Source organism: Apteryx rowi, unplaced genomic scaffold, assembly GCF_003343035.1.
Source record: "Apteryx rowi isolate R43461 unplaced genomic scaffold, aptRow1 scaffold_227, whole genome shotgun sequence".
Taxonomy (NCBI): Eukaryota; Metazoa; Chordata; class Aves; order Apterygiformes; family Apterygidae; genus Apteryx; species Apteryx rowi.
Window position 1 is genome coordinate 853,646 of NW_020448608.1, and position 288,358 is coordinate 1,142,003.

The 288,358-nt window shown below is 37.6% G+C and overlaps 1 protein-coding gene across 1 annotated transcript; it reads left to right on the forward strand.

Annotated features, from left to right (window-relative positions):
* The first annotated feature begins 17,452 nt into the window (after positions 1-17,452).
* On the forward strand, positions 17,453-158,544 carry TLL1 (tolloid like 1). Its single transcript, XM_026065406.1, has 21 exons — positions 17,453-17,699; positions 77,615-77,725; positions 81,771-81,851; positions 84,270-84,422; positions 86,786-86,903; positions 98,575-98,753; positions 100,577-100,682; positions 103,797-103,921; positions 110,554-110,669; positions 118,456-118,558; positions 120,463-120,579; positions 121,652-121,797; positions 128,117-128,312; positions 129,805-129,930; positions 132,930-133,090; positions 136,405-136,585; positions 143,596-143,721; positions 145,147-145,274; positions 150,032-150,245; positions 156,017-156,267; positions 158,410-158,544. The coding sequence occupies exons 1-21, from the start codon at positions 17,543-17,545 to the stop codon at positions 158,542-158,544; spliced, it is 3,030 nt and encodes a 1,009-aa protein (XP_025921191.1). The 5' UTR covers positions 17,453-17,542.
* Positions 158,545-288,358: the final 129,814 nt, after the last annotated feature.

Below are 288,358 nucleotides of genomic sequence, written 5' to 3' on the forward strand. Positions count from 1 at the left end.
TCATATTACCAGTTTCTGGTCCTCATGTTTTGAAGTAACGGAACTGAAAATTATTGTGCTGTTTTACAGAAGAGCAAATGTAATCAGATTCCTAAAATTCTACTCCTATTTTCTAAATGGCTGATCACTTAGATGAAGAGAATGTGGGAGTATTTGCTATGATGCCATGAGAAGTAATGGCAATACCTTAGTAGTCTAAAACTATTTCTTTGTATGTGTGAACTTATCCAATCTATGATTTAATTCTGTGTTTTAGCAGTTTGCTTTAAAGGTTTGAACATTAAAATCTTTTTTTTGTGAGTGCTTGGGTTTTGGATTTGGTGTTTCTTCTGGCAAACATTAAAGGGAGAGGCAAAGAAAAGGGCGGTCACTCTGGCAGTGGTCTACTGGTTCTGCACAGACTCTAGTATTTTTAGAGCCATAAAAGGCTATCTTGCTTTTTAAGAAGTTATTCATCATAGAAGCTAGGTAAAATCATAAGCTCATATCGGATGTTTTTACTTGAGGTTTTATTCACAGCAATCAATCCTAGTACAGGATAATAAAAGCTGAGTTTTATGAGACTGTGCCAGAGGGCATGAGTATGGCGACAGGCGTTACAACTGAGACATTTTGAACCCCTGTTCAAGAGTCAAAGTCCTTCTAGTGTATGCAGGCGTTTCTCCTTATCTGCAGCTCGTTAGTACTAAATAACCAAAGAGGTTGATGAGGGTCAGGATGTGGCTGTGATTGTCAGTGTGGAAGTGTGAAGACTCAGCAAAATGGAAAGAGGAATGTCAGTGCTGCTGCAATGCGAGTACCCTGAGAAACAGAGGAGTAAATCCAGCTGAGTCAGTGAGACTTCCAGCCAGGGCTACTCTCWCAAAAGCCTGGCTGCACTGTGTACTGTGGTGTACGATATAGCCTGAAAATCACGGTCTCAAGAGCAAGAATACTGGGTCTAGAGAGTAGAGAATCAGTTGGGGGACGCTGATTAACTGATTTTAAGTTGTTCTGTCTTGATTATGGCTTACAGTGCAAGCACATGCCACTTCTAAACCTCTCAAGCTAATAAATCTTATGTTAGAATCCGGTTCAGTCTTAAAAAAAAAAAAAAAAAAAAAAAGCTTAGAGCTTGTCTACCTAATCTCCAGCTTCTCTTATTTAGTAAGGAATAATAACTAAGGGTCATTTGAAACTGTCAGAGCTTTTTCTGTTTCCTTAAAATACTTTACTTTGGACACACCCTGTGAAAGTGCTACTTCAACTTTTCCTATTTTCTGTATCAATTATGTTATTCAGGTGGAGAAGAGTATTTCTTAATCTGTCATGAGAACAGAAGTGCATTCAAATAAATGAATGCAAAAATAACACTTAACCTTTTTGTACCCAGAGATGTACAAAAACAGACTGATAGGTCAGGTGACATCAGCTTTCCCTTAATGGTATTGTTAGTATCAACCCTAGAGATATAGAAAGTACTGTGCAATTCATTGCCTTCTTTTTGAATGATCAAATCTGTATGAGAAGGGCTATAAATACTCTTTTTGTTTATTCTAGAGCCCAAGGGCAAATCTGTTGTGGAGACAAGATTCTGCAGCTGCAGAGTTATAGAAAACTYGGTGTTCTACTGTGCCATTAATAGGAGCTCCTAAGTACTTTTGAGATGATCTAAAAATAAACTGGTGCAGCTCTTAATGTTTTATAGACAAATTTATTAGATGTGGGGAAAGAGGGAGAAGAGATAATTAATTCATACATAAATATTTAGAAAGAACACTTTCTAAAGAATGCATGTTATGCAAGTATTTGATTGCACAGGTAAAATTTACTTAAATGTACAATGACATCTGCATAAATTAAAATGCAGTAACTTGAAAACATTGGTTGTAAGCCAGCCACACTGAGAAGTCTCTGTGTAGTCAAGGTGCTCATCTGCAGTAAAGAAGGATAATTCCAGTATAAATACATTCTGAGGCTACTACTGCAAAACATCTTTCTCTGTTCTATTCCACTCACAAATAGACCTACTAAAACTGCAGTCAATGGATGTAAGTAGCATTTGACTTTATCAGTAAATAATGGGATAGCACCAAGGACAAACCTTGGTTCAAACTTGTGATGCAAACAAAAGATTTGTGCTATTGGGACCTCCCTGGAAAATAGACTCTGGCACACTTAAACCAAGTAGGCAGGTTATGAGGTCTTCTCTTTTGAACTCCATTTTGGAATGAGATGGAATCTCTACCTCTGTTATTCCTCCTGGATGCATGGGTCAAAATCTCTCTCCTAATTTTCATTTAATTCATGGACAGCTTGTGCCCTTTTTTCTCCTTGTGCCAATGCTATCTTTGTTAATTTGTTTCCCACCACTTTTATAGGAAGCTAACATATCCCCTTTTCTCATCATTTTTTAAAAATCCTCTCTTCATAAGAGAGCCTCTCTTTACAGGAGGTTCTTTATTTCCTTGAACAGAAGAATGATCAGGATTATATGTACCAGTTCAAATAATGATCCTGTGTACAAAATCTTGTATGCTGTCATTGGTATTGCTCCCTTTTTTATTAGAAATGTCTTGCCTGATACATGTTTGGATCAAATTTGTCTTTCATAGCTGTATCATATAGGAGGTTGATAATTATTTTAATTTATGTTTAATTAATAATTAAACAGTTTGACTGTTTAACCCACCATATCTCTCTTCATCAATCATTTCTTATCACTGAGATCTCAAAAGAAATTCTTGCTGTTACCCTTCATTTATGACCTTGCAGTCCATACAATTGATTTTCATCCTATTACTACAACTGTGGCTCCCAAGATCATTCATTTCCAGTATGATATTCTGATCCCCTTCTGTGATAGTTGTTGAGACAATTCCTTTCAACAATGTGCTATCAAAAAACCTCATCAGCATACTTTTTTGTATGGCAAGGCTATGAATGAAAGTATTAAATAAGATTTGCCTTAGGAGTGGATCTTTGAGGAACTCCACTAGAAACTTCCAATAGGAACTTCCTCTGGTCCAGTATTTCCTTTTCAGTGTGTGTAAAGAAGGTAGATTCAAAGTATAGTCAGCATCACTGAATTGCACTCTCCTCGTAACACTTGCAAATATTTCTGAAACATGAATGTTGTTTTTTATAGCAATAAGATTATACAGAAAATAAATGAAATAAAAGATTTTAAACCAGAAAACAGGTACACAGGGGAAACAATTTAGGCTTTTTCTGTACATTTCCTTTAGTTGCACCTACATTTTAAAATCTCCCAGTCTAAAATGGCTAGTATAAGATAACAGGACAACAAAAAAATTACTTTTCATTTGGAAAATATGACCAGTCTGAGTTTGTTCTTTCTTCCATTCTTTGAGAAGAAAAAAATAGTTCTCCACAACAATATAAAGCAATGCTGACACCTACAGAGAATGTATGTAAATATCAACTTAGAATTTGCATTTTTCTGTGAGAATTTCCAGAATTATTTGGTATAAGAACAAATAACTTAAGGCAAACTTTTACAACTGTTAAAGTAAATCTTTACCATCTGCTTAAGGGAGTCCTTAGTTAAGCAGGTAAAATTTTGAGTGTACAGCATATTCATTAAAAACTATATCATTCATTTTCAGGCATTGTCTCATTCATGTAGATATGCATAGAGAAATCTGAATGAGTCCCCTGGGAAGTAGTTGGAGAAAAATGGGATTTGTACAGGTGCTTTGTCTAAGGCTGTGGGTAGTGGGATGAAGTGCACCACTCGATTCAATAACAGAAACAGCAGCAGAGAGAAACGGTGTGCTACATGTAGCTGGTGGGACTGTAATAACATACACTTCCACTTGCAAAAGGAAGAGTTTTTGCAGATTGATTCATGTGGCTATGGACCTAACAGCCATGAACCAAGTCATCAGTGTGGTGTTCATTGGTGTGCAGWATCTGGTTTATTGCCATGCATGGTCTGTTTCCATCCTTTCCTCCATTGCTGTGACACAATAGGATCATATTAGTATTGCAGGGTCTTGCAGTTTCTACCAAACAGAACTATAATAAAAACCTCTATGTAATAAAGATTGCCCATATGTGGGGCAAGGTAAAAATGTATTAAGGAAAAATGACGTAGGAGAGACGGTTCTTTTATTGACATATTTGTCACCAATGCACTACTATGGGCTGTGCAAGCTGTGCTATTTGCTCCAGTGCTGTATAAGGGTGAGCTGCTTGCTTTCTTCAAAGTGTACAAAGATGTTAGAAAACTTCCAGCTGTACAGATATTTAAAACATAGAAAAAGTATAACCAACAATGAATTCCCTGCACTAGAGAATGAAGAGTTGTCATTTTCTCAGGGAAAAATTGTAGACTTGATGTCGGGAAATACGTCTCCAAAATGGGGATTTAGGAATGTGATTGAGGGACAGGAGGCACTGAGCAGACTAAAAAGCTTTGGAAAATGGGAGATTGTAGTTGTGTGCTTGTCCAATATGTTATCCATATCCCCATAATGCAAACATCTAGGAGAATTTCAACTCCCAAATAATTTAAGAGTAGGTTTCCAAACCCTAACTCTTGAAGGTCTTTGAATATTTAGTTTTGAGTCCAAGTATGGCTTGGACCCAACTCAGTTATAAGAGAATGGAAACTGGGAAGAGCGAGTGACTGGAAAGCTAGCTTCTGAGTTTAGTGTTTTTTACCATATAGACTACAAATCAGAAGGAAATGCTACCCATTAGAGGCAAGTCATAATTGTTTTGATGTAAAAGGCTGAATAAAAAGCCTTCATTTTAGACCATTACTACTACTTTGGAACCCAACATACCACAAGATATTCAGAGGTGTCTTTTGAATATCAGGTACATTTCGTATCCTAGAATCTATCACCTGGAAGATAACAATGCTTTACTAGTCAGTTCATAAAGATCTTTCCATCAAAACAGTGAACTATTTTGACTAGTTAACAAATATTTTCATTTCTATATGAGACAATACCAGTATTAAAATCCAGGCATGTTTACCTTATTTTAGCACTAGGTAGACTGTTGGGTGTTTCTTGTTGTTGCTAATAAATTGTAGAAATGAAGAGAGCAGTCTTGTCCCTTTCACAGTAAAACTGTGACCCTAAAAGTATATGTGTGTATACTATGCCCAAGTGCATAAAGTAATTTTACATACAAATAGGAATATCAAGTTAAAATGAATCAAGAGAATTGAAGCAAGATAAGAAATGCCCTTTCCTCTTCTATTTTTGCATGTTTACATTTTCAGGCAAAGCTTTTAATTCATGTACCTGTTTGGAACAAAAGTATTGTTCTAAACCCTATTGATTTGGTGGACCTGAGCATGATTACAATAGTAGAAGAGCTTAGCCTGCAATTTTCAATGCTGTGAGACAAATTTCTCGCCCATGTTTTCCTAACACCATCAAGCACACAAATATTTCCATAATAAAGATTATCATTTTTTGCAAAAGCATAGGCCTTGAATTCTGCATACACACAGCTAAGTAGAAAAGCTCACTGAAGCATAACCTGCAATTTCAGGTCTTCATTTTTTATAGTATGTAGAAGACAGATGTTCTCTTGCCTTTCCTTCTCTTGTGGCAAGGGTTTACACAAACAGTAGCTTTTCATGAAGTTGCAATATAACCGGTGCATTTTAATACTACTAGTTTTAATACTAATAGAGGCAGCATATTAATATGCTTCTACAGTAGCCTTTCAGATACTTAATGTGGGGAGAGGGAAATCCCTAAAGGTATGTTTTGCCTGTGACCTGGAAATGGTCAACGCCTTGCAAGAGCCTGTATGTGCTTGCCAGCTCCTGGACCGGGGCGCCCAGAGCCAGAGGGGCCGAGCCGGCTGCCGTTGACAGCCTTTGGCTCTCACTAGGGGTCGCAGGATGTCAAAAAATCAAAATCTGCTAGCAAGGACAAGGATGCCAAACCTCTCTGCAAATGAGCTTCAATGGCATCACTCGTGAGCTGAAGGTTAATCCTTGGGAAAAACATGCAAATTGCAAGACATTAAGGCCATATGCTGCCCTCTGTCTTGGTGGCCCTGGGTTCTCGTGGAAATGAGATTTGTTCAGAATACAGGGCTTAAGTCTGGGAAGAAGACAGCAACCAGTTATTATCAAATATATTGTGGCAGGTATGCCCCAAGAAAGGCCTAATGCTGGTACATTTTGTTGCTGAATTTAATCTGGGTATTAACTGATGATTTGGCCAGACACTATTTTCTATGTCATGCTCATTAAATTCTCACTGTTGGAAATGAATAAATTTTATTCACAAATGCCAGTTTCTTCTTCTACAGTGAAGTTACTCCTGGAGCTGCTACTGGTGTGTCAGCACTGCTCTAGCAAATTATCTGATTAACGTAATTATCCCTACACTATCTGAAGGATTACATTAACAATTTTTCTTGTGAAAGTTCTGCTATTAAAATATTATCACTGGTTAGGTTTCAAGAGAGCTTTCTCATTTAGCTTGCTGCTCCTCTTAAATGAAACTTCATGTAGGTTCCCATGCCTTTATTATCCCAAACAAACATATTCTGCTACAGTGGCGATGGTAAGGATAGAAATTACAGAAGGAAATGGAACAAGCTATAATGAAACAAGATCCAAATTCATTGATAGAGACCATTGGCAAATGATCTGTTCACTAAAGTAGAGGGAATTTAGAGCAGACAAGGGAAATCACTTCAAGTATCTCAAGCAGCCTTATTCTGAGCTAACTGAAATATGCAAGTATCAAAAACTGTATTCAGTAAGTATAGTTTGGCATTCAGCATCAATTGAAATAATCATTTCTTATAAAGATCAGAATAAAAGAGTGGACAGTGTCGATTACTAAGGAGAGGTAAGCAAAAATAATTTTCCAGCATATTGATATAAATATGTATTTATACATCTCTGTATTTATATACAGAGAGGAAAAAATAGGCTTGGGAAGGGGAAACAGTAGTAGAAGATATTTTCACAAATTGAAGACAACTTGAATCATTTAGAAGTCTTGAGCCATCATGTCAGTAGAGTTACCTCTTAAAATCAGGAAGATTTGACTGTTTTCACTGTTAGTATTTGGTGCAACCTCTGCAAAACGTTTGTTACAGATTTTCTTTTTTAGTACAAAGATTTTGATGAGATGTCTTGTTCCATTTACCTGCAATGTTTGTGCTGCAGGCTGCTACCGGCAATTCATATCACTTACTGTTGAAAAACAGTATCCACACAGATACAAGTTGGCTTATGGTAGACTAAGGGGATTTTTTTTAGTGGTTGGAAAGTACAGGAAATTTTAACACACAAAATATGCTCACAGTCATGTATTAAAAAAAAAAAAATCCTCTTAATTGTTGTGACAGTTCTACATAATACCAAACACAAGTATCAATGCGTGCTCTGATTCTTGTATTCCATACCCACGGATACTGAGACATTCAGATGTGCAATGCTGTTTTAATTCTGTATTCACAGGGCAAAGGCTTCAGCTCCTACTCCAAAAAAGACAGCCCTGCCAGAGAACAGGAAACCGAAAGCTAGATGCCTGGAGCATGTATACTAAATCTGAGTCTTCAGATTTGCTGCACATGCAGAGAGCAAATCTACACTGCCTTCACAGCGAGACCAGACCCTGTTTCATATACAGTACAGAAGTGCTCATGTATCAATGACGCCTGGGACCTCTCACCTTTACCTTTGCTCTATGAATATATGTTTTCAGTTTGGCTCCTTAGAAGGATGGAAGTTTTATGTAAAATAGTCATTCCATACTTTGGCTGAGTTTTGGAAGTGTTTTGATCTCGGGCTTTGGTTTGGGTCATTTATACTGTGTATGTGTATGTATGCATGTGTGTACACACACAGTTGGCAGTAATCATCTGTAGTCGGTCATCTTTGTCTCCAGTATTGCAATTTGTATAGCTTTGTAGGGGAGTTAAAAACGGGCTTAGTTCTGTAACTGTTCTGAAGGAAAACTCCATGAAGAATGAAAATGGCTGCAAGTTAAGCTCAGATTGTGTTGTCTACATATATATGCGTAATTATTACTGTAAAATATGTATTATTTGCATCAAATATTGATTGRTGGCTGCCCAAAACTATCCTTTGGTGAATGAAAGAGCATCCATCTTTGAGCTGCAATATAATGCCTGAATCCTCCAGAGGTTATTAATTATTGCTGTATGGTGTATTGGTATCTTTTAAAGGAAGCTTATGCTGCACAGCCTGGGAAAAAGGTCTATTGTAGCAAAGGAGGATTAATAAGAATAGTGCAAATAATTTAGTTGTGTTCAAATTATCTAGCTCTCTCCAAAATTATCCCTGCCATGTAGAGAATCTAAGTAAATATTACTGCAAATAACATGAGGCTAATCACTATAGCACAATATTGTGGTCATAAATAGTGCTTGTGTCATGGTTTCTTACTGCTTTCTGTAAGACAATTGCCATTCTTCTGGGGGTTGGTGATATGTCCTATTTATTTTTGGTGATCTGGAGTTAAAAGAATACATTGTATCTATTTAGAAAACCCAATTGCAGCACAGTTCCTCTATTTACTTTGATTCCTTACCTCCATTCTTAGAGCATTATATGTTGTCTGCTGTAACCTCCAAAGAGGTTATCGTAAGTGCTAAACTATGAGATAAACTAAAATAGAGATTTTGTCATCAGAGCAGCACACTGCTCAAAACAGTGAATCCTGTTCTGCAAGTGCTGAGCTGCTTCATCTACGAATGAATGGAAGATCAAAATGCTCAGCGTTCACTTAAGATCAGGCTAATTAAAGGCTTTCTTCTGTCAAAAATCAGCCACTGACTTCCAGCTATGTGACAGTATGCTGAATACCAGGGGATAGGATTAACCCTGTATATCTACTAGTCAGTTTAATAACAATCTTTGTTTATAGATGGTGAACAGACTTTTAATCATTTTCCATTGGTATTCTCAAAAGTATGTTTTTTCATCAAAGCAGTAAACCACTCTTTGCCTGCTAGAATGTCATCTCAACTCATTAAACAAAACCTCAAACCCTCAGTAACGTCAAAGGTATTACACCTCTTGGTTTTACTCCTTGTAAATAAAGATTGCAGAGGTGTCTTAGATTGAAAAAGATCTGGAATTAATATCAGTTGAAACAATCACAAGTCTCAGTGTGGCTAGCATTGCATTTGTTTGAAGAAAATATTTGGGGCTTTGTATTTTGTAGCTAATAGAGCCTGCATTAAGCATATGCTTTTAGTAATTTATAGACAGAAATGAGAACAAATGTGAGGCTGGCTTTTTTCTTGATGTTACTAAGATTTCAGGGACTACTTTGGATTATTTTTAATACTTGTTTGAAGGTGACATATCATGCATACATAATAAAATTAAATGCCAATTAAATGTTCAGTTCAAATTTAATAAAAAGACTGTTTGGCACTCAGTCCTAGTAATAGCATTTTTAGAATAAGGAAGTGATTATTAATTGAAGTAGAATTATAATTTAAAACATACTACAGAATTTAATATATCTAGCAATAAAAATAAATATTTTTAAAGAMTACAGTAAGGTTTATAAGGGGAGAAGATCAATATTATTATAGTTTGCTATGCTTACATGCATGATTCCCCCAAACTATGTTCACCAGCTATCAATGTCTAGAATGATCACTGATAAGTGATCCTGTTTTGATCCTGTGCAAGTTGAATGCAAGTTCTCTGTAGACTTTGACAAGGAGCAGTCTCTTACAAAGTTGAGAATTGAATCCTGAATGCTTTACCAACTTGTAAAAAATAAACTACACATCTCAAAACAAACAATTGTTTTGCTGTATTACATGTTAGATAATAAAGCAAACTAAACTAAATAAAAATGGCAAATGTTCAGATGTCAGGTTTTCATCTGGCAGTCTGTGCTTCTCTTCTGAAGTACAATCTAAGCTCAGAGCTCACAGACGTTTTTTAAGAGGAGGGCAGGATTGCTCCTCATACTTAGAATGCAGCTGGTTTCAGACAAGTGAATACTTAATATGACCTCATATACTGAACCTTCTAACTTTGAACATTTCTTTAACAATTAAGCTCTTCTGGCCCTCTGTTTAAATAGCTGTCCACGGCTATTGCAAATTGATTTATTGCCTGTTGAGGATTGGAGATGCTGAGCAAACAGAGCAGTTTCTAATTTAAGTATTGCTCCACTGCTTTTGTTGTTGTTTGCTCGTTTTAATGCAAGCATTTATCCTCAATGTAGTTTTATGCTGCTCTTTTGCAATTCTTAAAGTATTAAAAATAGAGGATAACTCATTTAACATTATAAATGGAGCCTGGTAGGGTATCTATTAAGATTCTCCGACATCGTCCATTGCTAGATACTGTTTTAAGTTACTTATATACCTTTGCCTAATTGTAAGCATTTGGTATGAATTTTTCCATGATGGGTATCTGCTGCAAGCTAATTTTTAGTTTTTCTTTCTTGTTCTTTAACCCTTATTTTAGAACATTAGCTTAAATTTTCCAGATACTTGAAAATGAAACTAGAAAGACATGGATTTGCTGTTAATTAAAATTATAGCAGTGGTTTTTTGGAAGGGCTTTGGTGTGCTCAGTCTGTAGGAAACTTGAGTGGAAAAGAGAGAGGGAGGATGTTGGCCCTTATATCCAGGAATGTGTCCTTTTTTTCCTTTTAAAGTTACTATGAACTTGAACATTGCCACAATCAACCTTGAAAAAGAGTCTTATATAAAAATCATGAAGTTTTAGCAGCAACCTTACTGGAGTGTTTCATCTGCAGCAACATTTTGTGATCCATTTTGAACTGTGCCTTGCTCAGATCTGGAACTTCACTGAGGAGAAGTGATACTTTTGTGCGCTCAGTGCACCTTATAGTCCCTACGGGACAGGGAGGGGGAGGCTGCCCACTTTGAATAGACAGGGAAGAACTGATCTTGCAGGATGGTAAAGTTGGCATAGAGCTTCTGAAACAGTAAGGTGGGTAGTGATTAGGAGAAATCAGCAGTAGGAATAGTGGCTGTGTTTTGGGAAAATGAAATGGTTGTATAAGGAAATTGGGCCTGAGAAGTAACTGGAAGGAAAGAGATGGAGGGTTGCAGACAAAGACTTGTAACTGCTGGGGCAGAGATGTAGGAGCAAACAGTTCAGATCACTCCGTAATTGGGAAATACGGTCAAGGAGCAAGACCAACCTTGGGTGTATATCTGGAGTAAAGAACAGTGGAGGAAGTCTAACAGAAAGTTAAATCAGATGAGAAGGCTTAATAAAAGGATTAGTTGGACAAAGGGAGTGAAAACAAAAAAAAATTACACAGCTGAAGGTGGATCTGGGAGTGCCTGAGTGAAGAGTCTCAGAATGAGATTAAGGAAGGGTGCAACTGGGATGGCTGGAATGGGGATGAGGCTCTGAGACTAGCTTTTAGCTAGACAAGAAAAAAAACTAGGTTGAAGAGCTGAGAGTGAAGAGAAGGACAGGTTAGAAAGAACAAACCAAGATAAGGCAAAATAAGGACATGGAAAACAAGCAGATGGGACTATGCTATTAAAAAATACCTTCTCCTAGAGGTTGGATAGGGACCCAAGATTCACTGTCCCTCTTCTGTCAGCAATATGTATCCAGTGATGAAGAGACTTGGACCTTTTCCACTGCTGGTCCAAACACAGGGCTACCTACCATTGCAAACAGTTATGCTGTTAGTTTAAGAGCAGATACTGCATGGAGGAGCAGAAGATTTATACCAGTATGTGAATTATGTGGGTGTCATTAATGATGGCGGCTGTCATTGGCAGGAGTCCAGTCACATTTATTCTAGAAATTGAAAGAAGTGTTGAAGAAAAGGAAATATAGGAAGAGAAATGGAGGTTTAATTTTTCAGAGAGCTGAATGACTTGAAGATTTGAGTCTTGCCCCTTGCCTGTGCAACAGAGTTCCTTTATAAAGCTATTTCAGGCTTTTATATTATGCTTCTTACTAATTATTTGCTTCTCATATTCAGATGTCTAAACTTCAGGGTTTGATTAGAAGTTGTACTGGATACTCAGTGAGCAAAATTACTGCAGCTGAAACCAGTGCAAACCAGGCCTTGAAGAATTAATGCTTTCTATAATGCCAAGTCACAGAATCACAGAAAGGTTGAGGTTGGAAGGGACCTCTGGAGATCATCTAGTCCAACCCCTCTGCTCAAGCAGGGTCACCTAGAGCATGTTGCATGGGATCGTGTCCAAGCAGGTTTTGAGCATCTCCAGAGAAAGACTCCACAACCTCTCTGAGCAACCTGTTCCAGTGCTCTGTCACCCTCACAGTGAAGAAGTTTTTCCTCATGTTCAGACAGAACTGCCTGTGTTTCAGTTTGCCTCATGTCCTGTTGCTGGGCACCACAGAGAAGAATCTAGCCCCATCCTCTTTATGCACAGTCCTCACAGGTCTACAGTGTATTAAACCAGGCAATCTAGAATGGTTTTCCATGTGCAATATTCATATCCTCTCACAATATCTCATCTTAGGGGTGTATTATGAAACTAAACTAATAGTTTTGAAGCACATGAATGCTGTAGCAATAAGTTTCATTAAAAAGCCCATGAGGAAATCAGCTCTATTCAGAGTAGGATCTGAATGAATGTGTAATGAATAAAGTATGGGCCATGCTTTTGAAAAATAGAAAACTTAATATTGAAGAGTTTCTTGTTAATTAAGCACAGAAATCTGTAGGAAAAACAAATTAGTATGTGAACATACAATGAACAACTGTTTCATAAAATATTGGGTAGATGTGGGGGAGAATGGAGAAACTTAAGGTTTCACAGGTAAGCTCATTGCTTTTAAGATCATGATTACTTGACTTTAGACCTCAAAAGTTTAATTTATATTGTTTGCTCAGTATATATCTAAGATTACATATATGCCTGTTTGTCTGTTACTGTAGACAGACTATTTGCCACAACGTAGTTTCAGCTTCAGTACTTCCCTAATGAATAACAATGTGGGGAATCAAGAACTCCTTAAATATACTTTTATTTGCTTCAGAAATGTTCTAGGTACCTTACAGACAAGGAATGAGGCTTTCAGGAGATTAAAGTAGGAAGGTAATCAGCTCCCACTGAACTCCACTGTGTTAACCTCTGGAAAAATCCCCCAAGTCCCTGTCCCGAGGAGCTTGCCATCATGGTCTTGAGCCTTCAAAGCCTTAGGCATGCACTTAACCTGATGTTTATGAATAAGCCCATTGTGTCCACCCACCTAAAACTCCACACAAGACTGAGACCTAAGCAGGAGACAGCCAAAGAACGAGGAGGAGGTGTGAGCAGTGATGTTTTCAAATGCATTTTTTTAGTTCTGTGATTGTGTATTTCTTGCATACTTTTAACTTCTTGTTGTGTGGGAAAAGCCGAAAAGCCTCCAGCTTTCTGTTTAAAAAAAAAAAAAAATACCACCACTTGCTTTTTCACATAACTGCATTTTCCTTTATCTGTGTCCCCATACTATACCTCAAAATGAGGAAATTTAAAGGAAAAGGGAAAATGCTTGGAGCTGGTTGTTGTTGTGTTCCTTTGGTTTCCTTCCAGCTTAAGCAGTCTGTCTTTCTGGCTATGTGTTGGTTTCTTTGGAAACGGCTGTAGGATGGATTTTTGATTGACTGTGTTGTCAGATGGATTATCAGAGTTGTGAGCTTTTTGGAATGGTAGACAGGAATGTGTGATAAGAAAAAAATATTTTCTATTTAAAATGTTTTAAAATTTTGCAGCATGAAAGAAGCTAGATTGAATATTTAAAAGGTTACTTGGGAAAAGTTTGTTGGGGGGGAACCCATTGCAACCGATTTATTTAGCTACCAGGAAGAAAAAAATCTGTTAATGAGGAAAGGTTTTTACTAATGTGACTGGGAATATTAGTACCTAAGCAATGCAGAACAGTTTCTGCAGATCTGCAATACTTATTCTAAGCAGCAATTTTAATGTGTAGTTGCTCTGGATTACAAGCAGCAAACAGTTTTTACCCTGACCTATGCACACATTTACTTGTTACAGCGCTTATGTGCACAGACTTATGCATCATTCCCATCTAGTGTTTTTGAGTTTGTTTCCTGTGTGAGTCAGGGCTCTGCAAGGCCAGCTGTCCTCAAGCCTGCTAGCAGTTGGTGCTGCTCTGATGCTGATGATGATGCTGGGGTTGGGGGCAGATTGTCAGCTGGAGGCTAAGGGTGATGTCAGCACGTACCTTGCCGGGAAAGTTAATCTCCTGCTGAAGAGAGAGAGAGAGAGAGAAACTGTCTAATAATCATCTCACTGGGGAGACTGGCATGTTTAGGGTCACACATTGTGCATTCTTCTGTGGCTGTAATGCAATCAGCAAAGTCTGTATTACTTATTGACAGACATGTACGTTTGTTAGGTTGAGGATAACATCTCTTCTTTCTGTTGAGGTGCATAGCTGCAGGAAAAAAAATTACACCTTTAGAAAGGTGTATGTGGAATATCTATATGAAACAAGACTGAAGTAACAGAATAACAAAATCTGTTCTGCTTGATGACCATCTTGGGATTCAACATGTGCAATGAGCAAGTAAGGATACTGTAAGATTAAATATCTAATTTGTAGACCTTGCAAATAACAGAAGCTATGTTTCTGACTGGATCAAACCAGCTTTTTCAGCAGAGTGTGTTGGTTAATGCACACAGCCCATCACGCTGTACACGTAAAGGCAGTCATTCAAGCCCAGCCCCTGCTCTGATGGTTTGACAGGAAGGGTTTCTGGTAACTTCCTTGGTGTTGGTTCCAAGCGGTTAGAGTTGTTGGTGATGGAAATCGCATTATGGAGAAGGGGAAAGGAAAAGGCTATAAGTTTCTCAGGCTTTTCTGTGATCTGTTATGTGGTGTGCTTTGCAGGCCTTGTGACACACAGCAAACTGAACTGCTGCAGTAGAGAACTGTTATTGCTGAAGGCTGCTGCCATGCTTTTAGTTGCAGCTGTTCATTCTTTGGCTTTCCACTCTTGGAGCAACATGATGGAGTGGGGGGTGATGCGGATGCAACCTGGACACTAAACGGAAGGAGGCACAACACTTGGGTGCTTCAAAAGCACTGGCCTCACTTGAAGCTAGACTGTTTAATATGCTCTGTTATTAACCAGCTATTAACTCATTTTAACCCACCTTTACAGTTTTAATGGTACGAACTGCTGGGAGTACTTGTGTATAGCAACACCAGCCATTCGTTTTAAGGAAGACACAGGCAGAAAGAACGACTTTAGGGCAGCTGAGCACTGGATGCGACGGCATACTCCTTGTCTCCCCTTAACCGCCCCCCCCCCCTTTTTTTTTAAAGCAGCTCAGACCCACGCTATAGCGGTAATAACAGGCCGTGCCTGCCAGCGGTTTGCATAAGCGCCGCTCACTGCGCCCCCGCCGGCGGGGCAGCCGGGGCGGTCCGCAGCCGCGCAGGGAAGGGAAGGGAAGGGGCCGCGCAGGGCGGGCGCTGCGCCGCGCTTCTGCCCGGCGGCGGGCGCGGAGCTGCGCCGGCTCTCGCCGCGCTCTTGGCACACCCGGGGGAAGGGACTATCTCCGGATTTCCACCCCTGCGACGGGGGGACGGCGACCGGGAAGTGCTGCGGAAGGAGTGCATCTGCGAGGGCTCGGATGTGAAAGAAAGGCGCAGCCAGTCCTTTCAAAAGTCCGTGTTAAATGTGACACCCCAGCGAAATGGGAGCAGCAGAAACTCCCAGCTACCCACCCCTTGTCTCCCCCCCCCCCCCCATGGCCATTTTCCATGGAAACTCGTAAAAGGAGGAGGAGTAGAGTTTGCTACGGGAAAGTATCACCTTGGTCTGAAACAGTTTCAGGCGTTTCTGCAGGATCGGAACTGCCCGTCTCGGGGGAGAGGAGGAGGCAGGCAGGCAGGGAAGGAGGGAGGGAGATCTTTCGCTACCTATATATTTTTGTTTTCGCTTGATCTTCTATTCCAGCACCGCGTGTCTCCACCCCTCCTCCCCCCCCCCCTTCCTTCCAGGTTGATCGCCTGAAATGAAGCTTTGCGCGTTGTTCCGTTCTCGGGCTTTAAAACAAAACCCGGCGCCGCGCAGCCCGCAGCAGCTCCGGGCGCCGCGGCGCTGAGGCGGAACGGTGCGAAGTAGGATACCCGGAGCGGGGCGGTGGCTCCCGCGGAAACTTCGCTTGGAAAATAAACCTCCACCACTTTCCTGGGGATCCACGTGAGAACAGCAAAGCCCGGCTGCAAGATCTCAGCGTTGCTGCTGCCTGCTGCAATTTTACTTTTCATTTGCCTTGATTTTATTGTTTTTGTTTGTTTGTTTGTTCTTACTTTCATTTTGGAACCGGTTCCCAGCTCCTTGGCTGAACTTCTGGAGAGCTATGGACCTTTTATATCGCCTTCCTCTGTTTTAAACAAACTATGGACGCTTAAACTTTTCTCTTTCCCCCTCCCCCTCGCTCCTTAACCCCCATCCGTCAGCTCATGGGGCTAACACTGCAAAGCAGCCGCAGCAGCGGGAGAAATACACAGCCACTGATTTATTTCCCCGTCTCCTAAATTGCAGTTAATTCTCCTCATCCTTCTCCTCATCACCCATTCTCTCGAGCTCTTTGGCTGCCGAGAGTTGATCTGTGTGTTGTTTATCTGATCTCGATTCTTTTGTTGTTTAAATGCCATGCACTGCTTATCTAGAGAGAAAGCTATATGGAGAGAGAGGCATATAGTGGATGCGCGTGTGTTTCCATAAGACTATCAAGGGAGCAGATCAGAAGCAGCCCGGATCCTGACCCTGACTGTATGAATAAGTAAGCAGGATGCTGACGACTGTGTGTTAGTTGCCTGTAAGGTTTTCGTAAGTTAAAGGGGGCTGGGGGGGAAAAGGCCAGAGCTTAGAGTAAGTGTTGGGGGGGGGGGGGAGCCCTTACACCTTCTCTCTGCTCCCTCCAGCATAGCTGCTGCCCCCCATCACCAGGGCTCCGCGGTTTGCTCTAGTGCGAATTGCCCCCCCCCCCCGCTCCGTTTTCTTTCTTTCCTTCCTTCCTTCTTTCTTTCTTTTTCCCCTCTCCCCGTGGTAGTTTGCTGATGTGCAGCCCGGATCCACCTTCCGGCAGCGGGAGCGGGACCGGGGGCGGCGGCGGGCGGGAGGCGGGCGCGGAGCGGGGCCGGGCGCGGAGGAGCGGGGCGCGGGCAGCAGCCGCCGCCGCCCCCGCGGGAAGTTTGGCTGGGCTTTGACAGAGGCGAAGGGACGCCCTGACAGACAGGATCTCCCGGCCTGAGTCCACCCCCGCGCCCACCCACACACCCGGCAACTTCTCCCCTGCGAGGTGGCGGGGGTGGGGGCGAGGAGGGGCCGCGGCGTTCAGTCTCCTTTCTCTATGTTGCACCCGTCTGGCTGGGGCTACCTAGAGAGCACAGTCTCTCAGAGGAGCCTCTAGGTGGAGAAGGAAAAAAACAAAACAAACAAACAAACAAAAAAACCCTGGGGTTCCTCCATCCCTTACCCTCCTTTTTCAAGTCGGCGTGGACAGCTGAACCGTCCTCCTAATTCATCTGCACCCCTTCCGCCACCTCTCTGCCCGAGGGAGGATGAAAATGCTTTGCTGGAGAATGGCACTGTGGCTGGCTGGGTGGACTTTCTGTGGGAAGCCTTCCTCCTGCTCTGGCCTCGATTACGACTACACTTACGATTTCACCGAGGAGGATAAAGCGGAGGCGATAGATTATAAGGATCCCTGTAAAGCCGGTAAGTGACTTCCACGCCTGATACAGCTTCCCCCACCCCCTCCCCCAGATGGTGACTTTGTCTCGGCTTTATTTTATTTTGGCGGCGGGTGCGTGAGGGCAGCCCGGGGCTCACCTGCTACCCGGCCACCTGGGGCAAGGACCTGCTTTCCGGGGACTTCCCGCTCTGCTGGCGCTTCCAGCGAGGCGAGGAAGGGATCCCTACCTCCCTGCCCCCACTGCCCCGCGGCTGGCTGCCTGCCTGGCGGGGCTCGGTGCGCGGCGGGGCTCGCTCCTGCCCGAGGGAGGGCAGAGCCGGACCGGGGATGCCCCAACTTGCCGCCGACTCGCAAGTTTCCGCGGGCACCTCGGAGGCTCCGCGGCCGCGTCCCCCCTCGCAGCGCCCCGCGGGCGGCGCCGCGGCCGTGCGGCTCCTCCCCGCGCCCCCCCGTCCCTGCCTCCCTGCGCCCCAACCTGCCGCCCCGGCGCACCGCGCTCCCGGGGGCCCTGCGCGTATTTGTCTGGGTAGCCACAGGGCCGGGGGCCGCGCGACTTCACGCCTGCGCGGGTGCTAGCGCGCCCGTGTTCGCTGCGGTTCGGTGTCCGTCCCGCCCGTGGGGGCGGCCGCGGTGGTGCCCCGCGTTGCGTCTGCGGCCCCTTCCTAAATTTTATAGGAGGAGTGAAGTTAGCGCCTTGTCACGTTGCAGAGCCGATGAGCGCTCTTTTCTAGAAGTCTTATGTTACTGACTGAGGACCTCAGCCTCCTTCGTGCCAGGTACAGTGGCTGTCCACTAAAGTTCACGGCGGTCAGTCCTCACTGGCTGCAGAGGAAMCAGATTCACTGATATTTCAGTAAACAAGTGCATCTTGCTCATAGGTATTTTTTTTTTTCAAAATATGTTATGAACAACAGTGGTGGTGGTCCATTCTCAACAGCTCTAGTGTTAAATAAGTACTTAAGTTTTCCAGCAGCCTCTTTTGCATTAATTAGTTATTTTATATTCTGAAAACTAGTTCAGCCAAAGGTTGTGTTCACTATGTCTGTGTGGTTTTGTTTAATTTATTGAGGAGAATGTGGTGAACATATATGCCAAATATGCAGACACTATGTTTTTCTAATCACAAAAATATTTTGCTCCTAAGTGTGAATTGCTAGGTCTTACTTGCTTACAACTGAGGAATGCCCAAGTTCAAAATGAGCAGAAGCAACTGCGAACAAAACATTATTTTTTTTCCAATTAGCACTCACAAATAAATGTACATAAGTAACTTGCCATAATTAATTTGAGCTCTTCTTTCTGGTCTGTAATTTAGSAAGATTCATATATATCATTTTATTTAATGAGAAATACATGTATTTACTTTGTCTGCTGTGGGATTTTTTAAGTATTTCTTTCTTCACAATGGAAGTAACAAAAAAATTATAATTCATGACAGTAAGTGTCTTAAACTTATGTATGAAAGAAAGATGACTGTAAGAAACTGTGGAATATGGTTAGCGTTGACAGTTCCCTGCCATCATTTGGCTTTGCTCAGAGAAAGGAGATATCCTTTTTGGTCCCTTTAAATATTTTACAAAACATTAGCCATAAAATTCTTGCTACTGATATGTGAGGTGCTTAGGATACTACTGTGATGAGAGACAGGTTGACGTGGATGGTTAGTTGTGTGTAGTTCCCGTTAGTAATCACTTCCAGAGTTTTCTGTTTGCTGAAGAGCACATTCATTAATTTTAGTGTGTGGTAGTTCTTCAGAAATGAGACTGCATGTTACGTACCACTGCAGACTGGGTGTGTACCATGCACTAATCATTTTTAATCAAAATTAGAAAGCTTTATACATCAATGAAGCTGATCCTCCGACAGTATTTCCCAATTATTTTTCCTTCCTTAAAGGCTACATTAGTCTTGATGTGGAAAGTATATTGACTAACTGCAATTCCCATCAAAGTTGATGGGAATTGTGGGTGCTCAGTCTCTTTTAGGTTCATAACCTAGCTGTGTGTTCTTGTTAGGTCAGGTCTTACCATCTGGGGCGGGGGGGATATAGGACTCCTGTGAGTAATTTTACTGATACCTGCTCTTAGGATGACTTCGACAGTGAAGCCCTAAAGAAGGACAGAGTCAGACTTCGTACATAGAAGTGTGAGTTGTTCACGCTTAAATCTGTATGGTAGCGTGTGTAAGTTAACAAGATAAGATAATACTTCTAAAATTGTGTTCACTGTATGCAAAATTTGTATGTTAGATATAATTAACACTCACTTTTGCTGCATCTCCAGGGCCTGCAGCTGAGGTTGTAGAAGTGTTTTTTGTAGCTACTCAGGCTGATAACAGTTAGGAGTCAGATACAAGTGAATTTCTGCAGCGTGGCAAAATGAGGCAACACCCAAAGTCAGCTATTGCTTTACGTAGTAACATACTTCAAAAACTCCAGAGTTGCATAGCAGACTTCATAGACCTGCTAGGATAATTTAACCTATTGTAATTTGTAAGCAAATTGAATGCTTTGAAAGCAACCACAACTAAGGTTCCCCAAATATGCTGATGCAAGATGGATTTACATATATTTAAAAAGTCATTTGCATTCTGCTTTTCTCTAGTCATTAGTGCTTGCTGCTTAATTTTTTATTCTATAGACCACATAAGAAAATGTTCTTGTGCCATAAAGGACAGTACACCAGGCCTCAGATCTAGATTACATATAGTTATAGTTCTATACAGATAACTCTTTATAGTCATAGCTCTGTTGATTCAATCTTCAGTGTCCACATCTTTTGGTAAGTCCCTTTCCCCTCTCTTCCCCTGCCTTTTAGGAGAGCTGGATAAATTTACCAGAAACAGAGAAATACCCTGTAAGACATTATAGGTATTCCATGCGTATTTTAACATTCTCATAAGAATTACAGCTCATAGGAAGACATTAAGGAAGGGATCCTTTTTGCTAGTGTGCTTAGAATCGTCACGTTCCTTCGGCTTACAAAATTTCTGAAAATGGTGTGGTGCAAAATGCCGCAGAGGCAAAAAAGTACCTTTTCTTATGTGATACAATACAATGTTTCCCTTCATGAAAATAGAAATCTAGAGATAACAGTCTGATAGATGCACAGTAAGGTTATGAGTTGTTTCTGGAACCGGAGTCTCTGGTTATACCTAAAACTGCAGCCGTTTTATGCAACAAAGCAAAGTTCAGTCCTAAAGGCAGGCACCTTTAGAGCAAGGGGACTCGGTGGAAGGAGGGCCTGGGGAAACGCTGTTGTGACCGTGCTCAGGAGAAGAGGGCTGGTAAGGAAGCTATCGACATTGCACGGATTAAGTTGATGAGCTGTGCGGTTTCCTGTGTGTTTGTCTGCAGACCTTTAACCTGCATATGAATTTTTGGTCATGCCACTTCTCCTTCTAACAAGTATCCTGGCATGCTGTAACAGCGGGATGTGATGTAATGCAGTTTCTGTGCTTCTGATGTCTCAGATATTTCCTTGTGTCTCTCTGCAGGATATTGCCCTCAGTGTTTACCATTGTGGAGTTCAAGTATAAGGCATTCTTAGTTCATCTTCCAAGATCTAATTTGCCGGAAGATGTGAAACTGGGGATATCATATTCGTTTCAATGTTAGGCTTTAAACAATCTAAGAGCACAGATGAACATTTGTATAAATCGAGTATTGCTCCAAAAAATAAAATGCCAAATTAGGTTTAAATGGGTACTGTCAAGCTTTTCAGATTATAGCACTCACATTTATCTCTGGATTCCCAAGATTGTTTTTTGTGCCTCTCCCCTCCCCCCCCCCTTTTTTTACAACAGGTTATAATAAACCAAAGATATCTGTTGAGATACTTAGTGAGATGGGTAGAAAAAGGATTTCCCATCCTGCAGTAATTGCTTGGAGTTTGCACTAAGCTGATATTAAAGGTTTTTTGAAAGCTTTTGTTTTCTTTGCTTAAAAGAAAAGATAGGATTTTTTCTTCCCCCCAGTTAGGATATTCTCCTGAACTGTGGGAGATTAGACAACAAGTCTCTGCTTTGTTGCATATTCACGTTACTGGGGACTGGTCCAGCTGCCAGACTGCTGGCTATGCTGACATTAGTCTCTTTTACTACTTTCTTTTAGGCATTTCACTTCCTAAAAATGATTAAATATTTGGAGAATAGGTTTGAATTTGAATTCCTTGATCTGTTGTTTTTCACTGTTGTGGGTCTTGGTCTTTGGACCAGAAATTCTGTCTTGCATTGGGGAAACTTTTCCTGAGGAGAACTTCACTGAAATGTTTACGTTCTCACAATAGTTAGAATTTGGATTTTTTTTTTTTTAATGCAAACATTTAGTTGGGATTTTTTTTGAATTATGCATGAACTGCTTGCCTTGGAATAGAAGCTCTTCATTTTGTTTTTTCAGTAAAGTTAGAAATAAATGTCAAAAGAGTAGTAATAAAGGTGAACAATTATCTTCACAGGTTGGTAACTTGGCAGTTGATTAGCTTGCTGTTCTTTGACTACGAACAAATTCTGTTTTATATATGTGTGCCTGTTTGAGAATAAGTGAAGAGTATGAACAGTAAGATCTTCCTCATTGCTTTCATTTCTCACTCTTGTGAGAATCTAAGCAACTCATTTGGTTTCACTCCTTTTAAAAACTTTTTTTGATTTTCTGTAACAGACGTATTAGTACTTACGTCACGCAGGTGAGGAACCTAGTTATGTATGGTATCTGTAAAGTATCTGAACAGGAAAAAGCTGAAGGTAAATGTTAAGTATAATTATTATATAGTGTCATCTGTAACTGCAATCTAACTTTTGTTCATTACTGTTGTAAAAAACACTTGTATACTTCTAGGATATTTTTAGTTTTGTATTCTGTATTCTGGCATACATGTGTTTTCGGCTGTAAGTATGTCAATACACAATCTGATAATATGAAAGTTCTTAAGACTTCTCATTATACATTTGAATCTGTTGCGTAACTTAAGCAGTTGAGATCTTTTGCCTTTATATTTCAGTTATGCAGTGCATTCTGAAAGACAATGTGCAGTTTACTATTATTATAGAGGATGTACTGTTAATATCACTTGCTAGATTGACCAAGCTGTGACTATTCATGTGGTAAATGGGTGCAGTATAGGCAGCTGAAACAGAAACAGGCTTTCTGAAATGGTCTGTCCCAAACAGCATCTATCCTGCTGTCGATAAACTTCTAGAGTGAATTAGACTACTGAAAAATGTAGTTTTTAAATCATATTTCCTTTTACAGTTCTCCACCATTATTTTAAGTGTTACATAATGCCCTTTAGTGTGGTATCTCAAAAACTTTTAAAACAGATTGGTGTGAACATAAAGTTCTTTTCCTCCTCAATTCTTTACTGAAAAGATTATTTCAGTAGTGAAACTGTGGAAAAACAATACTGAAAAAATATATTTGCCATTCTAACTTTGTGAATATCCTTCCGTTCAAAAGGCCCAGTTTCATGTCCAGACTTCTTTCCGTAGGGATCTGTTTCTGAATATATTTCCAGTGTGTCAAACAAGTGACCTGCAAGGAGCAGTATTACATCACGGCAAAACAAGCCTAATTGACAAATCTAATTGAGCTTGGAATCAGGTCCCCAGGCAAGCTAGGAAACATTGACCACACCTGGATGTCTGCCTTATGTCATTCTTACTGCCCCTCTGGAAAACAAGGCTGATAGGCTTATGACATAATTCCTTTCACTTCTTTTTTGGAGAGAAAGGGTCACGTCTGTGGTGCAGGGTATTGACAGAAGGGCTGTAAAATGGAAGAGCCAACTTCTGGCTTTCACAGGCACAGGGGATGTTGTGGAGGAAAATGGACTTTTTTTTTTCCTTCTGGATGCATTGCGGTACTCTAAATTTAATAACAATGAACAAGCTAAACAAGGGGAGAAATCTCTATGCTTTGTTTATAGAATGTATATTTATTCTTAAACTGAAATAGGTTTTTATAGTCTAGCTTTAGACTGATGAAAAATAGGTTTACAGAATGTTGAAAATGTTATGGTTATACAGCATTCTGTATTTTTAGCATATCTGAAGGGTAGATGATTCTCAGAATATTCCAGAGCAAACCTAAGCTCTGGGATTTCAAAGCTTTCAGTAGCATGGGCAGCATTTCATAATATTTTTCTGACTTTTCTTAGCCTCCTTATGGTCTGTCTAGTCTACTTGGTCCTAGTTGTTATTGAATGAAGTCCGGTCCTTCCACTCATGATCACAAACAACCTCTCTTCACCATCCTAGTACATCCCTGCAAAGCTGTAACAACTGCAAGTGTGACTAGGGAAGTCTTTGGGTACTTTTAGCTCCCTCTTCCTAGGATAATGTTTTTTTTTCTTTGCTAAAGAAAGCAAATGATAATAGTTAATCTTTTAATGTATGTTTATTCTTCATCACCTTACTCGTCTTCTGGTTTTTTCCTGGATCATCTCTAAACATACTTCACTGTTCCTATGAAAAGCTTCCTTGTTTCTTGGTTATTCTTCTCCACTGAATGGACTTTCAGCTTTTCCCTGTGCTGTCTGTCCAGTCACTTTGTCCTCCTCTTGTGCTTGACCTGTTCTTTTCTTGCTTGCAGGTTGGCAATTCTCTCCAAGTATAACTTCTAGCTCCTCATCAGGCTTTCTGTAGAATTATCCTCTGCTGCAAGAAGTTATGCTGGCTCATATACCTTGTTTCTCTTTGCTAGTTCTGAAGCAAAGAAATGGGCCACCTCTGCCCACAGCTGGAAATGGAGGAGGATTGGGCTGTACATGACCAGCATGTCTCAGGGGCATAGCATCTACTTGCTTAGTGGGCTGTTGGTGATCAATTAAACAGTTCATGGAAAACCCTGAAGTATCCAACTACAAATATTTGTATGGAACACATACATGAACCTTCTGTTGCTGTTGGATGCGTGTCCATAAATATCAAGATCTGAAGTGGAGACTGTCCTTGCTGAGCAATTGAAATAACAGTACTAGAAGTACTTTAATATAAAGCTAGTATGAATAATAATAGACTAGGACAGGTTGAGATGGGGAATGTAAATGTAGAGACAGGGCCAGGGACATGTGGGGAGTTTCTGTGTGCAACCCTGAGCAGGTGTGCAACCCGAGTGAGTGGCTGCACTTGCAGATTGCTGCAGAGGCAGTTCTTACTCATACAGATAATCTCTTTTTTTTTTTTGTTGGGACTTCTGCCCAAGTAATGGCCTGCAAGTGCAAATTTTGAGTGACAATAAATCTGTGAGTATCAGATGCTTGAGAATATTTGAGCATAATCAGAGAGCTCTTACAGAGCAATAATACTCCAAAATGTAGGTTTGTGGGTTTTTCCTTCAATATTTAAAAACAGTGACTGTCAAGACCTAAACAGCATAAAATCAATTTTATTCTAAAATAGCTCCTAATTTTCTTTTCTTGAGGTATGTGAAATACGATGCATCAGGGGATGCGTAGTGTGTATTTAACCAACTTCTTTGCTATATATACTTTATGGAGGTGAAGTCTATTGACAAGAAGACCAATAACTGACTACAAATTGATTTTGAAATTTTATAGGCATTGATGAATTGCAGAATTTTATTTCATGCAATTCCTGGTCTGAGGGGTTCTTTTAGTCATTTAAAACACATGAATGTTCTTATCAACGATTCCTGTTACTTGAAACACTAGGAATTTAAGCATAAATATATTTTTTTATGCAAGTTACATGGGAGTTTTAATTTTAAAGTAGCCATAAATCATGCTTAAAATGTTGGTGCAATCCAGCAGAATAAAGTTCAGCTCTGCTGTGACTGTCACTGTCAGTCTAAAGGTACATCTCATCAGGATTCAGACCAACAGAGGTCTCTGGATTAGTATTCTACTATGTCATTGACCAAGTATTGAATTTTTAATATTACAGTAAGGAATGATGAATATTGAAACTCTTATCTAATCAGCAAATAGTCATCAAAATCAGGACACAAAAATGCAAAAGAAATATGTTTAAACTTTCAGTGCAACTGAATCTGGATTTGAAAAATAGCTATTTTGCTACCTGGATGAATTTCAGCCTTTTTCCTACAAAATTGAAAAGGCAAAGAGATTCCTGTGCTTAAAAGGTGCTAGTACCTCTTCAGCCACATTGTATTCCTTGGATATTGGAAAATATATTATGTAGTTTAAATATCTTGGAAGAAATGGTGGGGCATGTACATCAGCGGAGAGTAAAGTATCTAAGGAGCTGTACATATGGATTACTTTATTCTGATGTTAGTAGCAATAGTTAAACATCTCCCTAGTAACACCTCTAACTGTTACCAAAGAAAAGAGCACATTTTATTGGTGTCTAACATTTTAATAGATGTTAGGTGCATTCTTGAAGTCATGGGAATCTTGTCCCACTGAAGATCTAAAATTTTACCACTTCCCGCAATAAAGTAGAAGGAATTCTCAACAGGGCACATCAATTCTAGAAATAGTGGCCAAGACACAGAGTTTCTGTATCTTTCCAGATGATGTGCTCAGATAAGAGAGGAAAATCATTTCAGATGGTCCTTACATAATATCCAGATTTATTTAAACAGTTTAACTTGCACAGCCAATTATATTTGCTTTCATGAAGAGTAGTTTTAGAACAACTCTGCGGGTGTGAGAACATGATGATGAACTGCCCAATTTCTCCATCTGGTAAAATGTCTTTATATTTATAACAAATTTGCCTGCATCTTCATTTTTTACTTATACCACCAAATATACTTTTACCCCTTACTCAACATTTCTCCTATCATTGTACTCTTACCTCTTTTTTTTCTTGTTTTTTTTTTTGGGGGGGGGGGGAAGCTTAAGCTTAGTTACTTGAAAACTGTTTCCATATTTATAATTAACTGTGTACATCCCTTGTAAAGGTGTATATACATATAGATATACATAACTGATAAGTTCGGTATTTTCTGTCCAGGCAATCTGCTTAGCCCTCTTCTGACTAAGAGCATTGTGTGTTCCAGTCCAGAACTGCCAGCGTCATTACAAAGACATATTACACATGTTTTTGTGGTCATCTTCATTTTAATACCAAGATCTTTAATCTGTCTATTTACCCTATCTTGTCATCATAAAAGCTGCTTCTTCTTTCTCTAAGCATGCAGCTAAAAAAGAATGGATTCAGAACTAAATTCTAGAATCCTTATTTAGTTGTTACTGATATGCCTTAATGACATTGTTTTGAATACCAATATAATCTTTCATGCTGTAAAAGGAATTTATATTAAAAAAAACACCCTCAGACAAAAAAGCCTAAAGCCATAAATAACTAATGAACCAGATTCATACTGATATGTGTTTTATTCCCTAAAGGTTCACTGAAATAATTAAGGTTACTGGAAAGCTATTTAATGGAAAAGGATTAAAAAAAGTCCACCTTCAAAAACAGAAAATTAAAGAGAAAGGACATGATAAACACATACAATATACAAAATTGTACAAGAAAAAATAAGATTTTTGCTTCTGCTCTTAGTGTTTTGTTAAATTGCAAAGTGGTGAATTCAGAACTGAGACACTGAGATGTGTTTTTTTTTTTTTCTTTTACACAACTTTTAGATTGAAAGTCTGCTATAGGACGTTATTGAGGCAGTGTTAAGATAGGGGATTTAACATTTAGATTGATAGCAGGAATATCCAGACCTCTTATAATTAACAGTGATAGCATTTTCAAGTGGATATTAAACTTCAAGCTTCAGAGTTTAAGCCAGTCTTTAGCAGCTAGAAACCAGGATGAGCCTTAACGTGTGGCAAGATTATCCTTGTCCACCTACTGCAGATTCTTGTTTCTTTCTCTGAAGCAGCTGGTAGTGACTGCTGTCAGAGACAGGACCTTGGATATGCTCCAGGGTTGCAGTTCCTTTGTTCCTCAGCCCTTCCCAAATGCTATTTCAGAAACTCAGGCCTTGTAGCATGCCCAAAAGATGAATGCAGTTTGGCTATTTTGGGAAGTGAATGAAATTCAAAGCCCACTGTGACCATACATGCATCAAACAACTGTATTTCATGAAAATGAATTTGTGCAAACACAAAAAAAAACCCATTTACCTAATGTATATAGATTTGTATGGATCCAATGGAGCACTTACATGCTTATCTTTAAACACATGTGTAAGGTCAGTAATATACATGCTTGTCTGAATACCTAAGGAAGCATTACTGAATCACAGAGGTATGTAGAAGTATCTGTATAGGATCTTTAAAGTTGCATATACTGATTATGTGCGCGTATTTTTTTGTTTACGCTGGGAAACACCATGTTTATCTGTATATTGAGCCTAATCTAAAGTCTATTGAACACAGTAGGAATGCTTGCAGTTACTTTAGAGATAATATTTATAKGTAAATAAGTAATAAGGTGTAGAGTTGACTAATTTACTCCTGTGTATTTCATCTGTGACTTACTTGCATTCATGTGTTCGCATGTTTTTCAAGCACATTAGTGAAGGCAGTTGGATTTTTGCCCCAGTATTTCTATAGTTGTCATCACTATTGCAGTAGTATCATGAAATCTTACATTCAGTGACCTTGTGATTGCAGGTTCTTTCTTGCTGGACCGGGGTGTGAAAAAAATCCAGCAGCTTGCAAGAGCATCTGATTTTTTTTTTCCCCTGCCCCCTCATAAGAAGCCTCAGGATAAAATTGGATTTAGATTACTGCAAATGTTTCTCAATCTTTAGAGATAGGTTTCTTCTTGTCATAGCTGACTACTTTATTAGTTGTTCGACGTGATGAATGGCTAAAGACTGATGAATATGGTGGTTGCAATTGCACGTGAAGTTCCTTGTCTGTGTAATTTCAAGAAATGAAAAGTCAAAAATAAGCCATTTGTGACAAAATATTGCAGGTATATGATACTAGTGTCAATATAGTTTTAATGATATCAGCCAAATCATGCACCATGACAAACATTGAATCTCTCTTTACTAATTTGTATTACCTCAAAATTAAAATATTTCCTGATTCAGTGTAACGCAGGGGCTGTTAGAAGCAAAGGTGATCTTGGAAAACCAGGGGAAGGAATTTGGAGRAACAGCTATACTAGTATTTCCATTGATTTAGTAACTGGAAAAATTAGTTAAATTAGTTAAAAATAAAGAGAGCAGAAAAAGTGTATCTTTTCCTAAAACTTCATGTAGTTTGTCTTGAGTGCAAAAAACTCTAGATTGCAGTATAGGCATAAGTATCTTTATGGGATAGTCTAACTCAATGCAAAACCTGCATTTAACCACATAGTGGGCTGCTTTTGTGTTTCTCAAACTTCTACTTTCTTTCTGCTGTTGTCTGAGTGTGTTTCTTAAACTTTAATCATGTCCTGAGTGAAAACTGCAGATGACAAATGAGGCTAGACTGAGGATTCTTGTTTGAAGAAAGTCCTTTACTTGGCTTTAGTCATGGAGTTTTCTGGAATTGTTTAGCAGGGAAATGAAGGAGAGAAATCTTTGCCCATCATGAAAAGGTTTTCCTTTTATAGCTCATAGATCCCTTGATCCCTGATACACTTAAGAAGTATGGGAGAGGTTGAGCTGAGAGAGGACAGGAGAGGTATTTCTTTTTTTTTCATCCTTTATCTGCATTCTTAGGGATGAAACCTTTTCACACGTGGAGTATGGATGAAAATACAGAGATTTGATTGGGGCTCTTTGGAAGTTTTCATTCATAGTATCTCTATCTTGGAAGCAGCCGAATTAAGTGTGAATTGTAGTACTGATGGTGTTAGGTTCACAGTCATTATATCTATTGCAGTGAAACTTGGGTCAGAGAAAACTTATAACATAGGTCCTTTTTTGTGTTATGGAAAAGCGCTAAAATATGGAGACATCTCCCTGATCAAAACCTGCATTTATGGAGATATGCAAGTCTTGAGGGAGTCAGAGCTGTGCTAGAAAGAAATGCATGCTATTTTACAGTGATTAGAGTCAATAGTGCATACAGCCAGCTAAAGTCATAATGATTTTTTTTAACTTGGACAAAATTATATTTTGTTTTTTTTGAGATGAAAAAAAATGCCCATTAGTTTTATTTGGAGTATGGTACAGAATTCTATCACATATACTATATTCATGATGATTCTTTGGTCTAGTTGTGCTAGTCCCAAGGATGTATAGGAAGTCAAAGGCTTCCTGAATTATTTGGGAAGACCTGATTGTAAATCTAAACCTTTCCTGTGTCTTCCCTAAGTATGAACAAGTTCAAGCTAAAGGCCTTAAGGAAAAAAAATAATAAAAAAAAATAATAATACAAATTTCTAACTACATAAGTTTTTAGACGGAGGAGAATCATGTACTCTGCTTTGGCTTCATTGACCTAAAATGTTTTAGGTCATATCAGTGAAGTTCTCTTCTGTTCTCCTTCTGATGAGCAGATACCACAGAAACCGGGAAGGATCTAGATAAGATTTTGAAGCCACTTGCATGTGCTAAAGAAACAAATTAACATCCTCATTCTTCTGTGCTAATCGATTCTGATTCCTTTTAGTTCTTTATGGCTGCTCTGATATCAAGATAAATGCTTTCAACAGCTGGCCATCCACTGCGAAGGAGCATGTGCATGTGCTGACAGGATCTCAGAAAGGTGCCCATGTGCTCCTGCGCTGACACAGCTACAGCGTGGGACCAGTCGCTCCCCCAGCGCACCGCCAGCCAGTGCAGCATTCCTGCCTCCTGTCTTCATAGTCTGTTTTGGATTTTGTTCTTCTTCCTGTTTGTCTGACAAGCCACAAAGGTGCCTGTGTTTCAGGCTGGTACTTGTAATTGCTAGGTACTCAAACTAGTCATCTGGAATAAACGGGCATCTGCATGGGTCATCTACCAGGGGAACCCAAGTAACCAGGTTGAAAATTGAGATGCAGAAGAGATGTAAATTATCCTGTGCTTAGCTCTGTGCAGCTGTAGATAGGCTGCTTCCAGTATGAACTTCTGAGTGCATTTTGACTGGAGATCAAAACGCTCTCTGTATTCAGACACTGCTAAGGTAGTAACTTTTAATTAAAACAATGATAGGCGTATCAAAACTCCTGGTGGTATTTTGTTACGACATGTCATTCAGATAAATATGGATGAATTGTCCTAACACAGATCTTTTATTTCTACTTTGGCATGCTGCTTTAGATTGTTCACTGGCTGTAAAATGCCTAGTAAAATGCTATGGTTTATTAAGACTGTATCTCAAAGTTAGATTTCCATTTTCTCTGTTAGGCTGGTCTAAGAAAAGATAGCCTTTCCTTGCAAACCTTGATTTTTCATCTCTTGGGACCACCATAGCTACAATAACACTATCTAGCATGTTCATTCATTTACGTTTATCTCCATTCCTGCCACACAAGGTAAGGCAGATGAGATGTAGAAGAACCTGCATCAGTGATGTTCTTGGCCCTAGATTGTGTTAGCTGGGCTGTGGTGTGGACTGTACAGTAGGGAGCTCTGCCCGGGGCAGTGATCCACAGCAACCAATGAAGGTATTTCTTTCTTTTATGATAAAGTAGTGTCCTCATTTTTTTTTAATTGATTTGTGTTTCTTGAGACGTTTACTCGGGAATAAAACAATTAGTTGCTGTTCATAAATGATGCAGAAGCAGATATAGTAGTCATTGCAGTTTTAACTGGGCGCTTTGAATTGGATGCAAATGAAAACTCATTTAAAATGCTTTTTTCTGTTACTCCCCATCTAGAGTGAGAAATTATATAGGAAGATGTAGCAAGGGCGAGCATAGAGGAACTGTTGCGAGTTGTGAGGCAAAGTACATCATTAGGAACACTCCTGTTATCTGGAAGTCTGACTTCCTGTCTCAGTTTCCTTGTGGGTCTCAGTGAATGGCAGAAGAAATGGAACACCTTCCTGCTTGGCCAAAAACTCTGCTAAATTACTCCTTTGGCCGCGTGCCATGCCGTGCTTGGGAACACATCCTGCAGCTCCCCCCTGAGTCTGGAGGGTACTCGTTACAGTTCCTAGAGGCCAGCGGAGCAAATGTCAGAAAGCCCTGTAGCAGGGAGAAAGGCCTAGCCTTTCGCACCGTGGGACCGAAGGTTGTAATGCAGGCATCTTTTTGTGCATTCAAGCACTTTTTGTGCTAGGGAGGAGGGGTAGGTGCATTGATGTTTGTGAATGTAAACTTCCACAGGAATTAAGGAGTGTTAAAGAACTGGAGTATGCTATGGTGCAGGATTTTCATGTAGGTGTAAATTCTTTTAATACAATGAAAAATAGTACAGTGTGCCTTACAGAGAGTACCAAAGTGTATTTAAAATGAGGTCTTTTAAACCAGCATTCAGTTCAATAACTATTTTCCTGTTTTTTCCCCAAGGCTGTATATCATGTGAATTGGTATACATGCTGAAGTTCTAAATATAGTTTTATTGTAGAGTATAAAAATAGTGTAATATAGAATTTTTGTATGCCTCTTAAAAATATATATATATATATGGTGGAACATAAGTCACAAACATCCTATTAAGTGGTAATTCCATATATGATGCATCTTTCTTGTTCTGTGTACAGATGAGGATTTTAAAATCATTTTCCTTTTATTATTTGTTGTCTCCCCTATATTTTCGCTAACATATCCATTAAAAACCAAAACATTCAGAATCTTAGCTCTAAATTAAATTAAAGCCACAGCACCAAACTTTCCATTCAGATGATAGCTTCTATATTTTTCACTTTACCTACATYTGACATGGAAGAAATTTACAGCTGTCTCAAAGGAAACTTAGTGAAATTTTCTATACAGCATTTCCTAATAGTCTTTCTCTATAATAGAAGAGATATTGGGACAGTGTTTAATAATTTTTGGCCTATTTCATCATATGTATCCAAGACAAAAACAGTTTCTGATTCACAGGAAATGGTTGGCACTGTTAGAATTTGGTAGCCGTCTTGCTTCAGTCCTCCTTGTAAAGGCAACTAAGCCTTTCCTGACCGGAGCTCCTCTGGGCTGCTGGCTAGTGCTCCCCATGCTGATCCCTGCCCAGTGTGGGGCTCAGCCCTGGGGAGGCTGACGAGGTGGAGGTTTCTGTGAGCCGCCTGCAGGAAGGTGGAAGGAAAGGGGCTGAGGCTGAGACTACGCTGCAGTATCATTTTGTGGGGGCAACTTTTTGATATTTAGGTCCTGGTTTTGGAAAGCTGGAAGTTGGCAAGTCTGTTATTCCCAGTGCTCTTTCCCCCCGGCGAATCCATTTTGCCCTTTGTATTGCTACTGAGTCAGTTCTGTGCTTGCTGTGCTTTCCCATGTTTCCTCTTCATTCAGAGGAACAGGGAGAAGAGGTTCCTATTCCTCTGGCTGCAGCTCTCAAGAGAGACACTGGTGAGAAGCCAATGACTTTCTCATCTTTTGGGAATGTTGCACGAAATGTAAGATTTTAACTAATATATTGGGGGAATGTTGATTGTTAATGCAGCAGTATTGTCAGTGTCCCCAGTTAAAAATGTGGCCATTTTAAAAATGTGGCAAATAGTGCCATGTAATAAATGAAGAAATGCATCTCCTTTATTAGACTTTTGAGCTCCAAGGAGAGGGACTTCAATGGTGCAGAGGGCAACATACATGAATATATGTGCATATAAAACATATACATATGGTTTTTAAAGTCTGTGTCAGAAAAAGATAGAAACTAAATTTTAAGGATACCTGCATCATTGGACAGTAAATTTGGTGAGTAATTAAGCATTGTAAGCTTGAATATTTATGGTCAGATCAGTTTCTGTACATCTTTTAATCATAACAACAAAATAGGTATTACTGTATAATGTAGTTAAAATTGCTCAGGGAGAATAATAAAATTATGCTTTTGGTTATAGATTTGAAAAAATATTTTTGCCAAATATAAAACAACTGATCAGATAGCATACTAAATGTTGTCTTGAAGTATATATGATGCAAGTTTATAAAGTCAAAGTAACTGCGTTGTTCACACTTTGCTTCTTGCAGAAGCAAGAACAGCCTTTTCGGGAAGGGTCAAATTCAGCTCTGTTATAATCCCATGCAATTTGTTGTCTTCAGTGGAGTTCTGTCCCTGATTTTACCCAACAACTGGGTTTGGTTAAGGAACACACTACATTGTCAGTATAGCATATTTTTTTTCTTAAATGGTAACTGATAGAGAATTTAGTAATACGTTTTCTTGTAGCAAGGACTATATTGCTTCTGTGTTCTTTGACTCCTCTCTTTTCTGCACATATATTGTTTTGTAAGAGAGGCTCTTCTCGCCTCTTGTTGCCATTCAAAAGAATTCCTGTAGTTAAACATAGATGTTCATTGTGGAAGAAAATACAAGCTAACAAATTCTGCCATTGGGTGCACAGAGCAAAATTTGTCTTAACTATATGTATTATTTTCATCCTGACTGTCGAAGCATGGATTTGGGTCCATTATTAAATGTTTACCTTTCAGCCAAATTTATAAAGATGTTAAATGATTGGCCTGTTATGTTTTAGCAATATTGCACATGGTCATATTATTTAGCTCTTTAATTTCTGTATTCAATATGACACATTTATCTGATGATACTGTATTATATCTGTGGTTAAACTTAGGCTTTTGCTTTCCTGTGTTCATGCCTTTTTCAGAACAGTTGCTAATACTCTGTGAAATAAAGCCTGCAAAGAGAATCTTTAGATCAGTTTTCTTACATAATATAGAAATTCATAGCTCTTCAGTAAACGCACGGCACTATAAATCTGAAATGAATTAGTACATCTGTATATATATTGGCCTGTGGATTGATTGTTTTTTATTTTTGGAATATAACTTAAAAAAACCCCCAAAACTTAGTGCACCAAAAAATAGCACATAGTACGTCTTGAGGAAAGCCCATCAATACCTTACAGGCTTGCGGAAGCGTAATTGAGGTAAAAGTATTCCTAAGGAGGGCTGCTTGAGGGAGGCTGTTGAAGTTTGGCCTGACTGGAGCCGTCAAGCTTGTATTCAGCAGATAAGTTTATAGAGTAGTAAGAAGTTGGATAATTCTAAACTGATTGTTTTGGTTGTTGCTTATATAAATTACATTGACTTTTCATTTTTATGTGTATGGATAACAATTTTTTTTTTTTGTTTCTATATCTTCAGCTTAGACTTAGGGTACTTAATGTACTAAAATATTTGCAAGTTTTGGTTGTATATCATTTATACTGTGAACATACTCGGTTACAAAGAAACTTCATTCTCTTTCAATGAGTCCCATTAGGGCCAATTAAAACTGGGGGTGCTGGGACACCTAGCTGTAGTATATGTTGACACAGAGACAGTTTGATAGACAAACTGTGACCTGAAGAAGTGCATGAACTTCAGTTTTCATTGTGAAGATTTTATGGAATTTGGTAATATAAATGAAAAATGGGAAATTGCTCTCATTATTTGTTCTAGATAAAATCTTGCAGAAGTGTTTGCCAGCCATTTCCCTGGTTTACAAAACAGCCTAACATTATTAAAATTAGAGTAGTAAAATCTGCCTGGGGGACACTTTCCTGTTGGAAGAAGACTTGCTTTAAAGGCTTACTGCTGTAAGTATTATGCATATTTTTCCTGGAAACAAAGTATGTCTTCATTTTGTTCCAGTTACTGTACTTGTGAAAATATGTTTGTGGTATAGAGGCTCATTTTATAATAAAACAAGCAATACAGAAGTGAATTGCAACTACATAGTAGAAATGTTGATAAAAATTAGGAGAACATTACAAAGATTGCTTGGTCTCATAAATATATTGCCTCCATACCTATTTCTTACAGAGAGAAAGCAGCTCTCTGTACTTGATGGCTGTACCATTTGACATTTATTTTGTTGCTTACGGGCTGAGTTTTGTCCTCAGTTGAGTCAGTGGGAGCTGACTTCACATCCACTGGCAAATCTGTCTTGGAACGCAATTATGTTAATAGTTTGGATGAGATCAAACTGACTGCAAGGGAAAAACGAGCTGCCAGCTATATCTCATCCACACGTGAAATATGTCCATCTAGTAATAAAAAAAAAAAGGTTACAATTGAGCTAATGCATTGATGGACTATTTTGTGGGAGAATGAAGGCAAATTCTCAGGCGAAGTGCAATATACATCTGCCTTCAAAATGACAGTTTTATTTATCAGTAGAAATGTGTCTGTGCCAAATTGCCTGCCCAAAACTGTAATCACCAGTCCAGATTTTGCAAGCACTTGATATGTATTCATTAGGAGAGCAAACTTTGGCCTCTTCAGGCACCTGCTTGGAGGAATCCCATGGGTTAGGGCCCTAGAAGGAAGGGGCGTTCAAGAGAGCTGGTTAATATTCAAACATCACTTCCTCCAGGCTCAAGAGCGGTGCATCCCTATGAGTAAGAAGTCAAGCAAAGGAGGTAGGAGACCTGCATGGATGAGCAAGGAGCTCCTGGCAAAACTCAACCAGAAGAAGGAAGTATACAGAAAGTGGAAAGGGGGACAGGCCACTTGGGAGGAMTATAGGAACGTTGTCAGAGTATGCAGGGAWGTGACGAGGAAGGCTAAGGCCCGTTTGGAATTAAATCTGGCAAGAGATGTCAAGGACAACAAGAAGGGCTTCTTCAAATACATCAGTAGCAAGAGGAAGACTAGGGAAAATGTGGGCCCTTTGCTGAATGGGGTGGGTGCCCTGGTGACGAAGGATGCAGAGAAGGCAGAGTTACTGAATGCCTTCTTTGCTTCAGTCTTTACTGCTCAGGCCAGCCCTCAGGAACCCCAGACCCTGGAGGCAAGAGAGAAAGTCTGGAGAAAGGAAGACTTTCCCTTGGTGGAGGAGGATCAGGTTAGAGACCATTTAAGCAAACTTGACACCCACAAATCCATGGGCCCTGATGGGATGCACCCACGAGTGCTGAGGGAGCTGGCGGACGTTATTGCTAAGCCACTCTCCATCATTTTTGAAAGGTCATGGAGAACAGGAGAGGTGCCTGAGGACTGGAAGAAAGCCAGTGTCACCCCAGTCTTCAAAAAGGGCAAGAAGGAGGACCCAGGGAACTACAGGCCAGTCAGCCTCACCTCCATCCCTGCAAAGGTGATGGAGCAGCTCATCCTGGAGGCCATCTCCAAGCATGTGGAGGACAAGAAAGTGATCAGGAGTAGTCAGCATGGCTTCACCAAGGGTAAATCATGCTTAACTAATCTGATAGCCTTCTMTGATGGAATGACTGGCTGGGTAGATGAGGGGAGAGCAGTGGATGTTGTCTACCTAGACTTCAGCAAGGCTTTTGACACTGTCTCCCATAACATCCTCATAGACAAGCTCAGGAAGTGTGGGCTAGATGAGTGGACAGTGAGGTGGATTGAGAACTGGCTGAATGGCAGAGCTCAGAGGGTTGTGATCAGCAGCTCAGAGTCTAGTTGGAGGCCTGTAGCTAGCGGTGTCCCCCAGGGGTCAGTACTGGGTCCAGTCTTGTTCAACTTCTTCATCAGTGACCTGGAGGAAGGGACAGAGTGCACCCTCAGCAAGTTTGCTGACGATACAAAACTGGGAGGAGTGGCCGATACACCAGAGGGCTGTGCTGCCATTCAGAGAGACCTGGACAGGCTGGAGAGGTGGGCGGAGAGGAACCTCATGAAGTTCAACAAAGGCAAGTGCAGGGTCCTGCACCTAGGGAGGAGTAACCCCATGCACCAGTACAGGTTGGGAGTTGACCTGCTGGAAAGCAGCCCTGCAGAGAAGGACCTGGGAGTGCTGGTGGACACCAAGTTAAGCATGAGGCAGCAATGTGCCCTTGTGGCCAAGAAGGCCAATGGTATCCTGGGGTGCATCAGGAAGAGTGTTGCCAGCAGGTCGAGGGAGGTGATTCTCCCCCTCTACTCAGCCCTGGGGAGGCCCCATCTGGAGTACTGCGTCCAGTTCTGGGCTCCCCAGTACAGGAGGGATGTGGCACTACTGGAGCAAGTCCAGCGAAGGGCTACAAAGATGATTAGGGGACTGGAGCATCTCTCTTATGAGGAAAGACTGAGAGAGCTGGGCCTGTTTAGCTTGGAGAAGAGAAGGCTGAGAGGAGATCTTATCAATGTGTACAAGTATCTGAAGGGAGGGTGTCGAGAGGATGGCACCAGACTCTTTTCAGTGGTGCCGAGCGACAGGACGCGAAGCAATGGGCACAAACTGAAACACAGGAAGTTCCATCTGAACATGAGGAAAAACTTCTTCACTGTGAGGGTGACAGAGCACTGGAACAGGTTGCCCAGAGAGGTTGTGGAGTCTTTCTCTGGAGATGCTCAAAACCTGCCTGGACGTGATCCCATGCAACATGCTCTAGGTGACCCTGCTTGAGCAGGGGGGTTGGACTAGATGATCTCCAGAGGTCCCTTCCAACATCAACCGTTCTGTGATTTTTGGTAGGGCACGCTTGTTCCTGAATAGTCCCTGAAAGTTTTTATTGCCTGACCTATCAACCCATCCCAGACATCTTTCCCAAGAGTGCATGTTATGGAGTTAGACTTTTGTGCATCAGTAGTCTGGAACAGGGCATCACCTTTCAGTTTGTCCAAAATGCAGGACTGTGGATGGAAACCCAAGCAATAAAAACGTGAACCCTGACTTCTGAATAATGAGCTAAAGTTTCTTTAGAGTAGGCCTGACCTTTGCTTTCCATCAGCACAACAAATGCTCCATAAGACAATGACAGACAACTAACTCTCATAACCTACGCTGTGAAATGAGATTACTGTGTAGCATCTCTCCTTTACAGGCAGTATGTTTTTCAAATAGACTTCCCTTCCAGAACTTTTAAATACATTTGTCCTTAGTTTTATTGGAGATATTGAGAAGGTTTGTATTATGGTTTTCTTTTATTTTCATTTTTATATTGGCAGAAGAAGAACTAAAGCAAAGTTTTCATCTCAGGTTGAAGCACTATTTGGTGTGATTGCTCAGCTTCTGATCTCACTACTGAGAATATCTTGTTTTAGGAGTTGATAAAAAATATTTGGCTGTGTTTCACCTCAGTCATTCTTGGCAGTTCTTCATCTGCTCTTCTGGGGTTTCCATCTGCTCTTTCATTCTTCAGTTTATGGCCCAGTTCAGTACCAACAATTCCAAGTAAGTGGAAAAACTGTCTCTGATTTTCAGGGTACTGAACTGGATGCAGATACTATTCTGCATTTCTGTCAGAATCTTCCAGTAGTTTATCTCATTACTAAAATGAGTTTTCCTGTAATTTTCACAATTCATACTGTAGTGGCTATTGGTGCTGAATAATCATTTGGTCTCAGATGACTTTTGCTGCTAACCAGCCCACTGYGTTGTATAGAAAAAAATAACGCATATGCTTGACCACAACTGCTTACTTGTGTATTTCACTTTCAAATGTGTTTTTAATTTCACATCTTTTTTCTTTTTTTTTGTCTTATTCTTAGACTTTTTTTTATAGAAAAGCACAATTGTATCAAAATTTTCTTTATCATTCGGATGGCAAAATTGTAATTATAATTGTGTGGTGCTTGTGTATTGAAAGGCATTATCTAATAGTGAAAAAAATGCATTTGTTACTTGTAGGAGATAGCTTATCTGACTAAATGCAAAGATTAACCTGAAGGTTTAGAAGGCAAATGTAACAGAACAAGAAAGAGCCCGATAGTGAACAGATGCATAATGAAATCATTTATTCACTGTTTTTCTAATAAATTTTCACCTTAATGCTAGTAAAAAGATGTAATGGTCCAGCATATGCCTGGCACTGACATTTATGAAAGTCTCTCACTGAGTTGGCAATTTTTTGCGGTAGAGAATGCTGACAATTAAACATGTAAACATTTTTTGTAACTTTAATAGAGAAAAAAAGTTAATGAACAAATAAAGTGATTTAAGATGCTGAAAATTAGTAATCTTTACCTACTGTTTTAGGTGTATAATGTTTAATGAGAACATACCAAACAACCATTTCTTATATTTCACTATTATTTTTTGTGCTCTCCTGTTTGTTGTGTAAACTGCAGAGAGTTAGAGCAGAATCATATATAGGAGATTTATTTATTTATTTTTAATTTGTCTCCTTTTCCCTTTCAAAAGTAACCATGAATACCTAAGTGTTTTCCTTCAGTCATTAAAACCATTGGAATGCAAGGTTCAGCTGCCTCTACTGCAGGGAAAGGATAGGGAGCCTAAAAATCCTTTCAAACATAAGTAAATAAACCCTAATACGTATTTTGCTAATACATATTACCAAATCAGCTGTTTTAAGAGCTCCAGGCATAGCAGTATGGTCATGGCAGGCAAAATCTGGGGAGAGGAAGCCTTGCACTGACTTACCCCCCAAGTCTGCCAAAGGCAGCTTTTGCCATTTCCCAGCTACTCTGAAATTTGAGTGCAGCTGATTATTGCTCTCCCAGGTGACTGTGCCCAGTGTGCCTGGGGCAGCTGTTGAAAGACAGTTCTCATCTCTTGCTCCCAGCAGCCTGAGGAGGAGTGCGGGTGGGGGCACTGCAACGTCAGCGTCAGCGTAACAGGGCGCCTGCAGGCCTGCTGGCTGCTGCTGCTGTGAGACGGTGCAATCTCCTGGTCATTCAATATTCAGAGTATCCCAGATAGGTGTTTCCCAGCTCTGCTGCCCGCAGGTCCTGCAGGACCGCTCCCTGCCAGCATCACCATCTGTAAGGGATGGAGGATGGTCTGCTCTTGGTGTCTGCTAGTGGTGTTGCTCTGAGGAAGTAGGGAAGCTGACAGGAAGGGAGCTTTCCCAAGCTGTTAGTGAGGAAGGAGTGAAATTAAAAGATTGTTTTGTTCCTTGTTCTTGAAGAAAGTGCAGAAGTGACACTTTTTGGAGTTTCTGGGGGAAAGAATTATTTCCAAGTAAGGAAGACATTTCTGAGAGGTACTCATGTAGAAACTGACTGGCTTGTGCTGTAGCTTGGTGCAGTAACACTAGACAAATAGACTGGCAGAGCCAGAGCTCTGGTCAGAGGTTCATTTAATACTTTTCTTTGCTCCTTAAAACCTTGGAGAAATTTTGCTATTGGCTTCTGTGCAGCTAGAATTTGTCCTTTGACTCTTTTGATTCACTTATAACTAATGAATCATTGTCCTAAATACTTTTGCTCTGACTCAGTTTAAAGATTTATGGTGGTCAGCATCAGCGTTTGTGATACTGGGTGTCACTGGATTGCAGTGTAATTGTACAGGCATTACAGGTATACATATATAATACTGCTTAAAAGGCATCGTTAGGCGGGTGGAGAAGTATACCTGTGGGGTTGGGTTTTTTGGTGATTTTTCTTTTGTTTTTAACTAACTTTGCAATTGGACAGCAGCTATTTATAACCTTGAGATTATCTGGCTTGAGTCCAAGAAATTCAGTGTAGCAAGTATAAGAATAACACTGAAATGAAGGTGCTTGCTTGGGTATGGCCTGAGGGCTCAGAGGAAGAAAACTAGCCTTCCTGTGGCCCAGTTCTTGCTGTGAAGTACTTTGTGTGTAGTCTTATCCAATTCATTATTGTACCTTCTTGCCCTGAAATGAGGATAAAAGTAGTATCTCTTTAAAATGATTATCTTTCTAAAGAGCTTGAGACCTTCAAATACAATGTATCTTGTGCTGCAGCTGAAATCATCTTTTGCAAGTTGTGTCTGTGGAAATTCTGTATTTGTATGCGTATGTGTTTGGCCTGGGAGATCATGTAGTCATCTGCGGCTAATACTCGGTGCATATGCTGATAGGTGGTTGATGTCAAAAATGGAAATTCTGACACACAAAAACTTACTTTTGGGGACTGTGTTAGTTTAGGAGCTGCTTTTGAAGATTTGGCCCTACAAGCACAAATAATTTTTACAGTTCTTGTGGCAGCATTTCAGCACTAGTTCTAGGTTGAAAACCAAACTTCTATGAAAGAAGTCCTGTTACTGTATATTTTATTCTGAAAATCTTCTTTTCTATTGCTGGCCAAAAATATGGCATATACCCTCATGCTCACTTCTCAGACACTCAGGTCATCAGTACAGGGCAGGGCAGAGAACCAACAGTTATGTTGGTGTTATGGATGGATGCGGTAGCCAAAAAAAAATAAAGGAAAAAGAGATGCCTTGGTCTGAAAACAATATGTTTCTGTAAAATTACTGTTAGTAATAGCTTTTCAGTTAGTTTCAAGAGATAAATATAGCTCACAGATAAGTGCTGTGTTTTTCTGCTCTTACATGTTTTTTGTCTCTTCAGAAAGATGTTTCATGCAAACTATAGAGCAGGGTTTGGATTTTTTTCTCCCTCCTCCCCTGGTTATTTTAGCCCTTCCATAAGTATTTACCCAATATTCTTGAAACTTCTTTGAGTTGCTCAAAGTTTGCTTGTCCTCTTCCTAGTTTGTCAGAACTCCCTTTGCACTAATCATCCTCAGCTCTGAACCCTGCTTGGGAATCAGCTTCACACAAACCTACCAGCAAAAAGCCTTCTGACTACATGCAGACACAAAATATTGTCATAAAAGAAAACAACATGCCACATGTGTGAAATCAAGTGTGAAAACAAGAAAATCTGTTACTGACTAGTCCTTTGGCCTGTTTAGGGCATGATGTGCTTATCTGTAAAGTGCCTTGCCCTTGTATGGCAACAGATCAGGTCAAATAAATAATAGTCCAAACTCCAAGTTCTTTACTCTGGCAGTAAATTAAAGTAAATGAGAGTATGCTTATGTAAAAAGCTAAATGAGTATGTCAGACCAGTAATTAGACGACGGAAAATACTTACCAAAATATACTAATACTGAGCAGCTATAGAAGGTCGAAGCCAAATCCTGGATCTAACTGAACACCCACGATTGTGGCTGATACCAGAGGCAGGTGTGGAGTTCAGAGAGAGCCAAAAATGAACTGTGATTTTTCCCTCTAGCAAAAGGACGTTATTTTGTGTATGTGCTTTGTAAATGAAATCACACAGGAGATAATGAAACTTCTACTGACTTAGTTGTTTTGCAGAAGTAGTTGATTGTCTTAACTGTAAAGGRCAATCTGGAGATAGCAAGGACAAGAATTCCTGGTCACAGCAGGAGAATATTAGTAGCATGATTTCTCTGAGCTTTCTCAGTGACAGCATCTGCATGGTCGAGTTGATGTGGGGTAAGGAAGCAAAATAGAAAAGCTTAGGAAAAGTTATGTCAAATCCTATGGGAATCTCTGTGTATGAGTGAATATGCCTAGAAGTGTTCCTGGACACTGAGGCCAGCTACTGTGGAATGGCTTGTGTCTGTGCAAGTAAATTTTCTTACTCTCAGACAGTTGTGGCTGCATCTGAACTGCCTACTGGATGTAGTCTATGGGTTGTTTTAACTGCCGTCCATTCCCAGGAATTGCTTAGGGACAGCACTCATTGAAGTGGACCAGTTTCACACCAGGAGGCATTCAGAGTTTGCTTGTACACATCCCATCCCTTGGGACTGTTCCAGGTCTTGTTTAATTCGTGTATCTGCATGTAATTTAAATATATTTATAGCTGCATTTAATTTACATACCTATAATTTAATTGTACATGTTGTCCAAGTGTCCAAGGTATCTTGGTTCATTTCTGTTATTTGGATGCATCTTCTGTTCTTCTGATGCAGGTCAGTTTTAGAGTGAAATCCTCATTTGTCTTTTTTCTATGTATTTTATTGATGAATACTTCAGAATAATTTTTTTGCCTAATTTTCTTTTTCAATTTTCAGCTTCCATTTACAGCAAAGCAAAGTACTAATGTATAGGGGGAATGGTGTGTTGCTTTAGAAAATCTCTGTTGTAAAGGGAAAGAGAAGAGGCATGCAAGGCAGAAATATACTTTGATAATTGGTGTCATGTGGTATAGTACAAAGAATTGGGATTTGCGCTCATATCTAAACTTCTGCAGATGCTTAAGCATATTTTGTATGCGTCCTTAGATGCACACCCAGTGTCCCATTTTCTGGATGAAGAAAGGAGGTTCCACTCTACTGTTAGGGAATCTAGATGGTGGTTATTGATTATAATGCAAGGAAGGTGAGGTGAAAAAAAAAAATCAAAGGCAGTAGAGAAAAACATAAGAGAGAATAGACACAGAGATGGAGGTATGGAACATGAAAAAAGAAGAATCCAGGCAGGAGGAAGCAGACATCTATGGATCTGAAGGTAAAAATAAAAGTGGGGGAATAGAATAGTAGGGGAGAGACTGATAGATGAAAGAAGCCATGTCTCATATTTTACGCTAGTATAAAAATCTGAGGAAACTATAAACAGATTTGGAAAGAAGGGGATAGAGCAGCCTAAAAGAAAATGCTCTGGGTTTCAAAAGGCAAAGAAATTGGAGACCTCCCAAGAGACAAATGCCATGGAAAGCAGTTGCATAGATTTCTTTAACTGACATATGAGTTGTCCAGTGGTTGGCAAGGATAGTGTTAACTGTCTCGGGAGGAGAGGGAAAACCACAGCTGCATGCCCTGGGCACAAGCATTGTCAGGCACCTGTCAGTAAAGGAAGCAAGGTGGGGCCCCGACCTCAGTGAATTATGTTTTTCTCTCAAGGCATTAGAAAGGGAGCGTGTGCACTGTCATGCAGATTGGCTTGTATTATATGGAAAAAGGAAAATGGTGCTGGAGAAAAGCTTGTTATGCAGATTGCTTGTACATGAAATTTGCTTTCACAAAGATACTCTTCTTAGCTGTATTCTGCTTAGACATAGACCTAGGGAAACGAAATCTCTATTTGAACACGGAGTGTAAACTTTTGGCTGAATAATGCCTTTATCTTTTCTGTGTGTGTCCGTGCATAGGTTTTGAAGAAATATTAGTTTATCCAGCTTGCTGAAGTTGTAATATGTTATTTCCTTGTGGTAGTAAAAGGAGTTTCTTTTCTTCTCATTCTACACATGGCATAGCTAAAAAATCTCTTCTTCCTTGTCATGCAAGTGCAACTGCCCTAACAGCTGTTAGTATAGGGCAAACTGGATAAGGAGGAGTAATCAAACAAAGCCTTGTGTACCTAAACAGCAGTTCATTTTGGGTGCATGGTCTGCAAAGCATTCTTCTCACAGTATCCTTGAAGCATACACCTCTTTAAGAGGCTGCAGTAACACAAAGACCTTGTGTACACAAGAAAAGCGTAGTGATTAAATTAAGTAGGTTTAGAGATCAGTTTATTTTAATCTAGGCGTTGCCTTCTGTAGACATTCTTAATTTAGCTTAAGAGCACCTTATGCTAATGTATTTAAAGTTAAATCAATATAAAGCATTCTTCAAGCAAAAAAGAAATTCAAGTAAACTTAATGTGTAAACAGTGTTAGTCAAATTGGTCTCTAAAACAACCCTCAGGTAGATACTATTAAAGGTTATTATATGAAATTTCCTTTCCTTAATGCTTTCTTGTAGGCCCAGTAGAAACTTAGATTGATACAGCGTTGTTTTATCTTGATAGTACAACTAAGAATAGATTTGGGATGGGAAGACAAAAATGTACATCCCTTCTCCCCCTCACCTGTCAGTTGTGCCAAATACTGAATCAATCTGTGTGCTGTTACCCTCTGAGGGCCAGAAAGCTCTGAGGGTAACGGGGAGACAAAACATCTTCAAAATTGTAGGTAAGTTAATAATAAACTGGTTACCACTGAATTGCTTCAACTGAGAGATGAAAAAAGAGGTCATCGCATTTTATTTTTGTCTTTTTGAATTGGCAATGTATCCCTTTGCACTCATGTGAATCACAAAGTTAATGCAGTGAAATCATGGAATTTTTTTCCTGGTCGGGAGGATTTGGTGAAATTTGGATGAAAAAGTTGTGGAGAAATATTATTCAATTTGTCTGCCCCTTTGTATTGGTGTTTAATTCAAAAGTAGCTCTTACTGAGAATTGCATTTCTCTCGCATATAATTTACTGCAAGTGTTTAGTTTTATAACATTTTTCAATTTTAGAACGCATGAACAATAAAGTCCATATTATACATCCACCATTATGTAATGGTGTGACTGTGAAATATAGTTCCTGTGTGTGCTTGAAAATATTCAAGAGTTTCAGAATCAACACTCCCTACCATTTAACACAAATGGATTTTTTTGCAAAATAAGCCAAGGGAAAGACTGACTGAATGCTACCATTGAGGTGTCCTGATTTGGTAGAGTAGGCAATGGGCTAACGCAGATTGTAGTGCTACTGAAATTTAAATTGGCTTCGTATTAGATAGAATTAAAGCCTGCTTTTATAAAGAGTGTTTCATAAAATGGGGATATTATGGAGGCATACTTACTTAAACACTGATCTTAGCTTCTGCCTAGGAATCTGATTTCTGTCAGCTGTGCCTCTGTATTTGGAATAAGAGGAAACCTGAATAAGGTAGAATATGAAATGTTAACAAGTGTGAAAAGGTTATATGCAGCTAGAGAAAGATTGCAAAAAGTAGCTGAAGTATTTTTGTAAGTATGAAAACATCACTCTCTATGTTATAAAAACTGTAAGAGCATGCTTTAAGTTAAATCTACTATTCTGTAGGCATTAGAAATATAATTCTTTAAATTACAGGGGCACTGTCAATAAGTCGCTTAATTTTTACTGTGAAGACTCTTGTTGTTAATGTTTGATCCAGTTTAATTGACAAAATAGAAGTTTTTTGCTGTGATTCTTATGAATAGGGGACTGTGAGATAAGATATTCTAAAAGTTCCTGTTCTTATGTATTACTGAGTTCAGCAGCTCTTTTAAATGAAGTTCATTCTGTTTGGTAAACAGAGAAATAACTTTTACAACTCAAACTTTTCTTCCTCTTGCTCTGCAGCTGTAGTCACATCATCTGAGTAGTGAAGGTAGGCCTGGGAAATGCTGTTAAATAGAGGTGGTAGGCATGCTCCAGTTCCTCTGGATTTCTAATCATGTTATCAATAGGTAGATTCTTGTCTTGTGGGCACTTAAGTCAATACAACCTCTACTGACTTCCTTTGCAAGTCCTGTTGGATGTTCTTGTAAATAAATATTTGCAGGATCAGAATTTATCTTAATACGTTAGTAGAATGTGCAGTGCTGGGTTCAAATAAAGATTACACATTGCTGTCTGCATTATGCTTCTGAGATCAGGCTTGAGGTTGCCTTTGTTTCAGACCCTGTGATTCCTAGTGTGTGTAATAAACCATTAGAGTTAGTTGAGCTGTGAAATAAATTTTAATGTGACCAAATTTTTAAATTGTGCTATATAGGTATATAGAGATCACTTTTTCTGCATATTTGGAGGATAAAAATACAGTGCATTTATGCAAATTTTGCTCTTGCAGTACTGTTCCTTTAGTTGAGACTAGGCAGTCATTTGCAATATCAGGTGTTATGAGCTGTAAATAACTCCCCAGGTTGGTGGGAGTTATTTATGCAGTATTTATACTGTATTTATGCAGTGACTGATTTATAAAATGTACGTTACAATACCTAGAACAAAGTAGACAAATTTACTATTCTCGAATGAACAGGAAGTTAACTATTAAGTTAAAATATGAAGCTACAAACGCTCCTAAAATTGTGTGTATTTATCTTTCAAATCCCACCGTGTATCAGTCTCAGAAGAATTTGTCCCTTTCTGTGTCTCTTCGTGTACTCTGCACTAATTATATATTTGCTGAGGGATAAACGTGAAAGGATTACTTGTGAACAGGCTAGTGGATGATTTTTTTTCTCATGGATCCACAGGATGGCACTGATAATCTGTACCCGTGATTTCTAGGAATATTTTTCATGTTTAAGGATTGCCTATCAGTTGTGGTATTGTTTTTTTGCAGGTCTAAGAGGACAAATTATTAATGTTTTATTGGCAAGAAAATAAATTTATTTTACCTTTTTGTGAATTTGGATGATCATATCTGTAAATTGTTTTGTTATTCTTTACATAAAATAGTCAGTCTCTTAAATAGACTCTTAAATACCAGCTGGCAGAGAAGTTGCCACTTGCCTTTTGCAGAACAGATGATTTTTCACAGCAGTTACTTGATTCATTCCATAGCTGTCATTTTTTCAAAGAAAAGATTACAGCAAACATTCCTTAAAGTAAGGATTTTCCTCTTGACCCTTATCAACACTGAGTTTGAAATGACAGAAACTTACAGAGCTTGTTGCCTGCTATGGAAGAGTTTCTGATTTCCAGTCCCTTTTGTTTATTGCTCGTGATACTGTTTGGGTTAGAGCCCATCTTTTTCCCTGTGCTCCCTTCTGTTCTCCTTTAAAATGCGTGTTGAAATCTCAAAGACAAGGCAAGCTTTCCTCATGTTCAAAATTGCCATTTCTCTCTGATACGTGTATTATTTTCTCAGAGCACTTTTCCCCCTTGCAGCTGCTGTCTCCATCCCAATGTCGGGCGTTAATTGCTGGGCAGCCCAAGTGCCACTGGCRGCCGTCTTGTGCAGAGCCCCCAGCCCTTGCTATGCATGCCTTCCTCCCGGTGACGTTAATGGGACTTAATCACTCCTATCAAAGGGGAAATCAACCACCGAGAGTTTATGCCATCCCTTGGGACGTGTACCTGACTGGCACAGGATTTTGTAGCTTGTCCCCCGCGTACGTGTCCGTTTGCACTGAAATATGACTTCAGGAATGTTTTGCTAATGTGAGGGCGGGGGGGGTTGATCCTTTTTTTTATTGAGCTTTATGACCACATTTTGTGCTTCCTCGGTGTTGACTAGCTAGAATATAGATGTGTCTCTTTTTGCAAATTCTTCTTGTTTTTTTTTTTTCTTTTTTTCCTCTAACGCCTGTAGCATTAAGGATGCTTTGTTGCTTTAAGGTGCTAGAGGTGATACATAGCTTGCTTTATTTTTGTATTACTGATTCTTCAAACATTAGCTCTTTTGTCAGATATATATTCATCTATTTGCCTTTCATCTTGACTGTTTCTTTTCAGGGATTTACAATATTGTTGAGTTAAGGATTCTCACAGATGGTAATGGAGGAAAACTGTTAAGTAAGTTTATTTAAGAGTGCTGATTAAGTAAGTGTCTCTAAGTCTGTTGCCCTAAGGCAGTGTTTTAAAGGGGGCTTTATTTTCCTCCTTGTAGTAGGAAAATGTAGTTTTAATGAACTTGTATTTTATTTGTCAAACTCTAGGTTTTTCCTACTTGATGTGCTTAAGGAAAAATGTGGTACCCTCATTGTTCTCAATAAAATGGATTAATAAAGATGTAAGAGGATTAAGCATTTTAGCTTCTGGCCTTTACACTTAATTTCAGAATATGCTTCTGGAGCCAAAAAAACCTTATATGCTAGTTTTTCATGGTCTGCTTTGAAGTAGTGCAATTCAGGAGATGGTTTCTATGTAAACTCAATTGTTCTCACCTACAAGAGAGTCATTTGAAAAATCTGTCTTTCATTAATGGAAGGGTGATTGATTCTTCCTTGTATTTAGGCAAATTAGTAATTTAGCAAGTAGGTTATTCTCTAAACTGAAGTCATTGAAGTTTTGCCAGCTGATAATTTGTGTGATATCATAATTTAATTTGTATTTACATGAGATTTTGCTTTTCATCCAAGGACCTTAAAACACTTTCTAAATGTTAATTAGACTGTGAAATGTCTCTCAAACATTTGGGTCTGTTTGCCCATTTTTCAGAAATGTAAGCTAATACTCAGCAATGTTAAATGATGCATTTAAGACCAGGAAGAAATAYTCTTGAATCTTAACCCCTGCTTAAGTTTTGAGACAGCAGTAACTCCAAACCCTTTTCCATAAACCTTGGCAACTGAAAAACATATACAAGCCATTGTAATTTCATCACCTTCCAGCTTCGTGGAGAGTCCCTGCATCGTGCCTTTTGTCTTAGGACGTATTTATGATTTTGTGTGTGTTCTTGTTGGTTTGCAGTATCTAAAGCGCCGYGAGGGCTGTGCTGTGGCCGGCGGGAGTGAGGTTTGCGCAGCCCGAGGTGCAGGGTGTGGGTGGCAGGCGCCACAGCGTGCGGGGAGAGGCCGGGTGAGCCTCCGGGGAGCTGTGCCGGTGGGACCTCAGCGCTGCGCACTTTTGTCGAGAGGTGGTCCCTGGAGTGAAGCGCCTTTAAATCTGCGCTTAGGTCCTGCCTTGGGAACGGCTAGTTGGAACAATCTGAAACAGAGTGAGGGAATGAACTAACATTGAAGAAGTATGGTTGATTGCATGTCTAGTGCTCAGATGTGCTTGCTGGTTGTCGTCTTCAGCAGTGTAAGACCAGAAGTGCATAGGGGACCGAGCTATTTTTTAAATATCTGTAAACCTATGAGGGTAACTGATAGACCTCTGGATAGGGCCTTAGGATAAACTAGTCTAATTTACAGAGCTTTATATGGCTTTATATAAGTATTTATTCAAATACTTTTATTATCTTTTCTGTAATTGCATTTAGACAAAGTTTAGTATAGTTTTCACTTTAGTTCCACACCTTGATTCTCAGTTTAAACTTTATATTCTGAAATTAACTGTGCTTTTTTTGGATTGAATAGTTTTTCAAGTTTGTAATTCTTTAGTCTTTTATTCCTTATATAATTAGTCTAAGAATCTAGAGGGAAGAATCTGTCCAGCATCCAATGTGTAACTTTATTGCCAAAATCACTAATTACCCACAAAAGTTGTTTCAGAAGGCGGTGCAGTTTTTGATGAAGTTTAAGACATAATTTTGGTAAGCACCTTTAGGTATTCAGGCCATAATAGTAATTAAGACACATATTCATCATGCAAACAAACAAAACAAAGGCACATGAAGTTGATTTACCTCCTCATTTTTAGATCCACCCTTATGTTAAAATTTCAAATACTAGAAACATGTCTAAATAGAGGAAACAGAGGTAAATGTTGTGTCTTAAAAAGTGCGGAATTCTTTAACTTAATAGTAACTTAATGCAATGTTATTTTTTTATCTCAGTAACTTGGCTTTTGGACATTTATTATTTTTTTTGCTTACCATCTGTTCATGTATATATACTCTTGTATTTTCTGAGCTGCACATATGCCACCCTTGACCTATGTACACAAGGTCAGTGACATTGTTACTACCTCCTGGGCCTTCACTTAGGACAGTAATTATGCTGAAACAAAGATGGCACAAAGTTGTGTATCCATTTTCTATATTGTGTCTGAAAAATCCTGGAAAATGTACTGAAAGCAATCCAGGAAATGTACTGAAGCATTAGCAACACTTAAGATAACAATCATCTCCATTAACTTTAGCCATCTAATTAGATTAAGCTCGTCATCTCTCCTCCTGCTCTAGTGACTTGAAAGAGAGAGGTGTCGTGATGAGTCGGTCACTAGATTTGCTGATTTTAGGCACCCACGTTAAAATGGAGTGCATGGCCTTGGCCTGAGGTGCCTTTCTCTCAGTTCATCCTCCCAGGAAGGGTAGGAATAGATGCTTAGCTTTTAGGGGCTTAAGATTAAGTATGTTGCACTTTAGGTACTCTTGAGTTCAAAGGAAATATTTAGACTTCCCATATAAGCAATCAGGTATTCTATTTCATTAAAATTGGTTGTACAAATGCCTGCGATCTCACATATGTGATAGTTGATTTTAATGCTCTACAGTTGGATACAATTTTCTGAGCCTTCCTTGTATAGGGCAGCCTGTTGGAGGCATATGTTCTGTGAATTGTGTGTTTCTTCACCTCTACCAGTTTTCTCTTTGTGAGCCTTTTTACTAGCTTTCGCTGTTCTTTCATTCTGTATGCTTGAGGTCTTTGAAGTCTTCCATATTTTAACATTGAAAAATGGGTTACAAGAAGAAAAAATGGTACTGAGACACCTTTTCCAATGATTTCCTGATACGTAAGAAGTCTATTGCATGGGTCGAGTCCTTCACCAATGGCTGAGGGATCTAATCCTTGAAGAGACTATTGCACAACTAGACAGGTACTTTGAAGTTTGTCCAGTTACTAGGAAGCAAGGATCACATACAAAAAAAAGGAGATCTTCAAATATAGCTGCTGAGGTATACCCGAAGGCATTTTCTTTTCCCTCTACTCCCCTCTAGTAATTTGCCAGAGCTCTAGCATTAAACCTATAGAATTAAAAAAAAATGCTCTTAGCTCAGTGGAGGGAAGGCATGGCTTGTGTGCTCTGCAGTTAGGTTCATGTATAAAGAATTAAGTATCTTCCTTTCTAGACACAGGTAATGCTGTTAGAAAATAAAGGATTACTATTTATTCCACAATAATTGTCCTTCACATTATGTATTTCTTCTGGGACCTGGCACTAGCTTTATTCTCTTAACAAAAGTAAAAATGCAATGGCAAGACCGAAACTCTGCAATTATTCCTCTTTCCAAAGAAAGGCTGGCTTAAAAGCAAGAACTCTTTTTCATAAGAAGTAGTCAACACTTCATGCCAAAGACGAGCAAAACCAAGACCTCCTAAAAGTGATGCTACCTCCTCATTCTCAAAAACAGTTGGGAAGTAAAGAGCTCTCTGAAACAGTCAATAATTCTCTAGTTTGTAAGGTGTTTGGTTATGTGGCTGGTGCGAGGGATTGTGATATACCCTTCTTCCTTTTAATTTTGTCAGCACAGTGGCAGTGAGGGATTGTATAAATCATTATGGTAATTCCAAAAACTGTTTTACTGAACCATGGAAAACAAGTAACAGATAAGACTGTATATAATGCTTTTTTGGTTGGTGAGCATTCAAGTTTTGTATGCATAAAGAATAACAAGAAATTTTCAAAGTACACTTCCTCAAATACATGTATGAAAACTTCAGATAATTTTTTTTCTATGAACTTTGCTTTTCTATAGTGTCAGTATGTACTTCTTGAAAGTTAATTTTTAACCCACACTTAATAATGTTTTGTGTAACAGCTAGTAACTCCTTTTTGCTAAATTTTTTTTTTAATTCAAGAAAGATGTTTATTTTGATAGCTAATCAAATACCTGAATATTTGTTTTTTGAGCCACTAAAGAAATTTAGTGTTCATTTCCAGAGGTCCAGAATAGGGAATGGATGGAAGTGCAGAACTGAAGCATATAACTAAAATCATATGAAAAACAAGAGTGAGGATACACTGGGAGTTGAGGGACAACAACAAGCCAGTTGCAGTCCTAATTTGGCTTTCAATGTTATTGCTTTCACTTTCTCTGGGCWTTTATAACTACATATCTATCCGTCTGTTCATCCATCCACCATTTATTTGGCATGCAAGAACCACTTTGGGTAACAAAGACAAACCTGTAAACCCTGCGTGAATCTACGAATGCTGTGTGAATCTCCAACATTTATAGTTAATATTTAGAGGAGAGCTAGCCAAAGGGGGGAATTATGTTTATGGTGTGATTTGTAGTTTAAGTAAATGGCAAATGCATGTGAATTTATACCTGCTTAGAGTTTTTCCTACTATCATGTACATATAATAGGATAAAAACTAATGAACTCCACCCCTTTTCCTCAGCAGTTTTGTACAAAATTTCTCACTGATAAAATATAAATTCCAGTATTTTTCCAGGTATACAAAATACATGGATACAAAACCAATTTTTTTTACTACAGTTTTGTTTTTGAACATAGGTGTTGGTAAATGATGCATAGTGTGAAGTACCTTCCTTGGCAATTCTAGGATGTTGCAGTCGCTTTGAAGGCTCTGATGAACCTGCCAATAAAACTGCCATTTATTTATTGTGTTACCTTGCGTTTGCTGGACAGTGGACTGAGCTTCACAGATGCGCTTCGCCTAGGTTTCCTCACAGTTAAATGTCTGCTATATGCAACAGGTTCTAGGCAGGATATCAGCTGCTGCTTTCGGAACAAATTTGGGCTTTGCTGCTGAAGATGAGTGGCCCTTGCACTGCCAAGTGCCCTAGTTTGTTACATCATTTGTCTATCTCCTGCTCCGTCCCTTATTGTGTATTTAAAGAATGAGTGTCAATCCTGTGTGCAAGTTGCTGTCTATAATTTTATAATTGGAGCTGATTACTACACCTGTATTTAGATCATTTATTGTGTTCAAGTATTTTACGATTATRTATGACTTCTGGGGGAGGGTGGGATAGCGGAGCTATTATGTTGCAAATCTTTGAAATTTGGAAGAGAAAAGGTCCTAGGGCTGGAAAAACACCTTTTTTTAATCCCATACAATTTTTTTTTTAAGATTTAGTTGAGTTTAAACAGTTCAGATTCCCCATTTCCCTTTGCTTGCTTATTTTTCTCAGGAAAACTGTTTCAGCCTGCCAAAAGAATAGCTGAACATGGACGTTGCAGGGAGCGAGTCCCCTGCTGCAACCAAAGCATCAGATCACATGCTGGGAGCTGACAGAGCAGATGGAGCAATGCTAGTTGAAGGGAAGTGAGTTAGCAAAGTCCTACCTCCTGTCCTTAACCGCATCCCCACAGCCTCCCAAAATACCACTTGGGAGAAAAAGTTCTCACAATTCCTGGGAAACTTGGAGAGGCAGACAGCCTGGCCAGGCTTACTCCATAAAACCATAGTCTCAGCAACCCTTCTCCCTCCTTTGGGGGCACAAATATGTGGCATGAATCCCACCTCCAGGGTGGGAGAAGGGAGAGAGAAATTGGGTCGGGGCTTGCTCCTCTGACCACCGTTGGAGTTAGCACTTAATTCCAGAGGCCGTTTCCCTCTCTGGGATAAAAGCTTTCTTTTGCTGCCAGTTAATGTCCTGCCTCTCATCTGACTGAAGTCTGTGCCACAGTTTCAGACTGCAAACCTTAATGATGATGTATGCTGCAAAGGGTCCTTATTGCTGTTTGTACTAGAAATTAACTTTCCTCTCCCGTTTTTTTAAGAGAAAGCTAGGAAACTACTTAGAAAAAACTTTTAAATAACTTTTATCTAGTTTGTAATGCTAAGTAATGGAAGTATATCATGCCACAGTGGTTAATGATGTAGCCATACGATTCTCTTCTCTTGAAAATTACTTTGCCTTTCAAAATAGGCCTACAATAGGAAAGAATTAAAGGGAATGTGTATGTTATTTCTGAGTTTAGCTTCTTTTTATGCTTTTGGATGTGTAAGTAATGTAGGAAAGTATATATATATATTCTATATAGTCATAGTGTGTCAAAATACAGTGCCCCAAATCAGGAGCACAGTGCAGTATTTTATTCTTTGGGAACACTTACCTTTCTTTTGAGGTATTAACCTGAGTAAAATATGGGAGAAATTCAAGAGGAGAGCCTACATCAAGGTGTAGACTTAAGCTCTGCCAAAGTGTTGGTTTAAAATTTACACTGAAAACAAAAAATAAAGTTTGTGTAAATGCTAAAAGGAAAACTAAACATTTTCATGAACGTTGCTGTAATTGCAAAACAACCTTGTTCTATCTGCTTCTTGAATTCGTTAGTTCAGTTTTATTGGCAGACCTTAGTCACAAAACTATATAAATTTTACTAGTGGGATAGTCTTACGCTTTACAGAGATATCTAACAATGGATAGATATTTCAGTTTTACAGAAAATTCTCTTAATGAATTGTGCTATCTTTTTTTCTTTCCAGAAGGAGTAGTTTTTAAATTCAATATCATCTAAATTAAAGTTCATCTTAGTATGCACATGTTCAGAGGAACTTTTTCTTCCAAACAAAATACCATGAAATTTTAGTAGTGCCAGGGATTCTTGTCTATTTTATTGTGAGGAAAGACATGATGCAACTATTTGGCTGTTTGCTTATTTGATATCATCTTTTCTATTAAAGAGCAAAATGCACATTGCCAACCTTTTGTTATCTAGCTTCCCGACTACAGTACAGTGTTGGGTTCTGCCAAACTTGCTTACATTTTGCAAGCGCTCACCATTGACTTGGTTATCTCTTCCTGGTAGTCTGCATCCTGACACTTGGCTGTAAATGTCACACACTCTTGTTCATTCATGCTTCCCACTAATAGTTATTTTTATTGAATAAATACAGAATTACAGAAATATAAGTGTGCACAGGAAAAATTGAATTAATTTATTATAGACATGGGTACTGTTGAATAAACTTTCATAAGGGAAAAAATACAAAAAAGTGCATGTTGATGGTTCAACATGGTCTGGAGAGTGGAAAAGTCGGAAAAGAGGCATAGGAAGTGTCAGGCTATAAAAGATTTTTAAAATGATTCTAATATTTAAAGCATATTTCAGTGTGGACTAGTCTCTTTCCAGTTGTATTTGCGTAATACATACTTAATTTTAGCTCTCATATTTTAGCTGTAGATACTGATTTTTCAGATATAATCTGCCCCTTTCTGCTTTAATAAACAAGAGAGGACAGAAATAGTAGAAATGGAATAGAAGTCAATATATGAAATGCCAAAATTCCTACCACTTAACTGATTGTAGAATATTTCTTTAAGTATCTGATAGCAAGGGTAATCTATTGACAGATTAAAACTATAGTTTGAAATGCATCATTAAACCACCTCCTTGATATTTCAGAATATTTTACTATACATCTCAGTGCAGCTTTTATCAAAACATTCTACTGCTAGTAAGATCTTATTACACATCCTTACAGAAGATAGCATGTAGATTAAAAAAAAAAAAAAAAAGTTTGGTTTTGAAAAAAGCATCACCTAAACTGATAGGCAGTTTTTAAACTGCTCGCATAGCAGAGAAGAAATTCCAAGCACTTTGGAGAAGAAAAAAAAAATATCAGTTTCTCAAAATTGCCTTTACATTATTCTAAAGAATGTCAAAGTCATTACATTCAGAAGCGTAGGAGTGATGTGCAGTTGACTGTTACAGAAACAAGCAGTGCTAGATGCAAGTGTTGGGAAAGATGGTCAGTGTGTGCTAGCTAATATTTACTGGTAATTAATTAATCATGTACCTTGGGTAGCTACTTATCACTAAATATTTGTTACATTTAAAGCCTGATCCGCATTTTTTCTTGTGTCTTTTTTGATGGCAGGATTTCTGTTTAGGATTTTTTTTCTTTTTCTTCCTCCCAAACCCATCCCATCTTATCTTCCTAACAAAGCAGACACAAGTCCCAGTCTTGTGCTTCCCCTTTTCCTGCTGAGTGCTGACATGGGATTTTTGCTGTGTTGCAGTATTTCTCTGCTGAAGAGAGGTTGCTTCTGGGAGTTGCATTTTTGGTAAATACTTTCTTCAGTGGTGCATTATTAATGCCATTTGTGCAATGCCATGTGTTAATTTTCACCTCATTGATTATCATAATATGGAATTACTTGAAAAGTTTAGTGCTGCCCCAGTGAAAAATACCAAAGATGCCATTTGTCAAAGGTTCTTTTACTTCGCTGATGGATGACTTTGGCAGAAAAATAGGTTGAGGGGAGGAACCCAAGTGAGCAGATCAAAACTGTTCATTTATCTGCTGATCAAGTATATCCAAGAGATTTTTGCTTTTCAGGTAACTTTACAAGTCATATCCTGCTATGTGTGCCTTTTTTTGGTGATTACCACAAACCAAAACATCACGTGATTACTGTGAATCTTTACCATTGTTTCCTATGCCATTCAGAAAAATAATACATATTTATGTCAAGACATCAGAATCACTTAAAACCAGGTGTTAAGAATTTGCCCCCTGCCTTTTGGAGTCAGGATTTATAGCTTTCAGTACTCTCTGGAGTGTAGCTGTTTATAATAGATGGTTTTGGGGGGATACTTCAGAGGTCTGAAGTAGGAAGCAGTGGGAACTGTGTTGATGTTAAAGTGTAAAACTCCTTCCAGCTGGTACCAAACGTGGTCTGAAGTGTCATCCTGTGATGACAGCTTTTATTGTCAGCTGTAGTGCGCTCGCTGACTCTGTAGCAGATTGCCACAAATACCTTGAGAAGCTTTCGGGTGAAGCTAGGTTCTTCTGCTAAACATCAGGCGTCGGGGACAGTCGACAGAAGCCGATTCTGTGAAGCGCAGACTGTCTGCTTGGTGCGTTTGTCCTGGCCTTGCACTTAACGGTGGGATTGAAAATGTTCTGTCAGCTTCTGTGAAGACTGAATCACCCTATGAAGCGGTCTGGCGTGATTGTTGTGATTGTTTTTCTACACCTGTTAGGCATCATGGGATATTTTACAACAAAACTTTTGCTTAAATCCCCTGGGCAGTAAAGAGAAAGTTTTCCTAAAAGCAGGGGAAAGTGTATATTTGAGCGTAATATAAAGCAGACCTCTTCATTTGGTCAAATCTGTCATCTGAAAGAAATGAGAGAGGTTCAGTATTGTCTTCAGTGATGAAAAAGGCTAGAGCAATCTGTTCTTCCAATTTGCCTTTGCCAGGTACATGTTTCGCCTCCAGCTTTCTTGAAATTGCAGTGAAACATTGTTCTTCCAGAACATGCTAGAGACAATGTTTTCTTTGAGAAACCCCTTAACTTTGGCAGGCTGCTCTTTCTGACAAACTCATATAAGAACCATTTTCTCTTTTCATTGTCTGTTTCCACGCAATAGGCTCCTTTCTACTTTAGTCAGTGTACTGTGTCCAAGGAGAGGCTTTGCTCTTCTGTGGCTTGTGGGGTCTGTAGAGCAACAACAGTTGCTTCTCTTCCCTTCATATCTAGAGACTGAGTTTGTTTCAAATGAAGTATTTTGGCCTGGAGTTAAATAGACCATAAAGGGGGAATTTTTAACCAGTAATTCCTTTTTGAGATTGTCATATCAGCCAATTATTCTTTCTTCTAACTGCGCTACCAAAATTCTGTCCGTTCCCTCCCATTGCATTGTCTTGTCTATTAAGATGGTGCAGAGACTATTTGCAAAGCTTTGTTCTTGCTGTGTAGTCTAATTTCTTGGTGAAATTTAGAAACCACACAGTAATATCTATATTAATAAAACAATAATAATCTGGATGTATCTTTTTTGAAGAAAGATAGTCACTTTGCAAAAACCTTCCCTTTTAAAAAAAGAGTCTGAAGACAGGATAATGAGAACAGCTTAGCTTATGGTCAGTGGTGTTTTGCAGATACTTTACTTGTTCCTTTATTTATTTGCTTTAGAATTTCAGTTTGAAGTCTTTAAAACTACAGTCTGAATTTTGTACATTTGTTCATGCATCAACGTCATCAAGTTGTGCTGAAATAGGATATACCTTCTGGAAGGACCAGCTTTCTTAAATTAAAAGAATCAATTTACAAGTGATTTTTGGCATCTGCTTTGAAATAATGCTGTGCTGTCTGTAGTTTGAATTTTCCTATTCTAACTTTTTTATCTGTTTGATTTCCCTAGTCTTTTATCTGCTGGACTCAGAAACCTCAGGTGGTCAATAACTTTCTCATGACAATATTTTATCAATGGTCAAATTATTTAACATTGTTTCTGTTATGTACATTGAGCTCCTTAAGTCTCTTATTGTAATCATGAAATCGTTGGTATGAATCTTTTCTGAACCTCTTCCAGTTTTTCAACATTCTGTTAAAAGAGAGCTTAAAAAAAAGCTGAACTAATTGTTTTGCCAGTGGTCTGTTAAGTTTGTATTCAAGGTAAAATAATTTATGCACTTATACACAATCCCTCCATTAAAATAGCTTAGTTTTTTGGGGTGCATTGCACTGAAAATCGTGTTTACCCGCTTATTCATCATTCTGCTAACTCAGTGTCTGGTCAATAAGTGGGTCATTACTGGTTTTGTTGCTTATATCCAGATGTGCTGATGTACCCTGTGCTTTTCCCCAGCTTCCTTCCACATTCTTTTCCATGCCTTCCCAGCTGGATAAGAAGGCCAACAGGCTTCATCTGATCCATGTGCCTAAAGACAAGGCGGCCAGAGATAAGCACGGTCTGATCAGCCAGCCAGGCACGGCCTCTCAGCTGCCAGCTGAGCCAAATGCCATGCACTGCTTCTTGGCTGCTGTTGGACCAAACCATTGGTTTTGAGGTTGTGTATCATGTCGCTTTAGGGGACTCTGCTTTCTAGGATACTGTCTGACTTACCATAATGTGACCTATGTTTGTCATTATGTGTGTGCGCTCATGCACACACACACTCTCCTTAACTTTCACCTGCGTTCAGTGTTAAATGTTTGGGTTTGCTGTGGATCCAGTTTAGCAAAAAGTCCAGATCACTCTGCACTTGTGACCTGTCATCCTCATAGCGTGCCTCTCCAGCAGTCCTAGCTAATTTGCTCATTTTTCACAAAGAGTTCTATATATTCTTCTGGTTGAAAAACTTGTATACCTTTAAGCTAAGATTTAATTTCTGCAAGAAACATGACAGCTGAATGATAATTCTTCATACTTAATTATGCCTTCATTTGTAAAGGCTGTTTTAATCCATATAATATCACTGATTTTGTCTAATGCTGGTAATATGGAGATAGTGCTTTAATTGTGCATGGAAGAAACCTTCAATTTCTGACATGGAAGTGTCATAGCTACCAAATAAAAGACAAAGTCAGTTTATCAAAATCTTTTATTAAACTAGAGATTTAGATGCCTTAAAGTAATCATTTTTATCCCTGAGTGTAAAGTTTTCTGATCAGTTAACTCCTGCTGTCACTATGTCTTTCTGAAAGAATACACTTATCTTCATTTCTTTGGTTGTAATTTTAAGCTATAGCTGTCTGTATCTTGCTGTGCAGTAGGATCTTACTCATTTTGATTTAATATTATTATTTGGTAGCATGAAGCATGTTATCAGTTAAATGCTCTTACAGAATTTTATTGCACGGTAGGAATTACAGTAAAACTGTCAGAAAATTCTGGTTTACAACTTGATATACTTTAAACTCTTCTAATAGGAATAGCCTCTACGTTTATGGTTGTGGTATTGGTATATGAAAATTGAATAGTAGTGCTAACTTTTTTTTAATAAATAAAAAAGTCTAAAGCAAAGTAAGCATAGTCTTCAAGAAGTTAAGGCTTGAAATTAAAAGCATGATAGAAAACACTTTCAGTAGGAATAGTAGAAGAGAGTGGTCTAACTGTTTTTAAAATGGATCCTGATAAATTATGAGAAGTAATATATGATAGTGTTGAATGTGCCAGCAGGGTAACTCAATCACTTATATGTTCCTATGTTAAACAAAACTACAGAGTGAAATCTTTTCATTGTATTTACTAAGTACTGTGTTATTAAAATAATGAACTTCTGGGTATTCTGTGAAAACTTTGATTGGATGTATGATTGACCTGAATTAAGCAAAGAAGCTGGAAACTAACATGGAAAAAATAACAGGTATATTAGTTTGTAGGTTATGTTATCATGTTTTATAATTTGTGCTTCACCCACTCAATGTTTGTTATGGAGTTGAATCAAAGGAAAACTCAATAAGATAAATTAAAAAAACCCAGTGATTTTAATTTTAGTTCTATTTTTGAAACAGAACAGGAAAATATCCATTTGCCTAATGGAAAACAATATAATCATTAGGAAAAGTTACTTTCATGCTCTCATGATGGAATTAATAATGTTGGATTGCACACCTGAAGAAAACATGAATGCAAATTTTGTATTTTCATGCTAGCACACGAAGCCTCCTGAGACTAGGGGTGCTCCTTGTAGCACAGCATCATGTGCGAATTCCCTCGTGGTAGCTCTGCAAGGGGTGGTTTGTGCGATGCTGCGCAATGCAGCGCAGCTCTGTGCGGAGATGCAACTTGAGTCCTGGAAGTCACCGAGTACAGGCTAGTTATCGCTAGTAGATACCACTACTCTTTGCTCGGTACAGTCTGTGGAATGAGGGGATTCCCAGCTGCATTTTGCTTTTCAGGATCTTTGGTAGCACTGAAAGCAGCTCTGCAGAGTTAGCTGGGTGCATTATTCCCCTAAAATGTTTATCTCATACTATCAAGACAACTCGTTTAAGAGCAAATCCAATAAAATAACCTTTGAAACATTAGAGGTTACCACAAATAGATAGTGTCAGTCCAGGCGCTAAAACATAGCACGGGGATTAGAAGTATTTCTTTTAGTGACTCTGGTACTTTTTTTGGTGTTTTCTTCCAAATGAAGTTGTTGCAGGTGGTATAATACTATTGTCTGCTATGCAGGTTTTTGTTTAAAGTTCTTATAAAATCCACAGATACTCTATTATACATCTTCTAGATTTGTAGGAATTTTGCAGTCCTTTCCATGCTGTTATGGATCCTAAGGTTTTAGCCCATTTTCTGTAAGAAAATTTTTTGTAAAAAAAACAAACCAAACCAAAACAAAAAAAACTGTTAAAAAAGGGGGGGGGGGAACAGACAAAACAAAACAAAATGCAAAACCCTCCTGCTAACTTCAGCCCTGATGCCTTAAAAAGTTCCAGAATCCTTTCCTGTCCTGCCAGATGTTCCTCCCATGTTTTATAAAAACAAATGAAGTCATTTTAGTACATGAAGATGTCTTCTGTTCTCAAACTTTGGGTTAGGTCGTTTACTGCTCTCTGAAGTCTCCCTTGTGCATTCATGAATTTGTAAGACATTCATCAAAATTAAAAGATTTTTTAGGATGCCACAAGGACAGTTTTTTGCTAGAGTCAGAAACTAGAGCCTAGGTTTCTTCCTTTTGTCTGCCATGCAGAAAAATTAAGATAATCTCTTAAGTCCTATAGTACAGGAATTTTCTGTTTTTCTTCCCCTGGGCTGTTTTTAATGGATCTTGTGGATTACATGATAGTACCGTATACTTCTACCTCTTCAGATATTTGTTAGGCCTAAGGACAATATATCAGTTCCACATTTGAAAATGAGCTTGGAATTTCTAAAAGATTCTATTGGATCCGTCTGATCAGTAGAAGTGGATCCGTTTGATCAGATTAAACTACTGGATATCTTTAAAATATGGGCTTTTTTCTCTTCAGGGGATAGAAAGAAATGTAGTTTTGGAGCAAGACAAGTGCATTAACTTATAAACCACGAATGCCAATGATATTCCCACTCGTAAAGGTGCCTGAATTCTTCACTTAGATGTATTTACATCTGTACTGTTAAAGTTATGATAGAATGCTTGTTGTCTTGGGAGTTGCCATCTTGGGGAATACCTTATAATTGAAAGCAGCTCACTTGCACAGTTGGGTATAATATTATAGCTCTCTAATACCTGAAGCAATATTTATGCAACCAATCCACAAGCTGAAATATTGTCATATAATCTTTCCTAGAATATCTTCAAATAAATACGGTTCTGTAAAATCACAGTCTGGCTGCCTTTGCGGTGAACAGAAAATTTAAAATTTAGATAAGTATTCCTTTCAAAACCTTGGGAGTATCCCAGAGTCATTCATTTGAAACCTTACCTGTGTCAGAATCCACTGTATTAGATGATCATTCTTATATCCCAGGACCAACGAGTGGGCGGGTTAAAATAGCAGTGTTCAATAGCACTGGATAGGCAAATTCATTTTGTTCTATACTGTGAATTCTATTTTCAATTACTCTTGTGATAACTCAGAGAAATGCTTAAAATAAGGAAGTATAGTGTCACAAATTTTTAAATGAGAAATGTTGACATTTATGATGAGGACTTGAAGACCAGGATTCGCATGACAAGAGATAGTAGGTAGAAGAGCCTATGTTTTGCAGGGCTTTTCCCCCCCACAACTTGTAGAGCAGAAGCCTATCAAATACTTACAGCAGTGTGCCTTTAGATTTTTAAAATATGATTTTTCATTGAACATTTGGGTGTTGTGCTAGAGACAATGTCTCGTAAACACAGTACATAAACACTTATAAACACTCTCCTCAAGGGGCACGTGATATAGCAACGTGTTTTCTGAGCGCTAAAATTGTTGTACTTGGGCAAATGCTTTTCCTGTGTTTTTCTCCTTGCTCCTTCCTATTTAAGAATAGTTTGTCTTGACAGAATAAAACCATAATCTAACAGCCTGTTAAAGTTTTCAGTTCCATAAGATCTTAATAGATAAGGAATTTTGAAATATTAGACCCTAAATGCCATAGACTGGACCCTAAAGTATCAGTCCTCTGAAAATATTTAATTTAGCATATTTGTTCTGAATGTTAGCTATATTAAATATTTGTATTTTTTCTGAGCTTAGAGGAAGCTTAGTATTTGCATATCTCATGTAACTCCTATTCCTAGAGAAATATTAAGAGGTCATTTGAGGCCACCACTGTGTTGCTGTCATAAAGCGTGCCCCTCATGGCCAGCAGACCATGCTAGCCCGGGGAGTGCTGGCTAGAAACACCGTGTTTGGCTCCCCTCCTTTGCTCCAGCTGCTGAACTGTAAAAATACTGAGACTAATTTAGGCAGTAAAGTCTTTATTAATTAAAACACAAAGACATTAAAAGCATTAAATAGTATCTATCTTCTCTGTATTCATGCAAACAACAGCTGTAATTAAGAATATTACAATTGCAGTAGGAGAAGTGATGTCTGTGATCATGAATGGGAAGGCAAATGGACCATGGTATGCTGTTCCTGTTAGCATATGGGCCACTATTATAACACWGTTTAAGCAATCTGGTGGCAGGCAGTAGATAAGGAGCTGCAGTGGCTTAATGAAGGCAGGAAATGAAGAATAATAGACTTGGAGAAAAAGATAGAATCTATTATTTGGATTGGCCCTTTATTTTTTCTGTTTGACATACAAATTAAAATGCCTTATGAAACTAGGATCAGCATGAGACTGACTTTCTAGGAATGCGAAGCTTAACCAAGGTATACCTATTTGCTTTCTTTCAAGATTTGTGAAATTCTTTAACTTTTGCGTAGGCATTATACATCACAAGATTGTCTGTAATAAAATCAGTAGGATCCATAGGTGATTTTGGTTATTGAATTACTTTTTCCTCGACTTTCTTTCAATGCATTAATCTAATAATCAGCTGAGAACAAGTCGCAGACTCTAGGTCCTTATGTAAAATCCCATTCTAAATATACACAATTTAACCTAATCATTTCTGCAACAGGTTGGGGTGGCAATAGACCTTGAAGTGTCACAAGTTTGGGATAAAGGTACTCTTGCAAAGAAACTGTACAGACAAGAAAAAATGTTAGTGAAAGCTTAAGTTATTTTTTTTTTTAAGTTCTTTGCATGTTACTTGAGTTACCAACAGTGCCAAAACCCAGGAAGTGAGTAAGTTTGGACTGTGTGCAATATATATATATAATTCTTTTTAGAACGGGTGGAGTTTCCACTGGTTTACAGCAGAGTTCTCACAAGAGGTTACTACTCTATACTGTTTAGAAACAAGGATTTAAAAAGCTTTCAGTAGCTGTGCAGCACTGGGTTTTTATATAGTGATTGTTAAGAGGGTGCAAATGCTAAACTGAAATGCAATTTGTTTGTGTCAAGAGAGGCAAAATGTTAGAGTGGTTATATAAATTCTATCTCAAGTACTATCATGGCTAAAAATATAATCTATGTAAGAGTAGGACGTATGGAACATTAAGTTTAACTATTGTGAATAACTTAATATTAAGCATTAGATAATGTCAGTGGTCTTTCACTGTTCATTTACTGTTGCCTCACTAATTCTGAGGGGGTTTTTTCAGTTTGTTTTACTTGCCATGTCCAAAAAATAATCAGCAGCTGTGCAGTCTCCATGGGGAAAAAAAAAACAAAAAACAAAAAAAACCCTTTAAATTACAAATGCTGAAAAAACATCAGTATTCAGGAACAAGCAAGCAAAACAGTTTTGAGGAATGGGATTCATCATTTCTGTTTTAAACCATAATGTGAATTGGATGATACAGAATAAAACAATCATGCTTCAATTTTTTTTAACTGTATGGACTATCTTGTGCTCCAGTAACAAAAAGCATGTAGAAGACATCTGTGGAATATGTGGACAGGAGTATAGAATTACATTTGTCCAACACCCAGAACTCGCTGTATTAAGCACAGGACCAGTGCCAAAAAAAGCAACATTAAGAGCTGTTTAGTCCCTTTCCTCATCCCTTCTGTAGAGCCAGGGTCATACAATGATGTGCTAAAAACTGAGATGGAGTGACTTAAGTGAGGTTCGTGACAAAAAATTACTGAAACAGGAAGCTGCAGCTGATAATGGAAATCACTTCTGAAGGCTAAAAATGGCTTTCTTTATATATAGTTTAATAATTTTGTACGTCTAAATTTAATACAGTGCAAATGGAGCAACCTTTATTTCATGTGGTATGATGAGAACCCTGATCCTGAATGCCAGGTAATCCCTCAGATATGCACTTTCCTATCAGTGCCATTTGGCTTTCTGTATAATTCTTTGGTTTCATTTAATGATTATTGAGGGATTTTCTGTTTTAGAGGTACTACTTTAGCCTACTTCTTGGAATTTCTGTCTGTGAGAAAATGAAATACATTTTTCATTTCCATGAGGCTAGGAAAAGGTTCAGAAGCAAAGGATTTCCACACAGATCAGTGCTGCTACACTATAATATTAGTGTGACGTGTTTATTGTATTCTAATGCCAAGTTTTAAAGAAAGTGTTACTGTATAAAATATGTGGCTTTTTATTGTCATAGCATAGCAAAATTACAAAGTGAGCTCGCTTAGTACGGTACTGAGTTTGTTATCCACTTGTGTTTCATAGTAAGAAGCTGGTTCAGTTTAGCAATAGTGGAAGGCCATGATGGTTGCGAACTTGGAGGCTGGTATTTCCAAAATAAGATGTCTTAGCTAAATAGTAATTCCCAATCTTTTTTGTAAATTAGCCTTCTCCTGGGTCATCTTCCAGATCTCCAAAGAACTACTGCTGCTTCCTCCTCAGTGCTGGTGCTCCGTATTCCTGCTCTGCTGGCTCCAACAGTCCTGGTGCTGAGGGCAGACTCCAGTTCACGCAGACCCGTGCTGTCCAGAACCATGCCAGGGCCACTGCTCATATCTGACTAGCCTGAGTGTCTCTGGAAGTCAGCAAAGCCCCAGGAAAACATACTTGCAAAGGCTTGAGTCCTGGGAACTACTCACTTAAAACATCCCCTTCTGGGATAATTAATTCTTAATTTCATCTGACTTTGTGTTGTGAAGAATGCCATAAACTTGTTCGAGTCTGGTCCTCAGACTAATACCAGTAGATTTTACAGCTTAAAGCTTTCTCTTAACAACTTTTACCTCTTCATTTACATATTTCTTCTTATTTACTTTGCTTGACCCCTAGTTTTCCAGGAGAGCTACCATAAAAGTATTTCATTTTTCATAAGATTCTTTTTTTTTTTTTTTTAAGTTCTCATTCTGAAATTGGCTTCTTATACTCTCCTGGGGCATGTAATCCCCAAAGAAAATGCAATATATAAATCTCTTCCTTCACCTTCCATTTATCAGGAACAATAATTTTGACTCAGTAACTTACCCTATCACCAAGAGGCTAGGGTGCTATACAGGACTTGTTAGCAAAGCAGTTTTGCCCACATCTTCTGTAGCCCATTTAGCTGAATTTTGTGTATTACAGTATTTTTGTTCTTCCTCCTCGGAATGGATTTTATTCTTCTCTGAAATCCTTACTGTTTGTTAACACCTCCATTCCAGTGACAGGGTTGGAACATAGCACTGGAACTTCTGCTTGTTTTGTTTTACTAGGGGTGCTGTGACATACATTTCCTGAGCTGTAATGTGTTTCTGTATTATATCATGCTTTCCTTCACTGGACAAACTTAGTAGTTTTCATGTGGAAATCAAGGAGAATTCCCTGGTGTGCTCGATCAGTTTATACCATTTTTCCATATGATTAATCCTGGCATTGGAGAAACAACTGGATATGCTTTATTTTATAGAAAAGTTTCTGCCCATCTTGCCCATTCATAAGATGATACTCCACAATAGAGCTTATTTGCCTTGCTGGTGGTGTCCTTTTGTTCATGTCTGCTTGCCATCTTTGAGTAATAATCTAGCATATATTTGGTTAATTCTTGATCTGCCTCCCTTGCTGTCTCCCCAAAGATAAAATGTTCATTGTTGATGGCTAAAATGAAATACTCTGTAGTTGTTTGCCTTTTGCATGGTGACTGTCTTCCTAGTAGCCACATTCTTTTAGCTCCTTTTCTTCACTTCATAACTATTCCATTGTTTCAGTTGTGATAGTTTGAATTGTGCTTCATTTAATCTGATTTCCTTGCTTCATTCTAGTTCTTTCATTTGAACCCACAGACCTTTTCCTAAAGACGGGGCAGCAAGCATGCACTGGATTCAGACATAGTCCTTGACAATCTTTGTTCAAGAACAGACATTTCACAACTTCTGCTTGATGCTGGTTTGTGTCCTTGGTACCTGTTGTGTATCGTAGTTACAATTGCTTGGTGGAAGTTTGCATGCTTGTGATTGATAGGGCACAGGGACTAAACTCCAAACTTTTCTTGGAAGTTTTCAGTTTGCAGCTGCCTGGCCTGTGAAGTGACCCTTCTAAGGTCTTCACTGAGTCACAGCGCCTTTTTGATTAATTCAACTAAGTAACAGTAAAGCCTCGCTGTTCTTCCCAGGTTCCACAAAGGTGTGTTGGACCGAAGACCCCAAGAGCTTAAGAGCACTGGGAGACAAAATAAAGTTTATTTCCAGTGTCTGTTAGTCTGATAACTCTTTTATAGCTCTTTCTTCTCTGCAGACCGTGCTGTTACCTTCCTCCTTTTCTTGTTTTATGTTTTGAAATCATTGTATTTCACAGAGGGCACCATTGTAGAAATTGAGGTGAGTTTGAATAGGGAGTACTACACACTTCCCTTGCCCCCAAATGCAGACATGTGGGTGAATCTATACAAGTAAATGTATAGTTTCTTTTTAACCTTCTGTTTAGAAGGAATGTAAACATTTAAAAACTGCCAGGCAAAAGAAGAAAGTCATTCCTTCTTTAATAACCACGTTGAGCTGACTGAGTTCAGTTTATGGGACAAAGTGTCATACTGTGCTGAAGTGATACACAGTTATTTCATGATGATTAAAGTATTAATTTAAAAAATAAGTAAGTCTCACTCGAGCAAAAAGGTGGTGTTAATCATTTGGAAAAAAAACAACATGAAAGGTATGGTACTTCAGTTTATAGCCTATAGTTTATTTTGTGAACTTTGAGAAGCTCTGAAGCTATTTGACCTGAATTTCAGGGCATATGAGGAGAAAAAAGCTGCAACACATCAGCTGTGATGTGCAAATTTCTGTACATAGTAGATACAGCTGATTAATATGAGTGCAATGACAAAGAACAATATAATTTATTTAATCCCTTAGCTTGCACCATGTGATATTAGTTGGCTTGGCAGTTCACTTGATTTGGTGGAGCTATTTCCGTTTTGAGTATGCCAGTACTCAAATGAAAAAGTCTGAGGCTTGCATCTTTCTGGGGGCCTTGTAGCAGCTGCTATGTCTGTCTCAGCCCTAACAGCTGTTTCATGTAGGTGGCATACTCAAACTGAAAACTTTCTTTCCGTGGTGGTGTTTTTCCTACCATTTCCCTTTCTTTAATTTACAGCTTAATTTTAAAGTTTTCAGCTTTTCCATCCTTTATTCCATTCTGTTCTTAATATCTATTTTTGATTTAAAAAAATTTAGTCTTGGGCTTTCTTTTTAGTTTTATTACATGTATACTTACATTATATATTTTATGAAGATTTCACTTTAAAAATAATTTTGTCTCATGGAGCCTGCTCTTTCTACAAAAAGAAAGTTTATGCATATAATTAACTCTGTAGATCTTGACCCTCAGGCTTTTCACAGGATAGTGGAGTTTCAAAGTAAAATGAAAATTAGTGTCATAGCATCACAGTGCTATATAGGGCTAGCTGGGGTAGTTATGAATATTGTGATGTTAGACTGTAATTCCCCCCATCCCCAAATGTTTTGTTTCTAGCCTCCTTAATAAAGCCAGCTGTAGCAGGCAATGTCAGCATTTTCAGGGGGCACCAGGGACAGCAAAAAAAATACATGGCCTGTCAGGCCTCTTTTCCTATGTCAGAATCCTGGAAAACTACAGTCTGCTACTGCTAAATGAAAGATCAGCAAATATTAGGACAGTGGCTTCTGCTAGGGGTGACGTGTACTGTTCCCAGGAAGATGAGGAAGTATATTCCTCATTGTTATCGTTATCCTGGTAGTGTAAGGAGCAGCAGACCCAGGAAATGATGGTTTTTTTGCATTTGTTTTCATATAAAGCAGGTTATCATTTGTTATGGTAAGAAAAATCAGCTGCATTTCCCCCCATATTTTCAGCAATCATTGATCTTTTTGAGAGCCATTGGTTAAGTCTGTTGGTGCTGGTCTTCTTCCTGTCATGTTTCTCACTCTCTTTTTTTTTTTTTTTTTTTTTTAACACTCTAATCTTTCTGTAGATTAAAAAGTATAAATAGTAGAAAATTTTTAAGAAGTTAATAAAAGATGGGTCAATTATCTCTTTGGGAGTGTTTATTTTGTCAATATCTGTAGTGAGGCAGCAATCGGGGATGCAAAAGGTTCTTTCAGTAGCTTCTTTGCTAATATAGTGTGCTGACACCTTTGCTGTTTGTTCAGTAATGTTCTCTGCGTTCAGTTTGGCAGTTAACATGTTACATGAGGAATAGATTTTACCAGTTGCAGAGTATGAGTGTTGATGTAGATCTTTCACCAAAAAGAAAATAGTTGCTGGAAGTCGGGACCTTCAGGAAGCTTATCTGGTTGAACAGTTTAATCAAGAGCAGAATCTGAGCGAGGAGCTGTTGTGCTGCTAAAGAGCCTGTCCTCAAAACACTCTTTAAGTTTAGGAATGAAGCTTGTCCTTTTACCTAACACTGAGGCTCCTGTCAAAATAGCCTTTGTTTTCTTGAAGATCTTGTTTTGTTTTGTACTAATTTTAAAGGAATATGAAAACTGTCCCTCAAAAAGGAAACAAAAGATGAAAAAAAAAGTCACTACTTTCAAATGAAGAACAAAAGACAAGCTGTAGTTAACTCAGTAGGAATCAACATCTGTAAATCAACATCTGTGTTGGGCCATGGAGGAGTATCTCTCACAAAACGTTATGTCCTTTCATAGAGATTGAGCTCTATAAATGCCTCTTCTCGTAAGTGAAATGTTTACCCTGACTGATAGAGGATGTCACAAATACTCCATTTTTCTTGAGAGTAATTCTTAGTATTGGAGACCTTTTTTGTTTTTCAAATCTTGGAATTTACCTCAGTGTTGTATACCACTTAAAATAATCCATTTATGCTATGATCTGATTCCTCTGAGCATAGAAAGGATTTCTGAAATATGCTGGGCTCTGTAGTACAGGAGGTTTTGTGTCTAACATTTGTGTTCTCCTGTCTCTGGCTCTGCAGCTCAGATAACTCAGATTGCTTTTTGAGAGGGGAAGACTCGTTCAGATTTTGAAGTGTTTTAAGCTGCTTTTAATAAATGTATATTAGTAGCTATATATTTGTAGGATGAAGAAAGTGGGAAGAAGATTGCAAGACACAAACAACTAATTTTTATAGAAGCTGCATAGTCTTGTTTCACAGATATTTTTAAGAACTGTTGAAATGGATTTTACCATGAAAGACAGTCTTGAGAGGAAAATTATAGATGTGATGTTGAATACTGTAATTTTGAGAACTAAAATAGCTTTGACTCAACTTCAGATTTTTGTATGACTTTCCTGATATTCTTCCCTTAATATTATTGCAGGAAAACTCATTTTACTGAAAGCTAAGCTATAAAACCTACATCAGTTGGTTTAAGATTTTCATGGTTATGTCACCGAAGTGACAAGTAAAAATATTTATAATTTGAATATACTTAGGAAAACTTGGTCCAATACTGACATTGTTATGATTTCTCAAAACGTTCAGTGGTTTTGTATGTTTCCTCCTCTTTCCTGAATTCCAGAGATATCAAATATTCCTGTGCTGATGGACTATTTTCTTGGCACCTTTTTCAATATGTTTAAAGTTAAATGCTTTGGAGCTTAGTGATATGGCTGTGAATGTATCCAAAAGAGACAATCCAAGTTCATGGAGAATCACTCCTAAACTTGCAAGTACTAACAGCAAAATGTTCCAAGAAGAAGGTGTTCTCTTCTAAGCCACTGCCAGATCACTGTCCAGGGCCTCAATTCTGTTCGTGATCTTGTTTTGTGTCAGACAAAAAGTTGACTCAAATTATTATATTAAAAAAGTTTCTGTGTTCTTATTCAGTGCATGGAGCTGTCAATATTTATTTATTTATTTTGCACTATTTAATAGTTTCCAAAGGCTTTTTCATCCTGCAGTGGTAAATTCCTGATATCTGTGATTTGGTGTTGATGTAAGTTCAAGATTTAGTCTCATTTCTTTTCAAAAAAAATAGGGGAGCTATGTTTTTTTTAAAAAAACTCTCTGCCTATAACTTTTAGTATTCTTTCATTCTTTGTCTCACTTCTGTTAATGTATATAAATGAACCACTAGCAATATTGCCCTGTAATTCTGAGTATTTTTAGTGATTTCCTGAGACTAATATTTTACTATTTTTCCAGTTGAAATAACTGTTTTGGGATACCATTTTGTTATACCACTTGTAAAATTTGTGGGCAGGCAAATAGGAATCTGGGGAGACAAATAGGTGATAAATAGAGGGACTGGAGAACTAATCCAGCTTCCTAGGGAAAAGTATTTTGTTTTATAATGTATATATTACATGGCAGTTTATTGGAACTTTTGGATGGTGAATTCACCTGCGTCATAGAACAAAATCGATATAAAGGTTGCTATTTTACGTCTTTTACAGTAAATGGGACAGTGGAAGCTGTCATTGAGGGGTATTGTATCCCTTTTCAGGTGTGTGGACATCAGCTTCTTCAAGTAAATTGGAGGTTTCCCTAAACAGTCGTGCACGGGTTTGAAAATGCTGCTTGCTGAAATTCATGAAATTACTAATTTTGAGTTAAGAGGGTTTTGATGCACCCGTGAAAATAGGCTGCAATGCTCTTCTGTTTAATGACCAAGTTACTTCCTTGCTGTCTTTTTTTTCCAATAAAAAGTCAAAATTTTGGTAATTATGAACCACTTGGGAAAATTAACTTTAATTTCAGTTTCTAAATTTCTTCTGAAAATTCTGAGCTCTGAATAGTAACACTGAAACTTATTTTTACAGTTGAAGGTAACACTGATGACAAACAGTAACGGAAGCAGTTCAGAGTACGGCATGCCATCTTAAGCTTGTACAGTACATCTCAGCTACAGAAGAGGCTGCTAATTGGAGCCTCTGCCCATAGAGGTCTAGATGAATATCTACCCTGAACCTGGGTCAACACACTTTTTGGCACCTCTTGCTGTATGAATTACTGGTCAGATTTTGAAAAGTGCTGGGTGCCCAACCTCCTGTTGAAGGGAATGAAAGGAGTTTAAAGCTATTCAGATTTAAATTTTGTCTTTCAGTTAACTCTAATATTTTTGTTGACAGCTTTTGACAGCTTCTGTTGAGGGGATGAAGGATAAATTTCCTATGCTTTCCAGTCCCAGTAGCCTTCCAGAATTTGAGGTTGTGCTTTTAAAATGTCGTCTAAAATTTCCTTAATCCTATCCTTGGCATCTTTTCCGTACCATTAGGAGTAATGTCCCTGTCACAATTCCACATACGTTCTCAGAACAAGGGACTGGCTGTGGGGCTAGTCACAGTTTACTTGCCAGTTTGCCTAATTTCTTTCTAGTTTTAGGAAGACAACAAAACATGCTATGAAATGTTTCTCGGATCATAATGGTGTGTTACAATGTCACTCTTAGAGCTGTCCTTGGTAGCTGGACAGCAAGTATGCTATGCCAAGGTTTGAGTGAGTTTTCTTGTGTTAAGCTGCTATGATTAAGGGGCAAACACTAGCAATATTTACTTAGTTACATTTTATACTATTACTAACATCAGTATTACTACTGTCAGCAATATATTTTTATTATAAAATGTCTCTTTATGATTTGTTTTAAAAATTCATTTAATGTAGAAAAAATTATGAAAAATTTATAGATAATTTTTATTATTGCAATTATAGTAAATATACTCATGCACATATTTTGCAACTTTCTATTCTAATTGATATTTTTAATCCCAGAAAGAGCCATCCTACTGCATATCACAGCCCCATGAATTTTAATACTTGATTTCTTTTTTGTACCTGTGACTTCTGACCATCTTATAGAAGGTTACAAAGTTTTTTTCTCCTAACTCTGTATGCCAATTGATGCTATGTGTGTGTATATACATATACTTAAAATAGTTTTCATCTTTCTCTTTTTTTTAATTCGTTCATATGCTTAATAAGATCTTCCTCCTGTAGGCTAGTGGATATCTGATGTAGTGGCTGGTCTTGTTGGAAGAAGTTAGGTTAGCAAAGAGAGCTTTGCAGATGTCTTAATGATTTATAATAGAATAGTCCCTGTTATGAGAAGTAAAACATAGCTGTAGTTCCTTTGCTTGATATGAATTTCATAAATCATGTTATTTTCCCTTAATAATCACATTATTCTTGTTATAATATTGAAGTGTGTTTCCCTGGATGGCAAATATTTTTTCTAACATATATATTTTTGTTTTTTTCCTGTTTGTGAGCCTGTTGTTTGTGTGTAGCAAGCCTAGCTGATTCACAGAGCAGAGTTTTGTGTTTTAATTACATAAGGCCTTTTTGAAGGTGATGTTTGGCTGAGGGCTTTGTGTGAGAGTAGAACTGCACATACTGCTGAATATTTTCTGTATTAGCAGCTCCACATAAATCCTTCTCTTCTGTTACAGAAAAATATAAATTTTACTGAGTAATTTGTTTGTGCCTGTCTATGTGAAATTGATGCGTGTGTGGTCACTGTCAGTTGAATTTCTGTGCATGCATAATGTGAGTAACAGCTATAAAAACATGTAAAAAAATCAAAAAGTTGCATGAAATCTAGTATAACAGGATACATCTCTTTATCATGTTTTGGACAAAAAGATCTATTTTCTTTTTGGCTAAGAATCTATTTGTAAGAAAAGATATTTGAAATACTTTGTCCTTTTTCCTAATGGTGTCCCAGATGTGGTAGTTTTCAACAAACCTTGCATTTTCAAATAAAGTGAAAAAGCTGCATGAAAACATCAAGTTTTTCTGATCAGTGAGCAGATAGGAAGAATGAGAGTGAAGCAATGTGAGAGAAATCGAGGCACATTAAAGTTTTGTTTGGATCATTTTGAAAGTTCTTCCACCCTTTTGTTTCCGTTTTTATTTTGTGGCATGCTAAGTGAAGTGGTTATCAAATCTGTGTTATTTTCTGGAACAAACTTATCAAAGAAATATCTGTGAAGAATAAGGGAGGCTCATATCTAAAGAGGTCAGTTCTGTCAGAAGTTGGGTAAAGGGAGCTAATACAATTCCTAATCCTAACCTGCTATTAGCATAGTTTATAATGTCATGCCTTCCATACCCAAACAACCCTCTGTTTGCTTTCTGTAAGGTTAAGGTTGGCATGCTACAAGATGAAGTGTACACAGTGACTTCTTCAGATACTTTCCAACCATAAAAATTTTAAGGCAGAAGACAGAAATACATTCTTCTCCAGAAGTACTTTTGACACTTAGACACCCATTCTAAAAAATAAAGGTTGGTTTTAATAATTAGGGGAGAGATCTCTTATTTTTTGGGTAGAGTTCAGGTGGGGTTCTGCTTCAGATTTTGCTGGAGAGTAGAATTTCTGTTCAATGCAGACGTTGGAAAACAGAGCTGTGTGGTTTTTTTGTTTTTTGGGGKTTTTTTTTTTTGGAAGCAGTTATCAGAAAGTTGATTCCTTTATCTCAGTTGTTGATTGTTAGATTAGATTGAAATTAAATAGAATCTAATTAACTCTTATTTTGTTTATATCTTCCTAGTTACTCTGAAATTAATTCAGAAAATCACAGTTTTACTTCAGTAAAAGTAAAGTGGCAGTTACTGTTTTGTTGCTAACATTAAATGAGTTATTTCCATCAAAGCTTCCGCCTGTCACTCTCTTTTACGTGATCTGCTAAACAGAATTGCCTAGTGTCAAAAATACTGGCCTGGAGAAAGTTCCAAACTTTCCATTCTACTTTTAAACAATTTCATATTTTTCGTAAGTGTTAACTTCTATTTGGTTGATACATTAAGGAACCTAGTTCCTATTGGTAACATAGATTACTCATTTACCTTTACATTGTACTTGCGTCAGCACTTACTGTTTTATTACCCTGGCTATATTATTATTAAACTTAACGTTGTAGTAGGTTACTAACTAAAACAATTCTAGCTAGCAGTCCAAATGTTCAGTAGGAATAACATAGTTTTGTTTTCCTTTCTAACCCAACAAATAAAGTTGGTGTAGCCTGCCTGAACAATAAGGTGGTACTTTTTAAAATATATCTGTGCACCCCAATTCAATGCATTTATGTCAGACAAATTTATAGTGCTTAAATCTTCTCTGTTTGTATTTTCGTGGCTAAAGTAACAGTTAAAACAGTAAAGCACCAACGACAGCCCATCAGGCCTTGGGAGGATATATTTTCCACGAAGTTTTTTTCTACGTTGTAATCTTTTTCTAAAGCTCAGTTTGCCTTGAGTTTTTATTTTGTATTTATATCCACATCAGTATTACATGCTGAAAACAAAGTGATTTCTCCTAATGCATTTTCAGTTGTATGTTATTTTTGGARCTTGCTCTGTTGGTTCAGAGCTTTCTTTTTGTTAATTCTCAATATTTCCAGGAAAAAAAAAAGGGATTGCTATTAAATTATAGTACTTGGCCTCAGGTCTGGTGTGGACAACTGGTGTGACTTCAGTTGAGGCACATCATCTCTTTGTAAACTGAAATGTTAATAGTTGTTTCATCTTACCATTTTTCTGTCCTGTCTATTAAAGTTTGTAATCTTTCATTGTGCTTATACAGTGAGCCCTACTATGAGTGGGATGCAATGAGGATCTCTAAAAGATAGCATAATAATAGTAATAATTAATATTAAACTCGAGTCAGACTGCTGAATTGCTCCCCTCGCTGGTCAGGAAACTACTGAAAACATTATCTGATGAACGGTGTCCCTGATATTACGTAATGAACAGAACAAATGGCAGAAGACGACGACTAGCTAAAAATATTTAGAATCAATTTGAATGGACCAGAGGGAATGATTTGGTAATGGCTGAAATCAGGACAATGATTTAGCTTTATGGAAGCAAAGAAAGTATTTTGCTGTGGAACTATGAAGAGCCGAGCAGAGAGGGTGATGTCTTCTGGGAGCAGGCAGAGAGGCGAGAGTTGAAGGTGACACAGATTGAATCCAGGGATTGTGCGACCCTGCAGGGACGGATAACGCAGCTATTGACAGAAATAGCGACGGGAGGGAGAAACAAGACTTTGGATAAGAATAGTAAACAGTGACCACAGCTTGTGTTAGCTGGTAATGCTCTGTTGACTTTGTTCACACCAGTTTGAGCATGTGGCCTAAGTTCACCTTTAGTGATAAGTTTGAGTTGGCAGGGAGATTGCAGGGTAAAATAGCAACAAAAATAGACCGAGATGAAAGGCTGGAGTCATAGACTCCTAACTTTTGCAAATGGACCTATATCTTAGCTTATAGTTTTGTGATGGCAGATTAGGGAAGATGAGTTAAAATATGAAAAAGTCAAATGAAAAAGAAGTAACCGCAAAAAGAACCTGAGAAAGTCTGAAAGAGAGCAGGAAGAGAGAAGGAACAACCCAACAAAAAGGCTAAAGAACGGATTAAAAAAAAAAGTGAACAGTGCTTTGAAAAACAAAGTATTTGAAAGAATCTGAATAGGGTGATTAACTATGAAAGGGTGACATAATAGCGCAAGAGAATAATGAAAAAGATTTTCTGCAGATAAAAAGGAAACATACAGATAATATGGGAATTGATTGGAACATACTAAAAATGACATGAAATATTTCTCTTTTTCAGGAGAAAATGTTAGGAAACTTAGATTATAGTTTCTGTGTACTGTACATTTTTTAACTTCATAATTCAAATGCTAACATGTTTCAGTGTGTTKTATTCTTCTCTCTTATATTTACATGCAGAAAAGATAACAGATATGCTGAAGAATTGTTAGTAAATTGCCATTACATTTATATGATTTCATTTATGCAATGCGTAAAGAAATTTAAAAGTTTAAAGTTTAGGAGAATATTGAGACAAATGATTTGTCTTTTCCAAGGTTGTTCTCTTTCTTTGTCTAGAAATATAGATCAGTAAGCAAATGTGATATATACTTGTTACATATTTTCCCACGGGTTGTAGCATCACATTATAGTCTTCAGATTCGTTTTAATGTTTAAGTAAATTCTTTAATTAAATTGAGCTCTTTTTTATTTAAAGCTGTCTTTTGGGGAGATATTGCCTTAGATGATGAAGACTTAAAAATCTTTCAAATTGACAGGACAATTGACCTTACGCAGCACTCCAACGAAAGACTTGGCCATAACACAGGTATGATATTTCAAGTTTGATTTTTTTTTTTTAAAACTTATTTTCCTCTTATTTCTATGTAAAAGTCAATCTGCTTTAAATATAGAAAGTCAGTATAACTTCATGGGTAATACTAGTTTACACTTTAAAAAATTATTCAGCAATAAGTATACATTTGTTTTGGTGAAGCAAAGAAGAGCTAAAATTTTAATTTTTTTCTTGCGTTTCTGATTTAAAAAAACAAACAAACTTGTGGAACTTAAGAACAGAAGCTGGCAGGAACTGTAAGTCCTCTCTGCAAGTGGCCATAGAGGGAAGGAAGCTGGACAGAGCTTTGCTTTCGTCCCTTAAGTTCCAGAAAGCACAGCCAAAATGGCCTATGGAGGACATGCATGCAGTCCTGGAAGCGAGTTTGTGAATTACAGCTCCTCCGCTTGCTCTTGTCTCAGTTGCGTCCAGGTCTGCACACCAGCTTAGAAGCAACACAGGAACGTGTTATCCTTGCTGAAATTCACCTTGGTAGTCTAACAAGTATCTGATTATCRGACAAATTCTAGTACATATGTTTGCTATTATTAACATAGAGTGCGTTAGTGCCAGAAGCTGCAATCCTATCAACAGGTAGTTAGACATTCGGATAGATAGCTAAAGGGATATTACTCACACGTGTATATAGATAGATATGCACGTATGTGCCTGTGCAAATGTATGTCTAAAAAAAGTATATTCCTTTAGGTTCTGATTTGTAAACTCAGGATTGAGAATTGGTAAGCTTTTAGGATATGGTACCAAGAAGACAAGGTACTTAGGAAGTGTGTGAAGGAGTGCTGTTAGAAAATGTATAGATGAATAATTGAAACTTATTTTCCACCAAGCATGTTGTATTTGTTGCTCAGCTTAGCTATCATTAACTGGATGTTTCCTACTATGTGGAAAAAAGGATCATTTTGAGGAACGGTCAGAAAGGAACATTCCGGAAAAAAGTAGCAGTTTTCAGTTTGATCTTTCAGTATTGCTATATTTAAAATATTTTTACTCTACCTTGCAAGTAAATGTTGTGATTAGACTATCTGTAAAATAACTTGAGATTTTCTTTTACCTCCTTCTAAAGCCACCCATTTTTTCAAGGCAGAAGCATCTTTGATCTTTTTCAGATCAAGATTAGATTTTAAAATCTTAGTAGAATCAGTGGTTTCCTTCCCCCGCCTCCCCCCAACAAATAGTTTTAACTGGATTTGAAGTATTTCAGGCCTTAGTTTAGCTGACAAAATGTAGAGAGCAAGGTCAGTCATTTCTCCTTAAAGTGGACGCAGTTGAGTGATTTCTTTGGCCTGCTGACTTTTTTATTTWTTTTTTATTTTTTTTAACCAACAAAGATCTTTTTTGTCAGTTGCCATGGAAAGGCAATATAAACTTCTAAGCTGTTTTTAAAAATAATATTTTATGTTCAGTTATTTAATTTTCTCTCTGTACCTCTCTTGAGATTTGTGCATTATCTTTGCCTACGGAGAGTATCCTATTGAGGGACAGACTGATGCATTTGGATCGCATTTGTCTGCCCTTACTGCAGAAGTAAGAGGAATCAACGGGACTGGTCAGTAAAACTGGACTCTATGGAACAAATTCTGCTGAAGTTCATGATTTTGTTCTGGTCTTCACTGAACATTTTGGCCTTCTTGATTTTTCTAAAAATAAAGCTGGAAACAAATTCAGACTTTTTGTACTTCAAATACATAATTATTTTCCTATGTTTACAATATTTTGATGTAGGACTTTGGCTCATTTTTGCAAACTGCACATTCTAGTGTGCTTTGCTGAATTACAGCCTTTTTTGCCTCAAGTTGTCAAAAGAGGATATCATGAACAACTAATTGATATTAGGTAGCAACTGGAAAAAGAAGATAAAATAGTTATTAAATAGAAAACTTTACTTAAATAGTAGAGTAGTTTACCTTACATATACAGTGACAATGAATTACACACTTGATTTTTGAAGCACTTTACATGCCTAATTGTTAGTCTCATGTTGACCTTCCCAGAAGAGTGACTTTAGGTAGAGTAGTTAGATACTTGGGAGTGAACTATCAAGACAGAGTTGCAGAGTTGGCTTTTTCAGTGCAGCTGCTAATGAAACATCCTGAGCTCACGTGCTCTGATTCATGTTGTGTGACTACTCACTTTGGTGAGGATTATCTGTGTGGATTTGCAGGATCAGATACTTGCACTGCAAGCTTCTCAGAGCATCGGCCTATTGTTTTATTGGTCTATTTTGTATAAGCCATCCACATAATTGCTGTAAATAGGAATGACAAAACTGATAAAATTGGTTTGTATATGCCAGTGCAAACTGCCAAAATTATTCTTTTTCTCCTGCCCAAATTATGGAAAGAAGCAGCAAATCTGCTTTCTTAAAACTCTTTTAAAAAGAATGTGGCTTGGCAAGGCTGTAAATTATTCACATAAAATAAGTCAGATTAGTTACGTGAGATGCTTTTTCTTTTTTCAGTTTTTCACTAAATAGAATATATAGGCTGTGCTAACACAGCACTGATGACTTAATAACTTTTTCTAGAAATAATAAAGGTGTAATAGTTTTTAAGATTGGTCAAATAATGGATTCTTCAGTTTTTCTGTTCTCTGTTGCAGTTGCTGTTTCGTAAGGACATTTTTTTCTCATTTTTTTAGGATTCTTTATCTGTTTGTCTTTTTTACAAGATAAATGTCAACATGAGAGATAATTACATTTATCAATATAAGCAACAGAATGCTTACATATTCTGTAGTATATATTATAGCTAACCAAATAACTTCTTGTGAAGGAATGTGTTGAAGAATTACCTCATCTATCTAAAATGTTTTAAAAAATTTGGAATATTTTTCTCAAGGGAGCCAGCAACTATGTGACAGTGTAATCCAAATAATTAGGCACGTTGTTATTCACTGAGCCACCACATAAACTCACTTGCCTTATATGGAATTGTCTCATCTGTGATATGATTTTAAGTTGCCATTTAGTAAATATGTTCTTAATATATATATGTTGAAAGTTGTTATAGGAAATTGGGGAAGGTCTTCTCTACAGAGGTTAGAGGTTTCAAGAATCCTTTTATTCCTATCCTTTTACTTTTGCTGCAGTAACAGTAGTTTGAAAATTCTGAAGTCCCACAGCAGATACTGTATCTCAAAATATAACCTGCTACAAACTTATAAAAACCATGAAACTTCCTGAAAAATTCTGATAATTCATGAATAGCGCAGTGTTATCAGTGTTCCTTTGTCTGGTTTACTTATGTTTTCAGAGGTACTTGCAGTCATAAAAGGATTAAAATTTTAACAGGAGTATGTGGTGGATGCATCAATGGTACACGCTAGTTCTAGAAATGTGCGACACTTCTGGAAATGCCATGGCATATGTTAAGATCAGTTGTTTATTAGCTTAATTTTTCTTGCTTGTCAATTATTGGAACAACACAGGCGTACATGCCTTAGAGGTTTTATTGCAAGGTATGCTTGCATATGATGTTCTGAAGCCTTTAAAATGCATTGAACATCCATTTGCTTGCTGACAAAGAAACTCATTTTGGGGGTAAAATAAGCCATGTCATATTTTTATCATTTTTGTTGTTTTTGTTTAAACTTTTGGGTGTTTGCTTTCCCTCCTTCCCTTGAAATGGGAAGATTATGGTATGCATTAAGGAAATTTCTGTGAAAGGAGGGCTTCTAGCTGTCACTCAATATGACTCTGAGGATGTCAAGGTCACCAGGAAGAAAAAAGTTTCAAATAATAATTAGATGATGTAATTGTCATGACTTCTCTAAATAACAAAGACATTTTGGCTTTCATTCTGGAATGCATATTAGAAAATTTTTCAGCTAAAAATGTTTTTGTTTCATTGTCAAGAATACATGAAGAATTTGTATGCGAGTCATTGAAGAATGTTAAACTTCCTTAAAGACATATCGCAGTTTTCAGAGAGTATTTCCTAATGTGTCTCGGCAACATAGTTGCTCTAGGTATTCTGTATTTTTAACTTTGTAAAAGCCTTTTTTTTTTTCCCCCCCAAAGGTGGCTTTGGAGAGCATGGGATATCAAAAAAACGAGGTGCCCTCTATCAACTTATAGACAGGATACGAAGATTTGGCTCTGGTATTTTCACTGTTTAAATTAGCAGGCTGCTTGATGTGATGTATCATTAACGTTAATGATGATGGTGCTTTAACACTTTCTGTATTACTATTGCCATAAACAGACTATTAAAGTAAGAGTAATGAAGGTATTAACCCTTTTTTGCATTTTCTAAGAGCTCTACTTACTGCATCAAATCTGGAAGCTTAAAATAGATAGCTTTAAATCTCTTATCAAAAATTCTTTAGATTTTTGGTATGATAGTGTTCACAGTTACTAATTCACCCAGTATCAATACAGTGTATTTTCAGTACTGTTAGGGTATGCTGCATATAACCAGTGGCCTGACTGGTACATAGCTGCCTCTGGTATCTTTTTCTGGATTCAGTTGGGACATTGTGATGAGTCAGACTGCATTTGAAGCATTTGTGGTGTGTTACTCTGGACAAGCACATTTTTAGAGCAATCATACTTTTGTCAGTATGTTAACTGAATTCAGTGGGCTTCATCATCAGTGAAATCCTCATTAATACTGGTTGAGTTCATTCACCATATTTGATGCAAGAAGATGTCACTTTGGTTTCATGAATCCTAAAGCCTCAAAAAGGAAAATATGTAAAACTCTATTTTAATCACACGACATTATGCCTAAGTGCATCACTGCATCTTTTGTAACATTAACCAGGGCATGGTAACTGCCTTTACAGATGTGCCCTGATATATAATCTTTGATGTAAGGATTACAATTTTATTATTCTGTAAACGTCTGCCTGCTTTTTTATGCAATTTGGCATAAATTGCTTATTCCTCCTAGCTCAAAACAAAGCTGATAAGAAGTTGAAATGGTAAAACTTCCATATTATAATGTTCAGTGGTTCAGTAATGACTGTATACTAAGTCTAACAATAGTTTTTTTCTGTTTAAATTTCTACCTGTGTTGTTGAGTGTTGTGTAATTCTCATTTACATACTTGTTTAATGCCAGGGTAAGTTATTTGCTGTACCTGATTGTATATGTTTTGGCTAATCTATTTTTTATAAAACCCTGTAATTTTCTATACCAATTCTGATGTCACTTAGATTATACATTACRTTAATTGGTACAAAGTCAGGCTTTTCCTCCCGTGCATCAAAAACTTTCTCCCTGTCTTTTTCTGTAGCTTCTTCCATTTCTTCTTTCTGCATCTCTCCCAGCCATGAACCTGGGCCGAGATACTGTGCCATGATCCTGCCCTGGAATCCTCCCTGCTCCTTACAGCATAGCCTGACATGTCCGTTAACACTTAAGTTGAATTAATATCAGTGGGGATGCTCATAGGGGGAAGGTACTATTCAATGAGGAATAAGAATTCAGCCCTTCTGAGTAAGACTTGTTGACTGCCTTTGCAAGTGATCCATTTTAATCAGCTGCTGTGATTGCTCATATTAATTTAGAAATTGTTTCAGAAGAAGACAGCTAACTGTGTCATGGTATGCAAGTCCTTGCCCATCTATCCTTATCCTCTTCTGTTGTCACAGTAAGTTTCAGCTGACTGTGGAGAGATTTACCTGTTATGGGAAGAATGGTGGGTAATATCTCTCAAAATAGTACGTTTTTTGGTCTTGTAAGGAAATTCAAGCCATGTATAATAGGGTTCCAAAAGCTCATTTCAGAAAAACACATCATCTGTGTCCCAAAGTGTTGTAGGGTTACTATCAAATTGAAAGTCATATTTTTGTCTGAAAATGCTGTATCTACTGTTAATAGCTACAGGTGAAGGAGATCAGCAGGAGAAATGACTCTTCTGACTTATCTATGTTTATGCAACTTACTTTTGCAAATAATTTCTCTTTTTTCCTGGTAATCAATTCAACTTACAAGACTATCTAATAGTTTCAGGACCTCTTTGTTGTCCATTGCTGTGAGGATGGTTATGCACTTGTTTTTTCCCAGATCCTGCAGTAAGAATGAAAGGGACAGTGAACACCTTGACTGTATTAGTTTAGGTCTGTCCAAAGTCCTTTTCTTCTTTTCTGCAAAATCAAAGTCCTAATTTGTTAAAAAACAAAAACAAAAAACCACACACAAAATCTCCAGACAAAACCAGGAAGTGTCATCTATAGTATGTATATGGAAATTTAAAGAATGTTTTTTCTTTTTTTATTAAATGAGAAAAATTAAAGACAGGCAGACAAATGTCTCATTTAAGGTAATAAGTTTATGTRGAAGTGATCACTGTATAAACATTTGAAAAAGGAAGATTTAGACTCCATTTCAAGGAGTTCTAAGAAAACCAAGTAGTGGTAGGCTTTCTGTAACAGCAGTGTTCTATTTTTAAAGGATATAAAGAAATAATCTGACCTAGACCTGATGCAAAATAATTGTTCTCTCTCTCTCTCTCTCTCTCTCTCCTTTTTTTTCTTTTGGTGATCTCATTCAGTGTTTTAAATATCATTACAGGCTTTGAGCAAAATAATACATCTAAAGGAAGAGCAACTGTAAAATTCTCAGGGAAAAATGAGAAAAACCGATTTCCCAGAGCTGCTACATCACGAACAGAAAGAATATGGCCAGGGGGTGTCATTCCGTATGTAATAGGTGGAAATTTTACTGGTAAGCGTTGTGCTTTGGAAAGGAAGAAGAATGATTTAAAAAAAAAWTTWTTTTTTATTTTTTATTTTTTTGAGCAGAATCTGTCAAAGTCAATAGAAGATTTCTGTTGGATCAGGCCTGAAGTACAGCTGTTCAGAAAATATTAGTCATACTTTAGAAAATTGTTCCCAAAGGCAAGCTCTAATAATAAAAATATATAACTATGTTTTAGAGAGCGGAGGCTGTTTTTCATTGTCTAATATTTCTTGTTGCATGTTTATTTTCAAGAGCCCAAGTAACAGAATGTCATGAAATCTGTTTTAAAAAAATTTAGGGTATTTAGTATAAGACTATAACTGATTTGACTGGTATGACATGTATTCTGCTAAACTGATTTCAGTCAACAAACTGACTCAAATGTGTTTTGTGTTCCTCAGTTTTGTTTTCACATGGGTGCACACAAATGTTCATATATGATATGCGGAAAGACTGACTTCAAAATATATGTAATTTTTAGCTAAAAACTAGAAAAAGTATAAAACATTTGTTATCCCTGAAAAATGTAAATGGATCAATGTAGATGCAAGGGGTAATTTAAAACAAAAAGAGAAAAAAACAAAGACAAAAGGGAAGAAATAGGCAATAACATCTTACTGTGCACTGGAATGACACAGGAAACCAAAAGAAACGGTCAAACACTTGTTCATACACTATATGCATCTGTGTACACGCACAGAGAAACCAGAGTCATTGCTTCTAAACTTAGTTACTTGTAAACTTCTAGTTTTATATAGTACTATTCCAAATGTGACCTTTGCTTTAGGATTATTGTCCTTTGAAATAATGGTATTAAACTAAAGTATATCATATTAAACATTTTACTTTTTTCATAATGAAAGATAAATTCTAAAGCTTGGTAAATATTACTAAAAGATGAAAGAAATGGGCAAGATGGGATGAAATAACCTTTAATTCTCAGGATCCTGACATGATTCTAACTCTCTGCCTTTTATGAACTTTGAAGGGTTTTTTTGTTTGTTTGTTTAAGTTTAAATAAGTTTAAAAGAATATTACCGTAACTGACACTGGTTTTCAGTCTTGTTGGCAGCCTTTCAGAAAACCTGAGAGTCTAGTGGTATGGACAGTGATTTGCCTGTTCATCTCATACCCTTTGATCAGGGCCTGGATGTGGCATGAGGAAAGGCACCAGGTTCTCCTGCAAGGGAGCCTAAGGGTGAAATTTTCAAAAACGTTGTGCATATAGCTGACTTTTCTCCCTGTGGAGAAATACTTTTACTATTTCCAATGGGAGAAAGCTTAGGCTGGTACTGAGAACTTTTCAAAATCTGCCTTTAGTCTCCAGGACTTGCAGTAGCTGTTTAGAGTGTCAGTAGACTCTCTACCCCCTGCTGAAACGTGTACAGCATGCAAAGGAGTGCACAGCAGATGTACCTCTGCTGGCAAGTTCATGCAAAGTAGTACAGCTTTTTGTGGATTTCCAACTCAAAAGCATAGCAATATTCTCAGGTGCTGCCTCCAAGTTTATATGCCTTGTCTTTTGCCAGAGAGTAAAATCACATTGCTACAGTACTTGAAGTACCTGATGTGCAGCCAGCATGCCTAACTAGCTTTAGGTTTTGGAGTGAGAGCTGGCCTGGCTGTTTCTGCCTCTAGAATATGGTTTTGTTTGTTTTTGAGTATGTTTCCAGTTTTTAAAACAAATATTTAGGTATGGTTAATATTTTATCAAATCAAGAATTTCCTCCTCTTGGAAGATCATTTGATTTCTGAATGGTTTTGACCTCAAGAAGTGGAGGTTGGTCCTTATTCAAGATAGCATTATTAAATTCAGATGCCTGAGTAGATATGCCTGTTCACATGCCTTAAGTGTTAAACTGGTCTCCAAATTTGAAGACTAGAGGATTTTTTTCTTTTCAGGCTAGATAGGTAGGAACAGGGATTCTCGATTTGCTTTTTTTCTATGAAATGTAGTCCACTTCATAACTTCAACCTGAGAAAACTGCTTAACAAATATTATACTAATGTGGGGACTTAGGCAACACTTTTGATTTCTGCTGCTGCCTTCCTCTCGTCTAGCGTAGCTGTGCTCTTTATTGCTGGTTTTATGTTTGCTAGAGAGTGTCAGGCAGTGTTGGTCCCTTGCAGGGGAAGATACTCTGACAAGCTGATGATCTGAGTATCCCTTTATATGGGATATAAAAGGATAAAAGCATGCTTGGTGATATATGGGACTGCAGGGGGACAGCACTTCATCATCTAGCGACTCCTTCCAGACCCATATTCCCAATATTAAAATCTGATCTGAAGGAACAAGATGCAGTTTTAAAAAAAATCTTTTATTTCATGTCATACAATTCTTTCAGGCAGCCAGCGCGCAATGTTCAAACAGGCTATGCGGCACTGGGAAAAGTACACGTGTGTTACGTTTATTGAACGAAGTGATGAAGAAAGTTATATTGTATTTACATACAGACCCTGTGGGTAAGTATGTATGTTAACAGATATTTGCACTTTCACTGTTTGGCTATGTTTCTCTTCTTTGCAGCCATAGGAGAAAGTGAATAGATAGTTACCATATTTAAAACATATCTGTGTTCAACTTGGCTTTAAGTTATTAGCAGTCAGTGTCTATCTTTGGCCTTTTAGGATATGTGCAGTATGTATAGAAGGTTTTTGAAGTTTTCCCTCTTTTGTATGTTGCTAGATAAAATTGTCTTTCAATATATACATATATATGTGTGTGTGTACATGTATATATATGAGATTCTTCATATTTGGCTTTTTGTCATGCTTTTAGTATTTACAAGTCTTGATTTAAAAGTATTTCAGGCTTATAGTTTATTCTTAGCTTTCTCCATGTCATGTGTTCACTGTTGAATTACATATGGACATTTATCCCATATTCCTTTTCCAGCTTAATTGTTCTGAATTTTAACTCTTATTTTATATTGACTCTTCTTGCCCAGATTTGTTTAATCAGCAAATTCATGACCTTTTTGCACATTCCTTTTTCCAGGTCACTGATGTGTAAAAGTGAACACAACAGTTTTTCCTCATTCATTAGTGCAGTTTTCTGTCAGTCACTGCATTCCATCCTCAGATATTTCTGCTCACGAATGCCCCAATCAGCTATGCTAGTTATTTATTCCACCGGGAGTTCTTAATTTTATACAGCAGTCAGTCAACTTGCTGTGTGTGCCATCTTCATTTTCCAAGAAGGGCATTACCTGTGGAAATATTTCTCTTGYGAGTTACCTTCTGTTGGGAACGTAGACTCTACAGTGAGCAGCTCTTTTTCTTGCTGACTTTCGGATCAGTGAGCACTTTGCATACCTATTTTTAAACTTTTATGGGATGGGATTGTGCAAAGAAGCATTGTCACTTCCGTGTGTTGTAGGTATGAGGCTGAATGTTCTTTATTATAGCCCCATAAGATTACATGTAGGCATATCTTCAAAATAGCTGTAGCTGCCTTTTGAAGGCACAGGACAATGTAATAAAACCTGTTTCTAGAATATTTCAAGAAGTGTGTCAACTTTGCCTTGGAAAGTGTCTGAGCCACAGATCCTTGGAATCAGGAGCATGTTCTGGGGAAGCTCACGTGCACGTGCCAGCCCAGCCGTGTTCCTGTGCTCCCATGGGCACAGGCTGAAGACCCCTGTTAAAAACAGAGTGCCAGATTAATGGGCTTCTCTTTGGGCCCAGCATGGCCATAGTTAACTATGCAACCCAGAAGATAAATTTCAGGGACTTTAACAAATAATTGGAAGGGAAATAAGAAGCCGAGGATAATAATGATGGTTCCCTGCAGTCACAGATGTAGAAAGCAGTGCACATTTAAGTAGAAGACTGTGAAAGTTATCAGTGGTTTTACATGCTTTTGGAAAAGTGTGGGGATATCTGCAGAGACCTCAGTTTCATGAAAGGTGAATTCCACAACTTCAAAGCTCCCAGAACCAAGCTGCAGAAAAACTCTCCAGCCAAAGCAGTATTCCTAAGGTTGATTGATGCTTTGTGAATTCAAGTCACCTTAGGATGAAGGATGGATTATAACCAGTTCTAGCCAGAAGATTAAAATACACTCAGTATCTACCTCCAGAGTCCTCATTCTCCTTTTACAGTTAATGTTGTTTTTATTGGCGGATAATTTACAAATTACAAATAATTTGGGAAGAATGTAACAGGCTTAAGATTAAGAACAAGGAAAAGCATAGCAGTGAACAGTCTGCCAGTGATTACAAAGCCTAAGTAGCTAAGGCTAAGTAGAAGGGGCAGTTGCATGATTTTTTGGGGTTCTGTATCCATGAGCCATTTTAGCAAGTGCCAGATAAATAGTATCTTCTCTGAGTGAATAAAGACTGCTATGCGCTAACCACTTACATACAATGCTGATGCAGGATTGTCCATGGAAAGAGCACAGACAAAAGTGACACCAAACCATCTGCAAACACTTTCTAACACATGGCCAGTCACAGTGAAATTAATCTCAGTTCTTTCCCATAGCACCCTGCTGTGTTGGTCTGTTAGCACATTGTTTGCAGTACCATGGCAGCTAACAGTCGCAGATGAGGGAGACGCTATTGTACTTAGAACTGTTCAAATTAAAAACTAAAAGATAAACCCTGCCCCAAAGAGCACCCAGGCGAAACATAACACATTTGAAGAAACAGAAAGTGGATACAGGCATACATGTGGAAATTCAGGTGGCAATGTCTGCAGATGTCTCAGATGACAGCATTAACACACCAGCATGCGAAGTGTTATTGAGCCTTTGTAAATATTAAGGATATTTTGAAGGAGCATAACACATTACTACTTGTAGCAGTTCATGGGAAGCTCATCTCAGAAAGGCAGTGGTGAAAAAAGCCTATTTGAAATACAGCAGCTGGTTATCAGAGAGAGACACATGAGTGTAGTAATGTTGAGAGTTTATATATCAGCAATGAAAGAGATAAATTTTGATTATCATAGATGCACAGGACTGCAAGGGATCTCAGAAGTATGTCTTATGCCTAAGACAGAAACAGTTATACCTATGTAATTGCTGTTATATACTCGTCTAATTTGATTCTAAAAATCTGCAAAAATGGATACTTCACAGTCTCCTAGGAAATATATTCTTTCAATATCCTTAATGTAAGAGAAATGGGGAATTATTTTTGGTAATAACTAAATTAGATATTTCTTGCTGCAATTGAAGCACATTAACTACTTGTCCTGTTCAGCATGGGCATGGAAAATAAATTACTCCCTTTCTTTTCTGAAAGAGTCCAGGATGTATTTTGAGACTGTTATTTTGTTATTACACCCTTGGTTTTGTCATCTTTTAGGCTAGACAACCCCTAATTCATTTAATCTTTCCTGGAAGTCATGTCTTCTAGGCTGTTGATCACTGTTGTTATTCTCCTCGAGATTCCCAATTATTCCACATCTGTCTTGAAACTGAGAACCCAAAACTAGAATGTACTTGTCTACATGAATCATTACCTGTGCTGAGCCAGTGCTGGAGCTAATTCATATATCCTTCCACTTATCTGCATAAACATGATGTCTTGCTGTTTCTCAACATCCTGCTGTTTTCAGCACATGGTTGGTCAGTTTGTGATTCATAATCAATTCTGCAGTACTGCTACCTGGTCAGTAGTTCCCCATCCTGCATGTGCAATATTTTGCACATCTGAGGACACCGAACGAAGCAATGCYGTATTTCCCATGTCAGATCTCATCTCCAATCTGTAAAGATTGTTTTCAATTCTAAGCCTGCCTTCATGGTTTTTAGCAGTCTGTTCTAGGCCTGCAAACTTGATGAGCATATTCTCTATCATCCAGATCATTAAGGAAAGCTTTGGACCTGGGACAAACTCCTGCAGAACCCTACTCATGATCTGCTTTTATTTTAACAGTGATTTTTTCACTTTGTATATAATATTCCAGCCAGCTTTATATCCCACTTTGTGTCAGGGTTCTCTAGTTTGCTTGTGGGGAGTTCATGTGAAAGAGTGCCAAAAGCTTTACATCTACAGCTGGATCCCTCCTTCGCATCAGAATAATTTCATCAGCTGCAGTTTTAAACTATAATTGTTTTTCATCATATCTTGTTTATTTAACCTGTTTTTGAGAACTTTTAAAATATTGTTTCCTAGTACAGCTGAAGCACTAACTATGCAGTTTGAAACTTTATAATTACTGATAGTCATTTGCACCCATCAGCTGCAGATGTGAGAATAAGAATGCAGTATTAAGAGAATGGTGTTTATGATTCTTTTACCAAAGCAGTGTGCATTGCCATTAGCATCTACTATAGCAAATATTTATGCAGCTAGTTGATTAGGACAAGAAAAACTTTAATCTGTAAACAGGTTCAAAACATGCTTTGTTCACTACTGCTTCTTTATGCTTATGTCTCTTCCTATCACACCAAAAGTGCCTGATGACATAGTATATTTCTCTGTATGCAAAGCCAAAAAAGGGGTCAGCAAACTGCAATGGCCCTTAGTCACATGCTCTTAATAAATATTGCTGAGCAAAAGATCAAACTCTTTTTATATAGCGAGACTAAAAAAGAACAATTAGTCATATTGTTCTGGCATCTCAGCATGCCTTTGATCTGACTTTGTGGCAACTTTTGTTCTTCACCAGAAGACTTAAGTACTTTTTATGACAAATTTTACATGACTTATTACAATCGCTGCTGATTTCCGCTTGCATGAGTATTTGACAAAGCTGTCTGAGATAAAGAAAAGTCAAATCTCTTTCATGTGCTTCTCCAAACACTGTAGACTGAACAGCTTCTGAACATTTTAACATTTTTTGAACTTTCTAGTATGTTAAGTTGACATCACAGACAAGTTCTTGAAGKCAGTGAAAAAGGTAAATTCCTTGCCCAAGATATGCTTTTGTAGTGTTCTTTAGCTTTAAAAAAGGATTACCTGTTCCAAAAGGTGCTCAATTTTATGGAATGAAAAGAAGTTGAGAATTATATTAATCTGTGGCATTAGAGCTGATTCATGCTGTCAGGTGGCAGCTGCTGATGTTCTTACTGCCCTTGGCAGTCAACACTGTCACTCTGCTAGTGGTGGCATGGCTTGCAGTATGGGTAATAGGTCTCCTATTCGGCTGCCATGGTCTACAGCCCAAGGTAGTGACATAAACTGAAATTTCTGAGGATGATTTACGTTAATACATTGGGATGGGAAACTGTCAACTAAGGAATGGATTCACTGGCTGTTCTTTTTAATATTGAGATGATCATTTCCACTGAGCCCATGAAGAAGCCATAGCTACCATCATAGCCAGGTCCTTTCAGGACAGCAAATTGTAACATTTGGCCACTGTATTGATCCCTGACAATAAGCAAATTCAACAAGCTGGGTTATAGGCCAAAAATCTATTTTTATACAGAAAGAGTTAGGTTTGTGATTGAAAGAGGCGTTTTCTCACAAGAATAAAGATTTTAAAAACCTGCTGCTTCAGTGAGATTTTGTTCATCAGTTTTGTGAGTTGTTTTCTCTTCTTTCATGTAACCTGGAGGTGACAATATTTAGTCCTAGTAGGTTCATAAGGTCTGCAGTTTTTCATCCACAACTGCATGCAGTTACTGCTGTGGCAAGCTGATGATGCTGTTCTGTAAGAAACTTTATATTATCACATTTTGAAGAGTGCAGCTTTTTTAAAATGTGCAATGTTGACCCCACCTGATTCTCTTTTCCTTCATATTGATTTAAGAGGGTTTTAGACAGTAGCTGTGAAATATTATTACTTAAAAGAATGAATGTATTGTTCTAGTCATTTCACTTTCTCCCTGCCTGTTGTTTCTCTTTTCTCAACATCATCGATCAGCTGGACTGATTAAATGGAATTAGAGATTCATAAATAGTTACTGTCTCCAACTGCTGTCCAGTGCAATAAAGATTAAAGAGATCAGGAGCTTTAAAGTCTGCCAGTTGACTCAATTTAAGGAGCATGACAAGTGCTCACACAGCACAGAGAAGTCTTGACCTTGCGCCAAGCGCACCTGGGAATATTGTCAAACCCAAGATATTACAAATTAATTTATTTCATAGATTCATTTATTTCAGTCTTCCTGACCCTTTGACTCAGGGCAGTTGTTGAAGTGATTTGAATCTTGTAGCTTAATTGGATGAATCTGATGTGCTTGGCAGGACACTCAGCCTAGCAAATCCTAATGACCCTTTACCAGTGCATACTGCTGCTATTTTAAGACTCAGTGTTCATTGGTGGCTTCTAACTTTCATTGAAGTATAAAGAATAGTCAAGGAATTTGTCTGTAATTTCTGTGAAGTACTTGAAAGCAGGTAACCAGTGTAAGGAAACTGCCACATTCAGCTGGGCATTTGTTTGCTTGTTTTTAAATAAGCCTGTATTCTTTCTAAACATAGATGATTTACAGTTTAGTTTCACATGCAAATACAAAATTATCTTCTGAAATCAGGCTAACATATATGAGCACTCTGTCAGTGTGCATCTATGTCTGTGAGTATAGACAAGAGGGAGAGAAACATTCAGGCTGGCATTTAAAAAACGATTAGTGATTCTAAATGTGTTGGGTTTTAGGTGTTCAGGGTCAGACATCCCTTTCAGACATCCTAAAGGGATGCCTCTTTAAAAGATTGTAGTTAATTTTTTCCTCCAAAAATAAAACATCTTTCAAACATGCCAGATCAGGTACCCAAAAATCACTACCCAGATTTGGAAATGCCCAACTTTTCTTGCTTTCGTGAGTACAAAAGTAAAATGTCAAGTGATCTTTGAAAACACCTAAAAATCTATCTGATTTATGAAATASCAGCTAAAGCTTCCAGGGGTGATCTTTTGCACCTCTGTTTTTAAAAAGCAATTAACTTTTTGGTATTGGTAAATGGTATTTTGTAAATTGGATAATTTGGTATTTGTTTAACAAATTTACATACTTTCATAAAAAGAAATTGCGTTTCTTAGTAACTTAATGTGCTGTACTAGCCATTTTGTCATTCTGCCATCACTGTACAGCTATTGCCTGACCTTTTCAAAGTGGCAGTGCATAATTTTAAAAGGTTACACAAGTCCTTTTGGTCAAAATAAAGTAAAAAGGAAAGGAGGAGATAGACTATAGTTAAATTCTTGCTTTAATGTTTTTGCTTTTGTAGTGAATAGTGTCAAGCAAAGCAGAGCTGTAGACATTATAGTGGGTAATTGAACAATTGTTTATGCTTTTTCACTTTTTCATTTTTCTCCATCCCATTTCTCCAAAGTATCACTGTGCAAAATTTTTTTTGAAAACCTATGGACATTTTTAAGCCACTAACTCTATCTTTGCTAATTAAAACATGTAGTGCATATGAAGTGAATAGCATAATAAATTTCCAATAGTTTTAATGTACTTAAATATTTTACAACCTATAGTCTTTGTACTCTATTGATTTGCTTTAAACCGTAAACATTGATTGACAGTCTTTAGTTCTGCATTGCAATTATTCTCTGTAGCATTTTCATATGGTTGTAAACTTGAAGATTCAGCAAAAGTCTTAAACCTGTTATAAACTAAAGGATTTGTTCTCACTTTTTATAATTATGTGTAGTTATCATCACTGTGTTCTCATCAACCTGTTGTGCTCCAGCCATGTGTGTTGTGTTCAGATTGTTTTGAAGGTTAAAGGTTTTGAATTTTTGCAAATGTTTTCAGGATTCTGGATGGATAAACAATGAGATAGGTTAAAAAAAAAMCAAAAAACTGGTTGGATGGTTGGACTCAGAGGGTCGTGGTTAACAGATTGGACCCTGCCTGGGTGGCAGTGATGAGTGGAGTACCACAGGAGTCTGTCTTGGGACCTGTCCTGTTTAATAGCCTTATCACTGACCCTGGAGGAGGTGACAATACGTACTTCTGTCAAGTTTGCAGATGACACCAAACTGGGGGAATTGGCTGATAGGCAGGGCAGAGCTGCCATCCAGGACAACCTGGATGGGCTAGAGGAAAGGGCCAGCAGGAACCTTATGAAATTCAACAAGGGCAAATGCAAAGCCCTGCCCCTAGGCAAGAAGGACCTCAACGGGCAGGCTGGGGAGCAGCTCTGCGGAGAAGGACCTGGGAGTCAGCGAGCTGAGTGTGAGTTGGCAGTGTGCCCTGGCAGCGAAGGCGGCCGACAGCATCAGGGGCTGTATAAACAGGAGCGCAGTACAACGATCATTCGAAGTGATCATCCTCCTTTACTCAGCACTTATTAGTTCATGTCTAGATACTGTGTCCGGTCTTGGGCTCCYAGTACAAGAAGACATCCATAACTTGGAGTGACTTCAACAGAGGGTCACCAGGATGATTGGGAGCTGGAGCACTTGCCCTGTGAGGGTAAGCTGTGGGACAGGGACATGTTCAGTCAGGGGAAGAGGCAGCTTTGGGGGGACCAAACAGCAGCAGCTGCCTAACGCTGTTTATGGAGGGGGGCATTGAGATTGAGAAGACTGAGACAGGCTCTTCCTAGCCATGCATGGTCAGATGACACAAGGCAATGGGTATAAGCTGAAATAAGAGGTTCAGACTGGATATAAGGAATTCTTTCACCACGGGGACAGCCAAGCAGTGGAGCAGGTTGCCCAGAGAGGCTGTGCAGTTGCCGTCCTTGGAGGTTTTCAAGACCTGACTGGATAAAGCCCTGAGCAGCCTGGTCTGATCTCATATCTGACCATGCTTTGAGCAGGAGGTTAGGCTAGAGACCTCCTGAGGTCTCCTCCAATGTGAATTATCCCATGATCTTGTGTTTCTGCAAAGTCTCATGGAATTTGCAAAAGTTTTTTTGAAAATCAGTAGAATTTCATCCACATCTAGTAGTCTGTAGTGTGCATTTTCACTGATTGCATGCATCTTAGGCTTTTCTGTTCTTGAAAGTACCATAAAGTATTGATAGTGCATTTTGTCTCTTTGCACAAGTTCAGGCCGTTATAGCATAATTACTATAATGTACATGACCTTAACATAGGTAGGGAGCCCTACCTCATTAATTAAGCCCAACTAGTATGGAAATGGCAACATGTTTTCACAGAATGTGGATTCCTTCATCTGATCAATTTCTGTGTTTTCTACCATGGCTTCCTGTAGAGAGCTGAGGCAAATTCCATGTCTTCGTCCTTTCCTCAAAGTGTTCAAGGGTAAGGACCAATGATTTCTAAAAGATTTAAAGTTTGGGACCTAGCACTGTGTTTGACAACTTTATTCCTTATACATAATGGCCTATCACAAAGAATCGGGAGTTCTGTACTAAGGGCAGAATTTCCTTACAGGGCCTTTTAAATGAATAAACTTTTCTGAGAATGAAGAGCTACTGCAAATTGCACTGACTTTGGCTCAGAATACAAAGTGTGATGCCCCAGCCTTCCCACCCTAATATGGTAGGACAGTAAGTAACATTGTGCACATGGTTTAAAACAAACAAACAAACAAAACCCTCCTTACAGATCCAAACCATTCTTTTACAAACATTTTTCTCCTCAAACTGAGAATGAATGAATAAGAGAGAATATGAACCATGCTAATTTCTTTATTGCACATTAGAAAGATATTCAAATAGTTGAGTGACTAGTAAAAGATAAACACCTAGGTAAAAAGGATGTTGGAAATATCTGTAGTGCTTTAATTATGTTTACATATTCACTGTAGACATAATATTTATTCTGCAAACATGCAGTCTGAAAAATATGTTAAATACAGCCATGTCAGCATGTCAGGTGCAAAGGTGAGATCCACTGTGGAATCATGAGATAAAATGGTATTACTACTCTAAAATTTTATTCTAATTTAATTTCTGCTATCTGTTGCTCCTTTTCATCACCTATGCTGTATTTTTAGGGCACATCTTATGGTAGTATTTCCATTAATATTATTTATATCWGTGCTTATAACAATATTTCTACAGTATAAATATTGTAAATACTTATGTATTAATATGGTTTGTGTATGGTGGAGGAAATGTACAGGTGTTCTTTAGTTTCTTTTGCTCCAGTGTAGTGTGGTAGCACAAACCTGGAACATTGAATGGCACAGAACTGTAGCATGGAGTCTAGGTTGCCTTTGTTTTTATGTGCCTCCTTTGAAGAGAGCTATCATGGGAAATCTTTAAAAGACAGCTCAAGAAACTAATCTAAAGTGTGAAAAACACAGTACTGCACAACTAGAGCTCTGGAGCACTGAGCCCAATTCTGTACTGTGTCCTAAGGAATGGTGATTCACACTTATCCATGAAACTACCTAAAGAAGGGGAAGAGTTAACTTATTTTGAGGGCAGGAATGTTTGAGAACCAGTAGAGATAGTGAGGAATGATTGTAATGTGAACAGTAATTTTCCTGACAGTGTTTTCAAGACAGTTTCAAAATTTTTGATACAAACCTCCCAGGTTGTTAAAATAACATTTTCTGCATAAAATAAATTGTGTGACCTTTATAATTTTAAACTATTGCTATCATTTTTTTTTTGACATGTCCATCCTTGATTTTAACTATCAGTGCAAAAGCAGTATATGCTTACTGAGGACAGGTATTATGAGATAAATTGCCATGGCTATAGTTCTCTGATCTTCACATTTGGTGGTTTTAAAATTCTGGTTGTATTAGACAAACTAATAAAGAAGACCAACCAGGACTGACTCACCAGCCAGTCAACCGAACAACTGAAAACCCTTTTGCCACCGCAAAAAGCTGAAAGGGAGAAAGAAGCAAGTGTTGACATCTGTACCATATAATCTGACTTTGCTATTGCTCTCATGAAGCTGCCACAGAGGCAGATGAAGGACAGGATCATGCTCCACAGTAGCATCAACTTCCTCAAGGACCAAATATGTTTTACAATATAAATGTTGCATCAGAATATCCGCTTATTTAAAAAAAAAAAAAAAAGAGGTGAAGCGGGTGGAATGGAGGGGGAGGGTGTTATTGTGCTCCACCTGACAGATGGCAGAATTACAGAGCAGAGATGGGAGATCAGTCTCTTACTAAGGAATATAATGCTGGCTTGAAATTCTTAGGATCTTCAGAGGTTACAGAGAATCAGTTTATTAAATTTAAAATTGTTTTCTGTTTCTCTAGGATTTGCTTTACTCTCCCTTCTCTCCTTTTGCTAGCATCGTCAGCAGACTTTTTTTCTAACCAAAAAGTAGAGATCGCAGATAAATGCTGACAGTATGAATGCTGAAAAGGGCACCTATGTTCCATAAGTTTACATTGGAATCATGAAAGCACAGTGAAACAGGAATGAAACATGAGAGCGGTCTTGTGTGAGGCAGTCTTTTTTTTTTTTTTTCCCCTTGCAAAAATATGACTTTATGGGACTAAGGTTCCTATTGCAAGAAAACAAGAGTGGGAGAAGAAACGGTTCACTGATCTGCAGAGCAGTTTAGCCTCCTAATATTAAAACTACAGTTGTTGCAGATTACATTGTATATCGCCCATAGCCAGAAAAACAGAGAATGAGGAGGGATTACGCAGTGGTGTCACAGGTTTTTACATCTCATTCAGGTTATCTTTTTTCTGTATTTTCATCTCTATGCTGGCATATGCTAAGTGACTCTTTTAAAGGGCTGCCATTTCCCTTGCATCATTTCTACTAATTTTATAAATAGACTTTCCAGATTGAAATAAAGCAAAGTGGCAATGAGTCTGGTAAATTCTGTCAAATCCTACAACAGAAGTATGGCACAAAGAAACCATGCCTCTGCTGACTCCTTCCAGTTCCCCCACATGCATTGGTTGAATGTGCAAGGCAGCCATGCAGGAAAGTTGTGAAGTGCATACATGGAAGAGATGGTAATCACAGTTAACTTCAGCTTTATTGACGCTTTGGGTGAAGAAAAGTTCCTCTGTCATTCTGAAACACAAGGCCACAAGTGACAATTCTACTGATCATAACTAGCAGCTTGTAGGAAGTCTTTGGCTCAAAAAAAAAGTCAATTTATTATGCATGTGTCCTTCATTAGATATTAATTATAACTATTAAGTAATTGTTCTAACACTAGATCTAGAGTTTGTGAGTCTGAATAAATTGTATGATGTATTGTTCTGCTGATTGTTTTTAAAACACTGTCCTCCAACAAGTTTTAACTGAATTTCCTATATGGTTTATAGTGGTATGTATGAAAAGTTTCATCTGTGTTTGTGTTTTAATTACAGATGCTGTTCTTATGTGGGTCGAAGAGGAAATGGTCCTCAGGCTATATCTATTGGCAAAAACTGTGATAAATTTGGTATAGTTGTCCATGAACTGGGTCATGTGATAGGCTTTTGGCATGAACATACGCGGCCAGACCGAGATGACCATGTCACCATCATTAGAGAAAACATCCAGCCTGGTGAGATATTCTGACAAATGTTTTGGAAAAAATGTCCATTTCCTTTTGGTGTTTCTTTTATCTCCTGGAGTTTCTTAAAACTGAACCCTGTATAACAATAGCTGAAATGAACATTTGTTTGTGCCTATCATTCCTGTTACCTAGACCGATCTCAAGCTGACTCTCAAACGAAATACAACAACTAAAATACAGTCTCTTCTGACGGGAAAAAAATCTGGCCAAGTAGCCAACCAATAAATAATATTGGCTGGAAGGAGAGAAGTAGTCATCATATTCAAAAACTGAAGGAAACCATTACTCTTAAAAGTAAAAGCCTTTCAAAGTCATGTCCATGTGGTTGAGAGAACGCCTTTCTTTCATGATCTTTACTGAACGATAAGTAGAGACGTGTAAATACCTGTTTAACTGCCCAAGAGCTTTAGACCTGGAGGGGAAGCTGAACACTTTGAATCTGTGACAAGGCCGGGCACCATTCCCAAGGTTTCCCAATCGCTGGTTCCCTGTGGAGCTTGCAGTTTTAGCCGGTGGCATTTTACTTTGTCAAAACAAAGCATCTGAGGAACTTAAGAGCTTGAAGCTGTGACTGTCGTCTCTTCATCAGCCTAGAAGTTTTATCCACTCTTGTGTCTTGTGGGCAAGCTGGCAGCAAATGAGGCATGTTTCATTTGCAACACTCATAAATACATGTGGCCTTTGTGAAATGCTAATTTTGACTTATGGGCATTGTCTGTTCAAGAAGGGGTAAAGTCAGAAAATGTCCTACTATAATTTGGGGTATTTGTTTGTTTATCCTGAAAAAGTTTTAAAACAATAGATTGGAGATGCAATGAATCTTTGCCACCTCAAGCAGGGCTTTGAAGAGTAGTAGCAGCTGATAAACACTCACATGGGTCTCTGGTCTAGATGCCCGAAGGGCACCTGCCTCCAGGTGTTTGCTCTAGTCTCCCTGTGCTGTGTTGAGATGCAGACTGGTGCTACGCATGCTCTGCCCCTAGGCTTTTCCTGCCATGGGGGAAATCAGCTGGCATGCTGTTCTCTGCCTCCTGTGCTCTCCTTGCAGTCTTATCTCTAGTTTCTGGCTAAAATTGCTTCCTGGGGTATGGTGTCAGCTTGTGGGTCACTAAATGGGATCGGGAAGTCATGATCACCATGGGACCTGGTTTTTGTTCACCTGTATTATACAAATAAGGTTGCTTAATAATGCCAGTGCAGTTTTTTTTTGCAGGACACCAGCATGAATATGAGTTGGAGTAAGGGGTGCTTTGCATCTGTATATACGCTGGTTAGGGCAAAGGACTTTTTGACTGGAATTATGAACTAAGTATCATTCTTTGTTCCTCTTATTCTCTCATTGTTACAACAGCTGGGCTCTTGAATATGTGACTTACCAGTAGTTGTTAATATGTGGGGGCTCTGAGAGTAACCTTTGAAGCAAAGTCCCTTTAGTATCCAGCCTGCACTGAGCAGGCTTCTTCTGGAGTGTTTGCTATGGGATGGATTTCTCCCCACTGCTAGATTAAGGAACAAGCCAGTAAATTTTGTGGATTCTACATGAAACATAGCATAAGGTATGGGGCCTTCCTGTGGGCTAGGTGAATGAAAATGCTCTTTCTGAATGCCAAATATAGGTGTTTGATGTGGGTTTTGGAAACCATGTCTCTGCTCTCCTGGTTAATAAAAGCACACAATTACTCCCAAATGACTAAGATTTATGAATGTCAGTGAGTGATTATATTAGGATTTTGGATTTTTTTTTCCTGTTTGGTTTTTGATCTTAACAAAGAGAGATGTGACAGAAACGCTAAATTATCGATCATCCATAGGTCAGGAATACAACTTCTTGAAGATGGAGCCTGGAGAGGTGAACTCCCTTGGGGAACCATATGACTTTGACAGCATTATGCACTATGCCAGGAACACCTTCTCAAGGTTGGAGTCTCAGGTTATACCTTTTGACTTTTAATTCTATTCTTCTCTGTGAATACTAAAACTATACTTTTTAAAACTATTCTAGAACATCTTTAAAATATTATCTCTTGCTACACAGTATTCTTACAGCAGTCAAAGCACAGCTTATTTTAAGTCAGACCTTACAGAATAATTTAATTACATTTTTCAAGATATTGCTTACTTTTCTCCTTATAGTGCTAAGTTCCAATGTGACCTTTTAATTTTGCTTCAGTTCTTTAGATTTTAAGTCAAGATAATTTGGAAACATCATTTCATAATAATTACTTTTTTGGATAGTACTTTATATTCTGCAAAAATCAGAATTTGTAAAAATCAAATGAGTGAAATGGTTTTATGTGTAATATGATCTGTTCTCTTAGAGAAAAATCTGCTTTGCATAAAGTTTGAGTAACTATGGTTTATGTGGGTAGAACAGGTTATGGTATTAAGAAAATCTACCATTTAAACCACAGCATTTGCAAAAGGCTGTAGTCAACCATTTAGGACAGAGACTGCAGCCTCTTCTGTATCGCTTGTGCAGGTTGTTGCTGTCATCAAAACCGTATAATAAAATTCTGCTGTTTTGCCTTCGGCCTGTTTTAGGCTGACCCATTCTCAACTCCATATTAGCCAACCCAGGGCTTGCTCTGAAATTTGAAAGGATGTGGGGAGCTGTACAACCAGCTGTTCCCCTAGGCTAGCCCTACTCTGGACAGCAAGKGAAGCAGGAATCTTTCACACAGTGCTCCTATTATATTTCATACCCAGTTGCAGTGCAGCAATTACTCTATAAAAATATCACCAGAGTAATGCAAATTTAAAACCTATTTAAAAAAAAAAGTAGAGTTTGTCTGGAAAGTGAAGTGCTTAGCTGCTTCTTGTCTGATTTTACATTTTTAAGGCAAAAATGCTATGGTGATGAAAGTTGTGTATTGTAAAGGAACTGTAAGTTTGTTTGGACATAAAATAGACTTTCTGTGGACAATCTGAGACTCTGAAATAAACTAAGGACCACCAGAAGTCTCGACACCCTTTGTTATAAGCATAAAACATATTTCTTAAGCTTTTTCTCTCTAATACAAATCATTATTATTAAAAAAAATAAATCCTACCAAAAAACACATTCAGCATACACATAATTCACCCTTGGAAGAGCATGGAAGTGAGCCACACGAGACAGATGTTAGTCACATCACTTGATCTATTTATAGACACATTACCTTAAGGAAGAGATAAGAACCTATATAAAATAGAGTAACTTAACAAGCTGGAACCTCCCAGAGTCCCAGGGCAATGACAACAACAGGATTATCTGTTTTTTAGGCCCTGATCTCACCACTTTCCAAGTTGGCAAAAACTGATAGTGCCATGAGTAGGCATGCCCTGCCCCAAGATACAAGAGGTTGTTGATTCATGCTGTTTACAAACAACCAGCAATCCCTTGAGATCATGTATTGATTTGCACTGATTTATCTTGAAAGCATGAGTCAAGTTCAGTATGGAATATTGCCAACTGTTAGTTGTTAGACTTTGCTCACCAGGGTAAGTAGCAGAAATCACAAAACATCATAAAGTTCTAGTCAAACATAATAATGTTCATGCTGTATTAAAATTGTTACAAATTGTTCCCTTATTAAAGGACATAGAATGGTGCTAAAGGATTTAAGAGGGGATTGGTTTCACATTTTTCAAAGTATAAATAGCATCAGTTTCAGGATGTACCAAAACTTAGTGGAAAATAAAATTAYACTTTACTGATACAATCCCTTTTTCTGAAATACTAATGTGCCTTATTTCTAGAAATTAAAAATTGCTATAGTTTACTTTGTTGTTTAGGTTAGGGGAACATCTTAAGGTCATTCATTTTTGCAAAGTTTCTAGTGAAGCCACAAGAAATGTGACTGGATAAAGAGAGCAGTGTATACCATCGATACTCAAAATAACCCATTTATTATAATATTTAAAAGTCTGTATTAATAAAAAGTGTCCCCAACTACAAAGATCCTTGCTTTTATTCATTATTTTGGACCCACATTATCCCCTCTATACTGAAAGCAGCAATTTTAGTTTTCAATGTAAACCTTACAAGTATAAAAATGAGTATCAAAAATTAAAGAAAAAGGTCAAGAGAATATAGAACCATATTCATCTGGCATTTTATTAACTGTTTATTAACTGACATTTTGTTAACTGGCATTTTATTGGTTTTCAAGGGTTTTCAAACTCTGTAGCATGCTATTAGAACTTTTTAGTACGTTGTTCTTCTAAAATTAATTTGAGACTATCAGAATATTTTAAATCATATTTAAAATTGGGGAAATTTTGAATAAAACTATACATTTGAAGAAAGTTTATTACATCTAGTCATTTAGAGTAAATTACTGTTACTGAACTCACATGCGGTAAGTTGATATATATTGTTGCAAAGCAGTTGAGATTGGCGAGATGACATTTATTTTTCAAAAGCAGCCACGGTTAGAATAGAGTTAGACCTATTATAATCCATGAAAGAAGAATGATTTTATGTTAAAAATATTTCCACAAATAATGTGGAAATGCCTTAACACTGATGGATGACTTCACAGAGGACTGGCAAACATAACTGAGTTTACCTGCTTTCACACACGTAAGTCAGACTTTAAGACTTCCTTAAAACTTTGTTAGAAACAGGAACTTTGTCATTAAGAATTTCATGATAGGGTCTTACTTAAATGTTCATTTTTATATAATTTTATAAATCATTTTTTCAATGTAGCAAGAGCTGAACTACAGTGGTGCCTTTTCCTAGTGTAATCTAAATTTTAATAAGAGATTTCTCTGCTGTGGTCTAACAAAAATATAAAAGTTGATATGTTAATTGATATATTGAAGGAAGACTCTTTTTGGATGATATTGTGTAAGGTTTTCCAGCCTGCAAAATTTTGCTGACTTGTTTTCTATATTTAAAGTTCTGCATTTTACCCTCTTTCTTAAGCCAAATGTAAATTCTAGTTTTAAAAAACAGTATTATACATTCATAAAACTCAGACAGTTTTATGACAGAAAACTGATAGGGTTTTTTGGGGTCTATTTTTTATTTTTATTTTTTTTTAGGGGCATGTTTCTGGATACCATTCTCCCTTCCCGTGATGATAATGGTATACGACCTGCCATTGGCCAGCGTACTCGCCTAAGTAAAGGAGATATTGCACAGGCAAGAAAGCTGTATAGATGTCCAGGTATTGCACCACAAACAATCAATCAAAAAACACATAGCGACTGTTTGACTTTGTTGTTCAAGAAGAATGATAAATTTTTTGAGTCAGCTGCTTGGTAGTCTGTTTCCATGTTGGCAGCTGACATAGGCAGTTCAAGAAGTGAATCATAAAAAAATCTTGTAGGTAAAGTCTCTGGAATGCAAAGCACTTAAGAATAGCTAAACTGCTTGAAAGGGCATTTAATTTCATGACATTTCAGTCTTTTCTTTAGCTGTTCAATGACTAGAAAAAACATGATTTTTAATGTCACTTTTGATTTGCATATTTGCACTTAAAAACTTGAGCTGTATAATTAGATGAACGAGTTGCTTTTAATATACTTCAGAACCTGAGTCCTTTTTTATTTGAATTTGAGTGGAGTGCAGTGCAAAAGAAGCAAATTAAATTACTGCAATTGGCTCTGAACAGGACTCTTCAAAATTTGAGAAATTATAAGTTAGGACAACAAAGCTGTCAACGATGTTTATGGATGAACTGGCTAGATCTTACTACAAAGTTTGTACAGATATAACAGTTACATTTGGTATTTGAATGTCTTCTGCCTAATCGTAGCATCGTATAACTTCAAATGCATGTTAGCATTTTACTTCAAATTAGTTTTGAGGTAGAGTTACGGTCTGTGTCAGAGACAGGAGTTGCGTGTCTGGATTAACCCAAAGTTACCCTGTAGAACAAGTCCTTCTCTAAGTGCTGGCAGAATGGTGGTAGTCTTGAAGATGATTTTACTTTCCTTGCTTTGGTTGTAGCTGAGACCAGTTTTAACCTTTGGTGTAAATTGAAGCAGTTCAGAAGTGCCATATATCAGCCAGAATTTACCAGGAAGGCCCTTGTGAAAGGGTAGACATACCAGTCCTCTGCCACATAGGTTTTATAACTCTCCTGCTCCTCAAGGGATTTAATGAAGGGATTTAAGCCAGATATATGGCTACTTTTTACCACCTGATCAATACAGAAGTGCTAAAAAGAGGGATCATGGCAGAGGTGATGGAGCTGCTGCAGATTCATATCAGCATCACTGGGATTAACTGAAGATCTGGGGCATCTGATGTGCATTTGATGTACAATGTACATCTGAAATGTGCTTTTGCTTTGTGCTGTAAGTACACAGAATTCAAATCTTCTATATGTAGAGAACAAGCGCAGAGTTTCTGGGCCTACCAGAGGAGAAACCACATTAAAATATGTTCCTTTTGTAACAATTTTTGTTCAGTTCTTTTGATATAGAAAGTACTTTAATAATAGCATTCTTTCTGGCAGCATTATTTTTAACAGGAGTGTACAAAGAGTAACCATTTCATAAGCACAGAGAAATTACATATATATATTTTGATAAAAGACAAATTTTGAAAGCAAAAATAGCCTGTAAGAATCAAAACCACATAGCTAGAATCTTATGATCATGTTGATTTAAGTAAAAAAATAAATAATGGCAGGTTAGGCTGTTGAATGTGTAGGCAATACTCTAACATGTGCTTTCAATTAGCTGAGAAGGATATAATGTGCTTTTTGAGCTAATGTTCAAATAATTGTTTGGAGAAAATGACCTTTTTATAAAATTCATAAGAAGATATAAATGAGTGATCATTTCTTCCAGTGTTTTGAAAATCTTGTTGAAAGTTAGTTTCACAGTATTGTAAAACCACAGTTGTTCTGCAGTAGTGTGCACTGTAAAAATAACAGTTATTTTTTGCAGCACTGATGAACATACTTCAGAGGGATAATAAATATGAGCAGTGGTTGCAGGATCATGCTCCTTTTCTGGTGCTACACTTCGGCAAACTTTGGGATAAAAGATGATGGTTTTCTGGCCTTACATACGTGAGCCAGCCCATATAAAGAAAGTGAGTTTTAAGTGTGGCAATTAGGCTGAAGGTTTGGCTACAAATTTCAAATACCATACTATCTAATATGCTATTTTTTTTCAGTTAATCTTTTCAGTAGGAGCTGCATAACTGCATAACATGTGACAAAGACTTAAAAATAAACATCTAATAAAGAAAACTCTCAAAGTTGCACGTGATTTATGATCTAATAAATTTTAAGCAATTAGTGGGACTGAAAATTGCAAAACTAAGTATTCCATTTTATGAAAAAAATCCTGTGATCATCATAGTATTTCAGGCAAAAAGATCCCTGATACAGTGCTGTTTACAGAGGTATGCTCTATCTCCTATTTCAGATAAAAGATGTTGATTGCTATGCTTGTGATAGAGTAGCAGTGAGTATTACAAACAATAGTAATAATTGCATTGTTTCTTGTGTTCATTTTTATTACCTTAAATTTAATACAGTGAAAATACATAAAATAGTAACTTGAATTAGTATTTTTGAGAAATGCACCCTTTCTTTTGAGGCTTGATAAAGAATTTTACAGTATTGCAGACATTTCATTTAGAGTTTAACATTCAAAGCAAAGTTCTAGTAATTCCTGCCAGCAGTTACTGGTCCAAGAAATCTGCTGCATTTTTCTGAGGTGTATGAAGATGAACCTGAACTCAGCGCTCCTGGAGAACACAGTCAGTGCAAGGCTGCCTCACAGACTTTTTTCTATTCAGAATATTCGGGTCATTATTCAGGAGAGGGCTCAGTGATCAAGAAATAATTTGAGCTAGGTGAAGCTGAGGCGTRAGATTGGATAACCTGTCTTTTATCAGCTGAGTAAGTGCCAGGACTCAACACTCTATGAATAGCAATTTTGAGTTATTTTTGCATTTTTCTTAGGATTTTTATCAAAGGAAAGCATAGCCACTGATAGGGATCTGTTACATTTTAATACTGAGTTACATTATTACACCACTGAATAATAAAGAGAAAGCAAGCAAATAAGTTGAGGATCCTTCCTCTGTCAACCGTGTTTTGGACTTTGAGTGTTTTGGCATTTGAGAACAGATTCTTGGTCTTCAAGCCTGGCTGTATTACAAGGGTTTTCAATCTGTCTAATAAGGTAATAGAAGGTGTTATCTTTTGGCGTAGCTGCTAAAACTAATGTAGGTCTACCATTGTAGTTTGATATAGGAATTGTAGTTGATTTAAAATGTACATGTAGTTTTATAGGAGCGAGAGGATAGGCAAGGGAAATGATGGAGAAGGATACTGTTAGGCAGAGAGAGAGGATGAGGAAAAAAAGTAGGTAGAGAGGGCCTAAATAGTGGATGGGRAAGGAGTGTCAGGCTGGCAGCAGAAGGCTACACAGGGGATGTGGGGATGGACTGAAGAAGTTCAGCACATTTCCATATTACCAGGATTTGGTATGGGTATGCGAGGAAGAGAGCAGGTGAATATTGCCTAGTTTGGTTCTTTTTTGTGCAGTTTTCGCTAATAATCTTGAAGCTTGACTTGCTCACATTACAATTAGAACAGAAAAGTGTTCACCTTTGAAAGCCAGCCTTCATTCCCTACATAAGTAGGATTAAGACTTTAAATTAAGACCTTTTCCTCCTAACTATAAGGGGGAATGAAGTTAACAGAAAAATACGATGTGTAGCAAATACTGATTTACTTTTTAATTTTGGCAATGAATATATTATCACCACCAGGTATTTTTAGGGCTCTGTGACTGCAATATGTGTTATAGGTGCCATATATGTGTAGATGTATGGACTTGGGTCTAAGTCAAAAGTATTAAAGATCTCAATTCTCTTTGGAAATGGGTAAGTTAAAATTATCTGTATGTTACAGTATGTATTTACTGGTGCTGTGGACAAAAAATGAGTTGGCTGCCTAAATGCCTGGGTGGCTCTGGGCTTTGTTGTTTGCAGATTTCCCTGTAATCGTTAATAGAACTTGACTGTGTGTGTAGGCCAAACCAGAGAGGTGTTATGTGCGGGCTGTATAATTAAACGCTGGCAGATTTCACTGGTAGAAATTGCTTTGTACAGGCATATAATCTGCCTGCTATCTGCTTCCACTGCTAATCTTTATAAGGAGGAGCAGATGAGTCCTTTTACTATTGAGAATTAAGAAATCTGTTTCTGAACTCCTAAGGAAAGCCAATTGGATCTCGCAGATCATTAATTCAAGTATTGAATAGTATAAGCTGTTCTAGTTGTGTTTCCCTTGAGTAACCACGAATTTTAAACTAAGTGGTAAATATTGTGAAATATGTAAAGCCAAAACATATTTTATAAATTCTAGTTATATTAATTCTTAGTAGAAGTTATCCAGTTGATTTTTTTTCTTTTACTTCCCTAAAGTTCAGAAATATTTATGAAAATTTTGATTTATTAGAAAGCTCATAGGCATTTAGATTTAAGTTAAAATTGTAGGGTGTAGTCAGCTTTACACCATATAGTTTTGTTCTTTAATTCCTAGAAAAAGAATATGTTCTGTGGCAACTACTCATAGTCCACAGTTTTATGGCTACATATAACTTCTATATATGGGGCACGAAATGTTATTAATATTGTGGAGAAAATAATCCAGCATTACATATGAGAGATAAATGCTGAAATGTTTTAAAAGTGTAAAGCTATTATGCTTAAACCGATTGATCTGTTAGCCTGCTTTTATGATGGGGTAATTCAGGGTTAGTAAGGGGTAGTTGTGTAAGAGTCTGCCTTCCCTCTTGTTACTTGCAGGGCTGCATTTGAACTGACTTCTCTTACGCCCCGGATGTTTGATTGTTTGCTTTCCACAAATTGCTTTTTGTGATTTTTTTGTTCCTGCGTATAATGAATATTTGTGAGTCAAAGTGAAAGTTCACTGAGAGAAATGCATTGTGAGCAGAAAAGGTCGGGCAAACAGCATTGTACCGTCATATGCACGTGTCATCTGCTGCAGGGATGCTTAGTTACAGAAATGTTGTTGAAATAGTTATTTAGCCAGAGCAAATAGAAGAAGCACTAAAGCAGGAACAATATTTCTACCCCCTGTGAGAGTACCGGGCTGCAGTGTAGTCCCAATGAATCCATACATGAGGGAGAAGAACAGCAAGAGAGGGCTCTCAGAGTGGTGAGCAGAATGCTTGGGTGCTCACAGACCTCCTGAATTCTGCAGACAGCAGTTTCTCCTCTTCTGGTTCTGCTTTACCGTACTCCTGTAGAGTATTGTTCTACTCTTGGGCTTCCTTTTGATGCTTTACGTCTGCATTGTAAACTATGATACACCTCGATAGTCAGCACTGGGGGAATCCAGTATAGTACTCTGCAATTTATTGAAGTTTTCATTCATTACTGGGTTAAAAATAAATTATGGTCAGTTGTGGATATAGCATTTTTACTGAAAATGGTTTGTACAGAAATAATTATTTAGCACTGAACAGCTTTTGTATATGTGTTATTTGCTGTGATTGCCTACAATTTTTTAAATATAGAAACAAATTATTTTTAAATAAAAGGAGGAAAAGTTTGTTTGTTTCATTTCTAAAGGACACAGTGACATGTTACTTTGGCTGTGAAAATTTTTTGGGATGCTCCCATATCTTTTGTCTCTTCTTCACGATAACCATTTCAATGTCGGAGAGCATATTTAATACCTTGAATGTAGCTTATGCCTGATATTACAGTGTAGTTGTCATATTGCATCTTAGACTCATTTTAGCAAGACAGCCTTTATAGCTGTATTGTCTGTCTTTGTCATAAACAATCTCTTCCTTTGTCTCCTTTTATTTAAAGATTTTCCAGGTCATTTATAATTCATTGAGATCTTGATGATACAATGGTTCACCTGCTGGCAGCTGTAGCTCTGTAATTTGAAAGTACTGCAGATCTGATTACACTGTCAGTCACAGGATAATATTCTCAAATTCACATCTCGTATCACACCTGCAAAATCAGCAGGTGGAACAATTTGATTGAAGGTCAAAAAGATGACTGACTGAGGTGTGACACCCTACTAGAATCAGTTTTAATGGTGGAGAATAGCAGGAGCTTCCAGTGTTGTATTTATTGTGAAGAAGAATTATTAATCAGTCAGCCAGCAGCTAGTAGCATGATTGACAGGTGAGATATGGGTGATAAAAGCTTCAGTAATAAAGAATATCAAAGCTTTTGGTATTTTAGACTTTACGTTTACTTTGCTTTATTACTGATATCTCTACAAATTGTTGTTGAAAGAGATACTGTTGAATATAGGATTTAAATTTTCTATACCAATATAAATGGGTGACATTGGGTCAGATCAGTTCCTTACATGGGCAACGTACTATATTAAATGAAACCACTAACAAAATTACAGTGCTGTGCCAATCATTCTGTGCCAGCTTTTGTTTTAGTTCTGTTTTAGTTCTTAAAGGCTGTGACTAAGGGTTTGGACAAATCTTTTTTCTTTTTTCTTTTTTTTCCAAAATAAAATTGTGTGTATAATTTTCCAACTGATTGACAGCAATGACATTTTTAAGACTGCTGTAATTTTTGCTTATGTCAGCAGAAAGCACACAAGTGAAACGGTTCATGTAATAAAAACATCCTGTGTAAAATGGAATGAATGTCAGACTGGCTTAAAGTCATTGTTTTGAATAAATCATAAAATAACTAGTCTGTTTTTCATTCTGCATCTACAGTGAGTTAAATGCATTCTAAATAGATATTGGAAAGACACATTTTTCTGTTAGAAACATTCAATTTTATATTTTTACTGTATTTTGTTTCTTTCAGCCTGTGGAGAAACACTGCAGGAATCTATGGGCAACTTTTCTTCTCCAGGATTTCCAAATGGTTATCCTTCCTACACACACTGTATATGGCGAATCTCCGTGACCCCAGGGGAAAAGGTATTTTAACATGCCCTCAGATAAACATAGATACTAGTTTTAGAATACATTTTTGTGTTTGGCTTTTCATTTACTTTTGTTTTTAAAGCTTCTGTAGTAATTGAAAACAATCATATGCCATAAAACAGTCCCTTGAATGAGACTATGAACTGTATGTCATCGACTTGATGTTGGCCTAGGATATTCGAACCTCAATATCATTACCCTTGGTGGCTGTCCGTGTGAAATGAAGCCATGATTTCAATCTGCTACATGTTCACATCACGAAATCCCTTCAAAGTGGAAACCACTTCAGCTGGTGGTTCAGCATAAAGGTGTAAGGCCCCGTGTTTCCCAGCACCTTGCTGGCTCCTCGGTAGTCTCTGCAGAAGGGGGCTGGAGCTGGGAGCTGTGCTCTGCCTTGGGAAATTCTTAGTATGTTCAGTAAGATTTTGTTTCTTGAGTGAAACAGTATGCAATGGGGTGAAGAGAGCATCGTATTAAGTATTACCTGGTATCATTCTAGTGCATATACTTTTTTTCCGTGGACATCAATTTTACAGGAAGAATGTGGGGAAAAAAGATTGRTTTGAGAGCAGTTGAGAGAGGTGTGAGACATTCTGGTTGAAAGCAAAAACTGCCCTTGTTTTGAAGGGTGTTGCTATACTTTCAAAACATTCTAGCTGTGTCTTGTTTTAAATTACTGGCTCAAATATTAACCTACCTCAAAATAAATAAGGATGGACAGCGCCATAGGAAGTATCACCCGAGACAAAATATGCAGGAAAAATAGGTGCAAGTTTCTTTGCAAGAAGCAGTGGGCAATATTAAGCAGTCAAAAAAAAAAAAAAAGGCGGTTAAAAGCTGAAATGGAGAACCCCACATCACCCTCAATATCATAGGAGAGTCCAAGGAAGAAACCCCAGCATTCACCACCAGACATTTCAGTTAGTTTTGTCAGTGTTCTCCCGGCCTGTATTGGACTTGGTTTTCTCTCAATAGGATTACTTTATTTCTTGTTTCTTTTAATTCAGGGGCCTGGTAGACACTAAGAATATTTGTTCATGATATGCTAATAGATTCTGAGGAGCTGTAAGAGCAGTTGCCACTATTAGGGATAAAAGCAAAGTCATTTGGAGTGTGTTAGCCCTGCTGTTGGCAAGGGCGAGAAACAGGAGGAAAAATAAACACACTCAGTGCTTGGAGGACGTGGGTGGCTCTACAGGTTGGCAGGCAATAACAAATGAAAACAGATGAGTAAAAGAAGGTTTGCACAAAAGACACAAATTAATCTAGATAGGTAATTTTGTCCCCACTGCCTGTTTTGCTTCTTAGATAATGCTATGATAACAACAAAAATGGTTTAGGTTTCTTTCTATTTCTCAGTTAAAATTAAAGTGTAGCGCTCATCTACAATTGTTAATGGGTTTTGAAAACAATATTAATATGTAAGTTGTAAAATGATTGTGTTTAAGAATTCATAGCATACTGACAACCTTTTGTAAGCATATCTGTGGACTTTAGTGTCACTATAATATATTTGTAATACTGTTACAATGTTCTGAGATAGTAACCACCATCGGAGCTGTATTATACTGTGCATTGTACAAAAGCTTAGAAGGAAAAAGCGCCTGTCTTGAAGTCAGCAATGTAAGAAGACCAACTCCCTTCCGACCCTACCCTTCAAAAAATGGGGAAAAAAAATGAACACAATTTTCTAAATTTAATGCGACATGATACATAGTCTCTATAGGGGACTGTTCTGACCTCCTTCTCTGTTTCCACAGAATTCAGGAAGAAATGAATAAATGATATTTGTGCTAATGCCAAAGGATTTTTTTGTCAATGCTATTCCCACAGGATAGTATCTCCCTTGAGACGGGGGACCCTATTTGCAGCAACTACTTGATGTGAATAGGGGACAGCAGAAACGAGGTCTAAGTGTTAACTAATGCACGTACCATGGTACCTCATACACAGATATTATGCTTGATCCCAAATTTCCTCAGTGAATGATGGTAACATATCCACTTTGTAAAGGGACAATAAAGATAATTTTAAATTTACTTTTTTTTTGTTTGCTATTTCAACCCTGATAGAGCTCAGAAATGTTTTATGGAGATTACAGTATGTGTAAGTATATCGCATTGTGTTCTGAAACGTCAGTGAATGCTTTAGCCACCTAAAAATATACTGAAAAAGCGTCAGTCCAGATTGTCTAGCTTTTGTCTCTTGTTTGTTGAGATTTCACATGAGCACAATTTGAAGGGCTTTTATTCTGTCCATGCTGCTTTTTACAAGTACAGGCACTTGTGAACTTTGGCAGGAAATTCAGTGAAGGACAAGACTGCAGTAGTACGTAGTGTCTGCAGCCATCATTTATTGATAGGGATCATAAATTGCCAGCCCAGTCTATGTGCATCCTTATTGCTAAAATAAGGCAGTTCATTCACCTTTTACTTTCACTCAGGATTTAGGATCATATGGTAAATACCTGTACACAGTGTATCTATACGCAGAAATAGGAGGATGGTGTCAGTAGCACTGTATGCCCTCTGCCAGGGCAAATCCCTCCTTTTGATGTGTGGAGAGTTTTGCTGGCACAGGGAGCTGCAGCTGTGCCAGTGTTTTTTTTGACTGCCTTTTTGAATAGGTTGCATTATTTTCTATTTTTTTCATAACTTTTTACGTGAATGCTTAAACAGGACAGGTAAATCCTTGGTTGATATTGGAGAAAAATCACTTACAGAAAATTTAGTTAGTATTGCCTGGGCTTTGCTATGTATTTTGTGCTTTCTTATCCCAGGCAGTGGGAGATGCAGTGTATTCTCTCTGAAGCTGCAGTGGCACAACTGAATCTGTGTAATCAATAATTTCTTAATTGTGCTGACAAACACCCATTGATTGTGGGTTTTTTTGTTTTTTGTTTTTTTTCCTATGAAGCCTTTCAGCCATCCTGTCCCCTTGAACTCTTGCTGTGCCTTGTCTCTAGCTCTATTTAATATTTTGCAGCATTGCAAAACAGAATCTGAAATACATTCTTGTTGGGGTCCTGATCAGAAATCATGCTGTGATAGATTGGGGGTTCTGTATATGTACAGCTAGCTGACGAATTCTGGTCAATGTTCAGGAATTGCTGTATCATCGAATACCTTGGCACATCAGAGTCAGTAAAAGCTGTGAAGGTTATTTCATATAGTTTCAAAGGCAGGGGCCATTGAGGAGACTTATTCAATTTTAATGACTTCCATTTAGATATCAGCACTTCAGGACAATGACAAGATCACACTTAAGTAAAACAAGCTTTTTCCAACTCTATCCTGGTGACTAGGGTTTGGAGAAATGCAAATTTCTAAACAGAAAACAGAGGATTCTGATGTTTCAGCTGAGTCTTAAAAATGGAAAACTTGTGGCTAGACTGGAGAGAGACCTACAGGCTGTAAAGAGCTGAGCCAGTGGAGGAGGTATAGGATGTGGCTTCCATAATCTGATTCCAAGAGAGCCAGCTGGGTCAACTTCAGCAGCCAGGGAAGGTAGCCTGGCTTTAACCTGACTGTCTGTCTCTCTCTCACATGGCATAAAGAAGGCAGCTCCCTTGTGACCCCCTCTGCCTGCACAGCGGGGTGAGATGGGCATGGGTGAGGGAACAAGTATATTCTTGTTAGGCTACTGAGGGCAGCAGGGTGTTCGAGTATTATAGCGAGATACAAAAGGAGATACTGACCTGTAGTTTAAGAAACTTGGCAGAAAAAGAGAGCAAGTCTTTAGAAGGTGTCTGAACTGCAAAATGTATGAGTTCAGGAGAGGAACAGAAATTTTATAGTAGGTGAGTCCTGTTTGAAGGACAGGTTGAAGAATAAAGAAACAGTCTGCAAAGGATAGACAAACTTGCTGCATGCCTGAAAGTAGGATATACAGGACCCCTCTGCTGTCTTCYGAGGTAGACTCAAATAGCACTCAGAAGTGTAAAGAACACAAGTAGAGAAAAGCATGTGGGTGGTTGCATTTTTGGCCAGATCTGCATATTTCTTATGCAGGCTAAAAAGAAAAGTAGGTGGTTTGAGGATCCTGATAATATTTGCATATTTATTTCTTCAGTACACATCCCTGAAGGAGTCCCTGAATTGTAAAGGCACAGCACACTGTGGATTAGGCATCTGGGAAAGGGTGCATGTAAGCTAAGAGAAGTTTGAGGGCTGTAGCAGTAAGTGAAAGCAAAGCAGTGAGTTGTGAGGTTCCCTTTCTGGGAAGAAATGGCAGGGGAAGTCTGTGCCCAGGAAGTAAGACAAGGAAGCTGATGAAACAGAAGGTGCTGCAGTTTCTGGGACCAAGAGAAGCACAAGAGCGTGTGGATGGACCCAACCATGGTAGCCACATGAATGCCGGCTGAGGCAGTTCAACTAATGCTTGAACACGTCATTTTTAGATCAATAGTGCAATAATCTTGAAACTGAGTAGTATGGCACTGAAGGATTTCTATCAATTTTCTCAGTTATACTGGAAGGAAAACTGTCTCCCTATATTGTGAAAATTAAAAAAAGATTCTTCACCAAGACCTTGGTCAAAAGCTGGTAGGGGAAGAATGAGAGCCATCCAAAGAGAGAATGTAGTTGTATAGCTCGAGTGAAGCCACAGGTTGCTAGTTAGAAAACCAGGTTCTAATGCTTGCTCTACTGGAGTCAGAGTGCATCCAAACCATATGTCATGCTTACCTGGGTATTTGGAATTGTCTCTGCTGTTGAAGTTTTTTACACTTAACACTCTTAAAGTCTAGCTTGCAGAACTTGCAAAGGTGTGAAAGATCTGGAATAAAATCTTGAGTGTCTAAGGGGTGGAAGTTCAAATCCTTGGAGTAAAACAGTGGACTATTCTGATGATTTGGTTACTGGCTGTTAAGTGTACTTTTCATCTTCTATAGCAACTTTTTCCACCAAAAATTTCCACTAAAACTAACATGTTCCTATGAAGAGATTGAGTTTCATTAAAAACAAACACCCCCCCAACAGTTGCCATCCCCCCCAATTCTCTGCCTGCTCTAGTTTTAAAGGCACTGATATGGTTTATTTCCCATAAAAAAGCTCTAATTGCTGTCATTCACTTAATGATTAAATGTGGGAACATTTCATTATCTTCTTAAATTACACACTTATGAATGCATCCCCTATCTACATAATGCAAAGTATTGTTATTCGAAACTGTTTTTTTCATTAGGACTTTATTGGGTTTGATTTTCAAAGTTCAGGAAAAAGGAATCTATACCCAGAGTCAGGTATTACAAATACTGAAGAATAGCTTAAGGTAATAGAATATCTATTATTGCAAATCTTTCAATATAAAGGATGCACATGTTTTCTATAAAATACGTTTATTTCTTTTATTATTTCTATTGCAAGAAAGAGAGGGGATTGCTTAGCCATTGTGCCTGATTTCAGATTAGTCCATTTTGATCTTTGAGCTCAGGATGGAAGCCTACCATATAATTTGATGACTATTCATCATTACAGGACTTTATGTTCCAGAGAACCAATAACAGYTCTGGAAATGAGTAAATATTACCTAAATGTTGTGGAATTTCCAAAGTATCAAACTAACATCAAAACATATGTTCTTTGCGTATGGATCTGAGATTAAATTATTGCCTCCCTTTGTGGCCCTARGATGATCGTAGGAAGGGGCTGAAAGATGGAGAGGCAGGCTGTATTTGTTGCATCTCCTACACTGAAAAAGTTCCAAAACTGCTTGCAGGATGTTTCTGCAGAGAACACAGTGCTAGAGATAGACTGCAGTTTAAGCAAACCTTTTGCTGGTTTTGTGAATGTGGTAGCAGCTTGTGGGTATAAATGTTTGGCCTTAGTCAAGCATCAGAACAGGTAACCTTTTATTTAGTGCTGTCCTGATGGCCCTTGGCATGCTTCCTGTCCCATACCTTCATCCCTCAAGGATGTGGCTGCCAGCATAATGTGCCTTACTGTAAAGGACTTCTGGCTGTTGGGCTTTATATGTTAACTTACGGATGTTTTCTGTTTCCTCTGAGATCATGGCAGTAAAGGTGAAAGCTGATAGAATCACCCGTGAGCTGGATTTTCCACACAAACAGTCAATGGCTTGTCAGCACAGAGTGATAGGAATAGATAAGAATGGTTTTAATATTAAATAAATAAAAAAATTTCCCATTTTCTCTCAAGAATGAGATGTTTGAGAATGTAACTATTTGTATGTATGTAATTCTGTGAAAAGTAAGTGAAAGCAGAACCCCTAATGCTTTGCTAGCCTGATGTTAAGACACTTAGTGTTAGTTACAAATGATTGTCTCCATTTTTCATTGCTTGGAGAAGAGCCTTGACCATGACTCTCCACTGTCCCATCTAGATGGCCAAACCACTGAGCTTTGTTTTATCTTTAAATTAGCTTCCTCCAATTTTTATCTTTTAAAACTGAACAGCCTGAAAAATTTCCGTCTTTCTGGTTTAATATTGTACTACGTTTTCTTTAGAGAGAAACATGGTGCCTTCAGAAGAGATGGAAGTAAACCGTCCCATCTGACTGGCCCATTGCTTTGGTGTTATATTTCCTCGTTGCTGCTGGACTAAGGATAAATTCCTGTCCTTCTAACTGACACTCACAGCTGCTTCAGAGGCTGCCATGGAGATTATTTTTGCAGTGTGAAGTACTTGCTACTGTGCAGCAGTTCATGTTTCCTTTATAATAGCAGGTTTCAGTTGTGAGTTCCTAGGATCAAAGCTAAAAATAAAACCATTTATATGCTTGTATGTGAGTAAAGAAGGTTTTTAGTTAATCTGAAATATTTATTAATGTATATCGAGGAACTGATTTGGAGGAAGATGCTTTCTCTTTCCAAATATGCTTAAATCCAATGAAGGGATATGAATTGGAAATTATTTTATAATACAAAATATGAATTATTCTTAATCTTCTTGTTTTGACTCATCCCTGAAACTGCAGAACATAATGCTAAGACTGTCCCAGCCAGTCAGGGTCCAGCCTGTAGCTATTGTGAAACTGATCCAAGCTCAATCCTACTCCTGTGCAAGAACAAGTTTATGGCAGTTAGGGATTAGTATTTCTAAAACAAAGTGGGATCATGTAATAGTCTACAGAAGTCCTGATATTATGTATTGAAAATATGCCTATTTATGCATGCACTCAGTAAAACTGGAAATCTAAGTTCAAAAGTTCAAGGAATGCACAGAACTCAGATTTCTGTATCGGAAAACTTTATTACAGTTGCATTAAGGTTCTGTGTGAAAAGAGACAGTGTACCACCTTTTCAGTGGTATTGTTTTCAGCATTACTTTCCATATATATTGTTACTATTGTCTGAAAGTAAATTATCCTCTCAAAACAGTGGTAGAAGAGAAACATAAACCAAAACAAAAAAAATTTTGTACAGTTGTCAGTGATCCTGATGGTTATGAAATGAAAAGAAAGAGGAATTGGCAGGAGAATTATCAAATACCATACTTAAAATTATATTAGAGCAACTATTTTACTACATCATCATTCTCATATACGTGTTTCCCAGTTAAAAGCACCCTGTAAGTTAAAATTGCGTAGTTCATATTAAGCCTTCCTCAGATATGTAAAGTTAAATAAATACTTTTAGTATTCCCATACAACTTTTTACATACTGTAAGAATAATTGAAGAGTAAATTACGTATTTAGACAGTTGGAACCCTTTTACAGGTGGCCACCGTCTTTGGTTCTGCAGAATGCTGTTGAGGTAATTTTCTAGTACTAACCACAGATGATTTAATTAGGTGGCATGGTATTCTCCTCTGATTGCAGATTGTTTTGAACTTCACCACGATGGACCTTTACAAGAGCAGTCTCTGTTGGTACGACTATATTGAAGTAAGAGATGGCTACTGGAGAAAATCACCTCTGCTTGGTATGCAACTGTTGAATGCTGCACTGTCCATAGTTACCATACTCATTCAGTTCAATGGACCACAGGATTTGGACCTTGCTTGCTACCCACAGTACTTTTGGCTTTTTAAATTTCTAGGATGTAGCTAAACTAAGTTGGGAGAAAACCTTAAATGGCCTMACATAAACAAGCCTTCATTTCATTGCAGCCAACTGTTATTCAACTTTACATATGGAAAGATGAAATCTACAGAATGTGCAACTTTTTGCTTTGCTTATGGGTGTTAAGATAGGAAGTTGCCATGGTTTTGTTCATAGAAATGTGGAAATAATATACAGACAAATCTGTAGAGCATGTAATAAGAAATTTATAGAGCATGTGATGCGATGCAGAGAGAGTGAGAGCACCCACTCTAAAGTTGTACTTACCAGTTTTGTTTCTGTATTTTTTTAATTATGAGCGAAGAGGAAAAACTTTATGCTCTATATGAAGGACATGCAAAGCAATAATGAATTAAGTCTTAGAGCTGCAACTCACATGCAGGAAACTGCAGCCATTCTTAATTCAGAGGATTGGTGGGGAGATTTCAAATCCTATCGTGCCACTGTTGGACCTTGGCATACTGTGTCCATAGCTTCTTTGTACTTTACTATTGAAGAAAAAGGGCAGCCATTGGTTAATTCTAGCTCCAGATTGCAGGCAGTGTACGCTAAAACAATACTGACTTTTTCATTGTTGTTGTTTTTAAATAGGCTAAAACCTCAAGTTCTACATTTTTGGATTTTAATGCTTAGACTAAAAAAGTCCAGAAGAGTTCTTCTAAAGGATGAGATACCAATATTGGACTTAATTATTTGTTTTTTTAACATATTTCAATATATGTAATTATGCACACTTTTGTACAAACACAAAAGCATGCATCCCATATTGTCCAAGTGATGTGTTTGTATGTGTAACCACCTCACCTGTAGCTTATGGACTATACATTTTCTTGGGGAAATGTCAAAAAGCAAAACCTTTATATTTAAACAATGCTAAGGAAGGTTAACTTTTCCCTTCCTCAAAACTGGAAATTTTTGTTAGCTCCTTGGGCTCAAAATGAATAGCACTAGTCTAGTCCTGAGGCCAAGTTTGATGTCCTGTGATCTGCTATGATTGAAACAGGGAATTTCAGACCACAGGAAACAGAAGATTCTCCAACTTCTTGGTCAGTTGTTTGTTTGTTTTTTTAGAATGAAAACTAAAACTATTTATTAGCATCCTCATTACCGCAATTAAAAATCAGCAACAACAAAAAAAAGGGGAAGTGGATACAAAGGATAGATTTTTTTTTTTTTGAACAGTGCTTTTTTTTTGGCATTAAAAAAAGAAAAGAAAAGAAAAGAAAAGAAAGATGACCAGACAGTAACTACTCTTTTCTCCCTTTCCCCCCTCTACTGCCTAGACAAACAGAAATTTCATCCACCTAGGATGAATTTAAGAAGATTATATAGTCTAGGGTTATTTGGATGTTAGTTTTCAATCTCTTTGGTGTCTAAAGAGATGCGGTGGTGTTGGGCAATGTTATTGTGACCTGGATTACTTTCCTCCCTTAAGATTGGTGCTCACTTTATCCCTTTAAAATGCCTGGATATGTATGTATAGAAGCAATCCATAACAATCTGTTTTCTCCCTGATTCTGCTAAGGTTTTATACTTGGACTCCTGAGCCTGAGAGCAGTGAGAAGAAGTACTGAAAGCTTTATAATAAAATCTTTGTGTGTAGGTCCTGATCTGCAGAAACACATGTGCTTAACTGCAGGCACGTGAATAGTTCCACTGAGTTGGTTACGCTACTCCTGTTTGTAATGTTAAACACGTATAAATGTTTGCCGCATTTGGCTTCAGAGGTGACAGAAAATGTGGTAAATAGTTGCATGTTTTTAGGCAGGTTTTGTGGTGACAAACTGCCAGAAGTCCTTGCATCTACGGACAGCAGAATGTGGATCGAGTTCCGCAGCAGCAGCAATTGGGTTGGAAAAGGTTTTGCAGCAATTTATGAAGGTAAGTTGCTTAGAATATTAGAAATGACTTGATTTTGGGGGAAAATGTTAACCTTTTAATATTTTTAAAAGAAGTCAGAAATAACTTAATATGAAATTGATATTTTATTACTAAAAGAGACAGTTGAAGGCATAAATTTGCTGGATACAACATTTTGCTACTCTTTATATGGTCAGACATTAGGTGATCTCTTTTCCAGGGACCCAACTGATGATGATCATAAGCATTTTTTACTTGTTCTTTGATTAACCTAAATGTGCATTTTCTTTTGCTCCAGGTGGGGAAGTAATTCTTGAGTACTTTCTGTTTATTCTTTGCAAAATCTGATCCAAGTTTTCCATATGCTCTAGGATTAGCTAATAAAGAGATCCTCCCACAGACTGAGTACATTAGCAAGTCAGCATTCACCTGTTCAAAGTAAAATATAGCCTTGTTTGTTAAAGATTGAATCTGTGGTAATAAACCATATGATTTAATTGATATTCACAAGTCTTTACATGATTATCTGTTCTGATAATGTAAACATACATTTACTTTTATTCGTCGTCATGAAAATATTTATTCACATTAGCTGTTTCTTCAAATTCAGTGTAAGCTTGAATTGCTAACCTGTAGGTAAAAAAAAGTATGTATAATTATAAAAGATAAACTTTCTGTCTCAATTGTCTCTTTCTAAAGGTTAGTAAATTTTAATTAGGAGTGTATACTAGATATATTTCAAAGGTGAACAAAAAAAATCTAATTATTTTGACCTTTTAAATATATTCTGAAAAATGTATAGATCCAGATTATCAGTGATGTCAGTTTTCCTGAACATTAAAAAAAAAAATGTTTAGAGCTATTAAGATGAATTATTTTTATAAACTGAAAAATATGTAGTGGTTTAAATAGACTTTGATTTCAATATTTTGTCCTTGGTAGACTTTAAGTCTTTTCCAGAATAAACTCCTCATTGTGTTTGTGTTTTTTTGTTTGATTGGTTTTTTTTAAGGGGCATAAAAATGTCAGTTTGGGCATGAGGACGGAAAATGTCATTGTTGACAATATACTTGGGATTTTATGCTTTTATCAGCTATCTGTGGAGGTGAAATCCACAAAAATGAAGGCCAGATCCAGTCTCCCAATTATCCTGATGACTACAGACCAATGAAGGAATGTGTGTGGAAAATAACAGTGTCGGAAAACTACAATGTCGGATTAACCTTTCAAGCATTCGAGGTAAGGCTTTTTAACTGATCCTAGAAAACCATCTAGTGGATGTGACATTTAGTGACATTTAAAGGAATCCTTATTAAACCTATGGAGGAATTTAAGAATTCTGTATGAAAAATAACCTCCAGAATTGAATTTTACTCTCCATGAGACCTTCCTTTTTGCAGAAATTTTCAAGAAGATGAAAGGTTTTTATATTATCCGTGCTATTTGAATTGGAAAGTTTGAAGTACTGACAATAGTTGCTGTTTAACAAATGCATAATCCAGTTCAGTAAGGCTGCTTTAGTATTCTGTTAAATAATAGGGTGGTTGTACTTTAGTGCTAAAAAACAAAGTCTATCCAGAAAGAAACCACTGGTTTTTTGGCTTCTGTTATGAGAGAGGAAAAAAAAAAAAAAAAAGGCTATTTAAATTCAGTCTATGAACCTATACTTAAAGAGGGGAAAAAACTGTGGTGAGTCATATTTGAGTGTCTCTAGCATACATCTCCATGTAAACATTGCTAAAGAATGGTAAACTAGTCTATAACAAAGAAAAACAATATTTCATATGTCTTTTTTATACATACAGTATACGCTGACTTGTTCCTGTATAAATTTAGTAATATACCTAGAGTTTAATTGGTTTGAGTATGTCCCAGAAGTACAACATGAAGAACAGCGTATATATATTTTATCTAAATTTTCCATTTTTATGGTACACTTGTATACTAATCACAGGTATCATAAATATGTAATTTTCAACCTGTAATTTTAGTCTTATAGCAAGACTTCAAATGTATGGCACATTTTTGTATGATTGAAAGTTCTGAGCATGAGATAACAAATATTTGGGAGCAGTTATGAATATAAACAGTGAAATTTGGGAAATTTGAAATTTTGAAATCTATGAATTTTTGTAATTTCACAGATTCTACTTCAATTTAACTTTTTCATATCATGAATTAATGTCCGCACTAGACCAGATGAAATCTGCTTTCTCTGCCCAGAGAGCCTTTTTGCTTGGCTTGGCTGGAGGTTACTTAAAATAAGATGTTAGTACCTCTTTTCAAGCAGTGTTGAAAATGGACAATGTTTTCCCTCACTTTGTATAACTTATTGGCTAGATATGGAGCTTTTCTAATCTGCCATTGTTGCTTGGAATTGTTCAGTGCTGTCCCAGGAAATACGGTGTTATGCCTCTGCATATTTCCCCTGCAAAAGAGACTTGCCATAGTAGGTGTCATCAATGCAGATGCTAAGTATTGGCCTACATGCACAGTATGTTATCTCTTGAACTGACCCAGGTTCAGTTTCACCTTGGCCTCAGAAGAATCAAACTCCCATTTCTCACCTTTTGGGACTTTTCTCTGATCACAAAATTATAGGCTCTTTGCAAGTGTGAAGATGTTCATGCCTCACCAGCAGAGAAGAGTTAGAGGCATCGGACCAGGAAATGAGAGCATGAATCGGTAGGTTAATGGTTAAGGCTGTAAGAAGAAGAAATTTTGTGCTCCAGTTCTTCCCACAGTCTGTTTAGTATTAGGGCACTCTCTAGAGGTGAAATGTGTGGACTGACATCTCCTAAGAAGCAAGAGGAAATTGAACAGGAATGTGGTTGAGTGGTAGTCTCAAGTAAAAGGAAGTGGGAGTTAGCATCTCTGCTAGATGTGTTTTGAAGGGAAAAAAGTCACTAACGGTGGGAACTTGAAAGGCAAAGACTTTTCCAGGGAGAGTCTGAGCTGTGGCAAGACTGCTGCCCTTGAGCATCAGATGAAGTGCCCCAGAAAGGCACAAGGCTTCTCTTATATGTGTCTTCGCAGTGTTTCTTATTGGCTAGTCTATAGGGCTCCCTACTGAGAATGAGATTTGTTTTGGAAACTGCTCTGAAGTGCCCTGCCCAGACATTTACCATAGGGTCCGATTTCCATTTCAGGTCCAAGTGGCTGAATGTAGGTGTTGCAGTGCTATGTGTTCTGGTACTAAGTCCCTTTCTGGACTGAATACTTGGGGCATTGCCCAGTAAAACAAAAACTTGTTTGAAAATCACAGTTCTTCATGCCAGTTTAGATCAAAAATTGTAAATGTCAGGCCAAAGAGGTACTGCAGTGTGTTTGTGAGAAAATTACTTCTCTGTCCTTTGAAAGGTACATTTAAATATGAGGAATTCTCATTATCCATATGTAATGCTAGAAGAAAATAACTGTATAAATAACCTCCACTCTGAAATGAAAGCACCAGAAAAACTGAGAATTTCAAACTGTATCAATGAGTCATCTTGTTTTGCCTGCTGTGGGCAATGCATTTTCCACTGAGTGTAGGATTGCCCCATCTTACTTGGCTGCTCAATTGGGAGCTACACTTTACAGTATCTAGACGACAGCAGAAAAGATGTTGGGACTGGTAACTCCATCTTTTTGATTTATTGTTGTTAGTCACCTTTTTTCTATTCTTTAAAAAAAACTATTGGTCTTTTGTGTGTGTTTGTTTATTTTTTAAAAAAGCTTTTATCAGCAGCCAGTCTCTGGCTTAATACAAGCTGTATTAATCTTCATCATTTTAGTAGCCCTGTTATTTTTTAGTGCAGATTATGTTCATTTAAATTATATTTTACATAAATCAGGGAACAGGGTTTATCTGATCTTCTGAAGAACTAGTATTAAAGATTCCACTAGGCACGTTTCCCACCTTTTCTAACTAGTCTATAAACCAAACTCGGTTTTGACTGTGTCAACAAAGAAATTAACAATGGCAAAAATTCATTTGAAGCTTTCTTTGAAATGTGATTGCTCCTGGACTTGCTCCTCAGACCCTCTTCTCCTGACAGATGCATGTGTGTGTGTATATGTATATGCATGCGCACACACGCACACACATATACACACACGTATATAGCTTTTCTGTTGGGGAGTGCTACTAAATGAAGGTAGTCTGGAATTTTTAACCAAATACGTTTTGGTCTAAAGTCTCTATTTTAGTATTTTTTTTATTTTTTATTTTCATACCTGGATCTATGTACAAAGAATTTCCATTTCCTTGTGGAAATGAATGTTGAGAAGGYTGCTTGGGTTAAGTGAGTATTAATATCATGTCCACTAATTAACAGCCTAGTGATCAGTGCAGTTGCAATATTCCTACTTTTCCCGTATCAGAATGAATCTAGATGAGCACAGACTTGACTCATTGATTCTGAGGCCTGGAGRAGAGGGCTCTCTCTCTTTTTATTTCTTCCAGACAAACACATGCATAAATGTTTGAGCTGTGCATCTTTGCCTGCTTGCCCCACCTTCAGGATCCTTCAGGTCTCCAGAAACACACTTGCATATTTTAGAAAAACACTTTCACGTGCTCACTCTGTGAGATTCTTGCCAAGTGTGAGTGCAGGTGATGTGGAACAGTATATATGTGTAATCAGAGGTGTAAAAATTTATATCCTACCAAATTTTAAATATTTAGAGACATGCAGCCATTTTCTGTGGCTTTCCATTTCACCATGAGAGTTCTTGATTTTTATTTATTTATTTATTTTTCTTCTGGTGCTTATGCACCTGTTTTAAGAATTTTGCTGTCATTTTTTTCAACTCAGTTTTCTCATGCAATTCAAATACTGGGTTCTTCTAAGCCCTCAGGTCATTGTACTTAGTGCCATATTTTTCTGTAAAACCTGTTTGTTTATGCATTTTTTGCATCTGCTAACAATTTCCGTATTTCTTATCCACATGTAACATCAAACTAGTGAAGCTTTAATGCTCCAATAAATAAGGTTTATGGGACGGTCCAGTCACCACTAAAATCAGTGGAGTCCTTTCATTAACTTGAGGAGATTTTCTATCCATGTAATAGGAAGAATAAGAGGCTTACTGCAAGTGTAGTAGATTCTTATATGGCTGTGTTCCCAGATGACAGTACCATCACGTCCTAAAATCTGAGATTCAGATAAGCAAAACACATTTTAAATTCATTATTATTCAGTCTATTTAATCTCTCAGTATAATAATGTTGATGATAACGACATCACTTGGAGTAGTAGTACACACCATGGTGAAATGGTTGCCTTTCTGAATTGTTTTATTGGAAATCAATAGCACTTTCTAAGTTGGTTGATTTTTATAGTCTTTAAAAGTTTAGCAACTTACCATTATCTAAAATAGATTTTTATCTGTTTTCTGCCAGAAATAAAAGGTGATTCTCGGAAAAGAAACTAGCATTTCACTTCAATGGGAGTTGGGTACCTGTAACTTAAAGCTGCACTTAGCCTTTAAAAAGTAATAGTTTCCACACTGTTCTGTAGAACATGGGAAACATGGCAAAAACAACTGTTAAATTAAAAATTTTGAGTTGGGAAATGACCACAAACTTGCCCTAGGGAAGTGCACAATTCCTTCATTGCTGTCGATGGGCTTTGGACCAGCTCATGTCTTTCTATGTCTGAGTGCAGTATTATTTTTACTGAGATAACAAAGGGGTTTTGTTTGTTTCAAGTTGGAATACGATGTCATGCATTTAAACTTTACTCTTTAGGTTAATGAAAATCTGGTATCAGTGTTAGTGTGCCAAAGATTTATCAGTGCTCAGGTAGATACATGCCTGACCATGGTAGCTGCAAACATGCAGCTGCTGCTGAAGTCAGTAATCGGTAGCTTGCATCCCCTGTCTTCATGGCCTTACTCATCTCCCTAGCTCTGGACCAGTGCTGTTCATGAGCAAATGGCAATATGGATTGTGCCAGGGAAGTGAGTGTGAGAAAATTGCATATATAAGTGTTTGGAGAATTAGAAAGCTGGAGAGAAGACAGACAAATTTTGTGTATAAGTGCCATATTTTGATGGCATTAAAATGAAACAAAATCAAACAGCCCTTCCCACAATTTTTCCCTCTTACATAAAAGCAGCAGAAATCCTAATGTGCTAAATAAAAGCTTCTTAGTCTGTAGTGGTTACCGAGCTTAGTATTGGTCATAATACACAATCAGGGCACAGTATCAGCAGCCTGTTGCACTAACTATGCAGTTTCTGTACAAGAAAAGTTCTGTCCAAGGATAAGATGTGAATTTTGGGGGGGTTGGTCTGGTTTTGACTTGTAATTTTAGCAGAATTTGGATGTGCTGTATTGAATTTGAGTCTTCTCCAAACCCTTCACCCCATCACAAAATCAAACCTACCCACAATTCAGCCACTTACTTGAAAATAGTTTTCTTAGAGGATTTATTTTGAATGCTTGAATTTAGTTGATTGTTTTACAGCTCAGATGCTATATTACTTAAGGAATGTGATGTAATTTTGCAGTAAAATGATGTAAATCAAAAGGTTTTTAATTCTTTTGGGAAAGACTCTCTCTCCATACAGACAGACATAATTATCTGGGTTCTGGATAGGATCATACTCAGGCTGCTCTCGGTCTCCTTTGGTGCAGTTCCTGCTCTGACTGACTCTCCAAATGCTATTAGGAGGAGAGCATAAGACTTGCTATGCAATTAGAAAGGTACGCATGTGCACTCACGTGCTAGTCTGTGCTTAGATGTCATCTAGCAGCAAGTTTAAGTGAGATGCACATTTTCAGTTGTTCTGCTTTCAGTAGGTTTTYCTGACAATATGCAAAGATTCACTTGTTGACCCAGAAAATTAGAAGACAACACCTGAAATCAGGAATCATGCAACAGAAACCAGGCACATCAGCTGTGGAAAAACAATAACAACGCTGCTTAGCAAAAGATAATTTTAGAAGTAGGTTTGGATCATTTCTGCCTCTCTGACTCTTAAGATGCCCCAAATTCTTAATGCACTACTAGTATTTACAGTTACCCTGCAGCATCAGTGGGTCCTGATAAATGCAAAATTTTCCCCTGTATTGAAGATAACAGGAGAAAATAAAATAGAATTAATCATTATTTGAAACAATAGAAGTTAATGCTGTCTAAAAACCTCATTCATACAATCAAAATTAAGCTTTTTAATTATTTCAAAACTGATTAATATTTCTGACCTGATTTGTTGGTGAACCATTAATCTTGTGTGCTAGGATGTACATGAGAAAAAAGGACTTTACTTGAATTCAGAGCAGGAATTAGAATATGGGAAGCTTAGAGGTGAGCTTGTATTTTGTAGTTATTTTCTTCCAGTTAGACTGTTGTATCCTGTGTAAATATCTCAGAAAATTTTTCTTATTCTTCTAAAAATACAGTTAAAACCAGTCCAGCAATGCATCTTATTTTTTTTCACCCTCCAGGTTTACCAACCCTAACCAGAGATGAGAACTTCCAAAATTTCTGTTCTGTTTATTAGCTGATTAATATTTGAAATTAATGGTCAAGTTTAAACAGAACACTTTTAAAATATTTTTTTACAGATCGAAAGACATGACAACTGTGCATATGACTACTTGGAAATTCGAGATGGAATGAATGAAAACAGTCCTTTGATTGGCCACTTTTGTGGCTATGACAAGCCAGAAGACATTAGATCTACCTCTAATACCCTGTGGATGAAGTTTGTTTCCGATGGAACAGTTAACAAAGCAGGGTTTGCTGCTAACTTTTTTAAAGGTAAATGGTAGAGCATATTTTGGGAGTTGTGAACTGCTTACCATTTGGTTTTGTAGTAGAGGAATTATGATAGATTAAAAAATATTTTTTATATTCTGTTCTTACTAAAATCAGTCCTGCACTGTCTTCAGAATATTTTTAAACTGGGCATGCAATTTTATCAAATTAAAAGGGTGGAGGTATTTCAACCTCCTTGTAAAATATGTCCAGAAAAAGGACATTCAATGAAGGATTGTATTTAATGCATCTTCCTACTCTCTTCAGGTTCAAATAATCATTTTAGTTTTGAATCACCTTTGCAACAGATCTAATCTCACAAAATACATTTTCTGGGTTTATTATGTTGTCAAATATAAAATGAAGTAGTGTAATGACAATAGAGACAAGCAGGTCTTTGCTATTAAGATTTTTTTTCTTTTTGCCTACATGGAAAATTGGTCATGTTTTTTCTAATCACTCCGCTGAATTAAGCTCACTATCTATTTATTATTTTCCATGAGCAAGATTTAAAAAAAAAACAAACTGCTGAGAAATCATTTAGTGACCAGTTAGCACCACAGTCTTCCTCCAGGCTCTGCCTATTGCAGAGAGGAAATAGACTGCAAGGATGTGTGTCATGTTATCTGCGGCCACATCTGCAGCAGTTGCTCCATGGGGAGTGTCTAATTCCTACCTGTCCTGCCTGCTGCACAGTCACAGCCAGTAGCAGTGATGTGGCCCTTGTGTTGCCCATGGGATGCAGGTCACCACGAGAACCTGGTGGCTCCCTTACGGAGCCACAAGCTAAGGGTTGTCTCACCCTATTTGTTAGGGATTTTCTCACCCTAATTGTTAGCTCTTGCTATAGCCAAATTAAAACCTTGAAGGCTGTACATGTAATAGTGGGAGCGCTGTTTTATTCTTAAACAATTACTGGTTCTGGTACAAGGAAACAGATTTTAACATCTTAGGAATATTTCAACAATGAATCTCATGGACATACTTTATAGCTAGTAGAGATAATAAATTATTCCTTTCCCTTCACCATCCCTGATGCATCTTGTTCACTTTAATATCAGTAGAATGAAAACCTGGGATTTGGGGATTCTGTTAATCTGTTTTTGAGTATGAATTCAGGATAATGCACAAATTGATTCTGTAGGAGATGAAGTGTCCTTCAAGTGACCCTGCTGTGGATTTTCAATCTTTCCTACAGTACTTTATACAACCTTTAGATTGCTGCTGCCTAAATTATTGTATGTTGGCCACAAAGTGCTTATAAATTAGGTCTGCAGCTGTCAGTAGGTTTTGCTGTAAAAATGAACATAAGCTTTATTTTCTCCATTGCAGATCTCCTTAGCATTTGAAAATGCTCTAGTCAGCAACCACAGCGTGTTATGCAGCGCACCTTATAACGGCATGCATACAGCTTTCTGGGTTAATATTGATTCAGCAATTACAGCTGGGGAAGGTAATTATTTAACACGTTTTGCATTCTTCCCTGTCTTGGCAGAGGAAGATGAATGTGCCAAACCTGACAATGGTGGTTGTGAGCAGCGTTGTGTAAATACTCTGGGCAGTTACCAGTGTGCCTGTGATCCTGGCTATGAACTTGGTCCTGACAAAAAGAGTTGTGAAGGTACAGTACATTGCCAATTTATAAGATCTTAAAGCTCATAGTGTTATCACTTGAATGAAACAAGACACCTTTCATATGCTGTTTACTAACAGTATGAGATCTATGGAACCCAGTTTGGAAAGGAGATGCTCCCTTTTAAGTAGTGATCCTGGTGTACTGTCTGTCCACAATAGTCATCTTCATTTAATGTTTATCACTGATTTAACTTTTCAGGTTTTGCTGTTAGTTGGAAATGGTGCAAAGCAGGACTTTGTTACTTCGTATTTTCCCAAACCACTTATTACATTATTCATCCTCTTTAAAGTGAAGTCTCCTTCCACATGTAAGGAGAGAATTATCAGCATAGCAGTGTGCCACTACTTCATAATTAGAATATTTAATTATCCTTCTGATTACTTCTGACTGTAGTGTGGTGACTGGGGAGCTTGCTGGTTTGAAAAGCAGATTCCTTTATTTTAGCTCAAAAATCAGAAAAATCCTCCCAGTCCCAGTCAGATCGTGAACTTCTCTTGCAGAAACAAATTCTAAATTTCAGGGTGAGCAAAGCTTGTTCGAATAATAGTTTAGAGAAGTAAAATTCTCACAAATGGAAGCCTGAGCAAATATAGGATTGAACAGAGATAAACTTTTGCATGCTATACATATTTCATATCAAAGGAAACAAGCAAAAGCTGTGATCATTACATAGCAATAATTGTTTGATTTTTATTTCCTAAACATTAGTAAATTCAGGGATAGCACAAATTACTCTTATCTCAGTTCATCTGGTTGTGCTTCAGTAGTAAATGGAGTTTGAAAAGTGAAGTGCTCTGTATAATGGTATTCTGTAGTTTGGTATTCTTTAGATGTTATTCACTAGTTGTTTTTTTTTTTTTCCCTCCAAATCCCTGGCTTCGTGGTCATGGTTTGTCACAATTTGGGATATTTTTGCTTTGTTTCTTTTCAGGGTTGGCTTTTTTTTAGTTTGATTGTTTATTTGGGGAGGTGGGGTGCTGATAGTCTGAAATTTTGGGCATGATAGACTGCAGCTCTCATCAAGCCCATTGTCCCCCCCACCTCAACTTTAATAGCAAGCACATTGAAAAAACAACGTATTCCAAAAAGTCTGTTGCATTAGATGTCTGCATAGAAGGCAGTGTGCAGAAAATGAGGCTAATCTATTAGGGGCCATCAGGCAGAGGTAGGTCCTTTGATCATCAGCCCAAGTTTACATAAGGAATTTGGTTTAGTCTGCCTGATGATATGAGTCAGAATATTAGGGAAGATCAGAAGTCTTTCAGAAAACTTTCCTCTGCCTCCCCAAAATAGAGAAGGCATACATTCCCAGTACTCAAACAGAAAAGCAGCCCTGGCAAAGGGAGGAGTCATTCTAAGGACATGTCTAGTTGTGCAATGCAGCATGGAGCAAAAATCCTGAACTGTCCCTGAAAGTGCGTTTGTTCCACATGATGTAGCCCTATCTGTAGATATTAACTTGGATTCCTGAATTAAAATTACTATGTTGTCACAGACGGCATTACAGCCAAGTTGTGGTTTGGGAATCTGAGAGGTGGCTTAGCTGTTTTATTTCACACATGGTGCCAGAGTGAAAGCCTCTAACTCAAAAACTCCGCTCTGTAGTTCATTGCAGTGTTGCCATGCACTGGAAGTTTCTGTCCCTCCTTCATGCTGGTCTGACCCAAATCTCCCTTGCTGCAGCATAGTAGAGGGAAAGGCCTTAAGGATTTTTCAGTACTTCCATGTTTCCCAACGTTACTTCAAGGAACAATGGAGTAACACTGAAAAAAAGAAACTGAAAAACAGCAGCCAGTTGTAGTCTTTATTCATGCTGGACCATCTGGGGACCAACTTGTGTCATCTGAGTGTGGTCTCAAGACCTGTGTGCAGTCTCTTTTGAAACATTGAGATGTGATCCCAGTCAGATTATATTTACATGTATACAAAGAAGTTCTCTGCATGGAAAGCAGGGCGCCAGAAGGAAGGCTGGTATGTTGGAGTGGGCCAAGTGTGCCCTGACACAGGAACTGGTGAGTTCTCCCATGTGTGTTTGTATAGGTGTGGCATACAAGACTGCCAATTAGGTGGAAATAGCTAATTTTTAGTATGTTCAAGTAAGCATTCAGCTTTAATACGTAGCCATTGGAAGAAGGAGGTGGCTCTGCTTCCAACAATCAGCTCCTCAGAAAGAGATTTGTGGAAGATTTCCACTGCTGTCACAGTACCATAATGGTATGAATGGACCGGAGCATAACTGAGCATCCTTGCAAATCCCATTACTTCCTCATCCCCCACCCCCTGTGCGAAAAGAAGATTTCTTCCACAGGTGCAAAAGATTAATGTTTATCCTTTGCTATCTGAAGTGCATTTACACACAAAGCACACTATTGTTCTGTTGTATGGCAATGACTATTATTTCCAAATTTATGCTGAATGTATGTTTCCTCTATTATTTGAACATCCATACTTCAGCAAAAGTAATTATGGCTGAATAATAGGTGGCGGCTATCCCAGAGAAGTGACCCTATCTAGTAGTTTTTGGGAGGCATACGTAACAATATAAGCTGAGACAGGTAGAGCTGATTCTGGATCAATATCCAAGAAAAGAAGCTGGGGAAATGAGAAGTGCATCTTAAGTAGGCTGTCTGCCAGAACATGGGGTGGTCAAGGTCCTTGGGTGGGTGGTGAGGTCAGAGGACTTGCATGGGAAAGGTAGTTGGAGAATAACCAGAGTCTCTGGAGAGAAGGCAAAAGAATGGATGTGATAACGTCTTGTGCAGTCCTGAAACTTATCTCTGTCCACAAACCTGCAAGCTGTTGGAGACAGGGGCTGTCTCTTTCTTTTTGTTTGCACCAAGGATGATAAAGCAAGATTCTGATTAGTCTGTCTGGGTATTATAGCAATATAAGTAGTGAGAGAATTGAATCTCCTCAGTATGCTTCTGTTTATAGTAAAATACAGTTTTAGTCAAGAAATGATGCTCTACCTGTTAATTTTACAGCTGCTTGCGGAGGACTTCTGACAAAGCTAAATGGGACTATAACCACACCAGGGTGGCCCAAAGAATATCCTCCAAACAAAAACTGTGTGTGGCAGGTGGTTGCCCCAACGCAATACCGAATTTCAATGAAGTTTGAGTTTTTTGAGTTAGAAGGGAATGAAGTAAGTAACCATGGACAGAGAGCTGTACGGTCTGTTATACACTAAACAGTTCCATGAGTGTTCAAAAATAGATGTTGTCTTATAAAACCCTTGCTATCTATTCGTATACTGACAATTTCCATAGAAATTCTTGTTTTCATTTTGGGACTGTTTCTGGATTCTTTCAAAATAAGCATGGAATGAATAGCTCTCTTTTATACATATCATCTAAATGTATATGTATTACAAGAAATTTAAAAGAAATGTTCTCTGCTGAGTCTCAGCTGACTTTTTTATCAACAAAGTAAAACAGAACAAATGGCTGAGACATACTGGAAAGAATTCAAGAGAAGAAAATCTGGCGGAGCCAAATCATATTTAAAGAATATGACTACAAAGAAGGGTTGGTTAGTGGTGGAGTGAAGGAGCATTTAAACCATTTACAGGTATCTCAAGGGTGAATATTTAAAAAGGGAAAGGCACATTTAGAGCAGTACCAGAAATAAGGCACAGTGGAATGACATCAGTATACGAAAAATGGCATTTTTCTGCAAATGAATCCGTTTGGACTGGGTCTCAGTGGATGTATCATATGCACATTCAAAAACTATTACACAGCACAGAACCCCAAACTCCACACCCTGCAGTGCTTCTGCCAAAGTCTCCRTGAGGAGCAGGTTACATGCTGGCTCCCACCACAGGGCCCGGACTTTCTCTGCAGCTCATCAGCAGAAACTGAGAGTCCGTAACTCACGCCAGAGGCGGTTCCCACCAGTGTCGGGCCAACCTGGCTTAGACCTGGGCAATCGGGACCTCACGCCTGGAGGACAGCCAGCCCCACGGAGGGGACAGGGGCAGACAGAGCCCTGCGAGGTGGTAAGGACTGCTCCCTCTGGCTTTAAACAAGGCTGTTGGGATTACAATGCTTCTTGTGTGCATATCAATAAAACACGTATTTCACCATGAACTTTGCAGCCTCTGTTCTGCTTCCTAGGTGCAGACGTGTCATGCCACTGAGGTCTCTTGCTGTACGATAGCCATAATGTGCTGTAGCCATAGAGTTAATATGGGTGTTCTTCACAGTCAAATGCTAAATGGCATTAAGAACTCAGTTCCTATGACGTTATTTCCAACTAAATAAATTGGTAGAAACATGTTTGGTCTAAGGATGTGCACTGTTTTGAGCATGAGACCTGAAGTGGCAAAAACTGGAGTTTATAAATTAAAAAAACAACACAGCCATGGTGGCTTCACTAAACACATGCCAAAATTATTTGCAGGGACAGAAATGTGAGAGGGGGTTTTTGTTATTCATAGTGTCCTGAAATCCTTGAAAAATTCCAGCTTGCTTGTAATGATTTATAATACATTACATTCATGTCCTGTTAAATTCCTTGTGAGAACTGCAAAATCTTTCACAGATATTAAGAAATAAAATCTTAAAAATCCCACAAAATTGAAACTGAATTACCATTAGATCAAATTATAAAACTGCACTTTCTTAGTATGTAAGCCAGATTTGCAAATAGGTACCTGAGATATAAGGAAGTTAAATCAGTTTTCTAAGATCATGCAAAACATAAAACTTCAGCAGATACAGAAAAAATTACATAAATACATATCTTCCAGAATTTAAGATTTTGGTTTGACCATAGAACTTTTTCCCTGTCTTGTGTTACTAAGTCAGCTTCAGCTTTATATTATTAAATGTTAGTACTAAGAAAGGTACCTATGAAAATCAGAAGAAACTTATATAATACCTGAAACAATCTAATATGTTGTCTGAAAATGCAGGCACAAGGTGCATCTGTGTACATGTAGCAAATGTTCTGAACATCTTTTGTTATAGGAGCTCCTTTTAGTACCAAGCTTAATAAGTATTTTTAAAGACTTTAAAGTATATTTACAAATAACCAAAATGTCTTGCCCAATGTTAGTTTTAATAGACTTATAATTTTGTTTTATATAATGTTGTAGGAAAAACTCTACAAAACTCTATCTCAAATACCGTTTCATTTCTAATCTAAACCTATAAAAACATCAAAACGTTCCCTTGATGTATGGCTGAAATGAATTGACATTTATTAACTTTATTGCAAGTTATATTTGAAAATTGTGTGCATTAAGATGAAATTATCTTACAATTAATATAAATCAACATGTGGAAGTAACTCAAGTTTTATATAAATTTTTATATTTTTTTATATTATATAAATGTAGTTTCAATGAATTGCCGCTTCCCAATTCTGCAGAATATGAAAACAATTCCAGTAATGATAAAAATGTAATCATCTTCATCTAGAATGTATTATATTCTTAAAAAAAAAAAAAAAGAAAGAAACCTTGAAGATCATTTAATAATTTATAGGGAGAGAGAGCAACAAATGCCAAAACGTCATATTATATAGTTCCCTTCCAGCTCCCCTGACATTTCTTTTATGACTATAAATAAAAACTGCGATTTATCAAATATAACTTGGATTTAATGGACAATCTAAGCTCTGTATGAATTCTCCTGGTCACTGTTTTTTCTTAAGCTATTAATTGCAGACAACTGGGACATTTTTGATTAAATGATTGATAGTTGAGCCTAAGAAGCTTAGAAGTTTTGGGGGTAGATGGCTTTATGTTGACCAAGGGATTATACACTGAAAGTATTATCATGGCTAGTGGCCTTGCATAAGGCTTTTTTATTACATTATTTTACTTTATTTTATTTTTAACCTTTTAATGAAAATGACATGCTTTAGCCCTCCAAATTACAGCTATGCTACTGTTAAAGTTGTGGCCGTGTTAATAGTGCAGATGTATATATTCATAAGTAAATGTCTATGTTTTACATACATTATGGTAAAAACCTACCTTGTAAGTTTCTAAATGAAAACTAATAAATTTTATTTAAGCTATCAGGTGCAAACAGTAACATATTTATAGGTTCTGGATACTTGGTTTGTAATGCAAAGATGGCTATAACTCTTCAAGGTGAATATTTTTAGATTTTTGTCCAATGTCACTGGAATTTTTACTTTTTAACTTAAATGGATAAGTTATTAAGCATTTTAAAATTTAGATAATAAAAAAGATTTTGAAAAAATGTAATTTTGAACCTTAATGTGTATTGTAGATATGCCTTAGTGACCTTAAAATATGCTTACACAAAGTCGGTGAGCATTTGTAAGCATTTGCAAATGTTTTTAGAGGCTCAGGAAAAAGTGAAGAAAATATTATTAACAGATTATTAAGCAGCATATGTCAATCAAAGTTCTTGCATTTGTGAATGAGTTCATGCTTTTTTTTGGTTAGCTTGAAAAGAGATTTTTTTTTTTTCCCCTCAGGTTTGCAAATACGATTATGTGGAGATTCGTAGTGGCCTTTCTTCTGATTCCAAACTACATGGTAAATTCTGCGGTACAGAAGTGCCTGAAGTTATCACCTCACAGTACAACAACATGCGAATTGAGTTCAGATCTGACAACACTGTGTCAAAAAAAGGCTTCAAGGCTCACTTCTTTTCAGGTATAGAAAGTCATTCTTGTTTACCTGTGAATGTCTCTGAGCACAGACTGTCTAGATGCAGTGTGTCCTGCTCATGAAAGTGAGTGGCCTTTTCCCTTATAGATTTGCTTGTAGCTTTAACTTTGTTTCATTTATAAAAGCATATGCCACTCTTGAAATACCATTCTGAAATGAAATGCCTGTATACTGTAGAAAATATATGGAGTATATTTTTAAATAACAGCAGAGGCAAATATACTTTGTGAGATAAGGGAAAAAAGTAAACTTACTAAGCATTCCTAAATTTCTATTAGTTTACTTTTATTCCAAGTTTTGTTCCTGTTTTTTCAAATCCCAGTTGTAATATGACATGAATTACATAGTATGTACACATGTACTTTTTTCACTCAGGCCTCTTAATATATTGCATTAGTTATGAATTACCACTTTCTACTATAGCATTTGTTTAGCATTATGGGATCATTCTTGCCAAACTTTGCTGCTCTTAATGTTTTGCAGAAGGAAAGAGCTTAAGACCTTGCTCCTGTAAAAATTTGTGTATATCTTTAATTATAAGTGTAATCTCGCTGAGGCAGATCAGATCTACAGTAGTGTATATCCTCTGAGGACAGGTATCACAAGTTAGGCACGAAACAAGATGTGAGGAAATACTTGCAAGATAATGATTTTTGCAATTATCATCTGAGACTAGATTACAATAATCTGTCTGTGGCAGGATACCACCCTGTGTTAGTAGTGGCATTTTGCTTAGTGTTTTTTTTGTGTATTTACACACATAGGTGTGCATAGGTGTGTTATCGTGTGTCAAACAAAACAACCCTCCCACAAAGTCTGGAAGCCATTCAGAAGCATTTGGGATTTGAATTTTGCCCCAAGTTTCCTGCTAGCAGTTAAGAATCTGAATCGGGAGAATCTCAATTATGTTTAGCATGTATCAAAATGTATTACTATGCACCGTTATTAGTGCTCATTTGCTTAAATGTTTTGTTATCAAAGTTAAAATGAAAATGATATTTCATTAGATAGCTTAACTGATGAATTGACTTTGACAAAGTAAGATAACATGAATCAGTAAGTAATGTTGCTTGGAATGTGAGGAAAATGTCAAGACAAGCAATTTGGAGATTTGCAACTTGCAATTTTTTCTGGTTATGTCACTTAAAAAAAATGATAAAAGGTGAAAGTAAGTGATTTATCTCGTGCAAAGAAATTAACAAACATTTATCTCCTCTAAAGCTTTTTTTCCCCCTGGGAATCACATTTCCTTGGGCATAATTTTTCAGATCTGTTTTTACATGTACTGATGCCTTTAACTCATAGAAATTTTATTTTACTTGTAAAATGACAGTTTGAATTAGCAAGAAGCTTTTGAGGTTTACTCAGTATTTGCAGTCAATAACTATACACATGCAACTGATGAGCTTCCTCTTAGAAACACTTATATGACTCGTCATTTCATGTAGGCTTAGTGCCAGGAGGAATTGTCACATAATATAATTTTTTACAAGAATAACTATTGAAGTGTTCCATTTCAAAAAATGTTCTGCAAATTAAGGTTTTATTTAGTATATTTTCAGTATCTATAAAGCTTTGCCAGATAAGGTTGGCAATAATACTATTGTAATTTGTAAGCTTTGTAGTTCAGAAATTATGGTTTATGGATCTGCTGAATATTTATATATTTAAATTCAGTTAAATTCTGATTTTCTTTGAAGTGATATTTTATTTTCCTTGGTCTTTTAGTGATTGTTTAAATAATCTGTTATTATTATGAACATGTTCTAGAAAGAAATCAGGCCAATTCTGTATGTTGGAGAAGGACTCAGCTATAATTCATGGAGTTCAGAGGATTGGGTTGTAATCCTTCAGAATCATTATTTCCCTTCTCTTGTTCATTTCTGAATGAAATGTTCTTTTTAAAATTTTTCTTCCCATAGATGAAAACAAGTTTTTTCTGATAGTTTAAAAAAGATAAAATTTTTAATGACTCCATTGATCACCAGAATAAATTAATCAGTCAGGGATAAGTGTGAACTTTTTTTTTTTTTTTTAATGACCAGAAATGTGTGATGTGTCCTGTGTCTGGAATAATCTGTTTCTAATTCCCTTCAAACAAAGCTAATTTGAGGCAAATAGTGTTTGTCTACAAGCATATAAATGTACTGTATGCTTCATAATGTATTTCTGCCATAATCTCATTTCTCATTTCATGAGAGTTCAGCTACTGTGCATTTTATTTTTATTCTTTCTGGTTTCTCTTCTAGTTGTTACCGTTTTTAGCAGATATTTATCTTCTATATTATCTGGCTTTTCCCTTTTGACAGCATTTCCTGATCAAAACAGAAATCTTCCAATGCTTGATATCAAATCAAACTTTTGAACTTAAAGTGCATAAAAAGAGATCGTCATCTCTGAATAGTTCATCAGTCACAAATCTCATTGCTATTAGAAAACACTTAAGAATTGAGGGGTAATCACATTTTAATATGAACATAATATGCTATTTGTCCATCAATTAAAAATGACAAACGGACTTGAGTCTTCACCATACGTAGTTTGACTTTTGGGAGTTGATAACTGATCACTGTTCAGCTGATCATGTATTCTTTTTTGCCTCTGTATATGTTTGTCTTTAGAATCCAATATTTTTAGAATTTTGTATGCTGAGAAATACTTATTGTTAGTTCTCAATGTACAGGATACTTGCTAGAAGGCATTTAAGCATTTTGTTAATTAAATCCCAATAAAAACATTTTTAAACATTTAGCTATACAGATGTAAGTCATGAGAAAAATCTGCAGTGAGAAAAATGCTGCATCTTGCAGTGTGTTCACCAGTAAAAGGCATAAGAAGTGCTCAGGATGCAGGTGGTGGATTAGTCTTATTAGCATGATGTTTAAAAAGTGTAATATGTTCCTTAAGCACAGTCAAGGAACTTTTCTGGTGACTTTTTTGGTGGTGAATTCCATGGCCAGGGGCTACAGTTGAGAAGGTATGGCCCGGCTACAGTTGAGAAAGTATGGCCCAGCTCCAGCTCAGATGAGAGAACACAGTTTTTTTTCGTGATTGGAACCCACTGTGATAAACTGTGAATGCAAACAGTGACACAGGGCAACAGATGACCTGCATTAAGAAGGCATTTGCATTGATGTAAGAAAACACACAATCACATTTTTGGCTGTAAAATGGTGTTAACAGCCATCCAGGTGCTATTGGAAAGTGAGAAAAAAAAGTGTTTTTTTTTTTTTTTTTAACATTCTGTAAAATTTACATTTGATGGGATGAATATCAAGAAAGCTCGGTTGCGAGCCACTGGAGGAATCTATCTAAGTTTCAGAGGGAGTGCTGTATAAGCAAGAGCAAGTCGAGCAAAGGGCTACAAAGATGATTAGGGGACTGGAGCATCTCTCTTATGAGGAAAGGCTGAGAGAGCTGGGCCTGTTTAGCCTAGAGAAGAGAAGGCTGAGAGGAGATCTTATCAAYGYGTACAAGTATSTGAAGGGAGGGTGTCGAGAGGATGGGACCAGACTCTTTTCAGTGGTGCCCAGCGACAGGACACGAGGCAACGGGCACAAACTGAAACACAGACRCTTCCATCTGAACATGAGGAAAAGCTTCTTCACTGTGAGGGTGACAGAGCACTGGAAGAGGTTGCCCAGAGAGGTGGTGGAGTCTCCTTCTCTGGAGACATTCAAAACACGCCTGGATGCAATCCTGTGCAACGTGCTCTAGGTGACCCTGCTTGAGCAGGGGGGTTGGACTAGATGTTCTCCAGAGGTCCCTTCCAACCTCAACCATTCTGTGATTCTGTGATTCTGTGTAAATATAATCCAGTTCCATCAGCAAGGAGGGAGAACTAGGGAGTAATGATATATAGATATATTTTGTGTTTTTGTTGAAACTTTTTGGAATTGGGTTTTAAGCTTCTAAACTGGAAGCTTCCAAAAAGATGTTTTGTGTGTTCTCTCTCTCTCTCTCTCTCTCTCATGCTTTTCTCCCATTCTCTCTCTCTCTCTCTCTCTCTCTCTGTGGTGGTTTCAAAAAAGTAGCCCTAATCATTTCTTTTAATCAGTATTTTAGATAGTGGTATGATTAATACCCAGTAGCAACATGTCAATAAACTGCTTCCATTTATCATAAGCTTTAGAGTTATTTTTGTGTTTTAAATAAATGTGATTCTTTGCATGGTCATTCAAAACAGACATGGTGTCTGATGTAATGTGGAAATGAATTCTGTTGGGACACTTCTAGGATGATGATTCTTTGAGCAGTTAAAAAGAGAACGTTAAATTGTTTCTAGCCTTGAGCAGATTTGTGTTGGAGCACAGACTCATCTCTGGCGCCATCCTGGTACCTTTTTTTCCACAGACAAGAAAGCTGCCTGCAAAGAGAAAATTTTTGTTTTTGAATCTTGCAAGGACTTGATACAGGTCCCTTCAGGCCGAGTACGTATTATTCACAGACTGGTGGCCTCTGAGGGTCTCAGAGGTACGACCGTCTGTACTCTGAATGGTTAAAATCTAACATTTTGTTCGGAATGGATCTTTCCCTGTTCTGACTACTGAAATAAAAGAAAGTATCCATTCAAAACTGGGAGACTCATTTCCATCTGTCAGCATAACAAATGGCTTTGTTTTTACATGGCAAAACATTTGTTTCTATAACTAATACAGACTAATTGTTTTTTCATGAGTTTTGAAACTGGGCAACCAATTTGACAGAAAGTCTGTTCTGACTTATGAAGTGTGAGGAAGGCTTGTTCAACAGTTGCATCCTTGATTAACCATGTACAAGTAATTATCATAGTATAAGTATGTTTCAAAGCTTCTCTCTTCTACCTTCTGTGCGTTTGTGTTAYATAAATTTTATTTTGAAGAGATCCAGTGCAGGTCCGTTTGCTTACCCACTTGTCTCTTAAGAGATTATTTTACAGAATACAAACGTATTTAATGTTAGAATACTTTTCTCTATTTCCACACAGTTTGGAAGGTGAAAATGGAGAGGGCTATTATTTAGAATTTGTGTACCTAAACTGTACTTGAATGTCCAACTTGAATGCATTTTGAGCTTGCCTTCCATTTATTTTGTTATTTTAGCAGAAAACTGCAAACTAATATTTAGGAGGGGAAATATTGAAGAGTTTTGTTCATATTACATATAATTTCTCATTTGCTTGTTATTATTCTTCACTTGCAACATGGATTTTGTGACAGTGCTTGCTTTTGAAAAGATGAGAAATTAAAACTTTTGTTTGAAATTAAATAGATTTACTACCTCAGCTTTGGACTTGTATTTCAAGGTGCATAAATAGTATACTGTAGAGCTTTTATGCTTCTTTCATCATCATGGCAATAACTAATACARGCCTTTGGATGATTCTGGGAGCTACATGTGCTTTTGACTCTTTCTTAGCCTTCAAATCTGTTCACATCTGCGGAATGCTTCCAAGCACTTTCAGTGCAAACATATTTGAGATTTACAGCACACACAAAAAATGACGTGGATGCTTGGGTTTGACTTGCAGGATTTTTCTGTAAATAAACATCATCCTGTGTTACAAGTACAAACCAATTTTTACTGGAAGACCTGCAAGTCAATGAGCCAAATGTCGCATACATTTTGGCAGATTAAGCACTGACATTCATGTGACTGTAACGCAGAGTACCTTTGTCCTGTTACTGAATAGAAGCTTCAACAAAGGCAGGGAGAAAAATGCTCAAGTAAAACAACAATAAGAGACTTAAATTATCCATAGTGGYTTGTAATCTATAGAAATTCTTACTGTGCCTACTAACGCCTGAAACATTGCATGTTACCTTGTTTGGAGATAACGCTTATTACTGCTTTCCAAGATGTATGCAGTTGAAGGAGACACGTGCTCTACATTCCAACACTGCAACAATTGGACCTCTGGGATGACCATAATTTCTTTGCTTTTTTTCTCTCCTCTCTTTCTTTGCATGTTAAAATGGCAAGTTTGTAAGATATAGTGGGTTTTTTTTGTGTGTGGGTATAGGTGTATATATGTATGTGTCTGGATTTGTATAGGTGTGGATACACATATGCATGTATGCATATACATATATATGTATATGTTTATATGTCAGGAGCAGTCTGCCAGTTTTAATGGACCAGCCTTACCTAAAATGACAACAGCTGAATGACATAGAAGGGTAGCAGCTGAGGCCTCTTGCTAAAATGACAGCCTGTTAATCTAGTTTGGCTTTTCTCCATGCAATGAATTTGTAGCTGTTTAATGCAGGTCATATTTCCTCCCCTACTCCCTGCTTTACTTTTAACACACTAAAAGCTCTTTTAAAGTATTTTATGTTAATAAACAGAACTGCATGCTGTATTGTAGATCTCCTGAATTAATTAATGCCAGTTTCTTTTGTATGTTTTTCAATTAAATATTTGCCTTTTTGAGAGGTTCTTTAATGTCCAGATTCATTAAAAGTAAAGCGCATTGTCACTCTGCTAGAAAAAAAACAACTGATTGGAAAAGTTTATGTTAAATTACTTTTCTTAGATCTTTTATGTGCAGAGCTTGAAACCTTGTTTGGCCTAAATGTTCCTTTTAACATATGACCATTAAATTGTGGAATATGCATAAAGTTGAAATACTTTGTCCATAAATTAAGCTCCTGTTGTTTACTGAAATAAAACTTTGGATGAGATATTTATGAAATCTTTACCAGCAAGACTAGTTGAAAGAGTAAACACTGCTCTTACCTCCTTTTTTTCAGCTTGCTTGTTTTACTAGTGTTCCTCTCTCCTAAAATATATCCCCCACCTCTTAGCATGGAATAGAATACTTGTGCCATGGTGCAAGGTTGCAGGCTGAGCAATGAATGGGTACAACTAAGGTACTATAAAACTGTCATGCTGAGAAGAATATCTGTGCCTTAGTTTATCCTTTTCTGGACTGGACACTGTTACAACCCTTTTTCTTTTTGGTAACGAGCACTGTTGCTGCCTGTGATGCTCACGCGTCTGTGTGTATTTCTTAGACAAGGATGAGTGTTCGAAGGACAATGGTGGCTGCCAACACGAGTGCATCAACACGGTAGGAAGCTACGTTTGTCAGTGCCGCAATGGGTTTGTGCTGCATGAGAACAAACACGACTGCAAGGAAGGTAAGTAGTAGCGTATCTGAACAGTAGGTAATACAGCTGTCTTTTGGAAAGCTCTCTGCAGCTCTCCRTCCCAGGAAAAGAAGGGGGAGGAGGGGAGGGATCTTGGTGATGGGGTTAGACACTTGGGCCTAAATTTTTCTCCTCACCCCAGCATTTCTGCGTGGTCAAGTTTGAGGCACCACGAGAAACCCAGTTGGGAAAACTTGTGATTATTGGCCACTCAGTTTAAGCGCTTTTAATACTGCTGTTAATTGTAAAATTTCAGAGCTGTGCTAGAATATTTATCTAATATAGTATTAAACACAGGGCTAGATTTTCTGTGGGGAAGCCTGGTGAAGTTGTCGTTAGCACGCTCTCCATTCAGTAGTAGGTAGTCTCCCCACAGCCGGGCTGAAACTGTATCCACCCTTAAGAGACTGCTTTCTGGGTTTATTTTAGGGGACATATTCAACAGTCTAAATGCCAATCAAGTCCCTTCTTCCTGTTTGCGGTCTCAAATTGTGCGTAGCTCCAAGAAAACAGTAGTGTCTGGGGCTGAAGCAGAGTTTAGGCTATCTGCAAATGAACCTTAAGTATGCAATATCATGTTAACTACTATAATTTCTCCAGGCTGTATTCTAGCATGGGTGTAATTTGCTAGTAAAGATATGCCCTTTGTGACTCACTTGCGTTGTCACTAAAGTCTAAAGCCTCCTCTAGAAGATTCTTGTTGAATAATTCTCTGATGCTTATAAAGTACTTTGAGGTTGTTAAAAATTTAAATGCAAAAGGATGTAAGACAGATTTTTACTTCCTGCCTTCCTTATATTTTAGTTGTATTTATTTGCAGAGAGGCACTCTTGTGATTCAGTTATGGTGTAACAGGATGTGAATGACTAAGTTGTTCTTGGTAGATACTCACAACTTGGTCTTAGCTGTTTTCCAGTTTAATGTATGTCTAGACACTATGGTTTAGAAATCAAAATAATTGCTCTGTAGCTGCAATATGGGTGTTAGTGGGAAGAGATGAAAAAAAAAGGTTTTTAAAATGTTTAAAAATACCTATTGAAGTTGGATTGGCAAGATATCTCTTGTGGATTTTTGTACTTATTTGTGAGGAAAGCAGAATGGAAAGAATAGCAAAATATTTGATTATATTTTAATACTTTGTTTATATTCTTTTGATATTATTTGTTTCAAAAAGATGGCAATCCATTGTAAACAATAGCATACGTTTCATGACAATCAGTTAACAAGCATGCTGGATTAGTTGCCGTAAAGTGTTTGCCAAAGCGGATGAGCATGATTATGCACACTGAAGTGGGTACTTAGCTATCTTCCTAAAGATCCTTTCTGTAAAGTGGGTCCCTGACAGAAAAGTGTCCTTTTCTGGCTACATCTGAATGGAGATTTCCAGACTAACCAATGCTATTGTTATTGGCACAGCTGAATGTGAACAGAGGATCCATAGTCCTAACGGGATCATCACGAGTCCCAACTGGCCTGACAAGTATCCCAGCAGAAAGGAGTGCACGTGGGAAATCAGTGCCACCCCTGGGCAGAGAGTCAAATTAGTAAGTTTCTGCCTACCCTACCTTTTTCTCTTCACCCAAACCTGCTTCTCAACTGACTACTCAAATGATGTGAAACTGTTGCTAAACTTTACTATCAATTTGTGGTCAAAGGTAAATCTCTTTAAAAAACAAACAAACCCCAAACCTGCTGACTCCTGTCTGTTCCTGAACAGCTGGGGCTACTTAATATTATGGAGCTGTGAATTTAAATTTGTGGTTATTGAAAATACTCTGGATAGCAAAGGGCAAGAAGAATACTTTCCTCTGGTCAGACTTTACTATACCAGTGTAGCAACGCATAAAAATTGCACAAAATTTTGTCAAACATGGCAGAAAACACTTGCATGAACTTTAATGCATACAATATGCAAAATTACAGCTTACAAACAATCCTCTCTGCATGTCTTTAGCATTTTTATTCTCTCTCTTTCTTTTAATTGTGCTTTTCAAGGAGGGAAAGAAGACACAGAAAACAAGAATGTGGACTTAAATGCTGCACAAAATTTTAGCCTAAATAGATGAGTAACCTAAGTAGAGTTAAGGGACCTTTGTGTCCAGTTGGCTGAGGGCAGTACTGGTGGCTGAGGAAGAGCCATCAAAGCTTAGGGAGCTTCCAGACTTCTTGAAGTTATGCAGCCTCTGTACAAAGCCAATGGCACAGACCTGTCCAGGGTTTTTTTCTGCTCTGTCTTCAGCCCCAATGTTCCTTTTGGCTACCGGACTTAGAGGAGCTATATGGCTGTCGCTGCAGTACCAGGCAGCAAGGGAATTCCACCCATTGTTCCAGATCTCTCACTCATTTGAAGAGGAAGTTTTGGATGCTAAGAAGATGGTATTATGAATTTACATGCAAAATCCCTCCTGATGGGTATAAAATAATAAAAAAAAGTTACAATAATACCTGTGGAGAAACAAAGCACAACTGAGGTTTGCACAGACATGCAGAGTCCTTGTTCTGATAATAATCAAAACACCAGCCGTACAATTGGAAGAAGAAAGAAAGGATTGTTGTCCACATAGAAAGACTGCAAAAAGGAAAAGAACAATGAGCTGTCTTTATGACAGAAGTTATCTTGCATATCTGAAAAGTCTGATAAAGTAATATTACAAATGCTTGGGAGCAAATAAGCTGAAGAAAAAATATCTCTGCTTAAAAGTAGTAGAAGCAATAGTCTACACCGATTTACAGATAAAAGGCATAGCCGAAACCAAAACTCCTGACGCTATTATGGGATCATGTGTTGATCTCTGTTCTCCAGGAGTAAAATGGTTAAACTCTTCCTGCTGAGAGGGGGTGAGGATGGTGAGTGGTGGCTCTGTCCATTCAAAGGGTGAGAAACAGGTTTTCAGTGCAGAATGCCTTCCTACTGGCACTTCTGAACAAGTGAACTTCATCCTGTGTGTGTCACCCAAAGCTCACCACAGGCATGGGCATGTTTCTATAAAAGACTTTTCAGTACTTTTAAATTCAGCAGACAAAGCTCACACATAAAGATTTCTTTAGGGAAATATTGTGTGTGTCTGCTTCAAAAGAAAAGGTTTTTAAATTGGCTTTCTCCAATGAAATTGGAGAAATTGGACAGAATTTTTCTACACAGAATTTTCAAAAATACCTACATGATTTAGAGTCTGAAATCCACTTTTCTGTGAAAGCTCATAGGGTCAGTCTCCTAACTTACAAAATCTTCAAAATCTGTCTGGTACAGCAAATTACTGTATTAATAATACTAATACAATACTTCCACTATAGATATATGTTTCTTCTTGGACTTTCAAACCAAATTTAAGTTTACTCCTCACAGTTTACTTAGCCAAATTAAACAAGGAGAGAATTGATCTCTTCATGCTAACAAAAGCACAGGAATTGTGAGGCTGTTCTTCATTTTGTGGGGAGGTTGGTATACAGAAACTAATCTTTTCATGTAATTGCTCTYACACTGATAAATCATTGAAGTCTCTTCCTGAAAAGGGTGAAGTTAAGCATTCTGTGTAATTAAGAAGCCTATAAAAAAATGGACATGCACTTTGGAATTTTTAAATGAAATGTGCAGATAAAGATGGCTTTGAAAATGCATATACCACAGAGACGGAGAGAGAGATTTTCATAAGCTGATCAGCCGGGTGTTTATAAGAGACAGACTTAAGTATTCCATGCAGGCAGCTATCCATAAGTGCCACCAGCGTATCTACTCAGAGTGCTATTAGATAGCTTCTGAACATCCAATTCTTACTATACCTAACACTCCTGAATAGCCTTCCCACTAATGAGACCATCAAAGTGGGGATTGTAGTCAAGTTGGACTAGATTTTCAGAAGTATTTGTCCCAGGAAGATAGTGTGATTTAATCGTACCACAGGTTATCAGTAAACATTTGGCACTAAACAGTACAGAGAAAGTTAGTAGCAACTCCTTTATTATATTCAACTTTAAGGAAAGATGGTGTCAATTCTCTTTTTTTCAAGCCTGCTCATAGTCCACTGCTGGGAACTGACTGCTTTTCTTTAAAAAGGGAGATTGTTTCTGTGTGTTTTAAAAGATGACTTGTTTTGACCTTTTAAAAGATCTAATATTAAAATTTGCTTTTCCTTTTAGAAAATCCTTTGGTTCTATTTATAATTGCTAGAATCAATTGTTAGAGTCGCAATGTATTTAGGACTTTCTCCTGTTCTTCAGTGGAACCTAATATAGCACGTACCACTTATCAAGGTAACATCTCTCTAATAGGTTTGGGAATCCCAGTGATAATTCAGCTATTAAGAATAATAGATCCCTCATATGGTGAAACTGACTTTTTTGTAATGATCAGAAGTGAAAAATACTAATATAATTTTCCTTTAAAAGAAAACTAAATTATACAGGCTGCTCTTGGACTGCTATTGATTCCAAATTGGCTTGACTCAATTCTATATTTAACTAACTCTCTTACAGTTAGTTTCTCAGCTTTTTGGTTTTATTAATCCATCAGATTTTATTTGGTTATAAATGACAACACATATTTGGCATCGTAAAAATAAGATGGCTGACTGCAATTTAAGAGCAGCAGGAGAAACTGCTGCACAGCTGTTTTTACTGCCTCTGCAGTTTCCTTCTCTTAATATAACCCCCAAATTTTCTTGTGCAATGAACCTATATCCATTGTATCATGTAACTGTCCAGTCTTCACAAGTCGAAAGTGCTATTCTGGCTCTTCTGGCAAAGTGGTTTTTATGTTCGCTGTTCATATTTCTTTTAGGTCAGCTGTTAATATAAAGTGCCATCACATTTCATATTGGCTGGCTTCCACAAGGGATTCAGTAGACTAGACTTGCTTTGGTGTACCAGGTAGAATGTGTAATTCTGATATATCTTCAGTATTTAACAGTTTTTTTCCTTTTAAATATTGTTTCTTAATCTCTTATTTTTTTCCATAACTCAGGTGTCTAGCTACTCATTAGGAGCATTTATACTTAGTGTTCTTATGATCTTTTATTGCCTGAAGCAGATTCTGATTTTTGCCTTGAATTTTAGGTTACTTGTGAAAATTCACAAAGAAATGTATGTTTATATTGCCTTCTCAGTGTTTACATGAGAAGAAAATRCCAGCTCTTTAATTCTAAGGTTTCTGGTTCAAATTTGGCTCTGGTCAAACAGTTGCATCTGAAGTCTTAGATGCCTACCTTGAAATAAATTTGTTGATACCAGTCAAATCTTAGAAGATAAGCTTCCTTATTTGAAAAGCAGATATTAGTTAGATGTGTTTTTAGCAGTTTCTGTAGGGTAAGACATACAAATTGGGGAAACGTCTGTGGTTGGATACTCTGCATTTGAGTAATCTCAATTCTGAGAGTCTTTAAAAGTTAGTTGCCCAGGCTCTACCCCTAAAGACTCACAATTTACAATTTTTAATAGCGCTGAATTTGTCCTCACAAGCTGTGTGAAACCTGGGAGCAATTGTGAGAATCTCCAGGAACTGAAAAGCTAACATAAAAGTTTTCGATTGTAGGAGAAACATCGCATATCTGAAATGAAGCTAAGCTTGTGATTGCTGTGTTCAAGCCATTGCAGCAATTTGCATCTTCTTGGGAGAGTTAAGGAGGGCAAAAGCAAGTCTGATGGAGTTTTTTTAATAAAGTCCAAATCCTTTTGCTATTTTTCACAATTTGCTATTTTTCACAATGACTTCACTAGCAAAAATGTGATCTTAATATGCTGGGTACAGTCAGAAATACTGTTATTATTGTAGAAGTTATGTTTCTAGATAGTAGGTTAAACAATATAATTTTTGAGGAGTTGTGTTGTACATGCTTTACATATACACACTGACATAGAAAGGTCATTCTCAGCTGTGTAAACTGGTATGAGGTACATATCTAGAAAAGGGCATTATTTTTCATGAATGTTTCAAGGCCTCAACTATCTGAGGAACAAATAGATTTCTTGCTTTCTGGTTTAATTGAATGTAAAGTGAAATTTGGAATAATCATACAAAATATCAGTACAAATTCAATAGAAAGGCAGTAGTATTCCATATTTGCTATTATGTTATGGGTACTAGTGTCTCTTTTATGAAGGATGCCTTGCCAATTTTTTAAAATTCACTGTCTTAATTATTATTCCACTTTCTTAAAATCAGTATGTTATTCAAAGCTACAGGCTTTTAGGAGCAGAAAAGCTCATTTAACTGTATGTACATTGCATTTTGAAACATGTTTGCAGTATATATTTACCTTACAAATACAGTAAATATAATAATACATTGAATCTCTTTCTTTTCCAGACCTTTAATGAATTTGAGATAGAACAACACCAAGAATGTGCTTATGACCACTTGGAAGTGTTTGATGGTGAAACTGAAAAATCACCAATTCTGGGACGCTTATGTGGCAATAAGTTACCGGATCCTCTTATTGCTACTGGAAATAAAATGTTCCTCCGATTTATTTCTGATGCATCAGTTCAAAGAAAAGGCTTCCAAGCAACACACTCTACAGGTCAGAAAATCAGGATGTGGTTTACTAATAATTTCCCCTTTCTTCTTCAGAAGGAACTGGGATGATTTATTAGGCAACACAATCTTACAACTAAATGTAACAAAACCTTAAAAGCAGTAGGAAAAGTCTGAGACTGGAGAAAATATTCTCTATAATTTAGGCATGCCTTTCTCTCTCTTTTGCTTGCACTCTTTTGCTTGCTTGCTGACTCTCAAATTTGTCTTTATGGTAATTTTAATTTTATAGGTAAGTGATTAAAAGACTTTGAAACAGGATCCAATAAAAGACTATGGCATAGACAATCTAAGACATGTTTCTTAGAATTCATGCTATTAGTTTATAGAAGATTCAATAGCTTCTGATTGTATTTGTAATGGCAGTACTTTACTCGGGCATGTGATGTACCTCTTACTTTCCTGTTCTGACTTAAAAGTCTGGGCTTTGTATAAACAGCTATTACTTTCCTGTAGATCTGAAAAGAAAAGACAAGTCAAATAGAATAGGAAAAACAATACTGAAGACTTTCTTAACATCTTAAAAATATAATATTCTTCACATATACCATTTAATTTTGTGTTTTGTAGAAAACACTGAAATTTAAAATAGTGTTGTGCAGTTGCATTAGTACATTTCTTGGGACATTTTCATAGTATGCACATCACTTTCCTGAGGTTGCTTGGTGCATAGTGACCCCTAGTGCTAAATCTGTGAACCTCCAGCACCCCCTCTGAAGGTTTTTTCTTTTTTCTTTTTCTTTTTCAGCTGTAATGTCTGTCTTTGCCTTCCGCAGTCCATTCTCATTCAGGCAATATATTGGAAATAAATATTACTGATGAAGGGATTTATAACTATCTCTGCTAGTACACTAGGCTTTACTGGCAGGTAGCAGTTATTATTAGAAGCTAGTATGCAAACCAATTAGTCACTTATCCATACCATTTGATTTTATCCCCAGTGTTCATAAAGTTGATGTGTAATGCTCACCTAACAAGTCTTCATACATTAATATAAACACACTTTTCTCTTTTTTTTTTCCTTCTGCTTTGATAAGAACAGTTCTAAATTTCATTAATTTAATTTCCCTTTCAGAGAAAACCAGTAGGCAACAGAGTTTGAACAGTTTTTCACTCTTCATGTCCTTGGCCTGGAAAGTGAAAGTTTTTTTTTTTTTTTTTTAACCTGTTGTTCAATTTATTTTTCTTCTTATTGAAGATCCTGTTTTACAAAAATGGCACTACATTTGCTTTCCCTACCACAGTACCCTTGCTTTAGATACAAAATTAGATAGGAATGGTAATAATGACTTATTATTATATTACCATGAGGCAAATGAAGGTCAGAACTCTTTCTGGGAACAGGTATTGTAAAACTACTGTCTTATTTACTTTTTCACTTTCAATTTGCAGAGTTGAAGCAGTCATTATATGAAAGAATTTCAAATTTATATTTCCTGACACTAGTTACATTATGACATGATGGAATTTCCCTCATATATGCTTACTTGCAGTTTTATATGCCTTAACTGTAAAAACTTTCTGAGCATATATAATAGTGTGTTTCTGAGAAAAGCTGAAGAATAAAATCTGCCCAGTTCTTAAGAATGCTGTAAAAATTATAAAATTTTGCCCCCTTAAGATTGGGCATTTATTTCTGTAGTCTGTTTTTGCTCAAAACATTCATTAAGTTAATTACGAGCATGTGCTGTGAGAGGCACCGCAGAACACAATTCGAATGAGAGATGGCACAGAATTTGCAGCCTTTTCCTGCCGTCTTTAGCAAAACAGAGTCATTCAGCAGGAATTTTACCTGTGTGCTTTTGAACACACACATTAATGAATAGATATCTAACAAGTGTTTAGAGTGTGTATTGTATTTTCTTATTTTATTTTCTCTAGCAAATAATAAAAGGCAGTATGCAATGGAAGTAGGCAAGATTGCTTTTAATCCTGTCTAGCTGTGCAAGGATAGATAAGGGGAGTGGAGGAAGCTGCTCTCTTCACTTCTGGCATCTGGGTGGAACTCACTCGGTGGAAGGACTTGTGTCATATAACAGCTATGAAACAGTCACTAGATCCTATACCCAAAGGTGTCTGTGCTCCTGTATTCCTGGCAGTGTTTTGGATTGATGTGTATGACCTCTACAAATCTTTTGAACACTGTCTTTTTTTAATCTTGATATAAAATTTAGCACTTGTCAGGCTTTTGAGGTTACCTTGAGAACARTTCAAAGGATAAATATGTAATACGTGATAATTAATAAGAATATAAAGTTCTATTTCTTCAGCAGGTCCAGAGGTTAAAGTTTCAGATTTTTTTAAATGAATATATGATTCCTTGTGCACAAAAAACTCTCACACAAAAAAATGAAAATTTAACATAAAATTCATACATCTCATGTTTAGAGTTTTGTACCATAATCTCCTACATAAAAATCTTTTAAATATTATTTTAAAATATGAATCAGAGAGTCTATTTCCTCTGCTAAATCACCAACTTCATGATTTAATGACCTCTTTTTCTAGTAGGTCCTACTGATGATGTTGATTCCTCTTATGTGACACTTTTTGGCTTAAGATCCTAGCTTCAAAAATTCCAAATTTGAATGAATCAAACATTTCAGACCACAGGATAAATCTGCAGTAGCAGGGCCAATAAGGTTTCAAAAAATAGATTGGTTAGAAAGGCTTTTCTGGACAAAGCAAAACCTATAAAATGTGGTTTTCAAAGTGCCATGTACTTTTGGCATTTCTGTTATATTTTCCCTGTCAGAAAAGGCATAACCCATTTAGAAGGAATTTATAAAAATGCTTCCAACAGAACATTAAAAAACGTTGCCCAGGGAGTGATTCAGATGCCTGAACACTGGCATCTGGTTCCCTTCTAGACCCCCTCGTCTATCGTGCCTGGCCTCAGCTGCTGCTGCAGAAGGTTGCAGGTCTGCTGTAGGTCCTGTCCCATCTGCCAGCCCAGTGAGGACGCCTCTGGCAGACCTGGGCATCTCAGGTGGCCCTAGATGTATGTTTATACTCCTGAATCACTCCCTAAATGACTGATAGTTCAGTATGGCAATGCTGTATCAAACTTAAAATCAGTTTCATTAGTTCAGGTAGAGTGGGAGCTGGTAGGTTAAGGTCTTCCCGTCTGTCCAGCTTATTAAACAGCCAAGAGACTATGTCATTTTTATCCTTAAGGTTGTAAGAGGCCTGAGAGCCCCTAAAAAGGAGAGGAAGCGAGAAATAGATGCCTAATAGTTTTTGTTCCTTAGCTGATGTAGAAAAAAATCTTCCATCTGAAGCTGTCAGATCAATAGCACTTTGGAAGTCAGTCATATTTGTTTGCAGTGAGATATATGCACTACATCTACAGCAGAGCAGATATACCTGCAAAACAGAAAGCAGCAGTCAGTGCAGCTAGGTTAATTCTGGTATCAACCCTAAACATTGCTGTGTGGTGCTGCCCTGTTCTGTGCAGACCCATCACAGTTTGTGAGATGCTGATACGGAGCTGCATTGTGCAGGCTAGACGTAGACTTTTGAAACTACAATTCAGTACTAAAGGAATTGAAAATTTGACTTCTGATTTCCAAAATCAATACTTTCCCTAAAAATCTAAGGCTATATTCCTTGGGAGGAGAGTGGAGGAAAGGGAATTGCCATACCAGCTTAAATTTTCTGCAGCTGCTAGGGAGCTGCAGTATATACGAGCTTAAAGAAATGGTGCAGCAAGCACAGGGAAACAATGTGGACAGTTCATTAAACATTTTATCCTTTAGCAGCTGTTTTGTGTCTGAAGCAGGGAGGATTTTTTTTAATGCTGGCAACATTCCAGTCCAAAAAAAAAGGAACAGAAATCACAAAAAAGAAGAAATTATCAGTAAATTAGTGTAAAAATGAGGAATAAATCTGTGTGCAGAATCCCAATTTTATCATATGCTCTTATCTGTTCTTCTAAAAGAAAGACTTCAAAATTTCAGATTGAACAACAGAYCATGCATAAATGGATTACTCCACTTACATAATTTGTTTTCTGTTTGTTTTCCTTAATTTCCTTATTAATAAAAAATACATTTTTCAAAAATATGGATTTGCTCATTATAATCACCAATTCCTACTTGAAATATGACTCTGCACAATATAACATTGCAGTTGGTCATGTTTAGTGCAGGTGGAGTCAGTGCCACTGCAGTCTTATTCAAATTCTCTCTTCACCCAAACTTAGAAGTGTATGAGTTCTGTAATTTATTTCAGATTATTATAAAATGATCAATGTACATTTGATCAAAATGTAGATAAATTATCTATTCATTCATAAAAATAGAGTAAAAACTTGTGAATGTCAGATTTTGGTTAAAGCTCATTTGCACTTGGTGTTTTTATCTGTTGCTGTAAGAGGTGGCTTATTCTCGATGAGAAACCAAGACCAAAACTAAATTATGCTGTTTTTGTCAAAATCTTCATAGMTGTAAAGAAAGTAAGTCTCCACCCATCTCCTGGAAACATAATAAACAATGCATTTTTTCTTTTGAATATAATTTTCCATCTGCCTTGTAATAGCACTTTTAATTGGCAGATCCAGAGCAGCTATACATTTAAATTATTGTAAAAGCTAAGCTCACTGGAAATTAGAATAGAATACAAATTTTAATTATAACTACTGAAAATTTTTAGATTCGAAAAACTATATATTTTTTTTGTTCCATGTATTTTCAGTAGTTTCTGTTCCCCTTGAGCAAACTGGCTAAAGAACAGCTTATTGGACTATACAGTAAGTTCATTCATATTTAATTATGAACTTTTAGAGCAGGTGCAAACAAGCTCTCAAGCAACGCATTTTACTGGTGAGTACAAATAGAGATTTATAATGAAAATAATGGTATGGTGTAGGACAACAATATTCTCTTTAGGACTTTTCTCAGGAGCATGGTGCTCTCTGGTAGCAGCAGTTTTCTCCCAGCCACCGTCTTTTGCAGAGAAATACCTATTTGTGCCCACGAATGATGTAGCAAATGTGCTAGCAGGCTCAGCAGCGGTGCCCGGTGTTGAGCTGGCTCTCTGTGCACAGCGTGGACAACGATGCTGATGCTTCTGCAAAATGCTGGGCTGCTGTGGGCGCTCCCACTGGTTGCATCCCGCTCACGTGCTTGACCAAACTGTGTTGGTCACCCACRTGGAAAGGTTGGCACTCCTGAAATGTGGATGCCCCACTTGCAGCATTTGCCTTGCTGACCTTAGGTACCTCTTGAATGTCTGTCTGAAGAATTTCCTATCCCTTGAACTACTTTTCTTACAATTGTGGTGTTCCCTGTCTCTTTGTCTTTTACATGAAAATTGTTTATGAAATATGCTCAAGTCTTTGTAGTTATAAAAAAGGATATATGTAGGGGAAATTCAGAATGATATATTATCCTGAGCTTCCTCCATCGACACTTGCTCCTGGTCTCATTTTTTTCTAGTTTGTTTTATCCATAATTGGGCTTTGTCAATTTGGGAGTGTCCTGTACTCATCTCAAGCCCTTTACTAGACAAATGGCCACAATGCAACCRTAAGTTTCTATTTAGAACTCAGTCCAAAATACTGTCTAAAACCACTTAAAAATATGGATCAATTTCAGCCTTCTGTATTCAGTGCTTGACACCAAACATTCTTTGGCTGATCTGCTTATGAAGTAAAACTCCACTCAACCTGAATCAGGCCAGGCATCTACAGAAAGAAAATGCTTGTTTACACTGATCAAACTTCTTAGTCTGTATTTTTTTTTTTCTTCTATACAGAGTGTGGTGGTCGGCTGAAAGCTGAAACCAAGCCCAAAGATCTGTACTCTCATGCTCAGTTTGGCGATAACAACTACCCGGTTCAGGCGGACTGCGACTGGCTCCTGGTGGCAGAGCGCGGCTGTCGAGTTGAGTTATCGTTTCAAACTTTTGAGGTTGAAGAGGAGGCGGATTGTGGTTATGACTACGTGGAGCTCTTTGATGGTCATGACAAGTCAGCTATGAGACTTGGTCGATTTTGTGGATCTGGGGTAAGTAACCAGGTACTAAAACTTACTCTTTCTTTTTTCTCCAATAAATGCTAAAAATAAAAAGAAAGATGGGGGAAAGGGGAAAAGCAGCAATGGGTTACTACACCATATAATGAACATACCAGATTATATGCTTCAGAATGTACTGTGTATTTTTTAAGCAAAATTAAAGATCTCTAAAATTTCTTTAAATTACAGATTTCAAAATTTCTATGACTTCTAAAAACATTCCCTTTAAGTATTTTTAGTATTTTCAACTAGTAAATTATCTTCTCTGTTCTCTGGGGGAAGGGGAGAGGGGAGGGGGTCGGGTGTTTGTTGTTGTTTTTTGTTTGTTGTTGGTGGTGTGTTTTTGGCCCAAAGCATTGTAATGTTATGTTACATTTTAGGAAGCTGACAGTGGAATGTTTATCAGTTAGCATCCTTAAAAAAAAGTTAGCAATGTTCTCCCTTAAGGAGAGAGAAATTCATTGGGGCTGGAAATTACCACATTAGAGTTGTTTCAGTCTGAATGAACTAGTCATATCTTATGGGKGGCAAGCATTTATAGTATGTTCATCTATTAGTTAAATCTACTTCAGGAAAAAAATGCTCTTAAACTGAGAGTGTACTTTGGGCCCGTCTTCTCAAAAGCATCTCTGTCATGTTTTAATTGTGACACATGGTGGAAATTGGCAAGGTGACATCCTGAAAAGGGTGTATCTTATTTCTCTTTTCACAGTTGCATTGTTCTATTGTCTGCCTTCCTTGTGAAAGCTGGTGACATGGTCTCATGAGTCCTTATCAGTTCTTTATATATGTGTAGGAATGCAAGCACACTTTCATACGTATACTCTTTGCCTAGATAAAAAGTCTGAAAGGCTCTACATGAGATGGTAGGAGCTCATAATTTACCACGTGCCACTTTTTGGATTCATCCATTGTGCTGGATCAGACATCTCAGTCGTTCAGACTAGTTGACTGTAGGTGAAGCCAACTTAAAATCTTTGGGGCACTTTTAGGTCACTTAGGGAAAAAGGAAAAGTGCTACCACAGAACTGCAGGCAATAGTCAAAGAGAAATACTACAACTGATGCCAGCATCTACTACTCTATGAACAACAACATTTTTCCTTGCAAGTATGCCTATTTTGCAAGCAGGAGTGCAGCAGGTTGGAGCAYTGGCCCAGCCTCTGGCTGACAATTTTTCTCTCTTTTTTTTTCTTGATTTGGGTGAATGACTTCAGAACAAAGCACATACCTTTCCTATCTAATCCCATGTTTCCTATTAAAAGCAAAATAATCTGAGCTGAAGGAGAAAAAAGGCACTATAAGTATACATTACCACCTTTTCAACTTTGGACTTGGTAGTTCAATTTGTACTTCTGCATCAGTGTGCAGCTTCAGTAATAAAACAGGCCATCATGAAGAATAATATGTGATTACCTGAGTCAGTTGTTTATCTTAATTTAGAATATTATATACAGTCCTGTCTGGTCACTTGCATGACTAGAGCAGAACTATTGGAGAGATATGGGAAGGAGGACAAAAAAGACAGCAGTTTAGTTTTTCTTTATCTCATAAGTAAAGATGAAAGAGAGATTCAATGCAAACTGGAGAGTTTAAAACAGATTCAGAAAGTATTATGCAACATGGAGATTTATACAAAAGTAAAAAGTTACAATGGATAAGTTCAACACTTCAGCCAGCAGATAAAAATTCAGACTTCATGATTTAAACTGATCTCCAGCTTTGAGGAATTTGGGTTGTAACTTCCTGAGAGTTCACCTAAAAATTTGCCTGGCAGAGTGTCTTCATCCTCTTAGCCTTTAGGGCCTAGCTCACGTCAAAGACAGGGCGTAGGTACTTAATATCTATCATGTAAAGGTAGTATGGGCATTTCCAGTGTGGAAATTTGTATGTTCTCATTGTTCTTCTAGTCTGCATTATTTTCCAAAAATCCAACAATGCAAGCCTACAATTTAGAGTTGAATGAGTAGAAGTATTCTGTTAGCTACACATGGCAGTATATGAGACCCAGTGGAATTACACAGCAAAGTATAAAACGAAAAGAGAAATATCCAGAAGAAAACCTGAATGAATGGGATAAATAGACATCAGTGTGGACAGATCAGTCATTTATTTGCTTATTCATTTATTTTAGCCACCAGAAGAAATTTATTCAGCGGGGGAAGCCATTTTACTCCACTTCCATACCGATGATACAATCAACAAGAAAGGATTTCATATACGATACAGAAGTATAAAATATCCAGATAGCATGCACACCAAAAAATAACACAAGAACCTCTGTGCCAGAAAAGGAGAGCAAGGAAGAAAGAACGCACAATGGAAAGGAGGGCATGCCTTTTTTTTTTTTTTTTTAACTGAAATTATTAGCACAAATGTTTTATATGAGTTCAGTTGGAATGACGACTTATAAGACCAGAAAAAAAAAAGTTCACCTGTCCCAGTGGAATAGATATGATGACAATGTGCAGACTTCATACTTGACTGTCTCTGCAAAGCTGGTGAAAGGACTTTGCATGCTTCCAGRGAGAATATAAAAGCTTTTGTTCATGGCTTGACACTTGTCATGGATGTGTGCGGATTCAATCAGTTGAATTCAGGGGAAGTGACCCTGCAGACTGTTCTTCCTTCTGACAATTGTCTGGTGTCCAGGAGAAAAAAGGCTCTTTCAGGTCACACACTCAAAATACTGTCTTTATATTTCATTCTGGTTGCTTTGATTTTGTATCTTGGATACAGTGTGTACAAAGACATGTAAGAAGATATGAAATGTGACAGTCTTCCTACATTGTTTTGTGTTTTTTATGGATTCATCTGTCATATCAGGTTATCAGTGTTTTGAAACTGGAAAATCGTATTTCTGAAACATAAATGATTTTAGAGCATTTTGTTTTACTAACAGTTAAGTCTGAACTGTTACATTGGTCATCACTAGCTGAAGACTCAGAATTTGAATAATGTAAGCATCTGAAAATATTAGGTTTACTGATTAAGTAAGCTATCTCTGATGATGTGCTCTAATTTTGCACTGAACAAAGAAAGACTGAGATAAAAACCTGTATCCATGAGAAACAATTAAGAATCATCTGAAACTCCTCCTACTGATTTTGTTTTCAGCAGTAACTTTGGAACTGCAGCTAAGCTTTATTTCTTCGGACCTCTTTGTGAATGAGTTAATTGTCTGTTTTAGCTAATCAGAAATGAAGCTACAGAAGTATCCAAGAGAGAGGTTTCCCAAAGAGTTGAGAGAACAGGAGCATTTGTTTTCTGGGAATAAGAGTATTTGYGATGGCAAAAAACCCAACACAACAGACCCAGGATTTGTTATCAAGAGTGAATTCCTATGGTGCTATTCTGTGAACATTAAAAGCAAAAACAAACCAAGAAGTTTTAGACTTTTGAGCCAACATCTTGCAGATCATGAATGTCTCACTATGCCTGGCTGCATCTGAAGAATGAAGACTTACTGCTCAGATGAAGAGCTTGTTGCAACGGCAGCACTAGTCCTGTGGAACAACTACTACTATTGCCTTAGAAATCTCGCACATGATCAGACAGATCTTCCTGTAGATACACCTTTAATTTGATAAATAATTTGACGACTTGGACATTTTAACATATGCTAACAAAAGGATCTTTGAGCAAAAACCCCATCTGCAGAGCAAGATCATCTGCTGTAAATAGTGACCTGCTTTTGATGTAGAAATATGTTATGTTTAGAACTGAAATATTCTGTGCTTTAGGCCATGCGTGGCTTTAGTCATAATGTATATGCATTCTGTAAGTATTGTATGAATGAGTGCTCCAGAAGAGTGAGAGGTATTGTATGGGTGAAAATTGAATTGTTTCTTTATGTGCCAAGTTCTATCAGGACCCTGTTTGACTGTAGCAACTTTTCTTTAAAGGCTTCATAGACAGATAATGAGGATTTCTAGTTGGCAAGAATCAAGTTAAAATGAAGTATTATGTTTCACTTACAAAAAATATTATTTTGGTATCCTTTGATGTAAGTTGCTACTCAGATTAGCTTAGTTTCTGTTACCTTACTATGAACATACATTGGCACTAATAAATCTGTTTTTTTTTTTTTTTTTTTTTTACAAAAATAAAAACCAAAAGTCTGTATAGATGTCATTGGCTGTGTTAGCACCTGTATTACTGTTAATATATTGCCATTTTCCTTTCCTGACAGCTTCTGTGTGTGAAGCTCAAAAACTGAATCATTTTTGTATTTTTATAACACTGCTCCACTGCCCTTTTTGGTTCATTTTTCAGGGTGTTTGCACAAGAAGTGAACAGCATGCATTTTCTCTAAGGCCTTTTACTACTAAATCCTGTCACAAAACTTTCAGCAGTTAAAAAACAAAACAAAACCTACTCTTAACAGTAATACCTAATTTATCAGCAGTGTTGGATTCCTGTGCTGCAAATTTAAGAGAAGAGCAAGAACCAGCAGCAGCAGCATCTCCCTAGCATTGGTAGTTAAAGGAGTTGGGAAAGTCTGAGGCTGGGAGCACGGCTATGTTTCCATGTAATCTTTTTCCCTTTGACTTTTCTGTTCAGCCTTCTCTTAATATTATTTTCCTACCATTTGCTTGACAAAATATTCAGGTTTTCCTCTTCTCCAAATTTGGGGGTTTTATTCCCCTCAGGGTTATTTTTATCTGACCACGAGACTGAGCCAAGATTGTTTTTGGAAGGGTTTTTCTTGTTTATTCTTACAGGATCTTTTGTGTATAAATYTCACTGCCCTATATAAAATAGTGCAACTGGAGTAGTTGCGGAGGAAAGTTAGACTGAGCAAGCCGAAGGCAAGGACACCATGTAGTGTACTTCCAGGACCCAGTGAAAGGTAATTGTTTGGGGTCATATCATGGTGCTATCAGATGTTATTAAAAATGTAGTTATTTCTAAATTCTAAGAGTTTTTTCTTGAAATAATGAAACTCACATATTCAGTGAACTCCTAGTTTAATGGAATGTACCTTAGAGAAAGTAAATCTCATACAACTAGCAGAACAATATAAGAACAATTCAAAAAATCATTTATGCTGATGAAACAGTGAAAAAAATGTGGTTTCCCAAAAAATCTTTGAAATGAGGAAATTTGTTCACAATTCATTGTCTTAAGTTTTTACCTGTTGAGTAGTCCACAAAACAAGACACAAAATCTGACAGGCTGGAGAACCACCTTTGAGACCTAGTTGCAATGTATTTCTTGACAATRCTCCCAGCAGGGTCAGGATGTTACTAATATATTCTCATTCCTAATTACCACAGCTTTCTTCATGACCTTGGGCAAGCTGCTGGATCTGAATTAATTTCTTCGTAACATGATGATAAATATTTTTTCTCAGTTATGTAAAGATCTGATGTGTGCTGAGTATTATTCTTTAATGTTTTTAAATTCAGCATAGAACTGTCAGGTTGACGGAATATGCTGTCTATTGGGCTTGTTTTGCTGGCTGGCTCTTGAAGAATTTAAGCATGTAGCAGACCAGATTCCTTGATCAATACCATGCCCAGATAAGAGGGAAGATATATTCATGAAAGGCTTTTCTTTCATCCTTAAAAACACACACACGCACRTACAAATCATTGGTATAAGCCAATAAAATAGCTGCCATACATGAGAGCTGAAGGCACAGCTGAACTGAATAAAGCAAGGTAGGTGTACACAAAGCAGATATTCCGTTCTTTGCAGGCCATCTGTTGTAACCTGCAGCACATTTGAGTAATCCTTCTTTGCTCTGAGAACTGTGAAATAGCTGAGCAATCTACACTGACATGAGCATGGGTAAAAGCCAGATAGATCCTTAACATTATTGCAGCATTTTTCTTTCAGTTAAGACAGCTTGCCTTTTGAACAATTGTGTTTAAAAAAAAAAAAAAAAAGCCTAGATTAATTGGGTGTAAACTTCATGCATCTGAGGGGTCAGTCTTTGCAATTTTTCTATGCTGCCAGAAGTGCAGGTGGCACACCTTATTTTTTATAATGGAGGAAATTGCACACCCTGTGAGGTCAACAACACTATGCTAACTGTAGCTGAGGGCTGAGCCACCATGGACTCTGGTCACTGCTGAGACATGCTAGAATTTTCTTTYATAATTAAACGTTTATTTTGTGGTCAAATTTATGGATCTCAGAGTTGGTTATGGACCTGGTAATAAGTAATTTCAAGAAAGTACTCAGACTTAAAATAGACCTGACCAGTATCCAGAAGGAAATTTTCCTTTCTCTCCAGGTCTTAAATTGGGCTCAAATGAGTAACAAGAGGGGATGGGTATTATCACAGTAACATATGTAATCATACAGGTTGGCACCACTTTATCTAAAGGATTGCTCTTCTGTTATTTTGATTTTATTATTGCTTTCAGTTGATCAGATTAAAAAAGGAGCAAAACCAAAAAACCTACCTCTTCCTGAAAAAAGAATACATAAAGATACTAAAGATATTACTACATTACACTGAAAAAATAAGTACATGTAGTCTCCAAAGTCAACACTGTTGCAGAGCTCATGTGTTAATTCTGCAGTGCATCTTTCATACATGCTTTATGCTGTATTGCTTTCACTTATTGAAGGAAAAGTTAGATGATTAATTAGATTGGTCACTAAATTTTTTGACCAGAAAACAGAAGATGAACTCCAGGCAACCTGAGGAATGTCTTGCTTTAAGTTTCTGCTGGTGCATATCCTGAGTAGCTGCCTCCTTCTGAGAGGTATTAACACTGTGTTGTGGCTCTTCTGGGGTGTTTTCCCCCCATCTCCCAGCAGTCTCAGGCTTTGTTTCTCTGAGAACAATAGTTGGGGCACACTTATGAATATGATTCCTTGTGATCTGATTCCATATGAGTTGATTAAATTAATCAAAATAATAGGCAGCTGCTTAATACCATTGTTGCAAAGAATCTGGCTGAAAAGTCCTTTAAAAGCAAAAAGAACAAAGGAAATTGAAATTTTCATATTTTTCTTTGTAGCAGGTTTTCTCATTTCTGTGGGTTATGCACTCTGAGTTCACAATGGAAACAAGGTGTAGCAGTTGCAAAAAATATTTAAAGTATGGTGGTATTGGGTGAATGGTGAAAGAAAACGCTAGCAAGCCTTGTGTCTCTGTCTTGATACCACCTCTGCAATTGTTTTCTCGTGCTGATTTCTACTTGTCTTGTAGACAGCCTATCAGATCCCATCCTAATTCAAGAACAAGTGATATAATATATAAGCTTCCCCCCACCACCGCCCCATGACCTTTAGATGTCAATATTCTTCCTGTATTGTTGGGTCTCCTTGAAAGGATCATTGACTCTATGTATATATACATAGATGGTGGTTACCATGCGATAGCTACAACAAATGGCCTTATAGCTACAAGCTGGACAATTCTGGCCAAGATTCAAAATAGGATCTTTGTATATAGCTGGTACTGACCATTGTCGAACTGTCTTTACTAAATTCATATTCTGAAGAGCTGTGTGCATAGCCAATCATTTGATTTCCTTGAGACTTCTTAGGATGATAGTAATATGCTTGACTTTTTTTATTGATAGTGTCTTTGGATGATAATGATAGAAACTGTTTTCATTAGTAAAATCCTTAACCTTGACTATACTATATAGGAAGACCAGACTGAGATATCATGCTAGCCACTGAAGTAATTAGTTACTTAAAAATTCTTATTGCTGTTACAATGTCAGCAAAAGCAATGATATAGTGAAGACACTGAATAAAGGATCTTTGGGATAGTCTAACTAGTAAATCAAGTTTTGACACTTGCAATGCAAACCTTCCTTGAGGGTGCTGCATCATTGGCRTAATATTAAAAAGATGAGTATTTTAGAAGAGATTAATAAATCCTGGATTTTCTTGGTCAGTTTGACTTTTAGAGACATTAAAAAAAAGTGTTAGTGTCAATCTGAGTTCACAGCTGTTTAAAGAATTGGCTGTTGAGTTACAGTGCTGAAAGGATTTCTTTTTTTATGTGTTATTAGGGAAATTTAGTGAGTGTCAAATGAACTTAGTGTGTGCTAACTTATTATAATGCCTATTAATGATGGGGAGGGAGGGGCAACTCCCAATGTCATTTGCAGAAAATCTGACTCATAAATCTGTGTATTACAAAGGGCATGCTTGTATTGTGTTTATCTATACGTGCAATGAAAGCTTTGCTGAGACTGTCTCACAATACTTTTATTCTCCCCTGAATTTGCCTGTGAAAAATGTAGCTAAAGCTCAATGAAATCTTTGGGTTGAATGCTACAAATTAAATGCTATAAGGCATGAAATTCTTTTAACTAGTCACTATCTAAAAGCCTTCCRTTAATAATATACTACAGTCCGCTTTAGCACAAAATTTTCCGTAGCAGTTTATCTTTTAAATTATTGGTGCCTTTGTCTTTTAAGATACTTTTATTTGTATGCTAACGGTGCCATTATATTTTGCTAATTTTGCTATCTGTAGAATCTTGTACTTACGGCAAAATTGTCAATACAACAACTGTTTCCAATTTGAGGACAGTTTGGGCATTAACTTTAATTTGGAAGAGATCATAAAGACTTCAAGGCATATGTGATATCAGCCACTAAACATAATGGTTTCAAGCTGAAAGCCTTTATTGAGAACTAATACTATTGGGAAGCAAAGAAAAGCTTTTCACACTTGTTAGGATTATCATTAATTAAAATGAAGAGTGTATACAAGATTTGCAAATAGAACTGAATGAATGCTAAATTCGTTGGGAGGAATTTAACATTAAAATTTCAGATCACTAAAAGGCATAGTTTTGTCCTATGAAATAATGCCTAGAGAAAAGTTTCAGGAAAACTAGTGACTATATTCTAAAAAGCATTATGAATAAGAAAACCTGGTTTATTTTGATTTTGTTTTATTTTAGGAGAAGTATTATTTATGCTGAGTAGCAGCTTCAAATGATTTTGGAAGGGCAAACTCAATAATCTCTCATTCCTAGTTCTGCTGAACAGATACCAAGAAAGACCTGGAATCACAATAGTTATTGCCAGAAGTAAAAATACTATTAGCAAAATGAACAGCATGGTAAGTGCAGAATGCTAAATATATATTTATGAATGCAGTTGGAACATACCTCTGTATTGGAAGATACAAGGACTTTCTACTTTCTGCATGTAGATTTTGCACAAAATGGCATTTCAGACACTGAATAGTCCATCAGCTCTTTGGCCATAGGCTGATTTTACTCTGAAACACATCCGTATTACATCTGTATTCAGAATTCACAAAAAATAAATGCATAGTATGTATTGATTTAGTGTTACAGGTGTCCGTTTTCTCAAGTTAACAGGAGCAGTGAAAAGCAATGCTCATTTGAAACACTAAAAGCTTTTTTAAGGCTGTTTACCTATGAAAAGGTATCCTTTGCCAGACCATCAGTGTGTACCCCTAAAGAGATTCTGGGTAAAAATAGTGTAGTAAGAATAAGAGAGTAAGAACGCAGTTCTGTGCTCTGTGTGTGTATCCTGTGGTCCACACCATGCCTGTGGTTGCTACAGGGGGTAGGGATGGGGACAAAAGGATAACGGGCCAGATATACCATGGCAGGCAGCTCTGGTGTCTGCTGGGAGCCTGAACCTGCTGAGACCAGATGGACACACAGCGAGTCTTGAACGAACACAGCGTGTTGAGCTACCTGGGCATCACGTTCTTCTTTCTGCCTTGTATTTGGTGGTCCTTGGCCATAGGATTTCCCTTCCTAGATGGACTGTTAGGCAAGCAATGTGATTAGCTCCTCCTTGAAGAGGAGTTAAATTATCCTCTGCACAGGCTGGTTTTCACCCAAGGAACTAGGATTGTTTCGTGCTTTTGATGGATAGTACTGAAAGCAATTAAAAATTTAAAAATATAAATTGGATTTAAGTTTATGTTCACTTTATGCTGAAGACTACTGAACTGAAGACAACTCGTAACAAAGAGATTTATCAGAAGCAAAGACTGTAAATAAGAAATTGCATCTCTTCCTTTTCTTGAGCACAGTATATATTTTATCTGCTAGGGGAAGCTACATATTTACTGCTTTTATTTGAAATCTGAAAAAAAAAGACCTTGAAAAAGCAAGTGGAAGAGAAACAGTTTCTGAATCTTTAACCTTCCACTGTTAGAAATGATTTGGAATAGCCATGATACATGTTCATAAGGAACTCTTGAGTCTGAAAACATAGAAGAACTGCTGAGAGAGAACCGAAGAATGAAACGGGTGTGATTAAATATGACATTGTCACTGCTTCTGCAAGAAAAGACAAAACCTTTGCTTTTTATTTTTATTTTTGGTGGATCACTTCATTGCTTTAAGATCACAGAAAATATCCCCAATGTGTTCCTTAAAATCCCTTCTTTGGGTGAAGCTGTTGAATGAAGAACAGCTGTTTGGATCCTAAATGAGATGGATTGTTTCAAGTGTAAAAATAATCTCTGGAAATAGTGTTCAAATGAAAAATGTACTCTATTGCCAACACCCTCAGTGCTTGATGCCTCTCCAAAAAGGAGGGCTATGGTTGCCTGTTATGCCACTTCATTAAATGTTTGTTGTTCTGATACATGTTACCTGAGGAATACCTAAGAATTTGTTGTTCAGTTTCCTGGTTCATTTCTTCAGATGTATAAGAAAAATGGTGGAAATCAGACATGAGTTCATAGTAAAATTTATTGTGAGATAACATCAGGATTGCATAATGAAACAGATCCTTGTCATGAATAAGAGTGTTCTGAAAGATGTCTACAGTTATCCCAGACTACATTTGCATCTTGCTTGCTTTGTATGTTGTTTTATTTTTTGAATGAATTAAAACTTCATCAAGAAAATCATTTATCGTCATGATTTTCTAACTTGGTTTCATCTTTCCCACTGGAAATACTTTTTGAGTGAAATGATCTCTTCTAGACAGCTGTACTTAACTACGCTTCAGTAGACATGAGGAACTGAGAGACTTTGTTTATGCTCATTTATGCTAAATTTTAGTGGGTAACATGGCATGGGTTTTGGCATTGTTTCTTTTGATTATTCCCTTATGGACTCAAACAAATCATGAGTGTTTTGAAGAGGATATATTGGAACAGATTCACGGAATATGAATAAGTTTTATGCTGGTTACCTGACTTCTCTTATTTCAATAACATCACATAGAAATTTCTATTCTATTCCTATATGTCTCAAACACATTTCAGCAGAAGGGTGCCTGACTGACCAGTATTTCATTCTGCAGGCATGCCCTGCCCTTGCAAACACAGCAGGACATGTTGCAAATGAGCAATCCCATGAGCTTGTTTGTAGAATAAATGCTCAAATCATTTGAAGATCTGGAGTGCCACTGCATTATCTACATCAGTGTGCTTTAAATACTTTCTTCCTCACTTTCATCAAGTCTTGCCTTTATAGTCAAGATTACCTGATACTGATGTGTTTTTCTTGAAGACGGAGGAGGACAATTTCTACTAGGCCTTTCTGTTCAAGAACTCAGATTTGTATAACTTTGGATTGTAACACAAAACTTGTCTGCTTATCTTGACTTTTTCTAATAGTCCATATTAGCAAGGAGGAGAAATTTTCTTGAGAGGGAATACTTTTTATTTTAAATGCTAAAATGCATTAAGTGATATTAACTGCTATTTTAAATCCACTTAAAGATAATAGATAAATCTGCAAAAAGAAATAATAATCTTCTAGATATGCTCAACAAGTACAGCATGTAAATAACATGCCAGTCTGTCCCTTGTGGAATTTAATGGGCAATTTAACCTGGCCAAAGTAATGTCAAAATTATTAGAGGCACTTGCCTACCTTCGGAAAATGTTTATAAAATGAAAAAAAATTTTGAACGTTGCACCAACTTTGGACTTTTCACTGTTGTTTGCTTCAGTTGAATTCGAACTCCATCACGTTTATGTTAAACTACAGACTGTATCTTGAATATGTTTGCTTTCTCTGCTGTTTTCTGTCCTCATGCTCTTTAGACAGGAGGAGTTCCTACCTCCAGACTGTCAACAGAAAGTGCATATATACTGAGGATTACCTACTCAAATAGGGCGCAGTTGTGCAGAAGAGGATCACCACTGAGACAAATATTCTGGGCAAGCTGATTAATCAAACAATACATCTTGACATGCAGAGTCTTTGATCACTAGAGAATAACTGGGAAAAGGGAAACACAAAATAAAAAAACAGGATTGAAAAGAGGGTCTTTCACTGGCTTTTTGCGAGGAAAAAAAGGATCAGACCAGGCCTAGAAACAGAAAATGAATTACAGGAGTGAGAGAAATCCAGCGATTCCAGAAGGAAACACATGGTAAAAGACCTACAATTTCTCAAACTGGCACTCTTAAGTGCCAATCAACGTGTAAATGGTGGGATAACTGAGGCTGAGAAATGCATAAAGGTGTTTTACTGTTTTATCTAGATCTATATATGACTAAAGAACCATAGCAATTAAATCATGAGCAGAATGATGGCAGGGTCCATCTTCTTCAAATGTTGTGTACTTCAGCAGCTCTGTAAAAGTAGTTGACTATTTTGCCAGAGTCCGGAAGAAACAGCTCCTGTGCTGGAGGATTGATGAACTCTGGCCATGAGGAATAACTAGGAAATTCTGCAACAACAGAGTGCTCCAATGAAAGCGGAGCTAGAAATGGTAGTTGTGGCTAGGAGAGATTCTCTTCCCACAAAAGCTGCAGTGACTTTTATAGAGGGAGAACAGTTTCTTTGAGGTTTCTTCAAATAGCAGGGATGCTATTTTTTCCCCCATTTTGTTCCTGAGCCATTCAGTATATATCACCTTTCTCTAACTGCCTTTGGCTTGGATGGGTGGATGAATGGCCTGCCAAATTTAAAACAAACTTTCTCATCACATACTTAGTTCATTTTTTCTCCATATAGAATGGATTCAGCTCTTTCTACTTTATTTTATGAAGCCAACAGAGTATCACAYTCTTTCTGATGATCTGTGCCAGGGCCATGTGTCAGTCATTTAGGAGCATGTGGGTAAATTCTGGTCTGATTTATAGAGCTGATGATTGCTGTTAATGAGCATGAGGTTTCAACAGCATCTTTATTGCTGTATACTGTAGCAGGTCCTAATGGCCTTATTCATAGCCAATCTCTGTTTTTCACAGGTCTATTTTTCATCCTACAACCCTATCCAAAATATCGATAACACAACAGAAGCTCTGAAAAGAGGCCATTAATTAAAAATGTTACCTCAAGTAGTCACTGTTACTTTAAATAACCTGTTCCTGTATGCTGCAAATATGTAAATAACAAAGATATGATATTGTTTGCACAAATATTTTTAGCTCTTAGTTCCTTATGTGATGGAATTAGCCCACAGATCCTATGGAACTTTGTGGGTTTGGGTTTTTTTTTTGTCTGTCTTTGCCTTGTCTTTCTCCCTTCAGAAGACAAATCTCATGTAGAAAAAGATAGATGCACATATAAATGGGACAATACAATCACTGGACATCTGTGCCATTATTAAGTATTATTAAGTATTTTTAGGCATATTCAGAGAAATCTACATGAATAAACAAATAGTCATCTGGGGATGATTTTGTTTTTAATTACTAGGAGGCAAAGTTTCAGGAATGTTTCCTCTTTTTTTATGTTTAAGCCTATCGATTCACTTTTCCTTTTTCCCAAAATGGAGTTTATCCATTATTATCATCACAAGGAAAAATAAAATTATTACTGACAGCCAATCTCTCTCTTCTCCAGTTTTACTGAAACTCACTTTTCATGGAAGATGTATATTTTTATCTGAAAAGTAGTCTTTTGTAATCCAGATTTGGAGAAAACTATGATTTAGTAATTTACTTTTCTGCTGCCTTAAATATTTATTTAATCCAAAGATTTATTACTATTATTCCTTTTATTCTCAAGTTTGCACTTCACTCAGACTGYGAAAGGCCCTTCTTCTGCTTTTCTCATTTCCTCTAATTCAAAGATAGTCCATATTTCATAGAACTCTATTTCCTTATTTATCTGCCGTTCAATCATTCTGTGTCTCTTGGGATGACTAGAAAATCAGTTCTTTTTAGTTGTCTGTGCAGCTGAAGTAATGAAGTTCTGCACTGGGGTTGTGCAGGTCAGAATTTGACCCTTGCAGTTTATCATTCAACATCCTTCCAGAATTAAAAGACTTCAGCACCATTTATCTRCTTATTTTTAACACCCAGATCAAAGCCAGTATAAGACATCTTTGGAATTTAGTATAACCTTAAGTGCTAAAGGAAAAAGATGGCAAGTCATTTGCAGGAAGCACTTGCAAATACATTAGTAGAATCAAAGTAAAATATATCCTTAATGAGAAAATATTCTTTCTTTTGTTTAAAGGAACCATTCACCTCCTCTATCTCATCCCCTTACAATTCCTTACAGAAGTGTTAAGACAATCACTGGCTTCATGCTGACAGGGTGTGGAAGTGGTCTCTAGGCATCGAGGCATGGAAGAATAAGACCGAGATGAGAAGGGTTGTTTAAAGCCCCTCATCTTTGACAGGAAAGTGAGAAATTCTCGTTTGCACAGCTGCAACAGGTTGGACTTCTTTCTTGTTCAGATGTCCCCTTTGTTTACCGGCTGTCCTGGTACAGATACCTTTTCAAGGGCAAGTGGAGCGGTGCCTGTATTATGCTGGATGCAAGAAGTGAATGAGGTTGATTCAGCTCTGAGCTCCCGTTCTCTTCCTGCTCCCCTGAAGGGTGGGTGGGGGGAGGGCATAATACAAAGCTGAAAAGGAGAAGAGGCTGCGCACTGCTTGGTTACTGAGGAGTGCCTCAATTTCTTGCTGTCTTCCTGCATCTGGCACACAAAATCATATATTCTACACATGCATGAGTCTCAGCACTGTGTCAGGGGAGAGAGTAGAGGAGACAAAACCCATCTTGCTTCTGGGTTAGTAGCTGAATCCCTGCAGAGAATTAGCAGCTTCAGTCAAAAGCCTTTATAAAAGAAAGTAGGGGCCAACAATGTTGCTGTCATTGTCCAGGGCATTGACATGGGCACTGTGCTCCCAGGTAAGGAATTTTAATTTYTAGAGGCATTTGTGATTGTATCTTACCTATGCTGGGATAATGAATCTTCTGTAATGAACTGGGATTTGCTATCATGTGAAGTGGTAGGTGGACTGGGTTGTCTGCTGTTGTCCAGGTGGTGTTAGCCCAATGTGAAAATACATACTTTTCTATTTAGGGTTATATTGTGGGGTAGATACCCAGTATTGAAAGAGGAGTTTTTGTCCCCATATTCCTGCTTCAAGAAATGACTCACTTTTCCTTTGAAAGTTGGAAGGATGATGGTGACAGCTCAAATGCGTTGACCCTCATTTTTGTCTGATCTCCACCTTCTCCTTTGGACTCTTATGGCTAGGAGTGGGAGGGAGCCTCAAGTCTTCTGGCTGATGGGTCTCTGGGGCTGCTTCTGCTCTGATGTTTTTGGATGAATATGAAAGGGAGAAAGAGGCTATCACAAATCGCACCCCCACAGGAAGAGGCAAATCAGTTACAAGACTCAAGGACACTAGTTACTGAGTTAAACATCTGTTTACACCTACACACAAAGCAGCAACCTTGGCTCATGTTCAGACAGGGTCAGGGTGGGAAGACAGCTGATAATTTTTCTCCCTGAGCATGAGATGAACAAGCACACACACATAGGCACAGAAATAGTGTTCTGGCTAAATGTTTTGTTTGGAGGCTGKGAGGACAGAGGGGACAATCCTTGCTGGAGGGAAAAAAAAAAATGGTGTAAAGCAGGAATTAAGTTGTTCAAGTGTTCCTCATTCTGAAGGAACTCAGGAACTGATGTACAGGCTAAACCTTCCTGCCCTGTTGCTGCCTCACTAGCCAAATTGTTCTTGGCATCCTAATGGAGTACTCATCACCTCTTTTTAGTATCTTCCCTTCTTTGGTGCCTCAGAGCATCTTATGCTACCACTCATTATGGGGAAATCCTTTCCAGAAACTGACACTTTTTTTTTGCCCTTACCACCAGCCTGACTAATATCTGATTGAGACTATTTTCCTTCTGGACTGGGTTGATGACTGTGCAGTTGCAGACCTGCYGGGAAGAGCCAATATTAACTCGCCAACAACTGCTGCTTTTGTTTCAGCTTCAGGTTACTCTTAGAATATAAGAATTCTGTCATGAAAACAGAGTCACTGTTTGCCTCTGCAAACTRTTTGCCTCTGTTATCTTTGATAACAATGGACTTTGCAAATCTTCCCTCTTTCAGTGTACTCTGCTAACAACAAGCAAATACCAAAATATCACCTTCACACTCTGCAGCACAGTGGCAGCCAACATCACTGTATGTTTCTTGACCAGGTGATATTAAAGACATCCAGCAATATCCATGGCATCTGGATGCAGTCCCATCTAGCTTGCTTAATTCCAATATAATGCTTCAGATGCCTACTGTGCTTGTGTCTGTAAACTTCTGCATCCCAACTAGATTAATTAACTTCTGCATCCCAACAACTAGATTAATTCAGGGAGCTGCAAGTAAAGTTTGTCATCCTGAAATCCCTAATTTTCTGTACTAGTTTTTTCATTCTCCTCTTCTGTTTCGAGCAACCATCCTTTAAGAGGCAGTATTTCTGGAAGTGGCTGCTTTTGCTTCTGTTATTATGTGACAGCAGTGCTGTTTATCAGCCTTTGCACAAGATTCCTGAGGCTGCACTCTACATGCAGTACCTTGGCAATGTATAATATGTTCCCACGCTGATTCAAGTCACTGGGCAGATATTTAGTAAGGAAGAGGTTCATATTTTGCAGCTTTTTGAAATAAGGCACAAGAGAGAGCTCTTATATGCTGATTCTGTATGTGCCTTGACAACTTTATTCTTCAAACACTAATGTACAATTTGTGGTACGTGGACTACATCAAAGGAGTTAGTAAGGGCAACTAAATAAAATGAGTTCATACGTGCTGACCAGCAAACTATGTATATGAAGTTGCCAGAACCCAGACTCCTCGGGAATTCTTTTAGGAAGTGTGATATCCAGTGAAAATGTTTAGGATTCCTAYGTATGGAAAGAAAGAGAACCACAGTCCAAAAGACTTTCAGCTAGTTCATCTTCATAGAATATGGGGACAAACACAGCATGGCTACAGCCAGGATTGKTCAACAGGCACCAAAAGAGTAGAGCCATGATGAATCTAATCTACAGCCACAATCTAATATTTTCCGTACTTGTGTTCAAAAGAATGTAAGCGTTGGCACTTTTTTRTGGCTAGAGAAGAGACCCATTCATATTTGGCCATCAGTCCCCAYCATAACAACTAATAACTTGTGTGTATCCTGTCTATGAGGTAGAAAGAGCAAGCTCGCTGGCAGGGAAAAAGCTTGAAGAAGAAAGTGCACTTTTTGGGTTTGTTGCTTTGGTCTTTGCATTTGATTTTTCTTGCTGAACAGAGGCTATTTTTGTATCAGGCTCACACTCCAGTACCTCAGTTACAAACCTGGGCAGTGACTAAATCTTTTCATACTATTACTATTACGCCAGGCATGTTTCCTTGCTATCTTAGAGTCAACTGGCAACGAGACAACCCTGCAAACCACTGGTGGCAGCAATGACTGTGAGTTCCTGTTGCTGTCAATCCAATCTTTCCATGTACACTATTTGCTCATCTAGCAAATACCACCTCACTGAACCCCCTGCTCTTACCATAGACCATAGACTTTTTAACCAAAATCAGGCACCAGACCCAAGTCTGAAAACATGGATAATAAAATAAAGCAGGACAGCAGAAAAAGCAGCACTTACAATATTTTGGCCTCCAAATAAAACACTTCTGCCATAAAAAGCTTTTTTTAGCTTTTATGTTTTAGGTCTTATCTTCCGGCTACACTGGTGACCTATTGTAATTACAGATATTTCTAGAGCAAATATTGTCTGTGAATCTGACAGTGGTTAATGAACATTATGTTGAAATCTAGCAATACTTTGGGCAGTGTTTGCAATTAAGGAAGCACAAGAAGCTTGTCAAAGAAGAGGCTATTAGTGCAGAAATACAGCAATACTTAACTTAGCTATACACTTTTTTGAAGTGCGTATCTCAAAACTCATTTGTTTGCTTTTTCCTTAGCATGCCTATTTTTGAGAGGTTATCTGTTAGCTTTTCACCCATACTATTTATATAAAGACAATAAAGAAATAACAACAAAAATGTAAGTATTTTGAATACAAGTAACCAAAACTTTTTTTTTTCTTTCTGACAGAACTTCTATTTTTCAGCTTCTATCAATTTTATTTCAATTATCCCTTCTCTCCAGAAAAGGGGAAGGATCCTCAAAAACTTTCCAAGCAATTGAATACTAAACTAAAGCTTTTGCTTCCAGACTTCTGGATCCATTGTAGTGAAGTGTTGGCCTAGATCACTGCAGGAGCTCTACAGGAACTTTTCACCATCTGGCACATACAACTTTTTAAACCACTGGGGGCTCACCTTATCCATCTATGCTGAGCTTCAGTTTGGAATAATCTTTCAGTGCTCTGTTCTGCATTTGCAGAAGAGTTGTACTAGGGCACAAAACACATATATGGAATTCAGTAAGGGAGTCATAATTAACAGATTGTATGCCAACATAAGCTGTATGAGCCAAACAGATGAAAACAAACCCACTGCTGACTTACAGTCAGCTTCCAAGAAATGTTTGCATCTCCCAAACACTTCTTTCTAGACATTCTTTTACTAGTAGTCATTTACTATTTTACAAAGAGAGTTGGTTAAAGAGGACACCATTCTTGCATAAATTGGTTTGTGCTTTTTTGTGTTTTTTTTCTGTGTTAAGTTAAAACTAGACAATGAAACAACTTTACAATTAGCTCTGTAGACACAAATAAGCCTTGTGGGTCACTTTCAGAGATCATCCACGAAGTCAGAGCTGTTGAAGTTCATTCTAGAATATAAATCAATATACTGCATTAATATGAAAACTTTAGATGGGATTTAGGTCTCTCCATGATAGTGATATTGGTCTCCCTCTTGTTTTTACCTTCTATGAATTTTGCCATTGAATCAGTGCAAATTATTTGCATCAAATTCTGAATAAACATCAGTGCGAACACATCTGCAAGCAGTCCTCAGACAGCTACAATCTCCTAATGTTTATCTCATGTATCATTTAAACAGGGCAATAGACTGAAGGGCAAGTTTATAAACTTTGATCTTTTTGACTGATTGAGGAAATGCAGGGTAGGCCTGAGGTAAGTCATTTTCTTTTTTTTACAAATGTCTCTGGCTAGTGGAGAAGTAATAAGCAAGGTGCTTTTAACAAAAGAACTTGGGAATTGCAGTCCTCCCATCTGTTAACCACTTAACTCATAATCCTGTGTGTAATGCTATTACAAATACGTAAATAATCGCTTCAGTCTTAAGCTGCATTTGCTCTTTAAATAACTTAGGAATGTATTTCTCCACTAGCAGGGAATGCAGCTTACAAAACACATAGGGAGCTGCAGCTTCCTATTTCTCTTCATCAGCTATGCTGACAGCTTTCAGATAATAAGCATTTTGTTGCCATCTCTGAAGTAGCTAGCATTAAAATGATTATGGTAACTTCCCGCTTCTGCATGTGAGGCAGGCTTGGATGAGCTCCAAATGGCCTGAATGCCCTGCTGTTCGGCCTAATTGTTTTCTATGGGGGAGGGAGTTTACTGAGGGCGTTTCAGGGAAATGGAGCCAGTAGCTGGGCCAGTGGCTCAATGAGTTTTACACTAGGCAGAGTACAGGCAAGGTGGCAGTGCTTGCTGGATTAAGAATTACTCAATACTGTGATCAGCTCCTGCAGGAATGGTAAGGATATGAGGGATGTTGAGAAAAAGGGGGAAAAAATAGTATCTCTGATTTATTTTTTTTTAAAAGGTTTCTCATAAATTTCATTAGTATTTTTTGACTTTTTAAATCTGACATACTTAGGGATTAGAAAAAAAGCAGCAAGCTTCTCTACTAAAMTGAATTGGTATGCGTCACCTATTTTAATCATGATTTCAGTGTTAGTTTTCATTTTTATCTTTCAGTTATTAGAAAGTACTGAATGGCATTTTTATTTAAAGGCTTAATTTTGGTATCCTGCTTGAGACTGCATTTGGACAGCACTTAAAAGTGGGATGAAGGGCTGACAGATTAGAAATTGTTTTTATTAGTTAACTAAATCTATCCTAAAACATGCCTGGTACTTAAGAGAAAGAAGAATATCAAATGAAGAATTTAATACAGTGATACCTGCAATTAATGAACCAGACTGGTTATTTCTGATTAGTACATTCACAAGATTTTTGGAAGTCATAGACCTCACCAGCTATCACTTCATTTCTATTCTGGAAATTCTATCAAGAAAACTAGCTTTACTCTTTTTTTTCCCCCTCCCAATTAGTTTTTCAACTTTGAGCAAATGAGTTACTGAACTGAAATAATTGGATAGCAGAAAAAACTATAGGGGCCAAAAGCTGGTTTAGCACTTCAACAAATTCTGCTTTAAGGTGATTAGTCAGTGACATCCTTCATTTGAGTGGCTCTGCTTCCTTCTAAGCAGCAGCAGCAGCAAAGTGCTGTTGCACACGTAAATGTTTTTAATACATGATGACAATCTTGGATTTTATAAGATTTGCTATAACTTCAATTTTTCAATGTTGTCTTTTAAATAGAAAACACATGCATTTAAAAAAAGTCTACTTTTTGTTTCTTTTGTTTTAGCTTGTTAACTTTTAAGTGTTGTACTAGCTGTTGTTGTCTGTTGTTGGTAGTAATTTTTTGTCAATGCTGTATGGTCTGTCAGGACCTCACAGCTAGCGTATTTGCTGCCAGAAGACTTCAGTGTTGCTCTGCTCTTATAAAGAATGACCACAAGTTTGACGGAGGCTTGGCAAGGTTTATTGTTACAAGGATGGTCCTGGCCTGCATGGTTGCTCTGCCGAGGCATCAGTGTATGTTTGCCTGCAGGAAGGTACTGGCCGAAAGCYGTGCTCCCTTGGCCAATACAGAGTTATGTGATTTCTTACTCCTTTTATAGAGTGATCAGGATGGCAGACACTGATTGAAACTGCCTGAGACGCCACTTGCATCCCAGCCCGCCCTGTCCATTGCACCTGGCCTGTGCCCTAATCTGCATGTTCACATTCCACCTTTATCATTTAGCAGTACGCCATCCTGTGCTTAATAAATTTATCTCCATTGCTTACTTTTGACAGGACTGTGTATCTTGTAACACTCTCCTGACCTTGTTAGTACTTTTATCTTGTGTAAACAGTTCATCCATCAGTCACAGCTCTATGAGGTCTCTTTTGGTCAACATTTCAGCAAAGCTTTTATTTGAGCAGTGTGTGATATGAGCTATGYTCCCATGAAACCTATACCTGTGATACAGAAGCGTACCCTGAAATTCACTTCGTTGTTGTAGTAATTTGGGATGGCATAATTTTGATCTGAACTGTGGATTCTTGGTGGTATACAAAAAAAGGTAGCCACAAAATAATTGRAAATCATTTTTTCTTAAAACAATGAAACAGACTTATTTATCATTCTTCATTCATCGTAAAGGGAGCATCTGTTTACTCTGCATATTGCCGTAAAGAAAGGGTTGCTATCAGTTCATTTTTTTTAATGAATTAATAGCTATTTGACARTTCTGTGTAGTGCAACAGCTCACACCATTTCAATGTGTTCTTTATTTTTATGGTGTATGTTTTACTAAATATGGTCAGCTAAGTATAATGCATACTCCTATGTAAATCATGTATCTGTCTATTAAAAGATTCCTTCATTCACTTCCAAATTTCAGCTGAAGAGTCATTCATCAGAAAATTCTGTAATTGGGCAAATAGTAAAGAAGCTCCTGTGTTGGTAACTTCCTAAATTTGTTGTTTGTTTAAAAAAAAAAATTGGTATTTGTTAAAAAAAAAAATCAATTTTCTTTCCGCTACTTTACAAAGTAGCAATAGAAGGCAGAATTTGATCCTATACTTGCATGTTGAAGTTTTAAACTGCCTTCAGGCCCTTCTATACTTCTGACTATATTTGCAATTAATTCACTCCATTAGCTTTGTATAAATCTGGTTGGAACAGGTACAATATATGTCCCTATTTTAACCACAGACCATCTTCATCTTTTAACTYATCTGCTATAGAAATGTTTCCTCTTCCTTTGACCTCATCTATTAAATGTTATCTTTCTCAAAATTATGTTAACAAACACACCATGGCAGACAACATAAGCCCTAAAGCAGTGAGAATATTAAGGATGTAATGTCACAGGCACACTTAGAGTCCATGCCCTCTCTTCTTCCACTGATGCAGCATGTAGTGAAGTTCTGTTTCTTGGAAGTTTCCAGTACACACAGCCTTAAAATATGGAGCATATTGTTGATGTAGAAGGTACTGGAGATTTCAAAAATCATTGCTAATAATTTTCTCYTTGAATTCTGTATGATTGGCTAAATATCTGAGATTTGATCTGAACCTCATTTTACAGGTAGAAAGGTAATTAAGAATTATAAAACAGTGTTCTAAAGTGTCCAGATAATTCTAAATATTTGTAGATACTCTCTGTATGTATATACCATACTTATGTACATGTGCATACATTAGAAGAATGTTATTAAGATTGCAGTGGGAAGATGCAAAGGAAAATTAGAAAGCRTTAGACTTGATGTTTGCTTCAATAGTATTGAATTGCCACCTTCCCCATTCCACTTGCATATGCTTTCTGTTAAAGCCTGTAATTATTGTGATTACAGACCCCTTCCTACTCAGTGCAAAGAACAGAAAGTGCTCACCCCCTGTGTGCAACTATATTGTTTTCTTTGTGTGGCCCAACACTTATTTACGGTGCAGTATTCAGTTCTCTGAAAAGACGTACCAGTTCCTTCGTGATCTGTTCATTCCATTTCATCATTTTAGTACTTGTAAGGGTGACTTTCTTTTGGGCACATTTACCTTAGTACATTCTCCTTTAACAGGAAATAAAATTTAATTGTAAAAGGGAAGTGAAAACCAACTGTGATATGTATGTCATAGACTTTTCTTGAACACCTGAGTTTCTGTTAGTAATTAAAGGTAGCTAGCAGTCCTTTGGCTGGTCTAAGCAGGCATGGGCAGCAATTATATTCTCTTTCTATTCTTCCTGAACAGATGAGCAGAGGTAGGTCATTGTGATGAGAGACAGGAAAATTTAAAAGAGGTATTTTACTTTTCAAAGAAGGGACGAGGCCATCAGTTCCTTTCATGGTTTTAGTAGCCACACTGGGTGCAGTTTAGATCCTCTGTTTCAGTTCTATGCAATAACCATGACTTGTGGTGCCATAGAGGACTCAGGATTGAATTCCTGGCTATGTTAAAGACAACTGCTCCCTTTTCACTGACTTCAGTGTAGCCAAACCTTCATCCTATGTCTCCAGCTTGGAACAAATTCATCGTTTTGAGATGTGTTTTTTTCTCATGATCATGGATACTTCAGATCATTTTATAATAAAATCCAACATACACGGAATGTCTAATGAAAGAAAAAGACACCTTATACAGGTGTTACTTCTGTGAATACTGAGCTAAAATGTGTATTAAAAAGCTGATGAAAAATTGGATTCTTTTTGGCTTTTCTGCTCTTTGTTTGTTTGTTTGGGAAGTGAGGGTTTGTTCACATTTATCATGCTGATAGTGACCTTCCTGATTTGATTTAAAAACAAATGGAGCAGAGCAAATCACTAAGGCACCCAAGCATGTTCTCAGCTTTGCAACGCTGAAACATTTGTTTATTCTGCAGGGCTTCAAGAAGGTACCCCAAAGGCTTTGAGAGACTGAGAACACCCATAAAAACTGGAACAGGTGGGAATATCTGACCTCTCCCTGTAGTAGCTCTTAATTCTCTACTGCTGCTTCTTTGGGGCATTTTTGTAAAATATGTGCATGCCAAACAAAATAAAACTGATGCAGACTGTACGTCAATGAGATGGTAATACAATTACTTGTTGCAGATGATGCTCAGGAGTACTGCATCCATCTGTTCCTATTAAGTGAAATGAAGYGTTAAGTGAAATTCAAGTTCCTTATGGATAGATGAGAACAGAACACAACCAAATGTGTCAGAATTATTGGTTACCAGAGGCATTATTCAGATTATTCTATCTTCCTTATTCTTTCCTCCCTTTCATTCTTTTCAGACTTGCTGGATACACATCATAACTCATGAATGCTGCAACCATGAACCCATCTTTACAATAGCCCTGAGATAAATGCTCATGGGCTTTTAGCAGTCATTTAGAAATATGACTTTTAAAAAGGGTCTTTCAAAACCAGGGTTCTTTGATATCACTTCAAATGCAACAACTGAATCATGAGGGAGAAAAATAATTTAAGAAAGGTTCCAAAATGATTTGTTATCCAAAGGGAAATTGGTATACATCTAAAGTAATGAAATGACTAATGTGTTTTTTGTACTGCTGTCCTCTGTTAAATAGGGGTGCTCAGCAGTGTGTCATATAATCTTTATTACTTATAACTACTGTTACATCTCTGACTGTAGAAAGTTCAGCTGTTGGAGCAGAAAGGTTAGATTTATATCCTTACTGTCAGTGTAAAGTCACAAATGAAGGCAGTGTGAAAACATGAGTGCGCGTGGTTTGTTATTGATGTGGTACACGTACAGCTTCAATGCATTTTTCAGATAAGCTTTCTCTGACATCTTAAACCAACCTTTAAACTGTGTTCTTAGATTTTTCATGTTTGCACCTCAATATATTTCACAGCCTTTTGGGGAGCTTTGTATATACAGTGCAGTGTCAAGGAGCAGTCAGGTGTGAAAAGCTATGCAAAATTGTTAATGAGAAATTGTCTTATTCTTCATTTATTTCTGCATCTCCCCATATCTCTTCAGTGTTGTGCTGCATGTGAAAAAGCAGCACACTTTTAATGTGACAGAGTGGGATTGTCTTAAATGAGCAAAGCTCTTCCACTGGTATGTCAAGTACAACACAGATGGGAATGAAAGCTCAAAGTCTGAACAGCTATATCACTGCCAACAGCTAATGGAGATTCTTCTTTGCTATAGTTGGTAAGTGTAAACACTTCTGCAGAAGGCGAGCATATATTTTATTTCTACAGCCATTGTACTGGAAGAGAGATTAAAGTTTTAGAGCTTCCAAGAGCACCCGAATGTAAATTATTTGGACTATACTCCCAAATTAAATATCTCCCATAAGACTTTCTGGTTAAAAACCCTATGATGAAACTTAAAATGACAGAGTGAAGACTTGAGCATWGAAGGTAGGTATAGCAGAGAGCTAAACATGGGGCTAATTTAACCTACTTCTTAGCAACAGAAATTGGCTTCCATACTATCAGATTGCTTTGATAACTATCCCTTACCTAAAGCTAGTTCCTTCACTGTAACCACAGACATCTCTAAATATTTTTATATAGCATTGAACTTCATGATATTATAGGCRACTGTGCTCCCACCAGTCATGCCAATGCAGAGGTTCTCAAGTTGTTTCATAGAACATGAAGCATTAAAAAGGTAGCGACAAGAAAACTAAATAGTCTGGGATTATTAGCTGTGGTGCAGTGATGTTATGAATGGAGCCCTAATGCTTCTAGGTCTGAGCTGTGCATTCAGAACTCAGTTTTATGATTTAGACTTACCAGCTGGGATTACTATAAGCTCCTGTATCTATACACCCTGTTCCACTGGGCAGTAAAAAATTTAAATCTATTGTGGCTATGACTTCTGTATGCCGAGAGGCTGTAAAAGAAGGTGAAGTATGGTATGCTGCATATTCTAATTACGTATGTGCTGCAAATCACAGAGCTCAGCAGAGCTTTCTATACTGAAAAACCGCTAACAGATTTTATTAGAGATCATAGTGGTGGGATTACAGAGCCAACCATTTTTAAGTGACAGCTTGGATGAATTTAGAAACAATTCCTTATTCGAAGTTAATGGTCTGTAAAAAAGCCATGTAAAAATTAAACTCTGTTTCAGAAAAAAATGAAAAAATGAAACTGTGTTTCAGAAACAGACTGCAGGCGTCTAAAGCATCTGAAGACATGTAACTCTTGTGCAGGACAGAAAAAACAAAACAATCTCTTTGAGATTTGGTAGAGTATTTTAAGTCTCAGCTGGTAAATTTGTAGGCCAAGATCAAGCATGGAGCAGGAGCCATGAAATGTTTTTGCCTTTCTACTTCCAAGAAATTTATTTTACTATGAAAACAGCTCCAGCTCCAGGACACACTTTGTATGTAAACCACTTTTCACGTTGCCTCTGAGAACATAAATATAGCATTCTTTAAGCCTGGTGCAGTTTGCCCAGTGTTATACAGGAGAACTACAGGCAGAATTGGACTTCTTTGAAACATATTTTATGTCTTAGATAAASAAGAATCATGCTGGTACTCGCCTAGGTTTGGCGCTCTTATCTATTCTTCAACTTCTTGACCAAGAGCAGAATTCACATAAGAGTTCGTTAGAGGTGGAACAGCTTGTGCAGTAAATCCCAGAACTATGTTACAGCACTGTGATATACGCAGAGCTCCTGGCTTATGCTAAGAACAAATACCTACAAAAGCTCTTGTTTTTTGACTGGCTCAGAAAAGTGACAAAAACATCTTAATTAAGTGACCTAAATCCTGTCAGTCATGGAAGTCATTTTTCTATTGTGACTGCAGTGGATCCCAGTGACACTCCACAACACAGGAAGCCTTGGGGAGTGCATTTTCCACAAACTCTTAAAACATAATGAAACAAGTACATTTTATAAGAGAAGACTGGATGAAAAGCAAGGGAGGTCAGTGGGTGTCTAAGAAGATGACTATTCAGTGATGGAAGATAACTTTAAAGAATATATGATGAGAGGGATACAGGAAGCAGAGAAAATAAAGGTCTATAAGTGCAGTTCAAGGAAAAAGCAGACATTCAGATCTTTTTCAAGGATATGAGTGGAATCTTTAACTTGAATTAGGAGGTGAGCAGCTCATGGAGGTACCAGTAATACCAGGATGATAAAGGAGGAATCTGAATATAGTTACTTGTACCTGAATCTACTGGCACACAAGAAGCCGATATGAGATGGTGGCAAAACTTGAGGAGGCTGTAACTGTGGCAGGAGATGATGATGTAGAAAGTAGATTTGTGCCAAGGAGAGAACTGAAAGAACTCAGAGATGGCTGAAAAATCAATGTGTAACAAGATTGTAGAAGTGGAATGAAGAGATTGTGGCTGCATGTAGGACCATGTTAGAGACTGGAAAAGATGACATGAAGAGCAGTTTTGTCTGTTTTTAAGGCAGTCAGGTTTATAGCCTTAACCATTAGAAAACACTATACTGGATAGAAGACTCTACCTTTTAAAAATCATAAGAATTTCAGGCACAGCAGGACTTAAGAGTGAAAGCTTTAAACAATCAATTATAAAAGGAAAAAAGTGAAAGCTTCAGACACATAAAAAAAAATTGAGGGGCCCATGCAAGGTTACTTGCTTCCTGCTGAGAGGAGCTTTAATGAGTCATGAGCAGGGAAAGGCAGCTGCTGTGGTGCATTCAGTGAGAGGACACTTAAGGTTTAATTTAAAATTCTATTAAGCGGGAAGGTTCTGGCTGAGGAGAAAGGTTACTGCCCAGCTGGCCAGCACGTGTGGGTAGAACCTGCCTTTAGCTGAAGTGAACATGTGTCGCAGGTTTGTTGTAACTGCCCTGTGATTTACTACTTCTTGCTCCACTGAAAACTAGGGATCTATTTTTGGTTTGGCTTGGGACACAGGATTTTAATAACTCAAGTGGCAAACTTGTCAGCATGGTAATATGATCCTTTTAGTCAAAATATCTGTTCAATTGTAGTTAGCTGGGATTTTTCAAGGCGGCTCTGATTAATATGCTCTTGTACTTTGTAATAGCCCTTTTGTACTCTGAGGTGATGAAGCATCTGATTCCTCTTTGCTTGTGTTAACAGGTATACTTTCCTGATCTCCCTTTATTAACTCCCTCTCCAAATTTAGCATTTCTAATATTTTCAGCTAGAAAGTTCCCAATGTCTGTGAATAATTTTTTCTTTGTCCTTTGGGCTCTTCTGGTTTTGCTGTGTTTCTCTGGCAGTGGTTGATCTCTAGCACGGTGAATCCTGGCTTGTGAGACAAGCTCTGAAGGAGCAAGCCCGTCTCCTTTGCTCCTTAGTCCCAGTGGTTTGCATACAGGTCTTACAGGCTGCTTTGCTTTAACTTATACGGTGTCCAAAAAGACAGAGACAGATAAGAAATGCATCAGACCCTTTTGTTTTATTTTCCAGTTTTGAAGGATTTTACCCTAGGATCACTCAGTACACTTCTGAATAATATAACAGAATTTGAAAATGTGTATCCTGGAACAGGATTCCTGGCTATTTCTCAGCCCTGTCAAAGTTACTGTACAGTAGCTCTAACAGGGCGACTGTGAGTCTGGAAATCCTAGAAATTTCCATAGCACACGTGCACAGAGTAAGTACAACACTTCTGGGAAATGTTGGGTTTACTGTGCACACATTGCACAGTATATTCACTCATGCAACATATCCTGAAGGCTTTGGGCTTACCGCACATACACAACACAGAACATATTCATATTTTCCATCTGGGAATTCCTTGAAAGAAATAGAGCGGCCTTAACTTTCTCTTCTTAAGTAAGTATGCTACCCCTCATATGTTAAGTGACCTCCTTCCTTGAGCTATGAGGATCTAAAAGGATGTTTGGCAATCAGAAGTAACAATTGTAGACAACCTGGGAGAGTGCAAGCAAGGCAAATCTTTCCAACGTGCTTAATGCACTTTGAGCTAGACTGCTTTCCCAGACAAAGTGGTCACAGCATGAGGTGACTAAAACGCTGTAAAACCACAAGTGAGACAAGGCAGCTATGGTGTTTACTTCTGGGTAACAAGACAAGWTCAGTTTTATACCCATGGTTTACCTTGCAATAAAACTCAAGTGCCTTGTCTCTGCTACCAAGATAGAAAACACATGGTTCTGTGTCAGCAAATTCAGTGAAAATTTTACTTTGTGCAGGTAAGATTTTGATAGAGTTGGAACTTCCCAGATGTTTAATGGCTTAAGGGTTCAACCAGTTATTCAGATATTTATTAGTCAATAGAAACTAGACAAATGTCATCAGAACATTTAATCTTTTGCTCTGGCAGGATTATACTGTCTCAACAACATGTCAACTCTATTCCATTCAATCATCACAGCAATTAGTTTAAAAAAAAAAAAAGTCTTGCTATTTTCTGCTCTCCTTATTCTGACAGAATGGCTAAATAGGTCTGAGCAAACGTGTCCTATTTAGGTTCAGAATCCACCAGAACAGTCTTAGTTTTTGCAGTGCTTGGTGGGAGGTCCTTCTGAAATCTCTGCAGTGCCTGAAATTTAGGTACCCTTAACTTTGTGCCAGCACCTTCAAGCAGCATGAAGTGGCCATGACCAATAAGAAGCACAGATTTTGAATATTTTAATGTAATATTTTTGGTATAAAATGACTGGAATTAGCACAAATCACTTCATTTTATCTTCTGTATTTCTCTCCTCTGTTTTCATTTCATTAGACTTGCCATTTATTTTGTTGCATTTTTTTTCCTGTCAGGTTACATTCTCATTATATTATCATTTTCCCATTTTTTTTACCATCCTGAGCTGGCTTGTACTTATTCCTCCTTTTCTTTCTCCTTTTTTTTTTTTTTTTTCTTCCTGAGCCACTCTCCAGATACCCTTTTCTATTTTTCATTTCCAGGCACAATATCCTCACTCCTCCATCCACACAGCTTTCCATTTAGCTTCGCCCATTTCCTTTGCCTAAGCGTTCTGAGAGGTGCCTGAAATCAGTGACATAACTGCTTACCTGAGAAGGCTGCCAGGACAGCATGTTGAGTCTGTCTGTCTGTCTTTAAGAATAGGTTGGAACCAGACAGAAATTGTATTTGATTTGCTGTTTATTCCTGTCCGACATCATAAATGTTTATCTTGTTTTGTCTAACCAATTTTTAAGAAATTTTTGAGAGTTTTAAGAAATTAAGAATCTCAAAAGCATCTGACTTCATGTTTTCTTTTTTCTTCATCCTGTGTAGTTTTTAAACTCCTTAAAAGGCTGTATTTGAAATATTGTAAGTAAGATTTTCCTTTTAATTCTTGTTATTTGACTGGAGTTTCTCCTTCTTCTGCTGAGTTACATGGGGCTGGCAGCAGTCTCACTTGTCTTCATATGCCTCACAGAAGGTAGTTTTCCACACTAGACTTGCCCAATACAGTCTGGTAGAGTGTAGTATGTTGTCTTACTGGTATTCTTGGGCCTAGGAACCCCCCCACCAGATTAAAGAAATAGGCTGAAATAGGCCAAGATATGAAAAGACTGAAGACAGTAGATTTTTATCTACTATCTGCCTGATGAAAATATAGGCTGAGTCTGCAGCCTGTGGGGCAGGTATGCTGTGTATGCACCCAGACACAGAAGTGTGCATCACCTGTCCTTCAGCATAGACAGTCTACAAAAACATCTCTGATCTGGATTTTTTATTAGAACTATATAGCTATAGAGTACATATATGTGTGTGTCTTCTCTCACCTTTTTTCCTTTCTCCCTTTAGCATAATTTGCCCCTGTTTGTCCTGATGACATTCCTGCTAGAATTTGTGAAACTCTCCTTCATCTTTGTTACACAAAATACATTAGAAAAGTTTGGTGGCTATAAAAAGCAGTTTCCTCAGACATATTAAGTAATGTCAGACAAATCTCCCCAAAAATGGCTGGGTGGATTCATTAGTACAGTCATATCTGCCTTGTATTTTAAGATTTTCCTTTTCCTTAGGTAATTTTGTTTACTTTTGTCTCACCAGCAATGATAGCATACTATTTTGAAGTACCTTTTTTTCTTAAAATATTAATCAGAAAGTAACATCTTCCATGGGAGAATTTTGCCATGATCAGCAATTTGTCCTTGAAATCATACCATGTAAAACCAAGGAATATTCAGTATTCCATTAGTAGACCATTATACTTTTCAGCTCTTGTACTGTATGTACAGGCTTAATATAACATTTAAGAAACTTTTTTGATCTGCTAAAATCTAACATCAAAGATCATTTAGTAAGTTTATTTTGCAGAAAATTGCCAGCAACGATTTTTGCCTCAGTATTGGAAGAAATGAAATTAGGCTACAGAAGAAMTTTCTGAGCCCTGCCATGCAGTTTTATTGCACTAGATGACACTGTTGTACTTCTCAAAATACAGTGGCCATATTTTACTGCAATACTACCTCATGTTCTGAAACTCTTAAAGGCTGTTGTGTATGAGAAGGTGCAACTAGGAGAGCATTTTAATAACGCGGTGCTGCCTGAAAGTTTTCTTTTGTGTTGGTTTGTGCCTGAGCCACTGCACCTGTATAGACAACAGAAACTCTTTCTTCTCCTCACTCAAGGACAGCCTAATCATGTGAATACTCTTCAAACGCTTTCAGTAGGAACATTTTCAGTCTCTCTTAGAAGATCTGCAGCAGAGAATGATACTGGGAAATAGCACAGTGATGGGCAATCTGGCTAATGAAAAGTAGTAGCTCAGCTTCACTTCACTGCTTTTTAAAAGAGCAGAGACAAGCCAAAGGAGATACAAAATCATTATATTGATGGAAACTGCTAATAGATTAGCAGATGAACACTCATACCTGGCTTCCTCTTTGATTAACCTTCTACCTAAGAGTGCAAAAGCATGGTAGATGTGACCCCTGGATGAACATTGCTTTCATTTATCTAGGAAATAACATTACATTCATAAGATGTGCAGTAACTACTAAGGTTAATATTTCTTAGGATGAAAGATTTGTTTTGAAAAAGAGGAAATTTCAAGGATGTTAATAGATCTGCCTTTGGCCAATGTGTGTGCACTTTGGGTTCTCCTCTACTGGAGGAGAATGCCAGGGCTGTGTCTGATACAAACAAATTTGCTGAGGCTTTCCTGCTTCTGTAGTCTAGCTTTCTCTTTTTTTCACACACACCTGGAGCTGTGGCAAACTGTTCATCACTCTAAAATTCAGACAAATGGATTTATTTGCCTCTGAAAAAATCATCTGCTTTGATCTCCCTCTTGGTTGTTCCTCCAGTCTCTGCTGGATCTCTGACTTTTACCTCTGGTTCTTTCCAAGCACACACTATTTATCTGCTCATGTGGCCTCCATCACTCTCCACTTCTAGGTATTTAAAAGCAATCTGAACAATCTCCTCTCTTTCTTTCTTTCCAGCCTGTAGGGTAAGTAAGTATTTCAGACAGTATAGCAGTTTTGTGGGGTGTGTGCAGAACCATCTTCCACTGGGAGCAGTTAGCCCCAAAWTCCTTCTTAGATCTGTTATATGCTTGAGGTTCCTCATTCCAAAATTGTCATTGTCTTTTATATATATGCCTTACATGAGTGTATCTGATTATCTCTCCTGTCTGCCTTCAAATTTACCTTAAGTCCTTGCGTATGTTTCTTCATTAGCATTCATTTGTGAGCTGTATTATTAACCATGGCTAGACTTTTCTTTGAAATTCCTTTTATCTTTACAATTCAGCAGTTCCCACACTGAGAAGTTCAGATCTTTTGTCCCTACATTAAGTGGATACCTAAATGTAATACTTAAAAAGCGGACATAATCCTGCTATATTATTTCATGCTCACTTAGTTGTTGCATCCGAAGGAAAAGAAGGCAGTTTATAGAGCAGTTTATATGTGGAAGAAAAGAATGCAGGAAACTTCTGTTTGTTTAAAAGTTCAGGGAGGCTAGTCGTACTTTCAACTAAACAAAAACAGGGACATTTTTGGCCTTCTTTCCTTATGGCCAAACAAAACCAGGAAAATGTCAAGACACTGTCTGTTACTTGTTGCTCCACCTGTTAGATAACTGAATTTGTAATTCCTTGAACATTAGCACCAGGAAAAGTGACATCTTCTGCAGCTAAAAAAATTTCTAAATATTGTAAGAAGTATATTGATCAAAATTATAGAAGAGATTCTGCTTAATTATGCTTGGTTATTTCTTTAATACGGAATGACTTTTACAGTTAAAGTTTCATGCTCTGGTCTTTTAAGAACATTTTCCATCTTTTCAGTAATGCCTAACAGACTAACTACATTCCTAGAGAGAAATAGTCAGGTATCTCCACAGTTCTCCCAAAGGTATTATTCCATTGTAACAATTATCCTGAACAATAATTGGCTGCAGAAATGTCAATTCAGCTTTTTTCTTATACAGATTCTGAGCCACAGGTCTGAACCATTAAAAACAGACAAATCACTCCACAGAGGCAGTTTGACTATTACTTAGCTGACTGACTGTACAGGCCAGAGCCAGAGGGCAAATTTTCACTTGACTAGGTTACTTATTTCCTCCTTACCACATACAGTGTTTACAGAAGGAGAGAGATTTTAAAAATGACTTGCCAATTTCCCAGCTCAGTTGGCATGTAAGAGATGTAGATCCAAGTGCTACCCCAGCACTATTAAAATCCGTGAACACCTGCATTAACTGTGTAGCTCCAAAGTTGTCCTATAAAAGAGGTAACCTTTTTGGTTGGTGGCTGTACCTTTTGTGTTCAGACATTTGATTTTCTCACTCAGAAATTTTGCTTTTAGAGACTGCTAAATCCCACTGGCAAATGATGTAAAGTGACGCTGTTTTAAAGGTGCATTTTCTTCCCAAATATCATACAAACTGTAGGTTCTTATTTAAGTCCTGTCTTACCCTAGCCCCACTGAGGGAAACAAGCTGGGTGTCCCTGGGAGTTGTGCATGCTGCTGTAGGCTGCGTATGTCCCTATTTATATTTATTCTTTCCTTATGCCCAGATACCAGATGGCTCATGCAGCAGGTGATTGAAGCAGTTCAGTAATCTTAGTCATATTTAAAATAGATTGAAGAGGACAGGAAAAATAAACAGAATATGCTGTTGAATRTTGCTGATGAAGGGAAGTAAATGTATTGCAGGTTATAGTTAAATTATTTCCAGATTTGTGGCACAAAGCTCTCTGTGTCACAATATGTTAAATAGAAAACAAAAGCTCCCCAAACCCTAACAGAAATTCCTCCATAGAAAGAGGTGGTGATATCTTCTTGTCAATCTATAGTGTACTTTTCAAGCAGTGCAGGCTTATTTTTATGCAGCATTTAAAATAGCTCTTAGGAAAGTGTTAGGAAACATGATGTTTGCTATAAACAGATGCCCTTGGCTAAATTAACTATATATATATATACACATACATATGCATATATATATTTACTTTTAGGTAAATCTTAAGTTCAGTATGAGAACTTCTTAGTTATCTTCTTAGATGCCTTCTTAGTGAGATCTTTGGGCATTTTCAGATGTGAGAGTACAGCTGACATTAAAATTTATTAAAGGCTATATCGCATTGTATTAGAGGTGCTTAACATTATAGAAAAGGTTAAGCATTTGTAACATTGGTAAAATAGTATCCCTACATGGAGACAGAGAACAGGAACACAGAGTTTTTTTAGTGTAATTATGATTAATTACAATCATCTTGCAAAGTTGCTGTAAAGGTTAAAGCATATATACCATTTTAATTCTCCCTCATAAACAGAAAATAGCCACTTAGGAATTCAGTGAAACTTAGGCATGTAGTTAATACTCATGCATGTAGGTAAGGACTTTGCCAAATAGAGATGGTCATTGCTAAGGTATGCAGGCAGATGACCACGCCCTGGCACGGGGTTTAGCTAACTGAGCACACCTTGAGAAACTACCAGATGCAACAGGAGAAATTGCTGAACATAACAAATAACAGAGTGAGAGGCTGAAAAAAGTTACGGATTGCATCAAGAGGGATGACAGGATTTCACAGGTGGTTAAGGGGGAGTTAGGTGAGAGACAGCCAAGCTTCACCCATTTTAGTGGAGTATTGGAGGCCTTTTGGGGAGTACAATTTTGTAAGGCCAACAGCACTTAGGCAGCCTTATCAGTAATACCATGTAAGGCCGAGGTGACCTAGGGAGGGATCAAGGTAGATGGGGGAAGAACAAGTAGGGGAAGTGGAGAGAAGAGGGGTAAAAGAGGCCAGTCACTTGTAAGCAAGCTGACGGACAGTACACTTGTGACACTGAACCAAGCGCCTGGTCACTGCAGTCTGTCCTTCCTCATATTAAATCCTGTTCCTAATTATTTTCTCTGTGATTTTGCTCTCCATTCTGTGTGGGGTGTGTGTCTATGTCGAGGTCCAAATGCCAGCAATTGGAGAAGGTGCCAAGGATCACAGGTGCCTTTTGGTCTGGGTGTCTGCAGCTGAAAAGGCTGGGGCTGCATGTACGTTTCCATACTGCACTTCAATCCTCTGCATGCGTTTATGTGTCTGCATCTTGCTGCTGACTGCGCCTGCAGATGGGAATGGCAGCAGCTGCATCCACCAGGCTGCGATGGGAGAAAGCTCCTGGGTATGCAAGTGCCTGGGATTTAGCCCTGGTAGGCTGTGAAGAAGGGGTGTCTTAGGTCCCGAAGTGCGGGGGTTCAGCAACTCCTTAGCAGTCATGGAGTTTAACTTGAGTTTCATGTTAAATGCATCCCTACCAGGATTAGCTACAAGATGGCAGAGTCAAGAATCACATGCCACATTGCTGAGGATTGTACAGATGTGCCTGGAAAAATAGAGGTCTCTTCCTGAACGTGTAATTTTTTGGAGTAGCTTTATATGACTTTACCAATTCTAAGAGAGATTGATCTTTGTTTTGACAACTCTGGTCTATTCTGGAGGGAAGAGCTGTTTACCTAAACTATCAGTATACCAGAAAACATTTAGAAATGGAAGAAGTTCAGCAACAGCTGTTGCTGTTTCTTGTTATTTGAGTAGTTTCTCTTGGTAATTTACGTTTTGTATGTTTGTGCTTTATTATCTGGGCAACAGGTATTTATTTTTYCTAGCAGGATCCATCCGCACAAAGAAGGACACACTAGTGATAAATGGCAGAAAAGAATTCTACAGCTTTTAGTCAGGTTTGGCTGGTAATCCAAAATTGTCTACAAAGAAAAGGAAAATGGGACCCAGAAAAATGTCAGTGGCCAGTTTTCTCTTTAGTGATCCCTTTTTATTTTTTTCATTATGTTTGACATTTTTGATACAGGAATTTGTTACAAGCTAATGCCTGTGGCAGAAGACTGAAGAGATTGAGTGTTGAGATACGGAACACATGCAAAGATACAGAACACATGCAAAGTGTATGAAAAATTGAAATGACAAGGTTATGCAGTAGCACATTTTTGTCTTGTAGCTGAAGTGGGTAGCTGTAGAGATAGCAGAGACAGCATTGCAAACAGGGAATTAGTTCTTTCTTTGTTCAGCTAAATTACCCATTGTTTCCATTTCACATATGCCATTTGCTGTTTCACATTTTACATTACTAGGCAAGGTGGGAGGTTACTTTGAATAGCCAGTTGTGATTACCTGAATGAAAACCATCTTTTATGAAAGAGATGAGACCATGTAAGAAAAAAAAATATGGATACACTGTTAATTAGCCATATTGCAGTGGTACCAAGACACCCAGCTGTTCTTGGGGCATTGTTGTGCTAACTGTGCCACAGAATAGCTAAAGATGGTCTCTTCTGCCAGTGTCATACAGATTATACAAACAAAGAAAACTAGGTGAGGATGGAAGAAACATCCCTACTTTACAAAGAGGTGTGAGAGTGGAATGGTGACCAACTTTGGATTTACATGAGGAGATTGAGATGTATCTAGACTGCATTGCTTCCGTTTTAGCCCAAAACATAATCTAAACCTAATATTCTCTAACTACTTCCAAAAAATGCTGCAGCAAACGTGTCTCTCTGTGAGCTAGATTAATTTAGCACATACAAAAAATGCATTTCTGTACTTTTCATCTCCTCCTCTCTTCCCYGGCTCCATAACAGCATGGTAGAGCAATAAATATCTTAGTAGGTATAGAATGATGCTTGAAACTGAAAATTCAAGCCCATTCCAGGCTGGAGGTATCACTGACAGTATAAGTCTGCAGATGTTAGGAAATGCATTGTCATATTTAGATCTGTCAAAATCAGAAAAGCCCAACAAAMCTGGACCTTCTGAATTATGGAGAGGGTAAAGAAGTAAAAATACCTATTCCCCCCCACCCCCAGGAACACTAAATGATTTCCCTTTATTTTCTTTTTTCCCCTCCTTTAGCTGTTAGTCTCAAGTATCTTTAAGAAGGAGTGCCCTTCACAACACACGGCTTTCCCTTTTCAAATATCCATCTTGCCTTCAAAAAACTGCCTTTAAATGACACTATAATAGGCACACTGTGACATTTTTCACAAGTTCTGAGCCTTTTTTTCCTGAATTTGTTTCTTCTCCATCCAGCAGTTCTGCCTCTCATCGGTGCAGATACAGTGTGAGGACTGCAAGCAGTGCCAGGAGAGATCCTATGACAAAAGCAGTGAACTCAAATGTGTCCTGATAAGATTGGCCATTTCTATGTAGTTTTTGCCATGGGGCTCCACCAGTCTCCTCTTTGTAAGAAGATAAGATTCTGCATGAATTCCCCATATAGTATACAAACTGGATAACATCTAAAAGCTACAGTTCAAAGGTGTCCTTTTTCTAATTAATCCTTTATGTCTGATAGGTTAAACTGCAGAAATCTTGAAGGCTAACAAGGCCTTGAAGACCCAGGGATCAAAGCTGGCTCTACCATAAAAGCAGAGAATAAGGTCATGGCAAAGTGGGCTCAGAGAACCAGGTATGTGCTAAATTAGAAAATGGGTACATGCTCTTTGTGCATACCAACACTTAATAACGCAGGACTCATGAACTACATGAATGTTCTAAAAGTCTAGCTATGAGACTTTACAAAGTAGATGGATAAATAATATCCAGTGTATTCTACTCTAAGGAAGAGTACCTACCTATACCTTACTGTTGTCTCACAGGATATACCCATTATAAGGCTCTTTCACTGTTCATCTGAAGTTCTCCCTTTGCTTTTATTACTGAAGCTAGTCCATATCTTCATTTCTATCAGCCTGCCACCAGAGTTCCCTAAGTGAGTTATTAATTCAGTGCTGAGCTGTGGGAAATAATAGAAAGATTTAATTGAAAGTTCTGCATCACCTGCCGCAGAAGGCCCAGGTCCTGTGCTTGGCTAATTGTCAAAGTGCTAATTGATAACAACAATATTGTCTAAGCACAAACCATTTCCAGTGGGAGGAGGAGGGGCCTCAAAAGTGGCACTGTGTACATTTTGCCTATTAAACTGCATTCTCGGGAGAAATATGCTGTTTGCTAAGCTTGGGCATGGGGTGGAGAAAGAAGAAGTCTTCTAGAAGAGAGCCAGCATTTTCCTTAATAAGTAGCAGAAATGAGGAACTAAGAAGCTGAAAACAATAAAAATCCTGGGCTGCATGCTTTAAACTGCAAAGAGATTCTGCTCTCTAAAAATGATTCACACAGAAGGTAGGCATATTTCTGATGAATTGGTAACATACAGTGCATGCTGTTAAGCACATGTAATCTTGTAGCAAGAACATTTAACTGGGATAAGAAATGTTCTTGTTTATTTGAGGAAATAGGAATGACACACAGCAGGGAGATAGATTTTCTCAAGTGGAAACTTTTTGTTTTGTGACAAAAAGTAGAGTCCCCTGAAAAATCATATTTTCCTTGTAGCAGAAGCGTTCAGTGCAAACAAGAGACTTCTCTTTCATCAGTGTCAACCATATGGTGCCAACAGCCTTCACCGCCCACTTGTTAAGTTTTCAAAAGGTACCTTTATGCCTTGACCCATGATGCCCCCTCTACTTTGGGGAACTGTGTCATAAATACCCACAAAGCTGCTTAGTTATCTTCCTTAAAATGCCCTTTAACTATGTTATTCACAGAAAACCTTGAAAAAATGTATGCTACTGATATAGAAGGACCATTATATTTAATACTGCTCAATAAAATTCCATTTGTATTTCATCCAGGAATCATTTCTATCTCTAATCAGGAAATAGTTCAATTTCCTGAAATGTCCTTTCTGTTTCCCTGTCAGTATCTACCTGTTGTCTCTCATCTTATATTTAGGTAGTGGGGTCTTGGTGCCAGAAATTGTTTTTCTAGTTTGTGTTTGCACTGCACCTAGTGCATTAGTGAGCTGGTTCTTTATGACAGATCCTATTCATAAAGACAAAATATATGCTAAATAAGAAAATAATAATAATGTTTCTTTATTCTGGCAGCTCTTGTTTTCTATCTATTTATTAACTCTGAGTTACTTAGATGGTCTTAAAGTAATTTCTGTTTCCATAGTACCTTCCATAAAGCTCCCAAAGGCTTTAAAACACCTGGCAGATATTTTGCCCCTGTTTTACCACTAGTTAACCTGATGCACAGGGAGAAAAAGTCATTTTACATTCAGCAAAATAATAACAAAGGTGGGACTTAAACTTAGTTTTTCTAGCTTTTTGCATTAACCTTTCTGCCACAGTGCTACTCCAATATACAATACAAGCTCACACAGACTCTCTATTTCACAGTTCACTCAGTGAAATCTTAGTGATTTTAATGCCTACAGAGCTATCCAAAACCTTCCAGTAAATGTGACTGAGGTGAAGGACAAGCTTCTCTTTGAAAAGAAAACGCAAGCTATAAAGATGTTATCTAAGCACAGAATAAAGATCTAGGACAGGGCAAGAGCTGAAGATGGAGAACAGCAAACAAAAAGGGTCCTGGCACAAAAGCAGGAATGGAAGAAACTGTATAATGGGGGCCTGTAAACACACAAAGCCTTCAACTTCTTCAGTCAAGTCATCTCCTCTAGTCTTGAACATAGAGTTTGGTACGTGGTTCTGTTTTAAACTTGATGTTTTAGAGGAAAATCTAAACAGAAAGAATCTGTCAGGTAACCTTCTCTACCTCTTTTAACAGCAACTACATGTAGGATTTTCATAAAATGCCTGGATTTGTGTAGTAACCTAGAGCACGTCAAAACTGGGGAGACTATACTCTCTTGCTCAGTATCCTAATGTATTTGTGATGTGTCAGTGGTGAGAAAAGTGCCAACTGAAGGATCCCTTATCTTAGTAAGGATCATTTTTTATGGTTCACATCATAAATGACAATGTGCTTGGAAAATCCATTCAAGTCCTGAAACAATTCAGTCCTGGAGAAGGAGAGGATTTTTTTTTTCAAAAATATATTTGCACTCCCAGGAATGGGACTTGAGCATTCAGACAGTGTGATGCAGGTTATTTCCTGTCTACCACAAGAAGTTACTGAACAAAAAGTTAAACCAGCAAGAGAGAATGTGCCACCTTGATGTGGTGCTATGATTTCCATCCCGTGACTCTGATGGCAGTGGCCAATCCTAGATGGAATTAAGCAAGGAACACCAAAAGCAATGGCAAAATGAGAGAAGAGATACTGGAGCTGGGCCAACAAAAGAGAGGAAAGTTGTTATTACAGAGTTACAGTATTAAAGCTGATACAGGTGAGCTGTGAGTACAATGTCTTTATTCAGCTGTGTCAGAAGGAGAATATGTGATAGCGTAAAAGCTCTGAAGTGTCAGCCTTTGATGTTCRGGAGACAGACTCTCACCTTTCAAGTCAAAGTACAGAACATACACTTGGTGGCAGAACACTGAAAACCAGCAGTCTGAGGGAGGTGATGACATATATTAAGCTACATAAATCTTGTTGAACAGTGAAAGATCAATTAAACACTTTGGCTTACATATCTTGGAACACAGAGCTGATATAGTATTTATAGTTTTATTTATATTTATCCGAGCAAGTTAGTCATGAAATTTTTCAGCAATTAAAACAGAAATTAAATAATATCTCAGTATTATAAAAACTGGTTGGAAATTTTAATGGAAATTGCTATCTTATATAAGCTATGTATAGTAAGAAAGTTTGCCAAAAGAAATTGCTTTTTTTTTTCTAAATTTTTTTTTCAGATACTCATGCATAAATGTGAAAAAATTCCACAGTAATTCCGGGTCATTGAAAGTTTAATTATAAAATACAGACTTCACATTGTTAGATTATTTGTGTTGTTTTATCAGGGCCACACTGGAATCTTGAATTATTATAGCTGCTTAGCTTTATATAGAATTTTCCACTAGCCACTAAGGTCAGTTTGAAAGATTCAGGCATGTTTCTGTATCTTATTATTTTATGAGCAGTTGAACGTCAAGCATCTCTTGCTGTCACTAGCAGGAACTGCTCCTTTAACTTGGTGACCCTGTAAATCAATTTATGGCTGCATATGTACTGTTGTGTATTTGTGCTGCTACCTGATTGATTCTGGTTGTGAAAGTCACTGTAGAAAATACCTAGCTGTCATTAGGAACAGTCCCTATAAACACAAATACCTCCCAAGCTCCCAGACAGTTTTCAGAAAGTTGTTGACGGGCAAGTGAGGAGTTAACAGGCCTGAAATTTGTCAATTGATATGCAGAAGAACTGATGGGCACAAGAACTGACATGCGCAAAGCTGCTGAACAGAGGACTTAACAGGACTAAAGAAGTCTGCCAACCGATATGTGCAAGGACTGACATGCGCAAGGCTGCGGAATGGCAGCATTAACAAGACTGCAGAAGTGAAGTCTGCCACCTGGAACCCGCACGGACCCCCGCGGAGGGAAGAAGCAATACGGAGGTGCTGTGGTCTTGCCTCGCTAGCAGGGTCCTCCCGAGCAGACAAACAGACAGTCCTGTGRTTGCGAAACTCGCAAAAAGTCGGCAAAAGCAGTGTTTGCCCAGAGCCCCAGCCGTATAAAAAGAGACTTGGGAGCTAGGAGAGTTTGGGCAGGGACGGGAACGTGACCTGATCATCCTCTCCGGCTGGACCGTGAGTATCCCCCCCCTCCCCTTTTCCTGGGACGCTGGGTKAAGGKAACTCCTCGAGGTTGAGAGCCCTCTCACTAGGAGAGTGAACAAGAAAGCCTTCAAGCAGGGATAAGCAGTCCTTCCAATTAATAACGCAGTAATCGACGGTTTCAGGTTATCCTTTCCAAATTAGTAACTGATGGGTTTGTGTTATCTTTTCTAAATTAGTAATCGCATTATTTTAATGGATGTTACTAATCCAAGAACTTGTGTGAGGAAATAAACATTTATTATTATATTACTGTCTCAGTCGTTGCTGTCGAACCTTCATAGCATGACAGTGCGACAGTTGTCCCAACCCTTTAAAGTTAAGGCTCTGTATTTTTAATACAGGGATGAACTAAATCACAGGTCTTTTAAAACACTTCARAGCAACGTCTCCAAATGAACATGAAAGCAAGCATAGAGGTAATTTAGTGTGTGTGAAGGTACTTGATAGTTAAAAGGTATCAGTCAGGAGAGCACATCACTATCTCTCTGGAACACTACGTAACTGCATTCATAGGGCTTGTGGGTTTTTTCTTTTTTTTTTTCTTTTCTTTTTGTTTCATGAATTCAGCACTCCTGGTTTTAAGAGCAGCAGACAAAACATTCAGCAGCAGAGGGACAGAAGGTCTGTGCAGTGTTTTCCTGGAGCRATAAAAACATACATTACAGATAGGGCTGATAGGAGTCTGAATACTGTGGATACAAGTCCCATTGGTGATCGGAAGGCCTGGCACAAATTACCTTGTTTCAGAGACCATCAAAGGCTTCAGAGACTTCAGAAGGGAGACAAAGAGGTAAATGCTTGTGATTTTCTTAGGGATTTCACCTGTCCCATAAGAAGGAACTAGGCATCAGAAGACTATGTAAAAGTAGAGTTTAATCTGGGAAAGAGGATGGAAGCTTTTATGTCAAGCTATGGTGTCCCCTTTCACTATGGGGGAGAAGAATGGCTTGGGCTGGACCATTTTTCTGGGTAATACTCTAGGTCAGAGATTCCCAAAGATGTGTTCAACAGAGGGTCAGTAAGGGACAAAACACCTGGAATAAGAGGACAGGCCAGCACAAGCCACCCTGCCCTTAGTGAATGATGGTCTGGGAACAGACTCTGAAGCACTTCTTCTGTCTGTGCATCAACAGGGAGGCTGGGGAGCAGGCAGGATCTGGCATAGGTATTTGTGGATCCCTATGAGCACAAGCTTTCTGCTCAGCTGCCTGGTAGCTCTGGTCACCTGAGTCCCTGGAGGCTTACTCTTTACTCTCCTGATGCTGGAGGAGACCTTTCAGCAGCAGTCTCCACAAGCAGCTGATCCTGTTGAGAGTCATTGCAGTGGGAAAGTCTGTTTCTGGGCTGCATTGAAAGGTTTTGGGTTGTCCCAAACCTAAGTTACCACTGACTCATAGGACAGAACCAGAGAGAATCATGTGTGGTGCTGGTTTTAGCTACTGTGGGGGTAGGTCTGGTCTGATCTAATCCTATTAACTACACTGATTGTACTAATTAGTTGTCTCATTGTTATAGAAAAAGATGAACTGATAATTAATTTTAAAGGTCATGGTATTTGCAAGCTATGACCCCCTGATTTCAACTCTATTTAACCATAAACTGAACTGTATATTTATATATAAAACTGAGAAGTAGTGAAGCAATAAGTACAAATAGAGTGTTATAGGAAAATTGCAGGCTCATATGACACATGCAATATAAAGGAGTGAAGGACAGTGAAACAATGAATGCTAATCTATATGGTTATATGGAATAAGTCTTGTCAAACAAACTATGAGAAGGCTATAAGTCTGCCTGATAAAAGTAATTGTGTCAACGTAGAGAATTATAATTTTAATGATGTCTGTTATAATCCCAGAAGATATTCTGATAGAAACATATAGAATCAGAGGAACCATTTGGTTCAAAGGATCCATTAAGTGGATGAAAAGCTGATTAATCAATACATCTCAAAATAATTGTGGTATAAAGAATGGAAATGTTAGGAATAAAATCTAAAGAATAAGAAACATAAGATTACTATCTTTTGTGTCCCAAAGAACTCTGTTATAGATGTAGGCACACTCATGGAGTGGAAGAATCCTTTGAAAAGCTGTAATCCTGGAAAGATTTCTGTGGCCAGATGACACAGAAATGGTGAATAGTGCTGGAGAAAGTCCATTCATTTGGATTTCTTTGTAGGGGGACCTCATCTGATGAACATGTAAAGAGACCAAATGCAAATTAATGTATCTAGGAATGAAGACTGTAGGTTTCCCTTACARCAAGAATTACAATGTCTTGCAGGCTTTAAGATTATATGAAATTAATTTCTAGTGCACTGATGTTACTAAAATACTCAAATTTCAGTCCCCAAAAGAAAGCCAGGAGACATCAAGTAAGGAGATGACATTTTCATTTTTAACAAAGGCAACTGCAGGGTCCTGCACCTAGGGAGGAGTAACCCCATGCACCAGTACAGGTTAGGAGTTGACCTGCTGGAAAGCAGCTCTGCAGAGAAGGACCTGGGAGTGCTGGTGGACACCAAGTTAAGCATGAGGCAGCAATGTGCCCTTGTGGCCAAGAAGGCCAATGGTATCCTGGGGTGCATCAGGAAGAGTGTTGCCAGCAGGTCGAGGGAGGTGATTCTCCCCCTCTACTCAGCCCTGGGGAGGCCCCATCTGGAGTACTGTGTCCAGTTCTGGGCTCCCCAGTACAGGAGGGATGTGGCACTACTGGAGCAAGTCSAGCGAAGGGCTACTAAGATGATTAGGGGACTGGAACATCTCTCTTATGAGGAAAGGCTGAGAGAGCTGGGCCTGTTTAGCCTGGAGAAGAGAAGGCTGAGAGGAGATCTTATCAATGTGTACAAGTATCTGAAGGGAGGGTGTCAAGAGGATGGGACCAGACTCTTTTCAGTGGTGCCCAGCGACAGGACACGAGGCAACGGGCACAAACTGAAACACAGGAAGTTCCATCTGAACATGAGGAAAAGCTTCTTCACTGTGAGGGTGACAGAGCACTGGAAGAGGTTGCCCAGAGAGGTTGTGGAGTCTCCTTCTCTGGAGATATTCAAAAGCTGCCTGGACGCAATCCTGTGCAAGGTGCTCTAGGTGACCCTGCTTGAGCAGGGGGGTTGGACTAGATGATCTCCAGAGGTCCCTTCCAGCCTCAGTGATTCTGTGATTCTGTGATTCTCTGTTCATAGCAAGAGAAATCCCAGCAGACAGAAATCTGTCTGCAGAATGAAAGTTGAAAATTTTCTTTGATTCATTAAAACGCTTTACAAAGTATCTAGGAATGCTTTGTAATTTGAAAGGCACTCAATTTCAGAAGCTAAGAATTAAGTGGGGGGTTGATTATGGCATGCAATACCTACCTGAAGAGGAAATCTCTGATGCTATTTGGCTCTTTATAAAAAATAATAACCTGGTTGAAAGCTGAAGTTAGAGAAAATCAGACTCAAAATAATATCAGTGGTGACACTAGTTCATTTATTTTACTTAGGAAAGTACTGTTTTTGTACTCTCTTGGATCACTAAGAGTGGAAGGGGACAAAATAGGAGAGATAGGAGTGCTATAGTGTTATGGAAAATCAGGCTCGCCGGCCTCCATAACAGGGTCCGACCCTAGGTTCCTGCTGAGGCAGAAGTTCGAAGTCAGATTGAAGAGAAATAAAATTTAATGATACACGTGTGGTAATTACAGCTCGAGCTGGGTGCCTTTGAAGAGGGACCCCGAACAAAGAAATCCCTGGGCAATTAGACCCTTACAATCTAAATTCCCCACCCCTTAAGCGATAGTTTGGACCAATAGTAATAGTTAGGTCTGGGTTCTTCCCCTTCTTCACTGGGCCCCTTCATTGTCTCTAGGCAGGCTGCTTCTTATCTWCAAGGTTGGCTACTCCTGCTGTCCATGTAACTTCTTTATCTCTCCAGCTTGAACCAGCTCTGGGGCCCCCTTTTACTTATCTAAGTAAAAGTTCACAGCCTGAGGCCTAAGGCTTCAGCAAATTTAGCTACTAATGCTAAGCAAGTTATGCTAAGCAATTAATTCTAGACAGCTTCAGTCCGATATTCTCTAACAATAGCTCAAAACAATACTGAGGAGTGCAGAACATACTGGACTGTGCTCTATGGCCTGTGAAATGAATGGGGTTTGGTAAGATGATTTTCGTGCTCTTCTTTAGCCTTAAAATTTCAGACTTTATGAAGGGTGCCCAGACCGGCAGCCCTGGAGCATGAAAGTTTCTCTTTATCTGCACAGCAGGTACCACATGATAAGCACCAGTGCACACATCCTCTCTAATAAGCCTGAATCCTTCCTTCAGGGCCCAATTCCATGGAAAAGAGGATGATTTCTTGAGAGGTGGCCATCCTACAGGTGGATGAAAGGGAAGAGGGGTACTCAATGAAACCTGGGATACTGTCTTTATCTGTAAAAGGAAATAGCTCTACTAATATTTAGAGGACCAATTCACATATCCACTAATAGTCAACAGATGGTAATTACTACTGGTTACTAAAAGCTAGGTCACATTTGAACCCAATGACCTAGAACTAAAATGGTCCATATGCCACCATTACGCTCTCCGGTACTCTTGCTAGTCACAACCCTCCCACTGAAAGAAGGCCTATTCCCACAAGCAGGAAGCTTTAGTGTTATCTGAAGACGAAACAACTGCCTTGACATTTCTGCTCTGCCCTCAGTTTTAGCTTTTGCTGTACACTGTTTGTCACACTTTAGTTTTGACCTTGGGGGGACAAAGCAAAATAAGACACTTCATGAAAAGAGAGCAAGGCATAGAGATGGAAAAGATCCCCTAAGATCTTCTCTCCCCGCTTCTTCTCACAGTGCCCTTCAAGGTCTTTTCCAAACCCTCAGGGATTAACCAATTGCTAGATTATATTAATCTACCTGGCTGGTACTTTTAATTAAAAATCTTTTGGTTAGTTTAGTCTGTTTGTCTTTTATTAATTAGGTAGAATCTGATAAAAATCTAGGTGAAAGGTGTCCATTAGCCACATAATACTCGTTCTTTAAATATTCAGTCCAACCCAGCAAATTCAGCTTGCTGCATGTTGAAAAATATCAGGACATGCAGAACATACAATAAACATATATCTAGTCACTTCCATGCTCTTCATCACTATGACATCTTGAGTTTTATGTACATATATACAAATACACAGCATTCTTAGCTATTAGTTTTCTGAAGATTAAGAGTTTGTTTGGAGAGGTTACTGTGTAGTAAAGAATGAAACACTGCTCATTTAGGTCATAATTAATAGGAAGGGAAGTTTACAGTGTGTAGGAGGTGAACCATGGCTCTTCTGCTCTTTAGTTTCCTGACAAAGAACAGTCTCTGCTACCTAATGTCATGCCACAAGGTCSTTAGAAGTCCTGGCCTAGGCTGAACAGCCACTCTTGATTACATTAGAGTACCAAAGCCATAAATTTATTATTGTTTGTTTTTTGTCAGCCTTCTCTGGACAGATGCCTGAACTATTTATGATGTGCCATATATATGATTAAGAATTTCCCTGATAGGAAACCACATATCTTTTACTATGCCTATAGATACAGGATTTACTGGGAATCAGATTTGCTGAATGCTGACTTTCTGACAAATACATATTGAATCTTTAATATAATTATGTTTCCTTTACCTATTACTGTTAAGGAAATACCTGAAAAAGCATTAAGTGTCTTCAGGACATTGCTTCTTTCTGTCTGCTGCAGCATAAGCATTTTCATTTTCATTACTATGTTCTCTTCCTTTATTCTGTAGCATAAACCTCAAAAACTTCAAGAAAAGCTTGTTAACAAATTTTTTATGACAGTGCTGCTATATTTGTGGTTTTACTATATGTAGAGTGCTCCAGCCATGTCTTAATACTTCCCCATATCTGTGCGGCAGCCGAACAGATRGCATGAAACTTTTTTCCTTATGGCACTCATAAAACAACAACTAAAAGGCAAATATCTGCTTTTGGTAGTGAAACAATATATTGCTGCATCAGCTAGTCTTATCTCAAAAATTAAGACCAAAAAAACTCCCAAACAAACCCCATTTAATACCAAGTCAGTTTTAGATGATGCTAATGCATGAGAAAGAGCAAGTAAACTGCAAAATCTGCAGCTTTATATGTGAGGAAGTCAGCAATAGGATAATAAGCCAAGTCCACAGAAGTGCCAAAAGAAAAAAAAAAAAAACAAAACAGAAAAATATTGTCACCAGTAGTTAAGTTTGGACTATGAGAAGATTCATAAAGATTTAGAATTTCCAGCTAAGTAACATGATGCATTGGTCAAAATATAGCACAGAAAACTAAAGATATTTCTGACTGTTTCTCTGCTGTTAGACTAAAAGGATGAAAGTCAGTCTTGTTCTGAGTCTCATCACCAGGCCTATGCTATCTGAACCCTTCTTTAGTTGCTTTTTTCCACAAAGGAACATATAATTTACCCATACAGAATATTAATCAAGTTTGAACAGCTGGTTAAAGGATGTAATTAAATATTTCTTGGCTGTATGTTTTATGTGTTTGCAAGCAGTCTGCGTCACTTTTAGTTAATACCTATTACTAGGGAGAAGGTCTGTGCKGCAAGGCTGCTATGACATCTTGTCCGGCTGCTCAGTGGTAAAGCCTCTGGATGCGATCCTCACCCCAGTGACATCAATTAAAATTACTTTTTTTTTTTCCTTTGGCATAGCACTAAGGTTTTCTTCTCTTTTCACTTGACAATTCCTTTTGTTTTGTAATGTTCAGTACTTAGGAATCTACATCAGTCTGTGCTTAGCATTAAAAGGTCTTGCTGGGGATTCTTTTATTGAAGAAAAGAAACCCCTGAATAAGGCTGATTTGTATCTGTGGGATACTGGTCTATATGATCTGATCATCCCTGCCAAGGGAAGCAGCAGATGCAAAGGGTGATTTGCAGCCTAATGTCGGTGTCAGTGAGGCAGCGCCCAGGGTGAGGCGGAGGCCTCGAGGCCTGAGGCAAGGCGGGAGTCTTGCAGCCCGGCATTGTTACCAAGGGCAGAAAAGGCCAGCAGCCAATGGCGCCCTCTGCTGAGCTCGACAGGGACCAATCACCCCACAGTGTGTGACTCAGCCCTGCCTCGCCAAGAGTATAAATTCAGTGTGTAACCGTTCTTCCATTTTGAGAATGCGAACACCAACCTACGGATGGGTTGGTGGGCCTGGGCGCCTCTTTCCTTCCCAAACAGGGACACCTTTTTGGTAAGATTTGCGTCTCTGACACCATTGGACGTTACCCTGGAAAAAATACCATTGTTGGAAGCACTTAATTATTAGTTTGAGCTCAAAGAAGGAAAATTCGTTGCAGCAAGTGCATTTATCAACAGCAATTCTGAACCTGTTGTATCTGTTGCTTTAATAAATTGTTTATTTTGCAACTTTGTGAAACTGACTCAGGGAAAGTCTTTTTAGGAGGGCTCTGGCAGGCAGACGATTACCAAATAAGGAAGGGCCTTTCCTTCCCTTCACGCCACAGTATCTCTGGTGATAATTTTTGACTGGTGCTTATCACAGGTCGAATCAACGCACCATCCTAGTAACTGAACTTAAACAATATAGTAATTATGTAAGATACTGTGTTTTTGTGTAAGGTTGGAGGCTGTTGGAATGAAGCATAGCTTTCTAGCAGAGCTATTTGTTCCTTCCTTCTGTTAAAATAGTTAGGCACGATTCCCATCAATCATTAATCATCTTCAGTTTTCAGAGTAGTAAGTGCGCCTCCTGCTATCTGTGGTATCACTTAGTATCTTGTTATAGGATGTCTTGGGGCTAATATCTCAAGCAAGACAATTGTCAACAGCCACCATGAGCCAGATGATAGATTTAAGAGCAGTAAAATAAAGGGTTTAATTCTCTGAAGCAAGTTTAAACATGCAATCACTCAGGAAATAATAGGGTAATTAGAAAAAGTAAATATATATATATATACACCCCCCMCACACACATTTGACACTTTAAATGACACATAAAAGAAATTACAGTACATAGGACACTTTTCCTCCTCTCCTGCTTTTATCTTCCTTTCTTTTATTCTTTTACAAACTAACATTTTAACTAACATTATATCAATTAATAAGAATGACAGAGTAATTGTTCTCTATCTGTCAGTACCCAAACACCAATTCATGCACAAAAGGCCTGACTCTCAGTCAGCCCAACTAAAACACTAAAGGATATCATGTCTAATCTTCATGCACTACAGCTGGGTCAAGTGCTTGGGCACAAATTGATGGTTAGGCTAGTGCTGGATTTCCAGTCCACAATGATGTCTTAATTCCTCATGCAGACTGTGCCTGAAAGATAATTAATCTTTAGCATGTTAGCTCACTCCAAAGCTGCCATGAATTCTGGAGAAAGAACAGAGAGAAAAGCGGTGGGGGTGGGGGGATGCCATGGCTGTTCCGAAAAATGCAAAGGTGCTGAGTTGAAATTGGGCATCCACAATGGGAAAAATATGAACAGAATAATTAAAGATGGCATTTTGGGGTTACAACTGTGGAGTGTCTGTTCTAACCAAAATAAAATCAGATTAAAGCTGAAAGAAACAGCTGCACATTAAGTCCTATTTAATATTGATGCTAACCGAAGTATGGATTTCAATGTGCTACTCTCTCTAGGTTTTTGCATTGTATTACTGCCTCATTGTATAATAAATAGGATTTCTACTTAGAAAAGTATAGCAATCACTCATGTATGTTTTTTCACTGTGTTTTGAGAAGGAAAAAAATATTTTCCCCTCGTAAGCCTCTTAGAATGATGTCAAAAGAATCAGAGGGACTTTGGAAAAAATTAAAGTATCCATAGTCCCCAAGATGGAAAAATCCCCAGTGTTTAGGCATAAAAATGAATCTCTATGGTTTACTTACACATAATACTTTAAAAGTAAAGAGTTAGGTTAAAGATGCTTTTAATGAAAGCTGTTTTCTCAGATATATTGATTTACTCCACATAGCTTGTTTTTAGAGACACTGTTCTATTTCATTTAGTTTCTAGTACACTTGGATGGTAAGGAATGCTGTCCTGACCTTTTCTTATAGGGAATCTGATCTCCAGTTTGTTTACGAGAAGTATCTCCTCTGGTATTTACTTGGGTACTGAGTGACGCATACTTAGCCCAGGTATCATTGCTTATCAGAGATCTGCACATCCTCCCTAAAAGAAATATACAAAAAAACCTTATTCTGAGCACAACAAAAAGATTCCTCTTTACAATAACAGCAGGAGAAACACTGTTCCCACTTCACTTATTCCCAGGCTTCCTGAAACATTGCATTGCCTGGTGCTACTCTCTGGTCACTGTTTAAGAGGTAGAATGGAAACAGTTGCTCCCATAAATTTTGAGAGATGATGCTGGCCACACTTTTTGAAAGTCTTCTCCCTGAAGTAAAGTATTCTCTAAGCCTAATCATGCTTAACATTTCTTTCTTTAAGTTTCACAAAGGGATTCTGAGAGTTCTCTGCATATAAAACTAGTAACTTTTGACCATTTAAGACAAAAATTCAAGTTTTTCAATTTTATTTAAATTTCAATAAGGCTAAACTGTTACAGGTATTTCTGCCAGAGTGAATAAAGTTTATACAGTTTTCTTTCCAGCATATAGGTGTTTTTCATTTAACCTAGAATATTAAGGAATGGAAAGTATAATCTGTAGTTTACAAATGTATTATTTGAAATACAAATTGACCCTATATAAGCTTACACAACTGTGTAGTGGAAGATCCAGCCACAAGGTTAAGATTTACAGACTCACAAGCCCCTTCTCTGACATCTAGAAAGCTGTTCTTTTTTTAGTTTTTATCATTCCTGAGGCTAGTGAGAATATTTTATGGGATTTTTTTTTTATTGAAATGGTTGCTCTCTACATAACAGTTTGACTTAATGTATTCCTTTGGGGTCTACAATGCAAAACAGAGATTTTCTATGGAAGATTTTACTAAGATTTATTGAAATTGTTATTTTAGCTGATATTTTCTATGACTGTCCCATTGTCCCCATGGTAGTCATCTGGTAGGACTGTACTGACAGCAGCATAGTTTCTCAGTTTCTCTTTCAAATAGATCAATTGCCCTGATACTGTTGATGAAGAAATACTGTACCAGTTTTGTTCAGAACAGGGTTGCATTTTTAAAGCTGTTCTCCTGATCAGCCCCTCTTCCCACACTTTGGTATTACACCAGTGAGAGTTCTTGGACTGCACAAATTAGATGCTTTTCTGATCCAGCTAACCTGTGCTTGACAGGCACACCCAGCACGCTCTGAAAGCTAATGAGCATTCAGTCCATAAGACCAGCCCAGAGCCAAAACATTCATAGCCAAAATGGTCACTAGCACCATGTCTCTTGCTCTGCAGATCCAATCCCAGTGAGCTGCAATACCTGTTATAGAACTGGTTATTGCTGGCATGTCAACTGCTTACACAATCTAGATTGAGTTGCAAAGTGAGAGACTGAAAAAGACTCTAGATCAATGAAGGGCTGGTAATTAATCTGACATCAGAAGGTAGGTCAAAAAACCATCACAACAACTATTTCCACACATGCAAAAATAATAATAAACAAATATTTGAAATTTAGCCTAAATATTTAGCTAAAATAGTGAAAATCATTATGGCAGCATTATGGGCTGGCATAATGGCAGCATGGGCTGTGTTTTTGTTCAGAAAGGTTAGGTAGACTTTGGACTAAAAAGGTTAAGAAACACTGTGCTAGAAAATGCTTCTGGACAAGTGTCCCATCTTTGCCTGTTCAACATGACTGTCAGTAACTATGATGATTATTAAGGGTGACGTTGGCTGAATTTACTGGGAATGAGCGAGGTGGGAATGAGTGAGGTGGTATCTGGATGGGAGCAATAGCTGTATGAGGGTTAATTGCCTGAGAGGCTACCCAAAGTACATTTCCATTAAGCTGGTACATTAAAAAATCAAAGAAAGTAGAAGAGTATTTTATTAACTCCTGTGATTGACAAAATGAACGTGCTATTTTAATACAGGTTCAGAGCATACAGATCATCACATGCCTGACTACAGCTTGGCTAGCATGTGAGTATATTTTGCCGTTTACAGCTGGTGAAAACAATGCAAATTTCCTATACAAACTTGGGGTTTACAGCAGATATTTTTATTCTGATAACTTCAAAACAAAATTATCAGAATATACTTCCTTCCAGAGAAAATAGCCTCTCTGTAAGGCCCACTCATAAAATTCTCTACAATTCTAAATGGAATTTGAAGTGTTTCTTACTTGATGTCTGGTTACCGGAATGAATCAATCTTTCTGTCTCTTTATTTCTCCCTGTGCCATGCCAACACACTAACAATTAATGATACTTTGATTCAAATAAGTTAATGTAATTCATGTATGTTAAAGCATTCAGTGTTATTGTGTCATCAGATATGTTGTTTTAACCATGATCTCTTGTGGCTTTGAGGGAAACTGCATTCTGATCTGTGTTTTGTTTTCCAAGGTATCTAGATATGGGTATATTTAAAGACATACTGAAGCTGAGAAACAGTTGAGATAATGCAAGGTATTTTTTTTTCTTCCTTTGCCTTTTACTTCCTTTGAGTTTTTATACATTGTCATCAAAGCTTTATAAACCCAATAAATAGATATGAAACAACAAGAATTCTCACTTTGATATAGGGTTAAGATAGGGTGGTATCATGATAATAGAGGTTGGTAGGCTAGGACCAGTAAGAAGTTAAGGAAGTACTCAAGGGCAGTAGGGATGTACTCTTCAGCAGAAGGTTGGTAGACAACAGCTGAAGAGGAAGGACAGCAATATCTTATACATTGGACATAATGGACAGTCTTAGGTACTGTTTTTATAGGAAAGTAAAAATTGCATTCTTAGTATGAAATGTTTAGCATGGGCTTTGTCTAGTTTGGTAATAGCCCTCTGTTTCTTAGTTATTTGAAACATAAGTGGTTTGTAATTCGCCAAACAGCGAAGGTTAGATTAGGTGATCTTGGCTTCCTTTTATTTTATTTTTGCCAAAATCAATAACAACATCACAATTCTCATCTTTCCATTTCTGTCATTTTTCATTAGAAAAGAACACTTTTAATAACTAAGCCAGTTAGAACCCTTCAGAGATCTCATGCTTATACATAATTCTTATCTAAGATGTAGGTGGGTGACGTGCATCTTAGATGATGTGTTTAGGTTTAGGTACAACTTTCATTCATGGGATACATAGAAGAAACACATTTTTGAACTGAATAGGAGTAGGTAGCTGCTCTTGAATGATTTGAACAAGTCTTTAATATATAGGACATTTAAGATCCTTGGAAATCCGTTACAGACCATTTCTCCCTTTTCCCCTTCAAGTGACTATTTTACAGGTAAATGCACTTGAAAGGGGCAATGAGGTCAAGTGGTGGGAAGCTAAAAATCCCTCCATTGTGATTCTGCCACTGCTTGCAATTTGCCATGTGAAAATCTGTGTTTTCGTCTGTGTTTGAAATTACCCCTCCTTAGCACAGAGGTAAGAAATCATACAGCATTTGACTCATGGAAATATTCTGAGGTTTAATTAATTGTGCAGTTCTTTCAAGAGAAAAAATGCTTTATTATCAAACTCCAAGGCCCTGTTCCCACCTGGAGTTATTCAGAGACACAGGACTACTTTCAAGGTGTATCAGACTAAAATATAGATAAGACACACCTGTTCCAAATAACTTATGATTTTTGACTATTTTTGTGTATAGACAAGCTACATTAAAATCCTGTGTTTCCTTGCTTTAAAATGAGTTGCAATGAGCCACTTGTATTCAGAAATATCTATACAGGTAAAAAAAGTTGTCTCTGAGCAGTAATATTATTAAATTATACTCCAGATGAGTTCATTGGGCTTTCTAAATTAGACACGTGTAAACACAGAGCAGAACCTTCCACCTTCTTTCAAAGACACTAGTAAGCAGCAGCTGAAGAGTCCCCTGAACATTTCTGCATGAGATGTGGTTGTATACACTGTGCTATGACTACTAAATATTTCAAGCAAGAAAWGGTTCATCTATCTTTACACTTCAAAGTACTTTTCTGAGAAAGAGGTGTCAGTGAGCTTATTAGAACATTATCCTCGTTAAATAATTCAGACCAAATTCAGTAGTTACATATGATTATGATTTCCTTCCTCTCTGCATTTTAGAAACACTTATAAATTTGGATGAGAAAACCAGCGGCTTATACCTCAAGTTCTGGTGCAGAATGAAGTGTTTCTAATTCGGCCCAGTAACTTGCCAGGTATTTAGAAGAATAGAAGCCATGAACAGCTCTTCACCCCAGGGTCTTCTGCAGTTTAATAGCAGAAGTTTCTTCAAAAGCTGGTAATATTTTGCGTAGTCATTGGAACCTGCATGTCATGAATAGTGGTAATACTGAGCACTAAATTCACCCATCTGCATTCTGCAGTCATTAGGAAATACTGTTACATGTTCTCTAAAGGCTCCTGCGTTGTTAGGCAAAAATGACTAGATAGTCAACCACTACCATTTGGGACATTCAGAAGATAGAAACTAAGAGCTAAAGGTTAATGAAAGAGTAATTAAAAACTTAGCTGACTGATCATGAATACTAAATCTGGAGATATCAGCTCAGGATTAGTTTTTACGCAGATAGAAGAAGGGCATTCTATCTTCTAAGGGCCCATGTCTTRTACCAGGCTCTCTAGTACTGAAGCAGACTTAGACAATACTTGTACAAGTAGAAATTTGAAAGCATGTTTGGTCTGACATCAGAAAAAGCAAGAGCTTGTTTGCTGTGATATGTACAAATGCATATTTTTCAGTACTACCTCTGGAATACATTTCCAACTTTTATTTTTGTTAATATTTCAACCTAGCTTTAATATTGCAGTCTTTATTATTTAATTTTAATGAAGTTTCATATCATACACAAAAAATTGGTTTCCCAATATCTAATTAGAATCAAAATAGGATACTTTTTTTTTGGAATAGGATGATAGGAGCATTTTCATAAACACTTGAAATGAAATAGAGATATATGCCAGTTAAATTCAAATTCTTTTTTTTTTTACAAGTTTGTGTACAAACCTGCTTTTAGAAGTCTAATTTTCTCTGCTTTTGGTGGAAGAAGATAACATATTTTTCTCAGAAGGGTACAGATGCTTGATCTATGGGATCTCATTTAGCCTGCACAGAATTAAGGTTTAAGACTGCGGCTATCTGAGCTTTGCAGAATATCTCTTGAGAATAAACTGACTTGTAGGGTTAAGCACAAACATACTCCTTTCAAAGAGTTTTTGAAGAGACCACATTTGTCCTTGGTAACCTCTGTTTGAATGGGTGTGTTTTAATTAAAGAGACTTCCTGGAATTTGGTAAACATAGATTTTTCAGGAGAAGGAATTTCACCAGCATCTCAGTTCTAAGAACAAATATGGTATATAAATAATTACCATTATTAATTATACACCATATCTTTAGTTTAGCATATAGCTGTCATTCATGACTTTGATAGCACGTTTTTACAGTTATAAAAAAATTTGGTTATCTTTACCATGCCTACAAATCACACGTATGAGAACATCTGATATTTTGTCTAGTAGAGGGCAGCGATACACAAACATGTTAACTGGACATTATACCAAGTATTATAATTCACTGAGGAATGCAATAAATGCACTTTTCATATAACTCATATTTTATATGAGTTATATTTATATTCATTTAGAAACCCAAACCATATTGGTTCAAGACTTGTATATACTTCAAAAAGCTCTGCTAGAAAATGCTCTATACTTCTAGGCACATTGACCTCTGGCCAAAATCTTAAAATTCAGGTCCTCCTGTTCCTGGTTATTGTCAAGGGAGAACTATACTATACCTGAAAGCAATAACTTCTGAGTCATCGTCAATATACTCTGTCTTGTGAAACTGATTATAATGTCTTGGGATGTGTGATATTAACCATGAGATTGCATTTCCCTACATCTATCACTGAATTATGCTAATCTAATTCATTGTTTTGCACAGCAGAGTATGTTGAGATACTCCCTTATGAAAAGTGCTACAATATATAAGGTGTGCCCTGTCACTGTTGGTCTCCTGAAAACCTTTTCTGTGATGAATTAAACCTTATATCATATCTCAACATAGCTAATTTCACAGTTTCACAATCACCACTGTTTCAGTTTATTATTTGTCTATTTTTTACCTTGGTAATTTAGGTCCTAGTATTCTTTGTTAACCCCCATTCTTTGTTAACAAATTTTTTCTTTACACTTGTAAAGAGCATACAGAGCGTGAATTCAGCTGAAGGGTTTTCTGTATTCTTACCTTGAAATGTTATAGTTTCTCTTTAAATGCTTTTTCTCTGGTAATGTTGCACAATTTCTCTCCCCTCTCCCCCCATGCATCTTATACTTCTTGTTGAAAACAGTCATTTAATTGGAGTTTCAAAAATATGAAAAGACACTTTTAATGCTTATTTACTAGCTATAAGATTAAATTTAATCAAAATCTGATGTTTTTTGTAGGAAAACAGTCTGAAACAGTTTGGAAATGGGGAGCAATACATTTTTTTTCCTGACTGATTTGAACCTTGAGTATTCAAATACAAATCTGATTTTGTAGTTTTAGTGGTAGTGGTGAATTTGTAGGATTTGCAGTTGTTCATTGCATTTAGGAACACTTTAATGATGAGCACTTTAATAATAATTGCATTTAGATATAGTGGCACAACATAGGTAAAAATGGGCTTTGGTGCAAGGAATGAAATATTGTTCCCTGCTCAGCAATGCTGGACGCTGGTTTCTGCCATCTGCATGCTCTGGCAGCTGGAGGACTCTGGCCTGTGAGCCCTGGGACAGTGGTTTTATCACTGATGAGGCTATCCATTCCTGTATGCATGTTCATAGGCGAGAGGAAGGTAAAAGTTGTATTTGGGGGAGCCTTTTCCTCTGAGATAATTTCCTTAAAGTATGGGAGAAGGAAAAAAGGAAATCATAAACCAACCTGAATTCTTACGGCTAGAAGGACAGTTATCTCTTCATCTCTGGAAGGAATTTTGTGGTCGCATCAGCACTCAGTGCTTTAGAGCAAAGTACCTTCAGAGAAGGTGCAAGAGCAAAGGTGGTAAGAAGAAAACATAAAATCCTTTTGAGAAAATTTTGCAGGTTCCCTTTAAACAGAATGGTTCCTTTTTAACAGAATGTATAAACCTTTGACTGGTTTTATGTCAATGCATTTTTGAGTCACTCCTCATTTTCATTTGTCTGAACTTAGAGTCAGACCCTTGTTTGTTGCTGCTGCCTGTTATTGCTTATGATTTCTCTTACAGCAGCAACCAGAATTCCTAGTCATCTTCAAATTAAATATAAGAAATCTCTTCCTAAAAGAGTTTATATTTCCTTTTGATGTCAATGCAAAGACTCTCACTAATATATGATGTCAATACAAAGACTCTGATGGAGGGAAGAGGTTATAAATGTCAGTAGAGTACAGTGAATGGAACAAAAAGGATGCGCAACACGGAGCCCTTGTTTTAATCAATCTGAGGATGAACATTTATTAATATACTGCAGTAATCTTCCTAGATACTATTTCTATGTGGAAAGGTAGGATCCATTCTCTCCTGCCTGTGTAAAAATCCAGTTAGCAACTGGTTGCTCAAATGGAAGCTAGATATTAAAGTGTCCAGTTTCAGCATTTGCCAGTGGGGGTCTGCTCTGTGTATATATATATATATTGTAAAGAGGACTGTCCTTTAGGGTATGTGAGCAGGAACCAGTAGCTCTGACAGTTATTCATTAGCAGTTGCAGCTTGGTAGTGATCAAAAATGACTAGCATGTCAGAATGGATGTATTTTTTAGTAATCTTTTGATTTTTAATACTTGGGGTATTCTGGAATACTTCTTCAGGTGTCACGAAACCAGGATTTTCTGTTGCACTAAAGTGAACAGAGCCTGAGAGAGAAAATACACATGCTTGGTACTTGCTCTGAAGCTGATAATAACAGATAATATTTCCAAAGGACTATCCATCAGCCTTGAATAAGTGGAATGAGGTATGCGTCATTCTCCTTACCTTCTGGCTAACATTTCTGCATTTGGGAGCTTCCCCATACTAGAAACTGCTTTCTGGGAAAATAAATCTAGAAGGCTTCTCCTTCCACTTCAGCAAAAGGAAGTAGACTGAGGGAGCACTGTTATATCTTACTCCTTCTTCTTGCTCTCCTACAGAAAACAGACAAAACACAAAAAGGAGAGAGCGAGCAAAACAAAGAGAATGACCACCCACTTTCAATGGATTAACTCTCCACCCTCCCAATTAAGATGTATAGTAATTAAGAAACTTAGGGGTGTAATGAAAATAGTTAGAAGTCCCTATCCTGAAATTCATCATAGCATAGCTCAGACTAATTTCTCATTTACATGTCCTAGTGATGCTGCCTTCTCAGTTGCTGAGGTGGTGCAATTCTTTTGTCTGTTTGGTTGTGCTGAGACCTTGGTGCAGAAAGTAGGCCACCCAACAATGCACTTTAGGACAATGAAATGCTCTGCCTCTCTGCGTCAGTTCTGCACATACAAAAAGAAAACCACAGTGCCTGCTTCAGAAAGATCATTTCCCTCCTAGCAAAACTCACCTGTAGTTGTCATCATTTTGCCAGAAAGGAGGAAATATTTGGTGAATGACAAGTCTCCATTGGTGCTAATGATGAAATACTGAGAATATAATAAAAAGTATTTGCATTAATGGATTCTCTTATATGATACCAGCAAATCTTCACATTCAGCAGCTTAGAAGTATTCTTTAAGAGGAAATATGACTTTTTGAAATGCAGACATAATAATACTAGAGTACTTAACTCTTATCCAGGAAGGCACTTGCATAGACTAAGTAACTAAATCAGTAGGGAACAAGTTTCTTTCAGATAATCTCACCTGACCAAGACCTCCATAATTGATTAAGTCTTCAGTTCAGTATTCTTCTGGGAAGCTCTTCCGGGAGATACATTAGAAGGGCTAGTTCTCAATTTTACACTGAAGATGAGTTTTTATTTAATGTGCAGTCTTCTGTCAGGAAAGAAACAAATGTATGCTATCCCAGCAGGAGGAGAAATGAACCTTAGAGTAACTCAGTGTATTAGTTCCCTTATAGTATAATATCTGAGCCATCATCATTTTACACAGTACTTTTTAGACAAGTTGATTTCTTAATTTTCCTGTTCCTTTCAAATAGTTTTGAAAACTACTTTCATGCCTGTGCTATGAAATATCATAGGATCAGCTTTACAAAGGTATTTCTCTCTGTTCTCCTCTTTTATCTTTACTTCAGGTGGGCATTCAGCTACGCATTTTATTACATGCTGAAGTCCAGTCTTACATAACAAAGAATTTAAGATTACACTTGAACTTTATTCATATATTTATCCATACATTTAAAGCCAAGCTAGGCTGAGGGTGGAGCTGTTAAACGAATATTTGCTTTCTGTGAAAAACTTTTAAGGTAACTGTTAAAATGTGCTACAGGTTGCTACTTTTTAATAGAATGAAGAGATCATTGCAAATGATAAACTGTAATTTAATTTTTTTCTATAGGTATAAGCATAATTCTTTTTGCATTCTTATTTATGTGATTATATTCAAGATTTCAAAATGTAAATGGAACTTCCTGTTTGAAAAATTCAGCAGAATTGTCAGATTGTCATGAGTTTTAAACATGAGCAAAATTAATACTAGAAGTGGATTCTTTGTTATTCATAGAAAACAGAAATACTATGTTTGGTTAGCCAGTCTTGATACATCAAGATAGATAGCGGAGAGTTGGTTGATCTTTCTACATTCTCATTTACARGTAGGACAGTGGTTACATCAGCTTTAATGGATGGAAGATTTTTTCACATCTGCCATGACTTCTTGGAAGACGCCTAGAGCCACAGAATATAAGATTAAGTTGGTCAACAGAGAAGAACTGAGTTCCCAGATAATATATTTATAGCGCCTATAGTTTGAAAACATGAATTTGACCATCTGACTAACAGTAATTGTATCTTTTCAGTGGTAATTCCTTCTGTTTGTCTGTTGGTCAGTGAACTCCTTTTGCCCGATACTTTATCAGCTGTATTACAGACATGTAACCGTGGATTGCAAATGAATGTACATCATAGCCACTTTTACAGTGTTCAGTGCACAAAGGGTTTTGTGGGCAAAGCATTTTTAAATTGATTAGCTGAGCTGAAAGTGTTCACTATTCATTGAACTGCTTTCACAAACTGAAATTTGCATAACAATTTAATTCATAACCAACTCAGATGCTATTAGGAAGGCCTGTTGAAAATATTATTGTGAGCACCAGTGAATGTTTAGAAATGATTAGTTTGATGAAATAAGGGATGTAGGATTTTCACAAGGTTTACTCACTCCATTTCAGAGGAAGACTTGATAAATCATGTCACCATTACTCAGAAAAGAACAGCAGTTCCAACACACGAGTGTTTTGGAAACAATCTGTGACCATGATGAAGGACTATTTTAGTCTAGAGGTAGGGGAATTTCTAGTGAGAAATCATTACCATAATTATTCTGGATCTACGATACCAATGTTCTGTTATTGAGACAGACATATCATTTCTGTATCAAATTTCAAATATAAATGCATGGAAGAATCTTATAAAAGTAACACACATATACTTCTCTGAAAACTGTTTCAAAGACTTGTTAGAGGCTATATTAATCTGGCATTTTGTTGAGTATTTAGCCACATCTCATCCGTGTGGAACAAAGATTTTTTTCAGTCTGTAATAGTAAACCAGCCAGTAAATAATGAAAAACAGAAAAGGCAGAAACCTTATGGTGAAGAAAGGGTTGTTCAAGGGTTAATTTGTTTTCTGGTTTCAGATAAAATTCACTGGTTTTGGAAAGGGAAGTTTTCTGCAGCTCTTTTATGAGATACCTCATGCTGTCCCAACTGTGCTCTGATTTTCTCATGGAGGTAAATTTGAGTAAGGTGCTCAGTAATGCACAATTATTTATTATTCATCTAAGCTTTGACTTTCCACACATTTAATACTGATACTATTTAAAATTCATCTTTTTCCAGGTTTCTATAACTTTATGATGGACTTTCAGGTCCAAAGGCTATCTCTGTTGCTATTAAAAGATGCATGATCAGGCCTCAGATATGTAGCAAGTTGCATTATAAAAATTAGTTCAGGTACATATGGGGATAATGAAAAGCTGGTATTCCAATCATGAAAAGATACATAATAAAATAAATGAGTGAAGGTGTATCACTTCTTGCTGTAATATTAAATATATGTTAGTCATGATAATTTATGGTAGAGCTCAACTAATGTTTGGCGTAAATTGCCATCTAAAGCCATTACCAAATAACATGGTAACCACCATTAACTAGCAGTATGTTTCAGCCTTTTTTCAGTGGGCAGATATTATGAATCTGYGATTTTACACCCACATCAATATTTGTTTCTATCTACATTCCTGTTACTGGAAACATTTCATTGCAAATTTTACTATTATTCATTTGCAAATGGATAGGTTAAGAAACACCAGCCATTCAGTTTCTTAAAGTACTCATCATTATTCTGGCTGAAACATTATGAAGGCATTGAATTCTGACTTTTGTGCAGTTAACTATCCAAACAATGAAAATGCAGTTTGTAATGTAGAAAATAAATGATGACCCTTAATTTCAGTATTTGTGCCAGGCCATTGCACCTTACTGTAAAACAGACAAACTATAAAAGCTAGTGGATCATATAATTATAGTTGAAATACAATAGGGAAAAAACTGAACATATTTAAATGCCCTTTTTCAGATGARTAGCTCAGCAATGTACGCTATGTAGGCAGTAACTGTGCTGAACACAGCAAGTTCTGAGTTCTGTGTAGTGCTAAAACAAATGAGTCAAGTAACGATGGAGGCGAAAGCTCTTTCAGAAATGCTTTACATGATCAGCTAAATCTGGAGATAATAGTCTGCAGGACCAGTAGATCATAATTTTAATATGGACTTAAATTCTGTATTCTGTTATGCAGAAGATAAGGTCAGAGTTGTATTTAGTATTTCATATTAAAGGATCTGACCTTCTAGTGGAGCTGGACATGAATTCTTCAACAAAGTATTATTATTATTTTTTTAATTAGAAAAAATACCAGGCAGTCAAGAAACTTCATTCATCCTGCATTTTAGAAAGCTCAGACAAAAGACAAGCCCCCAGTGACAAAAATCTACTGAGCAGGAAAGGTATGCTGTTAGTAAGTGGTTACACCATTCTTTGCAGTTGAACCAGGACTGACTATAAACTAGTAAATCTTCTAAGAGCCAAGTAGCTAATAAGATTCAAATGAAAAGATTCCCACTGATTCTGTGCAAACTGGATCATATTCCTACTGAGTTCCTGTAAATATTACTAGTCTTTTGGATTAATCCTCTTAGGACTGGTAGGGGCACTCCAGTAATGTATCTGTTTTTKTGTTTTATGCTTGTCATTATCTAGAGTATCAGCAAAAAAAAGCAGTTTGCTAAATGTGTATTTATGTTGCTGCAGGATAGGGTGAGTAAACTGGGAATGGTACATTGATGTGTAATGCAGAGAAGAAAGAAAATAATGAAGTTAAGACAAGGATGTTTATTTTCTAAGAATGGTGAGTAAATTATACAATATATACATCTTTAGAAGTCAAATCTAATATAAATATCAGAAAAACTGTGAGCTGCCTTTATGGAATCTGTTTCTAATGATTTTTCTTTGCAGTCACAGGGTCCATATAAAATAATAGCAATACTTGCATCAACTTTTAGCTGCTGGAACCAAGTTGCAGTCAGAACTCTGAATGTGATTTTTCCATAATCAGGTACTCCATATATTAAAACTTTGAAGAGGCAATTATAGTGGAGAACGCAAAATAGTGTAAACCAAAGGAAAAGCTTATGCGTTAACTTATGTATGTTCTTGATAGAGAACAGACTTTGTTTTGCATGCTTATGATTTGATTATTTTGCTGAAGTGTTTTTTCTCTTTGAGCCTTGAAAAATCATTTGCAATGAAAGTTCACAAAATACACTTTCTGTTTTTTAGTAGTGACTATGATCTATTTGATCAAATGGAAGTACTTCAGAGTCAAGATGAACAATGGAGTAAAGGTGAGGCTAGTACTAAGTATAATCTGATAGCGTTTTTGAAGAGCATGCATGAGTTATCAAGTTGCTGAAGCACGGAAACTAGTAGTAACGTATGCAGTGTGAATTGTCTAACAGCCAGTCTTTCATTTCCAATTTTATTCTATAAAAAAATTTCCATTATTGGCATTAAGTCTCTTCAGTCATCATGTTAAGGAGAAAACTTTGGAAACTCTAATTCAGATATTTTCTCTTGTCCAGAGAAATACACATGTGTCACAGTCCTTCAAAATGTTCTTGTAAAACTCACTGGACAGGGATATCAGCTGTATATGTTGACTATTTTATATTTCACATGATACTCGTTTTCTAAAGGATTCTTTGCTGTGGCATGTGTAAGTATCTTCAGTGTACACTGATTATTTCAGCTGGTTCTAGATAGCAAAAATAAAAACTTACTAGATCTGTGCTCTTTATTGCTTCATAGCAAGCTGGCATTTAATAAACAGCATTGGTGCTCATTCTTTGCTCATTTTTGACAAGCTCTGATGTTTATATTTGACACCACTGTTTTTCAGTGAAGCTATGTAGCCAATGATCAAACAAGTGAGGTTTCTAATGCATCTTTTTGGACTGCATGTAGCTACTTAAAGGTGTGGTTAATGTGTAAAGTGCGGTAAAAATGGTAGAAACTTTATTTGTTAAACTATTGCTGATCAGTCTTTGAAGARTTGCCATAAAAGACAATATATTGGACGAGGTCAGTGGTTTTCGATGTACTGTTGTAGAACATGAACAATCTCTTTYCATCATATAGCAGCTATTCATGTATAGGTATATCATCACATGGATGGAGCAGATATTTCTGAAATTAGTCATTCTTTTGTAACCATTCTTCAGTAAACATATTTAATGAAAATGGCCTACTGGGTAAGGAAGTCCAATGACAGACCAGAGTATCTTTGCAGAATACTGCATAAGCATTTTGAAATGCATGGGTGTGTTCTTTACAAACAAACTAGGAATATATGTCCTTAACCATTATTTTAGTATTTATTACTTGTATTCAAATAATGTCATGTTTTTTGCATGATTTAGAGAATTGCAGTTTTCAGCTAACTTAATCTTGTAGGCAAGAAAAACTATAGCTTGATGGTAAAAGGAATGTCATGTGGTAGTTAGTATTTGTGTCAAAGTCATCACATCTTCATTGGAACCCTAGCAGAAAGATTCAGGAGAGTAAATAATATTGTGTACGAGTACTAACCATTTCTAATTTTTCCTTTTCTCTTAAAGGTCCGTTGTAATTTACATTCACTTTCAACTCAGTGAACACAGGATTTCTTTTTGCTTTTGGAGGGATATCACTGGAAATGTATGTAACTCTGTTGCTCTCTGATGTTCAAGCTTCTTGGAATGTGGGAACACAAACAATTGTTATTATTCAGATTGTTCTGTTGGAAACACTTGTAGTGTTTATTTTAGCTAAGGAAAGTTGACATGACTTATGGAAAATTATTTAAGAGGGAATATGCTCTGTTCAGCTCCTCCATAACATCTGTACTTGCCAGCTTCCCTTCTAGCTCTCATTTAACATGTATAAAATTTAATCAAAGTTCTCTGGGCAAAACAATTAGGGATGAATGAATCTGTTCCACATATAAGATTCTTAAAGTTTTCTTCAACTGTGAATTAAGCCATTTTTTTCCTTTTTTTCTTCCTTTTCCCAGTTCATTCTCTTTCTCCAGGATTTTTTTCTTCATTTCCCATTACAATGTCATAGTCACCTCTGAATTATCTTTCCCTCAACATAAACCTTTAAAATCTCTAGGTAAAATGTCAAAATCCTTAAAGAGTGGTATCACCTCAGTTTTGTAACACCACCACYACGTGGTTAAGAAACTGTTGTGGTAAAGTTTCTACCAGAGATTTAATTCTGATGTTATTAAGGTGTAACTAAATCAGTGCAACTCATTAAAATGAGCTTAAGACCAACTTAACAGGTATATTTACAAAGAGGACTTGGCTTTTAACTGGGTATCTACAGGCTTGCTTTCACCATTCAGTTACTTCTGGTATTTGCATAATCTCCATGAAGCTGTCGCCTAAGTTTTAATTTTCAGATTTTGAAGTCTTTCAGTACTTAAGTTTCTGTCAGTAGAGACTTCCATCTCCTTTCAGTTCTGCCTGTCTGCAGTAGACATGAACAGAACAGTATAGCTTTAGATGGAGCTGAGGAAGTAGGACTGTATAAAATAAGAGATGTAGGAACCTTGGTCCTTGACCTTCAGAAAGGAATCCAGAAACCTACGAGAGCTGTGTTTGCCTGGGTGCTCAGACGGGCACTCGTTCCTTCTGCCCTGATCAGAGACAAATTGATTTCTGCTCAGGACTGGCAAGCTAATGCAGTATCTGTCTAAACTAACATGCCCTATCAGCAGGCTCCTCTGTACTATCTCTTTTGCAGATTGTCTTGCAGTCTGCAGCACTGAAATAAATGGGTGTGAGAGAAAGTGGATTTCCTTTCTTTCCTTTTCATGACTGCCAAGAATAGCATTTTCATAGCAATGGTAACTGGGKCCCCTTCACTGATCACAAGCAAAGATTGGTTTAGACTACATGTCTGCTTTTAGGTGCCCAAGTATGGAGAGAGGAAGCCAAAAAGACTGAAGAGACACACACATAAGCCTGGACTCAAATTTGCGCTACTGCAACTGGACTGCTGTAGTACCCAAGCTAAATGGTTTAACTCTCCATCACGGAGGCCTTTGTGAAATAGTAGTGAGTTCCTTCTTATCTCAGATTATAAATATGGAAATGAAACTGTGGAGACACTAACTAACAAACTTTGGTCATGTCACTCTTCTAGAAAGCATAGACAGGACCTTAACCATCTTTACTGACTGACAGTGCAGTAGCTTTCCACTCCAGAATAAGTTTTCTCACTAGGCAATGGGGCATGCATCAGGAACAGTTTTTTCCCAAGAATAGGAGGAGTTAGCATTGCTTTTGATTTTCAGGGAGTCTGGTGAGAGATGAAGCTTCATCCTGAACCAGGGGCATAATGAACATTTTGCTGGAGCATGCCATAATAACAGAAATCTGATTTTTTCTAGCTATTTTTCAGTTGCCTCTTTTTCAGTTTTCCTTTGCTGTTTTCCATTTGAAGTACGGTAGTTACTATGGAAACAGCAATGTCATTGGCATGGATCTAGCACAATGTGTCTACTAGTACAATGATAAGCCAGTTTCTTTAATGGTTTGGAATATGCAACATGGTTTGGGAAACAACATTTAAATGGTAGAATTGCAAGGGTCCCAATTTTCACCTTGGAAAGGAAAACAACCCATGATGATTATATATTATAAAAATCTCACTTGAAATTAAATCAGTTGAAAATAAAAGCTTGTATATTCTCCTGTTTCTGCAGAAATTGTGGCAAAAACTAATTTAGCCTGAATTCTGATTTTCATAGTTCCCATAATTACAATTTAGAGCAACAACTTTGGATGTGGAGGTTTGCTCTTGGAAGAAGATATTTTATTTTTATGGTCATATGTCAAGATACCTTGCTTTTGACAGTAGTTCATGTGCATGTTTTTCCCAAGAACTGCTCCAGGGTTTCAAAAGTACTTTAACAGTCACCTTTACCATGGCCTTTTGCTTTGAGTTGAAGGAGATCTTGATACATTCTTAACTCTGTGTGGAAATGTAAATGGAAAAAAAAGAAAAAAAAAAATCCCAAATCACCAGTTAGAAGGATTCTACCTAGATGAAATTTCAGATAAAGGGTTTCTGAGTGATACTTAATTCTTGACATATCACTTTGTTACTGGCAGACAATAGGCTGAAGCCCTGAATGCGCTTGCCTGCCAGCAGCAACATATCCACTTAAGTTCACTTTGAAAGAAAATAGAGGATGAAGATCAATGTGAAAAGTGGTAAAAGTGTTATAATATGGCTGGGCCCAAACATCAGCAGCAGGATGTAGAATAAGTTGCAGGGAAACATCTGGAGGAACAGGCAGGAGAAAAAAGAAAAGGGTGGTCTCTTTATTTAGGGTTTTAGTTGGTATGTAATGGAAACATGTCATTTGTCAATATAACTTTTCCCTTCTTGGACACATGATAAAATTCTTTCTGCTGATAAACGCATACAATTGCCACCAAAATGTAAAGTATCACTGACCCGAATGTAGTCATGGGTCTCAAAACAACTCTACCAGCTACACTGTGGCCCAGAATTTTTGAAATATTTCAATTACTTTGTATATGTGTGCAAGCAGCGTGCTTCAGTCATGCCTTGCACATGTTTTTGCATGTAACCCCTTCATTTAAAAACATTGAACATTGTTTAGGTTTATATCTGCATGTGGATATTGTCCACATTGTTTGCTTGTTTCTGCAAAGAAACCTTTGTTTAATCCTATTTTAATAATAAAAAGGTTACTTAAGTACTGGTTAGTCCTGAGTTGTCTGATGAGTCATGTATAAAAATGATGATTATTTAATTTMCAGCTTAGTGAATGCATAAAAATTTCCATTGAGAATAATCAGTTTTCACTATTGTGAAATACACAGAGTTTTAAAATTGTATGCTAGTTATTCTATAGCAAGAGACAAAGCAGAGCATAGTAGAAAGTTCCACTGAAAAGTTTACTTTTGGAGGAATTAATTGTGAATTCATCAGACATAAAATGGCAGACTTAACTCGCAAACAGGATGAGTTTTCTGTTCCCGGAGGAACTTCCAGATGTAAACTCGTTATGTCTTGTTAAAGAGAAATTGCAGGACTTGTCATTTATATGATGAACTTTGGTCTGATAGCTGTTTCCAGGATTTTAGCAATTAACACTCTGAACTTTAGTCTTTGCTTCATTTGTATAAAATGCATTTGAAATAACAATTTATTTGCATTTCATTTGGAAGGTTACCATTTGATGTCCTGGCGAGTAACACAGTTCTGTCTTTCAAACTGTTAATCTCTTTCAAGTGCATTTGCTTCTGATGTTCATCTGTCTGTAGATTATATTCAGTTTATTTATTTTTCCATTTTTAAGTGAGGTAAAGATTTATGCAGTGCAACTCCCTTAAGTTTTCAAATACAGATTAGTTACGTTTTTATACCATGCTATACGGATTGGGGAGAATGCTAAAATAAAACTGTTCTGAAACAAGTATTAGTCTTGGTAACACATTAACAACATGTTTTATAAAATATATAGAATGTGTTTTAGACACCAGATTTAATACAGCAAATATTCAGCCTACTTTAAAATTAATCTTAAATCAACTCCAGTTATTGATTTAGTTCGGTCCTCCTTTGTTTAGAGTCCTATAAATCTTTTCTCTCTATGCACAATTATTAAAAAGCTGTTCTTCACTCTATTAGCTACAACTCTGATCTGTGTTTTTGTGGCCTTTAGTTTAGCTACTATCTTTTCCTCCCTCCCATCCCAACATCTCATCTTTTCCTAYTCTCATTTCCTGAAACACTATTTCCAATATCTTGTTTCTACCTTGCCTTATTCTATCCTATGCTGTTACAAATGAGTAAAACCTAAGACTCTGTTAATCCTATCTCTGGCTTTTCCATATAAATGTATTCTTCCACAATGTCAGCTCTAAATGTCTGACTTTATTACCTATAATTACATTCTTCTTAGAATACCTAAGGCTCCTTGAACAGTCGCAGGTCCCTGGCAGGATTTTGCATTGTTTACAGCATGATTATGTATTGGGCCTGCATTAACAATTTTAGACTGCAAAACCTTTATATTAGGGCAGTTTTCATTTTATTTCTTCAGTGGCACTGAACAGGTGGTTGTTTTGGCAGATAATAAGGACATAGAAGAGAAMAGCAAAATTTTGTTGAATCCCAAACTGTGTACTACTTCTTATGAAGAGCCACTGCTGCCACAGCTATTAGGAAAGGTCATGACAAGCCCTTCGGTGGTTAGAGATTAACAAGAAGAATTCCTTCAAACCTTCAGCATGGAAATTCCAGGTAAGCAAATCTGAAGAAGCAGAAAACTGTCATTCCCAGCTGTGAAATTTTTTTCAGAAAAGGGAAAATTGCTTTTTTTCTCTTGTCCGGACAAGGACATTGTCTGACAGAACCTTGGACTCAGGCTGAACAGAAAAGGAAAAACTCAGTTTTTGTAATGTGTTGAACTAGTTAGTTGTCTCTTGAGAGAATTAATTTTATTTGGTGTTTATTTGGGATATTCACTTTTTTTTTATTGCCCAATTTTCCAAATTCCTTAGATGTGTTTCATTTTATTAATGGATGCTCTAATGTTATTGAAGACTGTTAGTCTCTTTTTCGCAGCTACTAGTTTTATTGTTGCAAAATTCTGTTTATTACATTTTACCATTCTTTTAAAAAATGAAGTGTGGGTATTCTGGTTGCTGCTGAAAGACGTGGCCTTCATTCTTAGTCAGAAGTATTTTATAAAGCAAAATGAAATCTTTCTTTTCCTACTGTTTTTCAATATATTGCATTTATAACTTATTGTGCTAGAAACTGCTAGTATACTTACCAGGAACTCTGATTTCAGCTGCTGAGAGAGGTCTGCAAAGGATTGCAAAGCAATCCAAACTCTGAAAGTTGATCAGAACAGCTGGTAAAACCAGCGATTTTGCTGTTTGCTGCACCATACTGATAACAATCAGAATTTGATATTGTTAGACTATGAAACTGTTAAGAAAGTTTTTGACTAATTTGTTGAAGTCTTCACATCTGTTACAGAATATTGCATTATCTGCAGAATACGTTCTTGGAACCATTAACAGTAATAAGCACTATTGTATTCCTTATGTGGCAACTCTGTCACACGTAATATGACTTGTAATTCACATTTATTATGTGGCTCAGCAGTGGATTACTACAGTCTCTTATGTTCCTCTGTGGAGTTTGAAATGCATTTTGAAGGTTATAGAGAGATGGATGAGCACTAGCTTTTTCCCCAAGACTGTAGCCCAGCTGTCCTGTAGATGTTCCGTTATTTCTGGGGATTGGTACCTGTAGCGTGTTGACTGTGCTTTGGCACAAGTATGAGGTCAGCCCCTTAGAATATTCATGTTTATGCTTTCTTTTGGCTGGCTACCAGCACATTCCTGATAAATCCAGGTGTGAAAGGGAAATGACAGCAAAAGTGCAAACAAAATGTGAATACAGACAAAGCATTTGCCTATCTTGAAAGTTACCCTTCTGTTTGGATTAAAAGCCTGCCGTAAACAATGGTGGTGTTCTTTAGTTCCCTTCCAGAAGGTTAAAACACCCACCACCTTCTATAATAGAAATTTTAAGCATCCCAAATGAATGTTGGTTTCCCACCAGTAATAGCCATAAGATAACATAGTGCTGAAATGACCAAGGCTGAAAAGATCACTAGTATATTGCTAAAATATTTCTTTATCTTTTGAATGAAGATTTATTTTTTTCTGTGTTCATATATATGATCAGCTCGTACATAATTTGGAAAGATACAGGAAATGTTACAAAAGCAGTTTAAAGGCGCAGACTTGTATATTTTATTTAATATTCAATTCTAACCATTCAAAGATATCTGTACCTCAAAGATAGTTACTTATTCCTATTTCATATCTTGCTCCTATCAAAAGTAATAAAAATGTAAATAAATGTACAGTGCTATGAACTTTTTCAGTTAGGTGCTTTGTAAGTCAAGCTAATCAACACTAGATTGAATAACTAGTTGAAATCTTTGAATATTTCCAGCTCCACCATAACAGGAAAACAAAAATATCCAGGTAATTCTGGTTTATTTTTATCGTATTCATGACTTCTTTTCCCACAACATTAAGTGAGAATGTAAAAAAAAAATGCATTCCTCCTCTCAGCGTTTATTTTCTATATAAAGCTTCAACAATAGTATATTTTCCTTTTTCATTCTACTTGAGTTGATTAAGAAGTTTCCCATATTTACCAAGCCCACACTTTGTCTAAGTTCATGAATTGTGCAACTATCCATGAATGCAACTTCCTGCATTTTACAGTAATAGATTTAATTGTGTAGTGCAATGCTATATAGAGAGCTCATTCATAAACCATAGAATGTGTTAGAACAATTTCTAACATGGGTGAGTACTCTTGGGCAAAAAACTCAGATGAATATGTTAATTTATCTAATAAACTGTTTCTGGACATTTTTTATGCTGGGGCAATATTCCTTTGCCACTATATTTTTCTGGAGTACTTTCACCAGATTACATATGAGAAGGAGACAAGTGATATTTTTGTATGTATACTGAAAAGATACTAGTAACCTCATTTTTCCTTATGGTATGTTTATGAATACACATAGATACATAGAACATGCAGTAGTATATGATGTCAGTAAGTATTTAGTCCTTCTAATTCTGCTGTGGAATATTTGATTAGTTAACCTCAGCGAAGTCCAGATTATTTTACTGGTACCACCTGATGCTGTGTGTTTTAAGCTGTGAACTCAATGAGAAGGAAGAGAAAAAATTTTTTTTAGTATTCTAAACCAAAAAGTTTAGATTTTTGTTACTGAATAAATAATCAATCCTAATGCAGTAATGCAATTAGAAATACTTAATATTTTGCTTCACATTACATTTAGATCAAAACAAATCTGTGATCCCCCAGCAATTAATAGTTCGGAGCATGATGTTTACAACAAGTAAACAGTAAGACTCATATGGAATTTAAGAGAGCAGAGCTGGTCCATTGGGCCAAACTGTTGAAAATCTTATCTTTCATCTTCTTTTCTTCATTTGCAGCTTTTAAAAGAAAGTGTTCCTGTCTTACTTATGGCTAGCCAATTTTATTTACCTTTAGCTGGCTTGCRTTTTCTCAAAGTCAATACATAATCTGTATCTTTCAAGAGCTCACCTAATTTGCAAAGGTAAACTTGAGACTCTTGTCTATGGCAGGCTTCTCTTCAAATCAAAGTGCCTATACAGTCTGCTGTTAGATTGTATTTTGACTCATCTAGCAGGTCTTTCTATATTTTCTATGATTAAGAATATTTGATTTTTGGTTAAAAGAAAATTAGAAACATACCCACACTCCCCCTGTGCTTGGAATGGTCAAGCAGCCATTTGAAGAGTACTCATGAGACTGCGTGTAATATCAGGAACAGTTGTCTCAAAGCAGCCTTGTTGTTCTTCATTACATGATGTCAGAACAGTTCAGCTATATTCAGCTATCCAGCTGCCTCATTCACTTTTGGGACCCCTTGCTTCACTGAAGAATTGAGGACCAGACAACCTGGGAAGAGTTCAGATGCCTAAACATAGACATATAGTAACATTTAGGGTGCTCAGGACAGCTAAGAAATCAGCAAGAGCAGGCAGATACAGGAATAGCGGAGGCTTGCACTTTTCCAGATGCTAGCTGGATGCCTAGCAGAACACACCACAGCAGCTCAAATGGCCCTATATATATATCTGTGAGTAACTGAATCCCATACATCATATCTTTGAGAAATGCACAGTAAGGGAATTCATGGCAAGGCAAATAAAAGAGCAGCTGAAGGGACAAAAGGAAAAACAGACTCTGCTAGGCTGTACTTATCAAAAAACTAGCAATTGCGGACCTGCATTCATTACCTGCACACTGTATGCTTCAACCACATTGTAATCCCTGACTGATTTAGGAATTTCGTTCCAGGCTGTTTTTCCCTTAGGCTGCAAACCTTGCTTTAATATGGCCCATTATGTTTTAGGTTATTTGGCCTTTGCAGTGCATGAGTTGACTTGCAAATGCAAAATTTGCATTGGAAAGAAATCAGCTTCTGCTTGTTTTTTTAATGTGAAGTCATTTCTGAAAATTCCACATTTTTTTAACCATATCCCACTTTAAAAATGAAGCAACAGTTCCCAAGGAATTTGTTGGTAATTATTGGTTTATTATTTAATGGCCTGAGGCAAGACTGAGAGCAGAGAACATTCTTCTAAAGTAGGGAGGAACTGCAATAATGGTAAATGTCTCTGGGATTATTGCTGTTATGAACCATTTTCAAAAGTTTATGATGCAGATGTGCAGGCTTGAAAGCACTCAGATTCACATTAAAGTATTCAGATATTTTAGAATTAACAGCCTTTTATAATATCCTAATCCATTACAACCTACATTTCAAAACAATTGATGAACTATTTCATATTCTTTCTATCCTTAGACAGCTAATGTTCTGAAGATCTGTTCCCTTTCCACCTGTCATAGAAAAGTGGGAGCATCATAGTTACTGAATAGAAACTTCTTTATGCATTTTCCTGACTTCTGTCTGTCTTGGCCTGGAAACCCACACCAGTTCTAAGCAGATGAATGCCAAGCAAAAAGCTCACTACTGGTGAGTTTATTCTGGTATTTCTCTCAGTGGATGCTACGGTTCCTGATCATCCATACTGAATTCTTGCTAGTATGTATTTTGGGGTGAACTAAATAGTTCATTGGCCAAGGAAATCTGGGCATAGACTAAATGATAAAGTATATGCTCTTGCCCCTGCTTACAGTATGAATAAGGCTCGCGCTATGTTTGGTTTTTCTAGACCATGTAGTCCATGTAGGAGATATTTCACAAAGTCTCATGGCTTTGCATATATTTCCCCACCCCAAAGCTCTCAGCCTGCTGTGATATTGCACTACGGTATGTTGATATATGGTATGTTTCACTTGCATGTGTCCTTATGGAGTTATGATAATTGCTCAGAAAAAGAGACTGCCTTGGTGAATGCTTACAAGGACTATGTCTTAATGTGAATATACATGTCAGTAGGGATAGTAGGGGAGGTGAAGGCAAGTTCATGGGCTGTGTTTAGGGCATGTGAGCTGATACAGTGGCCAGGATGCAGGGGGAACTCTCCTGAGCATCCCCCCTTCCCTGTTCCTTTTCCTTCCTCAGGGACTTTTATCAAGCCTAAAGTCTTATAAAGAGCATGCTGATGTGATCACAGGTTGTGTGTTAGGCAAATGAGATAGAGGAGTTTGTGTACTAGAGGCGCTTTGCTGTCCAGATGCAAAAGGTTACAGTACTGTGCTCCTGTCATGGAGAGTTTTGCCAAAAATCAGTGCGTATGCCCACTCCAAGGCTCTGAGATGTTAACAGGATAGACAAGAGTCAGCTGGCACTTTGGTCAGGAAACTAATATCTATTTGCTGGTTTTCTGCTAGTGAAAAGTGGATGGTAACCTGTTTGGGAGGGTTTTGGAGCACCATTTCATGAACCTGCTTCTCTTCCTTGAGCATTAGGCATTTCTCAGGCAGCCAGAAGCCTTTAGCAGAAGCCATTTTCTTACTTCACCTTTTGCCTGAGGCTGTTAAGTGCATATTAAGTACCTATCTTTTTTCTGTAACCATTACCATACGGCTTTTTCCTTCCTCTGAAGTCTGCATGAAATTGCCTAGGAATTGTCTATATTACAGAAGTTATATTAAATTTAGATTTCTCAAAGATCTTTTTGAATACAGCAAAAAACCTGTTGAAACAAAAGAAAAATTATGTGCAGTGTATCTAGTCTTTAAACCCTGCATAAACTAATTCAGACAGGTCCAACTTGAATCATATTTAGGCAGAAACTTTCTGTCTAGTTTTAGAGAGTTGTCTCCCTCTCTAGCTGCTTATCTTTGAGAGAAGTGCATATTCACCCTATTTTCCTCAAGTGTTTAACACAGTCCAATTACAAAAAGGTAACTTATATGATCCTAGCTCTACAATCCTTTGTCTTCAAAGGTTCTAGTTTTTCGTAACACTCAAAGGACTCTACTAGGCAAAGATAGTTTAGAGATCACACTTGCCTTTTCACCTTCTCAATGTTTCCATTCAGGATCAGAACTATTCCTTTGTGAAAACAGCATGCCAGTGTCTAGACTAATACTGTAATCAGATCAAAATTTAAGCTTCATTTCTCACGATAGTAGTATATGCTACATATATGTAGTACATGTTAAGAAGGAAAGTATGAATCTTAAAGAAAGTCAACAGACAACTAAAAGCATATTATATAATTTCTGAAGTGGTGAATGCCCTAAACTGGCCTGGTCTTAAGGCTTTCAGCCACTGAAGTTCAAAAACCCTGATTTTAAAAAGTGTTCCTCTTGGGTTCCTAAATATGAGTATGCGACACGTAACTGTTGAAATATACATACATACATATATAGGATGCAAAACCCATGCCAACATTGCCTCCAGGTGTTCTCGTTCTCTCAGCCCTATCCCTAAGAGCTTTTTGGCAGCCCAGGCTGGGATGTAGACCCGCGTTTCTGGGGCAGGGAAGAAACTCCTCACAGGGCAGCTCTCTTGGCAGCAAAGGCCTTCTTTGGGCAGCCCCTTCCCACACCCATGTCAACGGTGCCCCCAGGCATTCTCGTCCTCTCAAACCTAACCCTAACCCTAAGAGCTTTTTGGTGTCCCAGGCTAGGATTTAGAGCCCCATTTCTGGCGCAGGCAAGAATCTCCTCAGAGGGTAGCTTTCTTGGCAGTAAAGGCCTTCTTTGGGCAGCCCCTTCCCACACCCATGCCACCGGTGCCCCCAGGCTTTCTCGTTCTCTCAACCCTGAGCCTAAGCCTAAGCCTAAGCCTAACCCTAAGAGGTTTTTGGTGTTCCAGGCTGAGACATAGACCCCCATTTCTGGGGCAGGCAAGAAACTCCTCAGAGTGTAGCTTTCTTGGCATCAAATGCCTTCTTTGGGCAGCCTCTTCCCACACCCATGCTAACAGCGACTTGAGGCTTTCTCGTTCTCTCAACCCTAAACCTAGCCCTGACCCTAACCCTACCCCTAAGAGCTTTTTGGTGGCCCAGGCTGGTACCTTAAGCCCCATTTCTGGCTCAAGGAAGAAACTCCTCAGAGAGTAATTTTCTTGGCAGCACATGCCTTCTTTGGGCACRTCCTTCCCACACCCATGCCAAAGGCCACCACAGGTTTCTCTCACTCTCAAGCCTAACCCTAAGAGCTTTTTCACAGCCTGGGACGTAGACCCCCATTTCTGACACAGACAAGGAACTCCTCACAGGTCACCTCTCTTGGCAGCACACACTTTCCTTGGGCAGCTCCTTCTCACACCCATTCCAGCTATGCATCCAGGCTTTCTCGTTCTCTCAACCCTAACACTAACCCTAACTCTAAGAGCTTTTTGGTGGCCCAGGCTCAGACGTAACCGCCATTTCTGGCGCTGGGAAGAAACACCTTACAGGATAGCTTTCATGGCAGTAAATGCTTTCTTTGGAAAGCACATTCCCACACCGTTGATAACAGGGCCTTCTCATTCTCTCAATGCTAACCCTGACCCTAAACCTAAGAGCTTTTTGGCGGCCAAGACTGGGACATGGATCGTCAATTCGGGAGCAGGCAAGAAACTACTCACAGGGCAGCTTGCTTTTCAGCACAAACCTTCTTTGGGCACCCCCTCAGCACACAGATGCCAAAGGCTTTCTCGTTCTCTCAACCCTAACCCTMAGATTTTCAGCGGTCCAGGCTGAGACGTAGACCCCGTTTCTGGCGCAGGCAAGAAACTCCTCAGAGGGTAGCTTTCTTGGCATGAAAGGCCTTCTTTGGGCAGCCCCTTCCCACACCCATGCCAATGGTGTCCCCCGGCATTCTCATTCTCTCAAACCTAAGCCTAACACTTAACCCTAACCCTAAGAGATTTTTGGTGTCCCAGGCTGGGATGTTGACCYGCGTTTCTGGCACAGGCAAGAAACTCCCCGCAGGGCAGCTCTCTTGGCAGTGAAGGCCTTCTTTGGGCAGCCCCTTCCCACACCCTTGCCAACGGTGCCCCCAGGCATTCTCGTTCAATGAAACCTAACCCTACCCCTACCCCTAACCCTAAGAACTTTTTGGCGGCCCAGACTGGGATGTAGACCACTATTTCTGAGGCAGGCAAGGATCTCCTTAGAGGATAGCTTTCTTGACAGCACAGGCTTTCTTTCAGCAGCCCCTTCCCAAACCCATGCCAACAATGCCCCCAGGCATTCTCATTCTCTCAAGCCTAACCCCAACCCTAATCCTACCCCTAACGCTAAGAGATTTTTGGTGTCCCAGGGTGGGATGTAGACCCATGTTTCTGGCGCAGGCAAGAAACTCCTCGAAGGGCAGCTTTCTTGGCAGTGAAGGCCTTCTTTGGGCACCCCCTTCCCACACCCATGCCAACGGTGCCTCCAGGCATTCTTGTTCTCTCAAACCTAACCCTAACCCTAACCCTAACCCTAAGAGATTTTCGGCAGCCCAGGCTGGAATATACACCTCCGTTTCTGGTGCAGGCAAGAAACTCCTCAGAGGATAGTTTTCTTGGCAGTAAAGGCCTTCTTTGGGCAGCCCCTTCCCACACCCATGACAATGGTGCCTCCAGGTGTTCTCGTTCTCTCAACCCTACCCCTACCCGTAAGAGCTCTTTGGTGGCTCAGGCTAGGATTTAGAGCCCCATTTCTGGCGCAGGCAAGAAACTCCTCGCAGGGCATCTCTCTTGGCAGTGAAGGCCTTCTTTGGGCAGTCCCTTCCCACACCCATGACAACAGTGCCCCCAGGCGTTCTCGTTCTCTCAAAGCTAAYCCTAACCCTACCCCTACCCCTAACCCTAAGAGCTTTTTGGCAGCCCAGGCTGAGACGTAGACCCCCTTTCTGGCACAGGGAAGAAACTCCTCAGAGAATAGCTTTCTTGGCATCAAATGCCTTCTTTGGGCAGTCCCTTCCCACACCCGTGACAACAGCACTCCCAGGCTTTCTCATTCTGTCAAACCTGACCCTACCCCTACCCCACACCTACAAGATTTTTTCCGAGCAAGGCTGTGACATAGACCCCTGTTTCTGGCTCAGGGAAGAAATTCGGCACAGGGCACATCTCTTGGCAGCACACACTTTCTTTGGGCAGCCCCTTCCCACACCCATGCCAACTGCTCCTCCAGGCTTTCTCGTTCTCTCAACCGTAACTGTACCCTATCCCTAAGAGATTTTTGGCAGTCCATTCTGGAATGTTGACCCCCATTTCTGGCGCAGGCAAGAAACTCCTCGCAGGGCAGCTCTCTTGGCATCACACGCCTTCTTCAGGCAGCCCTTTCCCACACCCATGCCAACGGAGCCGCCAGGCATTCTCATTCTCTCAACCCTAACCCTAAGCCTAACCTGAACCCCTAAGAGATTTTTGGCGGCCAAGTCTGAGATGTGGACTGCAGTTTCTGGCACAGGCAAGAAACTCCTCACAGAGCAGCTCTCTTGGCAGCACAGGCCTTCTTTGGGCAGCCCCTCAGCACACCCATGCCAACAGTGCCTCCAGGCTTTCTTGTTCTCTCAACCCTAACCCTAAACCTAAGAACTTTTTGGCGGCCCAGGCTGGGACGTAACCACCATTTCTGTTACAGGCAAGAAAATCCTCGCAGGGCAGCTTTCCTGGCAGTAAACACCTTCTGTGGACAGCCCCTTCCTACACCCATGACAACAGCGCCTCCAGGCCTTCTCATTCTCTTAACTCTAACCCTAACCCTAAGAACTTTTTGCCAGCGAAGGCTGGTACGTAGACCCCCGTTTCTGACACAGACAAGAAACTCCTCACAGGGCAGCTCTCTTGGTAGCCTACGCCTTCTTCGGGCAGTCCCTTCCCACATGCATGGCAAATGCACCCCCAGGCTTTCTTGTTCTCTCACCCCTAATCATAACTCTAACCCTACCCCTAAGAGCTTTTTGGTGTCCCAGGATGGGATGTAGAACCCCATTTCTGGTGCAGGGAACAGACTTCTTACAGGGCAGCTCTYGTGGCAGTACACAGCTTCTTTGGGCAGCCCCTTCCCACACCCATGCCAATGGTCCTCTATGCTTTCTTGTTCTCTCGACTCTAACCCTATCCTAAAACCCAACCCTAAAAATTATTTTCGGGCCTATTTTTAATTGTGCCTGCACAACAATTGTCTCTCAGTCCATTTTCACCTCTACTCACTTCAGGACCTCTTCTTTCTCTCTTAATCAATCCTAATGGTTATTAAATGGTAGTGTTTGGTCATTCTGACCTGAACTTGTTTCATTGTTCTGAGGTATTTTTTCTCTAAAGCAAATATGAATTGTTTTAGATTAAAGAAGCTCCTTGTCTCTAAAACCCTTGGGAAATCTTTTAGCAGCAAGTATGAGTTTTCTGTAGTCAGTGACTAAGAATTTGTTCTGGACACGTTACTGATGAATTTAATAAAAAGACTTCTTTGTCTGTAGAGTTGTGTCTTCATCCAGTTGTTTCTATTCCTATGTCTAGCTGGTTCATTTTAGCTTGTGATTTTTATGYGCACCTGACTGACTGCATATTGATTTCTAAAATGCTCTAACTTTCAGAGTGTAAAGTTTAAAAATAGTCCAAAGATTGTTCTTAGATGTGCCCATTTTCTTCCTTGTCTTTGCAAATTCTCTCCTCCATACTTAACATGGTTTTTAGAAATGTATCACAAGGTTTTGGATTTAAAAAAAAAGCACAGTTAAAAGTGAAATTAATTGTGGAAGACTGTAATGCTTTTAACATACTTAATATCAGTTTAAATTGTATTCATTCCTTATAGAATTTTGATGTGGTACAGCTTCCTAATACAAGCAGGTCTGTGCCTCATCAATATTTTGTCATTCTGGGACCATGTCTAATTTATATTTCAATGAAAGATCACCAAGGAAAATAGGTTGCTGMAGGAAGGAATTTCAACATGGGAAGTAACTCAGGCTAGTGTGTTTTTCTAGGTCCAAGCTGACTAATAGGTACCTTGATTACCTAACCACAAAGAGTTATTTCTTATACAGAGGAAGACCTACCTTTATATTCTGACCTTCATTACAGTATAGTAAATTCATAGTTACTGCATTTGAATTCTCAGAAATTTATCTGTATTGCAGTAGACCCTTAGAATGTTGAAATCTGGACATATGTCTGGAAAGCACGCTATTTCAGTAAGTTAAAACTCTAATAATTAGCGACCTGTTTTTCTAGAGCAATTATACACCACCAACAGGGTAATTACAAAAGATGGCAGAGAAAAAGCTGAAAGGGACTTCAGTGCTAACAATATCAAATGCAACCAAAAGTATAGACATTTCATTCTTTCAACTTAAACATATTCACAATACTATGAATTATGTATATTTATACAGTTTATTCTATTTTATATGTTATAGCTCTGTCTCTGTGCTAAGGCTTGATCAAATTCCCAAATCACTCTGAGTCAGGCACAAGAAAAAAGTTTGATAAATTTCACAAATTCATTGATGAGGAGAGAAAGCTTTGTCTATACATGGAAACATTCTGTCCAGGAAACTGTAGGAATATTTAGTCATAAAGGACTACTTAATAGTATGTCTGCTTAGCAGTCTAGGAACTGCTTAGTAAGTAGGTGAGATAAGGAACCACAAGCACTTAATCACAACCATTTAAAAATATCTCTCTAGCCTAGACTTATAAAGTRGTTGCTCAAGTACTCACTTTTGGAATCAGGCTCTCTAATAAACTCCATGATACTTCTATAACATAAGGAGGAAATTATGTATGCATTTAATGACTGATATCTCATTCATGAATTAAGGTGCTGAACTATTAGATCCATTAAAAATTTGAATTGCCTTAAAGTATTCTCCTGAAGTCACCTACTGCAGGAATATATTTGTCTGGGTGTTCATTCCATTGCAAAAAGGATATTGAAACAAATTCACATGAATGAAAATGGAATAGTGGGTTCTGCAACTGATAGCATACATTGACTCTAATGGTGAATGTTACATTTGGGGGAAAAATAAAAACAAAAGAACAGAGGGGAAGAGAGAGAGAGGAGAAAGATAAAACTCTCCCCAGTGGTCAGCCAGGAAGAGAAGTGACAGGTGACCCCAGACAAGCATCCTCTCCTGGGCATCTTCTCCAATACAGCAGGTGATTCCTCCTCAAAATACTTTTGCCATAGTAACTGTATGGTTTTCATCAGGATGCAGTCGAACTCCTTATTGATTTTTCCTCCTCATGATGCAGTTAGCCCTGCTTGGAGCATGCTTTGATGAGGGGCTGCATGCTGATAGTTGCTTAACTTTGTGCATGAATATCATTGGGTCCCCTACTGTAAACCAAAAGCTGCAACCAAGGGGGAGAAATCAGATGTGACTCTCACACTGATGACAATTGCTTCCCATGAGAACCTGCCACAAGAACACTGTTGGGGTTTCCAGGTGGCCATGAAAATAACAGCATGAAAACAACAGTGTGAGAACAAATGAAAAATACTGATTCAGAGGCTCTGCAAACCACTGCCACAGGAGCCTGGATTCAGAGCTGCAAGTGGAAAGCAAGCTACAGAAGGCCCTTAGCAATGCAAAAAATTAGGACACCTAAGGCACTGTGCAACAATTTTACTGGTAATCATTCAAAGTGATGCACACCTTTAAAAACAGTGCAATGGCCAGACATTTTTGTAATGTCCCAGCCACAGAACTATCTGCATGTCTGGGTGACACCTTGACTGGCACTGGTCCTATGAACAGTGCCTGGAAGGAGGCACTTAGAACAAGAGAACTCAATATACCCAAACCTGGCTTGCAAACCTCCACTTTGGCTGGTTACCTGTGCCTTGGTGTTATAATCAGACTCTTGGTATTTTAAAGTCTCCAATAATCATTAGACTCCCAACAAAATGCTGCAGGGAACAATTCTTCATTTGATGATCTACTTTAATGCAACTGACTTTTATGATCTCTTATGACGGCTCAGATACTGTTCCCAGCACAGTTTTAAAAGTCATTAAGGTAATTTTTTAAACAGTTGTAGCAGGATGCTGATGTTTAACATTCTCTGGGTGGGAAAGAACATACTGAATTAGTTTTATGTGACTGCTACTCTGTTTAGTACAAATAGTAATATACTAAAGGTTATTTTTTTCAGGAACATTGTAAAACATGTATTTTAATAAGCCCCAGCATCTGCTGCAATGCCTTTTTCAGATACCAGTTCTCAACAGTGGTGAAAAAAACCACTTGGTAATGAGTAGATAAGATCAAAAGAGAGAGTCGTAGTAACAAACTTTTAACATAGGTAGTATGATCAGACAGCTCAGAACAAAGAGATGAGGTGGGAAAACAGTGGTGTCCTTAATCAAATTCTACTCTCAACGATGTTATAATTTGTGATACATGTCTATAAGCAGGTTTCATGGAGGCAGGGTGATGACACAGAGCAAAGGGTATGTAAAGATGAATGAGAACAATGAATGTGCCCAAGAATTAGATGTTCAGCAGTGATGAGAGTTTGAAAACCTTGGTAGATGAGAACCGTTACCCATTAGAAGGAACACTGGCAGGAGCATTGGCTGGCATGCTGTGGGTTAAAAAATAAGTAGCTCAGACAAACCAACCAGGTACAAAAACAGTTAATAAAAGCAATGCTAGAAAGATCTGCAGAAACATCTTAACAGAGTCCTTCATTCTTAGTGTCAAGAGGCAGAAGTGATCTGAAATGGGAGAAGTAAGAAATCAGGGGTTGTTAAAGCAGATCATAGAAAAGGAGAGCTAACTCTGTATTGTAATCTGACCCATAATTAAATTTGGTACATGTCATAGATCATGGTTCTAGACTGCTAGAAGCTCAATAAAATGTTACTGAGTGGCTCTACAAAAGATAATGATGATATGAACACCAGCTATGAGATAGCTTAGTAGCAAATTATTTACATAGCGTAAGATCTTCTGCATAAAATATGTGGAATTACACACATAAAGAGAGCTTCTGTACTTCCATGAATGCCATAAAACTGGGAATCTGGTTAGCAGGGGGGTCCAGTAGAAGTAACTGGAATGTTTGGCTGTGAGAAAAAACAGGTTAAGATATTTTTTGACTGAATTTTTACTTTGAGTATTTCACAGTGATATTACTGGTTAGTGGAGTTTTTGGTAGGAAGTAGTAAGGATATGCAGAGATTTGACAGCATGAGAATTGGCTTCGGATTTGAATTACAAATGGAAATTCGAGTCCTTGCTTTCTTATCTACCACGAAAAGCAATACTGGAAACGAGGTGGAGAAGATACTTGACCTTTAGATTCCAGTGTCCTAAATAAGGCTACACAGTACTACACTCCAGCTGATTGTTAATGGAAAGATTGAATTTCAGTATTGCTTTTACTAAAATTTTTCAGTGGGTTTGTTCTAAAATGAAATGAAACCAAATTTCAAGTTTTCAAAAGTCATCAGGAAATAGAATCATCATCCTTTGATTATTTTTATTACTGCAGTAATACACATGTGGATCAACAGACAAGAACTTTTAGTCTGGGGGTGGGAGAAGTCTGTTGCGGTTGGATTCTGTTTAACTCACTTGACTTTGCAGCATCTTGGACACAAACTGTGGCTGCTGAAAGAGATTGTGATTTTTCCTAAAGATATAACTACCATACTCTGAGGATAATCTGCTCTGAGAAAAAGGAAAATTAATTATGATGTACATAAAAGGGGTCTCCAAGTAGCTGCAGAGGTAAACAGAAAAGTGAACTGTAAAAGAAAGGTTGAATTACACAGCTATTTTCCTATCCAAAATGGTAAAAACCCTTAAATATTAGAAACCAGTACTATATATTCTGTTTCAAGTGGCCTGTGAAACAGACCAACTATGACCGATATTAGGTGCTTTAGCATTCCAATAGTTAACAGCAAGGAAAACATTTCTGTCTGAAAAATCCATCCTAATGAACAGCTGTGAACTGTACAGGAGTAGCATGAAGGTAATAGTGCACGGTAGCACCATAATCACAACATGGGTCTTTTATTAAGAGGGTCAGTGAAGTGTTAGTAGAATAGCAGAAGTACTGCCATACTAGAGTGGTAACACTAGCCATGATTTCTTCATTAGACTAATTCTTAGAAATAGGCCATGCATCAAATAGTATCATTTGCTTAAGCTTATAATTTCAATATTTATGAGTTCATTTGAATCCCAAATCAAAAAAGAAGTTCAGTTATGCAGCTGTAGAAAACAACTTATCTTGTGCATAACTAATTACTTGGAAAGGTTCAGCTGATTTCCCTGCTTCTCCTCCCCCTCTTCATTCCATATACATACAAGTTGGTAGCAAAGTTTCCAAAAAGCAAGCAAGCCCCATAAAAACTGCTAAATACCCACAACCAGTTTCACTTTTCAGCAAAACTGAGATATGGAGAAAACAAAAACCAGTGTTGGATAACTCCTTTCTTGTTCCAAGGCTCATCATTTTAGTTTAAGTTCTGCAGCAAGTAGTTCCAGGCCTTTTTCTTCAATGTATGCTTTTTTTCCTCCTTAGTTCGGAAGGGACAACATTTGTGGTTGGCTTTGTTTCAGTTGTTTGTCTGTTTGTTTGTTTTTTACCTACTCTGTAATTTTAGCCAGTCCTTCTCTCTTCAAAATTTTTCAGTGTCTTGCTGCTTTTTTTCATCTCCCCAGGTACATCTCTTAACTTTTTAAAAACATTTTTGCATCTGTGCAAAATATAGGTTCTGTTGTTGCTTATTAAATTGAAACAGTGTTACTGGAGGTGTGGAAAGACGGGAATATCTAAATCACTTTGAAATTGTTGATTTTGAAGAGTTTTGAATCATAAGAGATGCTGGGTTCCATAGGAGAAAAATGTAAAAGCAGTAATATTATTAAAATACAAGCTAGTATAAGGACACAGACATTGAATATACCTTATGGAAACTGGAATAATGATTTTGATTTTGCATAGTTCTGCAGAAGAATGGTTTAATATGAATGGACCTGAATCAGACTTAAATCTTGGATATGTGTTTTCAAATTTTCAGATGCTCTGCTCCCTAGGAACGAGCACATTGCAAATTTATAACTATATAATTAAATAAGTTGATTGATAGATTAATTATTCAACCATAAAAATATGTGATTGCTGGAGAAGCGCAAACATCTGGACTTCAGAGCCTCTGGAATTCTGCATCATTCGCTGAAAGCTCCTGCTTTCTGTTGAAGCAATATTATCCCCTGTTTGTGCTTAAAGGATCATACCACCACAAGGATTATCACTCGTTTTGTTTAGTACCACAGTACTTGTATTTGGGTCTGTTTCCTTGCACAGGAACAGGCTCTTCAGATGTGGCKTTTTTCAGTTATTAAAAGTGCTATCCTGCCACCCCTCCAACTGGCTTATCATACCAGCTGTTGTTTGTTTGCTATGAAAGTTAATTTCTTAGAACTTGATAAAGCATATTCCTAGACTCTTTCTGATTTTGTAAGAAAGATTCAGCTCCCTGATTTTTGCCTTAACTTTTCAATTAACACATGTTTTCTAAAACACTAAAGCAAGGTTTTTTGGATTCAAACATTTGAAGTTGAATTTTCGCATTCATTTCCTTTGATCCACAGCAATTTTTAAAGCAATAGTACTATCTAAACTCCTAAAATCTGCTTAACTGAAGGGAAATCTCCAGTATATTTGAGTTTCTGACAGTCTAATTATTACCATGACATCAGACTCCGATGCTGTAATTCTTGAAATTTTATCTAGTGGGAATGAGTTAGGCAGCCTGGGATTAAATTTGTGTTTGAGCATTAGTAAGTATTCTCATGTCAGAAGAAACCCATGTCCACTCACATTGTAAGGATGAAAAAAATCTATTAATGAACTGTTAGTTAATGTTAAAAACTTGTCCATAGCTAACTCCTAAGCCAAACAAACACAAACCAGTGATCTAGCAGGTTTGAGATTTGCTAGGCTTCTTTGTGATTTGTTCATGGGAATGTTATGAGGAGAAATCAGATCTCCTGTACTGCCATAGAACCTAGATTTCTGATGAATGTTGGTCCATGTTATCTTTTAATAATGTTGGCCAAAATGGCCATACAATAAATTGCTTCACTAACATATGATCAAGCACTAGATATTTTGTTGTTTTTCACATTGTATTCAGAAATAATATATTTRAAAGAAATGTAAAAGTTCCAGTTTTGTGGAAAATGATGGGAGTTCAGTTATTTTTTTCTTTTTCTTCCAGATATAGGGATTAGCTTCACATATACTGATTGAACAAATGAGAAATCCTTTCTTACATGTCCATCTTCTTGATAATCATTCATGACTTTAAGTAATTGTTCATTAATGCCAAAAGRTGGAAACTATTAGACATTACCAGTAGTGAGATCTGTTTTATTTGTTAGGAAAATAAAGATACAAAAMTCCAGACCTTTATTGTTAACAATATTGCAGAATAGATTTTTTTTTTTCCCTTATTCTTATGTATCGCCCTGGATTGACAGGATCACACTGGTACATACATACTATAGGTGTTTACATTGATGTAACTTTTCCATTTTAGGAATATTTGGATTTCTATATTTTAAACAATCAGATTAACAAAGATTACCCTCATTGTTATAAAGAAGTGATATTTCTTTAAATCAGTGAGTTTGTGAACCAAAGCTATGCCTTTAACTCCAATAGCTCGGAAAAGCATTACACACTTTTTGCTATTAATATTTAAATGCAGATATTGCATTTCAAATGTTCAAGTTGCATTTCTGTTACATCGGCAGTGAGTAGACAAAGGTCTCTGGGATATACCTGGTGTGCTGCAGAGTCTGCAAAGCTTTCCCAGCTTCTTGTTTCAATAACATGTTCCCAGCCTTTGTTTTGTCCTTGTGGTCTGCGCAGAAATCTTGCATCAGCATGTAAAAATCCTTTTATTTCAAGATCTCTGCTTTTCTGTAACTCAGGGGGCTCATTATTTCTGTCTGCAGGCTTTTGAATTGGATTCCTGTGTTTTAAAAGGCATTAGAAACTCTATTTCACTGGACTTCCTCTTTTGGAAACAGGTGAATGTAAATGTTTTGAATATAGTTCTAGGAACAAACTTTTTTTTTGAGTTCATTCTTCTCTGAATATAAAACAGCACTTTAATGTTAGCTCTTCTGCATTTCTCGTGAGTAAACCTGATTTAATTTATGCTAAACATAATGGAACACCTGTGTGCACTGGATAATAACTAGGGTATATAATATTAGATGGAGAAATGTCACATCCTAAGTAGGGAAAACAATCAGCAATGCTATGGAGTTTCTTTTAACCTTTTTGTTGTCATTTGGAATTAAGAAATCTCTGACAACAAAAATCTGCATGACAGCTTAAAGAGAGAGCTTAAAGAGAGATTTTTTTTTCTCTTCTGTTTTACCAAAGCATGAGACTAATTTTGAACCAGTTTCTTATATGTTCCAGAAATCCATCCAATGCAATGTGACTTAATAGAGAGAGCAAAAGATTAAGCATTAGAGCTGTTGGTTTCTGATTGCTTTACCATAACTCCAGTTGAGATGAAGTAAATTGAAAATGCTGTGAACTGTAACATGGGTTTACCAAAGATAAGTTATACCAGAACAATCTGATAGCTTTCTTGGATTTTTTTAACCAAGAAAATGATAYAAAGCTATTTTAAGAGTCCAAGATTTGATATAGCTCCATTTGCAAAATACTCAGACTGGAAGAGGTGGGGTGAGTATAAGACCTCTAGCTATGGAACTGGCTACAGGTGAGGCAGCAGCAGGTTGTGCCAATAGTGCAGCCGTTTGAAGAAAGGCCTCAATTTTAATTTCTCTTTGTATTTTCTGTACTGAGCACATATTATTAATACTGAGGAGAACAGAATATACTTAAGGAGGAACTAGGTCAGAATGACGGTTGATGGAATAAAATCTCACAACTTAAATATAAGACAAAGTACAAGAATTTGTTTAAAGGGAACAGCTCATCGAGAAAGAAAGAGAAAGTCTGAGTTTCTTAATGTAACTGTGAGTCAGTGATTTAATCTAGTCTGAAAAAGACAAGTGTGACCCTAGGATATATCAAGTAAAGTATCTCTATTGAAGCCTGGGAATATTRCTTCTATTAAATAAAGAATTCATAATTTTAGTGTACAGTGCAATACTTAACAAGAAAGAAAGAAATCAGCCTGGATTCTAGGAAGGAATTCAAAGCACTAGAGAACACAGTTTGCGAAAGTCTAGAGGGAGGTATCATTGCTTCCTGCGAGTACTGGAAATGGATAAACACACTGGAGGGAAGATAATTACATAAACTAAGAACAAAGATTATGTCAAAACAAATAGGCATAACATGCATGTGAATACAGTTAGGCTGAAAATTGCATGAAGCTTCTGACCATCAGAGAGAGAGGTTACAGTTCTAAATAATAGAAGTGGGGTCAAAACATCTATTTGCTGTTAAGGAGGAGTTGMATATATTTACAAATGGCAATATATGATGTGCTTGCCTGTGACAGAAGTTGTCTGAGTCCAGTGCAAGGGAGGTGCTTGTCTTGTTACAGTGGGTCCATATATTTCTCCAGGCTGCTGTATACTCCTCAGAAAGGGGAACATTATTATAAAATTTATGCAATGGACACTGCAGTTACAGGGACATAACAATATCATTAGAACAAATGCAAGATGTTTTAGAGTGAAATAGTTTCCTGAGGATTGTTCTCAGCAGTGGGAAAGACAGGATGAAGAAAAGATGAAACTTTTCCATGCTAGTAGCACTATGTATGTTGTAATTTAAATTATTTGATATCTTGAGGTTTTTTCTTATTGCCACTGTTTTTAGGAGCCCTGCTCTTCATGGAGCTGGGCAATGATGCAATTCATATCTGCTGTTGTGGTGAGTATGTGGACCATTGTGGTGGGAAAAAAACATTGAGTTTCATATAGGGAGAAACTGTAACTGGATCTTTCCTTACTCTCTCACCCAGAGCAAGGCTTTATTGTCAACTACAATGAGAAGCAGGTGGGTACTAAGCTAATTGGAAATGAGGCTGCATACAGCTGCTTTGGAAAGGAAATAGAGAAAAGAAAACAGAACAGAGTTGTAAACAGCGGGCTGAAATATTGGTTGAGTAGTATCAATACATGAGATTGCTGGATCCAACAATGCCAAGGAGAAACACTGAGATTTCACTTCATAAATTTTAGTAGCTCATCATTCAGTTTTACTTCCAAGTAGTAGTAATGGGCTGACCAGTTGCACTTGGAAAAATGGACAGAAATGAGCTGGCTTGGCCCACTACCGCTGTAGGTGATTAAAGCAATGAGAATGGGAATCTACTCAAAGGTCTGGTCTCTCACCATCTGGCCGTTTGGCTCCCAAATGAGTTGACATTATTGCATCTTTGTGGACCAGCTGGCAGAGGATACTTTGGCTTCCATCCTTCCTCCCAGGAACAGAATCTTTCAGTTTGCRGCAATGATAGGAAAATAGAGCTCTGTTCTCTAAAACCATTAAGATGTATTAAGACAACTCAGTTCTTACATACCTCCCAGAGCTCTTGAAATATGTCATACTTCTTTGTATGGTTCAGCATATATTTTCAGCAAATATATTAAAACAGTCCTGCAAAGCTGAGGTATAAACAAGGAGTATGTTTCCAAAAAAGTTAAAATACTAAAAGTATTAGTATCAGTAATAGTTAAAATACTGAGCTGAAAATGACACTGAGGTTTGGGGGGGGTTGTTTGGGGGGTTTTCTTGTTTGTTTTTTTTTTCTCCCACTTCTGCCATTAACTCGATATATGACACAGGGATAGGCACTAAGGCCAAAATTGCCCAGAAGGGATGACCAATATTTGTACTCAGACCCAGTTGAGGCACCAAAAGTAGTGATCTAATTTTCAGGGTTCTGAGCATCTACAGCTCCAGTTAACATCAAGATGAGCAGCATGCCTCCAATTCTCCATTAATAAGTAAAAAATGTCTCATGGGAGTATTATAAAGACTAATTAGTTGAGTCAAATTTCCTTCTGTGCTTCCCCTTGCCACTTCAAACTCATTTTATGTGTTGAGAAATTTATAGATGAGAAATATACATTATTAATAAAAATATACTATCTCAACCATAATTCAGATAACATAGCTCAAAGTAATTGCTTGTTCCATGCTGTTTATGAAAAGGATCATTAGACAAGGATGCTGTTGTCTCTTACACAGGATGAGACTTTCAGATGCAGATAGGCTTTTCTGTAGCACATACAGCATCATATTCGAGTACTCCTCACTCAGTGAGGATTCTGTGCAGTGTGCAAATATTACTATCCTCATTTTGCCGCTGGGAAGCAAATTAAGTGAAACGTCCAAACAAAACAAATATTTCATGGCAGACTAAGGGACAACTTTGTTCTGTCCCATTTATGGTCCATACAGAAATCTTCCTATTCAAGAGAAGTTCTGCATTTGGAGGGATTTGGGGGATGGTATTTAGGTTTAACAAAGTCTCTTTTGATGGTTCTTTATTGTACTCCTTTTAATCAGAGTATAAATGTAATCAATAGACAGTGACCTGGTACAATCATGAACAATGTGTCATTCACTCTACATACTTCCAAAATCTAGTCTATCATTACAAAGGTTTGACATTAAGTATACAATATAAACAAAAAATGGGTTGCCCTGCAGAACTGATGTTAAGATAAATGGCAAATCAAATCATTCTGAAACCTCAGAATATGTTAGAGTGGTTGCTCAAAAGCAATCATCACTTGCAGAGGCCAGCCTCAATCGGTGGGTTTTAACCGATCAGCATGCAGAAACAGGTACAATATTATGACTGATTATAACTTGATTATGCCCAAATACMTATGTTTATAATTCCCATAGGTATTACAATTTGGGATTTCTGTCAACCTTTTTAAATAAACCCTCTGATTGTCAAGTTTGTGATTATAAGGATTCTTRTAGGCCCCACAGTTTACATGTTCTAATGGCCGAAATGTATTCAACACTTTGGGCTGTGTTACRTTGGGGGAGTATGTTTCTTGAAAAACACAGCCTGATATTCTATAGAATGTGAGTATTGTAATGTGAAAAGACAAATGCAACTAGTATGCTGTGTTGGTCCTGGAAAAAAAGTGCTGATAATAGTTATTGACACATGTTGTGTAAGGAGGATGTTAGGAATAGAGTGCAAACAGGTAGCATTTCTCCATAATTCAGGTAATCTGAAAGACATAGCAAGAATGTGGATGCCCTTACTGGGGGGTAGATATGACTTTCTGCACATCTGTTTAAAAGGGCTGTGGCATATTTATCAGATGCCTATTCCAAATAACTTGGTATGGCTTGGTATGACTATGTTAGAACAGATTTAAAGTGTTCTAAGGAAGAAGTGAGTACTTTTCCTGTGCCTTTTGAATACATAACCTATTATTTGTTATGTTACAATGATCAAATACAGTGACATGGAAAAATATGAAATACACAAAATTTTGTCTGCATCATGGATGTGGAGAGATTTGCTATAAGGCTCTGGAAGAAGTAGAAAAAACAATGCAGAAACACATGGGGTAACTGTCCTTCATAATGTCTGCTCTGACTAACGACTAAGTAAATAGCTTACCAGAGTGGCAAGTGTTGTAGGGGTATCTAAGATAGAAGCAATAATCTACAACCACAAAAGGAGTATGGAGACACAGATGTATCATTTATCATTGACCAAAAACACCCCCAACACTTATTTAATAGCAATTTTTTTTAATTCCTGCAGGTTATTCTCCCTGAATCTACTACCCCTCACTTTTTTCCACAGAGTACAGTGGGAGCTCTGGCTTATTGTAGGATATTCATCCCTTACATAGAACCTTTGAAAATTTTCATACATGATTTTATGGAAATCAGTGATTGTAATATCTTGAGTTCATATTTTCTCTCTAATTTCTTTAATTATACCAGAGATAAATGGTTCATGGTAGCTTCTGTTTCTCATGTTCTGTTTTCTGCCTCTCTTTACTTGATAATTGAGACTGTTGCTACGTAGTTTCTTTAGAAGACACCATTGTGGGTTATCTCTCTCTCTGTCTCTCTGCCTGTAGCTTGCATGTTTATGCTTTTCAGTGCTGCGTCATGAGTCTCCTAAATAGGGCTAATCTGAAGCTAGTGAAAGGTGTACATCATGTGATGAAATCCAGGCATTTATGTAGTTTTTTTTTTAATCTGCTTCAGTAAAAACAAGCTTTCCTTATACCTTTTTGCAGCTTGTTTTCCCATTGTGCTCCCTAAACACAAGAATTTCTCTAGATTTGCTTAAATATGACACAACTCTGAAGTCCTAAAAGATAAGTTTTTTTGCAGCTATATCTTTACAAATTATTCATTACATAAAAATGCATGGCAAAAGTATCTCACCAGAATCCAGTCTAAATCTCAGATTCTCCTACTGCTGGGGACTCAATCAGAAATGTACATGGCTCAAGGGGCTAATGCTCATAAATTATATACAGGCTGAGACCTCCAGAGTGTTCTGGTTCCTGCACAGGACATGCAAGAAATCTGACAGGAGGAAGCAGGCAGATGCATAACCCCACAGACTAAGCCCCTGCTCTAGGGCACTAGTCTCTCTAGAGGTGCTAAATAATCAATGGGGACACCCACACCCACATACTCCAAGCGAGCAACCCTCCTCCAAAGCACAATTTTATGCAAAAGCATAATATATTCCCTGCTGCTGTGCAACTCAGGTTATAAACTAATCACAGAACAATGTGTTTATTTTAATGCGGTATTTTTAAAATGAAAGTTGTTCTAAGAGTTTTCAAGTGAGTTTAAACTAATGATTTTCTTCTTCGAAAATGTAAATGTGAGGAGAAGGAAACATTTAAAAACATGTATATACAAATATATGTATCATTTTATTACCTATTTATTTAATATAATGTTCAGTCAATCATTAATACAAATAGATACGATTATAGATAATATACATATGTCCACTGACAAAAGAATTTTATAGCAGTAAGTGTAGTTATTATTGTGTTCCCACATTAAAGAGAAGCTAAAAGCTGACTACAATAAAAGCAGTTACAAAAACCAAGTATGTAGAAAAGAGAGACTTTGTCATAAAACCAACCCACATCTCCTGGGAAATGACTTCTCATGCTTCATTTTCTGATAGTTTTTTCATTAAACTCTAAGTGTTTGAGGTTAAATGGCAGCAGATCACCTTGCATATTTTCAATATGGGGAGATTTCTGCACATCTTGGTGAATCTTCTAACCCTGATCACTGCTTGGTAACTATGCCCTGATTTTTGCGAATTCAGTAGCAGTTCTATTAATCTCACTGGAGAATGTATCAAGAAAGTAAAGCAATGCCTATGTTTACTACAAAACTTACTATAGTATCTTTTAGTTTAGACCCTCATAAGTGAAAAAAGTTTAGTGCTACCAATATAAAGTAAGAGAGTAAGCCCACCTGGGAGACTTCCTAAATGATAAAGTGTTTAATGAAAGGTGGTTGTCCATTTTAACTTCTCAGTAAGAGGTATTCTGAAAGTCATTCCCATTGTTCAATAACTTGCTGCTTTCATAAAGCCAACAGAGGACTTCCAGTAATGCTTTAGCTGAGATCACCAACTTGCTGAGCCAACACAATGTAGAAGAAATGTAATAAAGATAGCAATTACAAAGCTATTTTCAAGCTCTTTAGAGAAGAGTTGCATAACTTTTTTAGGATGTTATACAACTTAAACTAATTGAAAGTTGATGAAATTAACACAAGTGGATTAATAAAAATGTTGAAGTGGGGAAGATTAGAATTGACTATAAAAGTAACGTAGAATATCAGTCCTCAATTCTCTCTGCCACACTTTGTTTCAGCAAAGAATCTGCCATTAGCTTGTTGCTTGTCAATCTCTCTGCTTTCTTGGGCTTCTCTGTTTGCTGTTAGGAACAAAAAGCCCTTGTCATATTTGGAAGGGCAACTTGTTTTTTCCCCATTATACTTTAATAGCGTTCTCTGTATTGGCACATGAGTATACAGCCTCCCATAGATGGAAATTTACCCAAAGCTTTTTAAGACTCTCTGAAATTAGAGCCTTAGAAAGAAAATGTGCTACAGGATACTGTCATCAAATTAAATACTGTAGGAATTCTTCAGATATACTGAGTTCTCTCTCTAGACAGCAAAAATTGTAACAGAATCATACCAAATTTAGTCTTTATTATTTTGCAATAGTAAAATTTTGTATCTGTTCTCCAGGAAGGTACCTTCTATCTGGTAAGAAAATCAGTGATTGAACCTTGGGGATGGCCATGAAGAAAGTCCTCTGTGAATCACAACGCCTGTTGATTCCTCACCATGAGTATCCATGCAGACACCCCTCTGATCAGAAATGGAGTGCTGAGTCCATTTCTGCTTTCTTTTTAATGCTTAGAGAGAAGTAATAATAAAATATTTTGTTGTAAGGAGAAAAAGCTTAGGTTAAAAATGTTTATGTGGTTTAATAATTCCTGATTTTGCATAAAAGTTCACCTTGAMATGATTTCACAGATTCATAACCCTACTCGGGATCACAACCATCATGCAACTGCACAGCATCACTGTTCAGTGGCAGTGTACTAATTGGGATTTACTTTGACATCAGCAGAGAAAAGACAGTTCACACAGGCTGAGAAACTATCCTGCAGATTTTTTGGAAAAGACCACTTTGATTATCTGATATTGTTTGTTCCTAACAGTAAAATTTTTGTATGCTTTCCTTTTCTCTACTTTTGCACCATAATTTTATGTGGCTTGGGTAATGCACTAGCTGAGTTGTGAGGACAGTGAACAAATATTAACAGGGATCCGAGCTCTTTCTAGATCACTCCTTAGAGACCTTCARATGTGCCCAGCTCATTTCACTGATGAAGTAGGGAGACAGAAGGGAAGTACCAATCAGCTGAAGATGGATCCTTATTTTATTTCCTACATAGTAAGTTACCTTTAGTGATGGCTGACAAATCACAGGTATTTATATACATCTCCTTGATAATTATCCTCTGCACTTCGTGGTATTAGACTACAAAAAGTCATATTCATCAATATCTTATACTATCTGTGATGAGCTTCTAGGATTATTAGAATAGTTAAACATGATTTTTCAAACTGATTTCAGTATGTTTTTTAGTCTAATTGTAAGAGAAAATGGTTTTATGTGCTCTTAAGCWTCTGGGAGAGAACACCACATTTGCTTTGTGTACCTGGAAAAGCCATGCTGGGAAGGCTATTAAGACTAGGAAGAAGACATCCTGTACACGTCACTTGTACTCCTACTGCCATAACATACTTCTTATAACATATTTTTCACTGTTTTCTTTTAAGAAACTCATTTAGCTAACTATTCAGAATTAGCTGTCTGTTCAAAATTAATACCTGCTCTATATATAGTGTTTTTCAGAGTGTTTGCAGTCTTAAGCACTAACTGGAAACCACAACAAATTTAACAAAAATGGTTAAAATACGGTTTGTAATTGCCAAAATATTTCTATTTGTTTTAATTGTCATTTACCAAGTAACATTAATATAGGCTCTTAACAGAGCAAGTTAAAAGCATATTGTAACCCCACCATATTTAACACATTCATCTGGTATCATTTTCTGCTATCATTTTACCCATTATATCATACTTATAAATATACTACAAATTTGATTAAAATATATATTTTTCTCTATTAATGTTATTTTTAAAATCTTTTAACCAGTCAGAATATATTGCTCTCATGTTTCTGCTTCTTAAAAGTTGAATATTGTTACCAGTAAAGAAGTCAATGTCTAGTTATTGGAAGTTCCTGGTGTATGTAATTCATATTCCACCACAATAACCAAGGTTTTAGAGGCAGGCATATTTGATATACTTGCATATTGTGACAAAAGGCAGTGAGACTGATTGTTTATTAAGTAACGGTTAAAGTTAGCTATGTCAGCCTCATAAAACAAGCCTATGAGCCAGCTGTGGGTTTTAATGCATAGTCCTTTTCCACCAGTAGAAAAAAAAGAACCTAAAATTTTATTTACGTTAAATTTAAGATAAATTTGATTCATATTTATGAACAGATTATATAAAAAATTAAGCAAATAAAAAAAATTTACCCAAACCTGCTTAAATAGTAATTTTCCCCCAAAATTCAGATTTTAAACTTTTATTTTCCAATAATACCTTTCCATACATATTTTTAAARAGGAACTATTTACTTCTCTCTTTTCCAAACTTTGCACAAGTCCAGCCATTGAAACATTTTGATGCAAAAGAACTGAGTAACAATGTCATGGCAACAAAAATATTTATGATAGTAATAATTTACAGATGTAAAGACGTAATGTTTTGCTTGAACCTGATCTATGTCTTTGTGTCCTAGTTTCATTGACTTTTATGGATTAAATAATGGTATTTCAGGTCTGGCCTTTCAGAAATTCACTCATTTTGAGAACTGCCAGTACTTCTAAGGCCCCAAACGCCTCTAATAAGACTTGCAACTGCGATTCACATTTTGCCAGAACACTGCTGACATGACTTGATAACATATAACTATGTTGTTGGCAAATTTTGATGTTGCTTACTCTTCTAAAACATCATTAGTCATCAATGTGGCAGTTTTTCCCCAAAAAAAGCATTAGAGAAGGAATTATGGTGGTATAGGATTTGTGGATTTTTCTCTGTTTTATTGATCTTTTATGTATGTCATCTTTATATTACAAAAAAGAAAGACTTGACAAGGCTGTTATTAAATGTTGACATAAGTCGTGATTGTTGGTATTCAGGTACAGGCTGATGTCTTTTTAAGAGAAACTATCTTTTCATTATGATACAGAGATATTTGTGAAAACTACCTACTTACTTTTCTTAATTAAGTGGAATTAGATGAAACAGTACTTCAAGACAGTAAGTCCTTTTTGACTTCTCATTCCTGATGTAGGGCTTATCAGATAAAGGAATGGAAATAAGAAAAATCAGTGAAGATTTAAAAAAAAATCAGTACCTGTGATCTTCAGTATTGTTCTTGTTTTAAAATTTTCCCCTTTTGAGCTTCTGTTGTTGAGCCAGCTTTCCAGTGTGGTCTCTAGATTCCTTATTTATTTAATACAATTCCATATTGCTGTGTTTTTCAGAGTTTAAAAATACGTTCTGGGCAGTAGACAGTTGCACTATAGCTAATACTGAAGACTGAGTTTCTCTGTTTATATCAGATATTATACTGGCAATGCAATTGTTTTCCATGTTGTAGTGGATAGTTCCAATGCTGATTCAGTTCTGGGTTTTCAAGTGAGATTGCCATACATGCTTCTTACTGGCAGTGGAAATGATTGTTTTGTAATCACAAAAATCTTATAAACATAGCTGAGATATAAATCACTTTACCAAAGTTGTCAGTTCAAAGCATTTGTCAGGTGAAATATATAAGAAATAAGAGCTTTCCAAGGAGAATGGAAGACCTCAGAGATTCATAATATGTTCACTGGGGTCCCTGGGAAAGTTCATATATTCTATATGGTCCTAAATGTTCTTTCTCACTTTTATGGTATTTGGTATCAACAATTTAAAATTGTAAGTACAGAAAAAGGGAAAGAAAGTTATAGTTGCAGAGGATGATGAAAAGTACTTTTTCCAGTGTTCCTGTACTCCTACTGATTTTTCTATGTTGTGTTAGAACACATTGACCAACCAGCCTGGATAAAACTTGCCAAGTAATACTTTTTTTTCTAAATAAAGCTTCGCTTTCCAGTGTTAACTGTTTTGCCAAAAGAGTACAAAACTTATTTTTAAAATATGAGGAATAATAATAATATACTGTTATACACATTTAAATAAGTTAAACAGTGACCACGATGAAGAATTGAGCTCAATACCACCACCACCACCAAAAGGYGAGATCTGATACCAAGGATAATACCAAAGGTCACTATTGTGGAACTACCTCTTTTTATTTTTTGTAGCTAAGGAGATCTTGAGAATTGACACACAGGCCTGAGAAAAGGTATTAGGTTTAGCCTTAGTTTGCTGTGAGATAGTGATGTTGCTGTTGAGACAAACACTAAGGATATTGCAGTCTTAAGGACAGAATCAAGACTGACAAAGTGATTCCCTAAGTCTCCACAGCCCATTCTTCTTCAGTGATCTGGACCCATTTTTATGTACTATATTGAACTGAAAGGGGATGACATATCTGGAAAGAAAACGAAATAATAGATACACTGTAAGTCTTTGTTTTTCTTTGTTTTCTCCCTGTGAATGGTATGAATAGAAAATACAGTCTAGCTGTTTCAGTATTGAAATGAAGGAAGAGAATTAAAATTACAATGGGTGTTTCTTACTGAAAAATAGATGGGAGTAATTTTATCCTTATCCTGGTACAAAATCATTGTCAAAAATCCTATTGAATTTATGTGTCACCTTCAGAGCAACGCTAGTTCAGAGCTATTGCTATGTAGGTGTGTTTATCAGGTGATATGATTTACATGTGAGTGTTTGCAACATGTAAATTTCTGCCAGCATAGCAAATCAAAAAACTTAAGTGATCTCTGTATCTCATCAAACAGGAATGACTATACTTTTATAGCCCTTGGGATTCAGTCTGTTACTTTCAGGCTGACTCATGTGTCTACTCAATGCCAAGCTCAGTTTGAGGCACCTCTGACACAAGAATTAAGATAGTCACCATCTGTATGTTAACAAAATCTTAAGTACTAAGGTAAGTTTCTAGCTGTACTCACTGCATGAGCTCCTTGTATATTGAATGTTCTGCCTTTTTCTTGTGCATAGTAGCTTAAAAAATCTGAGTAATGCAACTTACTGCATTAGCTGTGTTTCTATTATCCAAATTTCCTGTCTTCCATAAATTTAACAGTGGAATTCTCCCCTAAAATCTGCCTTTCATTGCATGTTATTCTAAGCAACTGCCCAGCTACTTGTACTTGTGTAATGTGCACATTTATATATATATATGTAATTTATAAGAGTATGTAACATTTTATAAACAGATGTATGTCTAATTTTTGGTTCCCCCCCCATTATCATGTCTTCTTTATCCATTTTGCCAGTCAGCGGGCTGCTCAGTTTCATTATGTTTCTTAGAGAAAGATCTACAACCATTTGATACGCAAAAGGAAAGTTACAGATCTCTTCCCTTGGTTCTGTCCCATGGGCTCTTCTTGGCAGACAGCTGGAAGCAGCACAGATACATTTGAGACATCAAGTATGGAAGAGTTCCTGTGCAGTCCTGGGGAGTCACACAAGAGAGTCTGACCTGTATCATCTTATCTATTTCAGCATAAATCAAACATTCTTTATTCAACAGCATTTAAATAATGTAGAATACATTCTCTCTTCCTGCACTTGCCAGAAAAGCCTCCATTTAACATCTGTTGTTTAAGTCATATGTAAAAATCTGCACAGAAACTAGGATATTGTATGAATTTTTTTTTACAGGGTTTTCTCCAAATGTTATGGAAAGTAGAGGGGGAAAGGCAAGCATGATCACTGTTTTTTCCAAACCCACTCTTTCCACCTTCTACAGAGAAGGAAAAAAACACTCTATCATCTGTTTTACTGACTGACCATCTAGCTTGAAGACTACACCTTAGAATAATTTATCCATATATTTTCTTTCTCCAGAATAGCACATAATAAAGCAAATTGATGTTCAGTATCAATGTAATACCACATGTGCATGTAAGTGGCCTGAATCCCAGAAACACCATGATCCACACCATTTCCAGCCTCCGGGTTCTACTCTATTTTGGGGACTAATGTGTCTCAGCATTATAGAAATGTATGTAAAAAGGTAAATTTTAACAAGTTCCCATAGCGACTGGAATCTCCATGCTGGTAATGCATTTACAGACAGCAATTAAGAAGAGCATAACTGAAAAAGACTGTGAAAATTAATACATTGCAGTAAAATGAAAACTCAGTCATACATCTTCCCTGTCTCAGCTCTGTTCACTTTGAAGTTGTCAGAAGAATTTATTGCTCCTTCCTCTGATCTTGTCATTTCTTCCCTTTGAATTTCCTTCACTACACCAAATGCCATCTTTCCTCCTTGCCTTTTAATATCTGCCCTCGCAACATTCACTTAGTTGCTAGCTAACAATATCTTTCTTATTTTACTTGCCCAGTAGTTACTTTTATTCTTTCTCCCATGCTCTCCTTTATAGCTGGGAGACCGTCTTGATAATAAAATATAAAGCTACTTGCTTTCCTTCTGCAAAACTATCTTTAAATTCCTTGTAATCATCCAAGAAATAATTAATGAGTAGAYAGATGGTGAACAAAACCATTTACTTTTATGTAATTAATAAAACTTGCAGGAAATGTATTTAAGAGGTAAGAGAAACACTTAATGCAGTTAAACTGCATACTCTTCCACGTGAAAAAATTTTTACTCTGTTACTTCCTTTATTACCTCTATGTTGTTGATTAAGGTATCTGTACTTTTACTTATAATCCAGATTATGTTCACTTTGCTCATTAATTCTTTCCAAGCAAAGAAAACTAGCAGTTGCACTCTCAGCTTTAAAAACCTATATTTGTCACAGATGTGTCGTGGAAACTAATACTCATTTATGTGCCTTATGTAAATCTAACCCTGCGTGACCTTGCCAACCACAAATTATGTAATAACACATCTTTCTCCAGTTTCTGAGAGCAAGAAAGCAGTTTATGGAACCACTGCTGGGATAGCTGCTCAATGACTACTTACATTATACGATAGACTGTTAGTAATTTCTCTTGACCTGTTTGTAAAAGCAAATAGGCTGCTTTGTGACCAAAGAAGGAAAAAGGGCCTCCTCCTTTGATAAAAGTTGCTCTCCTAATTTGACTGTTTGTTTTTCTCTTTCCACCAAAGCCAGACTGTTTGCTTTTCCCTTCAAAGTCATGAAACAATCCACTATAATTTCCTGGTATAAACATTTTAAAACATATGGTTCAGAGCTTATGCTTGGTGCATTAAGTATTCCTGAAACAAATAACAGGAGAAGTGTGGATACAAAAAAATATTCAAATTGAACATCACTAGGAAAACATTGGTTATTATACTTCTAACCACACAAGCCTATGCTTGATTTACCATGGTGCAGCCTGTCTGGCCTCTAGAAGGGTATTCTCTATCCTTGTTGAAAAAGTATAGCCACATATTACAATATAATAAAGACAAAAGCTTCATCTTATACTTGACAAAGGCATATATTGGACCTAATATTTCTAAGTCTTTATTTGAATATTTCTAAGTCTTTATTTGTCTTCCTAGATTTTTATACAGAAAATAATTATGTGAGAATACTGTCCTAAATAAGAAGAAAATAATGACATTTAGCTTGAAATTCTTTGGTATTTAAGAAGTGTTATTTAAGAAAAAATAATTTTTAGTTAAAAATATTTATCCAACCATACTGATAAATGGTATAGTGTTAATGATAAACAAACAGAACTACAAATGATTTTGATGTTACTGATGAAAATGTTTTTTCACTGTAAACTGTAACATTTTCTTTGTAAATTTGTAACATCTGTCTTATAAAAGGAAGACCAAATAACAGAGAAGGAAAGAAAAAGGTAAATTTACAATGGAAAAATAGAAGTAGATATTAATGAGTTTGAAAATACTCTTATAGTTGCTCTTATTTTGAATTCTTTGCCCGTGATTCCCAAGGTAATACTTGAGATGTAATTCAGTTTCCACAAATATCTATATAGGTTTTGCTATTGATTTTAAATGGAAACAAATCCAGCAGTTCAGTGGATTCTTTTTCTGCTTCTCTGTTAGCTTTGCCACAATGCAGATTTTTAAGTGAGGGCAACCCAAAGAGGAGTAGAGGTGCTGGTAAGTGCCATGGCAAAGGTTGGAAATGGAGAACAGGGCCATGAGTATCCTGTGCTGCCTGCCCTGAGAGAGGGCTATAGGATGGCAGCCTTGAACAGTGTCCTTGATTTGTGCTCCCAGGTAAGACTACACAGTGCCGACCCGCAGGCAAGGCAGCCCTATGCGGGAGCACGTGGAATTGGGTCGTCCTGTTACACCTGCGCTACCTGTTGGGGATGGGAGAAGAGGGAACACAGCAGTGTGAGGGAGAGGGTACGATAATGCCGGGTCGGCTGGTTGGGTAGCAATGGTGCAAAATGTCTGTACAACCTCCACCCTGAATGTGAGAAGTGCTCACCAACAGTGCCACAGGCTGCAGCAGCTTCCTGTGCTTGTTGGTAAACTGAGCAGATATTCAAATGCTACAGAGGTATACAAAGCTTGGTATGGGTCTGATCAGTGTCATTCTGGTTGTTAGGCAGAACTGGATATTTGGTTGTGGTTCCCCATTAGAGGAGAGAGTGATGCTGGTCAGAGACCAGCATCTTACTGCCCTGAAAGTCAGGGAATTAATCTACTGTAGTTTGGTCTGCCTGCCAAAAGGTGCCTTCTCAGCTTTTACTTGTATGGGATAAGGCGAAGTTTGGCTCCATTCGTACCCTCTCTTAAAATGGTTTCCTAGTAGGAATCTTAAATAGGATTTACCTGTTCTAGCGGAAGTCTCCTTGCTGGCAGGAGCCCTGTTGTTTCTATGTCAAAGTGGATGCTTAAGTAATAAGAAGGGTTTCCTGTAGTTCATTTGCAAAAACAGTGAATGGTGCTTTGGGTTAGCTGGCTGGGCAAACTGGTGAGAAATTAGCAGGACTGAGGTGTACACTGGAGCTCATGTGTAGGGCAATGTAACCCCAAGGTTTTTTTCCCTTCACTTTCCATGTCAACCTCTCATATGATGCTACAGGGTGCATCATAGATCATAGAGCTCTGCGTGAAACAATAACTGTGAGCAAACCCTAATGCCTTTCTTCATTTCAACAGGCCATAGCAAAATAAAGATTTTTTTCTCCTTACTTAGTATTTTCTGTATTTATCGATCACAGATGTTACGTAGCATTAATCAAGTTTATTCTGGAAAAGGAGAGAAAGTTTTTATAATATCCCTCACATATACAGAAGATAGTCAAAACCATCTCACTGSAACAATTTTCCAGTAGCAAATGATCTTTTCACAGAATCTTTTTTATTCGCCCTATAGGAAAATTTCAGTCATAAAAGGTCTAATTTTCCACTACAGTAGTCAAATTCCAGTCATATTCTGCATTTTCCCTGGGGTGATTATTTTTTGTTGTAGGAGCAGAACTAGACTGATCAAAGCCTTGTAGGAGGACAGTAGGAACCTTGGTGGAGCCAGGGAGCCTGCCACTAGCGCTCACAGACTTTGCAGGTCAGTGTTGCCTCCTTCCCTGGGCTTGTAGAAGAAAAACTCAGCCAGGCTATGAATGCTTGCAGGGTGAAGCAGCCTGATTTTGGGGTAGCTGATGAAACACTCCACTTCCCCACCCATTTCCAAGCCTGGCAGTAAGGCTAGCAGGAAAGTGAGGAGCCAGAACATTCAGCTCACGGCAACCAGACCACAAGTGAAGACTGTTGCTAGTTCACATTTTTGCTGAAAAGGAGGGAATAATGCGCTTCTCCCAAGAGCAGCGCGTGAGCCAAGATGCTTCAGCTCAGTCTCTGAGTCATAATTTCTTGGAGATATTATTTCTTAAAACAGGTGTTTGTTTTCTTGTTGTGTGTTACTCTGAGAGAAAAAAATTATGTTTCAGAAAAAATAAATTTCTGGCTATCTCTACATTAAACATAACAGTTATTTTACATTGTTCTCCATTTTTAGAGTTCTATCAGAGTTAATTATAAAGCTTTCCATTATAAAGAAGTCCATATACTCCTATTTGAAAATACGGTGATTGTTTGTGGTACTCATTCTGTTACAAAGACATAAAATATAAACACTCCAAGTAGTTTCTAATTGTTTTCTTGAAATTGTGTTTTTAATTGTTTTCTTTGAAATTGTGTTTTTAATTTTTTGAGTAAGGGAAAGGAAAACAGTGCAAAGTGCTTGAAATTTTACAAAAAAGAAAAGGTCCAGCATATGAGGATTGTAATATGATTATTTTGGCATTTCTACCTCGTATTATTCTAATATCACTTCTCATTAGATGTTCATTCACCTCAGGCAACTTGAAAACGTCCTAGAGATCTGCAACCTTATCTAGATGCCAGTCTGGCAATTCTGTGTTCTTTAAAGTGGAAAGTCTTAAACACTCTTTTTCATTGATGCCAAGCACTGAGCTGCATGGGGAGTAAAACTCAGGGAAAACAGAACTTAAAAGGATATGAAAGAATAAAGTTGTCTTTGATTTGACATAAAAAATTAGTGCTTGAGTTATACATGATCCAGGGTCCATGATAGGTGTATGGGCCAGGGAGTTCAGGCCAGAAGAATAAAAGCRCTTTTTTTTTTATTCCTAAGCAAACTATGTAGTAGAAAAAGAAATATTAGTACTACTTTTACTTTTCTGAAGAGCTCCATCCTAAAAGTGCTGCAGCGGGTGGCAGGCAGGCTGCTACTGCGGTCTTTGAGCAAAGTAAAGGGACTGGGGCAGAGAGGGACGCAGTTGAGCAGCAGGCAGGGCTGTGGGCTTCTGGAGAGCTCCCGCTCCCTGTACGAGGACGGCTTCTGGGAAACCCTGAAGGGACTACACAGAGGGGACTTGTTCACTCCCTGTGTGACCTTTGAAACAACTGTTTTCCTCACGTAGTCTGGTTTTGTTGAAAAATCAAATGCTACCATATAGAGATTAAACTGGTTATAGACAAATTATAAACTTAGGTTTATAAGTCCAGGCAGTCTGCTTTAATAAAGCTGTGTATTATTATTACAGATCTTGTTTCTCGAGCCTGAGCTGCGTTAGAATTCAAAGGACATGTTTTTGGATTGATATTAATGAAATAAATTGTAATACATCTTTAGAGTTAGTTTTCAGACTGAAGTTTACAATATCAGTTCTGATTGTCTAACAGTCTGAAAGGTCGGTAATGACTTTGAAATTACCTATACACTCTGAAATTCCTCTCATTTTTTCCCCTAAAAGCTTATCTTGATCTTGAGAAGGGTGTGTTTAAGTTGTTTTTGTTCTTAAATCTTATTACAAAAGTCTGGTTATTGTCATCTTACATATACAGAAAGGTCRGTCAATGTTTGTAATGGAGAAAGATAAGCATTTCTCAAAATAGATTTCTTGCACCTTGTTTACAATAGGAAGGTAAGAGCAGCTTCTAGAAGAAAGAAAAATATTCTATATTGTAAAATATTTCTGTCTTCTAGACTTGTCACCTACCAGTTATAAAGAAAATTAACATATGCATATATTCATATTCAAGCAGTATGTGAAACAGAACAYAGTTTTATCAAGTGTTATTGATCCTAAAGGAGCCTGTAAAGAACTAGATGAATGAAAAGGGTCAAAGATTTAAGGCATTTTTCTTCTTCAGATTTCTTTGTAGACTGTATTTCTTTTAAATAACCTCCCAAAGCAGCTTTCTTTGCACTGCAGCTAAACTGCTGACTCATTTTTTCCTATTCAGCAATAATAAGCGGAAGGTTTAGATCAAAATGTGACACATTCAAACACCTGTGCACACACACACTGTGACTAACATGTGACTCAGAAATCAGCTGTTCCCACCACCTATTACAGAGTAGTATTTGACTGAAACACAGCTTTATTATACACATATAAAAGGAAATAGGCACTACAATTGTCAGTAAAGGATATTTATTTCAGGGTGCATCTATACATACAAACACTCATATGAAAATATAAGACCCATTCCAACATACCTCTCTAACGATATACAGTATGGGTACCTAATAATTTGTGGAGCTCTATATGTATGATTGACTGCATTCACCAGGTTTTGACTTCCTCACTTTTTTACATACCACTTCTCCGATGAGCTTCAAACAACTTGCTTAAAAAAAAAAAACCCACCAAAAACAGAAATCCAGAGAGGTTTTTCTTGTTTATCCTCCATATGCAGTTTGTTCAAATTTGGGGCATATGGTAGGCAAAATTTAGTCTGTAACCTGAGTGTCTAGAAAGCTACAGAAGTAAATAGAGGTTGCTTATAGAGCAGGGCATAGTCTTTCACTTGAATTCTGKTGCCAGAAAATGCCAAAAAATCATTTATAAGATTCAGGTTGACCAAAAGATTTTGCTAATTCATAATATTGAGTTGAACTATCGTGGTAAAAACAGAAGTCTAGCAAAGATTCATAATCTACATTTTGTTTTCTTTGTTTGAAATTTTACTTCATTCAAAATTTACTGCAGTTTTCATTTTTTTTAAAAAAAGCATATGAAACATTTGATTTTGGATGAGCTGAAACATTTGGTCAATAGACTATTTTTCTCTGTGTGGTCTTCATCAGATTTTAATCCTTGTTTAACTTCCAGTTATATAGATGACAAAAATCATTTCCTTGAGGAAGACAACTGAGTTGGATGGGCATAGTACCATGTATGAAAACCTGAGGACTGTATATGGTAGCGTATAGAAGGAGATTGTAAGAAAACTACATTAAAAAGATGCAAGAACAGTTTCATTGTACTGCGACACACAAACTCTGCTAAGGCAGCACTCTAGAGAAAATGGAAAAGGGAAGGGGAGAGGAAAATAGAAAAGAGATAACAGTACCAAAAAACATACTGTCTCAATGAAGAGTGTAAATGGACTTGTCTTTTTCTGTGTTCACAGTGAAGAGCTGAATGTGCATGCAGGCCCCCAAGCTGCCTGTGCACCCAGGCTGGCACACTGAACATGCACACAGTTCTCTAAGGGAGRAAAGGACAGACTCTTTATTCCCATTTCTATACACCATAAAGATCTTTTGAGATTAAGGTATGTGCAAACAACCTTGACAGGTGCTGTCATGTCCCAGTGACTTAGATGTTTTCCCTTCTCTTTGATTCTTGCATCCTGCTGCGTTGCTGACCCCTACTTAGAGCACTGAAGCAGTTGATCATTTTGCAAACAACACTTGAAACAAGACAGAATCTGCCAGGATAACAGGGCAATTCACTCAGAGAACCCAAAGAACTGCAGGTGCGGGGTTAATCCTGCTGTGGTTGCCAAAGTCTTTATTTTCTGATTGACCACAAGGAATCACCACAGGTATTTCCTGTTCTAATTAAGACAATCTTAAATGGCCTTCTGTGGCCCACTGTAGATTAGATCTTCACCAGGTGCAAGTTGATAAGATAGACTAAGTTGATCTGAACTGAGCTATATCACATCAGCTGAGGATTAAGGACTTTGACTCTGACACGGCCATACTCCTCCTGTAAGCATCACTAAGGCAAGAAGACCACTTATGTAAATAAAGGATGCTGGATTTCAATCTGAGATGATAGCCCCATGGTAGAGGTAACCTCTGTGGTTATGTTGATGTTATTTTGTCCGAAAAGTATTGTATACTTGCTACTGTGGAGATTAATCACGTATATTAGAGCACATCAAGAAACCTTTCCTGTTACTAACAATACTGCCTTTCTCTCTCACGTAGTTAAACTGCAGACTTGTCCTGTCACAGTGGCTTAGGGTGAAAATGGATTCAGTTGCTGGAACTTTTCACTAGCCAAAAGTAAGAAATAGTTTACATTCCTATCCTTAAATCAAATAAGACTTGAGATAATTTTATAGGAGCACAGAATGATTACAAGCTAATTTTAAGGTGTGTCAGACTGTAGTGTAACTATTTATACACTCACAGTCTCTCGGCTCGTATAAGAATTTCCAGGGGTCGCTATTAAAGGCTAACAGAGAGGATTACTGCAGGAAGCCCTTTGACTCTAGCAGGTCTAGCGTGACTTTTGGGGAGCAAAAAAAGTGAACGCCAGTTAGGAAGCTTCCGAGCTCAATGAACAAGTGCCTGGGCTGACATACGTTTGTGCTGCAGAGTCCTCCAGTAAATTAATGAAGGCACAGGCAACCTGACAGGGAGAGGTAGGATATGGGAATTGAAGAGAATGGTACAATAGAACAGGGGAATCTTGCCTGAAGGGGAAGTGTGGTCCATCCAGAAGCTCCATTACTGTAGGAATAAGGATCCAGAAAAAAGAGAAGTTCAAGGCTTGTACATTTTGTTAAGGGCCAGCTGAGAGTCCAGGGCAGTGCCAGGCCAGGATAGATGAAAATGAAGGCCATAGAGGTTTGGGACCCGCAAAGGAAGAAAGGATGTTAATTCAAGTGAGCAAGCATCACAGAGATTTCAGAGAATGCCATTTCATTTCCACTCTCCTTCACTCGCCTAAGGCAGTCTATCCAAGGATTGAGAGAAAAATGGTAGAAAATTTGTTTAATAAACATCACTTACTAGTAACCTTAAACTTGTCTATACCCACATATTATTTCTTTGGTCATATTTTTAATTTCATTCCTTTTCTGGAATTAGTTTTATTCACTTTCTTTCCTTTTATGTCAATGATATGTGCAGTGCTAATCATAAACACAAGGAAGGAATGACTCCTCACAGAACAGTACACTAGATATGCTGGGAACCATAATATCTAATTCTGAAGTGTATCATTAGGTGCTGCTTTAAAAAGACATCCATCCTTAAAAGGATTCCAGTTTGAAAACAATTCCAATATCTGGTGAGCCTATAAGCAGGAAGCACAGGCTTGAGCAGTATCTCAGTGAGAGTGAGAAGATACTTCAAATTTGCTTTGCTATCTAGGTGACTGTCCGCTGACACAGCCCTAGAAGGACAAGAGAAGGAGTGACAAAACTATTTACAGTTTTCTGTAAGTCCAGACTTGACCCTTTGTTCTAAATCATGAAGCAGCAGAAGCTACGCTAGCTGACAGAGCTCCTTTTAAGAACCATAGCAAGAATTGCTAGAAACTAGTATAGCAGAAAGAGTAGAATTAGCGGACATCTGACTACATATAGTGTATTGGGTAAGAGTCCATGTGGCAAGAGTCTGTGGTAAAAGATCTTAACGACAAAATTCAGTTAGTATTCCCTCATGGAGTCGGTGAACACAATCCTCATATACAATGGGCCAAGTAGAGGCTATTCAACATCTGGCTCAAGAATACTCTGAACAACTGTAAGAAGCAGCTAAGAAGGTACAATATGGGAGAAATATCATTTACACCATATTTTTCTGCTCGCCCTTTAAATATCTGTTATTATCCAGTGCTAGAGAAGGATGGACCTTGAGTTTAACCTATTACGATGGTTTTCATGGAACACCTTGACATATGCCTTCTGCGCCAATGTGCGTCCTGTGCTGGAACTGACAATAATATGCTTATTTGACACTTAAAATATTTCTCAGCTCAGAGGAGCTTTTACTGACTCTTTRCTGGGTCATGTGTCCCAGGGTATTGCACAGTAGTGAGATCTTATTTTCTCTACCATATTCAATATGTTAAGTTCAAATCAGAGTTTTAAAACTACTTTATGGGGATCAATAACTGAATTTCCAATARTGAGTAGTCTTACTAAAAAATACTAGTAAATTTTACTATATATTTGTTCATGGGTATTCATTTATTGTTGCAGATAATGGAAAACTACATTATTTTTTAGATAATCTCTAAAAACAAAACCCTCAGAAATACAAGGCAATATAACATCATTAATAATGAATACCAATTTTTGAGTGTATTAATTAATAATGTGTTATTTAGTTCAAAAGGGAAAAATAAGCACTTGAATCTGGATTCCAGTTAGAGATGTGCTGAATAATCACAATTATTAACAGCAGCCAACCCAGCCCTGTCAGGAGAAACTATTAGCTCTTTTCCTCTCTGCTTTGCCCCATCTATGTTGCTGTCTCTATCTATTTTCATACCAGTTCCATCCTCTAAACACTATGAAGCACAAGGTATAATTTTCTTGTAACTCCACATCACCCTTCAGTTCAAAATTAACTTAAAATCTCAACTTTCCATATCTGATTTTGTTTTCAATTTCAAAAATTCTATGTTATGAAAACTAGCGTACTTGTCATTAACAAGTTAAGAAGACCTGATGTAAAAAACAAAGTTCCATTTCCAAAGGAGAGGGCTTATGTTGCTTAATCTGTGCTACATAAACATATTCTATGTAATCGTGTTTCTTTGTTTGCTTTTTTTCCCTATTCAAAATTTTTGCCTCTATGGTAAAAAATTTGGAGGATAACAAGAGGAAAAGGAGCAACACTTGAGAGAGTAAGAAAGAAGGGGATTGCAAAAAGCTCTGATTCAGCACAGTCACACCCTAAGTCAAGATGTGAAAATTTGCAGGAAAATTATTTAGAGTACTTCCAGAAATCTTCAAGAGATTTTTTGAATATTTTTTAGCATATATAATGCTTAGGCTATATTTATACATCAAAGGGGAAAAAATGGGACACAGTTTGTTTTTAAAAATATCAACATTTTGGAAAGCAAATATTCTTTCCCTATTTCTTCACATTCCCCCTCCCCCCCCTCAATTTTTTTTTAAGTTTTCACTTAAGATGCTACACACTTTAAGCACCAGAATTTAACATATGGAGACAATGGACAATATAAGCATATTAGGATAATTAGGAAACTCACAGTATGTGTATACTGTGAGTTAAAACTATAATGATTGTACAGTACCGGCCTGAGGCTAAATCTTCTTTTATTATACTTGGTGTTCAGCAGATGATATTACTTCATAATAAGCAAGCTGCTTGAGCTGGAATTATTATTACGTTCTAGCAGACAAACTCATTGAATGTGTAAAGAAGTTGGTTCACAAGTGGGATTATTTTGAAAATTATTTACATAGCAGATTACAATATTTCTACATTATTTAACAGGCTAAATTTTCCCAGGTGTTTCTGAAATTATAAGTCAGGGATACTTGATACATTTTTAATACGGAAATAGTTATTTAACATAGTCCAATTCCAATGTGATCATTATTGTTACCAGTGAAATCATATCCTTCCTATCACACTGTCTGGTTTCTAATGTAGAAAGTATATAGTAATGCTTATCAAGCATGAAACGGTAACTGTCAAACTGTTAACAGCAAATGGCTTTTTTTTTTTAATTGCCTTGCCTTAGATTCTTCCAGAACATTGTCATCTGACCTTGCAACTTCATGATCCATATTTTATAGGCATGACTCCTTGTAATAGCAATGGCATGTGATCAGAATTGTGGAAAACCGTTCAGTTATGGAAAGCTTATGTACTGATTAATATATGGAATCATCTAAAGATAAACAGTCCTTATGATAAAGTTAGTTTTCAGTGCACAAGAAAGGCTAGGAATGCAATGCCGTATTAGGAAACTGATTTATCTTATAGCAGAACATACACTTCCACCAAACATTGCAGTGAATATTCTTTACTCAAAAGTGTAACACTCTGTTCCTATTTATTCTATAGTCTCATCTGTAAGGCTTATAGTTTCATCTACAAGATGAAACTGTCTATAAGACCATCTGTTCTGTAGCCTTACATAGGGCAAGAGAATTGGCCTTCAAGATTCAGAGATTAAACTCACAGAAACCTCATGAAAGACAATCTTTGAACTTGCAAAGCTATAGACAATGAAGCCAAATGTGTCATAAACACATGGATCTTTTTAGCACAAAAGAGAGAGAGAAAAGTCTCAGCTCTACATTTCCAAAAGCTGTTGTATTTTCAGAAACAAGCATGTTGGATAAAAATCTGGAAGGACATTTGGGAAGAGGAAAAAGATAGTGAAAATAAAAAGAAAAATGTTTACCAAACCACTTCTCTTTTAACACAAGTCCATCAAATGCAAAATTTATTGCACATTCACAGCTGAGGATCACTGTGGTGTTTTCAATAAACACGGTAAATGAGACAGGTTGTGATAAAAGTGGAATTACTGAGGCTGTATGTCATAAGAGATCCTTTCAAATTTATGTACCTCAGTGGGCCCAAATTGTCTCCTTTTTACCACAGTCAAAATTAGCAAGAAGGTTGTTAGTTTTTGTTTGTTTGTTTGTTTTGTTCTGTTTTGTTTTTTAGTCTCTTGTCAGCTGTGGGCAGAGGTAGATGGATTAGATGAGAAGAAGCTGGGCTATGCTCAAGAAAGTATCATGGTAACTAGCTGCCATATAGTCACACAAATCCAATCCTGTTGCTTTGTACCAGAAAGGCAACCAAATTCTTTGGTAGGTCTACACTGTTTCAATCTAGGCAGCTACAACTGTGCGCTTGTTAACCATCAGAAATACATCCATTGGTGTTGGCAGTGGTGAGGAATGTCTTTTTCATGAATAATCCTAGTTTTGGATTGTTCTTTTCTGCTCTTCTCACAGCTGCAAGCCAGTCCAGAAAATACTCTCAAAAAATATCTACTCAGTCAGACCTCTCAAACCTGAGGAATGAAGAAGGCATTTTTCAAAGAATTTATCTGGACTATGGGAGACCAACATCCAACCTAGCACAGTAGACCTGAACCCACATCATCTTCCTCCTATGAGAGTGCTTTTACCACAGAATTCAGGTATGTTCTGAGGTGTTAGTCTTAATCTTTTATACTTATATTTAATAAGTATATACTCACTAAGCCAGAGTAACAGTTTGTCTGGCCACCCTAAAAGAGAGAAGATTTGGGTATTTGCTGTTCCCCTGTAAATTTTAGTGTGTTAAACATAGCTCAGAGTTGCATGAACTGGAAAAGCTGAGGATAGTCCAACTCCATAGACTGGTTCAAGTCTCAGAAAGAGTAAGGTTTATGCCTTAAGTCTCAGAATCTCTGAGTTTCCTAAACAATTTTGCTATTGAGTGGAAAAGCAAAATTAACCTTTTATTTTATTTATTTATTTAATTAATTAAAAAGTAGTCTTGGCTGAGGCGCCCAAATATGGAAAGCAATGGATTATGAGCTGTGGTTGTGGTTAAGAATCAGAAGCAGAGCTAAATAGCTATTTTCTCAGATACCTCTTACAAATGAGACATAGGAAACACCCATATCCTCAGCATTTCTAAAACATCCCATTTAGGCTGTTCTACAGTTGAGTAGGCACCATATTTTGGTGCCTCTATTTCCCTCTACAAAGTGAGGGCTTCATTTATACATAGTCACTGCAASGTAGCTTCCTGTCCACTAAATGGGCTCAGAATAAGAAATAAATATTTGGTGGTARAAAGATAAATCATAAGAGAAAAAATACTTCTCTGGGACCTAATAGTGGAATAAGAAATTGGTATGTCCCAGCTCAGGTATAAGTAGTCTATAGTACTTACCTATCATGCCAGACTTTGGTGTCAATTTCTTTGCAGATTTTTCTTTTCATATACTTTCTTTAAAATTGGCAAGTTTTAAAAGTGGATTTCAGTCTTGTATTAGCTTTCATTATGACAGAAAACTATTGAATCTGATAAATTGGATTAGAAAGGGTGGGGAGAGGCAGCTAATCTCTGATATTGAGTAATGCTGTTTGAGCCCCATAGAATATTTTCCCAAGGGAGTCAGAAAAGATAATCTTCTTTATCTTCTCTTTAAGGGAGAGAAGATTTTATTTTACAGAGAAGCAAATATGCATAGAGTTTTATTTCAGAAATCCCAGCTTTTACAGAGGAAGGCAAACAAGCTAACAGGATACTATCTGTGGGCAGGGGTGTCTTCTAAACATCCAGGAAAGGCAAGTGAAATTGTGGTTGTTTGTTTTTTCTGAAATGACTATGGCAATTGTGATTAAACAGAACACTTAAAAAGAATAAGAAAGTTTGATAATTGCTAGAAAAACACTGAAAATACTATATCAGCACTGCTATGAATGTCCTAATCCATCCTGAGTAGGGGTCTTTAAATTTGTCTTCATTTGAGCACTTTCCTGTGGCCATGGCTTTGCTGTCGGGGATACTAATGGGGTGAAAGGGACTTAACTGTCTTCAAAAGATTCATGTGGGCAAATCTGATCCTCTCCAAAWTCAATTACTGTATTCCCCATTGTATACTGCATTATACATAAGCGCAACAAATGTAATTCCATTGATGTTTGGCGATTTCTTCATTCCTGCRAAGGAGATATTTTTTACTTTAACAGCTCATGATTTATATTAGCAAGTAGATAGTTTCTCAGTCCTCGAAGAGTCTTTATAAAAAAAACTCTGGCCTCTCCGACCACATGCTTCTATCCTTATCTATTGCTGCAGCAGGACATTAACATGCTCATACAATAGTTCATAGACACCACATAAAAGCACTTCCGCTGAGATGCTGGTTTGGTTGAAAGCTTTTCTCTGAGGGATAATCATATTCCAAGCCATTAAGAAGAAAGAAAAAGAAATGAAATTCATTGCAGCTGTATTGAGATATAAACAAAAAAACTGAAGAGGTGGCTGATTGGTTTAGTAGGTGTTTGTCTCCAATAATCTGTAAATTCTGCTACACTAAGTCCCACATTTCCTATAAATTATTGCCCCATCCTGTGGTAGAAGTAGATTATTCATAATTTTTCTGGTTTTTGTTTGTTTTGTTTTTCCTGTTTCATGGGAATTCCTAAGGACATTCATCAAATCTGTTTTTCTTGATGAAGAGAAACCCTGAATGACCACATTCTGTGCACCCAGTACAGAAGAAAAGGTTAATGCTTAGTCAGCTGCCAGACTAGTCCACAAATGGGAATTAGCTGTCACAATGCCAGTGAAATGGTGTTTGAATACCAGGTCCCAGAAGCTTTCACAACATACAAGTTAGACCTCTCACTGACTATGCAGTAAGACCAAAGGACATCAAAAGGGTGCTCAAAACACCCCCACACTAATCGRGGAGGTAAGCTAGCTAAAGAAGAACAGTGAGGACTGGTGAATGCCTCAAATCCCATCTTTTTTCCAGAATTCCAACACCAACCTCTAGCCTGTAGAAAGCACTATATTTGCTTTCCTCCTCTGCATAAGATGATCTTGAATACACATCCTCTGCCCAAGAAGATTGCTTTGGGTCCAGTTCTGTTAATGGCATAGAGATGTGTGCTTACCCACACACCTCCCTTCTGCAGCAGGCACTGTCTCACCCCCAGTCCACACAACTGCTGTAAGCATTGATTTTAGACAGCTGTGAGAGTTTCAGATATTTCCTCTATTGTTTCTTTTTTAAGTGAGCAATTGTTCAGATTTGGGTACTGGAAGGGCATACCTGTTCAAATCTATGCCTCTTCTTTGAAAACCGAATTCAAAAGTCTGGAACTTTATCTGGAATAACAGAAGAGAAAACATTACTTTTAGTGCTAGAATAACAGTTTTATACCTCAACTATAGACAATATTAAAAATGCAGATGAGCCAGAAGTTAAATAAGACCCAATTCTGACATTAGTAGAGAATAAGAAAAGTTATTTTTCATGATGGTGATCCAATTGAAATAACTAAAGAAATGGTAGAGCTATTTAGCGTCACATTTGATCAACGCAGGGAGGTGAGTGATTAAATTCCTTTTGCCAGACCATTACAAAGGTTCTTTTCCTATGGTCATTCTGTGTAAATTCTCCACTGCCTGATACTATGGTTCTGTTGGGAATCATTTTACACCTATGTAGAATGTGAGTGAAAAAATTTCTGCTTATGTAGCATTTTAGATGTACTCAATAAAGGTGTAAATAATGACATAAAGTGTCAAGGAATGTAATTCGAGTTCTGTGTGCCGTACAAAAGGGAGAAGATGAGTTCATTTGTATGAATAAGTAGAACTTGCATGTTTCCCTTTCTAGCTTGCATAAATATTTACAAATATTTTGATTTAAAAAACTCAGTGTTTTACAAAAGACGTTAAAACTGCACTGAAAGACTTTCTTTTTTTTTCACAAAAATAATGATTTTTTTTTATTATTTCAACCTATAAATGTATACAGAAAGGTGTTGTTGGAAAAAATCTGATTCCTGTAGGTTTAGATTTTGACTTATGACTCACTTAGGTTAGATCTTAAGGATTTTTATGAACATCRTACTGGAATGATTTGACAGATGTCTGGTTAACATATAAAAAAGAGGTATGCATATGGATGGTGAATACTTCCCTTATTTTCTTCCTTTTGATATGTAAAAGATTAATCTATAACTAGCTATTTAAATGGAGGTTGTCAGAGTCTAGAAAAAAAAAATACCTAGGACTGTCATTTTTAGATCACATCTTGGTACACTTGTTCTTTGTACAGTGTTGAGGGGAAAAAAATGAACAAATCATGAGGCATGAATGACTCATTAAAAAAACAAAATAAAAAACATGATTTGGACTCCTTTTTCCCTATTATTAAGTTTCCAGCCTAAGCTGCTAAACAATTTTTGGCTATTGCTTCCTTGACATATTATTTGTTCAAAATTTATTTTGTCATAAGATTGAAACAGAAACTGATCCAAAACATAAAAAATGCACATTGAAGGAGAGTAGTTGGATGCCAATAGAAAGGATAAGAATTTTTTTTTGGAATAAAACAACTTTAATAGAATTTACCTGCTTTTAATTCACAGGATTTTTGTACTTATAATAGGTTTTATTCCAGTGTAAATCTTACTGATGTATTTGCAATAAATTTAGATCAAGCTTAAAAAAAAGCCCCCCAAAAGCTTCTAAAAATAGTCAGCTTGCATTGTTCAGTATTTTAGAAAAACATGTAATTTGAAGGCAACCACTGCATATTTTTGAAAKCATTGCTCTTGCACTACCAGCATTGTATCTTGTTTTTGAAAGTATTATCAAACGCTGCCAATTATCCAAAGAAATGTTAATCTTCAAAAGTCTACATCATCAAAAAACTTGGCTCCTCTGTTCACAGATGGATCCCAGTTGTCTGACAGTTTGACAAATGTTACTTTGTTTCCGGTATCTCTTTTTTGGAATGAGGCAACTGGTTTCCTCCAGGGCAGTCCAGGTGCTGGTCTGGTGACATCTTACTACAGAGATCTTTCCCAATATGTGACACCAGTGTAACAACTAATCTGTGGCAGGGTCTGTTTTCTGCAACTACACAAATCTCCAAACATATTCCAGAATTTCTTTTAGCCATAAGTATTCCCACAGATGTACCTTGTGTCACACCTGATGACATGAGGTGTCATAAACATTCAGTTTCACAGTATACACACCTACAACACAGCTGTCAGTATTTGAACTGAATAGAACAGAAAAGAAAATGAAAGGGGTGGGGGGGGAAGGGGGGAAGGGAAGGAATTATTACTTCTCGGGGCCACAGGCACCCAGAAGAGATGTGGACCAGGTGTGGATTCACCCACACACTTTAAAGCTTCAGGAAAATAGACAAAAGTCACTCTCTACTGCTTGAGTGGAAGGCTAGGGGTTGTGTCCTGAGGAGGATGTGTTTTGGTTTTTTTTGTTTTTTGGGGGGGGCAGACATAGCATGAGGACTATGCAAGTGTGAGGCAGGCATGGCTGAAGTCCATCCCCATGGTTGAGCAGTTCAGGACATTTGCTCTTGGTGATGTGAGGAAGAGAGGAGCTAAAGTAGCTTAAATTACCTTCATATATTCCTAATTCTGATTTGGTCTATCCTTGGGATGTATAAATTTGTCCCAAGAGCTTGTCTAAATAAAAGGCTTCCTGGCTTGTCCTTTTTGTTGATTTATATAATTCAAATGGACAGGAAAAGGGATAAATTTCTCATCCCAGACATTCACATAATCATTTTGACTTGTCGTACAAGCAGCACTTAAGTTAAATAACTAAACCAGTAGAAAGAACAATAAGGAAATAGTTAGAGTGCCATCTAAAGGTGCCAAAATTGTAATCCAGCTGTAGAGACGGCCAGACAGGAACAATTGGCCACTAATCCTCATTGTGGGAGATGGAATACTATGAAGATGGAGGTCATAAAAGGGTGCACTAGTTGTGTGATGAGAACAGAGCTGAGAGTGCTGGACACTCATGGGCTCATAAAAAACACTGTAATGCCTAAGTTTGATTTGCACTGACTGAGAGGCATGAGGGGATAACGGTTCTACTCGGGGATGCAACAAAATCTCATCAGCCAAGAGGCTAAGAGTGGCACCAACCATTCTCTTCCACTGGGCACTCTTACTTCATTACCTTTGAAAAAATGCCCAAATGCTTTATGTAGTATCAATAACTAGAGCTCTAAATCTGACGTTTTCTGTTTCCATGTGCATTGTCAAAGTAATCCTTTCATGGCTGCAGCAAGGCCCATAGGGATTTTCTCTCTTTGAATAATTTTTCTTTATTAAGACTTGTGATACTTATCAGATGGACTGAAATGAAAACTGTTAAGGGCTTGTTAATAGCTCACTAGACTGATGTTCTGTAGGAACTTAGTAGAATTATTATTTATTACAGTGATGATCATGAAAAACATGCTAGGAGTTTTAGTGTTTTTCTTTGAAAACTGAAAATCAGTAGACTTTTTGCACCCTAAAAGAAGACAGTCATATAGTGAACTTTTTATGTGATAAGAAGTGGTTTTAAGTCCAGACCCAGTCAAAAATGAGACCCAAGCAAGCCAGTTTTTGTACCAAAGCAAGATTAATGACAATGTATAAAGGGAAGAGCTGCTTTGCTGTAGTTCTATTTTGCTTCTTTAATAAATGGTCAAGGAAATAATGATTATAGAAAATATTAATAGCACAAAGTAGCCTTTCAAAAGGCTATTTTACCATTYGCCATTGCACCTATTAAAGGAATTGAACACAAACGTTTTTTTTCAGTTGGTTCACCACATGTAACTGCTTTATCAGGGCTTCCTGACTGAATGCTGGGGTTTCCTCACATGAAATACCTCTTGAGGCTGGGCCTAACTGATTAGAATGACCCTGATGCTGTCACTTTACAAATTTTATCTAATTGGCCTATATAAATGAGAGCTAAATATGAAGACCATTACATTTTCATGAGCAATGTTTTCAGGTCAAGCTAAGATAATGGAAAGCAAACTTAACTTTTGTATTCAAAACTTTATAATATTAAAAGCAAATAGAATATGTGTATTCCAATAGCATAAAATGGTTTAAAGCCTACAAAAGCATTTTAATGTATCACGTGTTTACAAGGAAAATGTGCTCACAGAGTTAGGCTGAAGTTAAGACTCCCAGAGCAATGAGGGGTAGATGTGGTTCAGTGATTTGTACTGTAACTGATCTTATGCTTCATTTGCTCAACTGAAATACGTACCTGACTATGCAAAGCTTTTGTTATATTTCAGGGGCAATGTTGAAATGAATACTGAACTGACTGCTGAAGGTGGCACATCTAACTTGCCTTTGACTACAAGTAATCATGACTGAGAAATGGTTTAAGAAACTGCTGCTTCTGACTTGCTAGTTATGAAATCTCACCTGATTGACCAGAGTGGCTGGGCTTAGCACATGCCAGCAATCAAATGTAGATTCATGCCATGAAAAAGTTGGGGAGCTAGAGCAAACTCTCCCAACCACACAAACAAACTTTCTACTGAGAAAGCAATTACAGAACAAACATATCCCTCTTAGTAATGACTGCTATAGGGACATGATCTTTATAGCAGTCATACATGAAGAGGTCAGCTGTGGAAATGGAAAAAAATATAGAGTTCTAAAATTTGGATGTAAAAATCGGTGTTCAGGTGTATACGTGAGACACATCACATGAAAAATTTGGCTTGAGAACAAGAGGCATACGGAAGACAATATGACTTTTGTGTAGAGTATATTCCCTATCTCTGAAGACATAATTAAGAAGTTATATAACAAAACTGAAAGTCGTGTAAAACACAGCCAGAGATCCAATTTGTGAATAATTGACATCCCTGTGGAGGATGTGTGAGGCAGCATGGTTCTGTTCGTAAGCAAGTTTTTACAAGCCTTGTTTGGAGCCCAAATTTCTTCCAAGCCCGTTAGAAGAGAGAACAAACATGTCTTTCCAATACTCAAATCCATAAAGTACTGGTAAACAGTACTGGAATTATTTATACTAGGGTTGAGTCTTGACTGGAGACCCCATACACCTTGGYGGAGAGGAAGAAAATATTCCCAGGTTCAAACATCTAAACCTTTCACACTTCTAAATGTAATGTTTTTGTGAGGTAGTCTGGAAGAGGCACCRCCTTGAAGCTGATCAAATGCAGTGACAAAGGATTCACTTCCTATGTAACTAGAAGCTAAATGTGAACAGTAATCATGTTAAAGGATTGAAAGTATCCAGTGTATAATTCTGCCAAGAGGAAGATTATGAAATTCAAAAAGTAAAAAATTCTTTTTTTCATGTTACAGCAAGGAAGGAATCACTGATATATCAAACACAACAAAGCTCAATGACTAAATATAGGAACTGACTGAAATCTGAGAAGACTATTATGAGAAAATTACAAGTGTGCAAGGATTTGAATCTTCTGGCTGGATGCTGGTAACAAATTAATCTGTTGATTTACTCATTAAATATTGCTTTTGTATATGTTCATTTGCATGGTGGGAGTTATTTATATATATATATGTGTGTGTGTGTGTGTATATATATATATATATACACACACATATATATACATACGTATATACCCTGAGAAGCAATTTTATTCATCGAGTAATCAAACTGTTTGATATAACCCAATTGACTAGTAAGCAACTATTTAATGATTAAAGAAAAATAGTTATTCTTATATTTGCTTACAACACAGTTATCTTTCAGATGTTCTAAGATTTTTGTTTTAATGTGAGTTAAACTTAAAATATGCCATAAAAGTATAAGAATCTGTTTAAAATGCAGTGACGTATATTTATTGTGAACTGACATTAACTCTGAAATCAAGCTGACTACTTGGGGAAAAATCCCATATTGATATATCATCATGTTAGGAAAGGAAGGATTTGATCTTCAGTATATTTTTGAAGAGACCCAAAAGTACTGAGGTACTGTAGTGGGATGTAAATGAAGTTTCATCTGAGCAGTCAGTGTCTGAGCTTCATTACTCCACTACAGAGGTCTTTATGGCTCTCTTCCAAGGGATGAATAATATGAGTTTGAACTTTTTCAGAGGGAAAKGATAACTATGCAGGTCTTGCACGTGTTGTACAAAAGCTTTCAACAGCTGGAGAAAAGATAGGCAAACAGCATTCCTCTGAGGATTCTGACTTTTTGGGCATGAACTACCTACTTTGCTACAGTACTTGGTACTCAAGAGCAACACCCAGAACTAAGTGTGTTGTTATGTGACAAATTTAAGTGGCAAACACAGGTGCACCTTAGAATTCAGTGCCTCCTGGCCTATGTTGCAGCTGAATGAAGATTTCAAGAATCAGTTTTGAATTTAGGTGGCCAGTGTCCAAGTTAAATGGGATTTGAAAATCTAAGTCCTTGGTGGATCTTTGCTCTTTGATTGTCTAAATACTTTGAATACTCAGTAACAAAATAAATTTGAGAATATAGAAAGGGGGAAAAAAATATCCTAAATTACAGATTCTGAAAGTATAATGTGCATGAGTAATTAAATTCATTATCTTTAGAGAACAGTACTTGTGCACAGATGCATTTATGACAATGACTGTGGTATTTCTATAATTTTAAGTAGTCTTTAGATAAAGGCCTGACTTGGAGAAAGAAAAGATAATGAACGTTTTTACTATAGAGCTGTCACATTCCTGTCTCTCAGATTCTGTATCTGGTCAGATTCCATATTCCAGATATTCCATATATGACAGTTACTTTCATCACAAAATCTGCTTTATTCCCTAAAATGCTAGATCCTATTATCATCAAGACTAGAAAAGCATTAAAATTAACTGTGTGGCATTCTTCTGCTTTCTTCAGTTATGTCATCACTACATCTTGGCACTCRAGATGAAAAAGATTGGCCTTTGTTGTGCAATACTTGCTCTTTTATTCTGCCAAGTACCATAAAATCAAATCACTAATAGCTCTGGGTTTAGGAGTTTACTTTTTTTTGATTATATTGCTGTCATTGTAACAGTGTTATAATGTCACCATGATAAATATTTACAGTAAAGAGACCAGTATTCTGATATTTTTGATGCAAATAAGAATTTCTGTGCTGACAGGTTTCTATAGTTAATGAGTTACTCAAATTTCAGTCTTTCTGGCAAAATAATTCCATTTTTATTCTGATTCCACCAGGCTGTTCATGTTTTAACAAAACATGGAAAAAAACACCCTTTCCTGCATGTGTTTGCCATAAATCTGTTTGTCAGATTAGGCATCTGTATATGTACATCCTATTTTTCAAGAAGATATTTTCATCTGCAATTAACTCTTTCCCTTAAATAATAATTCTGTACTTCTTTTTTTTTTTTTTTCTTTTGCCTAATGGCGTTTAACATCCAGAAATATGTCCTCTAAATGGACTGCGCATATTGGCATACTTTGAGCTAGGCATAGCAGAAATACTGTTTCTTTATATTTTCTTTCAGGGAAATTTTCTTACACTGTTTTTCTCTCTGTTTGCTTGCTGTTTTCTGATCAGGTGTTCTCTGGGAAGCTCATTTTGGCTGATATGCCAGAGGGGTGATTTCAGTAAATGATGAAATTAAAATGATTTGACACATGAAGAGGAAGGACACCAGCATGTTTTCCTCCCAACAAATATTTCTCTGCAGATCTAGAAAGCACATATGTAATCTTGAAGTTGTGTCCTTGGTGACACAGGGAAGCCTTGTGGACAGGGGAGAATGCGCTGTTTGTTTTAAATAGCAAAAATGTAGCTTTTGTGCTCTGAAGAATGATTTTATGACTTTGTAACGCAAGCAAGTTATGTTGCACTTCAAATTTTTTCTGTCAGGAAAAAAAAGGACAAAATAAGTCATGAATGGAAAGGCCCTATTTTTATTTATGTCCATTGTTACTTTCTCCATCAACAGTCTCTAAATATATCCTTGGATTTTTCACATTCACAGTGACTGACATTTTCCGAAGGCAGCTCCTGGAGCTAAATGCATCTCTGAAAATCACAAAACCCTTGCTGTATTTTCTATCCAGCCAGTTCTGAAGTCAAAACTGCAAAATRAAGGTCCTTCACACAGCTTAGCTAATTTTAAATTAAGAACGTGATTATTTTCTTAAATTCATGTGAACTTTAATGGCCATGTGCAATTATGGATGATGATTATTAAATTGAAACACATGCTCCAATGTCAGATAAACTTCTTGTAATAAGTCCCATTCAGACTTCCTGAATCTCAATTATGTTTTAATTTATGACTTTCATTATAACCCATTTTTACCACCCATCTCTTTATGTGTACAAAACAGTTTTTATTTGTATTATTATTTTAATGTGTTAAACTACTTTCCATTATGTTAATTCCATTTCTTATTGCTGTGCTCAGGAAATAAGTGTAGTTTTAATCAAATAATTGTAGTTTTAATTCTAACTAAAAGAACATCCTGAATTAATTTTCCTGTCTTTTAGGGGAAGTGGTAACAGGGAAGACTTAAATGGAATCACATACAGTTTTGACCTTAACTTATGTAGAGCATCAACATTAACCCCCTGTGACCCACCATCCTGTCACTAGGTGGCTCATGGGTCTTGCCCGTGATGGTCCGTGGGAAAGACTGAGAGCTGGCCAGTGCTACCAGACCCAGGAGCAGTGGGCCTGATGTGTCCCATGTCACCTGCCCCAGAATAGCTGTGAAAATGAGCTGAGCGCATGCAGTTGCCATTCACACAGAATTTCCAGCAACAGGGTTTTCTGACAGTGGACAACCATAACACTTCAATTATGCCAGAGCAGGCCAAAGAATGAGAGCTTATTCTGAGGTGTGACCATCCAACTCCCAGCATTAACAATTATGTTTGGCTGGAAGATTGTAATAAAAAGGGCCAATATTATTTCTAGTTAAAGAAAGGCCCAGTGACTGCAACAAAACTATGCTGCTGTCTCTGGGTTAGGATACTTAAAGCCAGCCAGCTGAATGAGTGTTGAAGAAAACATATGTATTTATTTAAATATGTTAATACAGCTATGTTCTGTCTCTCTGCTTATGTTATGGGTTGGTTGTGCTTTCTGCCAGCCAGGACTAGAAGTGACTCGAAGGCACTCTGGCAGGATATCTTTTGCTCACTGCCATTAAAAAACAGARCAAAGAGACTTTCTGCCCTCCTTCATGTCACCATAAATACCTTTGCTGTCTTTCTAAAGGAACMGCCTCCTTTACTTAAGGACCCATCCAATTTCTGTATATTCATGGAGTTTTAACTTGATAGGCAAGCAGCTCCCATCCCTCTTATTTCTGGGCTGGCAGCCTATTTAAATCAGCCAGCTGTGAATCAAACCTCTGATCCCAACATCTAAACCTATTTGTCTTATAGAACAGATCCAGCTGCTTCTTCCTCTATAGGAATCCATACACTCTGTTAGATGGATACATTAAGATCTAAAAGATTTTGTAAGGCAAGTAACTTACCTCTTAACATATGCCTGAGATAACAAAAGGCACAAATCCTCAAGAAAAAGCTTAGAAAAGCCTGGATAGGTGTAAGGTAGAGCACCTGTGAAAAGACAAAAAAAAACACACAAGATTTATTTGATCAACATCAGCATGTTAAACTGGTGATAGGACCTTTTCAAGAAGAAAAATAAAATTACCTGTCTCTATACTCAATATCTTGGGTCTTTTCAAAATTGCACCAGCATAAATTTTARTCAATATTTCAACTTACTGAATTAGACTAGAGCAAACCTGAACTGAAATGGAAGTGCTCTCTATGGAAGTGGCTTTTGGAGGATAGGTTGACATATGCTGCTTTACAAAATATGCTAAATATTTCAAGAAGATCATCACTAAGATTAGGCAACACCATTCTCATAACAGAAGAAATATTTTTCTTGGTTAATATCTCCTTGTGCGCCCTTTTTTCAGTCTTAACAAATACCAGGAAGAATGTTCATGGCACTGGAGTATAGTTATAATGAACATGTGAGATTATTAAATGTCAGCTGCACATTAACATTTAGTCACTTACAAGAGCCATTTATTGCTCCTCATAGTCCTGCCATAAAGATTAGTATTAACAACTACTTCTATTATTTTCATGTACTAACATTGATTGTTCTCTTGATATTCATAGAAGTGAGAGTTAAATCATGTGAAAGTCTGTGTCTGGTAAAGCTCAGGGTTTTGTTTTTTGTTTTTTGTTTTTTTCCTTCCATTTACTTTACCTCTCATCTCTGTAGTATCAAGAGCCAATTATATGTTATCTGGTTAGACTGGCCTTGCACTGAGGATCTGGGCAAACATTTTCCCTTGGAAAATCCAACRTAATAAAATCAGTATTTTTAATTGATTTTAATGAAGCCAAGAATCTGTGAACCTGTGTACATTTGTAGTAGTAGCTGCTATTGCTGTCTGCTTTCCGTGCCTCTGTCACTCACATGTTTTTAGAGGCAGATTGTTTTATTGGTTTCTACATGTAATGAAAACGACATCTCCTATAATTTAGATTCTTTAGTAACAGGATTACATCTTAACACAGTAGCAGCCTTTTGGTAAACAATTTAAGCTTTCTTCTCTAATGAGACACCCTCCTACAAAAGCAGGAATGTAGTCTGTCACAGCACTGTCCCAAGCCAAAGCATCTTTCTTCATCAAGGCTCAGGTTCCTTCCTCTGCTGCCTCTGTGAGGGAGTTTTTCTTCTTTCTCTTCTCCCCTGCTTAGTGAGTCTGCTTTGATGTTTCTCTCCTGTTCTGAATACCTCCCTGCTGACATATTTCTCTCCTTTCAAAGTCCTCTGCATCTCTGTTTCTGGACTGTTTCCATCCCAGACTGCATACTGCACCTCTGCTAGAGCATCCRCAGGAGGAGTTATGCTGTTCAACTCCTTGCTTATAAGTAAGCTCATTTTCGTCTGCATTACCCAACCCACTTTGTTACTGAACTGCTTCAGTGCGTCACTTCTGTCGCTGCTGGTTCAAGTGCGTCTCCAGGAGCAGTTGCTGTTGAGGCAGCAGAGACTGCTCTTCAGAGCCTTTGAACTTCCTCCAAGGCCTGTTGCTGCTCCAGAGTGATGGTCTAATTCTGAGCCAAAGTTACGTTCCTTCTCTGACTATACCCTGAAGTCTACATGTGAGGGAGGAGAAAAGAGTTACTCCTGATACTTGCAACTCCCGCTCCTAGTATGAGATTTGAATAGATGGGGGTACTTGCCTGCTCTAATGAAGTTTCGTATTTCCTGAAAGCTTTAGTTTTGGCTCTCTGGTCTTGTGGCCATTCCCCCGAAAAACTCCAGTCCTTTCATCTCCAGTCCTTCCATTTTGTCAGACAGCACATGCCATTTTCTTTCTCTTTACCAGTGCAGGTCCCTGCACCTCTTTCATGGTGTTCTTCTGTGTGCTTCACCTAAAACCTTTTGATGACCTCTGTTCTCCTGAGCGCTTCTTTTTCCTTCTAACTGTGTTCCTTCCTTGCCTGCCTATTGGTGACATTGACTATTTCTCTTTCTGACAGCATTTGGAAAGCCCATCACACTCTCTTAGAAATGCATTATGATGTCTATCATGCAGCTGCTTCTTCCTCTAGTCTTCTCTAAGATCTTGAGAGGGTTTTTGCTCTCGAAAACATTCATAGTGTTATTTTCCCTGAGRAAAGTAAGGTTAACTCGCTACACTTGGGCCAGTGTGCTTAAATGGCACTCTGTCACTCTGTGCAGAAATATATAACTATGAGGAATGGTATAATTGTGTTAGTGTGAGCTAGTAGGCCACCCTGGGAAAGCAACCTTGAAACTGTTTCTAGCATAAAATAAGGTATACATGGCACTGAATTATGCTATATAAAATGTTAAAGCAATAGCTGGTCAAATTCGTGACTACTTTTTTACCTTTTCTCCTGACCTCTGTGACAGGCTTTTCCCCCTCCAATATGATCCTACTTCAGCTGAAACTAATAATAAAACTCATAAATTTCAGTGAAGGAACAATTCATGCTTTTTTAAGTAGTCATGGCTTTTTGAACAGTCTTTTTTATTACTTCAGCTGAATCCAAAGACTAGGGGCCGCAAAAATTCTTCAGAATAATTTTAGTTTTAACAGGCTGCATTTGATTGCAGATTTGTAGACCAAATAATGACTACAGTGTGTTACGAGTAATAACAACACTGCCTTCATTTTGCTTCCTCTGTTTTTTTAACTAATGTTTATAATGGCTCTCAGGAAAGAGGTGTCTAAGCACTTTTAGAAAGTAGGGTTTTTTTTCCTTTAAAGCATCCAACATAAAGCTAAAAGTTGAATTTTCAGTCTTATAATTTGAAATGTATAGTTTTTGTGGTTTCATTTTGTTTCTGTTTTTTCAAAGGGATACCAAGACATCTCAGTCACAGAGCATTTACTCCCTGGACTTTCAGACTGAAAACTACCACATCCACTCACAAGCATTCAATTTATACCTATGGAAAAAGAATTATCAAACACATATTAAACCCAACAATATGCATATACACTTGCCAACAGTCAAATACATTCATTAAAGCTGGAGAGAAATATATGCATGTGAAACAATGCAGCAATCACATCACCAGCAAAAAGAGAAACCTCTTTTTTGTACAGAAATACTCACTGGTAATAGAAAGGAAGACTAATAATGTGCCAGTATCCTGCTGTAACAGCAGAAGTACTAAAGTTTCCTGCTGCCCTGATCTTCTGAAATAATTCTAATAAATAAARTATTTCAGAGCTCCTGCCAGGTAGAAAAAGAAGGACTTTTGTTTTTAATACAGGCTTCTCTGAGGTATCTCTTTTAGCTCAGTTTTGTCTAAAGTACTGGGTGTATACAGCATTGAGACCCTCTTTTTACAGGAATATCCATGCTTGGATTCCATTTTATATGGACCTTACTGTCATTTTCTTCCTTTTTTCATCTTGCAAGTCTAGCCAGGAAATGACAGTTATATTTTCAATTTTATAGCTATGTTTAGCAATAACCCATGTTTTAACCTGCTGGAATATAAACCCAGGTGATTTACCAGTCACGAATGTGAAAGAAGCTGGTGGTCTGTTCTCAGAAATTTTTAATTATCCATGTTCCTTTTTCTGGTGAAGTGGGACATTTGTTAGACTATCCCATCAGTAGACACTTCAAGTGGCCAGGTAACCTGCTGGTGAGTGGACCATCCTGCAGTGGATGACCCGTCAGCTGAAGCATGCTTACAGATCAATCATCTGAGGTGAGTCACACAGCATATCATCCAATACTTTCCACAAACATCATGCATGTTGAAATCAAACATGGAACAGCCTAACGTTAACATGTTTTGGTTTATATCATTCAGATGAAACCTTGTGTGTGTTGTTTCTCTACTGCTTTGCTAGATTTTTGTGGTTGCAGTCTGTAACACTTGCCAATGCAGAGCCTGTCAGACTCCATCAGTCTGTCAAGCTTGGTATAGTTCATGTGATAGTAAACAGAATTCCTGGCTTTGCTCAAGGACTGACAGGATCTGATAGTCAACAGCCTAAATAAAGGGAAAAGCCTGCCTTGAGGAAAAAAAACTTTTAAAAGAATTAGCATTTTGGCATATTGTCCTGGTTGCGGGTGGAGCTTCACTCTTCCTGGAGTGAAGTAAATTGACTGTCTGCAGGATGACAGTGTTTGGTTGAGGTTTCTTGAGTCTGCATTTTGAGACAGGACAGAGGACGTGTAGCTCCAGTCATAGCTGATGGACAGTTAATTGAACAAAGCCTGACCTAGGCAGAAAGTTTCAAAGTCACGGTGACCAGCACAGGGGGTGCAGTAACAAGGAGTGTTTTCAGGTTTTTCTTTTAAGTTAGGTACATAATGTAGAAGACAGTGTTGGAAGTTGAGGAAGCGGACCTGCAGGGTCGATCTTATCATAGCAGAAAGAAATCCACAGAGCCAAGGCAAAAGGTTTGCTAGTGAGCAACGCAGCAGAGAACGGGCTTACTATGTTGAAGGAAGAGGACAGTAAACACAAAAGTAGCACACGAACTCACAAGGAAGCAGAGAAGGCAGCTGATCCCATGGGAAAGAAAAGAAACAAAAAGACAATCTGCAGAGAAATAAAGCTGATAAATGCAGAGACACTTTGGTCCCTTCTTGAGTCCCCATGGCCTTGGACTCCATGTACGTTTATCTGAGGCTGCTTGTAGTACCTTCTGTAACTGTCTGCTGCATCCCCTCTTCTTGAACGGTAGCAACTGATATCAGGACTTAGATATAATTTCTCCCATTTTCTCCTCTTTTTCTTTATAGAACTCTGGCCTTCATGAGAGGTCATGAGAAAGAAGAGAAAAAGCAGAGTGCTAGAGAAGCAAAGGAATGCCATCTAGATTTAGGTCTATGCAACTGGCAACTATTAAGAAAAATTGACAGGACTGGCAGTAGAGCAGATACAGGAAATAAAATGGAGTTCTGATTGCCTGGATCAAGTAGAAACTATGGGGACAGAAAATAATATTAATCATAATAAAAAATAATGATCCCTTTCCCCATTTACAAAAATATAAAATACAAAAAACAATCACAAGGATGATTAATTCCAAAACCTTTTTGTATATGCCACTCAGTATATGGGGAAGGTTAGGTGTTTCAGGGCAGATGTTAGACTGAATAAGGAGCTACCTAAAATTAGCATGGTTTTTTTAGAGCAATTAGGCTTGCCAGGAAGAACTGCTAACGACAAGAACCTGACTTCAAATTGCTACTTTCTAGAGTGGAGATATGACTTCAAGACTGCAGTGAGATTCTCCTAAAACTTCCCTTCTTCAGAGGGTCTCCAAAGCAGGAGTGACCTTTCCTCTTGAAACTCACATAGCAGAGAAATGGGCAAACTCCTTTGACTCTGTAGCAACATGTTTAAATTATTCACCCAGGCCATGAGATGCCCTGATTCATTTGCCCCCTTCTTCTGATACATTTTAACCCCAATTCCCCCCTCTTTGGACTTCCACTGGTTATTCTGGAGTTGATCACAAGAGAGGAGTTGGAACTCTCTCTATTCCTCTTTTGAAGTTGCATCATTACAAAGAGATAAATATCAAGATTCACTAGGGCAAAAATAGAGTAAGAATCAGCATGACTGTGTAGCCAAGTGGTTAAAAGTGAAAAATCATATGCCAGTCTGACAACTTTTGCAAATTGTCCATTGATTCTTGAATCATTGATACCTGAATTTATATTTTCCAAAACTGAAAAAAAATTTTAGCATGTTTATTTAAGAGTTGCAACTTTAAACTGATGAATATCATTATATTTTAGTGTCTCTTTACTGTTGTAGCCCATGGTGTAAATCTGCACTACAATACTTGGCCAATCTGTTGCACATAAGACAGATGGACTTTGTTGGATTTGGACTCAGCTGTGGCTTTGCCCCAAGCAAAGAACTGCTGCTTTGCTGCCCCAAACACTGCCACATGAAAGATTAAGAATCCACAATCTGCTTCCTTGCTTTGCCCTACTCTACACAGAAAGTACCCATTACTGAGCCAATATCTCTGTGAAGATTTTCAACCCTTGCATATGGGCCAGAGTTAAGGACTCACTCCTATTATTTTGCTTTTCTCATTGTGAAGCATTTTTGGTAGATAAGCAGGGGAAAGAGAAGATGCTTTGGAATACCTTTGTTCTCCATATAATCTGACTTATAGCCAGACCAAACTACATATTAATCAATTTCTTGATGGCATTTGAATAAATTCAGTAGTACATTGCATTTACTGCAAATAAATTRTTAACATCTACAGGATTTCAGAAGAGGTCAGCTAGAAAGCTCTAAAATAATACTTTAGTCACACTGAATGAGACATGGAAGACTGTCTGCTGTTAAAGCTGAGAACCTGGATAAATATCTTGATTATTCTGGTGGTGTTGCCACAGATTTCTTCTTTGTCCTTCAGCAAGCTATTTGTCCTTGGTATCTAAGAAGAATGCTAGCAGAATTTTTACCCTCTAAAATGCAAAGCCTTCTTTTTCTGCTGTTAATCGCCTGACCAGATATCTGAGCTTCACTGTTAGAGTCTGGAGTTCTTTGKTTTTTTGCCTTATATTTCAGAGAGTAGTTTTTCTTCCCCCATAAAGATCTTTACAAAGGTGAGAATCTGTCTTTAAATCAAACAGAAAAGTGCATCTTTACATGATATCTTACAGGCAGGCTACAGTCACTTTATTCACGGTCCAAGCCAGCAGGGAGCCATGCAAATGCAGTTATTCTGGCATTGATCCTGTCTGTGCCAATATACCCTCCTTCTCAGTAGGCTTCTGGTCTTCTCTTAGTGTAGTAAGGAAAGTTTTCATTCATTCAGATCAAGTTCATGTCTACCTGCAAATACAGATGCCCCAGGGTATTAGTGGAATAAATCTAGGGATATCTTTTTTCAAAAGCAAGAAATCCCACCCCTTCATGAACAACAGTAGGTTTGTACTTTGGATTCCAATCTACAGAGGACATTTTTAATATTCTCTTCAGCACAGCACAAACCACAATAAACTGGCAAGGTATGCTAGGAAAGATTTATGAATGTATACTTTTTCTTATATTTTTTTCTGAACATCTGTTACAGGCCA

Excerpts from the sequence above, each read along its gene's own strand:
- TLL1 (XM_026065406.1), top strand. The coding sequence starts at position 17,543 with ATGAAAATGCTTTGCTGGAGAATGGCACTGTGGCTGGCTGGGTGGACT. Across the intron at positions 86,904-98,574 it reads TTTACATACAGACCCTGTGG|ATGCTGTTCTTATGTGGGTC; the intron begins GTAAGTATGTAT and ends TTTTAATTACAG. Across the intron at positions 143,722-145,146 it reads CAAACACGACTGCAAGGAAG|CTGAATGTGAACAGAGGATC; the intron begins GTAAGTAGTAGC and ends TTATTGGCACAG.